A 288,358-nucleotide genomic window follows, 5' to 3' on the forward strand; every position below is an offset into this window, starting at 1 on the left:
CTTAGCAAGGATTTTGGGTTCGGCGTTTAGTAGGGAAATAGGCCTATATGAGGCACAGCGGTCACGTGGCTTACCATCCTTGGGAATCACCACTATAGTAGCCAGACGCTGGTCGTCGGGAAGGGAACCCCTCTCGAGCGACTCCTGAAACATACGACGGAGGAAAGGCGCGATTTTATCCGGGCGTAATTTATACAGTTCAATCGGCAGGCCGTTGGGGCCCATAGCCTTGCCCGAGCGAAGGGAGCGAATCGCAGTAGCAATCTCTTCGACCGACAAAGGGGCATCCATCTGCTCACGGTCCTCGACGGATAAGCCGGGCAGGGCAATATCCCGCAGCAGAAGACGAGAGTCGTCCTCATCTCTATCAGACACCGGGGAGTACACCGCCCGGAGGTGGTCAGCAAAACACTCCACAATCTGACCAGGCTCAGTCACACACACTCCATCCGAAACCCGAAGCTCCGGGACCACACGATTCACTCTCTCCTTCTCATCCAACCAAGCAATCAGTTTACCCGCCTTGTCCCCGGCATCATACAACCTACCCTGCTGCTCCCTATACATGGTCTTGGCAGCGTCAGTAACAAGAGACTTATATTCAAACTGCTTCAGGCTGAGGGCATGGAGCCCATCCGGAGTGACACCCGCCTCCAAGGCTGCCTCCAGCCCCGATATTTCAGTCTCCAGCGTCACCACCGCCTCATTCGTAACCCTCTTAGCATCCACTATCTGGGATAGGGCATGCCCGCGGAGCACTGCTTTGAAAGCTTCCCACAGGGACACTGAGGACAACACCGACCCCTCATTCTCGAGAAAATATTGATCAATCGACTTAACCAGGCTATCACGGATCTTGGGGTCTCGCAGGTACCAAGGGTTAATAGGAGCGATCCGCCCAGCGGACCGCGTCCCAGTGTCGAAAAGCAACCACAGTGGGGAATGATCAGAGATACCCCGGGCCAGGTGCTTAACCTCTCGAATCCGGGCGGTCTGGGCCGCGGGCATAAGAAAATAATCCAATCTGGAGAGACTCCCATGGGCCCCAGAGTGAAATGTGTACTGACACTGTTTCGGATGCATTAACCTCCAACAATCCACCAGACCGAAGGTCTCCAAGAGTCCGCCGAGCCACGCCTGGGCAGCAGGGAGGGCCCTGGGCGGGTGGCGATCCAGGTCACCCGAGACAACCGAATTGAAATCCCCACCCATAAGCAAAAGACTGTCAGGAAGCTCAAGCAGCATACAACCCAAGTCTGAGAAGGTGGAGTTCTGGAGGCCCGGGGGAACATAGACCGAGACCAAGGAAAGGGACTGCCCCTCCCACCTCCCAGTCAGAGCCACATAGCGCCCTCTATCGTCTAGGACTACCCTGGTGATCTCTAACGGAAGTGAAGATTGTAGGAGAATGCCTACCCCTCTAGAACCAGTGGTGAAACCAGAATGGGCCACGAGTCGGTATCCCACCTGTTCATGGCATGACAAACATTACCAACCAGATGCGTCTCCTGTAAGAATACCACATCAGGAGTCAGACGACGCAAATATTGCAGCACAACACCCCGTTTGATACGGTCCCCCAATCCGTTGACGTTCCAAGACATCAATCTCAACCCGTCCGCCCCCATTCCCTCCAGTAGATCAAGGGTCCCCTAGCAAATAGCGCAACACCCGAAACTGAACCAGAGCCAATACCTCGCCTTGAGAACAAAAAACACAAACCCAAACAACCCCTCCCACCCGCCAACCCCCCCCCGAAACCAACTTCCCCCACCCTGCACCCCTGCGGTCCAAAAAACCACCCCAACTTGCAGTGTGCCTGTCGCCCTACAAACCCCATTCTACGAAAAGACCCCGGAGGAGGAAAGGGACCCGTCCCCGCCCGCCCCCCACACAGATCATAATGAAACAAAATGCACAAAAGAAGTAGAACCCAGCCGAACAATACAAAATGGCAAAGTCAAGGACCAAAAGTCACTCCGAAGGAGACCCGCCACCCTCGGTACCGGCAGAGGGCCCAGGCCGGTCACCCCGGTCCGGCAGCGAATCCAGCCAGTCACTCACAGTCGCAGGAGAGTCAAAAAAGGTAGTCCGATCTTCATATTCCACTCGGAGCCTAGCAGGAAAAAGCATAGAGTACTTGAGACCCAGGTCCCGTAGACGACGCTTCACCCCCTGGAAGCCCATCCGCTGTTTCTGGACAAGTTGGGTGAAGTCCGGGAAAAAGTTAATGGACGAGTTCTCATATCGGACCGGGCCATGGACCCGTGAGGCCTGCAGAATCGCATCTCGGTCTCTGTAATGAAAAAGTTTTGCAACAATAGGCCTCGGGGGGGCCCCCGGTCGCGTCCGACCGCCTGGAACTCGATGGGCCCGCTCCACGGCGAAGAACTTACTCAGGCCAGCGGGGGCAAGCTGTTTGAGGATGAGCTCCTCAACCATGAGATCAACCGGGCGGTTGTCGGAGGTCTCCGGTACGCCTATGACGCGGATGTTATTGCGTCGAGCCCGTCCCTCGAAGTCCTCCAGCCGCCGGGCCATCAGATCGTTGGCCGACTTGAGGTCGCCGAGAGTAGTCTGCAGGTCCGACACGTCCGCACCAAGGGTGGACATCCACACATCCAGCGATTGAACCCTCTCGAGGGTCTTAGAGAGATCCGCCGTGTCGATTTTATGGGCCAAGGCCTCGTACTGCGTAGCGATGGTCTCCCTGATGCCGTTAATGGCGCCCATGATGTCCTGCAGGGACAGATCCGGAGAAACGGACGGGCCACCACCGGCATCATCCGGGGTGACACTGGCCGTCCCAGGGGACCCTTTACCTTGAGTGTAGCGGTCCATGTTGTTAGTCTGGACCAGTCCCCCACGTAGGGATGTCTTGGTCTTACGCCTCTCGGGGTCCCCCCTGCCTCCCATGAGAACCACACTCGCCGAAGGGGACCACCGAGCAAGCGTCGAAGGGGCACAGGCAAAGCAGACACGAGCCGCACCAGAGACCGCAATGTGGCGGTGCGAGGGGACCAAAGTCAATGGGCACACTGGTAGCAGGCGGAGACAAAGGCATCAAGCAAAGGCCAAGTGAAAACCCAGCCGCACCAAGCAATTCCACTGTCCAGCCCCTCAGAGATCCAAAAGTGAAACCGAAAGTGATGGGACGGCCACTGGCGCAGCCCCGCTGCCGTTGTTGTTCAACTACGCCCCGGCTCCACAGTTCACCTTCGCACCGGGCACAGCCATCGGTCGGGCCTCAAAAGTTCAAACCACCATAGATCAGGATTCCCAGGTCCGATTTGGTTTCTGAAAGGAGTTTAGTGTTCAGCCAACATTCATCTTCCAGATTCCATCAACCAAGTCAGGATAAAGTCAGGATAAGTTCCGAGGAGCAGCGAGGGTCCGGGGAGCCCTGTGCTCACGCGACCATCTTGGATGCGTGCTAGGCTCCTCCTCTCTGAATGCCTTCTTGATGGAACCAAAGTAAAAAACTGAAAGTATTTCCTACTGAGGAGACTGCAGGAAATTAGGAAACTTCATAACAAATAAATCTCCCAAGATGGCCACCAGAGACAAAAGAGCCCAAATGTAGCCCAAATATCACCCAGATGTAGCCCAAGTATAGCCCAATGACAGAATGTCCCAGAGTGTTCTAACGAAGAACTAGAGCGCTAACAGTCTAACTTATGACAAAAGTATGGCACACCTGAAGCCATCTTGATTGGAATAAAGTGGTAACACTTAAAACATTTAATTTACAAAGGAACAAAATGAGGGGGTTCATTTTGCCATAGAAATTATGATTAGTTCTACAGAAAAAAAAATTAGGGCACATTTTGACTTCTCAAATCCTCTTCTATCATAAAAAAATTCTGACATGCAGACTGAAACATGCACTTTGAATACCAGCAGCAGACTTCCCTGGTGAGCAGTAGTAGTTTTACTACAGTGATCTAATGAGCAACTAGAGTGCTAACATTCAGAATTTATGGCAAATGTGTGACACATCTGAATGCCTTCTTGATTGAACCAAAATAAAAAACTGAAAGTATTCCCACTGAGGAGACTGCAGTAAATGAGGAAATTAGGAAACTTCATAACAAATAAATCTCCCAAGATGGCCACCAGAGACAAAAGAGCCCAAATGTTGCCCAAATATCACCCAGATGTAGCCCAAGTATAGCCCAATGACAGAATGTCCCAGAGTGTTCTTAAGAACAACTAGAGCGCTTACTGTCTTACTTATGACAAAAGTATGGCACACCTGAAGCCATCTTGATTGGAAAAAACTGGTAACACTTAAAACATTTAATTTAAAAAGCAACACAATGAGGGGGTTCATTTTGCCATAGAAATTATGATTAGTGCTGAAGAAAGAAAAATTAGGGCACATTTTGAGTGACTTCTCAAATCCTCTTCTATTTCATTAAAAACTTCTGATATGCAGACTGAAACATGCACTTTTAATACCAGCAGCAGACTTCCATGGTGAGCAGTAGCTTTACTACAGTGATCTAATGAGCAACTAGAGTGCTAACATTCAGAATTTATGGCAAATGTGTGACATATCTGAATACCTTCTTGATGGAATCGAAGTAAAAAACTGAAAGCATTTCCTACTGAGGAGACTGCAGTAAATGAGGAAATTAGGAAACTTCATAACAAATAAATCTCCCAAGATGGCCACCAGAGACAAAAGAGCCCAAATGAAGCACAGATATCACCCATGTAGCCCACATGTAGCCCATTGACAGAAGTGTGCAAAACACTTATTTTTTGAGTATTTTCAGTTTTATATAGTGCAGACTTGCCAGGTATTGGAGTGCTTTACATGAGCATTGGTTACATCACGCAAGACCAAATTCATTTTGGTTGTAGACATGGGGAGATTAAGTGATTTGACCAGAATCACAGAATGTTGAGTTGAAGCAGAAACTCCAACCTGGTTCCCCAGTTGCAAAGTCTGCAGCTCTGGAAGTAACACCACATCCTCTCCCCTAGGTGCAACATTTAATCAAGTGGTCAACTGGATAAAAAAAACATAAAGAATACAAGTAATGTAAAAGTTCTTTGTCGCTATTTGAAAACTCAGAAAATATGTCCTCATTTTAGTTTTTTAGAGCACTAACCATCATTTTGATGCAAATAAGACCCTCTCATATATGTAATTTCTAAAGGAAATACTCTAGGTATTAAAGTTTTGATCACATCAAGATGACGTCAGGCGTTCCACACTTTTGTAATAAATATAGAATGTTAGCAATCTAGTTGTTCATTGGGATACTGTTGAGACGCCAGGGGCACGGACTCTGAAAATTGAAGGCAGGTAGGAGAGTGCAGATGCAACAATTTGACCACACTGGGCAGGCAGGAAGGGCAGTGGCAGCACAACAGACTATGGAGGGCAGTGGAAAGGGGCAACAAACCAACAATACAGGACTGGCAAGAGAGGCTGTGGCAATATAATACACCATTGTGGGCAGAAGGAAGAGGCAGTGGTAATACAACCATACATGCCAACAGACCCGTTTCAGCAAGGAAACATCCAATGTTTTTAAACTCAAATGGGCTTTATTTGATCTCTCTCCTGTCTACAATCTCCTCTTTTTCAATGTAACTCAAAGGGGAAATTCAATACCCCAGTTTTTTTCAAAATCTCCCTCTTACCAAGTTCAAAATGTTCCCAAGTATGGTATATTGGATCATGGTAGGCAGGAGGAATTGGGGTAGGGACATGGACTCGGATAACAGAGTACAGGAGGGACATGGAGAGGTGCACCAAACTGACCCTACAGGGCAGGCATGAGGGTTTGCAACAGCACAATACACCACACAGCACATGGACACCAGAGAACAGAGGGGAACGAGGCAATGGTAGCTAGCTGACCATAATGGGCAGACAGGAGAGAAAGCTGCAGCATAACAGACCATAAAGGGCAGGAGGGACGGATCAGGGGCATTACAATGGAACAGACAAGCCAGGAGGGAGGGAATAGGGGTCTGCACATGGAAACAGAGGGCTGGGGGCAAGGGGGCAAGGCAGGAGCAGCAAGATGACCATGGAGGTCAGGCAGGTTGGGCACTAGAAACAAAACATACCATGGAGAGCATCAATGAGACTATGATGGCATACACACAGACCATGGAGGGAAGGTGGGAGGGGTCAGGGGCAGCTAGCTGACCAGACAGGGAAGGTGGGAGGGGCCATGGCAGCACAGAAGACCATGCATGTCAAGCGGGAGGGTTAGTGGCAGCACAATGGCTATGATGGGCAAGAAGGAGGGTGCAGGGGCATGCACAAAGGACCATGGAGGATAGAAGGGAGGGTCAGGACCTGAGCACAGACAAGAGAGTTCAGGGGAAGGGGCCTCACAACAGACTGCACGGGCAGGCAGGAGGAGCAGTTGCAGCACAACAGACCAGGGAGGGCAGAAGGGTGTGGCTGTAAAATGGACCATGGAGGACAAGAGGAAGGGGATAGGGGCATGGCATGTGGACTGGCAGGGTGGAGGTGGCAGGGACAGGTTACAGTCATCTGACAATGCTAGGCAGGTGGGAGGGGAGTGGCAGCTCAACAGAACACTCAGAGTAGATAGGAGTGGCAGGTCCATGGAACATGGTGGGCAAAAAGGATGGAGCAGGGGCATGCACAAAGACATCGGAGGGCAAGGGGAAGGAGAATAGGGGCAGCAAGCTAAGCACAGAGGCTAATCAGGAGGTCAATGATGGGCCATAGAATTGGGCAATGGAGGGCAGGAGGAGTGGACTGGTACATCATGCTAAATGGAGGGCAGTGGCAGTGCTCCAGCACGGAGTGCAAAATCCCTCCCTACCGTTGCGGACCACAAGATCTCACACACGCACACTATCCATACATTCGCTGGTGGGGCCCATAACACCAACACACACTCACCATCAGTCCGTACGAGAGGCGATTATCCTTCCAAGTGCTGCATAATGAGGGAGGAAGATACCACTTTACCCTAATGAGCAACAAACCTACAAACCCTTCTAATACTCATTAGGCCCTAGATTCTACATTTGGTATTCCCCTCATGACCGGGATGGATCTGTGAGTTGTAGATTTAAGTGAATTTCTAATACTCTAATTAACCTTTTCATTAACACATTTCAATGAATAAACAACCCAACTCATTTCTGTAGATGTTCAAATCCAAATTCATATTAATATTGCAGATTAAATCATTCATTTGATCAAGTTGCCATTCATATTCACCTATTCTGGCTAAAGTCATCCTCTATGTCAAATCTGGCAATCTCGCAAATCAATGCCCATCAATTTAGCAGGTTAAGTTCATCAGGATTTTGGGCATTAATTCAGTCCGTCAAAGATTCAGGCTAACAGCTGTCCTGCAGTGTCACCGTCCTCTACGTCAGCATATCATCAGGAAATCGAAGGAGCGACCCTCCAACCTCTCTATTCTATGGGTTTTATAATAATTTCAATAGCAAAATTTAACAATATTAAGTTTTAAACTGTTCTGATTGGCTGATCAGGGGTCAACCTCTCCGTTCCCATAAGGTTTAGTCCATGTTGTCAGCATACTTGCTGGTTCCGGTTCTTTAATAAAGCCTTTTGTCTGTAGCGCTGGCACCTTTCCCAGTGGCCTTGATAAGTACAGCTTGCCTGGGGTCAAGACAGGGCCATTGTTGCTCATCTTTTATCGCAGGCGCACTTCACCCAAGCCTGGTTCAGCGTCGGCAGTTGGGTTAGGCACCAAAAGCAGCCATCATTTGATAGGCCAGAATAGTCAACTTAAGCAAAGAAACACAAAAACGTAATTAATACATAGAAATGACTAATTAAATGTTATTCCCTCGCTAATACCCATATGTGTGTGTATTTATCTAGCCAAAAGCAACACTCAATGCGGTTTATACTTACTAAATAAAGCACGAATCACAATTTCATCACCAAAGCGACATATATCATGCAATGTTCTAATTATCTATCATTAATATGCGTACGAAATTTAGTTCACGTCATTAATTAGGCCATGCAGATGCAAATCCCACGTGTATTTCGGTCATTAATAAAGTTGATTAGTTATTTCCACATCACTCCAAACCATTAGTACGATTATGATTAATTAATTAATCTAATTAATAAAACGACATGCAAAATGGGATGGGTATACAAAAATGTTGCATAACCCGCTCCAGCATCAGCACATCAGACCATGCATGGCAGGAGGGAGGAGGCTAGTCCATGGATTCAGACAACAGAGGATAGGGAGGAGGTGGATGGGGCAGCAAGCTAACTGTTCAGAGAAGGTGGGCATTAGGAACTTTATTGTTTTTAAAATGTGTGTCTGTGCAAACTACTTAAAAGATGAACAAGTATGCAGCATAATCTCACTTTTATTCAGGAAGAAGAGGACGTTTGTGACTGTGACTCCGGGCTCACTTGGCAGAAACACCCCCTGACCCTCCACCAACCATCGCAAAATGTAATGCCCGTCAAAAGGGTAGGTGGACGCAGTGTTATATAGAACATAGTCCTGAGAGCACGATTGAAAATGAAAACTAGATATAGTATATGGTATAAACTATGAACCAAAAAGTGTGATATAATATGAACCGGGCGTGAAATATAATATGCAATACATTGTGCGCAATGACAGATTCATTGGAGAGCGCGAGATAGCACAGGCACTAGCACCTGCTATGCGATATGCGCCTTGGAGTGTAATATGAACAGGGCAGTGTTGTGTAACCTAACTAGTCTCTAAAGTTGTAATATAAAATATGTGCTGGGGAGTGTAACATTGCATATGCACTGTGACAAAGATATGGATCCCAGATTGTAATATGTATGGCATAGCGCTGTGCGTTATAACATAGGCATCGAGGAAGGCACGTTAGATGGGGCAATATAACCCGTGCGAAGGCAAGTGTGGCATGACATATTCACGGGGTGGTGTTACAGTGCACAGGGGCTAGAGAGTGTCATAGCATACGCACTAGCTGGTGGAATACAACACAGAGGTGTGAGGCACTCGGCGGGCACTGGTGGGTGTAACATAGCATTGGGCTCACCCAGGAGCACGCTGTGACTCTCAAGTGAGGTTCGTCTCCTTTCCAGAGAGTAAAATAAAAAGTATTACACATCCGGCGGTGGATGTGTGTTTTATTAACCATGAGGGGGATTTCTTGCATAGTTTGGTCGAATTTTTGTCGATTCCCCTTTGAATGGCTTGGTGTGCGTGTATTTTAAATGTGCCTGTCAATAGCTACCCATGTTTGTATAAATAAACGACAAGGGTGTCTACTTGGAGAGTACCCACCAGCGGGGGTGCCGAGATTAGGCACGGTAGGGCGTCAGAAACGTCAGAGCTTCACTAGCGGTGTAAATACATTCCATGTGGATTCATTCTATGCATAGTCGCCTTTTAATGAATATCACGCAAATCGTCATGGTGATAGGTACATACGGTTATTCCAGCATGTTCTAGGTGTTTCTATAAATATATATATTTTTTTAAATAAAAAACAAAGGCCGGCCCCGGGGGATGGGGTCCCCGGGGCCATAAGTGGCCTGAGGAGGGGGGCTACGCAGGCCCCTCCTAAAGAATTTTTTTTAAAAAAGGTCATGACCCGGGGGTTGGGGTCCCCGGGGTCGATTAAGGCCTTGAGAGGGCCAAATAATTTTTTTTCAACAAAAAAAATTAGGGTGCAGGCCCTGGGGGATGGGGTCCCCAGGGCCAGTAAATTAGAAAAAGAAGGGGGGCCACACAGCCCTCCTTCTTAAAAAAATAAAAAAAATAAAAGACCGGCATCGCGCCGGAGGCCACGCCCCCTCCTTGCAGCACTCTGTAAATGCGCCCCCTGGCCAGTTGAAAGTTTGGGAATTAATTCCCCTTCAATACTGAAGGTCCCTGAGGGCCAACTAGCCCAACAGGTATCTCCAGTATGCGCCAGGGAGCTGCGTTGCAGGCAGGTGTTCTGAGGCCTCGCCCCTTTTTACACCTCTATGCAACGCAGCTCTGTGGCACTTACTGGAGGTACCTAGTGGGCTAGTTTGACCCTAGGGACCCTTAGGATTCAAGGGGAATTAATCTCTCAACTTAGAACGGCCACAGGGCACATTTACACAGTGGTAAAGGGAGGGGATGGGGCCTGAGGTGACGTGTGCAAACACGCCCTGTGGCGCGTTTTAAATTGGGGAAATAATTCCCTTTCAATTCTGAGGGACCCTGGGGGCCAACTAGCCCACCAGGTGCTTCCAGTAAGCGCACTGCTCTGCATTGCAGAGAGGTAGTGCAGGCCGTGCCCCTTTTTACACCTCTTTGCAATGGCGCTTACTGGACGTACCTAGTGAGCTATTTTGCCCCTAGGGATCCTCAGCATTCAAGCGGACTTAATCTCCCAACTTAAAAAACGGCCACAGGGCGTGTTTACACGGTGGGGAAGGGAGGGGACGGGGCCTGAGGTGACGTGTGCAAACACGCCCTATGGCGCGTTTTAAGTTGGGGAAATAATTCCCCTTCAATCCTGAGGGCCCCTGGGGGCTAACTAGCCCACCAGGTGCTTCCAGTAAGCGCCACTGAGCTGCGTTGCAGAGAGGTGGTCCAGGCCGTGCCACTTTTTACACCTCTCTGCAACGCAGCTCTGTGGCGCTTACTGGAGGTACCTAGTGGGCTAGTTGGACCCTAGGGACCCTCAGGATTCAAATGAACTTAATCTCCCAAATAAAAACAGCCACAGGGCATGTTTACACAGTGGTGAAGGGAGGGGACGGGGCCTGAGTTAACATGTGCAAACAAGCCCTGTGGCGCGTTTTAAGGTGGGGAAATAATTCCCCTTCAATCCTGAGGGACCCTGGGGGCCAACTAGCCCACCAGGTGCTTCCAGTAAGCGCCACTGCGCTGCGTTGCAGAGAGGTGGTCTAGGCCGTGCCCCTTTTTACATCTCTCTGCAACGCAGCTCTGTGGCGCTTTCTGGAGGTACCTAGTGGTCTAGTTGGACCCTAAGGACCCTCAGGATTCAAGGGGACTTAATCTCCCAACTTAAAACGGCCACAGGGCGTGTTTACACAGTGAGGAAGTGAGGGGACGGTGCCTGAGGTGACGTGTACAAACACGCCCTGTGGCGTTAAGAGGTAGTTTTAATCCACTGCCCTATTATATACTAGGGGCTTACAGAGGAGGTCATGCTGATCACAGGGGGACCCCAACGCATAGTGTTCCCTAGTGTATGTAGGTGTTTTCACTGTATTCTGAGTGTCTTTTAACATAGCACTGGCTCTAGGACTGGTTAGTCAGACTCAGTTACCACCGGTATCCGTCTGAAAAAGTTGAGGGTACAGGATGATTTTGCAACAAGGCTTCTTTCTACTCTTCTGTTTGTTCTTTCTGCACGTTATCCTTCTTCCTGCACTTTTGTTCGTCTTTCAGGACTTCTGTTGCTTCTTTCTGCATTTCTTTTTTTTCTTTCTGTGCGTTTTTCTTCTTTCTTCACATGTCCTATCTCTGTAGGCATAGTTAGAAATTAGCATTTAAAAAACCTTTGAAATTCACTGAAAAAAACATAGGTTTCAGGGGCGTTATAGTTAGCTGGACTTTTCACTCGTACAAAACCATTGAAATTCCCCCGTTATAGTTAGTTAACTATAACTCGCGCACCCGCAATGCACTGCTGATGACGTCACATATTACATCACTCATGACATGATCAGTGACATCACTCATGACATCACTGATGACATCTCAAATGACATCACTGATGACATCATCCTTGTGATAGAGTGGCAGACCTCCTCTCCCCCTAATCTAACCTTTGATACACACATTCAAAAATAGAAACTAAAATTTTCAAAACAATGGACATACCAATATCAGTTACAACAACCTATTCAGTAATTCTAAGATCCACATACACATCCACTCATTCACCAACAGTCCTAAACAGTCACTCATACATGTACTCACTCATCCTATGTACTCATACACCTATACATTCTATTACACAATGCCACTCATCCATAGAGTTACTCACACACATAGTCACTCATGCTAATAAAGAATCAAACATCCATTTACTTGCATATACAGTTATACACACACCACCACACTTACTTCTACAGAAACTTACACATACTTCATCTTTTAAACAATCACTTATAGAAACACATACTTATTCATACAGGAACTCTTTCAATCTCTCACATATACTCACTTATATACACCAATAGTCACATATACTAATTTAAAACATATGTAGTTACTCATAAAGACACTATTGAGACAGTCATTCACTCACTAACACACCCATGCACACACTCAGCCACCCATACAGTCCTGCACACATGCTGTCTTCAACACATACAAACAGTGAGTCACTCATTCATGCACCTATGCACTACGTAATACCCCCCACCGAACCATACAGACACTCAGACACTCATACTGATACTCAAAAAACCAACTAATAACCTATATAGACACTCATGTAGCTACTCACCAACCCATGCAGCCACTTATACACAAAGTGAGAGACTGATACAGATATTTACATATTTAAACATTACTCACTAAGCCATGTATTCACTAAGATACACTTAATCAGTCAGTTATACAATCAATTTTTAAAAAACGAATCCTCCATTTAGATACTTATATACCCATTTATTCTTCCATTGACCTTGAGATATACATATATAAAACATATGTAATTTTCAGAAAAACACACATTCACTGGATGATGTCATCAGTGATGTCATCAGTGATGTCATTTGAGATGTCATCAGTGATGTCATGAGTGATGTCACTGACCATGTCATGAGTGAAACCTATGGTTTTTTCAGTGAATATATATATATATTACCTACTGGCGGTCGCCAGTAGGTAGTTATAGTTAGGACCCCTTTTCCATAGGAAAACCTCAACATTCTATTTTGAATAACTTTGGCGCCGGTCGATGAATCCTCGCGAATTTCTCAAAATAGGTGGGGCGCTACGCTCCGCTCCTACCCTGAAAGTCTCGGGGGGATCCGTCAAGCGGGGGCTGAGATAAAAGGGGGGTCCCAAAACGCGTTTTCCCCATGCATTTTTCCATAGGACCTTTAGAACGAGCTACAGCCCGAACGGCTGAACAGAATTACTTGAAATTTGGCAGAGAGGTAGTCCCTAGGTCAAGGAAGTGCCTTTTGTAGGTTTGGTGTAAATCTGTTCAGTAGATTCTGAGAAAATAGCCTTTAAATCAATATATATATCTGAGCCCGCTTACGGTACGCTTACCGTACGCTTACGGTAAGCGTACGGTGGCGTGCGCGAGCGCGTTTCTGATTGGCTCTTAGATCTTAGTAAACATTCGAATCGGCCGAAACCAGGAAGCGGCGGCCGCCATTTTGTGTATTTCACTCAGAAAAAAAAGAGTGAAAACAAGAAAAGGGGGCAATGAGAAGAGTTACAGACCCCCTTACATTTGTGAGGGGGTCAAAGAAGGACTGTAAAGTACAAAGAAAACATTTATTGATTTAAAAAAAAATCACGGGGTACGCGTACGGTAAGCTTACGGTAAGCGTACGGTAGAAAAAAAAAAAAAAAAAAATGAAAATCAGATTTAAGTGTTTAGATATTAGGGGGCTCTAAAAAGAGCCGTTGTGTTTATGAAATGATTTTTTAGTGGTACCTACAAGTAAGTACCGATGCAGAGTCTAAGGTTCAAGAGGAAGACTCTGTTCCCTTCATCATTGAAGTGCACACCATCTCCTCTATAAATGTCTTGCATGTCATAACGCAAGTTGTTGTGGTAAATGGCACCCATACCATAGTCACGGAGGAAAGCAGAAACAGATTTGTTGACGTGCTTTCTTGCTTTGTCATCGCACCGCGTGCCCACCGTGCGTGCACGGCACTAACTGCGTAAAGTGGGCGCGCGGTGCGCGAAGCGCACCGCGTGCTCACTGTGCGCGCACGGTGCGCGAAGCGCACCGTGCGCGCACGGAACGAACTGCGTTAAGTGGGCGCGCACGCCACGAATGGCGTAAAGTAACTTAGCATTTAAAAAACCGTACAAATTCACTGAAAAAACCATAGGTTTCACACACGTTATAGTTAGGAATTAGCATTTAAAAAACCTTGCAAATTCACTGAAAAAACCATAGGTTTCACACATGTTATAGTTAGCGGAAATTTTACTGATAAAAAACCAATGAAATTCCCCCGTTATAGTTAGTGCAGGCAACTATAACTCACGCGACCACAATCTTCTGCTGATGACATATGTGTCTTTATGAAAAAAAAATATTTGTAATATATGTATAGCTAAAAATGTATGGAAGAACACATGGGCAAATAAGTGTCTAAATACAGTATTAGCATCAGCAGAGGATTGCGGTCGCGTGAGTTATAGTTGCCTGCACTAACTATAACGGGGGAATTTCATTGGTTTTTTATCAGTAAAATTTCCGCTAACTATAACATGTGTGAAACCTATGGTTTTTTCAGTGAATATATATATATATATATATATACATTATCTACTGGCGGTCGCCAGTAGATAGTTATAGTTAGGACCGTGTTTCCATAGGAAATCTGCAACATTCTATTTGGAATAACTTTGGCGCCGGTTGACGAATCCTCGCGAAATTTTCAAAATAGGTGGGGCGCTCCGCTCCGCTCCTACCCTGATAGTCTCGGGGGGATTCGTCAAGCGGGGGCCGAGAAAAAAGGGGGGTCCCAAAACGCGTTTTCCCCATGCAATTTTCCATAGAGACCTTTAGTCCAAGGTACAGCCCGAACGGCTGAACAGAATTACTTGAAATTTGGCAGAGAGGTAGTCCTCAGGTCAGGGAAGTGCCTTTTGCAGGTCTGGTGTCAATCTGTTCAGTAGTTCCTGAGAAAATCAAAATATATATATATATATATATATGTATATATATATTCACACAAAAAACATAGGTTTCAGTGACGTTATAGTTAGTTGGACATTTGACTCATATAAAACCAGAGAAATTTGCCTGGTATAGTTAGTTGAGCTAACTATAACTCGCGCGCCCGCAATGCACTGCTGATGATGTCACATATTACATCACTCATGACATGGTCAGTGACATCACTGATGACATCTCAAATGACATCACTGATGACATCATCCAGTGAATGTGTGTTTCTATAAAATGTAAATATGTTTTTATATATATGCCAAGGTGTTTTGAAGAATGAATGCATTTACAAGTGCCTGAAGGGATTATTTAGTAGGTGCGTGACTGACTGTATAAGTGAGTGATTGAACATGTCTTACTGAATGCATGGGTTAGTGACTACACTGTGTGAAAGTCTGTATTAGTCTATCAGTTGGTGTGTAAGCAACTGCATATATTGCTGAACAGCTACATGAGTATCTACATGGGTTATTTATTTGTTGTCTGAGTATCTGTATGCGTCCCCGAGTGTCTGTATGTGTAGGTGGGGGGGTGTATGACTCTGTACATGGATGTCTGAGTGGGTGATTCACTGGTTGTATGGATTCAAAAGCTCATCTGGGAAGAGCTCTATGGATGAGTTAAGGGGTGTATGGGTGTGTTGGTGAGTGAATGAATGACTCAGTGGTATATGTGTGACTAACTACATATTTTTTAAGACAATATATGTGAGTGTTGAACTCTATAAATGACTATACATGAGAGTAAGGTATTAGAAGAGTTTGTGTATAAATGAGTGTCTGCTTGTATCACTAATTGTATAAGACATTAAATATGTGTCAGTATCTCTATAAATAAGTAATATGGTGTGTCTATAAATAACGGACTTGGTGTGTATAACTGTATACATGAGTAAATGGATATGTGATTGATTATTTGCATTACTAATTAGGTGTGTGACTAACTCTATGGATGTGTGGTGGAGTGAGACTGCATGTATAGATGTATGAGTGCATATTATACTACTGTATTGATGAGTAACTACATGTATAAGTGACTGGATGTGTGTGTAGACCTAGGAAACAGTGAGTGGTATGTAGTATATGGCATTGTTGTGTATATAGTTTCAAAAATTGTAGTCTACATTTTAGAATGGGTGTATCAAAGTTTATATTGGGGCATCAGTATGTGCATCAGATTATCACGTGGATGATGTCCTCAGTGATGTCATCAGTGATGTCATTTGAGATGTCATCTGTGATGTCATAAGTGATGTCACTGACCATGTCATAAGTGATGTAATATGTGACATCATCAGCAGTGCATTGCGGGCGCACAAGTTATAGTTAGCTCAGCTAACTATAAAACCTATGGTATTTTCAGTGAATTTTGAAGGTTAATTTCATATTTTAATGTTTATAAAACCTATATTTTTTTCTATTTTTTTGTAATATTTTGCAACTCTATTATACTCTATTATACTTCTTTTTTAACTTTAAAAATCAAGTAATGTTTTATAGCAACCCAAAAAAAAGTATATATATTTTTTTGGTTTAGAAAACTGCACTCCCATACTGGTAGTGTACCAAGCTCTATCACCACGTGAATCCTATCTGCCATATTGCTAAACTCGTAAAGGATGCGCATTTCGTATCTGATGGATTCATGGCACTGCGTCCCACATAACATCATATACCTATGAGTTCACGCCAGCTGCTTCATAGGTATCCGACGGGTACGCAGTACCAAGCCACACATTACGTCGTGTACGTATAAGGTCGCGCCCGCTATGCAGTGCGTATGCAACGAGTGCACGCTGCCAGGCCCTGCGTTACGTCATAGACGTATGGTGCCGCGCCGGGTACGCCGGTTACGCCATTCCCTCATTTTTTTTAATGTCTCAAAACTATATCTAAATAACTTTAAACTGTATATGAGAGCAAGCGATAATCTAAAATATTTTAAACATTTATATATTTCTAACTGTAATAAACTTATATTATGATAAATATATTTTCTCAAAATCTTCTCGGGTGCGGCCTCCTTGCGCCCTCGATCCTCGATTGCCATGTCACCTTAAAAAAAGCATTTGATTAGTTCATAACATTTACCATTGTAACAGTTGGAGGACCCCACCCATTTTAGTCATTCTCTCTACAGCGTTTGATGAGACACACCCCTTCTGCTTAGAGAGCTTTTTTGAAAAGTTTTTTGCTGTGTACACATATCTTCTACTAAACACAACATGCAACGATCATCTTTATCAATATTCATGGTCTGTACATTCTACGTGTGATTGCCCTGCATCTCAAATGTTACATCAAAAATCAAATGTGTGTTACACGATGCCCCTAGTGTGTGTGTGTGCACATTATTGTGCTGCCTTTTGGCCAGGGTATTGCTGGCCCAAAGGGGTATCATCAGCCACGGGCAGAGTGCACATCCTAGATCACATGCGACAAACAGTAAACAGTAATGTGTACATTTGTACATTTGTATTGCTGTATTCTCTGTTGTCAGGCTTTACCAGTATAGTAGTGAGTCATATCTGAGACTTTCAGATTCACGTTTGGCATGCATTGCTTAACTATAATGAACGCTATCACTATTTATGATGTAGCCTCACTGCTGATCCTCCCTCCATCCGAGCACATTCACATGTGTGCGCTTCGCGATAGCAACACTTTCAATAATACTGCACACTAATACTGCACACCATTCACATGAGTGTCTGCGCATATCCACAACCTTGACAACAACATGAGATGTTGGCCATTCAACAGCATCTCATTAGCGATAGTTGCCACCCTCCGGGTACATGCTACATTAATGTAAATTGCGCATTCTGCGACATCAAAACTGCACCAGAAACACACATAAGTACACTTCCTGGCCAGGCAGGAACTGAACAACGCCCATGTCCCCGGAACTATTATTCACACCCCTACGCTCGCCTGGCGTATGCAAGCCCAGCCCACTTTGCGTACGTATAAATAGGATAACAACGACGCCACAAGTCCCAGTTCTTCTACGCTGCCTCAGGTGATATGGCCGCCTCCACCTCGCATATCACAGTGCGCAATAAAAAAAAAGGAATCCATGAGGCGTACACCATCGTCGCAATCAACACTGCACGTGAATTGTGAACACTGCTGCCCGTTGTGTTTGGACACACAACAATGACAGCAGTGGGGCCTGGGTGCACAGGGGCTGCAATTGAGCGCGATGCTGCGGGAGGGGTGGGGTGCATCAGCCTGGGTGCGCAGGTATAAACAAGTGATATTGCCCTGCTTAATAATGTGTTCTCTGACCTCATTCAGTCACATGTCTGTCTCATTTTAAGGACCTGCTGGACCGTACTGTAGGGCTGAGCCCAGTGGGTAGCGCTGCCCTACAGACACGTGTTGAGCGCAGTGCTGCGGGAGGGGTGAGGTGTATCAGCCTGTGTGTAAAGGTGCGAACAACTGATGTTACCCTGCGTACCGATGTGATCTCTGACCTCATTCAGTTACATCTCTGTCTCATTTTAAGGACCTGCTGGACCGTACAGTAGGCCGAGCCAGCAGGCAGCGCTGCCCTACAGACACATGGCGTTGGCTTTTGGGGCACTGTAGTGAGCTTATTACTAAGTGTACATGCACACAGGCTTGTGCCACTACATTACACATGCACATTATACTTCTAGCATGCGCTCTGTTCCTTTGTATGTGAATGTTGGCATAACATTATTATTTAACCTTGTGAATTCTCGTGCACTCCAACTCCTCTTTGAACCACGATTACCATTAACAGTTCATACTTCAAGAAGGAAGGATGCACTCAACTGGTGTTCTCTATTAATGTTGAAAGAAACCTTAATTTACCTCAAGACGTTTCGAACATTATATTTTTCCCTCCTTTTCAGACACTGGGTTAGTGGAGCCAAAATGGGCGGAGCGGGTGCTCACCCCATGATGATGCCCTGGGCATTCTGACACCTTCCACCGTGGTATCAAGACACCAGCCCCGATCAGAGACCTGCTGGGCCACCCTGATAGCGGCACCCTGGAGTTGGACCTTGCACCGGCACATCCTTGGACACACCAGTTGTGGCAGGTGAGCAGTCAACCCTCAGCGCGCAGGAGCTGCAATTGAGCACAGTGCAGGGGAAGGGGCTGGGGTGCAGCAGCCTGGGTGCACAGGTGCAGGCAAGCGAAGTTGCCATAGATAATAATGTAATCTCTGGCCTCATTCATGTCTCTGTTTCATTTTAAGGACTTGCTGGACCGCACTCTTTCTCGCGGACCCCAGCTTCCCAGACACACGGGTGACGGGAGGTGAACAATGAGGGCTGGGTGCAGTAGGCTGGTGCCCTGTCTCCACATCCCTCTAATCTTTTCACTATCCCTCCCCTTCTCCCTTCCACCCACTCGCTCTCTGTCCCATTCTCACTTTCCTCCATTCATTCTCACTACCTTTCTTTTTCTCACATATGGCACACATGCTTATGTTTTTTTTGTCTTGCAGGTTTTGTACGCTGCTTTCGGAGGAGTCCCACCCACTTCTTTCATGTTTTACTGTTGTTCTAATAAAGTTACATTTCCATTTATTTGTGTTGTGTTAATAAAAGTTATTTTTTTTTTAGCAATAAATAACTGAGTGTATGGGTCTTCTTTTTCTGACAACATTAGTCTGTAGTTTATTGTGAAAATCCGCGGTTGATAGTAGGTTATAAAGGAAATTTTGTTTAATTTTCCAGTGCACCTACCAACTATAAACCAACACACTATTACACAAATGAAGCCTGGGTAATTGTGCAACCGCAAGAGTTCTGAGTGTATCACTTTATAACACCATGAGTACTGCCCGTGTGATTTCAGAACCAATATGGCACTGCCTAACCACCAAGGCTTCAAGGACTGGCGAAGCCCGCCCTCCATATTTAAATAAAGCCCTGGAGGTTGCCAATCCCCAGTCTTGAGTTGGCCTTGAAGCCCCCAAACAATTCGTAAACAATACCCGGGGAGGTGTCGATCCCCTAGTCTGCGAAACATCTCTGTGCCCTTCCCCGCCTAATTTACATGTGAAATTAAGATCCCCAGTGCTGCGGAGACCCTGCAATATAATAATAGGATTGGCCCCGGAACATTACCCATCAGTGATCTCATTTAAATGAACGGGTGAGACCCCGCTTCATTATTTTTTCTCCATTTTTACCATCCGGTTCCGCTTTATTGAAACGATATGATGTTTTCCTCCTCTCGCTTCAACGAGGCAAACAAGAATTTTCTATCACAGGGTGCAAGCAATGCTCCCACCCTGTAATAGCAAACATAAATGTCCCACGCTTGCACACCCCAGGACATTGTATGACCTGCGCCTGGGAGGTGGCGCTCTATGGGACCATGACACTTTGTTTAATGCATAACTGCAGAATTAGTATAAACGCCTAATAACACTACTTGCGCACGTGTGGTACAGCAATCAGAGTTTAGTGAAGAGGCAGATGAAGCCCAAAATCAAAAAAATATAAATCCTACCACAGGTAGGATCACATAGTTCGATCAGCCGGCGACCCTGGGATGAGTAGAAACAGTTTCACCAAGAATACGGTCTTCAGCACAACGCAAGCAAGCGCAAAATCTTAGTGAGTGCTGCCTTCTTTTCACCTTCTCCCGCTCGTCACCAAATTTATGTAGTGAACAGGAAGACAGCAGTGGATCCGATAAGTAGATTTATTGCAGGAAAAGAAGACAGCTTAAACAGCCACCAACAGGACCAGACACCAAGGCATCCGTCGTTTCCAGCACCATGTACAAACTCCCCAAGATTCCCCTCATGAAAGCCCTACATTCTAACATTACATACTTACATTATAGTATCATTACATACTAACATTGTTCTATGACTTACATTGAAATAGTACACAGAGCACATCACTTTACAGCAATGAGCTCATGGTTTAATCCCCGAGTCTTCAGACCAGTAGGGGTGAGTAGTTCGCTTCCCACTCCCTGTATACTATAAACACATACTAACAATACTTACAGTTATTCTACAGCGGCCAGTATGCTACAGGCCATCACTTTACAACAATCCACTCAGTTTGATCCCCGAGTCTTCACACCGGTAGGCGTAGTACTTCGCTTCCCACCTCCGGTATAGTATAAACGCACGGTGGAGCTCAGTAGTTCGCTTCCCACTCCCTGTATGGAATAAACGCCTACTAACACTTCTTCCACAGGTATCCTACAAACACCGGAGCACATCACTTTACAGCAATGACCTCCCGGTATAGGCTCTAGGTTTCATACCCGACTGTAGCACCATCTCATCTCAGCACCATGTCACTCTGAGCAACACTGTACTTTCAGACCGCTAGGTGTGACTTCTTCGCTTCGCCCTCCCCCACTGAGGTTTCAGTGCTCATATCCTCCTGTTTCCTACTCTTTTCGCCTTTTTTCCCCTAACTCACTTCAATTGAATCACAAAATGGTGGCCAACACTTCCTAGTTGCAACCGCTCGCAGCACTCACAACCAATAATCAGCAAGCTCGTGCTCGTAACGCCTCAGCCAATCAGATGGCAGAATTCCCAAACATCGATATCTGTAAATTTCGATACTTCTCAAAAACTACTGAACGGATTTACACCAAATAAACAAAAGCGTGCTTTCTAGACCAAGACCCTTCTCCCTGCCAAATATGGGGCAATTCCGTTCACCCTTTCGACCTGTAGCCTTGTCTAAAGTTTCCTATGGAAATTAACATGGAGAAAACACGTTTTGGGACCCCCTTTTTTCTCGCCCCCCCTTGACGAATCACCCCCAAGCTTCCCACAAGGAGCTGATATGAACAAAGAATGTGTTTGGAAATTTTCATTAAGATTCATCAAACAACGCCAAAGTTATAAGCAAAACAAAAATGGTCTTCCTATGGAAACTTGGTCCTAACTATAACTACCTACTGGCGACCGCCAGCATATATATATTGGAAAAGCAACCGTTAAATGAACATTATTGTTAGGTGAAAAATGGGGGTCTAAAGCAAGGCTGTATTCTGGCCCCAGTCTTGTTCAACCTCTACACTGTTATCTATTAACATCTCCGGCTAAATTGAGGACCTATCCATGGAAACTAAGCAGTCAACATTTGGCTTTTTTACAGTGTACCGATGACACTGTATTGCTCGACCAAACACCAATAGGCCTACAGATGGCCTTGAACTGTCTCAATATTAATAATCACAATAATGAGCTAAAACTAAATTTGGCCAAAACAAATATTGTGAAATTTGGCACCAGTAGAACCAAATGCTTATGGAGTATCAACACTCAAATGATATTAACATCTGAGGCCTAATATTAACATCTGAGGCCGACCTGTATTTAGGGGTTTGGATCAATGTAAAACTAAAATTTGTCCATCAATGCAAAGCTCTGTCTGTCCACTGTACTTTCCTGAAAAACCAATTGAAGCGCATTTCTGACCAACTAAAATGTTCGAAAGGCACATACATCTTGGAAATACTTTGAGCTAAATTGTTCCTCGCTCTTTTATATGATTCTCTGATTTGGTCATCATTGCTCCATAAGAGCCTTTAGAGATTTTACTTGGGAGCAATCAGGGTTATATTTATATGTCCATTAGTTAGTTAAGGCTTGACTTCAGACTCATGGATATAACCTTACTAGCTGACCTCTGCTTCATGAGTTATTGACTGAGGTTGAGAATGGTACCTGAAGAGTCTCTCAAAATGCTGATTTGGAGCAAACTAGTAACCTTTCCTTAAATTCATCAAGCCAATAGGCTATGGCATCTCAATGATCTATGATACAAGCTAAGGGATTTGTGGGAGTCCAGTCAGGACTGCAACTTTATCAAATCAACTGCCAGGACCTTTTGTTTCAAAATTCAATGGCATTCGCAAATTTACTAAGAGCACAGCTCTTATAGCCATCCTTTACATCATCTTTCCCGCAACGGTACCTATCCTTCAATTTGAAACATTCAAGATGTATTAAAAACATCAGATGCAGGTTTCTACAATTAACGTTAAAGACTATACAGACTTGAAAGTTTAAAGTTGCTTGCTCATGCTGAAGGGAGTGTTGAAGCAGATCTGAATCACTAACACATGTAATTTGTCTTTGTCGACTCCTCGTAGGCCCCTGAAGGAAATGTTTACTGTTACGAAGTGAAACCAACACGAAGGTAAGTTTTCAGTCCTTTTTTCCTCACTCCTCTCTCCATCAATGCTCCCTGTCACCAACATTCTAATGTCCCCTTCAGGGACATGGGGCAAACCATATACAGTGGGGGTGGTCCAGGAATGTACCAACTATAGGTCATATCTATGGTAACTTGCCTTGGTGTATATAACATGGCGTTAATATGGCAAACTAGATACATCGTAACACATCTTCCCCCTTAACGTGAATGAACAAAAAAAACAATACATAACGGTTACATTTTCCTACTTGTACTTAATAAAGTCTTTGTGCCACCCTGGAGCCCTGCATGATCTATGTGTGACAGGTAACCCCTCGATGTCAAGGTTATGTTGCACTTCTGCTTGGACATTAGGTTGGTTGTGTGTGCTTTGTGGTTTCACTAACCTGTCCATGCTCCACATTTGGTTATTATCTAGTATGGCTGTGTTGTTTCTTACATCCTGGATGCGCATAGGTCCTGTAAATTTGGTTTCACCTTCGCACCTTCTCGGCACCCTAACACATACCCAGTCTCCCACTTTCCACTGGGGAGCTTTGGTCCCGTGTTTGTTGTCATACTGGGCTTTGTATTTGCCTTGATGTGCATCAACTTTTTCCCTGAAAGCGTGCTTGTTCCTTGTTACATGGGATCCCCCTCCTAACCAATACGGGAAGAATTTGGTACCTGGTTTCCTCCCTCTCAGCGCTGAAAAAGGAGAAACTCCCGTGACCGAATTGGGAGTGGTGTGATACGCCCAAAACATTTCCATTAACGCCTGTTCAGTGGGTATCCTGTTTACCACCGCTAACTGTATGCACCCCTTAACCATGCGGTTCATTCTCTCCACCAATCCATTTGCCCTGGGACAGTACAATGCTGTTCTAAAGTGTGTGATATTAAGTTTACTCAAGAACTCTGTCATGGTATGGGATGTGAACTGGACCCCATTATCTGTCACTATTGAGGACGGTATGCCCTCCTGTGCAAATGTGTCCTTCAGAAATTGAATTACCGATATGGTTGTTATCTGATGGACCATTTTGACCACCGTCCAGTGGGAGTGAAAATCAATTAGAACTAGTGCAAATGGTTTCCCCACCCCCTTCAAGTTGAGGGGACCAATGATGTCTAACGCAACCTTCTCCCACGGTTTGTCCGGTACAGCTATGGGTGACAAAGGTGGCTTCCTGGTTACCCTAGACTTGTCACTGTTGGAGCATGTGGTACAACTCCTCACCTTTGCCTCTTCTAAGGAGTCCATCTTGTGGAACCAATACCTCTCTCGTAACCTTGCTTTCGTCAAGCTTCTGCCCAAGTGGCCCTCATGTACAAGATCGATTATCTTACCCCTCATGGGCTCTGGCAGAACTATTTTTTCGTTTCTGAACAGGATGCCTTGATCCACACTAAGCTCCAACCGTATCTCCCAGAACGCTTTTAACTCTGCACTAATCTGATCTGAAGACTCGGTCCAACCTTGTATAGTGTAATTAATGATTTGCGTCATGTTGGTATCAGAGTTCATGCCTTCTAGCCACTCTTGCGTGGTGATGGTGTCTAAATTGAGCTGGAAAACTGGGTATTCATGCGTTTCAAATTGTTCCTCTTTGTTAATGGGACTTCTAGAGAAGAAGTCAGCTGCCACATTTTGAACCCCGGTACATATTTGAGTGTGAAGCAGAACCCTTCCAAGCCTAGCAACCACTTCGCTATGCAGGGAGTGTTACATGGACTATTCTTGGGATTAAACATGAAAATCAAGGGTTTATGATCAGTACGCAAGCAAAATTGGATGCCCCACAGAAAGAATCTGAAATGTTTCACACCCCAAAAACAAGCCAATGCTTCTCTCTCCACCACAGAATAGTTCTTTTCCGCTTTGGTAAGTGACCTTGACGCAAATGCGACAATTCTCTCCTTGCCCTCAATAATTTGCGAAAGCGTTGCACTCAACCCTTTCCCACTAGCATCCGTTGTGAGGAAAGTCTTGCGGTTGTGCTTGAAGTTGCACAAAAATGGAGCAGACAGAATGCCTTCTTTCACTTTTGAAAATGATGTTTCATGCTCTTCTGCCCACCTAAATTGCGTGTTATTTTTTGTGAGGTCCTTCAGGTTGGCCGTTAGATCCGAGAAGTGGTCTACATACTTTGCCATATACTCGGCCAACCCTAAAAATGACTTTAGCTCGTCTTTGTTTGTAGGTGCAGGTGCGTCTCTTACCGCTTCCACTAGGCAGTGTTTGGGTTTGAACCCTTCCTTTGAAATGCAATGTCCTAAGTACTCCACCGATTCCACCCCAAACTGACACTTCTCTCTTTTTAGTGTTAGCCCTGCATTTCTGAATCTGGATAGAACTTGTCTTAATACATTGTCATGCTCTTCCATACTCGCACCATATATCAGCATGTCATCTTGGAAACAAAGCGTTTTCGGTACCCCTTTCAAGATATGCTGCATAATTCTTTGAAAGACCCCTGCCGCAGAGGCCAATCCAAACGGCATGCGGCAGAACATGAAGGTGCCCATTGGTGTGGTGAATGCAGTGAGCTTTTTGGAGTCAGGATGTAGCTCCACCTGGTGGTATGCCATGGAGATATCCAGGACACTGAAGTAACTTGCCTTCCCCATGGTGTTTAACATCTTGTGGGTGCGTGGTAATGGATGTTTTTCCACTAGTATGCTATTGTTTAGATCACAAAGGTCAATGCACACCCGAATGTCCTGACTATGACCTTTTTTTGCGATCACGATCGGGGCAATCCATTCAGAGCAATCCACCGGCTGAATGATGTTAAGTTTTTCTAACCTATCTAGTTCCTTCCTCGACGGTTCCCACATAAGATGTGGAATGGGTCTAGTTTTTTGGATCACTGGTTTAGCATTCTTTTTCAGCTGAATTTTGTGCTGGAAGTTCCTAAGCAATCCTAAGTTCTCCGAAAACACCTCTGGAAACTCACCAGCAATGTTCCCACTCAGACCTGAGGGATCTATTATCATCACTTGTTCTGGGTTATTCGGGTCCAATTTTATCCCTAGTTCCCTTTGATGCTGCCACCCCAGTAGGTTCAACCCGTTCTCTACCACGTAAACTTTACCTACCGTTCGTCTGCCTTTGAAGGAAATGAGCGACTTAAACATCCCCTTCATGGGTATGGGATCTCTATTATAGCCGCTAGGAGCTATATCAGCTTCATCCAGCTTGTCCTGTCCTTTCTGTAGAATGGCTTCAAAATCTGCGAAGTTCACTAGTGTGAAAGGCGAGCACAAATTGGCGAACATCTTCACACTTTTCCCATCGAGAGTCACCTCGCATACTGGGTAGCTCTGGTGCTCTTGAACCCCATTCTCATTCACTTGTAGTACTATTTTCTTTACTTGTGTAGGCCTCGTGGTGACTTGGCTTCCCCCCGATGTCTTCGGGAAGCACCCACAAACTCTCACAAGATGCCCTTTCTTATTGCACTTCCTGCCGAATCATGTTTGATTTTGTACACTTCAGTTTCTTCCTCCGTATTAATTATCTCTGAAACCTGCCCATTGGACTCCGTCGAATTTATTTCTTTCATTCTGATCGCTGTATGCTCGATCGATTTAGCAATTTTAATAGCTTCTATGAGGTCCGGTTGTTTCTCCAATAGCTTCCTTTGAATGTCTTTGCTGTTAGTATAGCGTACTAACTGATCTCTGATCAGTGAATCATTGAGATCATTGAAGGCGCACAGTCTGCTCAAACCTCTGAGAACCGCAACGTACGTGGAAACATTTTCTTGCTTGCCCTGTATACGACTGAAAAATTTGTGTCTCTCCAAGACTACGTTTATTTTGTCCCCAAAATGATTCCGCAATTTAGTTAACGTTGTGTCTTATGCATCGTCATCTTCTTCCTCTCTCTCAGGCTCCGGTAGTGATTCAAAAATTTTCCACCATTTGACCCCAAATTATGTAGTAAAATATGCTGTTTACTGAAAGCGCTGAATTTTTCCCCTCCTATTGCCACTAGGTAAGATTCAAATACCTTCTCCCAATCTTCCCATGGAATAGTTGGTTCCCCCATCTCATTCAAGAATGGTGTCGGTTGTAGCATGCTTGCGGCTGCCATCGTGAGAGAAACAAGATTGTTTAAGTGGATAAAACAGAACCAGACGAAAGGCTTTAAAAAATAATGCCTAAAAGCCACCCCACTGATTACTAAGCAGGAACAGCCCTACTTGCATATGTACGTTAGGCAAACTGGCATACAATATAATCCCAATATAGTGACAGTGGGAACACTAAGTATGAGAATGGTTTAACATATGAGCTTGCTGTAGCATCACTACATAGCGGGAACACCAGAACTAAGAGCTGCACTTCACCGATGGCTCATAGTAGAGTATCACCGCTGGAGGTGTGCGTGCCACCGGTCATAGGCACGCCCTAAGAAAATTCCAAATTCCTCCTCAAAGATGAATAGCGACTGTTTGAGAGTTGTCAGGAAAATCAGAGGTGTGCGTGTCACCGAAATGCTGCCACACAGAAATACAGAAGTTCCACGAACAAGGTAAACGCACTGCCCCAGTTCTCTTGTTGGTGATATATGTTATAATATACTTCTTAAAATCACCCCTAGAAATGTTGCCCCTTCAGAATAAAGTTTACAACAAAGCAAGAAGGGACGTGTACTGTGGTGTGCGCGTCACCGAATATTTAGTTAGACACCCACAGGAGTGCGTGTCTCCGAAATAATCACACTGCCTTTTACTAACAAAAGGTGTAATGTGGTGTGCGTGTCACCGAAGGATGCATCAGGCACGCCATGGAGTGCGTGCCTCCGAAAATAGACGAACCACCTTACCGGCGTTAGGACACAGGACAGCCTCCAGACTCACAGGCAAACGTCAGCTGGACGCTTCTTGAGGTAACTCGGCAACGGCGCTTGACGGAGGAAGTGTCCCCAGGCTGCTTCTGCGCACACTGCCAGGAAACAGGAACACAGTTCTGTCGAGACAACTGCCCCAAACCTCACTGCCAGCAACGGGACTCGGATAATCTCCCACACGTCCTGATGAGACGATTTGCACCACACAATCAGGACCCTCCCGGCACCAGGGCACTCCCGACAGGTAGATGACCGGATGACACGACCAGGCGCCCCACAGTAGATCACGATTCCTCGGTGACCGGAAGACTGCCAGCCCATACGTGAATAGAAGTTTTCCAGGCAGAATCACCGCTTCTGGAGCTTGAACTTCTCCACACGCTTTTCCAGGCAGAATCACTGCTTCCAGAGCTTGAACTTCTTCACACGCCACCGTCGATATGAACCGAGTGTAGATAAGTCCTCAGAAAGTACGCCGTCTCAGTTCCGTGAATGATTAGGCAGCATTGCCAACCAGATGTGACACCAGATGCGACACCACACGAACAACTGATGGAGTAATTCAGAAGGGGAGGAGTGAGGTACATCTGCCCCCTCACACAGATCGTCACCAGTGTTACGAAGTGAAACCAACACGAATGTAAGTTTTCAGTCCTTTATTCCTCACTCCTCTCTCCATCAATGCTCCCTGTCACCAACATTCTAATGTCCCCTTCAGGGACATGGGGCAAACCATATACAGTGGGGGTGGTCCAGGAATGTACCAACTATAGGTCATATCTATGGTAACTTGCCCTGGTGTATATAACATGGCGTTAACATGGCAAACTAGATACATCGTAACATTTACGTACCTGTTCCATTCGCCCAGGAGTTAGAGCAATCAAAGCAGCCCTTGATGAAAGTATGCATGGAACAGACTTGCAGCTTCTGACTAGACTTCTAAAGTGTCTGGACCTAGCAATTGTCCTTTTGGAGAAAGCAAACTTCAATCTCCACAGCCTGGCATGTCTCCAGCGTAGTCAAACTGCATCAGCACTACTCCATTTTATAACTACCTCCTCCTCTATAACACAAGACTAGCACAGAATTGCATTGTCTAAGCACAAGAACCACTCTGTGGTACAGATCCTCCTCTGAGGCATCGTCAATATAAGTTGACTGCCGGTTCATCCACAAATCCACCTGTAGACTCCAAATGAGAATACCATGTTTGAGTTGGGGTGGTCATTAGCTGGGACTGGCAGAAATGCCCGACATATATATATATATATATATATATATATATATATATATATATATATATATATATATATATATATATATATATATATATATATATATATATATATATATATATATATATATATATATATATCCTCCCAGGTGGTTCCGTTGTGCTTCGCTCCGGGCGCTACTCGGCGGGTGCGTTGCCTCGCGGTTGAGCCAAACCGCCAATATTCAAACAAATCCTTCCTGCGGAAGAAGTAGGTCGCACACCCACAGCTTTCCAATTATTTTTCTTTGTTTTCAGAAATCCATAATTTCGCAAAACCAATAAGTTGACCAACGCGTTTCGGTAGACCCCGCTACCTTGCTCACGGTCGTCGTTTTTGCTAGTGTTAAAGCAAAATGTTTTAAATAAAGATATTTGAAGGAAGTCCTTTGACACCAATATCCTGTTCCCACCCTTTTGGTTTCCCACAGGTTTATGGGTCTTGTAGTTCATGTTGGGACAATCCAAAAACCGATGCATTGCAACATTTCAATTTGTTAATTGTTATCCAACTATTTACTGTTGCCAGTTGGGCGATGTTACTCGTTATTGTAACAGATTTATTTGCAACAAGTCTTTGACATGTCTCCAATGCGCAATTCACTTTGTTGACAAGCCCTCCAGTGGGCCGTCTACGTATTTTCTGTCCCAATATTCAATTGTTCTGTTTCAATCTTTGTGATTGTTGCCCTCCAATGGGTCTTTAGAATGTGATTTTTTATATGCTGTGGGAGAGTGATGTTCATAAATGAATGTACAGTTCTTCCGATTGGTTTAATCCATACGGGGTCATGGACCGCAAGTTCAAAATATGACACGATTCTTTTTGGCGTAGTGTTTTTTCCCTGTTTCCACCACGAGAGCTCATCGGTACCGCTTCAATGCCATAGAACCTTAGTAGTTTCCAGTTAGCATTGTGGTGTATTTCCATGTGCTTGGCTATGGCATTGTTCCTGTCTCTGTTTTTGGTCGCTCGTACATGTTCCAATATACGTTTTTTTAATTCACAGATAGTGGATCCAACATATCTTAAAGGGCAAGGACATTCTACCACATAAACTATGTATTGACTCTTACAAGTTATCAAAGTTGTGATTTGCCAGTTTTTGTTATTCGCCATTCTCACATCTTTAGTCGGCTTTGCAATTTCGCAGACTTTGCAGTTGTAACACTTGGTGAAGCCTGTTGTTTGTAACCAGGATTCTTTTGAATGTTTGGCGATAAAGTGGCTGTGTGTTAAGCGGTCCTTCAAACTTCTTGCCCTTCTAAATGTGATCACTGGGTGGCCACCCATTTTTTCTCCCATCATGCTATCCATTGTTAGAATCTTCCAATTCTTCTTCAAGATATAAATAATGTCTTTTGCTTCTTGACTGTAATCTGTGATCAGTCTTATGGGCTCATCCATGTTATCCAATTTTTGCTGTTTTGGAATTAAGCATTCCGCTCTTGTTTTTTGGTTGGCTCTGTTCCAGCTTGTGATTAGGCTTTTCTTAGGATATTTTCTCTGTATGAATCTTTGTACTGTGTTGCCACTGTGCTTCAGCCAATCTGCATCTTCACTGCAGATTCTTCGCAGTCGAAGAAATTCTCCATAGGGTATACTGGAGATTGTTGATGGTTGGTGGAAACTGGTTGCTTCAAGAGTCGTGTTTGTCGCAGTACTTTTCATGGAAAATCAAGACAAAGCCAAATACATCAAACAACCAGGAACTCCCACGTCAACTCTCTTGGCTAAAGATTCTGAAGATTTTCTAACTCTATTGAATCTAAATGAATCTAAATGCAGAAGCAGGCAAAGAAATTTCGCGGTAGATTTTCCTGTGATTGCAACCATGTATTTTCTTCCCAAAATACATAAGGATCCCAAGAAACCACCAGGGAGACCCATCTTGTCGGCCAAAGGCTCGCTCATGGAACCAGTGGCCAACTTCATTGATTACTTCATCATGCCATATGTTAAAAATTTAAAATCATACATTAAAGATACTTCAGATTGTCTGAGAATCCTACAAGATATAACGTGGTCCAATTCTTATTGCCTCATTACCATGGATGTGGTAGCTCTATACACCACGATTGACAACACTCAAGGTTTGAAGGCTTGTGACTGGTTTCTAAAAAACAGAAATATTCACTACAAAGAACACAACATAATGTTATTGGACATGATGGAATGTTGCTTGCAAAATAATGTCTTCACGTTTGGTGACAATCTATACCGTCAACGTAACGGTGCAGCAATGGGTTTTTCTTTCAGCCCCAGTTATGCATGTCTGGTAATGGGGTGGTGGGAACAAGAAATTGCCTGGAACCTGAAACATCATCAATATACCAAACACATTGTTACATGGGTTCGGTTTATAGATGACCTTTTAATTGTATGGAATGGCAACGAGGAGAAGTTTCAGGAGTACTTTACAATCCTTAATAACAGCACACCCAATCTGAGATTCACACATAGTCTCAGCAAAGAACGAGTGGTCTTTTTAGACATGGAAATCTTTGTAAAAGAGAATCGCCTGGCAACAACGTTACATCGTAAAAGTACTGCGACAAACACGACTCTTGAAGCAACCAGTTTCCACCAACCATCAACAATCTCCAGTATACCCTATGGAGAATTTCTTCGACTGCGAAGAATCTGCAGTGAAGATGCAGATTGGCTGAAGCACAGTGGCAACACAGTACAAAGATTCATACAGAGAAAATATCCTAAGAAAAGCCTAATCACAAGCTGGAACAGAGCCAACCAAAAAACAAGAGCGGAATGCTTAATTCCAAAACAGCAAAAATTGGATAACATGGATGAGCCCATAAGACTGATCACAGATTACAGTCAAGAAGCAAAAGACATTATTTATATCTTGAAGAAGAATTGGAAGATTCTAACAATGGATAGCATGATGGGAGAAAAAATGGGTGGCCACCCAGTGATCACATTTAGAAGGGCAAGAAGTTTGAAGGACCGCTTAACACACAGCCACTTTATCGCCAAACATTCAAAAGAATCCTGGTTACAAACAACAGGCTTCACCAAGTGTTACAACTGCAAAGTCTGCGAAATTGCAAAGCCGACTAAAGATGTGAGAATGGCGAATAACAAAAACTGGCAAATCACAACTTTGATAACTTGTAAGAGTCAATACATAGTTTATGTGGTAGAATGTCCTTGCCCTTTAAGATATGTTGGATCCACTATCTGTGAATTAAAAAAACGTATATTGGAACATGTACGAGCGACCAAAAACAGAGACAGGAACAATGCCATAGCCAAGCACATGGAAATACACCACAATGCTAACTGGAAACTACTAAGGTTTTATGGCATTGAAGCGGTACCGATGAGCTCTCGTGGTGGAAACAGGGAAAAAACACTACGCCAAAAAGAATCGTGTCATATTTTGAACTTGCGGTCCATGACCCCGTATGGATTAAACCAATCGGAAGAACTGTACATTCATTTATGAACATCACTCTCCCACAGCATATATAAAATCACATTCTAAAGACCCATTGGAGGGCAACAATCACAAAGATTGAAACAGAACAATTGAATATTGGGACAGAAAATACGTAGACGGCCCACTGGAGGGCTTGTCAACAAAGTGAATTGCGCATTGGAGACATGTCAAAGACTTGTTGCAAATAAATCTGTTACAATAACGAGTAACATCGCCCAACTGGCAACAGTAAATAGTTGGATAACAATTAACAAATTGAAATGTTGCAATGCATCGGTTTTTGGATTGTCCCAACATGAACTACAAGACCCATAAACCTGTGGGAAACCAAAAGGGTGGGAACAGGATATTGGTGTCAAAGGACTTCCTTCAAATATCTTTATTTAAAACATTTTGCTTTAACACTAGCAAAAACGACGACCGTGAGCAAGGTAGCGGGGTCTACCGAAACGCGTTGGTCAACTTATTGGTTTTGCGAAATTATGGATTTCTGAAAACAAAGAAAAATAATTGGAAAGCTGTTGGTGTGCGACCTACTTCTTCCGCAGGAAGGATTTGTTTGAATATATATATATATATTCAACATCTATCTCCAAAGGAAATAATTGGCACGCACTCCCAGTCTCTGAGATTAGTATCCTCAATGTTCTTTATTCAGCTTACAGCTTGCAAATCTTGGAGGGACAAACCAACGCGTTTCGCTATCCGCCGATAGCTTGATCACGGTCAATATGCCTCATTCAAAACCACCAATAAAAACAGAGTGATGCTAAATCATGTGATCAGAGATGTCAATCATCATGCTTTCCTGTTCTCAAAGGCTTCTGGTTCTAGTAGTTTTTACGTTTATGCTATCATTACCTATAAGTTGGTGTTACATTCGTATAGACTGCTAAATATCATGAAAAGAAATATCAGTACACATTACACATATGCGAACAAATTATCAACAGGATAATACCCCAAATTAATCAGCCGCTAATAGAAGCGAGTAACGGCATCGAGAATAATTCTCTATTGGGGCTATGTCTATCCGTTCAGTTAAGATGTAATAAACATTGATTTTTTGGGGGGGATTATTGACCTGTGAGGTTCAATGCATTGTGTCATCTGAATCTTATATATTTCAAATTTATGATTTGATAATTATGTGCCCTCCAGTGGGCTATCATTACTCCTGTAACTGTTAAACTATGTACAAATAATAATATTATCATTCAGTCATGGTGACCAAAACACAGAAGATTAAGCAGCTAATATGACAATACATATAGCAATACGTTCCATTGTGATTGACATTACAGTGTGAACCCCTTAATGCTTATTCTAAAAACAAAGAGCATCACCAAAAGAACTCCCAATTTTTTGAAGACATCATAAATGAACATATAACTCTTCACTTTGGTTTAACCCCCAAGGGGTGTAGGTCCTGAAATTCAGAATCTGACGTGATTCTCGACGTCTCAAATTTTTCTCACGGTCTCCACCTCTGTCATGCACAGGGATCGTCTCCAGGGCATAGAAGCAGAGTAATTTCCAGTCACTCCCATGGTGGCTTTCCATATGCTTAGCAACAGCGTTACGCCTGTCTTTATTCACCGTGGCTCTTACATGTTCCAAAATACGTTTTTTTAGCTCACACTTAGTGCTGCCGATGTACTTGAGTGGGCATGGGCATTCGATGACATATACCACGAACTGGCTTTTGCAAGTGATAAGATCTTTTATTAGCCACCTTTTATTTCCATCTTGTAGTGAAACCTCTGTTACATTCTTGGCTATTTGGCAGACTTTGCACGAGTGGCACTTTTTGAAACCCTTGGTTGTCGGCCATTGTGTTCCTTTCTTTTTCTTGCTGTCCTGATGATGACTGTGCACTAGTTTGTCATGTAAGTTTTTTGCACGACGAAAAGTGATATTCCCTTGAGACGATCCCTGTGCATGACAGAGGTGGAGACCGTGAGAAAAATTTGAGACGTCGAGAACACCTAGTCAGTCATGCAAATAATTAATCACACTGCCATTTACTCACCTATACAGTTATACACACAACAGCTCAATCACTCATACAAATACTAACACATTCTTATGCTCTTATACAATCACTGATACAAGCGCACACTCATCCATAAAGCCACTCTCACAATCACACACTTTCACTTATAGCCATTTATATACTCCAACACAGAAATATACTGCCTTTCACATATGTAGTTACTCACACATGTACCACTGAGATATATATTCACTCACTAACACACCCATACGCACAGTCACCCACCCATACAGTCCATCACAGATGCACTCTTGAAACCATGCACCCAGTGAATCACCCACTCACACATCTATGCACAGAGTCACACACACCCCACCCACACAAACACTCAGGCACCCATACAGATACTCAGGCAACCAATCAATAGCCCATATAGACACTCATGTAGCTATTCACAAACCCATGCAGCCGCTTACACACCAACAGACAGACAGATTTTTTTTTTTTTACAGAGTTTAATATAGCGCGAACTTGACCCAAATCAGGTATCAGAGTGCCTTACATAGCACCAGTTGCATTACATGAAGACACATTCTTTTTTTTGGTAGGCACAGGGAAATTAAGTGATTTGCCCATAATCACAGGATGTTCAGCATCATTGCCGATACTCGAACCCAGTTCCCCAGATTCGAGGTCGACATCCCTAGCCATTAGGCCAGCTCCTCGCCACACAGTTTAGTCACTAACCCATGCATTCAGTAAGATACATTTAATCACTCACTTATAGAGTCAGTCATGCACCTACTAAATTATCCATTCACACACTTATACACCCACTTATTCTTCAATACGCCTTTCCCTATATATATTAAACATATTTAAACTTTACAGAAACACACAGTCACTGGATGATGTCATCAGTGATGTCATCATTGATGTCATTTGAGATGTCATCATTGATGTCATCAGTGATGTTACTGACCATGTCATGAGTGATGTAATGTGTGACGTCATCAGCAGTGCATTGCGGGAGCGCGAGTTATAGTTAGCTGAACTAACTATAACGGGGGAATTTCACTGGTTTTGTACGAGTGAAATGTCCAACTAACTATAAAGCCCCTGAAACCTATGGTTTTGCAGTGAATTTTTCCATTTTTTTCCAGTGAATTTCTAAGGTTTTTTAAATGCTAATTTCTAACTATAACGTGCCTGAAACCTACTTTTTTTCAGTGAATTTCAAAGGTTTTTCAAATGCTAGTTTCTAACTATGCCTACAGAGGTAGGACATGTGAAGAAAGAAGAAAAAATTTACAGAAAGAAGAAAAGAAATACAGAAAGTAGCAAGAGAAGTCCACAAAGACGAAGAAAAGTGCAGGAAGAAGCAAGACATGTGCAGAAAGAACCAACAGAGGAGCAGAAAGAGGCCTGTGTCCAACTAGCCCAGTAGCTACCTCCAGTTAGTGCCACAGAGCTGCATTGCACAGAGGTGTAAAAAGGGGCATGGCCTGGATCATCTCTCTGAAACGCAGCCCTGTGGCACTTATTGGAGGTACCTGGTGGGCTAGTTGGCCCCCAGGGACCCCCAGTATTGAAGGGCAATTAATTCCCCAATTTAAAATGTGCCACAGGGTGCGTTTGCAGAGTGTTTTTGTGAGGGGGCGGGGCCTAGGCACAATCGCGTGTTTTTTCTAAACAAAATACAATTTGAAAGGGGGGCTGTGTGGACCCCTTCCTTTTACTTTTTGTGCCCTGGGGACCCCATCCCCCAGGGCCTGACCCCCAAATTAAAATATATATATATATTAACGGAAAGGGGGCCACGTGGGTCCCCCTCCTGTGGCCAATTTCCAGGCCCCAGGGACCCCATCCCCCAGGGCATGGCCAATTTTTTTAATATTATTATGGAGGGGGGCTGCATGCCCTGCTCCTTAGGCCATTTATGGCCCCCGGGACCCCATCCCCGGGGGCCGGCCTTTATGCATTTTTTTTTTCTTCTAAATTATTATTGGGGAGTGGGGCCATGTGGCTCCCCTCCCTGTCCACTTCTGGCCCCGGGGACCCCATCCCCAGGGCCTGGCCACCTTGTTGGGGACCATGGGGGAGCCCCAATGCCCCCATGGTCCCTGCCGGCTCCCCGCATCCTTCGGGAGCCGGCATTGCTTTTCCACATGGGGAGCTGCTAACATGCAGCTCCCCGTGTGGAAAAGCAATCTGCTTTGCTTCATTGAAGCGAGAGCAGGTTTCCCTGCTCTCGCTACAATGAAGCAAAGCAGTTTGCAATGACAGGGCAGAAACTGCGCGGCTCCCGCAGTGTCCTGGGGGTGGGTACCCTGGGACACTGCAGGAGCTGGCCCTGGGGGGTGGTGGTCCCCAGGGCCATCACTGGCTCCAGTTGGGGCCGTGCAGCCCCCCTCCCACTTAATGCAAAACCCCGGGGGTGGTGGTCCCTGGGGCTTGGGGGTCCAAAACGGACCCCCTAGTTTGACTAATTAGTGCCCCGGGGAGGTGGTGCACCCCGGGGCTGTGGGGGGCTGTGTGCCCCCGCAATCAATTAATGAAAGCCCCGGGGGTGGCAGTCCTCGGGGCGTGGGGGGGCCATAGAGGCCACCCACACATTTAAAAATTTGCCCCAGGAGATGGCTGTCCCCGGGACTGCGGGGGGGCTTTGCGCCCCCCCTGCAAATCATTATCCAAGCCCCTGGGAGGTGGGGGTCCCCAGGGCAGTGTGGGGGGATTGGGGCCCCCCACACTTTTTTTACTCTGCCACTGGACCTGGCCCACCCGGGGGCTCAATATTAACAAAGCGCAGGAGTCAGCGCTTCATTTTTTAAAACATTTCGGCCGAAATGTGCGCTAGTTGCCGATTTTTTTGGGGCCCTGAGCAGGCCTAGGGGGTCAGGGTGTTGCTACCCTGCCCCCTTTTCTTGTTTTTCGCGTTTCTTTTACTGTTTTCTTGTACCTTGGTTCTACCGAGGCACAAGATGGCTGCCAACACTTCCTGGTTTGGAGTCTTGACAGCCAATTAGCATGAAGCTCGTGATCGGGAGCGTGCGTGGATCCTCCGTGGCCATAGATATCACTATCTTTATTTCTTAATTTCTAAAAAACTACTTAACCGATTTACACCATTTTTTAAAAGGTCTCTTTCTGAGCCAAGCAGCACCTTTTTGCCAAATTTAGTGTAATTCCATTGAGCAGTTTTTGCTATAACCGTGTCTAAAGTTGCCTATGGGAAATTGATTTTTTGACCTCTATTGTTTGAATTTTTCAGGAAATACTGAACGGATTTACACCATTTAAAAAAAGGTCTCTTTCTAAACCACGGGCTACCTCTTTTCAAAATTTGGTGTAATTCTGTTCTGCAGTTCGGGCTGTAGCCTGTTCCAATATTTCCTATGGGAAATAACATGGAGAAAACGCGTTTTGGGACCCACCTTTTTTCTCGGCCCCCGCTTGACAAATCACCCAAAAACTTTAAGGATAGGAGCTGACCAGAGCACCCACGGAATGTGTGGAGATTTGCACTTCCGCGATAATAGCCGGAGAAACTGGGCAAATCTCTGCATACTCAGGGCATAATGGAAGTTGGCCGCTCGCCTTCCGCCCGCCTCCCCCATCTTAAATACATTACAAAAAACAATTGTTAAGTAACCTTACCTTATCCCCGGGCTTCGATCCTTCTCCAGCGTCTCTTCTTCTGGGAAGTGCGCATGCGCGGGAGCCCGCACATGCGCATTCCTCAGCAGGAAGGTTTGCAGCTTTTTCACTGTGATAAAGCTGCAAAACGAAGCGCATTGGTGAGGCGTTATCTTGCCCATTAAATCTTTAAACAGCACTCCTGAGTGTCCTGGATTTCTTTTTGTAATTTCAAAGAGTTTGTGGTTGATATATATATATATATATTCACAGAAAAACCCATAAGGTTTCAGGGGTGTTATAGTTAGCTGGTCATTTCACTCATACAAAGCCATGGAAATTCCTCCGTTATAGTTAGGTCTGCTAACTATAACTCGCACGCCCGCAATGCACTGCTGATGACAAAATCAGTGATGTCATCAGTGATGTCACAGACCATGTCATGAATGATGCAATATGTGACATCATCAGCAGTGCAATGCGGGCGCGCAAGTTATAGTTAGCAGAACTAACTATAACGGAAGAATTTCTATGGTTTTGTACGAGTTAAATGGCCAGCTAACTATAATACCCCTGGGGGGGCGTGGCCAAGCCGCGGGCTAAGATGGCCGCATGGCGTTGAAGCTCCGCCATCGACCCGGCGCAAACCCTGCTTTCCTCGCCCTCCTGATGCGGGCGTGGGACGCCAGACGCTGCCGCTGACCCTACTAAGACCCCGGAGTGCGCTGGAATGCAGAGCAGACCCCCCGGGCAGCGGGGGCGCCCGGAGATGAGCACACCATCCTGAGGCCCAAGATGGCAGGCTGATCTGGGATCGGGGGACTCGAGTGTGAGGAGGGCGGCCGGCCGAGAGACAGGTACCCGAGGGGCTCGGAGGGGGGGGGCATTGAGCACCGGGGTGCTGGCTGGCGGGGGCCCGCCTCTTTCTCCCTACGCCGTTGCGGACCGGAGGACGACCGGGTGCACGGCCCTGGCCCTGCGCTCCGGCCGCGGCCTCGCTCGTTATCTCCTCCCTGGGGCCCCGGACTAATCCGGTCGGGGAGCCTGGGGGGGTGGCGGGACGGCCTGCTGGCGGTGGGGGGGGCGGTTGGGGCCCTGCGCTGGGCCCGACGCCCGGGTTGTCTCTGCCTCGTTGCTTGGGCCCTCTCGGGTTTTGCCATGTGCTCCGCGGCTGGTTGTTGCGTTCCTCCCTTGCCCCTCCCGGCGGCGCCGAGTCGTGGCTGCTGAACACATCGCGATGGCGCACTTGATGTTCCATTGGGGCCCTGCTGGCTACACGGAGTCGTGGCTCTTGCCTGCTGCGCGGTGAGGACGTGATCTGTCCGGTGCCCGGTGGGCCCACCATCATCAGTGCTCCAGACCAGATTGGCTAAGGATTAGCCGGACGCTCCATCGCACCATCGCCTCCCTTGCTCTCCACATGTCTGGCGGTTGTGAGAATGGGCCGCAAGGACCCCAAACAGAAAACGCTGCAGTTTGAGAAACTGTCTGAGCAGCCCACGGATAACCCCCCTGACATGCCGGACCCGGCTGGTGGGGCGACCGGCGGCTCGACGACCCAGGCTCCGGCCCTGGACTGGCTACAGGAGATGCGTGCCGGCTTCAGGGCCCTGGATGGTCGCTTTGACGCCCTAAATAAGACGCTGGAAACTATGGGGGCCAAAATCCAGGCCCATGACAAGCGTTTGGGAGAGGCTGAGGCCCGGATCTCGGCAGTGGAGGATAAATCGGTACAGGAGATCAAAAGGGTGGACAGATTGGAGCGCATACTGAAGGAAGTGGCCAGCAAAAACGAAGATTTGGAATCGCGCAGTCGGCGCAACAATGTACGGATTATTGGGGTTCCGGAGTCCACGGCCACGGGCAGGCTGGATGTTTTTGTGGAACAACTGTTGGCTGATATCTTTGGGAGAGACTCCTTCACTCCTGGCTTCGTGGTGGAGCGTGCCCACCGCTCCCTGGGGCCGAGGCCTAACCCGGGGCTCCCGCCTCGCCCCCTGATTGCCCGCATTATGAACTTCCGAGACCGTGACACGGCCTTGCGGCTTGCCAGAGAGAAGGGCGAGATTACTTGGCAAGGTGCAAGACTCTCATTCTACCCAGACTTCACCGCCATGGTCCAGGAGGCCAGGCGTAAGTATGCGGGGGTGAAGGCGGCGCTCCGGAACCTGGGCCTTAAATATGGCATGCTCTACCCGGCCCGGCTCCGGGTCGAGGTTGATGGCCGAGCTCGGCTATTTGACAATCCCGCTGCGGTGCAGGAGTTTTGCCATACCTACAAGCCGCGCAAGGGCCCGCCGGGGGGAGATGAGGGTGGACGGTCTCCCCCTGGTAGTGGGTCTGCGGGCAGCCAGGACCTGTTCTTATCCTCCGGTGTCGGCTGAGACTGCGCCCGTTACTGAACTTTGCACTGTTTAGACTTTGGTTATTTGAGGACGTATTAACATTTGGAGTATATTGGTGCTGCTGCGCTGGGTTGATTGCGGATCGTTGTCACCCCCCTTTGGTTGAAACCGCTGGGATCGTTTTCTGTTACGATGCTCTACTTTTTGTTGTTTGGTTACACTGGGTATTCCTGCCTAGAGCTATGTTCTTCTTTTTTTCTAGAATTGGGATTGCCTCACGTTTGCGTGGTTTGGCTGGGAGGGGGGAGGGGGGTTGGGGTAAGCAATTTTGATTCTACTACTACGGCTATGTGTGAACGAACTTTATTGATACACAGTGACATTCCGATTTTGCTGCTCCCATCACTTGCTGACTGGCACCAATGGCCCACATAGGTTTGAATGAAGCTCCTCTCAATCTATCGTTAATGACTTGGAATGTCCGGGGCCTGAACAACCGGAGTAAATGCAAACAAGTACTGCATTACTTAAATCGGCATCAGGTGGACATTGCTTTTCTCCAAGAGACTCATCTGCATGGCCCCATGCCCTCCCGCTTTGCGGCTTCCTGGGGCGCTCACCGATACTTCGCTAATTACAGTAATTACGCCAGAGGCACTGCGGTGCTGATCCATAAGAGAGTCCCGTTTCAGTGCCAGACGTTTCTGGGGGACAGGGAGGGGCGCTACTGTATTGTACAGGGGGTCTTGATGGGCCATGTTGTTACTCTTGTCTGTGTGTATGCCCCCAACACTGATTCCCCGGATTTTTTCAATGCGCTTGCGGCCCAACTGGTAACCCTAGCGCCGGCTGGCGTTTTGCTGGGCGGCGACCTAAACATGTTGCTGGATGTGGGGCTGGATAGCACCTCTGGGGCCACAGACTCTAAGCCTAGGGCAAGGCGCGCATTCCAGGACCTTTGCCGTCGATTCTCGTTGATGGATATATGGAGCAGGCGACACCCAAACACTACTGACTACACACACTTTTCAGGGCAGCACAACACTTGGACCAGAATTGACTACTGGCTCCTCTCCCCGGGCCTGTCCCCTTGGTTCCGCGCGTTGAGGACGTTCCCGAGAACGTACTCGGACCACTCTCCAGTCCTGCTTGGCTTAGACGTTCCTCGACCTGAGGGGTTTGAGCGGCAGTGGCGCTTCCCTGGGAGGGCGCTGCTGGATGACCTTTTTATGCACGAGGTTTCCGAGGCGATAGAAGACTACTTCACCATAAATACTGGCTCGGTGGACTCGTGGGCAGTGCTCTGGGATGGGTTCAAAGCATACATCAGAGGGGTCTGCATTGCTAAGCACGCGGGGGTCCTGAAAGTATTGCGCGCCACAATCACACAACTGGAGACACAGCTAGACGCGCTAGACACTGAGGCGCAACGGGCACCCGCGGACGAGGTATTTACCAGGCGCTTACGACTGTTATCTGACTTCCGGGAGGCCGCGGACAGGGAGATCTTGTATCTGGGGAAATACCAGGTTGCGCGTAGGTATGGAGAGGGGGACAGACCAGGGCGCACGCTAGCGCAGGCCTTGCGACCACCATACAGCAAGTCCCTGATCGCCGAGGTGCGGGGCACGGATGGGGAGCTCCGCACAACGCCCGCTGAGATCCGGGACGAGTTCCTGGCCTACTACACAGATCTATACACCACCAAGTTGGGTGACTCCCCTGCCGCGCGTGCGGCCTATTTATCGGAAATCGCTCTTGTGTTCCTGGATAGGGGCATGCAGGAGTTCATGGCGGAACCTATAACGGTTGCGGAGGTGCGGGGGGCGATCAAAGTGCTCCGGGGCTCTTCTGCCCCGGGCCTTGATGGCTTCTCCGCTGACTTCTACAAGGCCTTTTCGGATCTGCTGGCGCCCAAGCTAATAGAGGTGTATGCGGAGGCCTTGGAACGTGGCTCCCTCCCGTCAACTCTTAGTGAGGCGGTCATTGTGCTGCTCCCGAAGCCGAATAAGGACCCTACATTGTGTGGGTCGTACAGGCCCCTCTCCCTCTTAAACACTGACTATAAGATCTTGGCCAAAATAGTGGCCAACAGGCTTTCCCAGCTGATGGAATTCATTATATCGCCCGCACAGTCCGGCTTTGTCCCCCGCCGCTCGACGTCGCTTAATTTGCGTACGCTCTTCACGGTTCTGCACAGAATTAACCCGACCACTCCGGCTGCAGCGATCCTCCTAGACACCGAAAAAGCGTTCGATTCTTTGGAGTGGCCTTTCTTTCTTTCCGTCTTGGAGCGCATGGGCATGCCCATGAACTTCCTGGCGACCGTCAGACTCCTTTATAGTCGCCCTACGGCCCGTTTGCGTCTCAACGGCACGCTATCTCGCCCATTCTCACTCACGCGCGGTACGCAGCAGGGTTGCCCGCTTTCACCGCTCTTGTTCATTTTGGCTATGGACCCCCTGATTCGGCATTTCCAAGAGCGGCACCTCCACAGGGGTCTCCAGTTTCGGACGGGCCCATTGCTGGCCTCTCTTTATGCCGATGACACAATCCTGTATGTCAGGGAGCCGCAGGCCAACCTGGCCCCCTTGATACATGAGATCCTTCGTTTCGGTAGCCATTCGGGCCTGGGCATAAACTGGCATAAGTCCATCATCTTCCCACTGACTATCGGCACATCCCCATGGCAATGTGAGTTCCCTCTTGAGTGGTGCTCAGACTCGGTGCGATACTTGGGCATACAAATACATTTGAACACGGACGAAATCATCCGCCTCAACTATGGCCGCGCGATTGCGCGGCTGGAGACTCAGGTGGATGGGTGGTTGCGGCTCCCGCTCTCTATGTCCGCCAGGATAGCTATTCTTAAAATGATAGTGCTCCCCAAATTCTTGTATCTTTTCAATAACATCCCTATCCCTCTGACCCGGGCCTTCTTCTCCACACTGCGGTCCCTAATGATTAGGCTGGTCTGGGGCGGGAAACACCCCCGGATCCGCTGGGCGACCCTCACACTCCCACAAGAGCATGGCGGCCTTGGAGTGCCGGATTTATATTTATACTATCTAGTCGCTCAGTGTGCACATGCCTATGCCTGGTATCACCCTGATGCTCGGATCCCATTCCTTCGCCCAGAGGCGGACTTTGTCCTCCCGGGTCGCCTGTCGACGGTGTTGCCCAAAGGGACCCAAAGGACATTCAAACCGTGTCTACCACCAGCTGGGCATGGAACAGGCTCTCGCGCTATTTGGCTCAGCCTCTGCTGTATTCGTCTTCCCTCCCGATACCCAACCCTGGGCTGTTACCTGGCACGGATGAAGCACTGGTGCGACGAACGTTGACGAAATTTGACCTCACCAGGATCGGGGACTTGTACCCGGGTGGGCACATTTTCTCGGCGTCAGAGGACGCGCGATTAAGTGACGCTACATTCATGGACCGGTTCGTTCTTCGCCGGCTCTATTGCGCCGCCCGGGCGGAGATTCAGGGATTCCCCCTCGAGCCGGCCTCCCTTGAACCTCTCACCATCCTCATTGACGCCGATACAGGGGCACATATTGTTTCCAAGCTGTACAGGGCGTGCGCGGCGCGGGTCCCCTGTGCGGATGATCGTGCGCGGGAGGAGTGGGGGACAGACCTTGGCAGGCCTATCACGGACGACCAATGGACGGCATGTTGCAAGGTCACAGACACAGTGTCATTGAATAGCCGTCACAAACTCCTACATTATAAATTCCTACGCCGTTGGTATATGACCCCGGCTAGACTCCACGCCATTGATCCCGCGCGACCGCACGCCTGCTGGAAATGCGCTGCACCACATGCCGATTTTGCACACATGGCCTGGACGTGTCCGAGACTGCAGACATTCTGGGCTCAGGTTCACAAGATCCTAGAAGAGATGCTAGGGCTTACACTCATTCCCACTCCTGAGGTCGCACTGTTGGGTTATACGGTCAATTTCCCAAAGAATGTCCGTAAACTGGCCTCTCTAGGGCTTCTTCTGGCCAAGCGGGAGATAGCAAAGCACTGGGGGAGGAAGACAGCTCCCACGTCCAAGACATGGCTTACAGCCATGGCTTTCTGCAGCACGAATAGCGAGATCTACTCTAGTCTCCTCCCAACGATAGCGCGTCCTAGGGACATCTGGGGCCCTTATAAAACATACATTGCAGGCTTGCCTGGCTCGACCCCGCCATCCCCGAATCTCGGAATAGCTCCCACTGGAGTGGGGTAGGTCGTACCAACCCACTATTACGAAGATGTAGGGGTCCTGCTGGGGTGTCGACGCTGGGATATTAAGCTCCTGGGGTCAGGTACTGTGCACCGCGTGGCGTTTTCCCATGTTAGAAATGAGGGCAGGGGAGGGGGACGTCTTTAGCACCCTGGAGACAGATCACGGGTCAGGGATCCCCCTGGTTCAGGTTCGGGCGGGTGTTGATGATGGATTGGTAGATGGGGTCTTGTTGTCGGTTGCATTCATGATGTGGTATTGTTTATCTCAGGACCGGAAATGTCACAATGCTGCTACCGATTGGTTATTTGTGTATCGCACAGCCGCAAAATCTGTATTATTTGATTTGTCTAATTTCAATAAAAACTTTAAGAAAAAAAAAAAAAAAAAAAACTATAATACCCCTGAAACCTCTGTTTTTTTCTGTGAATTTCAAAGCTTTTTTAAATGCTAATTTCTAACTATAACGTCTCTGAAACCTGTTTTTTCAGTGAATTTCAAAGGTTTTTTAAATGCTAATTTTTAAGTGTGTTAGTAGTTATACCTATTTTTTTGTACTGATTTTCTACAGTTTAACTGTTTATTTAACATTAAATAACATTATATATATTTCTGAAAATTGTAAAAAAAAAAATTTTAAATTCTAACTGAAATATTGATACATTTTCTTATTTTTATTTTTTATTTTAATATATTTATATTTTCAAAAAAAATCCAATTTTTTTCAGAGTCGCTCACTCAAAGCGTACACATAACGGTGTTTGCGCGCATTCTAGCCACGATTTTAGAAAAGTTGTGAAGGATCCGCGTACGATGTGCGACGGCTGCGTGTTTTTCAGTTACATCATATACATTTAATATTACGTGATGTGCGCGATTGATATGCGACCAGTCCGCGACTCCTGCTCCCGCGCATTCGCGACACATGCGCATTACGGTACGAGATGCTTGCGTGGTTGCGGGCCCTGCATGACGTCATATATGTGCTGGGGCGCACTGGATGCGCGACTCCCGCAAAAAAAAATTATGTTCTAAAATGATATGTATGTGTCTTTGATATACATATTAGGGCAACACATTATCTAAGATATTCCTAAAAATAATATATTTGTACTTATAATAAACTTGTATTATTTTTAAATATATTTTCGCGAAGTCAGGTGCGTGCATCGTGAGTGGAGAAAACCAGGTCAGCAGAGCTGCTGTAGAGCCAGAGAAACCAGGTCAGCAGAGCTGTTGTAGAGCCAGAAAACCAGGTCAGCAGAGCTGCTCTAGAGCCTAAGAAGCAGGTCAGCAGAGCTGCTCTAGAACTAGAGACCCAGGTCAGCAGAGTTGCTCTAGGGCCAGAGACCCAGGTCAGCAGAGCTGCTGTAGAGACCGAGAACCAGGTCAGCAGAGCTGCTGTAGAGCCAGAGAAACCAGGTCAGCAGAGCTGCTTTAGAGGGAGAGAATCAGGTCAGCAGAACTGCTTTAGAGTCATAGAACCAGGTCAGCAGAGCTGCTCTAGAGCCAGAGAACCAGGTCAGCAGAGCTGCTTTAGAGCCATAGAACCAGGTCAGCAGAGATGCCCTAGAGGCAGAGAACTAGGTCAGCAGAACTGCTTTAGAATCAGAGAATCAGGTCAGCAGAGCTCTTTAGAGGGAGAGAACCAGGTCAGCAGAGCTGCTTTAGAGCCAGTGAACCAGGTCAGCAGAGCTGCTATAGAGCCAGAGAACCAGGTCAGCAGAGCTGCTTTAGAGACAGAGAACCAGGACAGCAGAGCTGCTCTAGAGGCAGAGAACCAGGTCAGCAGAGCTGCTCTAGAGCCAGTGAAACCAGGTCAGTGGAGCTGCTTTAGGAGGAGAGAACCAGGCCAGCAGAGCTGCTTTAGAGGGAGAGAACCAGGTCAGCAGAGCTGCTTTAGAGCCGGAGAACCAGGTCAGCAGAGCTGCTTTAGAGCCAGAGAACCAGGTCAGCAGAGCTGCTCTAGAGCCAGAGAAACAAGTCAGCAGAGCTGCTTTAGAGCCATAGAACCAGGTCAACAGAGCTGCTCTAGAGCCTAAGAACCAGGTCAGCAGAGCTGCTCTAAAGCCAGAAAACCAGGTCAGCAGAGCTGCTGTAGAGCCAGAGAAACCAGGTCAGTAGAGCTGCTTTAGAGGGAGAGAACCAGGTCAGCAGAGCTGCTCTAGAGGGAGAGAACCAGGTCAGCTGAGCTGCTCTAGAGCCAGAGAACCATGTCAGCAGAACTGCTTTAGAGCCATATAACCGGGTCAGCAGAGCTGCTTTAGAGCCAGAGAACCAGGTCAGCAGAGCTGTTGTAGAGCCAGAGAACCAGATCAGCCGAGCTGCTCTGTAGCCTAAGAACCAGGTCAGCAGAGCTCTTTAGAGGGAGAGAACCAGGTCAGCAGAGCTGCTTTAGAGCCAGAGAACCAGGTCAGCAGTGCTGCTCTAGAGCCAGATAACAAGGTCAGCAGAGCTGCTTTAGAGCCAAAGAACCAGGTCAGCAGAGCTGCTTTAGAGCCAGAGAACCAGGTCAGCAGAGCTGCTTTAGAACCAAGGGACCAGGTCAGCAGGGAAGTCTGCTGCTGGTATTCAAAGTGCATGTTTCAGTCTGCATGTCAGAATTTTTTTATGAAATAGAAGAGGATTTGAAAAGTCAAAATGTGCCCTAATTTTTCTTTCTGCGACACTAATCATAATTTCTATGGCAAAATGAACCCCCTCATTTTGTTCCTTTGCAAATAAAATGTTTTAAGTGTTACCACTTTATTCCAATCAAGATGTCTTCAGGTGTGCCATACTTTTGTCATAAGTAAGACTGTTAGCGCTCTAGTCTGCATGTCAGAATTTTTTAATGAAATAGAAGAGGATTTGAGAAGTCACTCAAAATGTGCCCTAATTTTTCTTTAATTCAGCACTAATCATAATTTCCATGGCAAAATGAACCCCCTCATTGTGTTCCTTTTAAATTAAAATACTCACTCTCTACTACTCACTGGCTAGTACTCACTCTCTACTACTCACTCTCTACTACTCTCTACTACTCTCTACTACTAATCTCTACTACTCACTCTCTACTACTCACTCTCAACTACTCTCCACTACTCACTCTACTACTCTCTATTACTCTCTACCACTCACTCTCTACTACTCTACTACTCACTCTCTACTACTCTCTACTACTCTCTCTATACCACTCCCTGTCTTTTCTCACTCTACAACTCACTCTCTGCTACTCTCTCTGCTACTCTCTACTACTCACTCTCTACTCTCGATTACTCATCCTCTACTCTCTACCTCTCTACCTCTCTCTCTACTACTCTCTACCTCTCTACCTCTACCTCTCTACCTCTACCTCTCTAACTCTACACCTCTACACCTCTACCTCTCTCTACACGCACACATATGCACATATATATGCATATATATGCATATGCATTTATATATATGCATGTGTATACATATAGATACATACTTATATAAACATATATATAAGCTGCATATCTATATAAATACAAATATAAATGCATGCATACATATACATATATGCATGCATATGCATGTTATGTACATGAAAGTTTAAAAAACACTAATAAAAACAAAGCTAAAAAGCCACCTAATTACAAACAGAATTGCTTTAACTTAAACAAGGGCGAGACCTATTACATTTTCAATGCTTGTTTACTTTGGTTCCATCAAGAAGGCATTCAGATGTGTCACACATTTGCCATAAATTCTGAATGGTAGCACTCTAGTTGCTCATTAGATCACTGTAGTAAAGCTACTGCTCACCAGGGAAGTCTGCTGCTGGTATTCAAAGTGCATGTTTCAGTCTGCATGTCAGAATTTTATAATGAAATAGAAGAGGATTTGAGAAGTCAAAATGTGCCCGAATTTTTCTTTCTGCGGCACTAATCATAAATTCTATGGCAAAATGAACCCCCTCGTTTTATTCCTTTGCAAATCAACTTTTTAAGTGTTACCACTTTATTCCAATCAAGATGTCTTCAGGTGTGCCATACTTTTGTCATAAGTAAGACTGTTAGCGCTCTAGTCTGCATGTCAGATTTTTTTAATGAAATAGAAGAGGATTTGAGAAGTCACTCAAAATGTGCCCTAATTTTTCTTTAATTCAGCACTAATCATAATTTCCATGGCAAAATGAACCCCCTCATTGTGTTCGTTTTAAATTAAAATACTCACTCTCTACTACTCACTCGCTAGTGCTCACTCTCTACTACTCACTATCTACTACTCACTCTCTACTACTCTCTACTACTCTCTACTACTACTCTCTACTACTCACTCTCTACTACTCACTCTCAACTACTCTCTACTACTCACTCTACTACTCTCTATTACTCTCTACCACTCACTCTCTACTACTCTACTACTCACTCTCTACTACTCTCTACTACTCTCTCTATACTACTCCCTCTCTACTACTCACTCTACTACTCTCTACTATTCACTCTCTACTACTCTCTCTCTACTCCTCACTCTCTACTCCTCACTCTCTACTACTCACTCTCTACTACCTGCTCTCTACTACTCTCTACTACTCACTCTCCACTACTCACTCTCTACTACTCACTCTGTACTACTCACTCTCTATTACTCTACTACTCTCTACTACTCTCTATACTACTCAGTCTCTACTACTCACTCTCTACTACTCTTTACTACTCACTCTCTGCTACTCACTCTACTACTCACTCTCCACTACTCTCTACTACTTACTCTCTATTACCTACTCTCTACTACTCTCTACTACTCACTCTCTACTACTCACTCTCTACTACTTACTCTCTACTACTCTCTACTACTCACTCTCCGCTACTCTCTACTACTCTCTACTACTCACTCTCTACTCTCGATTACTCATCCTCTACTCTCCACCTCTCTACCTCTCTCTCTACTACTCTCTACCTATCTACCTCTACCTCTCTACCTCTACCTCTCTAACTCTACACCTCTACACCTCTACCTCTCTCTACCTCTCTCTACACGCACACATATGCACATATATATGCATATATATGTATATGCATTTATATATATGTATGTGTATACATATATATACATACTTATATAAACATATATATAAGCTGCATATCTATATAAATACAAATATAAATGCATGCATACATATACATATATGCATGCATATGCATGTTATGTACATGAAAGTTTAAAAAACACTAATAAAAACAAAGCTAAAAAGCCACCTAATTACAAACAGAATTGTTTTAACTTAAACGAGGGCGAGACCTATTGCATTTTCAATGCTTGTTTACTTTGGTTCCATCAAGAAGGCATTCAGATGTGTCACACATTTGCCATAAATTCTGAATGGTAGCACTCTAGTTGCTCATTAGATCACTGTAGTAAAGCTACTGCTCACCAGGGAAGTCTGCTGCTGGTATTCAAAGTGCATGTTTCAGTCTGCATGTCAGAATTTTATAATGAAATAGAAGAGGATTTGAGAAGTCAAAATGTGCCCTAATTTTTCTTTCTGCGGCACTAATCATAATATCCATGGCAAAATGAACCCCCTCATTTTGTTCCTTTAAAAATAAAATGTTTTAAGTGTTACCACTTTATACCAATCAAGATGTCTTCAGGTGTGCCATACTTTTGTCATAAGTAAGAAGGTTAGCGCTCTAGTCTGCATGTCAGAATTTTTTAAAGAAATAAAAGAGGATTTGAGAAGTCACTCAAACTGTGACCTAATTTTTATTTAATTCAGCACTAATCATAATTTCCATGGCAAAATGAACCCCCTCATTGTGTTCCTTTTAAATTAAAATACTCACTCTCTACTACTCACTCGCTAGTACTCACTCTCTACTACTCACTATCTACTACTCACTCTCTACTACTCTCTACTACTCTCTACTACTACTCTTTACTACTCACTCTCTACTACTCACTCTCAACTACTCTCTACTACTCACTCTACTACTCTCTATTACTCTCAACCACTCACTTTCTACTACTCTACTACTCACTCTCTACTACTCTCTACTACTCTCTCTATACTACTCCCTCTCTACTACTCACTCTACTACTCTCTACTATTCACTCTCTACTACTCTCTCTCTACTCCTCACTCTCTACTACTCACTCTCTACTACTCACTCTCTACTGCTCTCTACTACTCACTCTCTACTACTCACTCTCTACTGCTATCTACTACTCACTCTACTACTCACTCTCTACTACTCTCTACTACTCACTCTCTACTACTCACTTTCTACTACTCACTCTCTACTACTCTCTACTACTCTCTACTACTCTATACTACTCATTCTATACTACTCTCTACTACTCACTCTCTGCTACTCACTCTACTACTCACTCTACTACTCACTCTCTACTACTCTCTACTACTCACTCACTATTACCCACTCTCTACTACTCTCTACTACTCACTCTCTACTACTCACTCTCTACTACTCTCTACTACTCTCTACTACTCACTCTCTACTCTCGATTACTCATCCTCTACTCTCTACCTCTCTACCTCTCTCTCTACTACTCTCTACCTCTCTACCTCTACCTCTCTACCTCTACCTCTCTAACTCTACACCTCTACACCTCTACCTCTCTCTACCTCTCTCTACATGCACACATATGCACATATATATGCATATGCATTTATATATATGCATGTGTATACATATATATACATACTTATATAAACATATATATAAGCTGCATATCTATATAAATACAAATATAAATGCATGCATACATATGCATATATGCATGCATATGCATGTTATGTACATGAAAGTTTAAAAAACACTAATAAAAACAAAGCTAAAAAGCCACCTAATTACAAACAGAATTGCTTTAACTTAAACAAGGGCAAAACCTATTACACGTTCAATGCTTGTTTACTTTGGTTCCATCAAGAAGACATTCAGATGTGTCACACATTTGCCATAAATTCTGAATGGTAGCACTCTAGTTGCTCATTAGATCACTGTAGTAAAGCTACTGCTCACCAGGGTAGTCTGCTGCTGGTATTCAAAGTGCATGTTTCAGTCTGCATGTCAGAATTTTATAATGAAATAGAAGAGGATTTGAGAAGTCAAAATGTGCCCTAATTTTTCTTTCTGCGGCACTAATCATAATTTCTATGGCAAAATGAACCCCCTCATTTTGTTCCTTTGCAAATAAAATGTTTTAAGTGTTACCACTTTATTCCAATCAAGATGTCTTCAGGTGTGTCATACTTTTGTCATAAGTAAGACTGTTAGCGCTCTAGTCTGCATGTCAGATTTTTTTAATGAAATAGAAGAGGATTTGAGAAGTCACTCAAAATGTGCCCTAATTTTTCTTTAATTCAGCACTAATCATAATTTCCATGGCAAAATGAACCCCCTCATTGTGTTCGTTTTAAATTAAAATACTCACTCTCTACTACTCACTCGCTAGTGCTCACTCTCTACTACTCACTATCTACTACTCACTCTCTACTACTCTCTACTACTCTCTACTACTACTCTCTACTACTCACTCTCTACTACTCACTCTCAACTACTCTCTACTACTCACTCTACTACTCTCTATTACTCTCTACCACTCACTCTCTACTACTCTACTACTCACTCTCTACTACTCTCTACTACTCTCTCTATACTACTCCCTCTCTACTACTCACTCTACTACTCTCTACTATTCACTCTCTACTACTCTCTCTCTACTCCTCACTCTCTACTCCTCACTCTCTACTACTCACTCTCTACTACCTGCTCTCTACTACTCTCTACTACTCACTCTCCACTACTCACTCTCTACTACTCACTCTGTACTACTCACTCTCTATTACTCTACTACTCTCTACTACTCTCTATACTACTCAGTCTCTACTACTCACTCTCTACTACTCTTTACTACTCACTCTCTGCTACTCACTCTACTACTCACTCTCCACTACTCTCTACTACTTACTCTCTATTACCTACTCTCTACTACTCTCTACTACTCACTCTCTACTACTCACTCTCTACTACTTACTCTCTACTACTCTCTACTACTCACTCTCCGCTACTCTCTACTACTCTCTACTACTCACTCTCTACTCTCGATTACTCATCCTCTACTCTCCACCTCTCTACCTCTCTCAATACTACTCTCTACCTATCTACCTCTACCTCTCTACCTCTACCTCTCTAACTCTACACCTCTACACCTCTACCTCTCTCTACCTCTCTCTACACGCACACATATGCACATATATATGCATATATATGTATATGCATTTATATATATGTATGTGTATACATATATATACATACTTATATAAACATATATATAAGCTGCATATCTATATAAATACAAATATAAATGCATGCATACATATACATATATGCATGCATATGCATGTTATGTACATGAAAGTTTAAAAAACACTAATAAAAACAAAGCTAAAAAGCCACCTAATTACAAACAGAATTGTTTTAACTTAAACGAGGGCGAGACCTATTGCATTTTCAATGCTTGTTTACTTTGGTTCCATCAAGAAGGCATTCAGATGTGTCACACATTTGCCATAAATTCTGAATGGTAGCACTCTAGTTGCTCATTAGATCACTGTAGTAAAGCTACTGCTCACCAGGGAAGTCTGCTGCTGGTATTCAAAGTGCATGTTTCAGTCTGCATGTCAGAATTTTATAATGAAATAGAAGAGGATTTGAGAAGTCAAAATGTGCCCTAATTTTTCTTTCTGCGGCACTAATCATAATATCCATGGCAAAATGAACCCCCTCATTTTGTTCCTTTAAAAATAAAATGTTTTAAGTGTTACCACTTTATACCAATCAAGATGTCTTCAGGTGTGCCATACTTTTGTCATAAGTAAGAAGGTTAGCGCTCTAGTCTGCATGTCAGAATTTTTTAAAGAAATAAAAGAGGATTTGAGAAGTCACTCAAACTGTGACCTAATTTTTATTTAATTCAGCACTAATCATAATTTCCATGGCAAAATGAACCCCCTCATTGTGTTCCTTTTAAATTAAAATACTCACTCTCTACTACTCACTCGCTAGTACTCACTCTCTACTACTCACTATCTACTACTCACTCTCTACTACTCTCTACTACTCTCTACTACTACTCTTTACTACTCACTCTCTACTACTCACTCTCAACTACTCTCTACTACTCACTCTACTATTCTCTATTACTCTCAACCACTCACTCTCTACTACTCTACTACTCACTCTCTACTACTCTCTACTACTCTCTCTATACTACTCCCTCTCTACTACTCACTCTACTACTCTCTACTATTCACTCTCTACTACTCTCTCTCTACTCCTCACTCTCTACTACTCACTCTCTACGACTCACTCTCTACTGCTCTCTACTACTCACTCTCTACTACTCACTCTCTACTGCTATCTACTACTCACTCTACTACTCACTCTCTACTACTCTCTACTACTCACTCTCTACTACTCACTTTCTACTACTCACTCTCTACTACTCTCTACTACTCTCTACTACTCTATACTACTCATTCTATACTACTCTCTACTACTCACTCTCTGCTACTCACTCTACTACTCACTCTACTACTCACTCTCTACTACTCTCTACTACTCACTCACTATTACCCACTCTCTACTACTCTCTACTACTCACTCTCTACTACTCACTCTCTACTACTCTCTACTACTCTCTACTACTCACTCTCTACTCTCGATTACTCATCCTCTACTCTCTACCTCTCTACCTCTCTCTCTACTACTCTCTACCTCTCTACCTCTACCTCTCTACCTCTACCTCTCTAACTCTACACCTCTACACCTCTACCTCTCTCTACCTCTCTCTACATGCACACATATGCACATATATATGCATATATATGCATATGCATTTATATATATGCATGTGTATACATATATATACATACTTATATAAACATATATATAAGCTGCATATCTATATAAATACAAATATAAATGCATGCATACATATGCATATATGCATGCATATGCATGTTATGTACATGAAAGTTTAAAAAACACTAATAAAAACAAAGCTAAAAAGCCACCTAATTACAAACAGAATTGCTTTAACTTAAACAAGGGCAAAACCTATTACACGTTCAATGCTTGTTTACTTTGGTTCCATCAAGAAGACATTCAGATGTGTCACACATTTGCCATAAATTCTGAATGGTAGCACTCTAGTTGCTCATTAGATCACTGTAGTAAAGCTACTGCTCACCAGGGTAGTCTGCTGCTGGTATTCAAAGTGCATGTTTCAGTCTGCATGTCAGAATTTTATAATGAAATAGAAGAGGATTTGAGAAGTCAAAATGTGCCCTAATTTTTCTTTCTGCGGCACTAATCATAATTTCTATGGCAAAATGAACCCCCTCATTTTGTTCCTTTGCAAATAAAATGTTTTAAGTGTTACCACTTTATTCCAATCAAGATGTCTTCAGGTGTGTCATACTTTTGTCATAAGTAAGACTGTTAGCGCTCTAGTCTGCATGTCAGATTTTTTTTATGAAATAGAGGAGGATCTGAGAAGTCACTCAAAATGTGCCCTAATTTTTCTTTAATTCAGCACTAATCATAATTTCCATGGCAAAATGCACCCCCTCATTGTGTTCCTTTTAAATTAAAATACTCACTCTCTACTACTCACTCGCTAGTACTCACTCTCTACTACTCACTATCTACTACTCACTCTCTACTACTCTCTACTACTCTCTACTACTACTCTCTACTACTCACTCTCTACTACTCACTCTCAACTACTCTCTACTACTCACTCAACTACTCTCTATTACTCTCTACCACTCACTCTCTACTACTCTACTACTCACTCTCTACTACTCTCTACTACTCTCTCTATACTGATTCCTCTCTACTACTCACTCTACTACTCTCTACTATTCACTCTCTACTACTCTCTCTCTACTCCTCACTCTCTACTCCTCACTCTCTACTCCTCACTCTCTACTACCTGCTCTCTACTACTCTCTACTACTCACTCTCCACTACTCACTCTCTACTACTCACTCTCTACTACTCACTCTCTACTACTCACTCTCTATTACTCTACTACTCTCTCTACTACTCAGTCTCTACTACTCACTCTCTACTACTCTCTACTACTCACTCTCTGCTATTCACTCTACTACTCACTCTCCACTACTCTCTACTACTTACTCTCTATTACCCACTCTCTACTACTCTCTACTACTCACTCTCTACTACTCACTCTCTACTACTCACTCTCTGCTACTCTCTCTGCTACTCTCTACTACTCTCTATTACTCACTGTCTACTCTCGATTACTCATCCTCTACTCTCCACCTCTCTACCTCTCTCTCTACTACTCTCTACCTCTCTACCTCTACCTCTCTACCTCTACCTCTCTAACTCTACACCTCTACACCTCTACCTCTCTCTACATCTCTCTACACGCACACATATGCACATATATATGCATATATATGTATATGCATTTATATATATGTATGTGTATACATATATACATACTTATATAAACATACATAGAAGCTGCATAGCTATATAAATACAAATATAAATGCATGCATACATATACATATATGCATGCATATGCATGTTATGTACATGAAACTTTAAAAAACACTAATAAAAACAAAGCTAAAAAGCCACCTAATTACAAACAGAATTGCTTTAACGTAAACGAGGGCGAGACCTATTGCATTTTCAATGCTTGTTTACTTTGGTTCCATCAAGAAGGCATTCAGATGTGTCACACATTTGCCATAAATTCTGAATGGTAGCACTCTAGTTGCTCATTAGATCACTGTAGTAAAGCTACTGCTCATCAGGGAAGTCTGCTGCTGGTATTCAAAGTGCATGTTTCTGTCTGCATGTCAGAATTTTTTAATGAAATAGAAGAGAATTTGAGAAGTCAAAATGTGCCCTCATTTTTCTTTCTGCAGCGCTAATCATAATTTCTATGGCAAAATTAACCCCCTCATTTTGTTCATTGCAAATAAACTGTTTTAAGTGTTACCACTCTGTCGTTGGGCTAGACTTGGGCTACATCTGGGTGATATTTGTGCTACAATTGGGCTCTTTTGCTTCTGGTGGCCATCTTGGGATACTTATTTGTTATGAAGTTTCCTAATTTCCTCATTTACAACAGTCTCCTCAGTAGGAATACTTTCAGTTTTTTACTTTGATTCCATCAAGAAGGCATTCAGATGTGTCACACATTTGACATAAATTCAGAATGTTAGCACTCTAGTTGCTCATTAGATCACTGTAGTAAAGCTACTGCTCACCAGGGAAGTCTGCTGCTGGTATTGAAAGTGCATGTTTCAGTCTGCATGTCAGAATTTTTTAATGAAATAAAAGAGGATTTGAGAAGCCACACAAAATATGCCCTAATTTTTCTTTCGGTACAAAAGCGGGTGGTGATGGGCGGAGCATCAGAACCAATCAAACACTCACACCCAGTCAACAGATCTGGGTTTGATCCATCACCGTTCTTTAGCCCACTCTGCCACCCCAGTTCAGACATGGCCATATGCAAATCAGTCTGACCCTGTGCCTCATGGGAACAGTCCAGCCCGAACTGCCAAGCCATGCCTTCCCTGGACCGGAAACAAGCTTCCTAGGACCGGTTTCTGGCATTTCAGCCGTCTTCAGCCAGGCTTGCTTGAATCCAGTGGCAAAGTGAGCAAGGGACTCACGTCTGAGCATACCCTGCCAACTTATGGCGAACAAAGCGGTACAAAAGGGGGTGGTGATGGACGGAGCATCAGAACCAATCAAACACTCACACCAAGTCAACAGATCTGGGTTTGATCCATCACCGTTCTTTAGCCCACTCTGCCACTGCCAAATTTGGTGTAATTCCATTCAGCAGTTGGGGCTGTAGCTGCGACTAAAGGTCCCTATGGAAAATTGCATGGGGAAAACATGTTTTGGGACCCCCTTTTTTCTCAGCCCCCGCTTGAGGAATCACCCCGAGACTTTCAGGATAGGAGCGGACCAGAGCGGGCCATGAGTTCTGAACATTTTGCGAAGATTTATCAACCGGCGCCAAAGTTATTCTAAATAGAATGTTGCGGATTTCCTATGGATAATAGGTCGCCAGTAGATAGTTATACTTGGGACCTAGTTTCCATAGAAAAAGCGTTTTTTATTTTCCCAATAACTTTGGTGCTGGATGACGAATCTTCGCGAAATGTTCAAAACTGGTGGGGTGCTCCGGTCAGCTCCTATCCTGAAAGTTTTGGGGCCGAGAAAAAAGGGGGTTCCCAAAACGTGTTTTTTCCATGTTAATTCCCATAGGAAACTTTAGACACTGCTACAGCTCGAACTGCTGAATGGAATTACACCAAATTTGGCAAAAAGGTAGCCCTTCTTTCGGAAAGAGACCTTGTGTTTAGATGGAGTAAATCCGTTCAGTAGTTCCTGAGAAAATCAAAAAATAGAGGTCTGAAAATCAATTTCCCATAGGAAACTTTAGACACGGTTACAGCTGAAACTGCTGAACGGAATTACAGCAAATTTGGCAAAAAGGTAGCCCTTGGTTCAGAAAGTGACAATTTTTTTAAATGGTGTAAATCCGTTCAGTAGTTTTTGAGAAAATAAAAGAAATATTTGTTAATATATCTGGGCAGAACCTAACTACACAAGCACAAGCTACCCCCAGCATGAACCCCTACACTACCCAAACACCACTGCACTACCCTAAACCCTAAAACTCTAACCCCAGCATGAACCCCTACATTACCCAAATACCACTGCACTACCCTACAACACGACCCCTATACAACGCAAACACCACTGCACTATCCTAAACCCTAAAACACTACACCCAGCACGACAAGCTACACTACACAAACACCACTGCACTACCCTAAACCCTAAAACACTACCCCCAGCATGACACCCTACACTACATAAACACCACTGCACTACCCTAAACCCTAAAACACTATACCCAGCATGACCCCCTACACTACCCAAACACCACTACACCACCCTAAACCCTAAAACACTACCCCAGCACGACCCCCTACACTACACAACCTCACTGCACTGCCCTCCACCCTAAACACTACCCCCAGCATGACCCCCTGCACTACACAAACACCACTGCACTGCCCTAAACCCTACAACACTATCCCCAGCACGAACCCTACATTACCCAAACATCACTGCACTGCCCTAAACCCTAAAACACTACACCCAGCATGATCCACCTACACTACCCAAGAACCACTGCACTACCCTAAACCCTAAATCTACCCCCAGCACGACCCGCTACACTACACATACACCACTTCTCTACATAAACCCTAAAACACTACCCCCAGCATAACCACCTACACTACAAAAAAACCACTGTGCTACCCTAAACCCTAAAACATAACCCCATACACTACACAAACAACACTGCACTACCCTAAACCCTAAAACACTCCCCAGCATGAAACCCTACACTACATAAACACCACTGCCCTACCCTAAACTCTAGAACACTACCCCAAGCATTGCACCCTACACAACACAAACATCACTGCACTGCCCTAGACCCTACAACACGACCCCCAACATTACACAAACACCACTGCACTACCCTAAACCCTAAAACACTACCCCAGCACATCACCCTACACTACTCAAACACCACTGCACTACCCTAAACCCTAAAACACTACCCCCAGCACGACCCCCTACACTACACAAACACCACTACACTACCCTAAACCCTAAATCTACCCCCAGCATGAGCCCTACACTACCCAAACACCGCTGCACTGCCCTAAACGCTAAAACACAACCCCCAGCACGACCCCTACACTACCCAAACACCACTGCACTATCCTAAACCCAAAATCTACCCCCAGTACGACCCCATACACTACTCAAACACCATTGCACTACCTTAAACCCTAAAACACTACCCCAGTACATCCCCCTACACTACTCAAACACCACTGCACTACCCTAAACCCTAAAACACTACCCCAGCATGACTGCCTACACTACACAAACACGACTGCACTACCCTAAACCCTAAATCTACCCCCAGCATGACCCCTACACTACCCAAACACCACTGCGCTACCCTAAATTCTAAAATGCTACCCCCAGCACGACCCCCTACAATACCCAAACACCGCTGCACTGCCCTAAACCCTAAAACACTATCCCAGCATGACCCCCTACACTACACAAACACCATTGCACTGCCCTTAACCCTAAAACACTGCCAGCAGCACGACCCCCTACACTACCCAAAAATCACTGCCCTAAACCCTAAAACACTACCCCCAGCATGACCCCCTACACTACACAAACACCACTGCATTGCCCTAAACCTTAAACACTACCTGCAGCACGACCCCCTACACTAACCAAACACCACTGCATTACCCTAAACCCTAAATCTACCCCCAGCATGACCCCCTACACTACACAAACACCACTGCACTACCCTAAACCCTAAAACATTACCCCCAGCTTGTCCCACATACTACACAAACACCACTGCACTACCCTAAACCGTAAAAAACTACCCCCAGCAAGACCCCCTGCACTACACAAACACCACTGCACTACCCTAAACCCTAAAACACTATCCCCAGCACGACCCCCTACACTACCAAAACACAACTGCACTACCCTAACCCCTAAAAGACTACCCCAGCACGAACCCCTATACAAAACAAACACCACTGCACTACCCTAAACCCTAAAACACTACCCCCAGCATGAACCTCTACACTACCCAAACACACCTGTACTACCCTAAACCCTAAACACTACCCCAAGCACGACCCCCTTCACTACCCAAACACAACTGCACTTCCCTAAACCCCAAAACACTACCCTCAGCACGACCCCTACACTACCCAAACACTACTGCACTACCCTAAACCCTAAAACACGATCCCCTACACTACATAAACACCACTGCACTATCATAACCCCTAAAACACTACCCCAACACGAACCACCTACACTACACAAACACCACTGCACTACCCTAAACCCTCAACCACTACCCCCTACACTAAAACACTACACCAGCATGACCCCCACACTACTCAATCACCACTGCACTACCCATAACCCTTAAACACTTCGCCCAGCACAACCCCCTACACTACCCAAACACCACTGCACTACACTAAACCCTAAAACACTACCCCCAGCACTAACCCCTGCACTACACAAACACCACTGCACTACACAGAACCCTAAAACACTACCCCCAGCATGACCCCTATACTACCCAAACACCACTCCACTACCCTAACCCTAAAACACTTACCCTAGCATGACCCCCTACACTACCCAAAGACCACTGCACTACCCTAATCCCTAAAACACTACCCCCAACACAACCCCTACACTACACAAACACCATTGCAATACCCTAAACCCTAAAACACTACCCTAACAATACCCCCTACACTACACAAACACCACTTCACTACCCTAAACCCTAAAACACTATCCCTAGCACAACCCCCTACACTACCCAAACACCACTGCACTACCCTAAACCCTAAAAAATGACCCCTACACTACACAAACAACACTGCACTACCATAAACACTAAAACCCTACTCCCAGCACAACCCTTACACTACTCAAACACCACTGCACTACCCTAAACCCTAAATCTATCCCCAGCACAACCCCCTACACTACACAAACACCACTTCACTACCCTAAACCCTAAAAGCCTACTCCCAGCATGACCCCCATACACTCCCCAAACACCCCTGCACTACCCTAAACCCTAAAACACTATCCCCATCATGACCCCCTACACTACACAAACACCACTGCACTACCCTAAACCCTAAATCACTACCCCCAGCGTGACCCTCTACACTACACAAACACCACTGCACTACCCTAAACCCTAAAACACTACCCCCCAGCGTGACCCCCTACACTACCCAAATATCACTGCACTGCCCGAAACCCTAAAACACTAACACCAGCATGAACCCCTACACTACCCAAACATCACTGCACTGCCCTGCCCTAAACCCTAAAACACTAACCCCAGCAGGACCCCCTACACTACCCAAACACCACTGCACTACCCTAAATGCTAAAACACTACCCCAGCGCAACCCTCTACAATACCCAAACACCACTGCTCTGCCCTAAACCCTAAAACACTACCTGCAGCACAACCCCCTACACTACCCAAACACCACTGCATTACCCTAAACCCTAAATCTACCACCAGCATGACCCCCTATACTTCACAAACACCACTGCACTACATTAAACCCTAAAACACTATCCCCAGCTTGATCCCCTACACTACACAAACACCTCTGCACTAACATAAACCCCAAAACACTACCCCAGCAGGACCCCTAAACTACACAAACACAACTGCCCTAACCTAAACCCTAAAGCACAACCCCCAGCACGATGCCCTACACTACACAAACACCACTACACTACCCTAAACCCTAAAACACTACCCCTATCACATCCCCCTACACTACCCAAACACCACTGCACTACCTTAAACCCTAAAGCACTTACCCCAGCATGACCCCCTACACCACACAAATACCACTGCACTACCCAAAACCCTAAAACACTACCCCAGCACAACCCCCTATACTAACCAAAAACCACTCCAGTACCCTAAACTCTAAAACACTTACCCCAGCACAACTCCTACACCACAAAAACACCACTCCACTACCCTAATCCCTAAAACACAACCCCCAGCATGACCCCCTACAGTACCCAAAAACCACTGCACCCACTAGACCCTAAAACAGTACACCAGCACTACCCCCACACTACCCAAACACCACTGCACTACCCCAAACCCTAAAACACTACCCCCAGAACTACCCCCAATACGACACAAACACCATTGCACTACCCTAAACCCTAGAACATGACCCCCTACACTACACAATCAACACTGCACTACCCTATTCACTAAAACACAACCCCCAGCACAAGCCCCTCCACTACCCAAACACCACTGCACTACCCTAAACCCAAAAACACTACCCCCTTCACTACACAAACACCACTGCACTACCCTAAACCCTAAATCTACCCCCAGCACGACCCCCTACACTACACAAACACCACTTCACTATCCTAAACCCTAAAACAATACTACCAGGACCACCCCCTACACTACCCAAACTCCACTGCCCTAAACCCTAAAACACTAACCCAAGAACTACCCCCAATAGTACACAAATACCACTGCACTACCCTAAACCCTAAAACACTATCACAGCATGACCCCATACACCACACAAACACCACTGCACTACCCTAAACCCTAAAACACTACTCCCAGCACGACCCCCTACACTACCCAAACACCACTGCAATGCCCTAACCCCAAAAACGCTTCGCCCAGCACGATCCCCCTACTCCACCCAAATACCGCTGCACTGCCCTAAACCCTACCAACTACCCCCAGCGCGATCCCCTACACTAAACAAACACCATTGCACTACCCTAAACCATAAAACACTACCACCAGCATGACCCCCTACACTACCCAAACACTACTGCACTACCCTAAACCCTAAAACACTACCCCCAGAACTACCCCCAATAGAACACAAACACCACTGCACTACCCTAAACCCAAATAAACTTCCCCAGCATGACCCCATAACCACACAAACACCACTGCACTACCCTAAACCCAAAAACACTACCCCAGCATGACCCCCTACACTATACAAACAACATTGCACTACCCTAAACCCTAAAACACTACACCCCTACACGACCCCTACACTACACAAACACCACTTCACTACCATAAACCCTAAAACACTATCCACAGCACGACCACCTACACTACCCAAACACCACTGCACTACCCTTTACCCTAAAACATGACCCCTACACTACACAAACAACACTGCACTACCCTCAACACTAAAACACTACCCCCAGCAAAACCCCTACACTACCCAAACACCACTGCACTACCCTAAACCCTATATCTATCCCCAGCATGACCCCCTACACTACACAAACAGTCTGCACTGCACTAAAACACTAAACCCAGCACGACCCCTACACTACCCAAGCACCACTGTAAAACCCTAAACCCTAAAATACCACCCCAGCAAGACCCTCTACGCTACACAAGCACCACTGCACTACCCTGAACCCTAATACACTACCCCTAGCATGACCCCCTACACCACCCAAACACCACTGCACTACCCTTAACCCTAAAACACAACCCCCAGCGCCACCCCCTACACTATAGAAACACCACTGCACTACCCTAAACCCTAAATCTACTGCCAGCATGACCCCCTACAATATCCAAACACCACTGCACTACCCTAAATGCTAAAACACTACCCCCAGCATGCCCCCCTACAATACCCAACCACCACTGCACTCCCATAAACCCTAAAACATTACCCCACCACGACCTCCTAAACTACACAAACACCACTGCACTGCCCTAAACCCTAAAACACTACTCCCAGCATGCCCCCCTACACTACCCAAACCTCACTGCACTGCCCTAAACCCTAAAACACTACCCCCAGCATGACCCCCTACACTAACCAAACACCACTGCACTAACCTAAATGCTAAAACACTACCCCAAGCACGACCCCCTACAATACCCAAATACGACTGCACTGCCATAAACCCTAAAAAACTACCTGCAGCACGACCCCTACACTGCCCAAACACCACTGCATTACCCTAAATCTATCACCAGCATGACCCCCTACACTTCACAGACACCACTGTACTACTCTAAACCCTAAAACACTATCCACAGCTTGACACCCTACACTACACAAACACCTCTGCACTAACCTGAACCCTAAAACATTACCCCAGCACTACCCTCTACACTACCCAAACACTGCTGCACTACCCTAAACCCTAAAACACTACCCCCAGCATGAAACCCTACACTACACAAACACCACTGGACTACCCTAAACCCTACATCTACCCCAGCACAACCCCCTACACTACACAAACACCACTGCACTATCCCAAACCATTAAGCACACCCCCAGCACGACCCCCTACACTACACAAACACCACTGCACTACCCTAAACCCTAAAACACTACCCTTAGCACAACCCCCTACACTACCCAAACACCACTGCGCTACCTTAAACCCTAAAGCACTTACTCCAGCATGACCCCCTACACCACACAAATAGCACTTCACTACTCAAAACCCTACATCTACCTGCAGCACGACCCCCTACACTACCCAAACACCACTGCATTACCCTAAACCCTAAATCTACCACCAGCATGACCCCCTACACTTCTCAAACACCACTGCACTACCCTAAACCCTAAAACACTAGCCCCAGCATGAACCCCTACACTACACAAACACCACTGCACTACCCTAAACCCTAAAACACTACCCCAAGCATGACCCCCTACACTACACAAACACCACTGTACTACCCTAAACCCTAAAACACTCCCCCCAGCACGACCCCCTTCACTAGCCAAACACAACTGCACTACCCTAAACCCCAAAACACTACCCTCAGCACGACCCCATACACTACCCAAACACCACTGCACTACCCTAAACCCTAAAACACGACCCCTACACTACACAAACACCACTGCACTACCATGAACCATAAAACACTACCACAACACGACCCACAAACACTACACAAACACCACTGCACTACCCTAAACCCTAAAACACCACCCCCTACACTACACAAACACCACTACCCCCAGCACAACCCCCTGCACTACACAAACACCACTGCACTACACAGAACCCTAAAACACTACCCCCAGAATGACCCCTACACTACCCAAACACCACAACACTACCCTAGCCCTAAAACACTTACCCCAGCATGAACCCCTACACTACCAAAGACCACTGCACTACCCTATACCCTAAACACTACCCCAACATGACCCCTAAACCACAAAAACACCACTACACTACCCTAAACCCTAGAACACTTACCCCAGCATGACCCCTACACTACACAAACACCATTGCACTACCTTAAACCCTAAAACACAACCCCCAGCATGACCCCCTGCACAACCCAAACACCACTGCACCCACTAAACCCTAAAACACTACCCCAGCACTACCCCTACACTACCCAAACACCACTGCACTGCGCTAAACCCTAAAGCACTACCCCCAGAACTACCCCCAATACTGCACAAACAGCACTGCACTACCCTAAACCCTAAAACATGACCCCCTACACCACAAAAACAACACTGTACTACCCTATTCACTAAATCACTACCCCCAGCACAACCCCCTCCACTACCCAAACACCACTGCACTAACGTAAACCCTGAAACACTATCCCCTACACTACACAAACACCACTGAACTACCCTAAACCCTAAATCTACCCCCAGCACGACCCCCTACACTACACAAACACCACTTCACTACCCTAAACCCTAAAACACTACTCCCAGCATGACCCCCTACAATACCCAACCACCACTGCACTGCTCTAACCCCAAAAACACTTCCACCAGCACGATCCAACTACACTACCCAAACACCGCTGCACTGCCCTAAACCCTAAAACCCTACCCCCAGCACAACCCCCTACACTACCGAAACACCACTGCACTATCCTAAACCCTAAATCTACCCACAGTACGACCCCCTACACTACACAGACACCACTGCACTACCCTAAACTCTAAAACACTACCTCAGCACGTCCCCATATTCCACACAAACACCACTGCACTGCCCTAACCCCAAAAACACTTCCACCAGCACGATCCCCCTACTCTACCCAAACACCACTGCAATGCCCTAAACCCTAAAACACTACCCCCAGCGCGACCCCCTACACTACATAAACACCATTTCACTACCCTAAACCATAAAACACTACCCCCAGCATGACACCCTACACTACCCAAACACCACTGCACTATCCTAAACCCTAAAACAATACCCCAGAACTACCCCCAATAGTACACAAACACGACTGCACTACACTAAACCCTAAAACACTACCCCCTACACTACACAAACACCACTGCACTACCATGAACCATAAAACACTACCCCAACACGAACCACAAACACTACACAAACACCACTGCACTACCCTAAACCATAAAATACTACCTCCTACACTACACAAACCCCACTACCCCCAGCACAACCCCCTGCACTACACAAACACCACTGCACTACCCTAAACCATAAAACACTACCTCCTACACTACACAAACACCACTACCCCAGCACAACCCCCTGCACTACACAAACACCACTGCACTACACAGAACCTTAAAACACTACCCCCAGCATGACCCCTATACTACCCAAACACCACAAAACTACCCTAGCCCTAAAACACTTACCCCAGCATGATCCCCTACACTACCGAAAGACCATTGCACTACCCTATACCCTAAAACACTACCCCAGCACGACCCCATACTCCACACAAACACCACTGCACTGCCCTAACCCCAAAAACACTTCTACCAGCACGATCCCCTTACTCTACCCAAACACCGCTGCAATGCCCTAAACCCTAAAACACTACCCCCAGCATGACCCCCTACACTGCATAAACACCATTGCACTACCCTAAACCATAAAACACCACCCCCAGCATGACCCCCTACACTAACCAAACACCACTGCACTATCCTAAACCCTAAAACACTACCCCAGAACTACCCCAATAGTACACAAACACCACTGCACTACACTAAACCCTAAAACACTACCCCCAGCACGACCCCCTACACTATCCAAACATCACTGCACTACCCTAAACCCTAAAACACTACCCCCAGCACTACCCTCTACACTACCCAAACACCGCTGCACTATCCTAAACCCTAAAACACTACCCCCTGCATGACACCCTACACTACACAAACACCACTGCACTACCCTAAATCCTAAAACACGATCCCCAGCACGACCCCCTACACTACCCAAACACCACTGCACTACCCTAAACCCTAAAACATGACCCCTACACTACAAAAACAACACTGCACTATCCTAAACACTAAATCACTACCCCAGCACAACCCCCACACTAGCCAAACACCACTGCACTTCCCTAAACCCTAAATCTATCCCCAGCACGACCCCTACACTACACAAACACCACTTCACTACCCTAAATACTAAAACACTACTCCCAGCACGACCCCCTACACTACACAAACACCATTGCACTACCCTAAACCCTAAAACACTACCCCCAGCACGATTGCCTATACTACACAAATACCACTGCACTACACTAAGCCCTAAAACACTACCCCAACATGACCCCCTACACTACACAAACAATCTGCACTCCACTAAAGCGCTACCCCCAGCACGACCCCTTCACTACCCAAACACCACTGCACTACCCTAAACCCTAAAATACTACCCCCAGCATGACCCTCTACGCTACCCAAACACCACTGCACTACCCTAAACCCTAAAACACTACCCCCAGTGCAACCCCCTACACTACGGAAACACCACTGCACTACCCTAAACCCTAAATCTACCGCCAGCATGACCCCTACAATACCCAAACACCACTGCACTACCCTAAATGCTTAAACACTACCGACAGCACGCCCTCTACAATACCCAAACACCACTGCACTGCCCTAAACCCTAAAACACTACCCCCGGCACGACCCCCTACACTACACAAACACCACTGCACTGCCCTAAACCCTAAAACACTATTCTCAGCATGACCCCTACACTTCCCAAACATCATTGCACTGCCCTAAACCCTAAAACACTACCCCCAGCATGACCCCCTACACTACTCAAACACCACTGCACTACCCTAAATGCTAAAACGCTAAACCCAGCACGACCCCCTACAATACCGAAATACCACTGCACTGCCATAAACCCTCAAACACTACCTGCAGCACGACCCCCTACACTACCCAAACACCACTGCATTACCCTAAACCCTAAATCTAAAACCAGTATGACCCCCTACACTTCACAGACACCACTGCACTACCCTAAACCCTAAAACACTATCCCCAGCTTGACCCCCTACACTACACAAACACCTCTGTGCTAACCTAAACCCCAAAACACTATCCCCAGCAAGACCCCCTAAACTACACAAACACTACTGCACTACCCTAAACCCTAAAACACTACCCCCAGCACGACCGCCTACACTACCCAAACATCACTGCACTACCCTAAACCCTAAAACACTACCCCCAGCACTACGCTCTACACTACCCAAACACCGCAGCACTACCCTAAACCCTAAAACACTACCCCCAGCATGAACCCTGCACTACACAAACACCACTGCACTACCCTAAACCCTAAAACATTACCCCCAGTACAACCCCCTACACTACACAAACACCACTGCACTACCCTAAACTCTAAAACACTTACCCCGGCACGAACCCTACACTACACAAACACCATTGCACTACACTAAACTCTAAAACACTTACCCCAGCACGACCCCTACATTACACAAACACCATTGCACTACACTAAACCCTAAAACACAACCCCAGCACTACCCCTACACTACCCAAACACCACTTCACTACCATAAACCCTAAAACACTATCCCCAGAAATACCCCAATACCACACAAACACCACTGCGCTACCCTAAAACCTAAAACATTACCCCCTAAACTGCACTACCCTATTCACTAAAAAACACCCCCAGCACAACCCCCTCCACTACCCAAGCACGACTGCACTACCCTAAACCCTAAATCTACCCCTGGCACGACCCCCTACTCTACACAAACACCGCTGCACTGCCCGAAACCCTAAAACCCTACACCCAGCACAACTCCCTACACTACCCAAACACCACTGCACTTCCCTAAACCCTAAAACACTACCCCAGCACTACCCCTACACTACCCAAACACCACTTCACTACCCTAAACCCTAAAACACTACCCCCAGAAATACCCCAATACTACACAAACACCACTGCTTTATCCTAAACCCTAAATCTATCCCCAGTATGACCCCCTACACCACACAAACACCACTGCACTTCCCTAAACCCTAAAACACTACCCCTAGCACGGCCACTACACTACACAAACACCATTGCACTACCCTAAACCCTAAAACACTACCCTCAGCATGACCCCCTACACTACCCAAAAAACCAACACTACCCCCAGCACTACCCATACACTAAACAAACACCACTGCACTACCCTAAAGCCTAAAACACTACCCCCAGAACTATCCCCTATAGTACACAAACACCACTGCACTACCCTAAACACTAAAACAGTACCCCAGCACGACTCCATACACCACACAAACACCACTGCACTACCCTAATCCCTAAAACACTACTCCCAGCACGACCCCCTACACTACCCAAACACCACTGCACTGCCCTAACCCCAAAAACCCTTCCACCAGCACGATCCCCCTACTCTACCCAAACACCACTACACTGTCCTAAACCTTAAAACCCTACCCCCAGCACGACCACCTATACTACCCAAACATCACTGCACTACCCTAAACCCTAAAACACTACCACCAGCATGACCCCCTACACTACACAAACATCACTGCACAACCCTAAACCCTAAATCTTCCCCCAGCATGACCCCCTACACTACCCAAACACCACTGCACTACCGTAAATGCAAAAACACTACCCCCGGCACGACCCCCTACACTACATAAACTCCACTGCACTGCCATAAATCCTAAAACACCATCCCCAGCACGACCCCCTACACTACCCAAACATCACTGCACTGCCCTAAACCCTAAAACACTACCCCCAGCATGACCCCCTACACTACACAAACACCACTGCAATGCCCTAAACCCTAAAATACTACCTGCAGCACGACCCCCAACACTACTGAAACACCACTGCATTACCCTAAACCCTAAATCTTCCCTTATCATGACACCCTACACTACACAAACACCACTGCACTACCCTAAACCCTAAAACACTACCCCCAGCTTGACCCCCTACACTACACAAATTCCACTGCACGTCCCTAAACCCTAAAACATTACCCCCAGCAAGAGCCCCTACACTACACAAACACCACTGCACTACCCTAAACCTCAAAACACTACCCCCAGCAAGACCCCCTACACTACGAAAACACCACTGCACTGCCCTAAACCCTAAAACACTATCCCAAGCATGACCCCCTACACTACACAAACACAACTGTACTGCCCTAAACCCTAAAACACTACTCCCAGCACAACCCCTTCACTACCCAAACACAACTGCACTACCTGAAACCCCAAAACACTACCTTCAGCATGACCCCCTACACTACCCAAACACCACTGCACTACCCTAAACCCTCAAACACGACCCCCTATACTACACAAACTCCACTGCACTACCCTAAACCCTAAAACACTACACCCAGCACAACCCCCTACACTACACAATCACCACTGCACTAACCTAAACCCGAAAACACTACCCCCTACACTGCACAACCACCACTGCACTACCCTAAACCCTAAACCACTATCCCCAGCACGACCCCTACACTACTCCAACACCACTGCACTACCCTAACCCTACATCTACCCCAGCACAACCCCCTACACTACACAAACACGACTGCACTATCCTAAACCTTAAAGCACAACCCCCAGTACGACCCCTACATTACACAAACAGCACTGCACTACCCTAAACCCTAAAACACTACCCCTAGCACTACTCCCTGCACTACCCAAACACCACTGCAGTACCCTAAACCCTAAAACACTTATCCCAGCATGACCCCCTACACCACACAAACACCACTGCACTACCCAAAACCCTAAAATACTACCCCCAGCATGACCCCCTACACTACCCAAACACCACTGCACTGCCCGAACCCCAAAAACACTTCCACCAGCACGATCCCCCTACACTACCCAAACACCGCTGCACTGCCCAAAACCCTAAAACCCTACCCCCAGCACAACCCCCTACACTACCCAAACACCACTGCACTATCCTAAACCCTTAATCTACCCCCAGTATGACCCCCTACACTACACAAAAACCACTGCACTACACTAAACCCTAAAACACTACCCCAGCATGACCCCATATACCACACAAACACCACTGCACTACCCTAAACCCTAAAACACTACCCGCAGCATGACCCCTATACTACACAATCACCATTGCACTACCCTAAGCCCTAAAACACTACCCCCAGCATGACCCCCTACACTACCCAAAAACCAACACTACCCCCAGCACTACCCATACACTACCCAAACACCACTGCACTACCCTAAACCCTAAATCACTACCCCCAGAACTAACCCCAATACTACACAAATACCACTGCACTCCCCTAAACCCTAAAACACTACCCGCAGCAGGTACATTAGACTTACACATTTTCATTTAAAAAAAGTTTGAAATTCACTGAAAAAACCAAAGGTTTCAGGCACGTTATAGTTAGAAATTAGTATTTAAAACACCATTGAAATTCACTGAAATAAACAAAGATTTCAGGGACGTTATAGTTAGAAATCAACATTTTAAAAAACCATAGTAATTCACTGAAAAAACCATAGGTTTCAGGAACGTTATAGTTAGTTGGACATTTCATTTGTATAAAACCATAGAAATTCCGGTGTTATAGTTAGTTCAGCTAACTATAAATCGCGCCCCCGCAATGCACTGCTGATGGCGGCTCATATTACATCATTTATGACATGGTCAGTGACATCACTGATGACATCACTGATGACATGTCAAAGGACATCACTGATGACATTATCCATGTGAAAATCTGATGCACCTCCTCACTCCTGAATATAACCTTTGATACACCGACTCTAAAATACAGGTTACCGTTTTTAAAAAAAATAGACACATTTACTAAATACACACTGACTGATTCCTAGGTCTACACACGCATCCACTCATTCACCCATACAGTTACTCATACATGCAGTCACTCATCAGTATAACGCTATCATATGTACTCATACACCTATACAGATACTCACACACTGCCACATATCCAGAGTTACTCACACACCTAGTCAGTCATGCAAAGAACCAAGCATACTTCCATTTACTCACCTATACAGTTATACAGACACCACATCACTTATCATACAGATACTGACACATAATTACTCTCTTATAGACTCACTCATACAAATACACACACATCCATGCAGCCACTCTTACAATTACTGACTCTCACATATAGTTATTTATATACACCATCACTCACATATACTGCCTTTTACATATGTAGTTACTTGCACATGTACCACTGAGACATCCGTTCACTCACCAACACACCCATACACACACTCACCAACCCATACAGCTGTTTCCACAAACACTCTTGAACCCATACACCAAGCGAATCAACCACTCACACATCTATGCACAGAGTCACACACCTCCCACACACACAATCAGGCAGCCATACAAATACTCAGGCAAGCAATCAATAACCCATATAGACACACATGCAACTGCTCACCAACCCATGCAGCAGCTTACACAACAACAGACAGACTGATATAGACTTTCACTCAGTTTATTCACTAACCCATGCATTCAGTAAGACACATTTAATCACTCACTTATACAGTCAGTCACGTCCCTACTAAATCCTCCATACAGACACTTATATACCCAAGCATTCTTCAGTACAGCTTGCCATGTATATAAAAATAATTAAACTTTACAGAAACACACAGTCACTGGATGATGTCATCAGTGATGTCATCAGTGATGTCATCAGTGATGTCACTAACCATGTCATCAATGATGTAATATATGGCGTCATCAGCAGTGCATTGCGGGCGCACGAGTTATAGTTAGCTGAGCTAACTATAATGCCGGAATTTCTATGGATTTATACAAGTGAAATGTCCAACTAACTATAACTAACTATAACGTGCCTGAAACCTATGGTTTTTTCAGTGAATATATATATATATATATATATATATATATATATATATATACCAAGGACACTGTTCTGTGTCCGAAACGCATCTGAGACAGCACCACAAGAAATCACTGCATTAAATGTAATCTGCCATCAGCTATACTTGAGTCTGTGTTCCTGCTTTGTGCTGGATAGCACTTGGGAAAACTTCTCCGTGTGGAGATATATATATATATTACCTACTGGCGGTCGCCAGTAGGTAGTTATAGTTAGGACCACGTTTCCATAGGAAATCCGCAACATTCTATTTTGAATAACTTTGACGCCCGGTTGACGAATCCTTGCGAATTTTTCAAAATAGGTGGGGCGCTACGCTCCGCTCCTACCCTGAAAGTCTCGGGGGGATTCGTCAAGCGGGGGCTGAGATAAAAGGGGGGTCCCAAAACGTGTTTTTCCCATGCATTTTTCCATAGGACCTTTAGACACAGCTACAGCCCGAACGGCTGAACAGAATTACTTGAAATTTGGCAGAGAGGTAGTCCTCAGTTCAAGGAAGTGCCTTTTGTAGGTTTGGTGTAAATCTATTCAGTAGATTCTGAGAAAATAGCCTTTAAATCAATATATATATCTGAGCCAGCGTACGGTGCGGTTACGGTGCGCTTACCGTACGCGTACGGTGGCGTGCGCGAGCGCGATTCTGATTGGCCCTTAGATCTTAGTAAACATTCGAATCGGTCGAAACCAGGAAGCGGCGGCCGCCATTTTCTCTCTCGCACTCTGACAGGGGGTTGAAAAACCAAGTGCAAAAACATGTAAAGGGGCTGTTTACACAGCTCCCAAGCACCTAGCCATGTCGAGGGAGTCCCCAACGATCCCCCAAGTGAAAAAAGGCAATTTTAATTTTTTCGAAAATTTCACCGATTACGCTTACCGTACGTGTACGGTAAGAACTAATAAAAAAAATATCTACATTCTCCCCACCCCGTGTGCAAAAGGTGCCCGAAGGGCACCTTTTGTGCATTGCTTATTAGATTTAAACAAAACATATATTTTACCTGTCACAACGATGCTCATCATATGTCCTCCATGTGCGCACGGTGCGCGAAGCGCATCGTGCGTTCATGGCCCATCTAGCATAACGTGGGCACGCGGTGCGCGAAGCGCACCACGTGCTCACTGTGCGCGCACGGTGCGCGAAGCGCACCGTGCGCGCACGGAACGAACTGCGTTAAGTGGGCGCGCACGCCACAAATGGCGTAAAGTAACTTAGCATTTAAAAAACCGTACAAATTCACTGAAAAAACCATAGGTTTCACACACGTTATAGTTAGGAATTAGCATTTAAAAAGCTTGCAAATTCACTGAAAAAACCATAGGTTTCACACATGTTATAGTTAGCTGGACATTTTACTGATAAAAAACCAATGAAATTCCCCCGTTATAGTTACTGTAGGCAACTATAACTCACGCGACCGTAATCCTCTGCTGATGACATATGTGTCTTTATGAAAAAAAAATATTTGTAATATATGTATAGCTAAAAATTAATGGAAGAAGACATGGGCAAATAAGTGTCTAAATACAGTATTAGCATCAGCAGAGGATTGCGGTCACGTGAGTTATAGTTGCCTACAGTAACTATAACGGGGGAATTTCATTGGTTTTTTATCAGTAAAATGTCCAGCTAACTATAACATGTGTGAAACCTATGGTTTTTTCAGTGAATTTGCAAGGTTTTTTAAATGCTAATTCCTAACTATAACGTGTGTGAAACCTATGGTTTTTTCAGTGATATATATATATATATTGCCAAAAAAGGGTTTACCCCTCCGATGAGGTGCACTCACTGACGGCACACAGCTGATAGAAACAAGACTGTCTGGCACAAAAACACTCCTCAGTATTAAAAATGCCAATGCGTTTCGGGCTTTGAACGCCCTTCTTCATAGGCAAACATCACAAGGAAATTGCAAGCGTGCAACTTTCAGAACATCCCCTTTATATACATGATTCACATCAGGTGAGTATCGCCACTTAGGATTCTGGGACTGGAAGTTCTTTGCATAACCCCAGTGGGTCGCCACCATTTCCTCACAGTTTTCAATAAAGTTCTTCGGTGGAAGTACAAATATTGCGCTCCAGAGCTCTTGCCATTTATACAGCTTCCGTCTGCTCCGCTGCGCCGTCACAGTGGAAAGCTGCGGACCCCCTCGGGTCTCGGGGTGGTGCATCCTTGTGACCAGGGCCGGCCACTAAATATTGCAAAAAAAGGGTTTACCCCTCCGATGAGGTGCACTCACTGACGGCATACAGCTGATAGAAACAAGAGTGTCTGGCACAAAAACACTCCTCAGTATTAAAAATGCCAACGCGTTTCGGGCTTTGAACTCCCTTCTTCATAGGCCAACATCACAAGGAAATGGCAAGCATGCAACTTTCAGAACATCCCCTTTCCTGAATTGCAGCGACCACAGCACTAGACTCCCTTCGATCAGTGAGGGGTATTTCCATATGGAAGGCCGGCGACATGTGGTGCCACTGAACCTGCACTATGCAGGTCGACAGGGCCACCAACGTATGCACGTGGCTGTGGGCCCTTGCTCACCGCTACCTCTGGTCTACACTGTGGAAGAATGGCGACAAATGGTGCCACTAAATGTCTTCAACACAAGCCGATCACACATGTGGAACTGTGTCCTAAGTCCTGAATGGTAGTGACCCTAACTCTGTGAGACAACCACAGCACCAGACTCCCTTCGATCAGTGAGGCTTATTTCCATATGCAACGGCGGAGACACATGGTGTCAATAACTCTGTTCAACACAAGTCCAACAATCCCACATGTGGAACTGTGTCCTGAGTCCTGAATGGCAGTGACCCCAAGTCCATGGTAGCGACCACAGCAGCATACTCCCTCTGATTAGTTAGGTATACTTCCATATGCAACGGCGGCGACACGTGGTGCCAATAACTGTTCAACACAAGTCGATCCCACATGTGTAACTGTGTCCTGAGTCCTGAACAGCAGTCACCCCAAGTCCGTGGCAGCGACCACAGCACGACACTCCCTTCGATCAGTGAGGCATATTTCGAAATGCAAGACCGGCAACACATAGTCCCACTGACCCTCTTTAACTCAAGCCGATCCCACATGTGTAACTGTGTCCTGAGTCCTGAATAGCAGTCACCCCAAGTCTGTGGCAGAGACCACAGTACCGCACTCCCTCTCATCAGTGAGGGGTATTTCCATATGCAACTACAGACTCCAGTAGGCAACTAACTGTCACAGTCCTGCACTCTACATATTATCCTTTTAGTATCCTCACTTCAAGATTATGTTTTTTTATATCAGTTATAGCTTTACTACAATGACCAAATTAATCTTCAAATGCAAACTAACATGGAATAGCAGTCTACACTACAGGCAGTACAGCTCACAATTCCAATTTTAAATGCTTATTTCTAACAACACAATTGTACTCAGAAAATACAACACTTCGTCAATGTATTCTATACTTATTTTCATCATACGCCTACACTGCACTCAGTAGGGCTCACAACGAACATTATTTCTTCATTCATTAACTACAGAGTCTACTAGGCAAGTAACTATTACAGGCCTCATATCTACATAATATCCTTTTAGTATCCTTTCTTCTTGAACATTTTTTATATCAGTTATAGCTTTAGTACAATGACCAAATTTATTTTCAAGTACAAATGAACACTCAGCAGTCTACACTGCGGGCAGCAAACCTCACAATTTGAATTTTGGGCATGTGGTGTCAACAAACACTGTCCAACAAAAGCCGATCCCACATGTGTAACTGTGTCCTGAATCCTGAATGGCAGTGACCCCAAGTCCATGGCAGCGACCACAGCACCAGACTCCCTTCGATCAGTGAGGCATTTCGATATGCAAGGCTGGTGACACGTAGTCACACTAACCCTCTTTAACACAAGCCGATCTCACATGTGTAACTGTGTCCTAAATCCTGAATGGCAGTGACCCCAAGTCCGTGGCAGCAACCACAGCAGCATACTCTTTGATCAGTTAGACATATTTCCATATGCAAGGCTGGCGACACGTAGTCCCACTAACCCTCTTTAACACAAGCTGATCCCACATGTGTAACTGTGTCCTGAGTCCTGAATAGCAGCCACCCCAAGTCCGTGGCAGTGACCACAGCACCAGACTCCCTCTGATCAGTGAGGCATATTTCCATATGCAAGGCCAGCGACACGTAGTTCCACTAACCCTCTTTAACACAAGCCGATCCCACATGTGTAACTGTGTCCTGAGTCCTTAATGGCAGTGACCCCAAGTCCGTGGCAGCGACCACAGCAGCATACTCTTTGATCAGTTAGACATATTTCTATATGCAAGGCCAGTGACACGTAGTCCCACTAACCCTCTTTAACACAAGCTGATCCCACATGTGTCACTGTGTCCTGAGTCCTGAATAGCAGTCACCCCAAGTCCGTGGCAGCGAACACAGCACCAGACTCCCTCTGATCAGTGAGGCATATTTCCATATGCAAGGCTGGCGACACGTGGTTCCTCTAGCCCTCTTTAACACAAGCCGATCCCACATGTGTAACTGTGTCCTGAGTCCTGAATGGCAGTCACCTCAAGTCCGTGGCAGTGACCACAGCACCAGACTCCCTCTCATCAGTGACGCATACTTCCATATGCAAGTACAACAGCACGTGGTGCCACTAACCCTGTTCAACACAAACCGATCCCAAATGTGTAACTGTGTCCTGAGTCCTGAACGTCAGTGACCCGAACTTCGTAACAGCGACCACGGCACCACACTCCCCATGATTAGTGATGGGTATTTGCATATGGAAGGCTGGCGACACGTGGTGCCACTGAACCTCCACTATGCAGGCCAGTGGGGCCACCAACGTATGCATGTGGCTGTGGGCCCTTGCTCACCACTACCTCTGGCCTACACTACGGTCAGCACGACTCACAATTCAGATAGAGACCTGATTCCACATGACGCAGTCCAGTACCCAAGACACATTGCTCCCAGTGCAGCCCGTCCACACAAATCACAGGCTCATACAGTCTCAATACTTCTGGTGCCACTAACCCTCTTTAAGACAAGCCGATCCCACATGTGTAACTGTGTCCTGAGTCCTGAATGGCAGTGACCCCAAGTCCGTGGCACCGACCACAGCACCCCACTCCCTTCGATCAGGGACGCATATTTCGATATGCAAGGCCGGCGACACGTAGTCCCACTAACCCTCTTTAACACAAGCCGATCCCACATGTGTAACTGTGTCCTGAGTCCTGAATGGCAGTGACCCCAACTTCGTGGCAGCGACCACAGCACCAGACTCCCTTCAGTCTTATTTGTTGTTCTTTTAATAATTCTTTTTTTATATGTAAATCTATACATGACTAAGATTCTTCCTTGTCCAACCGCACAGGGACACTTCCAGGCCCAAGAAGGTTGTTGGGGGTATGATGGTAATGTGGGAAGAGGGTGCGTTACCTGCTGATGTGTGGAGAGGCAGCGTCAAAGGGGTATCTATCACAGAAAGAACTCTGATATGTTTTCACAAATGCCTCGGACAAATGCCAGCTGACGGACTTAATCACAAAATGGTTTTTCAATGCTTATGTAGTGTGAGTAATAAACAGTTCGCACCCAGGCTCGCAGAGGGCCAGCTGCGGCCCATCCGCTCGACTCACAGACGCAGTACTACGAGCCATCCGCGTTATTGTAGCTATCCCTACTCTGTTCTGTCGTACGCCACGCCACTGCGATTACGTTCCGACGTTGGCCCCACATAGCTACCTGTCGCAGGCATACTCGCTGTTGGTGTGCAGGTCAGTGGTCTAGTTCTCAACATCTCACGGCCGCTCCTTCAGGGCAGGTTTGCACACACACCACACCCATCCAGCACATGTATCACAGGCCATGTGACCACGCAAATCTAATAGATCGACAACGTCACGTCCTTTATTGCCGGTGCTGACTAGATGGCGGACGCTCCACGTGTCTCAACCATAAGAGTCTTTGAAAAGTTACGCAGAAGGTTAGTCGCACCCTGATCTGTATGGACATCAGGGGCCTACCACCCCCTTGTCGCGAACTTCAGATGCACAGGGTTAGTACCACCCAAACCTCATATGGCCATCAGGGGCCTACCACCACGTGCACACACTTGTGTTGCACAGGGTTAGCGGCACCCGAAGCTGATGTGGTCTCCGCCATCGATGACTCAGGACTCAGCGACATGTGTAAGATCTGCCGGGCCACGAAAAAGCTAATGTGGTCCCCGCCATTGATGACTCAGGACTCAGTGACATTAGTGAGATTTGCCGGGACGTGGAGAAGATGATGTGATCTCCGCCATTCATGACTCAGGACTCAGCGACATCTCTGAGATCTGCGTAGAAGGTGATGTTGTCTCCGCCATTCATGACTCAGGACTCAGCGACATATTTGGGATGCACGACATATCTGGGATGCGTGGAGTTTTGACGGGCACGTGGAGTGCCCACTGCTGCAAACTCCGGTGGCACCAGGTAATTATTTGCTCATGGATGCGTAGAGGCGGCAGTGTCTGTCTCTCTCTCTCTCTCGCTCTCTCTCTTCCTTCTTTTCCTTCTATTTCTCTAACTCTCTGTCTTCCTTCTCCCTTTCTCACTCCCTTTCTTTCTTTCCCTCTCTTTTTCTCTCTGGCTTTTTTTTCCTTTTCTGCTTCTCTGTGCCTCTCTCCTTTGATATGCCCATTACACACGTCCTTATTTTGTGCTGTATTTTCCACGCTCTGCCGTCGACATCCATGGTCCCCACAGGAGTGTTCCGCCTTCTTGTTTTCTATTATTTTTGTTACATTTTGTGTATTAGTTTATCATTTATATATATGTTAATAAAAAAATACATTTTGCAAATACTTTTTCGTTTATCGTTTACATATATATTTATTAAAAAAATAAAGTTTTTAAAAAAAAAATAATGTTTTTGGTTGTTCTCTTCACTGCTGTGTGACTCTTTATTGTTCTTATTACTGTTATTTGATGGAGTCCACCATGGTGTTAACTTTTGGGGCACTTATCGTGGGAATACTGGTTATGTCTGCAGTTTACACCAACTTATGAATAGTGTGTTAGATTTATCTCAACTTTACTTCCATTAAAGTGCTGATAATGAAATGAAGACTAGCCATTCCCGTACAAAAAGACACGAGGTGCACCTTTGTGATTTATTCTAAATACTAAAATCCTGTATTGAATTGCACTGAGGTAGTGGCTGCACTTACATTGTACACACAAAATCAATTAAGAACTCTCATTGTATTTATATTGATTGGGAATAGTGTGTCAAGTGCTGGATCTTGATGAGATACACTGCTCAGTTCGTATATTGTTCTACCCATGAAAAAAATCACATCACAACTTTCACACCAACTGCAATGCGAAACAAATTCCGGCGATAAGCCACGTTAGCACCAGGTACTTTACACCTGCTTTCTGCTGGTGTTTAGGCAGGACGACTATCTGCACCATGAAATGGAATACAGCCAAGAGCCACAAAAGAACACCCACAGGTGTCATAGAATCAATGAGCATGATGCAGGGATAACCATGAGGGCCACAAGACTCAGCGCAACAACTCCAGGACCGCCAACACCCCCCAAACTCGCATATGAGCAATTGTGTCCCTGTGGTCATTGTCTTAGCATGATAGGCACGAGCCCTGCAACATCACAGTGTGCTGTCACCTCAGCGTTGGCAGTGAGCTTGGACATATAGCTACGCACGCATCCTCCTGCATGTACAACCTGCATGTACTGGTCCGGAGTACACAGGTCAGCGCAAGGGCGTGCTTATCCGGCAAGGGGAATGGACATGTCCGTGTACAGGAAGTGCCGTAAGTGTGTCTCTGTGTTCTGGTGTGGCCTGCCACAAAGGCCACAGCACTCGATGTTGTAAAGTGCCATGCACCACCTCCAAACGGCACTGTGATGGTGTAGTTTGAATGTAGCAGGACATGCGCGAATAGGCATTACAATGGTGTGCCGTATGAGTGCATGAGATACAACAGCGCACTGTAGAAAAGTGTGGGGGCTCGTGGGAGGGAGAAGCAGCTGTTTGGCAATGTAACACACAGTGAACTCGCCCATGTGCCATGTGCTGGGCATCTCATCCATGATAACCACAGTCGCAGATATCCCACAACACCAACGACCGGCCTTTGCACACATCCTATATGACTGCAGCGTGGTTTTCACTTCTATGCTCGTTCAGTGGTGGGATGTTGGCGGGTTGTGTGACTTGTGCTCCTTGATGGTGTATTTCATTTTGGCCATTGTTTGTCTATACTTGTGCTGTGCTTAATTGTGAATGTGTGCCATTCTGACCATCTCCCCCCGTCCCCCCACTCCCTGATTCTTCCTCCTCCTAGTGCTGTTGTGTCTATAATTTTGTTGCTCCACACATAAACACATGTAAAGAACAAATTAGAATAGTTCCTTGATTCTTTTAGGTTTCAAAACTTCTCTCTATTACTTTCTTTTGTATTTTCCATATAAACCGTTTTGTAAATATTCAACAACACATAGAAGTCAGAAGTGCAACGTATTCTATCAACACACTTTCTAGAACATTCTACAACACGTGCAGGTTAAAAGTTTATCAATTTTTTACGTTCGAACAGTGCATTCCAAATGCAAGTAGCAGCTGTGGTTCAGCTGAGCAGATTTTATCCTATGATACGTGCTCCACGTTGAAACTGCTTTTTCTTAACCAATCACAAAAATGCTTTTCCACCAAACGAATGTGCACCCTACTTTTAAAAAAGAATGCTTTTTAACTCCCAATCACGTATCGTTTTGTATGGCAAAAAAAAAGTACTTTCCCATCTTTAAACATATCTCTTATTCTACCAAGGAACTGCATGAGCTACAGACATCTTTCCATACCTTCCAACTATACCTTCAAAATGCTTGTGTGGATCGTAGGACATAGCAATATTTTCAGGTGCAAGAGGTATGCAGAACATAGACGTATTGACTTAGACCTAGGTTTACAAAATGTGGACATTAAATGGTTTACACAGAGAAGATTGAAGTTGCACCAATTGCTACCTTTGGTTAAAACCTCTTTGCATCGTTCACACCCTGACCTCATGATTGTGCATTGTGGTGGAAATGACCTAGGCACATTGACTGGGGTAGGTTTGGAAATGCTTATGAAGGACACCTCAGCTCAGCACCGAGTGACTCTGAGCAATAACTCACTTAATAGCTCACATATTTTCCACGCCGGCCTCGAGGGCCTTCAGAGCCATAGGGGTGAGTAGTTTGCATTTTAAAAATACCGTATTGATTTGATATGCACAAATTTACCTTTGCACTCCCTGTATAACACCTCCTAAGCACCATACACAAGTTACAATGTGCAATACAAAAGTTCCTCCGAGTAGGTATAACTACATGCTGACACTACTTGACAGATGTGGCACAGCGGCCAGAGCACATGACTTCACAGCATATGACACACAGTTTGGACTCACCCTTTTATCCCCGACTCCGGCAGCACCTCAGCTTAGCACCATGAGACTCTAGACAATACCTCACATCTTTTCTGTACCCCAGGACTTTCAAACCCTTAGGAGTCAGTAGTTCGTCCTAGTAGGTATAAACACATGCTGACACTACTTCGACAGGTATGCTGCAGCAGCCAGGGCACAGGAATTCACACCATAAGACACACAGTTTAGGCTCACACGTTCATCCCCGACTACCACAGCAGCTCACCTTAGCAGCATCAGACTATGCAATACCTCACTTAATTTCCATACCCAGCACTTTCAGACCGATAGGTATGAGTAGTTCACTTCCCACCCCCTCTATACCACACCCTAAACACCCCACAGAGGTTACAGTGCTCCTACCTTCGTCTTTCCCACATTTTTCGCCCGTTTCCCCCCTTACTCGATTCAACGGAATCACAAAATGGTGGCCAACACTTCCTAGTTGCAAACGCTCGCAGCGCTCGCAGCCAATCAGCAGCGAGCTCGGGCTCGTAACGCCTAAGCCAATCAGATGGCACAATTTCCAAATTTCGATATCTGTAAATTTCAATATTTCTCAAAAACTACTGAACGGGTTTACACCACATGAACAAAAGCGGGCTTTCTAGACCAAGACCCTTCTCCCTGCCAAATTTGGGGTAATTTCGTTCACCCGTTCGACCTGTAGCCTTGTCTAAAGATTCCTATGGAAATTAACATTGAAAAAACCATGTTTTGGGACCCCCTTTTTTCTCGCCCCCCCTTGACGAATCACCCCCAAACTTTCAACATAGGAGCTGATCTCAACAAAGAATTCGTTTTGAAAATTTCACGAACATTCATCAATCGGCGCCAAAGATATTGAGAATAGAATGTTGCCATTTTCCTAGGTCCTAACTATAACTACCTACTGGCGACCGCCAGTAGGTGATATATATATATATAAAATGATAATAACGGAACACTCGTTATTGTCATTTTATTTCTACTACCGTAGTTGCACTGCAGTGTTGCCTCGTTGATAGGGCGAGGCTGGCCAGCGGCCTCCCCTGACGTCGAGGCCAGAGGAGGAGTAGTGGCTGCATCTAAAGTGCCCGTGAGGATTTTGCCAGCCGTCTCAGGCCGAACAAACCATCATGCGCCCTGTGCATGTTCCCCACAGGCTGTATTATACACCCTTAGTCGAAAATATGCCCAGCCTCCAAGCCCCTGTCTAAGTGCCGAATCACGGTGCTCAGACCAATCACAACACTACTCAAAGCAGCGCTATGATTGGTCAGGGGATTCTGGGTGGCTGGGTGTTTCCTGCTGTAGGAGAAGCGGCCGCAACGGCAACCTCCAGGTAAGTTTGCTTTTCGTTCTTTATTATTTTTTTTCCTAACCCCCTCCTTCCCATACCCTGCCACTGTTCTCTACCAGCTGCCACTGCTACCCTGAAAGTGTAATGCCGTTTTATATTGATTAGCATGATTAAGACTCTTAGGAAATGAAGTACATTTCAGAATCGAGACAGTAGAACACACTATGCAATTTCTTATGTACGTAAACCGATTAAGCCTTTTAAGTAATGAATTTGCTTAATTTAGAATGAGAGAGTTAATCATTTTGAGTTATTTGTTTGTATTTGTATTTTAATATTTTTATCAACCCATCAATTAAATTATTATGATGATGAGATGAAAATGTCAGTTAAAACATATTATTTTAAACAAACAAACAAACCCTCTGGAATTCATTGGAATTTACCAGTTATAGTTACCTCAAGTTACTATAGCTAGTACCCTAAAATAACTTTAACTCATGCCCCAGCACTGCAGTGTTGTCATAGAACATGTCATAAGTGATATCATTTTTGTGGTATTTAACAGTGCATGGTCAAAGCACTGGCAATAGTTACTTTAGGGCATGAGTTATAGTTAAATTGAGATAACTATAACTGTTGAATTTCAGTGAGAGACAGAAAGTGCACTAGACCACCCACGGAAAAATGGTCTAAAAAGAAGTGGTAGATGAGGCCCACCCAGGCATTGGGCTCTGCCCCTACCCCAGAAAAGGGAAGAACAGTTGGTCTGGGTTGATTGGGGTATTTACCACAAGTCTCCCCTTGAGGGGGCGGACTGGAATAAAAAGCCCATTAGTCACCAGGAACATATTTTCTGGTTTTACAAAACAAATGGGGTGTGGGTGGCCTACATCCAACCCCTAAAGTCTCAACAGTCCTTCTGCCTGCCTGGGGCACAGGGTATCCCCATCCTTATGGCAACCAAAGGAAATCTGGATTCTTTAGTTTTGACAAATGGACGTTCAGAGTGCATGGAAATCAAAATGTCCTCTTACTTGCCATGCTGAATACCTGCACTTTGGAGGCTATGCTCTGCCACCACCCATGGAACCTAGTAATCCTAGAAATGTCTTAAAACTAGACACACAAGAGAATCCGGGTTGTTGTGCATGGATTCACACTACCTTTATTAACCCATAATACCCTTCAGCAGATTCCTGTGATAGAAAGTTCAGGAGCATGTGGGAATCAACAAAATTCCTTGCACGCAGCATTCCTACACTTCTCCAGATAAAAAAAGGAACCCCTCTGTGTGGCTGGGCCTAGAACTTGTGACACAAAAGGCCCCAAAACATAACATTGAGACATAAGCAATTGCAGTAGCTGAGGTAGCTTGGTCCAGGCTCAGCTGCCACCCAGGGAAACCTGCCAAACCCAGACATTTATGAAAACCTGATACCGAAGGGAGTCCAGGGTGGTGTGACTCACAAGGATCACAAGCAGTGTTTAATTTGTAAAATAAAAATGAGTGCCGGTGCCCAACTGTTAGACCTGTCATCCTTAGGGTGGTCATTGACCAAACATTTTGCCTTCATCCCCTTATTTTTGCTGATCAATTTTTTGCTAGCCTTAAGACTCTGCACCCTTTACAAATGCTAACCAGTGCTCAAGTGCATGTGCTCACTCCTTAAAACATGTGAAAATTGGCTTATCTCCAATTGGCATATTTAATTTACTTGTAAATCCCCAGCAAAGTGGTACTTCGTGCAAACAGGGCCTGTAAATGAAATGCTACTAGTGGACCTGCAGCACTGATTGTGCCACCCACTTAAGTAGCCGTTTAAACATGTCTCAGGTCTGTCATAGAAGCCTGTGTATGCAGTTTTATACTTTTGACCTGGCAAAGTAAATGTTTTGCAAGGCTCGAATCTTCTTTTTTAATATATATGTCATCCCTGGGGTAGGCCCAAGACAGCCCAGAGGGCAGTGGCGGCTGATGAAATTCGAAAGTGATGAAGCGTAAAGCAATAGCCGTACTGCAATGTTGCGAGTGAGCGTAACGAGCGACCTGGAATCACCTACAAGGGGTTCGGGGGGGTTCTCTCCCTGAGAAAATTTTGAAAAAAGAGTGGGCAAATGGTGTATTTTCAAGCAAATTTGAGATAGCAGGAAGGTTAATAAAGAATGTTGTGTATGATTGTATAAGTGCATGTTTTCAATGAGGGAATTTCATGTGAACTGTTTGTTTACAGCAATGGTGTGATTGCTCAGATTTTCAATTGATTTCTTTCTCAAAGAAAGCTTGGAAGAAATGATTTGTTTATTGTGATTATTTTTACTCTGATTAAGCAGCAGCATCTGTGGATTACTGACCATCACCGTGGCATATTTAAAGCGACCAAATCCTCTGGAAACCCATTTCACAGACTCAGTGCCTCAACCACGTCTCTGTGAACTCTGGATACAATTTGTTTTAAGGGTGGATGCGTGGAGTTTATTTTCCCAACAATTGCACGCATCAATTATTTTGACTTGCACTTGTTTTAGTGAAAGCATTCTCCTCGCCCATGAGACGCCTCTAGCAAGCCTGAACAAGGAAGGTATGCTAACACGGACTATAACCCCGCCTGTAGCTCTGTGAGAAGCAATGGCAGAAACAATGGCAACAACTCTCAACAGAACACGGAGTCACTTCACTGCCAGTCTCTAAGGCCCCCTCACTGGCAATGGGACACAACACAATCTAAATATTCGAAGTTGGAACTAAAAAAAAAAAAGAAAAACAAAACATACTATGGGCTATGGAAGGTAGAACACAATATTACTTTAGTTCTAATGTCGCAGGCCTATTCGTGGCACTGTGGTTCTCTGCCAACTAGCACTGCATTTCGACTTTTCAGCTTGTCTAGTGAACAGTTGAATGACAGCTTGTGCACACGATGCGTGCAGTGATTAACAAAAGGTAGCATCTGTCTCTCCCAGTACTGTGGCCAAAAGGAAAGGTGTGCTGCTCCCCTCAATCCCGCCCGACTGCGCCCTCTGCTGTTGCAGTACTGAAACTCGCACACAGCTTTGCACATGCATCGGACTCCTCACATACAGCACTCACTGCCTGAGACCAAAAAACTTGACTCTTCTAATGCACCTCAATCCTGGCTTGCACAACCCCCTTGGTTTCAATACTGAGGCAATAAGACGCGCCTACATCTTGACTTGCATGTTTCATTGTAGCTGCAGTACTGATGCCCTCGGGCAGCTATACTGATGCACCTCAGCTCCAGTCTGCTGCCATCTTGAATATCTGCCACGAGGCACTGCAGACTCGCCTCGAGCCCGACTTACAGCTTGCCTCCAATAATCGGACCCTCACTCGGCTCCGCTGATGCACGTCAGCTCCAGCCTGCAGCCATCTTGCATTTCTGGCACGAGGGGTCCGAACAAGGCTCTGATGACTCGCCTCGAGCCTGACCTACAGCGAGCCTGCTCTGTCAATACTCGGACCCTCTAGCGGCTCTGCTGGTGCACCTCAGCCTTGACCTGCAGCAGTTCTTCACGTCCCCTTGCAACACTGTCCGGCTGTGTGTGCCCTGCAGGTTGTAGCTATTAATCTCCAGACTGTTCAAAATGTCAGCAGTGTCCAGGAATAGCGGCCACATTAGCTGGGTCATCTGTCCGACTTTCCACTTCTCCAGTTTCCTCTGTGTACTCCCTCTCTCTCTAGCTTTATTTTCCCTCTCTTCTTCACCCACTCTCCTACTTTTTTCTCCTCCCCGCTTTAATCTTTCCTCCTCGTTGCCCTCTCTGCCTTCCTTCTCTTTCCTTGTCCTTTCTGTCTCTTTCTTCCGTCTATTCCTCTGCCCCCTCCCTTCCACCTCCTATTTTCCTCGTACTTTCTCTCATTTTCAGTTTTTCTCCTTCATTCTCTCAGCTTTTCTCAGTCTCTTTTGCTGCCCTTCTCAACCCATCGTTTCCTCTCACTTTCTTCAAGCTCTTCCTCCCCCTCCATTTGCTTCTCTCTGCTGGTCCTCTCTACCTTTCCTTCTCCGTGTCGCACCCTCTCTTCTTGTGTCTCCTTTCTAATTACATCTACTTTGCTTCTCCCTCTTCTGCCCCTGCAGTCTCACCTATTTATCTGATAGCTTAGTATACTTTTTAGGCCTCAGCTGAGGGTTGGGGTTCTAGCTTGGTCAGTCCTCGGGACAGTAGACATCTATTTTGACTGATTCTTGAAACAGTCAGCCATGACTAAGCCAAGTCAGTGGCTGTGTAGATTGGAAACTAGGAAATCGAAAATATAGGCAAGGTTTCCATGAGTAGTTTTATTTAAATAGCTGCAGATACGTGCCGTATTGTATTACACAGCTTTTGTGTTTGTACTATCTGTCGCCTCCTATAACACAAAAACCCAATAGGCATCAAAGTGTGAATTTTCATTTATGGACCTGTGGAAATATATTAATTGCAGCGTAATTTATATTCATGAAACAGAATAATTGTTGATAGCACCATAAAATTGACATAACAACAGTCGCGGATCGCAATACTCGTGGGGGGGGGTCACGCTGGAGTGGCTGCTGGGGGAGTTTAAAATTAAAAGAAAAGAAAAAAAAAACGTACCTGTCTGCGCCGCCTCTGCTCCTGGGCGGGGGTCCCGCGTTTGCGGTATTCAACTTCTGAACAGCAACAGCCGATTCACCGGCAACCTCTTCTCATCCAATCCTGACGCTGCTCCAGCAGTGCTAGGATTGGCTTAGCAGGGATACTCACCACCCTGCCGCCCATTAGGAGACCGAGGGTTGCAGCGTGGATCAACCTTCGCTCTCCTAATGCACAGCCGCCAGCCAGAGCTAACTCTAGTGCCCATGACTGGGCTGGTCGGAAAAATTCTCCGACCTAAACCCAACCTGCGCACTTGTGCTGCTGCCTGCTGTGCGCTCTGCGCCACCCCCTAGTCTGACAATGCCTGTCAGTCAGCATGAAGCCGGACCGCCCACCCCTTTCAGACTCTGAAGGAGGAGGGCAGTCCGGCATCATGCTGACTGACATGCATTGTCAGTTCAGACAGAGCCACTGAGGGAGCTGCGGCCTTGGCTTGTGGGTCAATGCCCCAGCACCCTAATGGACACACCACCACTGCCAGAGGGCACTGTGCAGCGTGTTTGAAATTTGGACATGTACTTTGAGGTTTTACTTGTCCTGGTAGTGAAAAATTCAAACTTGTTTATTATTACTGCAAGGCCTACCGCTCCCATATGCTAACATTGGAGTTGCCTAATTACATTTAAAAAGTGATAATTTCCGAAAGGAAGCAGGTTACCAGTTCGTGTTTGATGGCTTTCGAATTGTAATGAAAAATCCTCTCTAGAGGTAAAGTCATATTTTAAATTACAATTTTGAAAATACCTCTTTTAGAAAGTTGACATTTTCTCCTGCCTTAGCCATTTAGTGCCTGTAGCCTGCCTCTGGGTCACATGACTGGGTGTAGATGACAGCTGGGGTTTGTGCATTCCTCCTATACAGCTGTACACAATAGAGAGATGAGCAGTGCCTGGACGGGTTATCACTGACAGAATGGGAGGACGGAGCTGGAACAGCCTTACTTACACTTGAATAGGCTGTGTCTACACAAAAAAGGGCTGCATAGTGCATACCCCTTGTAGTTAGTCCAGCCTGAGTAGGGAAGGCAGTAACCCCCCACACTTCAAAGATAATTTCTATAAGCGTCTTCCAACTTCCAGGGGAAGCACATCAGGTGGAAACATTGGACCTCAGGCACCACTTCTTCAATACACTTCTTCACCTGTGGATACTCTGCCAGGAAGGACTTTTGTGCTGCTGAAAGGACTTCCACTCTGCTGTACAGCTGCTCTGGAAGACTGCTGCCCTGCTGTGCTGGCCTTTTGCTTGGATGAGAATTAGTATACCTGTATCTGTTGAACCCAGGTCCCCAAAGTGACTCCAAGGGCTAGCTGATTAGCCATATGACTAGAGCCTCAGGGACAGAAGGCTCAAATAACCTTGAACCCAGCACCTGAACTCTGCCATCTGTGAGCCGTAACCTGCCATGTGGTGCCAGCCAATTCCTGGAACTGCCGCCTTTGCGAAGCTTTCCCAACTAAGGCTCTTGCATTGAAAATCCCTCTTCAGCCGCAGTCTGGATGAAGATGTAGATTTTCGCATCGCAGCCTCAGATCCTCGTCAGAATGGCTGCATCCCCTTGACTACAGAATATTTCCTCTACACCGGAGCACTTATCAACAGGCTCTGCGATGAGGATGCAGGGCCTCGCATCCCAGCTCTGCAGCACCTCAGAACCGATGAATCACCTCAGCTGCAAAATGCATCTTTGGCACAGGACCTCGTAGCCCTCCTCAACAATTACCCAATGTACTTTTGTTCAGCCGGCCTAACTGGGTCCCTGTAGTTGGCCCGTGCTCCATCACAGTCATCCTGGACTAGTGACATTGTCCCGGTCCAGCGCAACCAGATATCCACAGTTGGCACTTTGTGCTTTTTGATGCTATTTTCACTGAAATCTTAAAGCATACATATCTGTTGTTCTACTGATTTGATTTTTGGCATTTTGGTGTTGATTTATTTATTAAAAATTACTCTATGTTTCTAAACTGCTCTGGTGTCCTTTTGTTGTGTTTTTTCACTGTGTTACTGTTTGAAGTGTTGCACAAATACATTACACATTGCCTCTATGATAATCCTGACTGCTCTATGCCAAACTACAAGGGGGTTCAGCACAGGTTAACTTAGGTTTTGCTTGTGACTTAACCCTGTCAAGGATTGTGGTTTCTGCTTGAGTAGGGTTTTACCCCCCTCAACCAGTAAAACAATTTCTTACACAAACGGTCTGCTCAGACGCCTGCAACCAATGATATTAAATGTCAGCACTCTGAATAGGTAGTATTGTATCCACCTCATTTCTCTGTAATACACTACCAGACACAGCCTTTCCCTATATCTCACTCTTGCGGTTCCGGCTTTTTCCCTTTGGGAGGGTGTTTTAGTCTGACTCTTCCTTCTTCATTTCCCTTTGAGTGTTTTTCCCTCTCCTGCTCTCGGTCTATGTCTGATGAGGAAAAATAAGTGATGGACCCCAGAAATGAGTACCAGTGGCCCTCACCTGCAACCACTGGCTCAAATTAAACACTAATCTTATGGAGTTTATTACCCATAATGCCGGCAAACCTAGAACTTGACCTAAAATCACTAATTTTTCTCACATTTCTATGATGGAAACTTCACGAATCTTCAAGGATCCACAAATACCTATCACTGAAGGTTCCCCCACTTGTCCTGATAAAAAACATATTCCACCTGTGTAGCTGGGCCTAGTCCCCTGGAAAGGAATGGATCAAAACTAGGCAAATGTTAGTCCTTCACAAGGGAAAATGGTAGGAACTTGGTACTATCAACTGGATTTCTTTGTATTTTTTGGCTTCTAAATGTAAGCCATTGTGCCAATAAAATACATTTTTCTAAATGCTCTGTGAATCACATGATAGCTCTGGCAACCACATCTTCAGAAGTGTACAAGCATCCACTGTTCGTAAACTCTTGTGAAAATTTCAGAAATACATAGGGTTTTTTCATGCTAATTTTTCATTAATAATATCTGACCATATGAATTTCTCTTTAGTCACTTCAGAATGAAAAATCAATATAAGTTGCTGGTCAGATGTTGACTCTGAGTATCACTTGTTTTTGGAGAATCTACAAGCCCTATATATCCCTGTGATAAGAAGTGCCTATCGGACATAACACTATATTGCTTTTGTAAATCAGCCATTGCAACAAAAGATTACAAATGAAAATGTTGTCACGGATGACTTTATTTTCTACTCATTTTTATTTTTTATTTTATTAGACGAGTGGTGCATGTGGGAAAACCTCGGGGGAGCCAAACAAATGACCCCTTGCCTAATTTAGAATGTTGTCTTCTTTTCAGAAATGTATCACCTTCCGAGATCACACTTGGATTTTACACCTCTTTCCATCACAAACTGCAAGTAAGTTGAAATCACACATAGGGCCTCAATTCGATTTCGGATACCGACTCGGTTCTGGGACCGACCGACACCCGGTCGGGGGTCCCAACCAGCCTATTACAAGGTCACATTGCACTTTTCTCAATGGAAGCTTGTTTTACAGCCGGAAACCGGCCGTAACACAAGCTCCCATTGAAAAAAGGGAGTTGCAGTTCATCCCTGCTCCCAGTGGCAGGCGCCTCACAGTGCCTACCATGGGGTGCAGGAATCAACATGCCCCCTTGATCTCCAACCAGAGGCCGTGCACCCGAGGGAGCCCTGCTGGTGGCCCCCAAAGTCGAGTTCTGACAGCCTTTCTGTATCAGAAAGACCAGTACGGAAAGGCTGCAGTAAGTCAACATTATAATTCTCAAGGGCAGAAATGCCAGCCCCAGGGATCGCAGACCGGATTCAGACTGGCCGCTGGAAGTCAGCCGGAATGACTGGCAGGCCTCCATCGTAATAAGGCAGTTGTAAATTAAACCGACCAGCAGATTACAATGCGGCCATGAGGGCTCCGACCGAGGTTCGGAACCTTTTACGGCTGCATCGTAATCGGCTCCATATTTGGAAACAAAAAACTGTGGTAGAAAGACCGTTTTTTTACACAACTATCACTGTTCCTAAACGCCAGGGAGATGATAATCCTAGCACAGCAAAACTTGTGTTTTAGCAAAAACAACATATGCTTTCTTGTACTTTATTTTTTTTTCAATTGTCTATTCTAAAATGCATAACGTAGTTATATTTTAGACAACACATATTTGGCATGGATACCTTGTATGGAAAAGTAATGAAGGCATAAGCGCAAAGTACTCCAAATACCAAAAGAGGGCTCAGCACTGGGGGAGGCAAAGCCTCAAAACTTAGGGATTAAAAAGCTTATGCTGTGCATTTCTCATTTTACTGCTATGTTCACCGGAATAACTCTACTGGCAATTCACAGCTGCTAACGTTTTATAACAAACTGCCAGATGGCTGAACATGAGATTCTAAAAATCAGACAAAGTAAGAGTTTGGAGCTGCAGTGGGTCTTGTAGTAATGTGAAACCGAACTCCTCTCACTGGCCATCTCATGGCCCTGACAGATATGCCATTGGAAACAATTCTTCTGAGAATGAGATGTAAATTTTTGTTTTCTAATATGTATCCAATTTCATGGAAAACATTCCACTTTTTGGGGAACGTTGGTGGAGTTCAGATCACAAAAAAAGCCTAAATCTTCCGCCAGTGCCTTGCTTTTGTGATAACCCTAGTGACTAGCAAATTAACTGTCTCATCAAGTACTCAGGCACGCCATTGGCCCCTGATTGATATGAAACAGAAGCAGGCAACTGACGTCAAGTTAGGTTGCCCCTGAGGGATGGGACTCTGCTTTCCTGGACTGTGCCCACTATGAGTGGTAAGCGAAGTGGGTTCCTAGATAAAACTGTTGAGTTAGGCCAGGGACGTCCAGCTGGTGTGGCCCTGCCAGTCTTCAAACAAACAATAACACCTCCCTTTCAACTATCTGGTGAGTCTGAAGTCCTTTTTAAAAGGGCTTTTAAATTTACTCAGCAGAAAATAAGGGTTAGGAGCGGCCAAACCTGACTATGCCACTGGAAAACGTAATCTGCATGCGCTGTCCAGAAATTGAATTGGCTCTAATCTCTTCTCCGTTTTGATTGTCTCACTTTTGGACCACAATGATTTATTGAATGGATAAGAGACCTAATAATAAAATACATTTGTATAAGATTAAAAAACAAAATTAGCATTTCTGGGTTTGAAAGGCAACTTTTGAAGAATAAAACTCCGCCAGATTTTTTTCTACAGCTTATCATTCCCTCCCCTCCAAGCTGTGTGTGGGGGGAGGTGTTGAAATCATAGAAGACACAAGGGGGAGGGATTACTACTTTCTCACACAGTGCAGTGCAGCAGATGTAAATGCTGTGCTGCACTGTTTGTAAAGGAGAGAGGAATAGTCCGCCAGATGTACTCAAATAAGGCACTCCGGGAGAGGAGTTGGCCTAACGGCTAAGGCGGCCGACCTCAAACCTGGGGAACTGGGTTTGAGTCTTGGCAATGACGTTGAACATCCTGTGATTATGGGCAAATCACTTAATCTCTCCGTGCCTAACAAAAAAATGAATGTGTCCTCATGTAATCCAACTGGTGCTATGTAAAGCGCTCTGATACCCGATTCTGGTCAAGTTTGCGCTATATAAAACTCTGTAAAATAAAAATAAACTCCCCTCTACCTAACGCTGCTGCTGAAATCCAGTGGGCAAGTGTGTCTCAGTGAGTCTTGCATAGGTTTTGTACTGAAAGGGTATCCTTCCAGTACAAAATAATATGCCGAGACTCACTTCAAGCCTTTTCCCTCTGTGTATGCATGCTGCACAGTGCAGCACACATGCAAAGTCAGAAAAGGAAGGAGAAATGAAAGCATTTTGCCTTCCTTGGGCCTACTTTAAAAGGGCACAGATTTTTATCCTAAACCAAGTCTACTTTGTTTAGTAAATTGGGTTTAGCGTCAGAAACCTTGGCTGGTTGCATGGGAATGCTCATTCTCCACCCATGGTATGCCCCCTTGGCGCTAAGTAATGCAAAACAGCGCTGTGCGCCATCATGAAAGGGTGCTTGCGTTGCAGACAGGATTGTTTTTGTGCAGGAAGGGACACTTTCTTGCACAAAAACAATCCTCTGAGGCTTTTCCTCTTTCAGTGTGCACATGGAAAGAACACACATAGAAAGGGGAAAAAATGAGGAGAAATAAACATATTTCTCCTTGTTATGCTTTCCCTGGAGAGGGGTAGCATTTTGACTTATTTCCGGGTTTACCAGCACTGGTAAATCTGAGAACACCACAATAACAAGGAGAGGGTGAGGGAAAATCACTCTTGTTCCCCCATGGCAAACTATTTAAACAACAGAAGAGTGACAAGGGAAAACAGAACAAAAGGAGAGAGCAACAGCGTGGGCAAAAACCAAAAGAATTTGTTAAAAGAACCCTCACTCACCAACCTAGTTGGTGACATGCTTCATCATTGGGTTCCCACCAGAGAGGCCGAGTGCCTCTCTGGTGTGCTGCGACGCCTGAATTACAGCGGAGCTGGTTTTTGAATGGGAAAGTAGAAGTGAAATTAAAAGGTAAATGGTTTTAACCAACAACTAATTTAATCATGGCAAACCAAAGACCAATAAAAACAAGTGAGTTGGACTAGAGCCGGTTGATTAGGTTAACCAGAGCTTGTCCAATTTACAATAAGGTCGACATGTTTCTGCTTTTCATGCCCAGTCGGCTAAGCATTCATCAGGACCACATGGACCCCCACGGCGGAATGCGCACGCTAAGGCGCACCCTAACCTGTGGAGATCAACTGGTAAAACTTACAGTTCTACCGAAAAGCCATCCTACTATTCCGGGGCTAGTAACGTCTGTAGGAGAAAGAACAGACAAAACACACATAAAAGAATAAAGAATCATGACTTTGTTGGTTGCATTATTATCTTTTACGTGGTGAGTGAACAAATAATTTGGTAATCCCGTGCTGTGGAGCGGGAGTGGGTGTTAAATGGCAATTTCAGCCAAAGAACGCCCTAACCCGAGTATTACTCGTCATTGGCAGGGAGCCTCTAGAAATATCAAAGACGTTTCTATGAGGCTCTGTACACTAGTTGTGCCTGCGTTAAATTCAATGGTGGTGTGTCAAATTAGCAGGCATTGTGCAATCGTAGTGGCTGTTTAGCCGCTGTGTATGCCGAAGAAATAGCGGACTCGTGGAGGTGATAGGCATGCTGAAAACGAGCGTCTGTGGTGTTTGCCAGGCGCCGTTGCTCCAGTGCATGTCTAGCGTTAAAAGTTATTAAAAACAACAGCATGGAAAAATAGTGATCCTCTTACTCATGTACTCGGTACTACTAACATCATGGGTCCGAGAGGGGGGTAGTGAGCTGTAGTATCTGTCAAGGTGGAAAACAAACAAGCAATTACTCATGTTCTGTTAAGATACTATATGAGAGATAAAGGGAACGTAGGATAGTGACAAAAAGGTTCCCCAACTTACTTCCATGCTCGCACACTCCCGCGATCAACCTGGATCTGACCTGCTCGGCCCGGATGTTGGTGAGTGAATGGGGAACACGGAAGTAAATACTCCGTGGCTCCCGTCACATGATTGCCCCTATGTGCGTAAGCGTGTGACGTCAGCAAAGGGGGGGGGCGTGTGTCAGAATGTGAAAACCAATGCGTGCGTTCGTATTGGTCCTCTCTTCGTCATAGGGAAGAAGGCGTAACCCTTTCAACTAGCGAGCTTTATCCATCGTGTATTGTAAACACTCGGAACTACATTTCTATGTACACCGGAAGGTAAATAGTGCGTCTGGTTAATGAAGGAGCTCATTTCAACAATCAGACTACTTGTTAAGAATATGGTACATATAATATCTTGTCATATTAGCTGCCTTAGGGTGATCTCAGTAAAAGACATCTTTAGTCACCCTAATGTTGGGGGCTGGTGAGGGAAACATTGTGAAATAAGCTACACGGAGGCTATTTAGGCACTATTCCAAACTGGAATGTTTCTTTATTCTTTTATGTGTGTTTTGTCTGTTCTTTCTCCTACAGATGTTACTAGCCCCGGAATAGTAGGATGGCTTTTCGGTAGAACTGTAAGTTTTACCAGTTGATCTCCACAGGTTAGGGTGCGCCTTAGCGTGCGCATACCGCCGTGGGGGTCCATGTGGTCCTGATGAATGCTTAGCCGACTGGGCATGAAAAGCAGAAACATGTCGACCTTATTGTAAATTGGACAAGCTCTGGTTACCCTAATCAACCGGCTCTGGTCCAACTCACTTGTTTTTATTGGTCTTTGGTTTGCCATGATTAAATTAGTTGTTGGTTAAAACCATTTACCTTTTAATTTCACTTCTACTTTCCCATTCAAAAAACAGCTCTGCTGTAATTCAGGCGTCGCAGCACACCAGAGAGGCACTCGGCCTCTCTGGTGGGAACCCAATGATGAAGCATGTCACCAACTAGGTTGGTGAGTGAGGGTTCTTTTAACAAATTCTTTTGGTTTTTGCCCACGCTGTTGCTCTCTCCTTTTGTTCTGTTTTCCCTTGTCACTCTTCTGTTGTTTAAATAAATCTGAGAACACACCAAACTCCATTGGTGGATGCGTGGTAACGTAATTCAGTGATATGCAGTGCATTTCGTTACTCTGGATTTATCAAGCCATGCAGGGCCAAACAAGCAGGCATATTTAAAAGCCCCTATCAGCACCACAAAATTACTTTATCACACCTTGTCATGGCGCGTGGGGCTTGGCCTTATTTACAAGGTAACGTTAAGCCGCTTAACATGGCTTAACACTACCTTGTAAATAAGGCACCCTTTCATGCTATGTGTGAAAGGCGAGGGCAATGGGTGTTGCGGTCAGCGTTCCACCACAATGCCCGTTTATGTTTACTTGGGTGGTGTATATATGGGGCAGCGTCAAAACTATGACCAGGGAAAATCTGGTCTTACCCTGGCTAGATGAGGAGAAATGTTTAATTTCTCCTTGTTTTTGCTTTTTCCATGTGTGCTGCGTTGTGCAGCACACATGGAAACAGCAAAACACCATTGATTGTTTATGTGCAGGAAGGTGTCTTCCCCTGCAACGTACACACCCTTGCACTATTGTGCAAGTGTGCCTGCATTGGCGCTAGGCATCTAAATTCAGCACCAGCGCAGGGAGAAACGCAGGGCTGCACCATATTGTTATAAATATGGTGGAGCCCAGTGTTTCAGAAGTGGCATAGCGCACCGTTAAGCCAAGGAGGCTAATGCTGCGCTTCATCACTTCCATTGTAAATATGCCCCTAGGAGTCCTTGATTGGCTTGAAAAATCCGACTTAAGTTTTGCATCGCCCTTGAGTAAAAGCTTCATAAATGTGCACCTAGATATCTGTGTTTACTGCTATGCAAGGGCACAATAATAATCATCTAATGTAGCCTCATCCTGAAAAGAAATGTTCTTAGTCAAAAGGTATTGTTGCTTTGGATGAATGACGAAAACAATATTTCCGCAAATATTCAATGAACTAGATTAATGTTTGTTTCAAAGTTTATAAAAGGTTGGTGGTTCCTTTTTTGCAGTTCGTTTCAGCTGCAGAAGGACACCTTGCAGGTACAACAGTTATTATCTGTGTGAAATGACAGCATTCACTAAATGTTTTTTTCAGGGAACATGAATAAATGATACAATAGGAGGGGGAGCAGGAAGTTCACAATAATTTGGAGACTGATTTTTTTACAGTCATTTTTTACTTTCTTGATAATAGCAACTCTGCCTCGGTGGCAAATATGAATGCAATGCATTTCCCTTTTTCTCACTCAGTGCAAATAATTCTAAATTTGCAGTGTGACCTGTCAAAAAGCCCTGTTTTGACAAGTTGAGTCGCCCCTAAGTAGGCCTTATAGCCCACAAGGCAGGGTGCTTGGTAAATTAAAGTTGGACACAAAGAAAATTCACATTACCATGTCCTTATAGAGACAATGCCTCAAATGCCAATTTCACTATGGCACTCTTGCTGTCCTATATAGAAAACCTGAATGCCATTTAAAATATTAATCCTGCTAGCTCGGAAATAGGACCAGCTAGGAAAATAATGATACAATTGATAGGTTTTAAAAATCCAATTTAGTGGTGAGGTTTGTTTTCTAATAAATATCAAAGGAAAGTCACTTTTAGAAAGTTACATTTTCCCTGCATAAGCCTTCTCGCGGCTAATTTGCATTAGCCACTGACACCTGGTCAGTCTGTACTTGGCATGAATGAGATGTGGCTGAGGTGTGAACTTCTCTCCAGGAGTTACACAATAGATCATTATGATTGACAGATCAACCTGAATGAATAGGGATGACGTATCTGAGCTCAGAATAATTTTCAGGATGGGGCAGTGGACATACTGTTGCCCTAACAGTATCAAATCCGCACATGTAAAGCTCCTTCACCCTATAAAGGGATCAAACAGGGCCATAACACAATTTGTGTGCATCACCTGTCTAGCTGCTGAGCAATCTGCTTTTGTCGTGCCAGACTTCTCTTTCCTGTTTTATTATGGGTCGAGGGCCTTCTGCAAAATAGAATTTTAGTGTTAGTCCTATGAGGACACTGGTGATTTCCCTCCCATAAACACAATCAGCTGTCAGAGCCCAAGCTTAGTGAGGCAGGAAGCTTGGCATTACCCCGGAATGTTGCATCTTTGGTCTGTTTGCAGTAAGGCAATCAAGAACTACTGAAACAGTAGGTAAGCCCAGGCATGGGAACCCTGACTTCATTGATCAGAGAGGGACTAAGAGTGCTTTAGGGTATCCCCCACACACAGGCTGGTGAACCTTAGAAAACTGAACCCTCAGACAGCCTTCCTCAGAACACGTTCTGGACCTGCAGTAGATGAGAAAGGGACTTGACCTGCTTTCTGTGACCTGTGAGGATACTAGAAGAGTTGAACTCAAGGCTGACAAATGGAGTCTAAGGGCCATTTGGCCGACATCCTGTGTGACTGTGGGGATACAACAAGCTGCAAGCGACCTTTTCCTGGCAATGACCAGCTGGCTTATAGCAACTGAACATAAACTGGACTTGACTATTGCCCTCTGCCTGACACCCTGTGAGTCTTTAAGTGCACTTTTTTTATATAATTTTTTATAGCGCGATCTAGACCTGAGACATTGGGTATCAAAGCGCTTTACAAGAGCTCCAGTTTTGGTACAGAAGGACACATCAATTTTTATTAGGCACTGGGATATTAAGTAATTTGCCCACAATCACAAGATGTTGAGAGTCATTGCCGAGACTCGAACCCGGTTCCACAGCTTCGAGGTCGTCTGTTCTAGCCCTAAGGCTATATCCTCTCCCCGCTTCCCTGAGGTCCTGGGCGCCTTAGAAGAGTACTTCTGTGCTTGTTTGGGCACCCGAAAAAATTGTCAAACTTTTGAAAACTTTTCCTCCAAAACTTAAGCATCACCCATGGTAAAAAGTATCTGACTCAGAGAGCCACAGCATCGGGTTGAATTTCAGCTTCATCCCTCTCAAGGCTCCCAGCACCTTCGAAAAAATGTGTTAGTCCCAATCTGAATTGGGGCTTAGAAAATGTTACGCAAGAAATTTCCACAGCTCCAGATCTTCAGAGGGCCAACTTGTTTCAAATATCCCGCCTTGGGTTTCATAGCACCAGCGACAATTTCAGTGTCAGCGTGCTCGGGGTGGAATATTCTTCTCAGAAATTGACTAAGTTCCTTTCTGCTTCAGGACTTAGATGAAATTTAAATGCTTTGCTCTAAAAAAGAGACAAAGTCCCATTCTGACGTGGCAGTGAGAGACTTTTTGGAATTTATTGAGTTCACGACTTTCACTTGTATAGCCAAACAGGGCTACATTTCCATTAGCCTCAAATATTGGCTAGGTCCGAGTCTACCAGGGCCTTTGGCTATCATTTGCACTTTCTGCTTATTGATGCTATTTCTCTTAAAAATGTAAAAAATCATGTCTCTGGTTCCTCAAATTCGATTTTTTTTTGGTCTCATTTTACTCATGACATATTTTTCTCTATTATTCCTTGCAGAGTTTTATTGTGGTTTTTCTGACTTTTTCTACTGTGTATGCACTGCGTAGATACTTCACACATTACCTTTGATTTAGGTCTGACTGCTTTGTGACAGGCCACCAGGGATTGGGCATAGGTTGGTTTCATTTATTATGTGTGATAGCTAGCAAGTGGTGGCATTATTCTTTGCAGTGAATACTTGTCCACCCTAAATTATAATCCACTTTTCTACATTTATGTATTGACAAAGAAAACAATCTGGCACGCTTCAACTAACTTGATTAGGACATTCCCAATGTTACCAACAAAAAGAGTATTCACAGCCAATAGTTCTGACTTTATTGTTCTGAGGGACACAAACGCCGGCATACACAAACATACACATACGTTTGTGATGTATCTTTGTAATACCTATCTCTTTCGGTCATTAGATTGCCTGTGTCCTTATTTTGTTTACAAAACTTGCATGTTTCATGCAGCAGTCTCTCAAGCTTGAGTAATTAGAAAAACAGCATAACCTAAAAAGTGAGTGATAAAAAATAACGTGAAGGCAGAGGAAGCCAATAAAAACAAGCACAGATATTCTTTATGCATTTCTGCATGCCGGTGTTTGCATGCATTAGTGCTTGAAAGTCAACCCCTTTTGGCATAGCCAGTGTTTGTTTTCTAGGCCATTACTACGAACCTAAAATGTTTAGCAAACTATGTGCAAAAACACAACGTGTTGCATAAGAGACACAACCCCTGTCTGAGATACAGAGCACAGGTATATATTACTGAACTTGCACTGATTCATAGCCCTCAAAGTGGAAAATATACCTTTGTCCTTTTGACAGGTGCACATTGTGCTGTTTGTGACGGTATTTGGACCAAATATCAAGGTTTAAATATCGAGATGCAGAAATATTGGAAAAAATGACAGTGATAAGAAAATATTGTATTGCAGGGATATCAGGCAATTAAGTAATATTGTTGTCAAGAATATCTTTGTTGATAATATCGTTTTAAATAATATAGTTGTAAAAAATATCATTATAATATTTTTTTATTTACTTTGCATCTTTAAGTGATTTATAATTGTTAGATCAAGCCAGGAGTCAGCGCATATGCACTGGTCTGCGAGACATGATGTATTTACAATATGAACTTCAACCAAGCCCATCGCTTGCCATTGGTTCTTTGTTGTACCATTCTGAAGTGACGGCCTTCTATTGGTCCATTCCTTTCACTTGTCTTTCTATTGGGTGCTTGGGTGATGCCCAGGTGATTTCACTCATTGTTTATTTTGTTTGGTCATCCAACATTCACGGTTCATATTTGCCCAGCACAAGATGGCCCCTCCTCCCATATTGGAATTTGTGTCAGCCAAAGCCCCGCCTCCTCCTACTGGCTGCTTCACGCCAACAACCATGGGCTCTGGTTACAATCACTTGTTTTACTTCTGTTTTTCATCGGGAGATTAATAGCTGAACTTATTGCAATGCCACTTAGAATTCTGTATTGTACTAAGGGAATCCATATTTGCCAGGCAGCTCATTAATTACACAATACTTACTCAGTACGGCAGTTTTTATTTTCCACACACCTAAATTTGTTTTAGAAAAGAAAATGTGAGCTTTCGCTTGCCTCTGCTTCTGCCGTGCTCTGTTAGAAAACACTGCACATAGAAGTCATGTGCCAGATTCCTTCGTGTTTCATATTGCTTGTCCGTGGCTTGTTTAAGGTTCAGATGAGCAAACAGAACACATCATCATTAAGCACTGTCCAAAATTCTTGTAAATGTAGTCAGAATTTAAACTATACGGATGTAACCCGTTTGATGTCTTGAATCGTTACTCAGTACAGCAACTTTAAGGTCTCGCCTGGCGTTAGCAGCATGCATGCGCTGCCCTCGCATAGCGAGGGCTTCTTGGAATCGATACGGATTCCGAAGCTTTCGGAGGCGGACTTGGAGCCCCGCCCATCTTTTTAATTCGCTGGCATCATCCTCCATGCAAAACGCTGGCTCACAATTCAAAAGGAGGCTTATTAGTCCCTCCTTGTTACCGCCCTGTCCACTTTTGGCCCTGCCCACCGGGATTGGATCGATCACTTGCGGCGTTACACGGTCTCCTTCATTAGCTGGGACACACTCTTTCTTTGTCATTGTGAGCGCAGGCCGCCTGGATTGCGCTTGTTTAAGTCAGTAACCACTTTTTTCACGTCTGTCGACCCCCTACCCAACCCCACCCACTCTATGTGTTGTACCCCCACCACCACCCACCCATCACTCCTTGTTAACACTTAGCTCATTTTCAGGTTTTACCCCCGGCGGCGCCGCCGATGCACGTCTGTGTCGACCGCTTACCCACCCCACACGCTCTATGTGTCGTACCCCCACATGCCCCCTTCCCTATCCTCACAGATGCCTCTGCAACACTCCAGTGATCTCCCTGGCCAGACTCCCTGTCAGATTCCCCAAGAACCAGAAAGCGCAATACAGAGCCCAGTATAAACAGAGGATAAAGAGCTGATAAGACGGGTCCAAACCACCTCCACCCCTCCATCTGAGGAAGGGTACGGATCCTGCCACCGGCAAGGCACAACCCTGACTGTAATGTCCGTCTGTCCATCTGCATCCCCAAACCTCATTACAGGAGTATGGGAGGGCAGGGCGCTGCCGCCTCCTCGGGCCGCCGATCCTAGGCTGATAACCAAGGCCTGCCATCCTGTCTGGGGCTGTGGTGCCTGGCTCTGTGAAGTCAATTGCCTCTCCCGCCCCCACCCTTCTGCCCTCCTGTGAATGGAAAAACTGAGCACAGAAATAAACAATTCGAAATATGTACTAAGATGTTTTTGATGCCTGTGTGAAGAACTGCTCGGGTCTTTCGGTATCAGGATACCCCGCACTCCCTTCTCCTAGTTTATTATTGTTACTGTGGTCTGAAGGGGTTCCACTTCCGTCTCGGGGTTGGGGGTCCTGGTCGCCCCATACTTCACCTTCCCTCGGCGAGCCACTCATGGCAAACTTCTGTGCCCCCAAACCCTCCCATGGGCACGCGGCGGGCACCAGGGAGGGGCGGTGGTATCACTGAACGTGGAGAATAAATAAGTGTTTGGTCGTGAGCCTCACAGATTCGCGTACCTTGTACATACGTCACACCGTATAATCTCTATGTGCTCCTCATTTTACCAAGAACGTATATCGGCAGGCCTCGAAAATCAACCATAAACTGCACGATTTCATGTCCGGAATTCAGTATTTTATGAACCATGTTTCATAATATGTTACGTGTGAAGTATACCCTAGTCAACTGTCAATGTAGTGCCTATAGTCAGCGCTAAAACAAATAGTGCGCTTCAGCATTTCGAGTATATATAGTGCTTGCAAAGCTTGTTATTTTGTGTATAGTTCTTGAACGGTAAGCCACGTTGTGTGTTGTTCTATGAAGTGTAAACCTTGAGATTTCAGGAAGCCGTGATTATTTGCACTGTCACTTGAACCATTTCGTGTGTAAAATAAATTCGAGAGATCTTTCAATTCAATTGTTGAAAATTACTGTGAAAATATAAGTGCACATTTCAATATTCCATGCGCATATTATGGAGTCGTTAATGTACTATTAACAAAACACATTGTTTTACGAGCTTTTTGTCATGTTTGTGCATAAAATGGTGTGCACTTTTTGCGTGTAACCTCATTTGATGTGTGCAAGTGTAAACCTAATTATTTTATGCACATGTTTATAGATCACCTAAAATGCCCATGTGACTAGATTCCATTGTGGATGCAAGATTTTATGGTGTAAAGTGTTTCGTCCTTTACTTTTCAGCCGGCAGGCTGACTGTGCGCTTTAGAGCTTGCCGCCCATACCTGTTCGGGTGTGGCGGGTACTACTACTGCAGACCCCTGTAGGGCCTACTCAGAGGTTCATTGACCCGAGGTCGATAAAGCCGCACCATGCCGGTAAACTCTGTGTGGCCCTCGCTCTTCTCCCTGAGGCTGAGATTGGAGGTTCCGTGACCCTGACCCGGTAATGTTCTGGGCCTGTTCCCTTCATAGGAGGCGCTCCAGCCCGGCACCTCGTTATCTCACACTCCCAAATGTACACTCTTTATGAAATGGCCCAGAGTGCACCGGCACTGAGAACACTTCTAGCGCCTCTTACAGAAAAAAAACGATTTCTAGTGTTGGAGGTATCAGATTAACAGCACTCCTCGCTGTGAGATTAACAACACTCCTCACTGTGAGCACTTAACTTGCCCTTTCTGGGAGCAGTTTGATGGGGTTTAGGGGCAGTATGAAGAAGAGTGATACAGTGTCTTTTAAAAACCAGCCCTGGATTTGAGGGATTTTTCGCGCTACTTCTAATGAACACAGAAAAGCTATGATGAGGATACTTTGCTTCTAATCTTTTCTAACCCGCTGCTGGGCGGACTCTCATCCAGGGTGCCTTGTAGGGCTCAAGCATTAAAAATGCAATAGGTCTCGCCTTTCATTAAGTTAAAGCCATTTGCGTTGCTATACAATACCATTAGCAAAGCAAATGGCTTTAATTTAATCAATGGCGAGACCTTTTGCATTTTCAATGCTTGTTTTCCCTAACATGAACACTTGTTTTAGAAGAGGAAATGGAGCATTCGCTTGCCCCTGCTTCTGCTGTCTTTTAGCAAACACTGCACATAGAAGTAATTTGCCGTTTTCCTTCATGTTTCATGCTGCTAGCCTGTGGCTTATTTAAGACTCTGATCAACAAGCAGTACCTATCATCATTAGACACTGTCCAAAATTCTTGTGAATGTAGAGAGAATTTACACTATAGCAAATATAACTCAATTTGTGGGAGTGATCTTAGGTGTTTTAAGTCTGTACAGTTCCTTTTCATGTGCCCTTTCACACCTATTCCCCCTACTGTAGGCTACAGTGTTTGTGTCAAATCCAGTGGTATATATTTTTATTTGGGGTTCTGGACCAAGATAAAGTTTCATAGACTGCATGTTTACTGCATAAGAGATGAACTTGCTGGTAAATTATGCCATTGGCAAGACGTTGCTCTTTATGAATTTATAAACAGCTGGGTTAACTCTGTGTTTGTTTCCAGTGTTGCTTTTTTGTCGTGCAGCATTTAAAAAATGCATTACTTTGGGTGAGGGGATGGGGGGGGAGTCACGTCTTTTTTTGTTCCAGCTTCTGACAGCAATTTGCTTGTGATTTCTTAAGTGAATAGACTGATCTTCTTATTAGTTCTAAGGCCTCCTCACGCACAAAGCCACTGCAGCATAGGTTAGTTAGAGGAAGGTCCTTCTAAAAGGTTGGATGGTAAGCTTCCAGTTGCTTATTGCTGTAATTTGTAGTTATCCGTGTACTAATGAGGTGAACACGTTGCCCAGAAGCTATATGAAGTGATACTATCACAAGATGTGGGGCTTTATGCCGCATAATTTGCATTTTTCGTATAATTTAGCCATTAATGCCACCTAATTAAATCATCCCTGGTTGCATAATTTTAGGGGCCCTGCTCATATCTGCCCTTGTGATAATGTGATGCATAATTGAGCAACCTCTGGAATAATTTAAATCATTTAGCAATGGTAGCCTGACCATTTCCACACATTTTTCAAATGTATTTAAGTGCATATTTCGAATAATTGCAAATTATGCTTATACCACTCATTCTTAATAGGGGCCTTGAAAGATTTTTCATTGATGCCCCAGCATTGTGGTGTCAGGCAAGGCAGAGAATAAAAAAATGGGCCTAGGTGTGACAAAAAGATACATCGACCAGCCCATGGGGGGGGGGGGGGGGCATTCCAGTTTACTTAAAATGCTGCCTTTATCAATCAAATACAGAATTTTAGTATTGATTGCACCAGTCAGATTCTGTGCTTTTTGTCTACATGAAAATGATACTGAATTGTGGAGTCTGTATCCAACTTTTATTTAGCCTCCTTTATAAAATAGTGGCATTAAGGGTAAACCATATAATCTGGTTTAATGTTCCTCGATATCACTAACTCTTCAAGATGGTTAATCTTGCCCCAACACGTCTCTGGGCAGAGCCACAATTACACGTCCTTGAATGTTACAACGGCGTGTGCAATACAATTACATAGCACATCGCATACATACAATCTGTACCAAAAAATTCCACATCATACCACAAAATTTAACAGCACAACACATAATTAAACTCCATTACATAACACTCCACAACAAAAAATACCATACCACATAATTACTCTCCAGAACACACAAGCCCACACCACAAATTCCTATACACTGAATACCACATAATTATTATCCACATAATACCACTGCACTGCACACCGTACCACACAATTCCACTACACAACACATACATCCACCGACTCCAAAATACATCACAAATAAACATTTACATTTAGAACGCCAATAGCTCCAACTCTCTTTTAATTTTTTTAAAAGCCAAAGACACAGATCTAAATCAGAGCTCCTATGTAAGAAGTTGGCCTGGCATATGCTGGTCACTAGTTAAAGTGGCCACCTTGCACCAGTCCAATTCGACTCTTATGGTAGATAGGTTTAAGACAACCTTTTAAAGAAAGCTATCCTAGTGGTAGCTGTGGAGAGCAGCCTTCAGGCTAAGTCTCAGAGGAATGTAGCAGCTTGTTTTACCTTATAATCTCTTGAATTACCAAATGAAAGGACACCACACAGGTATATATATAAAATATATATGTATTTATTTCTAGACACACTCTACTAATCTCTTTATGAGATTAGAAGTCAGGAACATATGCACAAATCAATGTTTCACAACAAATTAAGCACTTATATGGCTGGGGCCCTAGGGGCGTACCAGACCATATACTAAAAAAGAGGTTTAGGAATATCGACTTGCAAGGGGACAAGACCTAGGGCCTTTAGAATCGCTGGGGCCTCACTAATCCACCCAAGGCAGGTAAGTAAAGGACCCACGGGAGACGCGTGCAGTGTTAGAACGCAGCCGCGGGTTCCCTATTGATTTCAATGGAGCAAGTCGCGGTTGGATTTTTAAAGTTTTAGGGTACTTCGGGAGAGTCTACAAGCAAGCCACTTACAAGGTAAGTAGTTCGAGGGCCAACACCCACAGAAGCACCGGAGTGCACGAGTTACCTCACCCAGGGAAGCCGGGTGCATAGGTGTCTTTTGGTGTCGGCTCGCGGCGTCATTTTCAATGGAAGCCGAAGAAGATTTGCTGCTTGTGACGACTGGAGAAGTGTCCGGTGGAATCCAAGGCTGAATTCAGATGAAGGAAGACCTGAAAGCAGAAGGGACAGTGTTCACAGTCACTTGCCAGTGACCCGGGGCCAGGAAGATGGAGGCCCACGATAGTAGGGTGATTTCAGGTGATTCACGGGTGTCTTGACTCTTCAGCCACGAGGTCCAGGAGGCGTCGACGATGACCAGGAGCTGGATTCGGAGTGTCCCACAAAGTCTGCAGCTTACTGACATGTCATCAACCGAATTGGAGCCAACAAGCCTTGGCAACAGCAAGTCTTGTGGAATGTGAAGGAAGTCAGCGGTGCAGACCAGCAAGGTCTGAGAGACTCACCCAGCAAGGGTAAGTCAGGACAGGCCTGGAGCAACCAGGGGAGCCCTTTGGTTTGATGAAAAAGTCTTCAGGGGACCCACAAGCCAACCGGCAAGGGATCGTAAAGACGCCTCATGAGTATTCGCTTCACAGGAGCCCATTGTCACTCGGGACAAGGTAGGCCTCTGATTTTCAAGGAAAATCCTGCTGGGGGCTTCTACCATACATGGTCCAATGCACAAGTTCGTAGAACGTCATGAAGGGGTTGCACTCTACAACGGTGCACGGTACCCGGGTATTGCTGTTCCTCGTCACTCGTGGGGTCCACTCACCTCAGGTTTGTTGGGGACTCATAATGGCCATCAAGAAGTCAGGAAATCTACTTCCAGGGCTGCAGGGACTTTGGACTCCGGTGGGAGCAGGAAAGTTTGTAAATGGCAATTCAAAGTGTTGGTGCCTGCCAAGCAGGGGAGTCACTCCTTGACTCCAAGGGAGATTCTTCAGTCTTCCAAAGGTAGTGGAATGTCGAAGGTCCAGGATCCTTCTTATAGAGCATCCTCCAGGGATATCTAGTTTGCAATGGCAAGGATTTCCTAACTTATACTAAAAGAAGGGGAGGGACCAGCTCTATGACCACTCCTCTGGGAGGGTCGGGGAGTGGGTGGTTACACCCACTTCCCTTTGTCCAGTCTCACACCAGAGCAGGGGCAGGTAGCCCCTGAACCGGTTTGAGCTGGCATATGCACAGAGGAGCCTACTGCTCCCCCAGTGCAGGACTTCAAAGCACTCTAGGAGTGCACCCACCCAGCCCCAATACACTAAATCCTGTCTGGAAGGTGGTTACACCTCCCTGTGACAGGATGCCTATTGTTGGGCCTCCTACACTGCGAGTTTAAGTCAGCAGCAGGAGGGCAGCCCAGTGTCTGTGCTGGTGGCATCCATTTTGTGATGCCAGGCTCTTTCAGATTTCTACTGTGTTTCCACAGTAGGTACATGTCTTCCCCTCTAGAAGGGTGGGATCATACTTCCACACCAGTTACTGGTGTGGGGGTATGATTTCAAGGCATTTGACACCAAACACAACATGTTTTGACGCAGCCATCCCAAAGTTAGCATTTACTGCTAGGTTATAATGCACTTAAGAGTATATGGTTTAACCACATCCACAAACAGTCACAGAGAATAGACTGCCAGCTGCAGAGGGGCCCTGCTCATGCAGAGGCACCCCCTCACATTTTAAACCAAGCACCCTGCCCTCAGGATTGATAGGGCCTGCCTTAGGGGTGACTGATAGGTTTATATGTGTGTGTGAGTTGAGATATAGGGAACATATACCTCAGTGAGGAGTGCTAACACTACCTCACCCAGGCTGCAGTAGCAGGTGTGTGGTGTCAGATTTAGTCTGCTTCCCAGGGGTGGCATAATACATGCTTCAGCCCCTGGTAGGCCTGTGAAGTACCTATGCCCTTGGTACCTAAGGTACCATATACTAGGGGCTCATAAGGTACCACAGTATCCAATCACTAGTGCACCTAATATGCACTCCAAGTTGTTTAGAGAGAACAGAGAGACTGGGGCCCTGATTAGCAGGGACCCAGCCAGACTATAGCCAGAAATCAGTGTTAACATCAGAAAAAAAGTGGGGGCAACATAAGTGCAGATCCTACTCTCCTACATCCTACCTATTTGCTTTCTTCAGCTTCAAAAATTCAAAGCTATCCACACAGTTCCATGGCCACACAATTCAACTCCACACATTTCTAATCCACACCACATAAATCAACAACAAACCACATAAATCAACTCAATAATACAATTACACTACTCACCACATACATCCAATCCACAACACAACATTCCACATCACGCCACAAAATTCAACAGCACACCACAGAACTAACTACCACTACAAACCACTGCACAACACAAAATACCATTCCACATAATCACACTACATGACACACAGTCCCACTGAACATAATTCCAGTACACTCAATACCACACAATTACTAACCGCATTATTCCACAGCACACCATGCCACATAATTCTACTACATAAATCCACTCCACACCACACAATTCCACAACTAACGAATCCAGTCCAACCCACATAATTCCAATACACATCAAATACATACACTGCATAACACATAGGTAAAATACATTGCCATTTACAATGCCAATAGCTTTAACTCAAACCAATTCCAGACCTGTTGAGTTTCTATATTATACAGGAGATTTGGTGGTATTGGACATAGGGAAGGGGCCACAGGAAATATGAACTAACTTGTGTTTATTTTTATATATTTATACGGTGCTAAAAGGAGGAGAGAACCACCCGCCTTTCCTAATCCTGCGGCCTAAGCTGCAACTCAAATATTTACGAAATCCCTAGCACACGTCAGATTTCAAGAAGTATCAAATTTGACAGCAGTAGCTTAGTGAGCCAACACAAACATATCTACAAGTCAAAAATTTGAATCTTCTATCTTTTATTCTTTCTGTTGATTCTTCCCATGTGTGAGTTACTGTGGCAGGTCGAGAGCCAAAGCCAACACGTTTCGTCGCTTCTGTTACATATACATGCAACTTTTTCAAGGCTCAATCGGCTTCAAAAACGTTTACGCGAGGAAGGCGGCGGGAGGGTGATGGATGATTTAATTGAGAAATAAGACGTTTTTGAAGCCAAATACAGGACAGCGAGCGTCTATCTTGGGGACCCTTTTAAAGACATTTACTCACGCCGGAGGATCGTGTGGGTTGGAAATATCACCACACGTTAAATACAAAGTGAAGCCGATTGAGCCTTGAAAAAGTAGCATCTAGTTTTTGACTTGTACATTTGTTTGTGTTGATTTACGAAGCTAATGCTATCAAATTTGATACTTATTGAAATCTGACGTGTGCTGGGAATTTTGTAAACTATTGAGTTTCTAGTGCTTGTTTATTTAGTTGCTAATAGTAATTTTAAGTGTCCTAGTGAGTTGCTTGGTTCGTAGGGGTGTAGGGTGGTAAGTTAAATAAGTATAATTAATTAACGATTAATTAATAATTTATTATTAAATATTTGGTTGATTATTATTTTATTTTAATTGCGTAATAATCAACTATTTTAAGTTATATATTAGATGCACGCTGCTGGGTTTGTAGGGGTATAGGGTGTGAAGTTAAGTAATGATTAATGCATTACCTATTAATTATTCATTTATTACTAATGATTTAATTGACTATTAACTTTTTTTGTAAGGTGTGTATAATTGTTGTTTTTATTTATATATAGGGTGCACACTGGTGGGTTTGTAGGGTTTTATGGTAGGAAGTTTATTAAGTACTAAATAATTGACAATTGACAATTATTTAACTTTTGTAAATTATTTAATTGACTATTCATAATGTAATTATATTTTGTAAATTATATATTAGGTGCAGGCTGCTGAGTTTGTAAGGGAATAAGGTGGGAAGTTAATTATACATTTATTAATTATTACTTAATTATTAAGTTATTAATTAACATTTAAATGATTATTAATTGTGTTAATTGAGGGCTACGGTGACACCTAGTAATCTATGACTGTTGTATATAAAGCATGTAATAGGACTGCAATCATTGAACGGTATTGCTTACCTGTGAACAAGACTCTCAAGGAGCTGAAGCGCCTCAGGACTAATACTTTTAAGAAGTTACAGCCAAAATACACCGAAGCACACCAGATCATTGTAACTATTATCCAAGAACATAAACAGTCAATCTTATTGTTTCTCCTTCATTAATGTGTATTCGTAATTTCCTTTTTTTGGTGGATTTCTAAAAAGACTGGTGCTGTCCTCGTTCACGATAATCAGAGATTGCAACATGACAAAGATAGGACTTATCAAGGTCTCAATCAAGGAAAAGGTGGTTTTGCAAAGCATCACTTGGATAGGAGAGATATGCGCCTTTTAAGTGGATAACCTTATGAATAGTTGGAGTAATATTGTACCCTGTATACTTGCATGGATAAAACAACAATAGAAGTGATTCAATAAAACTGAAGCATATGACTAATAGGGAACTATTCTTTTAAAGCCTTCTGAAAGCCCAGAGGGGGCGAAACGTACGTCGGCTGCTGCTGTTCTCTACTGGTTATGAAATTAAATAAAGTTAATAGAAGAACCTGATTCAAGAGTCTTTTTAGAAATCCACCCAAAAAAAGGAAATTACGAATACACATTATTGAAGGAGAAACAATAAGCTCTAGCCAAAGATTGACTGTTTATGTTCTTGGATAATAGTTACAACAATCTGGTTTGCTTCAGTGTATTTTGGCTGTATATTGTTCTAGGCTGTTCTTCAGCTCTAGTGTAAACACACCCTGGTGGGTGGGTAGTGTAACACCATGGGAGCACCCACAAAAAATGCATGTTCCTATTAATTTTGGGAAAATAATGACTATGAATGGATGTGCTGATCATTAAGCAAACCAGCAAAGTTTTGGAAAAAAACTTTTAAGAAGTTGCCACATTGTGCACTGAATAAAACACCTAAACTCATTTGGAGTTCCCGTGCGGCGTTCTTCTTTCCAGTCGAAGGGGTAGTGCAAAAAAGCGTGGACCGTCCTTATCTCTGCACTAATGGTGATTAAAAATAAATACTAAAAAATTCTACATTTGCGTGGATCTGTCCTTCATGGTGCCATGGATTCCTGTTGCTTTGTGAAGTAGCGCTGGTAAATTTGAAAGAATATATATATATATCTCCACAGCAAATATATATATATATATATATATATATATATATATATATATATATATATATAAATATATATATACATATATATATATATATATATATGTATATATATATATTCACTGAAAAAACCATAGGTTTCACAGACGTTATAGTTAGGAATTAGCATTTAAAAAACCTTGCAAATTCACTGAAAAAACCATAGGTTTCACACATGTTATAGTTAGCTGGACATTTCACTCGTACAAAACCAATGAAATTCCTCCGCTATAGTTAGTTCAGCTAACTATAACTCGCGCGCCCGCAATCCACTGCTGATGACGTCACATATTACATCACTCATGACATGGTCAGTGACATCACTCAGGACATCACTGATGACATCTCACATGACATCACTGATGACGTCATCAAATGACTATGTGTTTCTGAATAGTTTTAATATGTTTAATATATATAGGAAAAGCTCTGTTGAACAATAAGTGGTTGTAAAAGTGAGTGAATGGATAAATTACTAGGTGCTTAATTGACTCTATAAGTGAGTCATTAAATGTATCTTACTGCATACTAGTTACTAAACTGTGTGAATCTCTGTATGTGTCTGTGTGTTGGTGTGTAAGTGGTTGCATGGTTTTGTGAATAGCTATATGAGTGTCTATATGGGTTATTGATTGGTTGTTTGAGTATCTGTATGGTTGTCTGAGTGTTTGTGTGGGTAGGGTGTGTGTAATTCTGTGACTAGATGTGTGAGTGGGTGATTCTGTGGGTTCATGGTTTTAAGAGTGGATCTGTGATGGACTGTATGGTTGAGTGAGTGTATGTATGGGTGTGTTAGTGATTGAATGTATATTTCAGTGGTACATTTGTGACTAACTACATATGTGAAAGGCAGTATATATGTGTGTAAGAGTATATAAGTGGGTAGATGCAAGAGTGTGTGATTGTGAGATTGTCTTTATGGATGAGTGTGTGCTTGTATCTATGATTCTATCAGAGCGTAAGAATGTGGTTCTATTTTTATGAGTAAGTTAACTTGAGTGTGTATAACCGCATAGGTAAGTAAATGGGAGTGTGATTATTTGCATGACTGACTAGGTGTGAAAGTACCTCTATGGATGATTGATGGTGTGTGACTGACTATATAGATGTATAAAAGCATGTGCTAGTCTTGTATGGAGTGACTGTAAGTATGTACAGCTGAATGAGTGGAGGTGTATGTAGACCTTAGAGTTAATAAGTAGAGATTGGAATGGTATTGACAATGGAACTTTAAATTTTGAGTTGGTGTATCAAAGGTTATATTAGGGTGTGAGAAGATGTGGTAATTTTCTTATGGATGACGTCATCAGTGATGTCATTTGAGATGTCATCAGTGATGTCATGAGTGATGTCACTGACCATGTCATGAGTGATGTAATATGTGACGTCATCAGCAGTGGATTGCGGGCGCGCGAGTTATAGTTAGCTGAACTAACTATAACGGAGGAATTTCATTGGTTTTGTACGAGTGAAATGTCCAGCTAACTATAACATGTGTGAAACCTATGGTTTTTTCAGTGAATTTGCAAGGTTTTTTAATGCTAATTCCTAACTATAACGTCTGTGAAACCTATGGTTTCTTCAGTGAATTTGCAAGGTTTTTTAAATGCTAATTTTCGTATTATTAAATTATATTTTTTAAATATTTCTTTAAAAATTTTTTTCCTATGTATTCATTTATATATTATCTGTATCCTTTAATTTGGTTTGGCTCATTTTTTTTTAAACTTTCAATTAGGATAAAGTTGAACAGCATAGGTAATATTTTCTATTAAGTTATGTCCACTTTTATTTTATTTTTTTATAGAAATTCTTAGGGTGCGCGCTCAGAGCGCGCACCTAGTACGTTTACGTACGTTTTTTATGAATTCCGTCGTACGTTATTTACGTATGCATACAGCTGTTTTAGTGCGCGCTCGGAGCGCGCACCCAGTATGCATGCGTACGTACGCATGCGTACGTACGCATGCGTCGTACGTGCTCCACGCGGTACACTTCCGTATATGCTTAGATTACGCGCGCTGATGTTCGCGTATACGCGTGTGCCACGTATGCGCGTTACGTACGCGCATATGATGTATGCGCATGCATTCCTACGCGTTCGCGCATGCGTAATCACACCGTGCGCGCAGGGAGCTTGCTCAGTGTGCGCACCTCGGGTTTTGTGCATAATAAAACAACACTTCTAATTGGTTTTCATTACTTTCAGTTTCTGATTGTTTCAACACCACACCCAATCCCCTCATGGCAAGTCATGTGATCAAGAATCATCACTTTTGATTGGTTTGAATTACTTTCAGTTCCAGATTCTTCCAACACCACTCCCACTTTCCTCCTTCTTAGTTCTGATTCCCTTGGAGAAGGAGCTAATCTGTTGTTGAGAGACAATGGCTGAGCAGCAACCATCTTCAGAGAGTGAACAGGACACTCTTGAGAGACAGAGGAACAGGAAGCAGAAAGACAGCTTTATATGGCAGTTTTTTACTTTCCCTGAGGGACAAAAAAAGGTGAATGCACCGAAAGTTACTTGTGTACTGTGTCAAAAAGTCTTATCACGTGGGAATGCTAACAAGAAGTACTCTTTTAGCATACACACAATGATGAGGCATGTTGAGGCAATGCATCCTGTGACTTTTCGTCGAGCTTCTGGAGCAAACCCTCCACCTGCTCAGCCGACGACATCTTCGGCAGCTCAGGCGAGCACTTCTTCTGCGATGGTGCCTTCACCTTTTTCTACACCTCTTGTCGGTCCACCTTGTTTGGCGAGGTTGTCTACACGGTGCACTGATTGCGGTAGTCTTATTTCTGTGGGGAGACCAGTCTTGATCTCCTTCAGAGAAAATTTGATGCGCATGAGTGCACTAGGCCATAGATGTTTTTTCTTTTTTTCGTTTTTCTCTTCCTGTTTCCCTACATTAACTCAAGGGCTCTTTTTAGAGCCACTTAAAAACTAAACCCCAAAAAGTTTTTGGGGGGTTTTTTTAAAAAAAAATTTTCGGGGTGCGCGCACTCTGCGCGCACCCCAGGATGTTTTTAATTTTTTTTTTTTTTTTTAATTTTAATGTACAAAGAGAGGTAAAGAAAAGGAAGCATGAAAAGGGAGGATTGAGAAATACAAATATTTTTAACTTATTTTATTTTTAAAATAACTTTTTTTGAAAAAAAACATTTTTACTAATTTGCAAGGAAACAGAATTTCATTTTTTAATTTTTCTTTCTAGTTCTGAAAAAAAAGAAAAAAATAATTAATATTCAATCATACATTTTATAAAGCAGTACATGTTTTTACATATTTAACAAAGCAATTTTTTGCCTTTTTTTGCTGTTTTCAGAATTTTTTAATTTTCACTTAAAATAGTGAAAACAATTGTATTCATCATTTAACAGCGGGCAAAAAAAAAACAATCTGAAAGATTGTTTAAAAAAGCCCCAAAACTATCCACACTAAAATATACCTTGATAGAAATATTACATATATATTACAAATACCTTTCTAGATGAATAACATTTTTCTAGATAATCCGTCTTTAAACCTTGTTGCAAAAGCACATATGCCAAAATAATATCTGTCAAAGAAGTCCACATTTGTTTTTATTACTTTTCCTTTAGCCCAAATAGTAATTTCAAAATCCTTTTTAAGTGATATCTTCAATTATAATCCTTTAAAATTACAAAAAATGCTTTCTTCAGATGCAGTTTTTAGTTCTCAAAATTTAGGTTTCAGAAAAATTAAGTAAGAATTGGGAAAAATCATAAGGCAAACGTTGCTTGAAAATCAATTGGGAATCATTACACAGTGTCCAGCCTTTTTCACATTTAAGATAAACTGTGTAATGTCCAGAAGTTACAGTAGGTCCTTCATGAAAAATTATTGCAACTGTAACAAAAGTTTTTCCAGAAATTGATAATTGTTGTCCTATAAACTTCTTTATTAAAGTATCCAATTTTGAACCATCAGCTCTACAGCGTTGCATCATTAAAATTACATACTGACCGTATTTCTGTAAAAATAACGTGGAAAACATGTCAGATTTACATTCAGAACATTCCATGTTGTGATTGGCATCTTTAACTAATTTACTAAAAGTCACTGATTTACTTTGTGGTAATGGTAAATATATGAACCTTTCAGAATCAACATTACTACTGCATGTGTTCATACAGTTTTCACAGCAATGTTCCCATTTGTAAGAGACACCAAATAAGTTTTCTACTTCTACTCCTTCATCTTCAAGTACGCTCAGCATATATATTAAGAATTCCTGTGCATCTTGCTGGACATTTTCTTTAAACTGTGTAGATCCAGAACATACATCTAAAAGATTTCTAACATCAGAAGCACTTTCTATTTTAGTTTTATCATTACTTAGCTTCTCATAAAGGAGACTCAGCAGAGAACAGAATCTTTTTCCATGATTTACTATTATCTGTTCTTGCAACATTTCTAGATAAAATACAACATTCAGCACTACATTTGCATAGCAGTTGACACCAGAGCTATTTTCAAAATGACAACCAACAACCTCTTCAACACTGTCCTTTTTCTTTTTCCTTGCTATCACGTCACTGTCCTTTTTTTTTCTGTTCTGTTCATCCACATTACAGATATTTTCAATTCTCCTTTTCCGAGAAACAGCATGTTTTTCAATCACAGGATACTGACCTAAATGAGGAGCATAGGTTCTTCTTAATCTATTATACTCCTTTACACAGTTTGCATCAGCACTAACTTTTGAGTCATCAAAGTCTATCATAAATAAACCAGATAATGTTTTCACTCGTGACAAAGCAACATATGCCATACCTTCTTTGAATACAGTTGAACCAATGTTTACAAAAGCACTATCTACAGTCAATCCTTGAGACTTGTGAATAGTTACAGCATATGCTAGAGAAAATGGAAACTGCTTCCTACGTACATACAAGTCTTTCACTAGCAAAAAACGAACTGAACAACGACTAATGCCTTTAACCTCTTCAATCTGGTCAAATTTTATTTGTAAAAATTCAATTCCATCTTTTTTCTGGTACTTCTCATAACCCACAACTTTACCCATAGCTCCATTTACTAAACCTTTTTCTACATCCAAATTTCTCCTTAAAATCACTCGACAATTCATGCAAACATATAGATTTTTTTCTAATCCAGCTGTTTTGGAAATGTTCTTCTCTAGTGAATCCAATTTATTTTTCAGTTTGCCTGTTAATGTACTAGTAATTCTTCCATGCTGAATTTTGTCCACTGCTTCCATTTTCTGAATCTCTTCTTTTTCCAATTTCAAAAGTTCCTCATTTGATATTGAGCACTCACGTAGTGTTGGCATTAAGCAGATTACAGTATTTTTTTCAGCAATGTTCTTGTATATTTTCTCTGCAACTATTTCTTCATTTGGAAATAAATTATGTAGCATCCGACTCTGTAATGCTTTTTTGCCAACTTCTGTGAGTAGTCCAATTCTAATATCTTTCAGAATACTTGCATAATCTTCATCGTTTGCTTGCCTCATATTGGTAGTGAGTTCTTTGTACTCAAAGAACGACCAAATATTCGCATTACCAATGCTTCCTAATGACTTCTTCGTGTCTTCATGTATCATAGTATTAAACACGGGTTGTCCTTTAACTGGAGTGAGCTGTAAAAGATCCCCAAAAACTATGACGTGTTTTCCTCCAAATAACACGTCATAGTCTCTCTTTAGAATTTGTTGCATTTTTAAATGCACAAAGGCAAGCATTAAGTTTGATACCATGCTCACCTCATCAATAATGAGAACTTGCATCTTCTTCAACACTCTTGAAACTTCGAAGCATGCTTCTCCAGTTAGCTTGTGATATTCTATTTTGTTCTCATGCTCCACTGGTAACATTAGCAAGCGATGTAAGGTAATTCCTTTTATGTCATAGGCTGCTAACCCAGTTGGAGCAGTTACAACACAAGACAAAGTTGAAGCTGTTTTTTGCTGTAGGTAGCTTCTGATGACTTTTATTAAGAAACTTTTTCCAGTTCCAGCTTGTCCACTCACATACATCCTGATTGGTTCAAATGATGTGCATGAGCACTCTTTATTTTCATGTAGTAATCCATGATCATTTTTTTTGGTGACTTCTTCATAAATTAGTTTTTGTTCCAGATTTAGTAAGTCTATTGAATTTTCCTGTGCTTGATTCATAGCCGTTTCTACTTCAGTCATGGCTATTGCAGCTTCATTTTCTACAATAGGTTGTCCTAGGGGATCTTGACTGAGTGTTCAAGAACTTTGGCTGTCTTGAGAACTGTCTCTAGCTACTTCAGCTGCAATTGTAGCTTCCTGTTCAATTTCTTCATTTAACATTTGGACATAATTTCTGAAAGTACTGCATTCAATGGTATCTTTTCATGCATTAAATGAATCTTCGTAGCTTTGAAATTCTCCCAGTAGTTCGTCCTCTGAACGCCATGGTTTAAACAGCTGTAAACGTGCCAAGTAGTAAAATTCCTTTTTGTCAGTAGTGTCGCAACTCAGCTTCCTGTGATTAATCAAACTTCCTTTTGTTTGCTTCACCAAACATCCTTCCTCACCAATGACTTTATATTTTCCATTGTTGATGTCTTCTGGGGCTTTCCGTGTAAATATGTAGTTCTGCAGCACTTCATAGAGACACATGTTCTCAGGATGATGACTTCTTTTTGGGTAATATGTGTCCAACATGTTTGTTTTCAAAATATCTGTACTTTCTGGGTCGTTCTCGGCCAAATATTCAATTTCTCCAACAGATTTCAGTACCCAATTTCCCATTCCTGCAAGGCCTAAACCTACCCAAATTCTTCTTCTTGATTTCGAGTACAGACTTGCAGATGATAACCTATCTGAACATTCGTAGGATCCAATTTCACGATGCGATAACATCTTTAAACTGAAACTGTACAGCTTCTTACTGACAGTCTTCTCGTGAGAAATCTCTTCCCACATTTCCTTCAATTCTATTTTCTCAGATTTAGTGATGTAAGATGTGACATACCGAGCAACAGCAATAGAATTGTCTGCCACATACTGAATATCCATGTTAGCATTCCACATGGATAAAATGACTGGGTTGTAGTCATTTATAAATTTTGACTCTTCTTTTCTTCTTAGGTTGTATGTATTTTTGGGAGATTTTCTTGTAATAGTATATTGCACAGCTGACATAAAACTGTTGACTCTTCCTCTTGAAAGAACAGGTCTAGGAAATTCAAATCGACATTTTGTGTAGAATTTATCTTTGGTCTTGTACTTCCGTCAACAGTATTTTCCACATCGATGACTTTGGAAACGTAAAACTTGCTCTTTTAACTTTTTCTCTTCTGTGCTTTTAGGTATAGCACATGTTGCATATTCTTCAATGAAAGATAACACTGCTTCATCAGCATCTGTTCCAAATTTTGGAGCATCCTTGATCCACAACAGCATATGAATATGAGGAGAACCTCTTGCTTGGTACTCTTTTCTCCAAAAGAAATCCACAACTTCTCCAAGTGGTGGATTTTTTTTATTGCAGATGAAGGACATCATAGCCTCAAATCTATGATTGAAATATCTGCAAACATTAACCGGATCCAATGAGCACAGTTCTCCTGCTGTCTTGTATTCGATGTTTTTAATGTTTGAATTTGCCTCTCGTAGAAAATCCAATAAATCATCCCAAGCGTACTCGGCACAGATTAGGGTTAGGAACCATGTAGGAGTTCCTAAATTCCGTAACATACATTTCAATTCTCCATGGCGTCGGTACCAATATTCATTTGTCCCACGCTGACAAGCCATCAGATTGATCAATTGTGTTTCTAAATGATCATCTCGGTGCTGCACTTTGTCCATAAAATCCTTAGCAGACACATTATGTAGATGTACTCCACTTTTTAAAATGTGATTTACTGCATAAGATAGTGCAGACAAGTCGCTTTCAAATAAAAGATGAAACAAATAAGGAATACTTTGACGAAATCTTGAATCTTCTGCATATAATCTTGTAGTCCGATACTCAGAAGCTGGAATCTGTTCTGGGCGTTCATCGTATCGTCCACCTTTTCCTGTAGGAAACAGCTGAGGAAAACATCGAGCTTCCAAGCTCTTCTCCCATAAACTCACGGGAGTTCCTTTTGCTTTCTTCATCTGAAACAGATCAATAGTGTCTCCCATAACTTCTTTTGAATGAAGAGGATGTATGCTAAAATGTTCATAAATTTCTTCTTCTTTTGACTTGTCCACTTTTTCAATTTGCCCAGTTGGTGTTTCTGTGTCTTCTTGTAAATCTTCTTCATCTTCATCTATATAAATGGATTCATACCATTTATTATTCCTTTTCAAATATATATTTGCTCTTTGTACTTTCCGTACATCTACCAGCTCCTGCCAAATCTTCTTATTCTTTGTAGGTACACAATTAACCAGAATAACTAATGGTTCAGTTTCCAAAGTATCTGCATCAATAGTTTCCATATTTTTTTTCAAATCCAATGGCAAATACACCACTCTTCCTTTTAAACCTCTCAGTAAATCTGAAGGAGGTAATTTACCAGTTTTGGGCTCCATACGTACTATGGTCTGGAACGGATGAACACATTGAATGAGTATAGACTCAAATGTATTTACATCAGAAAGTTCGGCAGGAATAGCATCCAATTCTAAATTATTATGTACAGCTCTGGTCGGCATTCTATTTTCTTCTAACTTATTATAACAGTATTTACAAATACGCTGATCTTCACCCAATTCAAAACAATTTTCCAGAAATATATATGTTGCAAAATCCTTCCTCTTATAATTATCTTCATTTTCACTTTTTTTATACAGATCAACATTCCTTGTTTGAATTTTGTAATGGCTTCTGCGGCAACAAATACAAGTAATATTTGGTCTTTCATTAGAGATGATAGTAAATTTTGTCATTTCATCTTCAAAATTTTTAGTAATAATGAGTTCTACATTCTGTTCCTCATTTTCCTCATTAACTGTGTCCTTTTCTGCACTTTCTTGTTCTGGACCGAAGTAACAAAACTGAATCTCATCGGTAACCTTCACTACATCTGATACAGATCCATGGAACAGAGCATTATTTAACTCATTTAACTTTACTGCTGGACTTTTAGCAAAATACAATGTTCTCACAAACTTTCTCATTTCAGTATGATGTACTGCCAGCATCCTAAAATGGTGAAAAACACTTTGACAAACTTTCCTAGAAAGACAAGCCAGAGAATGTCCTTGCAAACCGGTATTCTCTCTCACTCTGCATGGATCTAGTCTTTGAAGCACCTTAATCTTCTGTTTTACACTCTTTTTACTATATTCTCTTAGAAAGTCAAGTAATTTATCAATAGATTCCTGACGCACAGTACAAATACTACTACAATTACAAGTGTACACAGGGGCTTTTGGACGTCTCCCCATAGCCTCAGCAGCCATCACTTCTTCCTCATTTTCTCCTTTTCCATCACGCAACCATCTCTAACTTCATATGCTCTACCATTGGTGTCAACTGCATGCAACAAACTATTACTTTGAAGATAACTCTCTTCATTAAAAAATGGTTCAGTACTTGAACTGTGCTTCCATTCTCCCAAGAACACTTTACAAAAGTGACTTTTTTCACTTCTCTTTTCCTTTTGCTTTGTGACTTCATTGCATTGACTAATTTATCTAATCTACGCATTCTATTCAAAAATAAAATAAAAAGTTTTCTTTTTATTTCCAAAGCCTTACTTACAATATTTTCTATAAAAAAAAAATTCTTAATAAATTTTGTTTTTTTCTTATATTTTTTCACATCCTTTAGCAAATTTAACATCACTCTTCTCTGAAACATTTTTCGACTAATGTTTTTAAAATCTAATTTTCGTGTTAAATCACTTTTACTTACTTCTGATTGTACATTAGCTTTTGGTTTTTGCTGTTGACTCTGTTGTTGCTTTGTACATAAAACACTGTTTGTTTTACATTTATTTTTTCCATTTTTTGTTTTTTTGAAGATATTTTTTAAGAAATCTTTACTTTGCTTACCAGTAGACTTTTTCTTTTTTCCATCACAAGCTTTTCCTCCTATTTTTTTTTCCAGTTTTGTCCAGATATACTTGTTGTTGCTTTTCTTTCCTCTTTCTTGTCCTTAAAGGCATTTTTTTATTTTTTCACTGTTGCTCAGCAATACCTGCAAGAAACTTAACAAAAAATACCTATTTGTAATTATAATTCATTAAAACATTTCTTAAGCTTTTCAATAATTTCAAATGTTTTAGCATTTGCCTCTCATTTGTGATTTACTGATTTGTGCAGAGTGCTAACCACCACAGTTGAAAAAAACAAGCTGCCCCTTTCCTGCAAGTGCAAGTCTTTCAGAACAACTGCAACACAAATTAAATCTCTGCCCACAATTCCTGTGCGCACACAGCCTCATGGTGTGATTCTAGGCAGAAAACGATATTTGATTGGCAATTTCAAAGCACATTTACTACTATGGTAGAGCAAGTGATAATTGCTGTTACAGCCTGACACATTTTCCTTATAGTTTACAGAGGCAGAAAAGAGCACATTTCCTAACAGCTACTTCATACCATGAGCATGTGCAACCTGGGTGAGTGACTACACTAGAGCAAAATAAATGAGCCTTGGTGACGTTCAATGTGTTTGCGTTATACAGTGCTATCTGAAACACCACACAGAGCTGAGTACTACGCATGGGAGTGTTGGCGAAGCTGCTGCGTGTGTGCAAAGAGTGTGTTTCTGGAGACTGTGTATTGTCTGGTGCAAGAGAGATCTGCATGGATGCTTGCACAACCGCATGAAGACTGCAGAGATGTATGTAAGATCACCTGTGGTAAGGGTTAATTTGAGTTTTGATCATGTGGCAACTACCTGTGCGTTTGCAAGTTTGAAAGAAAATCTACCCTGTTGGTTTCAAATGTTTTAGCATTTGCCTCTTATTTGTGATTTATTGATTTCTGCAGAGTGCTAACCACCACATTTGAAGAAAACAAGCTGTCCCTTTCCTGCAAGTGCATGTTTTATAGAACAACTGCAACACAAATTAAATCTCTGCCCACAATTCCTGTGCGCACACAGCCTCATGGTGTGATTCTAAGCAGAAAACAGAATTTGATTGGCAATTTCAAAGCACATTTACTACTGTGGTAGAGCAAGTGATAATTACTGTTACAGCCTGACACATGTTCCTTATCATTTAGAGAGGCAGAAAACAGCACATGTCCTAACAGCTCCTTGAGACCATGACCATGTGTTACAGGGTGAGTGATTAGACTAGAGCAAAGAAAATGAGCCTTGATGACGTTGAATGTGTTTGCGTTACACACTGCTATCTGAAACATCACACAGAGCTGAGTACAATGCATGGGAGTGTTGGAGAAGCTGCTGCGTGTGTGCCAAGAGTGTGTTTCTGGAGACTGTGTATTGTCTGGTGCAAGAGAGATGAGCAAGGAGACTTCCACAACTGCATGAAGACTGCAGGGATGTATGTAACAGTGCATGTGTGGTAAGGGTTGATTTGAGTTTAGAAAACAGGCTGTCCCTTTCCTGTGACTGCAATTCTTACAGAACAACATCTTCACAAACTAAATCTCAGACAACAATTCCTGTATGCACACAGACTCATGCTGTGATTTTAGGCACGAAACACAGGCTGCCCCTTTCCTGGGACTGCAATTCTTACAGAACAACAACTTCACAAATTATATCTCTGCCCACAATTCCTGTTCGCACACAGCCTCATGGTGTGATTCTAAGCAGAAAACAGAATTTGTTTGGCAATTTCAAAGCACATTTACTACTGTGGTAGAGCAAGTGATAATTACTGTTACAGCCTGACACATTTTCCTTATCATTTAGAGAGGCAGAAAACAGCACGTCCTAACAGCTCCTTGAGACCATGACCATGTGTTACAGGGTGAGTGATTAGACTAGAGCAAAGAAAATGAGCCTTGATGGCGTTGAATGTGTTTGCGTTACACACTGCTATCTGAAACATCACACAGAGCTGAGTACTACGCATGGGAGTGTTGGAGAAGCTGCTGCGTGTGTGCTAAGAGTGTGTTTCTGGAGACTGTGTATTTTCTGGTGCAAGAGAGATGAGCAAGGAGACTTCCACAACTGCATGAAGACTGCTGGGATGTATGTAACAGTGCATGTGTGGTAAGGGTTAATTTGAGTTTAGAAAACAGGCTGCCCCTTTCCTGGGACTGCAATTCTTACAGAACAACAACTTCACAAATTAAATCTCAGACAACAATTCCTGTATGCACACAGACTCATGCCGTGATTTTAGGCACATAACACAGGCTGCCACTTTCCTGGGACTGCAATTCTTTCAGAACAACAACTTCACAAATTAAATCTCAGACAACAATTCCTGTATGCACACAGACTCATGCTGTGATTTTAGGCACAAAACAGAATTTGTTTGGCAATTTCAAAGCACATTTACTACTGTGGTAGAGCAAGTGATAATTACTGTTACAGCCTGACACATTTTCCTTATCATTTAGAGAGGCAGAAAACAGCACATGTCCTAACAGCTCCTTGAGACCATGACCATGTGTTACAGGGTGAGTGATTAGACTAGAGCAAAGAAAATGAGCCTTGATGACGTTGAATGTGTTTGCGTTACACACTGCTATCTGAAACATCACACAGAGCTGAGTACAACGCATGGGAGTGTTGGAGAAGCTGCTGCGTGTGTGCCAAGAGTGTGTTTCTGGAGACTGTGTATTGTCTGGTGCAAGAGAGATGAACAAGGAGACTTCCACAACTGCATGAAGACTGCAGGGATGTATGTAACAGTGCATGTGTGGTAAGGGTTAATTTGAGTTTAGAAAACAGGCTGTCCCTTTCCTGTGACAGCAATTCTTACAGAACAACATCTTCACAAATTAAATCTCAGACAACAATTCCTGTATGCACACAGACTCATGCTGTGATTTTAGGCACAAAACACAGGCTGCCCCTTTCCTGGGACTGCAATTCTTACAGAACAACAACTTCACAAATTAATTCTCTGGCCACAATTCCTGTGTGCACACAGCCTCATGGTGTGATTCAAAGCAGAAAACAGAATTTGATTGGCAATTTCAAAGCACGTTTACTACTGTGGTAGAGCAAGTGATAATTACTGTTACAGCCTGACACATTTTCCTTATCATTTAGAGAGGCAGAAAACAGCACATGTCCTAACAGCTCCTTGTGACCATGACCATGTGTTACAGGGTGAGTGATTAGACTAGAGCAAAGAAAATGAGCCTTGATGACGTTGAATATGTTTGCGTTACACACTGCTATCTGAAACATCACACAGAGCTGAGTATTACGCATGGGAGTGTTGGAGAAGCTGCTGCGTGTGTGCCAAGAGTGTGTTTCTTGAGACTGTGTATTTTCTGGTGCAAGAGAGATGAGCAAGGAGACTTCCACAACTGCATGAAGACTGCTGGGATGTATGTAACAGTGCATGTGTGGTAAGGGTTAATTTGAGTTTAGAAAACAGGCTGCCCCTTTCCTGGGACTGCAATTCTTACAGAACAACAACTTCACAAATTAAATCTCAGACAACAATTCCTGTATGCACACAGACTCATGCCGTGATTTTAGGCACATAACACAGGCTGCCCCTTTCCTGGGACTGCAATTCTTACAGAACAACAACTTCACAAATTAAATCTCAGACAACAATTCCTGTATGCACACAGACTCATGTTGTGATTTTAGGCACAAAACACAGGCTGCCCCTTTCCTGGGACTGCAATTCTTATAGAACAACAACTTCATAAATTAAATCTCAGACAACAATTCCTGTATGCACACAGACTCATGCCGTGATTTTAGGCACATAACACAGGCTGCCCCTTTCCTGGGACTGCAATTCTTTCAGAACAACAACTTCACAAATTAAATCTCAGACAACAATTCCTGTATGCAAACAGACTCATGCTGTGATTTTAGGCACAAAACACAGGCTGCCCCTTTCCTGGGACTGCAATTCTTACAGAACAACAACTTCACAAATTAAATCTCAGCCAACAATTCCTGTATGCACATAGACTCATGCTGTGATTTTAGGCACAAAACACAGGCTGCCCCTTTCCTGGGACTGCAATTCTTACAGAACAACAACTTCACAAATTAAATCTCAGACAACAATTCCTGTATGCACACAGACTCATGCTGTGATTTTAGGCACAAAACACAGGCTGCCCCTTTCCTGGGACTGCAATTCTTTCAGAACAACAACTTCACAAATTAAATCTCAGACAACAATTCCTGTATGCACACAGACTCATGCTGTGATTTTAGGCACAAAACAGTGTTCCTGGATAGTACCAGCACACCTTAAATTATGGGGAAGACATACTCCTAAATATCTTACATGTTCAAGACAGATACATATCTTCCACAATATAAGATGTAATTCACAACTTTTAAAGTAGAACGAAAATCTACCATGCTAATTTCAAATGTGTTGGCATTTGCCTCTCATTTCTTTCAAAGTGATTTCTGCTAAATCCTAACCATCACAGTTAAAAAGAAGCTGTCCTTTTCTTTCAACTGCAAGTCTTACTTTTCAACAGCAACACAAATTAAATCTCTGTCAACAATTCCTCTCTGCACACAGACTCATGGTTTGATGGTAGGCACAAAACAGTATTCCTCATTATTACCAGTACACGTTAACTTATGGTGAAAACATACTCCATAATATTTTACATATTCAAGACAGTTAAATATCTCCCAAAACACAAAATGTAAAACACAACTTTAAACAAAGAATCACAATTCTATTATTTATATCTAAATTGACCACATACACCCCCTCTCAAACTCATAACTCACCTTTAAAATTAATTAGTTGTGAAAGAAATGTGGCAGTCACACAGCAGTTTATCAGACCAGAATCTCTGAGCTGAACACCTCTCTCCTCTCACCAGAACCAGTAAATGGCACAGTTTCCCTCTCTTTTTTCACACATATACATGTTAACTCCAAATCACATTCCTTCCCACATTTTTTCAAATGGAATCACACATTTTTATTGGTTGACATTTTCAACCCTTTTCCAACTGAACCCTTCCCCCAACATGACTTCTACCTGCTGGCATAGCAAGAGATCATGGAACACTGGTGTGTGCAGAGAGGTCAGAAGTTTAGCACACAATGTTTCGAATCCAAAGAGCAAGAGTGCTTGACATGTCAAACCTCACAGCAAATCCAAAGTAATGTTCAGTGGGAACACATTTTTCAGAACCAATACAAAACATGCTTCTAAAAATGTATACAGACAGCCTAGTTTTAACTGTAAAATAGTTTGAATCAGCCAATCAGTTCTTTTTGTTAAAAAAAATATGTATGCCTCCATTTTTCAACTGTCTTTCTTTTCATATTGCATTCTGCTGAAAGACACCTTCTGAGTGCATCCAGATCTCCTTGGAAGATGTTCACAGTGTGGATTGTAGGTCACAGCTATGTCTTCTGGAGTGAAAAGTATGCAGAAAAAAGAGGTATGGTGAGAGACCTTGCCTTGCCAAACGTAGACATTAAATGGATTGGTCAGAGAGGGTTAAAGTGGCACCAATTAATGCCTTTGGTGAAATATTTTCTACACCTCCAGCAGCCTAACCTTATTATTGTGCACTGTGGTGGAAATGACCTAGGCACTTTAACTGGGGTAGGTCTGGAAATGCTTATGAAGGACACCTTTGTGCAATTGATGGCGCTTTTTCCACAAACAGCCTTTGTATATTCTAATATATGCCAAAGGCAAAAGTGGAACTGGTCCAACCAATTTTGTCCACAGATTGACAAAGCAAGGAAGCACGTCAACAAATCTATTTCTGCTTTCCTCAGAGACTATGGTATGGGTTCTATATACCACAACAACTTGCGTTACAACATGCAAGGCATTTATAGAGGAGATGGTGTACATTTCACAGATGAAGGCAACAGAGTCTTCCTCTTGAACTTAAGACTCTGCATCGGTACTTACTTGTAGGTACCAAAAAACACTCAATGAACACAAGGGCTCTTTTTAGAGCCACCTAATATCTAAACACTTAAATGCGATTTTTTATTCTTTTTTTTTTTAAAGTTTTTTTTCGGGTGAGCGCTGAGTGCGCGCACTCGGCGATATTTAAAAAAAAATATAAATCTTTTTTTTTGCCCTACAAGGTCCTACTGTGACCCCCTGACAATGCCTAGTGGGTCAATATCTCCCCACTCTGCCCCCTTTACACGTTCTCCCCCTTTGTTTTTCACCCCCTCAAAATGCGGCAGACAAAATGGCAGCCGCCGCTTCCTTATTTCCACCGATTCAAATGTTTATTTACATCTAACAACCAATCAGAAGTGCGCTCGCGCACGGCAGGGTGCGCGCACAGGGCTAGCTCAGTGCGCGCACGCTGCGCGCGTATAGATATATATATTGATTTAAATGCTATTTTCTCTGGAAATACTGAACAGATTTACACCAAACCTGCAAAAGGCACTTCATGGACCTTATGGCTACCTCTCTGCCAAATTTCACATAATTCTGTTCAGCCGTTCGGACTGTAGCTGCGACTAAAGTCCCTATGGAAAAATCCATGGGGAAAACTTGTTTTGGGACCCACCCTTTTTCTCAGCCCCCACTTGACGAATCACCCCGAGACTTTCAGGGTAGGAGCTGAACGGAGCGCCCCATTAGTTTTGAAAATTTCGCGAGGATTCGTCTACCGGCGCCAAAGTTATTCAAAATAGAATTTTCAGATTTCCTATGGAAACTCGGTCCTAACTATAACTATCTACTGGCGACCGCCAGTAGATAATATATATATATATATATATATATATATATATATATATATATATATATATTACCTACTGGCGGTCGCCAGTAGGTAGTTATAGTTAGGACCAAGTTTCCATAGGAAATCCGCAACATTCTATTTTGAATAACTTTGGCGCCGGTCGACGAATCCTCGTGAATTTCTCAAAATAGGTGGGGCGCTACGCTCCGCTCCTACCCTGAAAGTCTCGGGGGGATTCGTCAAGCGGGGGCTGAGATAAAAGGGGGGTCCCAAAACGCGTTTTTCCCATGCATTTTTCCATAGGACCTTTAGACAGGGCTACAGCCCGAACGGCTGAACAGAATTACTAGAAATTTGGCAGAGAGGTAGTCCTCAGGTCAAGGAAGTGCCTTTTGTAGGTTTGGTGTAAATCTGTTCAGTAGATTCTGAGAAAATAGCCTTTAAATCAATATATATATCTGAGCCAGCTTATGGTACGCTTACGGTACGCTTACCGTACGCGTACGGTGGTGTGCGCGAGCGCGATTCTGATTGGCTCTTAGATCTTAGTAAACATTCGAATCGGCCGAAACCAGGAAGCGGCTGCCGCCATTTCGTGTGTTTCACTCAGAAAAAAAAGAGTGATAACAAGAAAAGGGGGCAAGGAGGAGAGTTACAGACCCCCTTACATTTGTGAGGGGGTCAAAGAAGGACAGAAAAGTACAAAGAAAACATTTATTGATTTTAAAAAAAATCACGGGGTACGAGTACGGTAAGCGTACGGTAACAAAAAAAATAAATAAAAGAAATGAAATGCAGATTTAAGAGTTTAGATATTAGGGGGCTCTAAAAAGAGCCGTTGTGTTTATGAAGTTATTTTTTAGTGGTACCTACAAGTAAGTACCGATGCAGAGTCTAAGGTTCAAGAGGAAGACTCTGTTCCCTTCATCATTGAAGTGCACACCATCTCCTCTATAAATGTCTTGCATGTCGTAACGCAAGTTGTTGTGGTAAATGGAACCCATACCATAGTCACGGAGGAAAGCAGAAACAGATTTGTTGACGTGCTTTCTTGCTTTGTCAATCCGCGGACAGAAATGATTGGACCAGTTCCATTTTTGCCTTTGGCATATGTTGGAAAACACAAAGGCAGTGTTAGGGAAAAGTGAAAACAGTTATGCAAAGGTGTCCTTAATAAGCATTTCCAGACCTACCCCAGTCAAAGTGCCTAGGTCATTGCCACCACAGTGCACTATTATGAGGTCAGGGTGTTGGATTTGCATGAAGGATTTCACCAATGGCATCAATTGGTGCCACTTTAACCCTCTCTGACCAATCCATTTAATGTCTACATTTGGCAAAGCAAGGTCTCTCACAATACCTGTTTTCTCTGCAAACTTTTCACTCCAGAAGACATAGCTGTGTCCTACAATCCACACTGTGAACATCTTCAAAGGAGATCTGGATGCACTCAGGAGGTGTAATTCAGTAGAATGGTAAAAAGAAATGAAAGACAGTTTGGAAATGGAGGCATACATATTTTTTTATATAAAAAAAGAACTGATTGGCTGTTTCATACCATTCTACACTAAAAACTAGGCTGTATGTGTAAATTTATAGAAGCATGTTTTGTATTGGTACAGAAAAATGTGTTACCAAAGAACAGTACTATGGATTTGCTGTAAGGTTTGAAAAGTCAAGCACTCTTGCTCTGTGGAATTGAAACATTGTTTGGCGAACTTCTGACCTAACTCCACACAGCAGTGTTCCATGAGCTGTTGCTATGGTAGCAGGCAGAAGTCAAGTTGGGGGAAGGGTACTAGGCAGAAGTCAAGTTGGGGGAAGGGTACTTTTGGAAAAGGGTTGGTTTTCAACCAATAGAAATGTGTGATTACATTTGAAAAAAAGGGGGAAGCACTGAGATTTGAAACTTACATGTATATGTGTGGAAAAATAGAGGGAAACTTTGCCATTATCTGGTTCTGCTGAGAGGAGAGAGGTGTAGAGAACAGAGATCCTGGCTCTGATAATCTGCTGTTTGAGTGCCACATTTCTTTCACAACTAACTAATTTTAAAGGTGAGTTTAGAGTTTGAGAGGAGATGTATATGGTAAATTAAGAAATGAATAATAGAAATGTAATTCTTTTTGTTGAAGTTGTGTTTATTATTTTCTGTTATGGGAGAAATTTAAATGTGAGGAACATGTAAAATAATATGGACTATGTTTTCACGATAAATTAAGGTGTATTGGTATAAAAAAAGAATAGTTTAAGGGTTTGAGGTTGGACTCAGTAATGCAAATACATTCAGCATCACTAAGGCTGGTTGCCCTTGCTGGAATGTAGGCAGTCACCCAGGTTACACATGTTGGGAAATATAGGCAGAGATTTATTGTGTACAACTCTGGTAATTTTATATTTGCATTAGTAGGAAAAAGGGGGAGCGATTTTTTGGTGCGGAAGCAGACTCTTAGCACACACCCAGCTGCTTTCCATGTATAATCATGCACAGTATTTGCAAGCGAGTGGGGTTTGAGGTTTCAGTCTGTAATGCAAATACATTCAGCATCACTAAGGCTGGTTGCCCTTCCTGGTATGTAGGCAGTCACCCAGGATACACATGGTGGTGGTCTGAAAAAGCAGTCTGGACATGGGCTTTTTAAAAAATCTGAAAAGTGGATTCATAATGTGTCAGTCTGTAAAAGTGATTATCACTTGCCAAAAAAAAAGAGCAGTAAGTGTGCTTTCAAATTGGCAAAGAAATTTCGTTTTGTGACTAATGTGAAAACATGACTCTGTGTGCAAATAGGAATTACAGGCAGAGATTTATTGCGTTTTGCTCTGGTGATTTCACAGTTGCATTAGTAGGAAAAAGGGGGAGCGATTTTTTGGTGCAGAAGCAGACTCTTAGCACACACCCAGCTGCTTTCCATGTATAATCATGCACAGTATTTACAAGCGAGTGGGGTTTGAGGTTTCAGTCTGTAATGCAAATACATTCAGCATCACTAAGGCTGGTTGCCCTTGCTGGTATGTAGGCAGTCACCCAGGATACACATGGTGGTGGTCTGAAAAAGCAGTCTGGACATGGGCTTTTTAAAAAATCTGAAAAGTGGATTCATAATGTGTCAGTCTGTAAAAGTGATTATCACTTGCCAAAAAAAAGAGCAGTAAGTGTGCTTTCAAATTGGCAAAGAAATTTCGTTTTGTGACTAATGTGAAAACATGACTCTGTGTGCAAATAGGAATTACAGGCAGAGATTTATTGCGTTTTGCTCTGGTGATTTCACAGTTGCATTAGTAGGAAAAAGGGGGAGCGATTTTTTGGTGCAGAAGCAGACTCTTAGCACACACCCAGCTGCTTACCATGTGGAATCATGCACAGTATTCACAATCGAGTGGGGTTTGAGGTTTCAGTCTGTAATGCAAATACATTCAGCATCACTAAGGCTGGTTGCCCTTGCTGGTATGTAGGCAGTCACCCAGGATACACATCGTGGTGGTCTGAAAAAGCAGTCTGGACATGGGCTTTTTAAAAAATCTGAAAAGTGGATTCATAATGTGTCAGTCTGTAAAAGTGATTATCACTTGCCAAAAAAAAAGAGCAGTAAGTGTGCTTTCAAATTGGCAAAGAAATTTCGTTTTGTGACTAATGTGAAAACATGACTCTGTGTGCAAATAGGAATTACAGGCAGAGATTTATTGCGTTTTGCTCTGGTGATTTCACAGTTGCATTAGTAGGAAAAAGGGGGAGCCATTTTTTGGTGCAGAAGCAGACTCTTAGCACACACCCAGCTGCTTTCCATGTAGAATCATGCACAGTATTTACAAGCGAGTGGGGTTTGAGGTTTCAGTCTGTAATGCAAATACATTCAGCATCACTAAGGCTGGTTGCCCTTGCTGGAGTGTAGGCAGTCACCCAGGATACACATGGTGGTGGTCTGAAAAAGCAGTCTGGACATGGGCTTTTTAAAAAATCTGAAAAGTGGATTCATAATGTGTCAGTCTGTAAAAGTGATTATCACTTGCCAAAAAAAAAGAGCAGTAAGTGTGCTTTCAAATTGGCAAAGAAATTTCGTTTTGTGACTTATGTGAAAACATGACTCTGTGTGCATATAGGAATTACAGGCAGAGATGACATGATTGAGATAGATAATTTTCGAAAACTAGAACCATTTTTAATGCAATTAAAAAAAAATTTAAATGAATAAATATTTTTTTGAGTGGGTATGGTAAGTCAAAAATATCATGGTCCCTTTTTTCCACTTCTCCACAATCACATTTTCAGTTTTTAATTGTAGTCTCTCAAGGACCTTGTAATGTGATAATTGATTTTTAGTGTTTTAAAAAAAAAAAAAAAAAATTACGCGCACCGTACGCGTACGGTAAAAAAAAAAAAAAAAAAGTTTTTAAAAACATATATAAAAAAAAGATGAAAGATAAGGTTGGCTCTTAAAAGAGCCGTTGTGTTCATGCAGGGACAGAGGAAAGAAAGATTGGGAAAATTAGTCTCTGCGACAAGTGTGCTGATCTATTTTGTTGTTCACTAGGGTAACACTGGTCTCCCTATGACAAATTAGATCATGACAAGAGGCGCATCGAATATCAACCCTCAGAAATCGAGGGTTAATTTCCAGAGGGCCAGCAAAAGGAGATGCTCCCCCCACAGATAAAGGGCTCACCTGACCTGCAGAAGAAGGACTCGGCCCTGCAGATGATGGTCCAGGCTGAGCTGCTGTGGATGTGCTTGGTTGACTTTCTGAAGGGTTACCTCCAGTAAGTCGAGCATGTGTCCTTCTGTGTACATCCTTGAGGTGTCTCATCATGGTATGATTCCCAAAGGAATACTTCCTGTCAGGATTACCTCTTGAAAGTACACGCTTACACAGCTTACAAGTTACTAAGGGTGCATTTACCTTTTGCTGGCCTTCAAGAAAAGTAAAATAATCCCATACATAAGAGGTCTTTTGTTTCCTCGCTCTCTGCCTCAAGGTAGTGCTGCTAGTGCTAGCCTCACTCTCAGAAGGGCTCTGCTGTTCTGCCATCGTATCACAAAGACAACCCAGCTCCTTCTCCTAAGGGATCACAAGCAGAAATGAGGGGAATGGGTGTGGTGTAGGAGAGTTCTAGAACTGAAAGTAGTTTCAACCAATCAAAAGTTGTGTTTCATGATCACATGACCTACCGTACGCTTACGGTACGCTTACGGCAAAAGTACGCATGCGCGTAAAAAAGACACGCGCTTGCGCGCATGCGCATAACAGTCACTACCCGACACTTCCGCGTAACGTGCGCGTGTAACGTACACGCGTACGCGTCCCACGCGGAGTACGCGCGGCTACGCAAATTGCGTAACTATACGCAAACAGCGTAGATAAATTACGGACATTGCGTAAACCGTACGCCTACCGTAAGCTTACGGTACGCGTACTAAAAAAAAAATAAAAAAAAAAGGAAAAAATGTATTGCTAATACATTTTACCTGTTTATTTTATAAAATATATTAAAAAAAACATATTATAGAATTTTAAAAATTTAACCATAGTCTTTAAAGAAGGATAGAAAATTAAAATAAAAATATGTTTAAAAAAATAGAATAAAAAATAAAAAATTAGCATTTAAAAAACCTTGCAAATTCACTGAAAAAACCATGGGTTTCACACACGTTATAGTTAGGAATTAGCATTTAAAAAACCTTGCAAATTCACTGAAAAAAACATGGGTTTCACACACGTTATAGTTAGGAATTAGCATTTAAAAAACCTTAGAAATTCAATGAAAAAACCAAAGGTTTCACACATGTTATAGTTAGCTGGACATTTCACTCGTAAAAAACCAATGAAATTCCCCCGTTATAGTTAGTTCAGCTAACTATAACTCGCGCGCCCGCAATGCACTGCTGATGACGTCACATATTACATCACTCATGACATGGTCAGTGACATCACTCATGACATCACTGATGACATCTCAAATGACATCACTGATGACATCACTGATGACATCATCCTTGTGATAGAGTGGCAGACCTCCTCTTCCCCTAATATAACCTTTGATACACACATTCAAAAATAGAAATTAAAATTTTAAAAACAATGGACATACCAATACCAGTTACAACAACCTATACAGTAATTCTAAGATCCACATACACATCCACTCATTCACCAACAGTCCTATACAGTCACTCATACATGTACTCACTCATCATATGTACTCATACACCTATACATCCTGTTACACAATGCCACTCATCCATAGAGGTACTCACACACATAGTCACTCATGCTAAAAAAGAATCAAACATACATTTACTTGCATATACAGTTATACACACACCACCACACTTAAATCTACGGAAACTTACACATACTTAGTCTTTTAAACAATCACTTATAGAAACACATACTTATTCATACAGGAACTCTTTCAATCTCTCACTCTCACATATACTCGCTTATATACACCAATAGTCACATATACTAGTTTAAAACATATGTAGTTACTCATAAAGACACTATTGAGACAGTCATTCACTCACTAACACACCCATACACTCACTCATCCACCCATAGAGTCCTGCACACATGCTGTCTTCAACACATACAAAGAGTGAGTCATTCATTCATGCACCTATGCACTACGTAATACCCCCACCGAACCATGCAGACACTCAGACTGATACTCATAAAACCAACTAATAACCTATATAGACACCCATGTAGCTACTCACCAACCCATGCAGCCACTTATACACAAAGTGAGAGACTGATACAGATATTTACATATTTAAACATTACTCACTAAGCCATGTATTCACTATGATACACTTAATCAGTCAGTTACACAATCAATTTTTCAAAAACAAATCATCCATTTAGACACTTATATACCCATTTATTCTTCCATTGAACTTGAGATATACATATATAAAACATATTTAATTTTCAGAAACACACACATTCACTGGATGATGTCATCAGTGATGTCATCAGTGATGTCATTTGAGATGTCATCAGTGATGTCATGAGTGATGTCACTGACCATGTCATGAGTGATGTAATATGTGACGTCATCAGCAGTGCATTGCGGGCGCGCGAGTTATAGTTAGCTGAACTAACTATAACGGGGGAATTTCATTGGTTTTTTACGAGTGAAATGTCCAGCTAACTATAACATGTGTGAAACCTTTGGTTTTTTTCATTGAATATATAAATATATATATATATATATATATATCTATATATATATATATATATATATATATATATATCATGCTCCTTGGGGAATGTCCAACAAATTAGGCAGCACTCGGGCACAAGGGAGCTTACCCCATTCGCTTTATTAGGTACAGCAGTCACGTTTGTCCAGAAATTAAAAGCAGCGGTCCACAACCCTGACGCGTTTCGAGTGATTCTCTTTTTCAAAGGGTAATCGCGGTCCAGAGCGCAAATGCGGCAACACCTTCCCGTACTTTTGCACCATATCGTGAGTCCTGATTGGACGCCTCAAATGAGTAGATTCACGTTGCCTGCTGGGAGGTGAAGTCCACTAATATGTCCTCAGATGGTTGCGCTCACATTTCTTTGCTTATTTACGGCTCAGCATGATCCCCGGCACACGTGACTGCTTCAATCCTTCGATTCTGCCCCACATTTGAAGCCCCTCATGATTAGGAGCCCCGTGGCCCCCATTTCGTGGAGTGGTGCTAGCCCTGCGGCAGGACGGCCGCACATAGATCATGCTCCTTGGGGAATGTCCAACAAATTAGGCAGCACTCGGGCACAAGGGAGCTTACCCCATTCGCTTTATTAGGTACAGCAGTCACGTTTGTCCAGAAATTAAAAGCAGCGGTCCACAACCCTGACGCGTTTCGAGTGATTCTCTTTTTCAAAGGGTAATCGCGGTCCAGAGCGCAAATGCAGCAACACCTTCCCGTACTTTTGCACCATATCGTGAGTCCTGATTGGACGCCTCAAATGAGTAGATTCACGTTGCCTGCTGGGAGGTGAAGTCCAGCCGCAGGGCTAGCACCACTCCAGAAAATGGGGGCCACGGGGCTCCTAATCATGAGGGGCTTCAAATGTGGGGCACAATCGAAGGATTGAAGCAGTCACGTGTGCCGGGGCTCATGCTGAGCCGTAAACAAGCAAAGAAATGTGAGCGCAACCATCTGAGGACATATTAGTGGACTTCACCTCCCAGCAGGCAACGTGAATTTACTCATTTGAGGCGTCCAATCAGGACTCACGATATGGTGCAAAAGTACGGGAAGGTGTTGCCGCATTTGCGCTCTGGACCGCGATTACCCTTTGAAAAAGAGAATCACTCGAAACGCGTCAGGGTGGTGGACCGCTGCTTTTAATTTCTGGACAAACGTGACTGCTGTACCTAATAAAGCGAATGGGGTAAGCTCCCTTGTGCCCGAGTGCTGCCTAATTTGTTGGACATTCCCCAAGGAGCATGATCTATGTGCGGCCGTCCTGCAGCAGGGCTAGCACCACTCCAGAAAATGGGGGCCACGGGGCTCCTAATCATGAGGGGCTTCAAATGTGGGGCACAATCGAAGGATTGAAGCAGTCACGTGTGCCGGGGCTCATGCTGAGCCGTAAACAAGCAAAGAAATGTGAGCGCAACCATCTGAGGACTTATTAGTGGACTTCACCTCCCAGCAGGCAACGTGAATTTACTCATTTGAGGCGTCCAATCAGGACTCACGATATGGTGCAAAAGTATGGGAAGGTGTTGCCGCATTTGCGCTCTGGACCGCGATTACCCTTTGAAAAAGAGAATCACTCGAAACGCGTCAGGGTTGTGGACCGCTGCTTTTAATTTCTGGACAAACGTGACTGCTGTACCTAATAAAGCAAATGGGGTAAGCTCCCTTGTGCCCGAGTGCTGCCTAATTTGTTGGACATTCCCCAAGGAGCATGATCTATGTGCGGCCGTCCTGCCGCAGGGCTAGCACCACTCCAGAAAATGGGGGCCACGGGGCTCCTAATCATGAGGGGCTTCAAATGTGGGGCACAATCGAAGGATTGAAGCAGTCACGTGTGCCGGGGCTCATGCTGAGCCGTAAACAAGCAAAGAAATGTGAGCGCAACCATCTGAGGACATATTAGTGGACTTCACCTCCCAGCAGGCAACGTGAATTTACTCATTTGAGGCGTCCAATCAGGACTCACGATATGGTGCAAAAGTACGGGAAGGTGTTGCCGCATTTGCGCTCTGGACCGCGATTACCCTTTGAAAAAGAGAATCACACGAAACGCGTCAGGGTTGTGGACCATTTGAGGTTCTGGACTTTTAAGAGTCCAGAGGTGTCAGGGAAACAACACCCAAAGACCCCTGAGTTCCTCCTGTCTCGGTGCACAAATAAACAGAGACACGGGCTTCTCGATGGTGGCGTCAAAGACCAAGGTTTATTTACTGCAGGGACACAGAAGTCATAGGAACCACACAGAGGCAGAATCTACGAGACTGTTCAAATTGCATTAAGTGGGTTGTTCTTTAAATACACGCAAAATGTCTTTAGGCAACATTACACGAATATTTCTCATGCCCAACCCGGTATCCCAAACAAACAGTAAATAGACATCAAATAATAATTAGTCGTAGGGTTTCAGTATTCGATCAGGTTCCCTTGACAGTTTTCCATTCTTTGCCCGATCCTCCCCATCATAAAAATCGTAACCTCCCCATTGTAAAAGCCCAGAAGGAGAGGAGCAGAGCCAGGTGCAAAGGATTGAAAAGTAGGATAAGAGGTGTTTTGGAATCATAAACGGGCATGGCTACCGTCTTCGGCCTTTCAGTCAGAACAACGGACACGAGAACCAGTATAGCAGGACTGGCCTCAGGCAGGGGAGGCAGCTTGATTCTGCCTGGTCATGCAGCGTCAGCCTTTCTCGGGGCTCGAGCTTACGTGTCCTTAACAAGGTGACTCTGCCGGGGTCATCGCCCGTTCATTGACTATGTGAGGGCAAGAAACAAAATGGATGCCGTAACTAAAATGGATGCCATGACTTTACAACAGAATGCCCTATTTCTCAGTGAATTCATGCTAGTTGCGTAGCGAAAACACTGTTATGCATATAATGGATCATTTGCGGTTCATTGGTACCAAAATCGTGTCAGTACTACGATACCGAATTCACGGGTTCGGATCGCTACAGAACCTCAGACCGTCCTTTTGCCCTTACATAGGCAATAACTCACTCTATGTCAGAATCCATTTCTATGTTCATCAGGTCACTGATATGTTGTTGAAGCATTACTCTATCCCGTGGCGTATCTCTAAAAACAGGTGGTCTTCTTACGCATGTTGAAATGCAGAGGTTACATAAGGCAGGACCACACTGAACAATGAGACAGCAGGAAAATAAAAATACCAACGCAACACCAGTGACTATCAGAACCTTCCATCCCCACGCAGACAACAGGCTGCAGAACCATCCCATTAATGACCAGTCACCTTCCTCTACATGAATAGAGTCAGAGATCTTATGTAACTTAGAGATGGCCTTGTACACCGTTGGTGCATTATCTGGGATAAAAACACAGCAACTCGATTGGATCATCTTACACACTCCACCTCGATCTGGAAGTAACACATCAAGAACCATACGGTTCTGTAACGTCATGAGGCGATCCGCTTGAAGCTCAGCTGTCAGGTTACTAAGGGCACCCGCAGTTTCGGTGATAGTGGATTCAACTACCCGTGTTAGTTGACGTAAGTTTCTACTGTTGGCCATAGGCCCCCAGAACGGAAGGAAACCTTTGAAGAAGTCTCCTGCTTCTTGGCCAGCAGTATCTTCCTTACTGAAAACACCTCTCACAACTCTAGTTTTGTGATAGTCCGGTGCAGCAGTGTATGTCGGAGGTAGCAGTTGAGCGATATAACATGAGCCTGAGAAGTCAGCAGGCAGCCATGTGTATGCTCTGTCTTGGCAAACAAAATAGGTACCCTTAGCAGCTAAGAATGCAGGGGAAGACTGTGACGGGAAAACATATGTTTCGATACAGTCACTCTTCCCTAGTCGAGCTTTCGGATTCCTCCCATTTCCTTGCAAACAGACCTGACCTTGGTGGGGTACGACCCAGATCGGAGTCGAGCTTTAACGTTTGTTCTCACCCAGAGTAATGCCATATTCCGTAACATTCCAACCCATGTAAACTCGCAATTCATCCTTGGGAATGAACGGAGTGTTATTGACATCTCTAACCATGTCAGTGATTCCTTTTACCAAGGCTCTATTAGCAGAGTTATACCGAGTGGAACGCGGAGGTCATGGAGGATAGGTCTCTAGGGCATAAGCGAACATGGTCTGAAATGCCCAGAATGATCCATTATAACTAAAGGGCAGGACCAGGTAAGGGATGCCCTTGTCCATGGTATGTGGTATCAAGCCACACACCCAGCAGTTTGTTGTGTTAACCACTAGTTGATGTTAGTGCAAGAGCTGAATGAAAGTGTTATTTATAAACTCAGAGCGTCGAGCTTGCTCGTGGGCAGGAAAAGGATGGAAAGAATGGAGAGAAACAACAGTCGGAGAAACAGGAACATGGCGAGATACTGTAGATGTAACAGGTGTAAAGATCAACTGAATACCAAAAATAATTCCGCCTACCAAAGTTATCAAAACAATTAGAAGTGTCAGAGTACATTGCATTAGAAAACATTTACTATGTAATATGTCATATAGCTTTGTCTTGTGCACATTTATGACATTAACCCGTCGCAGTTCAGGAAGCTCCATCTTCTACAACCGTTCGCAACGGATGGTTTGTACCTGTTAAAAACTTGCCTCTGTTTACCCTGGGAGTTCCCAAGATAGACAGAAGAAACCGACCTTATGTCTGATTCCCTGCAAATTAAAACAAGGCACACGTTACGACCCTACGGTAACCCAGATGGCAAGGTGAGAGAAACAATAAAAACAAAAAGATAAAAATTTTGAGCAAACTTCCTGACTGAATGGAATGCAGTAAGATCAAAACAGTTTTCAAACAGAAAGATAATTATGCAATGTCATTAGTTCATAACATGAGAACGTAGATTATATCTGTACTTTCCGGGTCTTGTCTGATCTTGGAATAGCTGGTCTACAGGTGCGGAAATGTTCGACTCCACAGTCCACAGGTGGCAAATGTTCACTTTGTACAATACTCGGCCCAAGATTCAAAGGAGCGGTTCCTGCTGAGGTGTCAAAGTTCTGTGTTTCAGTTCGTGGTTGGTCCGTTATATACTCTGCATCTCTGAAAGGGATGTGCCTAGGAACAGGTTCTGTCTCGGATACACCAAATCCCTGTCTAACCCAATTGTCATAGGGGAGTGGGAGAGGGACACGCTTCGTATGGCTAGCGTGCACCCAATTTTTCCATCCAGCTAGGCGTACAGCAGTTCTTGTTGTGAGGAGTACCTGGAACGGACCCACGAATCTTGGCTGGAGGTTCCGAGTTCGTTCGAAATTCCGAACTACAACTTGGTCGCCTGGTTTCAACATGTGGCCTGGACTCTCTGGCAGTTTAGGCAAGGATTTGAATACCTGTTGATGAATAAGGCTTAATTTAGCAGTCAGATCATAAAGATAATCAATCAACATTGGGTATTCAATCTGTTTGAATTCCTTTGGCCTAGGGACTCCCCAAACATTAGCAGGACGACCGAACACAATCTCATATGGGCTAAGCCCTACTCAAGAGTGTACAGTCGCTCTGGTGGACAGTAGAGCTAAAGGCAGTGCGTCTGGCCAGAGAGGCCAGTGGAAGCTTGAATTTTAGCAAGTTTCAGCTTCAGGGTGCCAGTGTACCCTTCAACCAAACCCGCTGACTGTGGGTGATTCGCACTGTGGAATTTCTGGGTAATACCCAGACCCGCACACACACTCTTCATAACTTTCCCTACAAACTCACTTCCATTGTCCGACCAAACAATCCGTGGCATACCATACCTGGGGAAGTATTCTTTGAGGAGGATTTTGGCAGTGGACATAGCAGTGTTATCCTTTAACGGATATGCCTCAATCCATCTTGAAAAGGCACAGACTACCACTAGGACGTATTTAAGATTGTTACACCTATCCATGTGGATATAATCCAACTGAATCACTTCAAAGGGACAAGAAGGGGGAGCAAAATGACCAGTTGGGGTTGGGGTTCCCTTGCCAGGATTATGTATCAGGCATATCATGCAACTTTTCACCACTCTTTCCGCACACTTAGTGATTCCATCGTTCTTCCATACTGGAGCTAACATTTTACAGATCCCTTTCGAACTGATGTGCGCCGCTCCATGCGCCATCGTGACTACTGCAAGGACATACGCATCAGGTAACATCCAACGTTGCTGCTCAGACAAATCAACCCAACATCCACTTGAGTCCATTTTACCCGTTTTCTCCTTCCATTCATTCTTCTCATTTTCAGTTGCTTCATTCTGGATTGCCTTCACACTTTCAATCGTATTCTCACACATCCCTGATTCAGCAATCCATCTTGCAGACGTTGCAACATACATTCGGCTCGTCATGTTCTTGGCCGTCTCTTTGGCGACCTCATCAGCAAACGCATTCCCACGGCCAACATCATCCGTAATCTTCCGATGTGCACTGCACTTCACAATCGCAACTTCATTCGGTAGGGTCAGGGATTCCAATAGATCACTGACTAACTGTCCATGTTGGATCTTAGTTCCATGGGACGTGAGAAAACCTCTTTCTCTCCAGAGACGTCCAAAGCTATGTGATACGCCGAAGGCGTATTGGCTATCAGTAAACACATTCACTCTCTTTCCCTCAGCTAAAACACACGCTCTTGTTAATGCAATTAATTCTGCAGCTTGAGCAGAATTCTGACTTACTCTTGCGGTCTCAACAATCGTACTCAAAGTCGTAACTGCATACGCGGCCGTCACATCACCATTCTGTAGTTTGAAGCACGATCCATCGACATATAAAGTACCATCTGGATCTAGTAACGGAGTATTTTTTAAATCAATCCTACCTTTTGTCTCTTCCTCAGTTCTGAAACAACAATCATGGGGCTCTGAATCACTCGACTCCTGAGTAGTCGGCAACAGCGTTGCTGGATTCAATATGTTGCATCGCTTGATCTGAATGTGACTTGCCAAAAGCGTCAGCTCATAGCCTGATAGTCTAGCACTGGTGAGGTGCTGAGTTTTCGTTCGATTCATGAGTGTATCCACAGCATGTGGAACCATGACTACTAACATGTTGTTCATGACAAGTCCAGCAGACTGTCGAATAGACACTGCAGCTGCTGCTGTAGCTCTCAAACAACTTGGCAATGCTCTGGCTACCGGATCTAATGTGGATGAGAAATATGCACAAGGTCGCTGTTTGTCACCAAATTGTTGCGTTAATACACTCAACGCACAACCTTCTCTTTCATGGACATATAAAGTAAACGGCTTACTGTAGTCAGGAGTACCCAACACAGGAGCTGAACACAGCGCATCACGTAAGTCGGAGAAGCTCTGTTGACATTCATCAGACCATGGCAAAGGGCTCGGAACACCTTTTCCAGTCAGGGCTACCAATGGTTTTGCCATGAGAGAAAAATTTGGGATCCATTGCCTACAGTATGACGTAATACCCAAAAACGCACGCACTTCTCTCTGTGTGCTTGGTACAGTCATCTGCGAAATTGCTTTGATTCTCTCTGGGATCAACCTTCTTCCCTCCTTTGACAAAAGATGACCTAAGTAGGTCACTTCTTGGCAACAATATTGCAGTTTAGAAGGTGACACCTTGTGATGTAAGTCTGACAAATGACGTAATAGAGAAATTGTAGCTGCTTTGCAAGTTTCCTTGTCATCAGCAGCCAGTAAAAGATCGTCTACGTATTGGATCAGAGCAACACCAGGAGGAAGTACAAGAACATCTAATTGACTCTCCAATGCTTGACTGTAAATTGAAGGGCTCTCACAATAACCTTGTGGAGCGCGCTTGAATCTGAAACTGCGCCCTCCTAAGGAGAAACCAAAAATCGATAACTGTAAACCATGAGGCTGAGGCAGGAATCAACGTCAATAATGCAGTGATATCCGGGACCACAGGAAACTGCGGAATCACGATTTTGTTTACTTCTCTGAGGTCAATCACAAATCGGTAGATTGGAGGCTTGGAAGTGTCAGTACGTTTCAAAATCGGCAGAACAGGACTATTGCAGACATTTCCTCTAGTTTCCTCAATCACATCTTTCTGTATTAAGTCTTTCACAATCAGTAAGAGTGCACGTTCACCTTCATTCGAAATCCGATACTGTGGGATTCGTGGGAATTTAACATTCGCTTTCAGACTTACCACATAAGGGGGAATTTCCAAGAGGCCTACATCGTTAGGACCAGTTGCCCAAAGAGTATCAGGGAGAGAACGCAGCTCCGGTGGGAGCTTATCCATCGACATATACATTGGAGAGATGACTCTTTTGCCTAATGTGAGCTGTACTCCCGAAGGAGAACAGTACAGTGTCGCATGTAGGCGTTTCAACAGATCTAAACCAAGCAGATTCTCATTACAACCGGTTGTTAGAATAAGGGGTGCTTCTAGTTCGCATGGCCCAACAGATATTGGCAAAGGACTAGAAACAGGATTGTGAACAGGGGCACCTGAAAAACCTACTGAAGTGTTCGTTAAGCCAGACAAAGGTGCGCCAGGGAGTTTTGCATGCATAATTGAACTTTTTGCCGCACCAGTATCCAACAGAAACGGTTCGACCACGCCTGAGGTAACTACTGCGACATAAGGTCCACTCTGATCAACTGGAACTGATACTACTCCCTCTCTTTGCCTGTGGCTGTCCTAGTGCTCGCTTCTCTGAATCTCCTCATTATGATCATAATAATCTTCAACATGATACTGTGGAGATCTACCTGCTTGCGCAGATTGTGCATTTCGCTGATCGAAATAATTCGATTGGCGATCAGCCTGTGGTGTCATTGTACCACGTCCTCTACCTCTAGGAGTTTGCATAAACCCAACAGTACCTCTCTGAGCCGGGACACCACTAGTCTGTGCGTGCAGTACCGGACACTCATTCTTATAATGGCCCTCCTTTTTACAATAGGCACACTGATTCCATGCTAACTGTGGTCGGGAAAAACCATAATTAAATCTTTGGGACGTCCCTTGCTGGAATTGTGGCTGTTGCTGAAACTGGGGTCGTTGCTGTGAATCTGACTGATTCGAACGAGGCGGATACGCCTGTTGCAAAAGAACTTTAGTCTTTAAATCTTTTGTTTTCTTATCTGACTTTTCCTTCTCTTCTTTCTCTCTATTCTCGTAATACTGAGCAGTTGCAAGTATCTGTGCTGTTGTCGACACCGCCCATGCACTTTCAGAATCCTTTAACTTGTTACTAAGTTCAGGTAGTAAATTAAACACAAACTTGTCGACAAACAATCTCCGGCCTCCTTCAGTACTCATATCTTGCCCACTGTGGTCTACGACTGTCTCTTCAAATCTAGTGAAAAAGTCAGAGACGCTTTCGTCCTTCTTTTGCTTGCATGCCGATAGTTTATCCCAATTAACTCGTAACGCTGGCATCAGCGTTTTCATCAGATTAATTATTCTGCCAGGTAGGGCAGCAATCAGAGGTTCAGGTTTAGCACCGCCAACTTGTTGCGCATCTGCTGCTACAATAGCTGGCCAATCACCTCCTAAGGCGACTGGGTGGTTCTCTTGTCGAATCTTGGCCCATATAGGCTGTGGCACTACCTTACCAAATAACATTTCAATGTCTGCCAAATTCATGATGCACGCTTGAACTGTCTGCGTTAACTCTTTGTAATAACCAGCAGGATTTTTACGTGGGTCTGGTAACGCTTGTTTTACTGCTAATACTTCGGCCCGTTTCCAAGGGATGTGTATCCACACTCTCTGGAAATGTGCCGGGGCAGCTACAATATTATTAGCCCCATCAGCTTGAACTGCATCACGCCATATCGGCGGAACTTCCCTCATCGGATATTGACCTCGTTTTTTCCTAGTAATAATCGGTGAACCATCAGGGTCTCTTGTCGCTCGAAGAGGGGAATCATCCCTATGAGCTATAATCAGTTCTATCGCTCCTCTTACTTCTGAACCTATCACCATTCCTGAGGCGAACTTCTGTTGAATATTTATCAGATCAGAGGGGACGGAATCTAAGTCATCATCTTCCCATTTTTCACGCACAAGAGAACACATCACGTCAAAAACATAACGTTGAGTTGGTTCATTCCATTGCATAAAAGTATCTAACACTCTTTGTGCATCATACTTCACAGCTTTCGACATCCACCTAAGAGCTGTCGAATCTAACATGTCTCGTTCCTGAGGACCAGGAAGCTGGCTACGTCTCTGTATAGAGTCAGAAACGGGGGTCTCAATTAAAGACCTGTAGAGAGGAGTTAAGATATTAGTTACAGAGTCGGTTATTTTCCGACGAACGGAAAGCGGAGTCAGAATGTTCACAGGGTTCGGGGACAGGGCAGCTGGAGCAGATGAAATAGTAAGGGTAGCGGTAGCAGGTAAAGCAGTTTGCGTAACGACAGGCAAAGGCAGAGCAGGCGACCCAGGAAGAGGGGGTGCCGAAGGAACATTAACCACGGGAAGGACAGGAGCTGGAATCACATGAAGTGGAGCAACTATTCCAGGCTGACCAGCAGCTGGCTGTACAACAGGTAGTAACTGTGGTACTGTAATACCCTGTGCATATGGTGGAGGTGAATTCAACAGGTAAGACAACAGAGGATCCTTCTCATGATCCTCCATCAGCTTAGTAGGACAAGATGGCAATGCAGGGTAACATTTATCAATTGCCAAATTATATTTTCTATTCGCCATCTCCATTGCTTTCTCAGTCTCGTTGACATGCAGCTGCCTAGCAGACTCCATTAAAGTCAACCCTTTCTCTTTCTGTTCTTTCTTCATCTTCCTAATTTCTCTCTGTTTGGCTTCTTTGCGCCATACGCGAAAAGAATCAAACATTGCCGGCCGGGCTTTTCTCTTAAACAACTTCTTTTCTAGATTGTCTAGAATTTCGGTTTCGAAGCTACCATGCGGTGGCCAACTAAGGACACCATCTTTTCTGGTATAACGAACCCATACTTCATTATACGTAATAGGACCAACACCATGTTTACAATAGAGCTCATATGTAGGAGTTCCAATCGGAGGAACCGAACACGAATCCTCCAACCGGGAATCCTCGTTGCAACATAACCAGGACAGGAAACAATTACTACTGGTAGTCATGACAAACAAAGACAAATTCCAACCAAAATGCGCAAAGAACTTAGGCCTACCAAAATGAACTAATACCAAAACAAAGATTATCTAAACAAGAGCAACCAATGATAATCTACGAATTAAACCAGAGCAACAAGGAACAACCAAACTGAGCGTAACCCACTTAATACTTAACTGAAATGTGGAAGACGTCACCAAGGAGAACCCGTCTACGTCTCGCCGTACTAAGGTCTGCACCTCGGGTCCAAGACAGGGCGACAGTCAGGGCAGCGGTCCTCTGTAGCCGTCTGGGAACGGGAACCCTCGTGGAAGAGATCGTCGGGCCACTTTTACGACATGCAGGGATCGATGAAGCGGGGTACCTCCCTCCGGAATCTTCACACGAAACTTCTCGAACTTTTCAGGCTTTGGTCCGGTACCGGATGACATCGCCCCACGTTGGGCGCCAATTTGAGGTTCTGGACTTTTAAGAGTCCAGAGGTGTCAGGGAAACAACACCCAAAGACCCCTGAGTTCCTCCTGTCTCGGTGCACAAATAAACAGAGACACGGGCTTCTCGATGGTGGCGTCAAAGACCAAGGTTTATTTACTGCAGGGACACAGAAGTCATAGGAACCACACAGAGGCAGAATCTACGAGACTGTTCAAATTGCATTAAGTGGGTTGTTCTTTAAATACACGCAAAATGTCTTTAGGCAACATTACACGAATATTTCTCATGCCCAACCCGGTATCCCAAACAAACAGTAAATAGACATCAAATAATAATTAGTCGTAGGGTTTCGGTATTCGATCAGGTTCCCTTGACAGTTTTCCATTCTTTGCCCGATCCTCCCCATCATAAAAATCGTAACCTCCCCATTGTAAAAGCCCAGAAGGAGAGGAGCAGAGCCAGGTGCAAAGGATTGAAAAGTAGGATAAGAGGTGTTTTGGAATCATAAACGGGCATGGCTACCGTCTTCGGCCTTTCAGTCAGAACAACGGACACGAGAACCAGTATAGCAGGACTGGCCTCAGGCAGGGGAGGCAGCTTGATTCTGCCTGGTCATGCAGCGTCAGCCTTTCTCGGGGCTCGAGCTTACGTGTCCTTAACAAGGTGACTCTGCCGGGGTCATCGCCCGTTCATTGACTATGTGAGGGCAAGAAACAAAATGGATGCCGTAACTAAAATGGATGCCATGACTTTACAACAGAATGCCCTATTTCCCAGTGAATTCATGCTAGTTGCGTAGCGAAAACACTGTTATGCATATAATGGATCATTTGCGGTTCATTAGTACCAAAATCGTGTCAGTACTACGATACCGAATTCACGGGTTCGGATCGCTACAGAACCTCACGCTGCTTTAAATTTCTGGACAAACGTGACTGCTGTACCTAATAAAGCGAATGGGGTAAGCTCCCTTGTGCCCGAGTGCTGCCTAATTTGTTGGACATTCCCCAAGGAGCATGATCTATGTGCAGCCGTCCTGCCGCAGGGCTAGCACCACTCCAGAAAATGGGGGCCACGGGGCTCCTAATCATGAAGGGCTTCAAATGTGGGGCACAATCGAAGGATTGAAGCAGTCACGTGTGCCGGGCTTCATGCTGAGCCGTAAACAAGCAAAGAAATGTGAGCGCAACCATCTGAGGACATATTAGTGGACTTCACCTCCCAGCAGGCAACGTGAATTTACTCATTTGAGGCGTCCAATCAGGACTCACGATATTGTGCAAAAGTACGGGAAGGTGTTGCCGCATTTGCGCTCTGGACCACGATTACCCTTTGAAAAAGAGAATCACTCGAAACGAGTCAGGGTTGTGGACCGCTGCTTTTAATTTCTGGACAAACGTGACTGCTGTACCTAATAAAGCGAATGGGGTAAGCTCCCTTGTGCCCGAGTGCTGCCTAATTTGTTGGACATTCCCCAAGGAGCATGATCTATGTGCGGCTGTCCTGCCGCAGGGCTAGCACCACTCCAGAAAATGGGGACCACGGGGCTCCTAATCATGAGGGGCTTCAAATGTGGGGCACAATCGAAGGATTGAAGCAGTCACGTGTGCCGGGGCTCATGCTGAGCCGTAAACAAGCAAAGAAATGTGAGCGCAACCATCTGAGGACATATTAGTGGACTTCACCTCCCAGCAGGCAACGTGAATTTACTCATTTGAGGCGTCCAATCAGGACTCACGATATGGTGCAAAAGTACGGGAAGGTGTTGCCGCATTTGCGCTCTGGACCGCGATTACCCTTTGAAAAAGAGAATCACTCGAAACGCGTCAGGGTTGTGGACCGCTGCTTTTAATTTCTGGACAAATGTGACTGCTGTACCTAATAAAGCGAATGGGGTAAGCTCCCTTGTGCCCGAGTGCTGCCTAATTTGTTGGACATTCCCCAAGGAGCATGATCTATGTGCGGCCGTCCTGCCGCAGGGCTAGCACCACTCCAGAAAATGGGGGCCACGGGGCTCCTAATCATGAGGGGCTTCAAATGTGGGGCACAATCGAAGAATTGAAGCAGTCACGTGTGCCGGGGCTCATGCTGAGCCGTAAACAAGCAAAGAAATGTGAGCGCAACCATCTGAGGACATATTAGCGGACTTCACCTCCCAGCAGGCAACGTGAATTTACTCATTTGAGGCGTCCAATCAGGACTCACGATATGGTGCAAAAGTACGGGAATGTGTTGCCGCATTTGCGCTCTGGACCGCGATTACCCTTTGAAAAAGAGAATCACTCAAAACGCGTCAGGGTTGTGGACCGCTGCTTTTAATTTCTGGACAAACGTGACTGCTGTACCTAATAAAGCGAATGGGGTAAGCTCGCTTGTGCCCGAGTGCTGCCTAATTTGTTGGACATTCCCCAAGGAGCATGATCTATATGCGGCCGTCCTGCTGCAGGGCTAGCACCACTCCAGAAAATGGGGGCCACGGGGCTCCTAATCATGAGGGGCTTCAAATGTGGGGCACAATCGAAGGATTGAAGCAGTCACGTGTGCCGGGGCTCATGCTGAGCCGTAAACAAGCAAAGAAATGTGAGCGCAACCATCTGAGGACATCTTAGTGGACTTCACCTCCCAGCAGGCAACGTGAATTTACTCATTTGAGGCGTCCAATCAGAACTCACGATATGGTGGAAAAGTATGGGAAGGTGTTGCCGCATTTGCGCTCTGGACCGCGATTACCCTTTGAAAAAGAGAATCACTCGAAACGCGTCAGGGTTGTGGACCGCTGCTTTTAATTTCTGGACAAACGTGACTGCTGTACCTAATAAAGCGAATGGGGTAAGCTCCCTTGTGCCCGAGTGCTGCCTAATTTGTTGGACATTCCCCAAGGAGCATGATCTATGTGCAGCCGTCCTGCCGCAGGGCTAGCACCACTCCAGAAAATGGGGGCCACGGGGCTCCTAATCATGAGGGGCTTCAAATGTGGGGCACAATCGAAGGATTGAAGCAGTCACGTGTGCCGGGGCTCATGCTGAGCCGTAAACAAGCAAAGAAATGTGAGCGCAACCATCTGAGGACATATTAGTGGACTTCACCCCCCAGCAGGCAACGTGAACTTACTCATTTGAGGCGTCCAATCAGGACTCACGATATGGTGCAAAAGTATGGGAAGGTGTTGCCGCATTTGCGCTCTGGACCGCGATTACCCTTTGAAAAAGAGAATCACTCAAAACGCGTCAGGGTTGTGGACCGCTGCTTTTAATTTCTGGACAAACGTGACTGCTGTACCTAATAAAGCGAATGGGGTAAGCTCCCTTGTGCCCGAGGGCTGCCTAATTTGTTGGACATTCCCCAAGGAGCATGATATATATATATATATATATGAATACCCAATCCTAATCCCAAAGAACAAGGCACGCACACGAAGCTGTCAGGATACGGCTCATTTATTTGCATAGGTCTCCCTCGACCCCGAGCTCAGAGAGACGCGTTTCGCAGAATGCTTTCTCAATCTAATTGGCGCCAAAAATGTGTAGGTATTTAAAGCCCTTCCCACCAATTGCAGGCATAAACATAGAATGAGTACTATTACTTTAAGATCTTGCACTAATATCAGCATAAATGCAATATATTGAATACTTATGAACACAGATGATATCACTGGTAAACGAATGTACAAATGCGTTAGCAGATAAATATACATTTAGCAGCCCAATGCTGAACCAGCTTCTATTTTATAATTGATAGGCATAAAACATGCACTTAAACATGAACTCATCGTCGCCTGCCATGATGGTAACGTGTCAGGCAATTACAAAACGGCGCCAATCTCTCACATCATATCACCTGCATGTTTAACATATATAAAAAAATATATATATAATAAATTATGATAACAATTAATAAAAACGTGCTGCTAAATGCTCATGTATTGCTGCAATGAGACAAAATTTCATCACTTCATATTTCAAAGAAATGAGTCCTCCGGAAATCAACATACGTCACAAATTGAGATTACAACATTAACATGCTTTCCAAAATATTCACGTTGGTCAATATTTCAAGCCTCCAGCTGCAAAAACAGCATGACGATTACACTCGCACCTGGGGGCCAGATTGAACACAAACTGTGAATTATCGTCATGAATAACTGCCTCCAGGTGCGGGACTCCCACTCCCATAATGCATCTTGGCAATTCTATGAATGTTAGTGGCGACCACGTGAATAGATATCAATGCTATGGCATATGTCCCAATTGTGAATCAGTATCAAAGTTTCAATTTATCCGGTGGCCAAATACCAAAGGACCATAAAATTGAGTGTCTCAAAATAAACGATGACATACAGCACATATTGTCTATTCCACCCAGGCACAAAAACTCGAGGTAGAAGGAGACCAAATTGATAAAGTAGTATACGCCAGACAGTCCTCACCACTTCCACATCGATGTCCGTGGTGCTCAGCCACCAGAGTGCCCCAGAATCTCAGGAAAGGCATTTCTAGCTGAGGAAATGCAAACCCCGTGCTGGCAGTCGGCAGACCGCCCCGCTGCGGGATCCAAGTCTCCCACTGCTGTCATCCTAAATCCATAGCCTGGTAGCTTCTCTGGGGGCTCCCTCTCTAGCACTCCATGCTCCTCCAAACAAATGCTGTCACCAGAGAGAGCCCAATATATATATATATTATATATATATATATATATATATATTCACTGAAAAAACCATAGGTTTCACACATGTTATAGTTAGCTGGACATTTTACTGATAAAAAACCAATGAAATTCCCCCGTTATAGTTACTGTAGGCAACTATAACTCACGCGACCGCAATCCTCTGCTGATGCTAATACTGTATTTAGACACTTTTTTGCCCATATCTTCTTCCATTAAATTTTAGCTATACATATATTACAAATATTTTTTTTTCATAAAGACACATATGTCATTAGCAGAGGATTACGGTCGCGTGAGTTATAGTTGCCTACAGTAACTATAACGGGGGAATTTCATTGGTTTTTTATCAGTAAAATGTCCAGCTAACTATAACATGTGTGAAACCTATGGTTTTTTCAGTGAATTAGCAAGGTTTTTTAAATGCTATTTCCTAACTATAACGTGTGTGAAACCTATGGTTTTTTCAGTGAATTTGTACGGTTTTTTAAATGCTAAGTTACTTTACGCCATTTGTGGCGTGCGCGCCCACTTAACGCAGTTCGTTCCGTGCACGGTTTTTATCAACTTTAATAAGCCCTGTACATTTGGTGGCCTTCGGCCACCAAAAGCACAGGGGGTGAGGTCAATGTGGATAGTGTTTTTTTTATTTCGATTTTATAATTTCATGTTGCCAAAATTCCTTTTTTTTTCTCTATTAATAAGCCCTGCACATTTGGTGGCCTGCGGCCACCAAAAGCACAGGGGGTGGGGTAAGTGTGGATAGTGTTTTTTTTATTTTTATTTTTTTACCGTAAGCGTACGGTAAGCTTACGGTAAGCGTACGGTAAGCGTACGGTAAGCGTACCCCGCGAAATTGCCGAAAAAAAAATAAAACCGTTTTTGCTCTTGGGGGATGTTTGGGGACTCCCTCAACATGACTATGTGGGAGGGAGTTGTCAAAACAGCCCCGTAACATGTTTTTGGCCATCATGTTTGATAAACAACACTCAGTGCGAGAGACAAAATGGCGGACGCCGCTTCCTGGTTTCGGCCGATTCGAATGTTTACTAAGATCTAAGAGCCAATCAGAATCGCGCTCGCGCACGCTACCGTAAGCTTACGGTAAGCGTACGGTAAGCGTACGGTAAGCGTACCGTAAGCGGGCTCAGATATATATATTGATTTAAAGGCTATTTTCTCAGAATCTACTGAACAGATTTACACCAAACCTACAAAAGGCACTTCCTTGACCTAGGGACTACCTCTCTGCCAAATTTCTAGTAATTCTGTTCAGCCGTTCGGGCTGTAGCTCGTTCTAAAGGTCCTATGGAAAAATGCATGGGAAAAACGCGTTTTGGGACCCCCCTTTTATCTCAGCCCCCGCTTGACGAATCCCCCCGAGACTTTCAGGGTAGGAGCGGAGCGTAGCGCCCCACCTATTTTGAGAAATTCGCGAGGATTCGTTGACCGGCGCCAAAGTTATTCAAAATAGAATGTTGAGGTTTTCCTATGGAAACGTGGTCCTAACTATAACTACCTACTGGCGACCGCCAGTAGGTAATATATATATATATATATATATATATATATATATATATATATATATATATATATATATATATATATATATTACCTACTGGCGGTCGCCAGTAGGTAGTTATAGTTAGGACCCCTTTTCCATAGGAAATCCGCAACATTCTATTTTGAATAACTTTGGCGCCGGTCGATGAATCCTCGCGAATTTCTCAAAATAGGTGGGGCGCTACGCTCCGCTCCTACCCTGAAAGTCTCAGGGGGATTCGTCAAGCGGGGGCTGAGATAAAAGGGGGGTCCCAAAACGCGTTTTTCCCATGCATTTTTCCATAGGACCTTTAGAACGAGCTACAGCCCGAACGGCTGAACAGAATTACTAGAAATTTGGCAGAGAGGTAGTCCGTAGGTCAAGGAAGTGCCTTTTGTAGGTTTGGTGTAAATCTGTTCAGTAGATTCTGAGAAAATAGCCTTTAAATCAATATATATATCTGAGCCCGCTTACGGTACGCTTACCGTACGCTTACCGTACGCGTACGGTGGCGTGCGCGAGCGCGATTCTGATTGGCTCTTAGATCTTAGTAAACATTCGAATCGGCCGAAACCAGGAAGCGGCGTCCACCATTTTGTCTCTCGCACTGAGTGTTATTTATCAAACATGATGCCCAAAAAACATGTTACGGGGCTGTTTTGACAACTCCCTCCCACATAGTCATGTTGAGGGAGTCCCCAAACATCCCCCAAGAGCAAAAACGGTTTTATTTTTTTTTCGGCAATTTCGCCGAGTACGCTTACCGTACGCTTACCGTAAGCGTACGGTAAAAAATAGAAATAAAAAAAACACTATCCACACTTACCCCACCCCCTGTGCTTTTGGTGGCCGTAGGACACCAAATGTACAGTGCTTTTTACATCAGTAAAAAAACTATATTTTGGCAACATGAAATTATAAAATCGAAATAAAAAAAACACTATCCACATTGACGCCACCCCCTGTGCTTTTGGTGGCCGAAGGCCACCAAATGTACAGGGCTTATTAAAGTTGATAAAAACCGTGCACGGAACGCACTGCGTTAAGTGGGCGCGCACGCCTCGAATGGCGTAAAGTAACTTAGCATTTAAAAAACCGGACAAATTCACTGAAAAAACCATAGGTTTCACACACGTTATAGTTAGGAATTAGCATTTAAAAAACCTTGCAAATTCACTGAAAAAACCATAGGTTTCACACATGTTATAGTTAGCGGAAATTTTACTGATAAAAAACCAATGAAATTGCCCCGTTATAGTTAGTGCTGGCAACTATAACTCACGCGACCGCAATCTTCTGCTGATGACATATGTGTCTTTATAAAAAAAAATATTTGTAATATATGTATAGCTAAAAATGTATGGAAGAAGACATGGGCAAATAAGTGTCTAAATACAGTATTAGCATCAGCAGAGGATTGCGGCCGCGTGAGTTATAGTTGCCAGCACTAACTATAACGGGGCAATTTCATTGGTTTTTTATCAGTAAAATTTCCGCTAACTATAACATGTGTGAAACCTATGGTTTTTTCAGTGAATATATATATATATACGCTCTGACTTCCAAAAGAAAGATGAGCACTCACGGGGTTTCAGGTACATTACAGATACAAGACGTGTTTCCTGCAGTTTGTATATATAATATGTATAAGTCACCTCTAAGGTAGGCCCTGGACAACCCAAAGGGCAGGGTGCAATGCATTTGACAGGCAGGCCATGTACTTTTAACTTTTACATGTCCTGTTAGTGAAAAATTAAACTAAATTTGTGTTCACTACTGCAAGGCCTATCTCTCCCTTATAATAACATTGAGATTACCTTATTATATTTTCTAAGTGTAATACCCAATTGTAAAGATATAGACTTTTCAAGTTTAAAATCCAAACTTATAATGAAGTCGGATTTTAAATTGCAACTCTGACAATTACCATTTTAGAAAATTTGCATTTTCTTAATTTAGCTATTTGGTGCCTGCTGCCTGTCGCTGATCACATGTCTGAAGTGGGTGACAGTATTCCTTTGTTTATTCCCCTTAAACTGCCACACAAAACGGAAGATTAGATATGACTTTATTTTCCATCTATCAAAGGTGGAGAACGTGAAAAGGGGGCAGGGTGGACAGTTCCTGACCCCCTAGCCTTGGTCAGGGGGTCACAGAAGGACCCCCAAGGGAGAAAAAAAATGTTTTTTTAAAAATCGCGGGGTGCGCGCACGGCACGCACTGCGCACCGTGGGTGCTCGGTGCGCGAAGCGCACCGAGGGCCCACAGCGCTCGCACGGTGCGCACACGGTGAAAAACCTGAAAAAAAAAATGAATAAATACATAACTTAGCATTTAAAAAAACGTACAAATTCACTGAAAAAACCATAGGTTTCACACACGTTATAGTTACAAATTAGCATTTAAAAACCTTGCAAATTCACTTAAAAAACCATAGTTTTCACACATGTTATAGTTAGCTGGACATTTCACTCGTAAAAAACCAATGAAATTCCCCCGTTATATTTAGTGCAGGCAACTATAACTCACGCGACCGCAATCCTCTGCTGATGACGTCAGATATTACATCACTGATGACATTTGTGTCTTTCTGAAAAATAAATATTTGTAATATATGTATAGCTAAAGATTAATGGAAGAAGACATGGGTAAATAAGTGTCTAAATACAGTGATGTAATATCTGACGTCATCAGCAGAGGATTGCGGTCGCGTGAGTTATAGTTGCCTGCACTAACTTTAACGGGGGAATTTTATTGGTTTTTTGCGAGTGAAATGTCCACCTAACTATAACATGTGTGAAACCTATGGTTTTTTAAGTGATATATATATATATATATATATATTCACTGAAAAAAACATAGGTTTCAGGGGCGTTATAGTTAGCTGGACTTTTCACTCATACAAAACCATTGAAATTCCCCCGTTATAGTTAGTTCAGCTAACTATAACTCGCGCGCCCGCAATGTACTGCTGATGACGTCACATATTACATCACTCATGACATGGTCAGTGACATCACTCATGACATCACTGATGACATCTCAAATGACATCACTGATGACATCATCTTTGTGATAGAGTGGCAGACCTCCTCTCCCCCTAATATAACCTTTGATACACACATTCAAAAATAGAAACTAAAATTTTCAAAACAATGGACATACCAATATCAGTTACAACAACCTATTCAGTAATTCTAAGATTCACATACACATCCACTCATTCACCAACAGTCCTATACAGTCACTCATACATGTACTCACTCATCATATGTACTCATACACCTATACATCCTGTTACACAACGCCACTCATCCACAGAGTTACTCACACACATAGTCGCTCATGCTAATAAAGGATCAAACATCCATTTACTTGCATATACAGTTATACACACACCACCACACTTACTTCTACAGAAACTTACACATACTTAGTCTTTTAAACAATCACTTATAGAAACACATACTTATTCATACAGGAACTCTTTCAATCTCTCACTCTCACATATACTCACTTATATACACCAATAGTCACATATACTAGTTTAAAACATATGTAGTTACTCATAAAGACACTATTGAGACAGTCATTCACTCACTAACACACCCATGCACACACTCATCCACCCATACAGTCCTGCACACATGCTGTCTTCAACACATACAAACAGTGAGTCACTCATTCATGCACCTATGCACTACGTAATACCCCCCAACGAACCATACAGACACTCAGACACTCATACTGATACTCAAAAAACCAACTAATAACCTATATAGACTACTCACCAACCCATGCAGCCACTTATACACAAAGTGAGAGACTGATACAGATATTTACATATTTAAACAGAACTCACTAAGCCATGTATTGACTAAGATACACTTAATCAGTCAGTTATACAATCTATTTTTCAAAAACAAATCATCCATTTAGACACTTATATACCCATTTATTCTTCCATCGACCTTGAGATATACATATATAAAACATATGTAATTTTCAGAAAAACACACATTCACTGGATGATGTCATCAGTGATGTCATCAGTGATGTCATTTGAGATGTCATCAGTGATGTCATGAGTGATGTCACTGACCATGTCATGAGTGATGTAATATGTGACGTCATCAGCAGTGCATTGTGGGCGCGCGAGTTATAGTTAGCAGAACTAACTATAACGGGGGAATTTCAATGGTTTTGTACGAGTGAAAAGTCCAGCTAACTATAACGCCCCTGAAACCTATGGTTTTTTCAGGGAATTTCTAAGGTTTTTTAAATGCTAATTCCTAACTATAACGTGCCTGAAACCTATGGTATTTTCAGTGAATTTCAAAGGTTTTTTAAATGCTAATTTCTAACTATGGTTACAGAGATAGGACATGTGAAGAAAGAAGAAAAAACGCACAGAAAGAAAAAAAAGAAATGCAGAAAGAAGCAACAGAAGTCCTCAAAGACGAAGAAAAGTGCAGGAAGAAGGATAACGTGCAGAAAGGACAAACAGAAGAACAGAAAGAAGCCTTGTCGCAAATCATCCTGTACCCTCAACTTTTTCAGACGGATACTGGTGTTAACTGAGTCTGACTAACCAGTCCTAGAGCCAGTGCTATGTTAAAAGACACTCAGAATACAGTGAAAACACCTACATACCCTAGGGAACACTATGCGCAGGGGTCCTCCTGTGATCAGCATGACCTCCTCTGTAAGCCCCTAGTATATAATAGGGCAGGTGATTAAACTACCTCTTAAAACGTGCCACAGGGCGTGTTTGCACACGTCACCTCAGGCCCCGTCCCCTCACTTCCCCACTGTATAAAAACACGCTCTGTGGCCGTTTTAAGTTGGGAGATTAAGTCCCCTTGAATCCTGAGGGTCCCTAGGGTCCAACTAGACCACTAGGTACCTCCAGTAAGCGCCACAGAGCTGCGTTGCAGAGAGATGTAAAAAGGGCACGGCCTAGACCACCTCTCTGTAACGCAGTGCAGTGGCGCTTACTGGAAGCACCTGGTGGGCTAGTTGGCCCCCAGGGTCCCTCAGGATTGAAGGTTAATTATTTCCCCAACTTAAAACGTGCCACAGGGCGTGTTTGCACATGTCACCTCAGGCCCCGTCCCCTCCCTTCACCACTGTGTAAACACGCCCTGTGGCCGTTCTAAGTTGAGACATTAAGTCCCCTTGAATCCTAAGGGTCCCTAGGGTTAAACTAGCCCACTAGGTACCTCCAGTAAGCGCCACAGAGCTGCGTTGCATAGAGGTGTAAAAAGGGGCGTGGCCTCAGAACACCTGTCTGAAACGCAGTATTGAAGGGGAATTAATTCCCCAACTTACAACTGGCCAGGGGGTGCGTTTGCAGAGTGCTGCTAGGAGGGGGCGTGGCCTCCGGCGCGATGCCAGTCTTTTATTTATTTTATTTTTTTAAGAAGGAGGGCTGTGTGGCCCCCCTTCTTTTTCTAATTTTCTGGCCCTGGGGACCCCATCCCCCAGGGCCTGAACCCTAATTTTTTTGTTTAAAAAAAAAAATGTGGCCCTCCCAAGGCCTTAATCGGCCCCGGGGACCCCAACCCCCGGGTCATGGCCTTTTCTTTTTTTTTTTATTCTTTAGGAGGGGGCTGCGTTGCCCCCCTCCTGAGACCACTTATGGCCCCGGGGACCCCATCCCCCCCGGGCCGGCCTTTGTTTTTTATTATTTAAAAAAAATATATATTTATAGAAACACTTAGGACATGCTGGACAAACCGTATGTACCTATCACCATGACGATTTGCGTGATAATCATTAAAAGGCAACTATGCATAGAATGAATCCACATGGAATGTATTTACACCGCTAGTGAAGCTCTGACGTGTCTGACGCCCTACCGTGCCTAATCCTGGCACCCCCGCCGGCGGGTACTCTCCAAGTAGACACCCTTGTCATTTATTTATACAAACATGGGTAGCTATTGACGGGCACATTTAATATACACGCACACCAAGCCATTCAAAGGGGATTCAACAAAAATTCAACCAAACTATGCAAGAAACCCCCCTCACGGTTAATAAAACACACATCCACTGCCGGATGTGTAATACTTTTTATTTAACTCTCTGGAAAGGAGACGAACCTCACTTGAGGGTCACAGCGTGCTCCTGGCTGAGCCCAATGCTGTGTTACACCCACCAGTGCCCGCAGAGTGCCTCACACCTCTGTGTTGTATTCCACCAGCTAGTGCGTATGCTATGACACTCTCTAGCCCATGTGCACTGTAACACCACCCCGTAAATATGTCGTGCCACACTTGCCTTCGCACAGGTTATATTGCCCCATCTAACGTGCCTTCCTCGATGCCTATGTTATAACGCACATCGCTATGCCATACATATTACAATCTGGGATCCATATCTTTGTCACAGTGCATATGCAACGTTACACTCCCCAGCACATATTTTATATTACAACTTTAGAGACTAGTTACACAACACTGCCCTGTGCATATTACACTCCAAGGCGCATATCGCATAGCACGAGCTAGTGCCTGTGCTATCTCGCGCTCTCCAATGAATCTGTCATTGCGCACAATGTATTGCATATTATATTTCACGCCCCGGTTCATCTTATATCACTCTTTTTGGGGCATAGTTTATACCATATACTATATCTAGTTTTCATTTTCAATCGTGCTCTCAGGACTATGTTCTATATAACACTGCGTCCACCTACCCTTTTCATGGACATTACATTTTGCGATGGGTGGTGGAGGGTCAGGGGGTGTTTCTGCCAAGTGAGCCCGGAGTCACAGTCACAAAGGTCCTCTTCTTCCTGAATAAAAATGAGATTATGCTGCATACTTGTTCATATTTTAAGTAGTTCGCACAGACACACATTTAAAAAACAATAAAGTTCCGAATACCCACCTTCTCTGAACAGTTAGCTTGCTGAGCCATCCACCTCCTCCCTATCCTCTGTTGTCTGAATCCATGGACTAGCCTCCTCACTCCTGCCATGCATGGTCTGATGTGCTGCCACTGCCCTCCATTTAGCATGATGTACCAGTCCACTCCTCCTGCCCTCCATTGCCCAATTCTATGGCCCATCGTTGACCTCCTGCTTAGCCTCTGTGCTTAGCTTGCTGCCCCTATTCTCCTTCCCCCTGCCCTCCGATGTCTTTGTGCATGTCCCTGCTCCATCCTTTTTGCCCACCATGTTCTATGGACCTGCCACTCCTATCTACTCTGAGTGTTCTGTTGAGCTGCCACTTCCCTCCCACCTGCCTAGCATTGTCAGATGACTGTAACCCGTCCCTGCCACCTCCACCCTGCCTGTCCACATGCCATGCCCCTATCCCCTTCCTTGTGTCCTCCATGGTCCATTTTACTGCCACACCCTTCTTCCCTCCCTGGTCTGTTGTGCTGCAACTGCTCCTCCTGCCTGCCCCATGCGGTCTGTTGTGAGGCCCCTTCCCTTGAACTCTCTTGTCTGTGCCCAGGTCCTGACCCTCCCTTCTATCCTCCATGGTCCTTTGTGCATGCCCCTGCACCCTCCTTCTTGCCCATCATAGCCATTGTGCTGCCACTAACCCTCCTGCTTGCCATGCATGGTCTTCTGTGCTGCCATGGCCCCTCCCACCTTCCCTGTGTGGTCAGCTTGCTGCCCCTGACCCCCTCCCACCTTCCCTCCATGGTCTGTGTGTATGACATCATAGTCTCATTGTTGCTCTCCATGGTGTGTCTTGTTTCTAGTGCCCATCCTGCCTGACCTCCATGGTCATCTTGCTGCTCCTGCCCTGCCCCCTTGCCCCCAGGACTCTGTTTCTATGTGCAGACCCCTTTTCCCTCCCCCCTGGCTTGCCTGTTCCATTGTAATGCCCCTGATCCGTCCCTCCTGCCCTTTATGGTCTGTTATGCTGCAGCTTTCTCTCCTGTCTGTCCATTATGGTCAGCTAGCTACCATTGCCTCTTTCCCCTCTGTTCTCTGTTGTCCATGTGCATGGTCCTGTCCCCTCCCTATTGTTTTCCATGGATTGTTGTGCTGCACTCCCTGATGCCTGCCCTGTAGGGTCAGTTTGGTGCACCTCTCCATGTCCCTCCTGTCCTCGGTTATCCGAGTCCATGTCCCTACCCCAATTCCTCCTGCCTACCATGATCCAATGTATCATATTTGCAAACATTTTGAACTTGGTAAGAGGGAGATTTTGAAAAAAACTGTGGTATTGATTTTCCCCTTTGAGTTACATTTAAAAAGAGGAGATTGTAGACAGGAGACAGATCAAGTAAAGCCCATTTGAGCTTAAAAACATTGGACGTTTCCTGGCTGAAACGGGTCTGTTGGCATGTATGGTTGTACTACCACTGCCTCTTCCTTCTGCCCACAATGGTCTATTATATTGCCACAGCCTCTCTTGCCAGTCCTGTATTGTTGGTTTGTTGCCCCTGCCCCCTTTCCACTGCCCTCCATAGTCTGTTGTACTGCCACTTCCCTTCCTGCCTGCCCAGTGTGGTCAAATTGTTGCCTCTGCACTCTCCTACCTGCCTTCAATTTTCAGAGTCCGTGCCCCTGGCCTCTCCCTCTCAACAGTATCCCAATGAACAACTATATTGCTAACATTCTATATTTATTACAAAAGTGTGGAACACCTGACGTCATCTTGATGTAATCAAAACTGTAATACCTAGAGTATTTCCTTTAGAAATTAGATATATGAGAGGGTCTTATTTGCATCAAAATTATGGTTAGTGCTCTAAAAAACTAAAATGAGGACATATTTTCTGAGTATTCAAATAGCGACAAAGAACTTTTAAATTATTTGTACTCTTTATGTTTTTTTATCCAGTTGACCACTTGATTAAATGTTGCACCTAGGGGAGAGGATGTGGTGTTACTTCCAGAGCTGCAGACTTTGCAACTGGGGAACCAGGTTGGAGTTTCTGCTTCAGCTCAACATTCTGTGATTCTGGTCAAATCACTTAATCTCCCCATGTCTACAACTAAAATGAATTTGATCTTGTGTGATGTAACCAATGCTCCTGTAAAGCACTCCAATACCTGACAAGTCTGCACTATATAAAACTGCAAATACACAAAAAATTAGTGTTTTGCACACTTTTGTCATTGGGCTACATCTGGGTGATATTTGTGATGCATTTGGGCTCTTTTGCCTCTGGTGGCTATTTTGGGAGATTTATTTGTTATGAAGTTTCCTAATTTCATCATTTACTGCAGTCTCCTCAGTAGGAAATGCTTTCAGTTTTTTACTTTGATTCCATCAAGAAGGTATTCAGATATGTCACACATTTGCCATAAATTCTGAATGTTAGCACTCCAGTTGCTCATTAGATCACTGTAGTAAAGCTACTGCTCACCACGGAAGTCTGCTGCTGGTATTAAAAGTGTATGTTTCAGTCTGCATGTCAGAATATTTTTATGAAATAGAAGAGAATTTGAGAAGTCAAAATGTGCCCTAATTTTTCTTTCTGCAGAACTATTCATAATTTCTATGGGAAAATGAACCCCCTCATTTTGTTCCATTGTAAATTAAATGTTTTAAGTGTTACCACTTTATTCCAATCAAGATGGCTTCAGGTGTGCCATACTTTTGACATAAGTAAGACTGTTAGCACTCTAGTTGTTCGTTAGAACACTCTGGGACATTCTGTCATTGGGCTATACTTGGGCTACATCTGGGTGATATTTGGGCTACATTTTGGCTCTTTTGTCTCTGGTGGCCATCTTGGGAGATTTATTTGTTATGAAGTTTACTAATTTCCTCATTTACTGCAGTCTCCTCAGTAGGAAATACTTTCAGTTTTTTAGTTTGGTTCCATCAAGAAGACATTCAGATGTGTCACACATTTGCCATAAATTCTGAATGTTAGCATGCTAGTTGCTCATTAGATCACTGTAGTAAAGCTACTGCTAACCAGGGAAGTCTGCTGCTGGTATTCAAAGTGCATGTTTCAGTCTGCATGTCAGAATTTTTTTATGAAACAGAAGAGGATTTGAGAAGTCAAAATGTGCCCTAATTTTTCTTTCTGCAGCACTAATCATAATTGCTATGGCAAAATGAACCCCCTCAGTTTGTTCCTTTGTAAATTAAATGTTTTAAGTGTTACCACTTTATTCCAATCAAGATGGCTTCAGGTGTGCCATACTTTTGTCATAAGTAAGACTGTTAGCGCTCTAGTTGTTCGTTAGAACACTCTGGGACATTCTGTCATTAGGCTATACTTGGGCTACATCTGGGTGATATTTGGGCTACATTTGGGCTCTTTTGTCTCTGGTGGCCATTTTGGGAGACTTATTTGTTATGATGTTTCCTAATTTCCTCATTTACTACAGTCTCCTCAGTAGGAAAAACTTTCAGTTTTTTACTTTGATTCCATCAAGAAGGCATTCAGATATGTCACACATTTGCCATAAATTCAGAATGTTAGCACTCTAGTTGCTTATTAGATCACTGTAGTAAAGCTACTGCTCACCAGGGAAGTCTGCTGCTGGTATTGAAAGTGCATGTTTCAGTCTGTATGTCAGAATTTTTTTATGAAATAGAAGAGAATTTGAGAAGTCAAAATGTGCCCTAATTTTTCTTTCTGCAGCACTAATCATACTCTCCATGCCAAAATGAACCCCCTCATTTTGTTCCTTTTTAAATTAAATTTAAAGAGTTACCACTTTATTCCAACCAAGATGGCTTCAGGTGTGCCATACTTTTGTCATAAGTAGGACTGTTAGCGCTCTAGTTGTTCTTTAGAACACTCTGGGAAGCTGCAGTAGAACACAAAGGAATCAACTGACAGTCTCTGCCCTTGTTGGATGTACATGTTTTACTGAGAATGTCAGACTTCATTCTCCCATGACTGAGAAAGATAATGTGAATTTACAAAAAATATGCTCTCAGTTTAGCTTATAGATCACCTTCCAAACCTCTGTGGGAAAAGCATGAGAAAATAGTTTTCTCTCAAACATGATTCATGATATCACAGCAGAAGGCTTTTTCACATGGTAAAATCACCTTAGAACACACAACAATTCCTAAAATGAGTATGGTACCATCAACAAATGATTTATAATGTAACTAAAGTCTTAAAACCTTCTATTAACTGCAAGGCTTTTTAATGAGGTGCTATCATGTATATTGGTCCCAAGATGGCTGCCAACACTTCTTGGATGAAGTGCTGACATCCAATCAGATCTCACGATGACATGTGTGGTTAGGCTCCGCCCAGATATGTATATGATTTTACTTTTGATTTTCTCAGGAACTACTGAACGGATTTACACCATATATGCAAAAGGCACTTCCTTGACCTGAGGACTACCTCTCTGCCAAATTTCAAGTAATTCTGTTCAGCCGTTCGGTCTGTACCTTCGACTAAAGGTCCCTATGGAAAAATGCATGGGGAAAACGCGTTTTGGGATCCCCTTTTTTTTCAGCCCCCGCTTGACGAATCACCCCGAGTCTTTCAGGGTAGGAGCTGAGCGGACCGCCCCATTAGTTTTGAAAATTTCGTGAGGATTCGTCAACCGGCACCAAAGTTATTAAAAATAGAATTTTGAGATTTCCTATGGAAACACGATCCTAACTATAACTATCTACTGGCGACCACCAGTAGATAATATATATATATGTATATAGATATATTCACTTAAAAAACCATAGGTTTCAGGCACGTTATAGTTAGGAATTAGCATTTAAAAAACCTTGCAAATTCACTTAAAAAACCATAGGTTTCACACATGTTATAGTTAGGTGGACAGTTCACTCGTAAAAAACCAATGAAATTCCACCGTTATAGTTAGTTCAGATAACTATAACTCGCGCGCCCGCAATCCAGTGCTCATGACGTCACATATTTCATCACTCATGACATGGTCAGTGGCATCACTCATGACATCACTGATGACATCATCCTTGTGATAGAGTGGCGGTCGCGCGAGTTATAGTTATCTGAACTAACTATAACGGTGGAATTTCATTGGTTTTTTACGAGTGAAATGTCCACCTAACTATAACATGTGTGAAACCTATGGTTTTTTAATGATTTTTCACCCTGCGCGCACTGTGCGTGCACCCCGCGATTTAAAAAAAATAAAATAAAATGTTTTTTCACCCTTCGAGGTCCTTTAGGGACCCCCTGACAAAGGCTAGGGGGTCAGGAACTCTCTACCCTGCCCCCTTTTCACGTTCGCGACCTCTCTTTTTCACTGTCGCACCCACAACAAACAAAATGGCGGCCCACACTTCCTGATTTCGACCGATTCGAATGTTGACTGACATGTAACCACCAATCAGAATTACGCTCGCACACATTAGGGTGCGCGCACGGTGCAATTTTCTCAGGAACTACTGAACAGATTGACTCCATATATGCAAAAGGCACTTCCCTGACCTGAGGACTACCTCTCTGCCAAATTTCAAGTAATTCTGTTCAGCCGTTCAGGCTGTACCTTCGACTAAAGGTCCTATGGGAAAATGCATGGGGAAAACGCGTTTTGGGACCCCCCTTTTTTCTCAGCCCTCGCTTGACGAATCACCCCGAGACTTTCAGGGTAGGAGCTGAACGGAGCACCCCATTAGTTTTAAAAATTTCGCAAGAATTCGTCAACCGGTGCCAAAGTTATTCAAAATAGAATTTTCAGATTTCCTATGGAAACACGGTCCTAACTATAACTATCTACTGGCGACCGCCAGTAGATAATTACCTACTGGCGGTCGCCAGTAGGTAGTTATAGTTAGGACCTCGTTTCTATTCAAAAAGTGTTTTTTGTTTTCCCAATAACTTTGGCGCCGGTTGACGACTCTACATAAAAATTCTAAAACTAGTGGGGTGCTCCGGTCAGCTCCTGTATTGAAAGTTTCGGGCTGATTCATTAAGCGGGAGCTGAGAAAAAGGGGTGTTCCAAAACGGATTTTCCCCTTGTAAATTTCCATAGGAAACTTTAGACAAAGCTACAGAACTGCTGAACGGAATTACACCATAATTTGGAATAAAGGTAGCCCTTGGTTCAGAAAGAGACCTTTTTTTAAATGGTGTAAATTCGTGCAGTAGTTCCTGAGAAATTGCAAAAAGAAAAATGTGTATATCTATGGCCGCGGTGGGTTCGCAAACCCTCCCGGAAACGAGCTTCACTCGGATTGGCTGCCAACACTCCAAACCAGGAACTGTTGGCAGTCATCTTGTGACTCGGTAGAACCGAGTCACAAGAAAACAGTGAAACAAAGTGTGAAATGAAGAAAAGGGGGCAGTGTAGAAGCACCCTGACCCCCTAGGCCTGCTCATTGGCTCCCACAAGGACCCCCAGTGCCAAAACATTTTTTTTATTTTTTTTAAATGGCAGAAGTAGCGTTTGGCCTGTGATTCCTGCCGAGAAAATAAAGAAAAACAAAGCGCAGGCTCCCACGCTTTGTTTTTGAAAAGCCCCTGGGTAGTCCAGGTCCCAGGGGTACTTGCAAATTAGTGGGCAGCCCCAGGGACCGCAACGTCCCGGGGTATTTTTCATTGTATGTGGGAGCACTACAGCCCTCTGCAACTCCGGGGACTGCCACCTCCCCGGGGCATAGATGAAAAGGGGTGAAGGGGGCCTCGTGGGCCTCCAGAGCCCCGGGGACTGCCATCTCCTTGGGGCTATACAGAATAAGTAGTGTGGGGGGCTCAAGACCCCCCACACTGCTCCAGGGACAACCACCTCCCCGGGGCACTTAATATTTAAATACAGGGGTCCGTTGCGGACCCCCGGGGCCCGGGGATCACCACCTCCCTTGGGCTTTGAAATGGAGGGAAGGGAGCTGCGCAGCCCCCCTCCAGGAGCCCTTGATGGCCCTGGGGACTGCTCCCCCCCAGGGCCGGCTCCTGCACTGTCCCTGGGTACCCACCCCGGACACTGCTGTTTGCTATGGCAGGGAAGGAGCTGTGCGACTCCCACCCTGCTGTAGCAAACACTGCTTTGCTTCCTTGAAGTGAGAGCAGGAAAACCTGCTCTCTCTTCAATGAAGCAAAACAGGATTGTTTTTGAGCAAGGGGAGCTGCATGTCTGCAGCTCCCCTTGGTCAAAAGCAATGCTTGCTCCCGCAGGAGGCATGGAGCCGGCAGGACCATGGGGGCATCGGGGCTCCCCCCCACGGTCCCCAACTGTGAGGCAATGCCCAGGGGAAGCGGTCCCTGGGGCCAAAAATGGCCTGGGAAGGGGGTCACGCGGTCCTTTACCCTTTTAAAAAAATAAATAGATTTAAGCATGCCCCAGGGGATGGGGTCCATGGGGCAAATATAAATTAATGGAAGTGAAAGTTTTTTTTGCCACCAAAGTTTGGAGTTGTGACCCTAGCGCGGCGTCCCCTAGTGTGAACGTGATGGGTGCGTGGCGCTTAGCGCGGCCCCCTGGTGTTAATGCAATGGGTGCTTGGTTCCCAGCACGGCTCCTAGCGTAGTGTGTGCATAGGGTGCACGACTTCTGTATAATAATTGTAATAAAAAAAGAAAGAATGAATATAGTTTTCCTGACTATAAATTAATCTCAACTTTTGGTTTAAAAAAAATATATATTTATGTAGTCATTTAAAAAACCATAGGATTGAGGTACATTATACCTAGAAAATCTCATTTAAAAAACCTTTGAAATTCACAAAAAAAACCATAGGTTTTAGTTAGAAATTAGCATTTAAACAGCCAAAGAAATTCCCTGAAAAAAACATACGTTTCAGGGACGTTATAGTTAGTTGGACATTTCACTTGTACAAAACCATAGAAATTCTGCCATTATAGTTAGTTCAGGTAATTATAACTCGCGCCCCTGCAATGCACTGCTGATGACGTCACATATTACATCATTCATGACATGGTCAGTGACATCACTAATGACATCTCAAATGACATCAGTTATGTCACTGACCATGTCATGAATGATGTGACTTCATCAACAGTGCATTGCGGGGGCGCGAGTTATAGTTAGCTGAACTAACTATAACGGAGGAATTTCTATGGTATTGTATGCGTGAAATGTCCAAGTAACTATAACGTCCCTGAAACCTATAGTTTTTACAGTGAATTTATATATATATATTTGAAGAAAATGAAATAAATACAAATTAAACTACCTTGCCGTGCTGTGGAAATCCTCTGTGCTGTGGATACTTTGGTGGGGGACACTGCCGAGTTGCTTTGAGGAAATATATATATATATATATATATATATATATATATATATATATATATATATATATTAACAGAAAAAACCATAGGTTTCAGGCACGTTATAGTTAGGAATTAGCATTTAAAAAACCTCAGAAATTCACTGAAAAAACCATAGGTTTCAGGGGTGTTATAGTTAGCTGGACTTTTCACTTGTACAAAACCATTGAAATTCCCCCGTTATAGTTAGTTCAGCTAACTATAACTCGCGCGCCCGCAATGCACTGCTGATGACGTCACATATTACATCACTCATGACATGGTCAGTGACATCACTCATGACATCACTGATGACATCTCAAATGACATCACTGATGACATCACTGATGACATCATCCAGTGAATGTGTGTTATTCTGAAAATTAAATATGTTTTATATATGTATATCTCAAGGTCGATGGAAGAATAAATGGGTATATAAGTGTCTAAATAGATGATTTGTTTTTGAAAAATTGATTGTGTAACTGACTGATTAAGTGTATCATAGTGAATACATGGCCTAGTGAGTAATGTTTAAATATGTAAATATCTGTATCAGTCTCTCACTTTGTGTATAAGTGGCTGCATGGGTTGGTGAGTAGCTACATGGGTGTCTATATAGGTTATTAGTTGGTTTTTTGAGTATCAGTCTGAGTGTCTGCATGGTTCGGTGGGGGGTATTACGTAGTGCATAGGTGCATGAATGAGTGACTCACTGTTTGTATGTGTTGAACACAGTATGTGTGCAGGACTGTATGGGTGGATGAGTGTGTGTATGGGTGTGTTAGTGAGTGAATGACTGTCTCAATAGTGTCTTTATGAGTAACTACATATGTTTTAAACTAGTATATGTGACTATTGGTGTATATATGTGAGTATATGTGAGAGTGAGAGATTGAAAGAGTTCCTGTATGAATAAGTATGTGTTTCTATAAGTGATTGTTTAAAAGACTAAGTATGTGTAAGTTTCCGTAGAAGTAAGTGTGGTGGTGTGTGTATAACTGTATATGCAAGTAAATGTATGTTTGATTCTTTATTAGCATGAGTGACTATGTGTGTGAGTAACTCTATGGATGAGTGGCATTGTGTAACAGGATGTATAGGTGTATGAGTACATATGATGAGTGAGTACATGTATGAGTGATTGTATTGGACTGTTGGTGAATGAGTGGATGTGTATGTGGATCTTAGAATTAATGAGGAGGTTGTTGTAACTGGTATTGGTATGTCCATTGTTTTGAAAATTTTAGTCTCTATTTTTGAATGTGTGTATCAAAGGTTATATTAGGGTGAGAGGAGGTCTGCCACTCTATCACAAGGATGATGTCATCAGTGATGTCATCAGTGATGTCATTTGAGATGTCATCAGTGATGTCATGAGTGATGTCACTGACCATGTCATGAGTGATGTAATATGTGACGTCATCAGCAGTGCATTGCGGGCGCGCGAGTTATAGTTAGCTGAACTAACTATAACGGGGGAATTTCAATGGTTTTGTACAAGTGAAAAGTCCAGCTAACTATAACACCCCTGAAACCTATGGTTTTTTCAGTGAATTTCTGAGGTTTTTTAAATGCTAATTCCTAACTATAACGTGCCTGAAACCTATGGCTTTTTCTGTTAATTTCAAAGGTTTTTTAAATGCTAATTTCTAACTATGCCTACAGAGATAGGACATGTGAAGAAAGAAGAAAAAATGCACAGAAAGAAACAAAAGAAGTGCAGAAAGAAGCAACAGAAGTCCTCAAATACGAAGATAAGTGCAGGAAGAAGGATAACGTGCAGAAAGAACAAAAAGAAGAGCAGAAAGAAGCCTTGTTGCAAAATCATCCTGTACCCTCAACTTTTTCAGACGGATACTGGTGGTAACTGAGTCTGACTAACCAGTCCTAGAGCCAGTGCTATGTTAAAAGACACTTAGAATACAGTGAAAACACCTACATACACTAGGGAACATTATGCGTTGGGGTCCCCCTGTGATTAGCCTTACCTCCTCTATAAGCCCCTAGTATATAATAGGGCATGGGGATTAAAACTACCTCTTAAAACAGGCCACAGGGCGTTTTTGCACACGTTAACTCAGGCCCCGTCCCCTCCTTTCACCATTGTGTAAACACGCCCTGTGTCCGTTTTTAGTTGGGAGATTAAGTTCATTTGAGTCCTGAGGGTCCCTAGGGTCCAACTAGCCCACTAGGTACCTCCAGTAAGTGCCACAGAGCTGCGTTGCAGAGAGGTGTAAAAAGTGGCACGGCCTGGACCACCTCTCTGCAATGCAGCTCAGTGGCGCTTACTGGAAGCACTTGGTGGGCTAGTTAGCCCCCAGGGGCCCTCAGTATTGAAGGGAAATTATATCCCCAATTTAAAACGTGCCATGGTGCGTGTTTGCACACGTCACCTCAGGCCTCGTCCCCTCCCTTCACCACTGTGTAAACGTGCCCTGTGGCTGTTCTAAGTTGAGAGATTAAGTCCCCTTGAATCCTAAGGGTCCCTAGGGTCACACTAGACCACTAGGTACCTCCAGTAAGCGCCACAGAGCTGCGTTGCAGAGAGGTGTAAAAAGGGGCTTGGCCTCAGAACACCTGTCTGCAGCGCAGCTCCCTGGCGCATACTGGAGATGCCTGTTGGGGGCGCGTTTGCAGAGTGCTGCATGGAGGGGGCATGGCCTCCGGGACGATGCCAGTCTTTTATTTATTTTATTTTTTTAAGAAGGGGGGCTGTGTGGTTCCCCTTCTTATTCTAATTTATTGGCCCTGATGACCCCATCCCCCAGGGCCTGTCTCCTAATTATATTTTTTTGACCCCAATCCCCAGGGCCGGCCACTGTTTTTTATTATTTTAAAAAAATATATATTTATAGACACACCTAGGACATGCTGGACAAACCGTACGTACCTATCACCATGACGATTTGCGTGATATTCATTAAAAGGCGACTATGCATGCAATTAATCCACGTGGAATGTATTTACACCACTAGTGAAGCTCTGACATGTCTGATGCTCTACCGTGCCTAATCCCGGTAGACACCCTTGTCGTTTATTTATACAAACATGGGTAGCTATTGACGGGCACATTTAATACACATGCACACCAAGCCATTCAAAGGGGATTCGACAAAAATTCGACCAAAACTATGCAAGAAACCCCCCTCACAGTTAATAAAACACACATCCACTGCCGGATGTGTAATACTTTTTATTTTACTCTCTGGAAAGGGGACGAACATCACTTGCGAGTCACAGCGCGCTCCTGACAGAGCCCAATGCTGTGTTACACCCACCATTGCCTGCCGAGTGCCACACACCTCTGTATTGTATTCCACTAGCTAGTGCATATGCTATGACACTCTCTAGCCCATGTGCACTGTAACACCACCCCGTGAAAATGTCATGCCACACTTGTCTTCGCACGGGTTATATTGCCCCATCTAACGTGCCTTCCTCGATGCCTATGTTATAACGCACAGTGCTATGCCATACATATTACAATTTGGGATCCATATCTTTGTCACAGTGCATATGCAACGTTACACTCCCCAGCACATATTTTATATTACAACTTTAGAGACTAGTTAGGTTACACAACACTGCCCTGTGCATATTACACTCCAAGGCGCATATCGCATAGCACGCGCTAGTGCCTGTGCTATCTCGCGCTCTCCAATGAATCTGTCATTGCGCACAATGTATTGCATATTATATTTCACGCCTGGTTCATCTTATATCACACTTTTTGGTGCATAGTTTATACCATACACTACATCTAGTTTTCATTTTCAATCGTGCTCTCAGGACTATGTTCTATATAACACTGTGTTCACCTACCCTTTTCACGGGCATTACATTTTGAGATAGGGGGTGGAGGGTCAGGGGGTGTTTTTGCCAAGTGAGCCCGGAGTCACAGTCACTAACGTCTTCTTCTTCCTGAATAAAAGTGAGATTATGCTGCATACTTGTTCATATTTTAAGTAGTTTGCACAGACAAAATGTTTTAAAAACAATAACGTTTCTAATACCCGCCTTCTCTGAACAGTTAGCTTGCTGCCCCATCCCCCTCCTCCCTATCCTCTGTTGTGTGAATCCATGGACTAGCCTCCTCCCTCCTGCCATGCATGGTCTGATGTGCTGCCACTGCCCTCAATTTAGTATGATGTACCAGTCCACTCCTCCTGCCCTCCATTGCCCAATTCTATGCCCCATCATTGACCTCCTGTTTAAACTCTGTGCTTAGCTTGCTGCCCCTATTCTCCTTCCCCCTGCCCTCCGATGTCTTTGTGCATGCCCCTGCTCCATCCTTTTTGCCCACCATGTCCCATGGACCTGCCACTCCTATCTACTCTGAGTGTTCTGTTGAGCTGCCACTCCCCTCCCACCTGCCTAGCATTGTCAGATGACTGTAACCTGTCCCTGCCACCTCCACCCTGCCTGTCCACATGCCATGCCTCTATCCTCTTCCTCCTGTCCTACATGGTCCATTGTACTGCCACACCCTTCTGCCCTCCCTGGTCTGTTGTGCTGCAACTGCTCCTCCTGCCTGCCCCGTGTGGTCTGCTGTGAGGCCCCTTCCCCTGAACTTTCTTGTCTGTGCACAGGTCCTGACCCTCCCTTCTATCCTCAATCGTCCTTTGTGCATGCCCCTGCACCCTCCTTCTTGCCCATCATAGCCATTGTGCTGCCACTAACCCTCCCACTTGCCATGCATGGTCTTCTGTGCTGCCATGGCCCCTCCCACCTTCCCTGTGTGGTCAGTTAGCTGCCCCTGACCCCCTCCCACCTTCCCTCCATGGTCTGTGTGTATGCCATCACAGTCTCACTGTTGCTCTTCATGTTGTGTCTTGCTTCTAGTGCCCATCCTGCCTGACCTCCATGGCTATCTTGCTGCTCCTGCCCTGCCCCCTTGCCCCCAGCCCTCTGTTTACATGTGCAGACCCCTACTCCCTCCCTCCTGGCTTGTCTGTTCCATTGTAATGCCCCTGATCCGTCCCTCCTGCCCTTTATGGTCTGTTATGCTGCAGCCTTCTCTCCTGTCTGTCCATTATGGTCAGCTAGCTACCATTGCCTCTTGCCCCTCTGTTCTCTGTTGTCCATGTGCATGGTCCTGTCCCCTCCCTCTTGCTTTCTATGGATTGTTGTGCTGCACTCCCGTCCTGCATGCCCTGTGTGGTGTATTGTGCTGCTGCAAACCCTGATGCCTGCCCTGCAGGGTCAGTTTGGTGCACCTCTCCATGTCTCTCCTGTCCTCTGTTATCCAAGTCCATGTCCCTATCCAATTTCCTTTCATGATCCAATGTACCATACTTGCGAACATTTTGAACTTGGTAAGAGGGAGATTTTGAAAAAAAACTGGGGTATTGATTTTCCCCTTTGAGTTACATTGAAAAAGATGATATTGTAGACAGGAGACAGATCAAATAAAGCCCATTTGAGCTTAAAAACATTGGACGTTTCCTGGCTGTATCGGGTCTGTTGGCATGTATGGTTGTACTACCATTGCCTCTTCCTTCTGCCCACAATGGTCTATTACATTGCCACAGCCTTGAAGGAGGGTAGATTTTGTATCACAGGGGGCCCCTGGCCCGTTCTGTCCACACCTGAAGTATGAGACCCTTGTCCTTGCCCTGCCAGCCGCATTTGTAGGCCGTATTAAATTGACCAGCGGGTCCTGTGTTGCTATATAATTATCCTGAGACATCCTTACCACTCAGCCAGCATAAAAGCCCTGTGTAGGCCCTTCTGTTCAATATGTAGGCCTCTTTGTTAAATTGACCATAGCTCTGCAATTTTAGTGTATAGCAGTCTGAAGGCAGGTCTGCGAGGCCTTCTGCTCCAAACTAGTAGCCCCCACCCTACCCGAGTGCTCCGTGCTCGGTATCAAAGTTCAACATCCCCCTGAAGCTGTCGACATACAGTAGGCTGCATCCTGGACTGGTACTTGCTTCCTGGGCAGGTTTCCCGCTTTTAAGGAAGTGGCAACCGCAGAGCGTCAAGTTAGGAGAACTGAGGAGATTTTATACATGAATATATTGAATTCCTGTAGAATACCCATTATTTTCTGCTTGCTCTATGGAACTTACGATAAGCGATTGGCCTGAGAGACTGACCTTTTCACCCAGTCCATTGTCAGCATTAAGTGGGTAAATGACGAAATGTCTGGTAAAATCTGCAGACGAAGCTTTTGGGTAGCATACATAGGTAGATGTAGCGTGCAAAGGAGCCCACAAAATGATATAAAAAGGGAGCACCCACAGATATCGACGGACAACCTCGCCGTCTGTATGTAGGTTAACAGGCTGTGCAGGTTTTCCCCAAGAACTGGGAGCTCTTGTCTTCCTTTGCTTAAAATGTCTTGCTCTGCTTTGCTTGAAGTATCTTATTCTATTTTACCTATATGAAATGTCATGTTATTTTTTAACCATTGTTCTCTTTACTTTTGCATTTAAAAGATGTTGTATTGTAATTGCAGGAATGCTTGCTCTAAGAGTAAATGTGAGTGTCCCTAGGTAACATTTTCCTTGGTGTAACTTGTTTCTCATGATGCATTTATAGATGTGTTTTCTCTTTCTCTCTGTCAGTCCATTAATTGAGATACAGAAAATATCATGACAGCTGTATGATTATCTGGATTCTGTATTTTGTACTTTATGTCTCTATTCTGCGGTTTCTTTGAAGTTGCATCTTCTCATTAAACTGCCATTGTATTCTGCCTCCAATTCCATGTCTCATATGTCTGTTTTCTTCATTTTTGGAGCAAGCGTTCCTAGGCACCCCGGCTCAAATTAAGGTGCCCCTTTTGTCCCTGACTCACTCTCCTGCTCAGTTCTGTGGTGGCTCCCGGGGTTCTGGGGACCGCCCCTAGCTTCCTTGACCCGTAATAGATCTTCCCTCCAACAGCCTCTCTTGCAAGTCCTGTATTGTTGGTTTGTTGCCCCTGCCCCCCTTTCCACTGCCCTCCATAGTCTGTTGTGCTTCCACGGCCCTTCCTGCCTGCTCAGTGTGGTTAAATTGTTGCCTTTGCACCCTCCTACCTGCCTTCAATTTTCAGAGTCCGTGCCCCTGGCCTCTGCCTCTCAACAGTATCCTAATGAACAACTAGATTGCTAACATTCTATATTTATTACAAAAGTGTGGAACGCCTGACATCATCTTAATGTAATCAAAACTGTAATACCTAGAGCATTCCTTTAGAAATTACATATATGAGAGGGTCTTATTGGCTTCAAAATTATGGTTAGTGCTCTAAAAGACTAAAATAAGGACATATTTTCTGAGTTTTCAAATAGCGACAAAGCACTTTTAAATTATTTGTTATCTTTATGTTTTTTTATCTAGTTGACAACTTGATTAAATGTTGCACTTAGGGGAGAGGATGTGGTGTTACTTCCAGAACTGCAGACTTTGCAACTGGGGAACCAGGTTGAAGTTTCTGCTTCAGCTCGACATTCTGTGATTCTGGTCAAATCACTTAGTCTCCCCATGTCTACAACCAAAATGAATTTGTTCTTGTGTGATGTAACCAATGCTCATGTAAAGCACTCCAATACCTGACAAGTCTGCACTATATAACACTGCAAAAACACAAAATAATAAGTGTTTTGCACACTTCTGTCATTGGGCTATATTTGGGCTATATCTGGGTGATTTTGGGCTACATTTGGGCTCTTTTGTCTCCGGTGGCCATCTTGGGAGATTTATTTGTTATGAAGTTTCCTAATTTCCTCATGTACTGCAGTCTCCTCAGTCGGAAATGCTTTCGGTTTTTTACTTTGATTCCATCATGAAGGTATTCAGATATGTCACACATTTGCCATAAATTCTGAATGTTAGCACTATAGTTGCTCATTAGATCACTGTAGTAAAACTACTGTTCACCATGGAAGTCTGCTCCTGGTATTAAAAGTGCATGTTTCAGTCTGCATGTCAGAATTTTTTAATGAAATAGAAGAGGATTTGAGAAGTCACTCAAAATGTGCCCTCATTTTCTTTCTTCAGCATTAATCATAATTTCTATGGCAAAATGAACCCCCTCATTGTGTTCCTTTTTAAATTAAATGTTTTAAGTGTTACCAGTTTATTCCAATCAAGATGGCTTCAGGTGTGCCATACTTTTGTCATAATGAAGACAGTAAGTGCTCTAGTTGTTTTTAAGAACATTCTTGGACATTCTGTCATTGGGCTATACTTGGGCTACATCTGGGTGATATTTGGGCTACATTTGGGCTCTTTTGTCTCTGGTGGCCATCTTGGGAGACTTATTTGTTATGAAGTTTCCTAATTTCCTCATTTACTGCAGTCTCCTCAGTAGGAAATACTTTCAGTTTTTTACTTTGATTCCATCAAGAAGGCATTCAAATGTGTCACACATTTGCCATAAAATCAGAATGTTAGCACTCTTTTTGCTCATTAGATCACTGTAGTAAAGCTACTGCTCACCAGGGAAAACTGCTGCTGGTATTGAAAGTGCATGTTTCAGTCTGCATGTCAGAATTTTTTAATGAAATAGAAGAGGATTTGAGAAGTCACTCAAAATGTGCCCTAATTTTTCTTTCTGCAGCACTAATCATACTTTTTATGGAAAAATGAACCCCCTCATTTTGTTCCTTTTTAAATTAAATGTTTTAAGAGTTACCACTTTAATCCAAGCAAGATGGCTTCAGGTGTGCCATACATTTATCATAAGTAGGACGGTTAGCGCTCTAGTAGTTCTTTGGAACACTCTGGAAAGCTGCAGTAGAACACAAAGGAATCAACTGACAGTCTCTGCCCTTGTTGGATGTACATGTTTTACTGAGAATGTCAGACTTCATTCTCACATGACTGAGAAAGATAATGTGAATTTACAGAAAATAAGGTCTCAGTTTAGCTTATAGATCACCTTCCAAACCTCTGTGGTAAAAGCATGAGAAAATATTTTTCTCTCAATCATGATATCCCAGTAGAAGGCTTTTTCACATGGTGAAATCACCTTAGAACATACCACAATTCCTAAAATGAGTATGGTACCATCAACAAATGATGTATAATGTAACTAAAGTCTTAAAACCTTCTATTAACTGCAATGCTTTTTAATGAGGTGCTATCATGTATATTGGTCCCAAGATGGCTGCCAACACTTCTTGGATGAAGTGCTGACAGCCAATCAGATCTCAGGATGAGATGTGTGGTTAGGCTCCGCCCACATATATATATTGATTTAAATGCTATTTTCTCAGGAACTACTGAACAGATTTACACCAGACCTACAAAAGGCACTTCCTTGACCTGAGGACTACCTCTCTGCCAAATTTCAAGTAACTCTGTTCAGCCGTTCGGGCTGTAGCTGTGTCTAAAGGTCCTATGGAAAAATGCATGGGAAAAACGCGTTTTGGGACCCCCCTTTTTTCTCAGCCCCCGCTTGACGAATCCCCCCGAGACTTTCAGGGTAGGAGCGGAGCGTAGCGCCCCACCTATTTTGAAAATTTCGCGAGGATTCATCGACCGGCGCCAAAGTTATTCCAAATAGAATGTTGCGGATTTCCTATGGAAACAGGGTCCTAACTATAACTATCTACTGGCGACCGCCAGTAGATAATATATATATATATATATTACCTACTGGCGGTCGCCAGTAGGTAGTTATAGTTAGGACCCCTTTTCCATAGGAAATCCGCAACATTCTATTTTGAATAACTTTGGCGCCGGTTGACGAATCCTCGCGAATTTCTCAAAATAGGTGGGGCGCTACGCTCCGCTCCTACCCTGAAAGTCTCGGGGGGATTCGTCAAGCGGGGGCTGAGATAAAAGGGGGGTCCCAAAACGCGTTTTTCCCATGCATTTTTCCATAGGACCTTTAGAACGAGCTACAGCCCGAACGGCTGAACAGAATTACTCAAAATTTGGCAGAGAGGTAGTCCCTAGGTCAAGGAAGTGCCTTTTGTAGGTTTGGTGTAAATCTGTTCAGTAGATTCTGAGAAAATAGCCTTTAAATCAATATATATATCTGAGCCCGCTTACGGTACGCTTACCGTACGCTTACGGTAAGCGTACGGTGGCGTGCGCGAGCGCGATTCTGATTGGCTCTTAGATCTTAGTAAACATTCGAATCGGTCGAAACCAGGAAGCGGCGGCCGCCATTTTGTGTATTTCACTCTGAAAAAAAAGAGTGAAAACAAGGAAAGGGGGCAATGAGGAGAGTTACAGACCCCCTAACATTTGTAAGGGGGTCAAAGAAGGACAGAAAAGTACAAAAAAAACATTTATTGATTTTAAAAAAAATCACGGGGTACGCGTACGGTAAGCTTACGGTAAGCGTACGGTAAAAAAAAATAAAAAAAAATAAATGAAAAGCAGATTTAAGAGTTTAGATATTAGGGAGCTCTAAAAAGAGCTGTTGTGTTTATGAAGTCATTTTTTTAGTGGTACCTACAAGTAAGTACCGATGCAGAGTCTAAGGTTCAAGAGGAAGACTCTGTTCCCTTCATCATTGAAGTGCACACCATCTCCTCTATAAATGTCTTGCATGTCATAACGCAAGTTGTTGTGGTAAATGGCACCCATACCATAGTCACGGAGGAAAGCAGAAACAGATTTGTTGACGTGCTTTCTTGCTTTGTCAATCTGTGGACAGAAATGATTGGACCAGTTCCATTTTTGCCTTTGGCATATGTTGGAAAACACAAAGGCAGTTTTAGGGAAAAGTGTAAACAGTTGTGCAAAGGTGTCCTTCATAAGCATTTCCAGACCTACCCCAGTCAAAGTGCCTAGGTCATTGCCACCACAGTGCACTATTATGAGGTCAGGGTGTTGGATTTGAATGAAGGATTTCACCAATGGCATCAATTGGTGCCACTTTAACCCTCTCTGACCAATCCATTTAATGTCTACATTTGGCAAAGCAAGGTCTCTCACCATACCTGTTTTCTCTGCAAACTTTTCACTCCAGAAGACATAGCTGTGCCCTACAATCCACACTGTGAACATCTTCAAAGGAGAACTGGATGCACTCAGGAGGTGTCTTTCAGTAGAATGGCAATATGAAAAGAAAGACAGTTTGGAAATGGAGGCATACATATTTTTTTCAAAACAAAAAGAACTGATTGGCTGTTTCATACCATTCTAGAATAAAAACTAGGCTGTATGTGTAAATTAATAGAAGCATGTTTTGTATTGGTAAAAAAAAATGTGTAACCAAAGAACAGTACTATGGATTTGCTGTTAGGTTTGAAAAGTCAAGCACTCTTGCTCTGTGGAATTGAAACATTGTTTGGCGAACTTCTGACCTAACTCAACACAGCAGTGTTCCATGAGCTGTTGCTATGGTAGCAGGCAGAAGTCAAGTTGGGGGAAGGGTACTAGGCAGAAGTCAAGTGGGGGGAAGGGTACTTTTGGAAAAGGGTTGGTTTTCAACCAATAGAAATGTGTGATTACATTTGAAAAAAAGGGGGAAGCACTGAGATTTGAAACTTACAAGTATATGTGTGGAAAAATAGAGGGAAAGTTTGCCATTATCTGGTTCTGCTGAGAGGAGAGAGGTGAACACAACAGAGATCCTGGCTCTGATAATCTGCTGTTTGAGTGTCACATTTCTTTCACAACTAACTAATTTTAAAGGTGAGTTTACAGTTTGAGAGGGGATGTATGTGGTAACTTAAGAAATGAATAATAGAAATGGAAATTGTTTTTATTGTAGTTACACATGGTGGTTTCATAATGTGTCAGTCTGTAAAAGTGATTTTCACTTGCCCCGAAAAAAAAAAGAGCAGTAAGTGTGCTTTCAAATTGACAAAGAAATTTCGTTTTGGGACTAATGTGAAAACATGACTCTGTGTTGAAATAGGAATTACAGGCAGAGATTTAATGCGTATTGCTCTGGTGATTTCACAGTTACATTAGATGGAAAGGGGGAGCGAATTTTTGGGGGAAGAAGCAGAGTCTTAGCACACACCCATGTGCTTGCCATGTATAGTCATGCACAGTATTTACAAGCGAGTGGGGTTTTCAGGTTTCAGTCTGTAATGCAAATACATTCAGCATCACTAAGGCTGGTTGCCCTTGCTGGAGTGTAGTCAGTCACCGAGAATACACATGGTGGTGGTCTGAAAAAACAGTTTGGACATGTGCATTTAAAAAAATGAAAAAAAGTGGTTTCATAATGTGTCAGTCTGTAAAAGTGATTTTCACTTGTAAAAAGTGATTTTCACTTGCCCCGAAAAAAAAAAGAGCAGTAAGTGTGCTTTCAAATTGGCAAAGAAATTTAGTTTTGGGACTAATGTGAAAACATGACTCTGTGTGCAGAGAGGAATTATAGGCAGAGATTTAAAGCGTATTGCTCTGGTGATTTCACAGTTGCATTAGATGGAAAGGGGGAGCGAATTTTTGGGGGAAGAAGTAGAGTCTTAGCACACACCCATGTGCTTGCCATGTATAGTCATGCACAGTATTTACAAGCGAGTGGGGTTTTCAGGTTTCAGTCTGTAATGCAAATACATTCAGCATCACTAAGGCTGGTTGCCCTTGCTGGAGTGTAGGCAGTCACCGAGAATACACATGGTGGTGGTCTGAAAAAACAGTTTGGACATGTGCATTTAAATAAATCAAAAAAAGTGGTTTCATAATGTGTCAGTCTGTAAAAGTGATTTTCACTTGTAAAAAGTGATTTTCACTTGCCCCGAAAAAAAAAAGAGCAGTAAGTGTGCTTTCAAATTGGCAAAGAAATTTCGTTTTGGGACTAATGTGAAAACATGACTCTGTGTGCAGAGAGGAATTATAGGCAGAGATTTATTGCGTATTGCTCTGGTGATTTCACAGTTGCATTAGATGGAAAGGGGGAGCGAATTTTTGGGGGAAGAAGCAGAGTCTTAGCACACACCCATGTGCTTGCCATGTATAGTCATGCACAGTATTTACAAGCGAGTGGGGTTTTCAGGTTTCAGTCTGTAATGCAAATACATTCAGCATCACTAAGGCTGGTTGCCCTTGCTGGAGTGTAGGCAGTCACCGAGAATACACATGGTGGTGGTCTGAAAAAACAGTTTGGACATGTGCATTTAAATAAATCAAAAAAAGTGGTTTCATAATGTGTCAGTCTGTAAAAGTGATTTTCACTTGCGCCGAAAAAAAAAAGAGCAGTAAGTGTGCTTTCAAATTGGCAAAGAAATTTCGTTTTGGGACTAATGTGAAAACATGACTCTGTGTGCAGAGAGGAATTATAGGCAGAGATTTATTGCGTCTTGCTCTGGTGATTTCACAGTTGCATTAGATGGAAAGGGGGAGCGAATTTTTGGGGGAAGAAGCAGAGTCTTAGCACACACCCATGTGCTTGCCATGTATAGTCATGCACAGTATTTACAAGCGAGTGGGGTTTTCAGGTTTCAGTCTGTAATGCAAATACATTCAGCATCACTAAGGCTGGTTGCCCTTGCTGGAGTGTAGGCAGTCACCGAGAATACACATGGTGGTGGTCTGAAAAAACAGTTTGGACATGTGCATTTAAATAAATCAAAAAAAGTGGTTTCATAATGTGTCAGTCTGTAAAAGTGATTTTCACTTGTAAAAAGTGAGTTTCACTTGCCCCGAAAAAAAAAAGAGCAGTAAGTGTACTTTCAAATTGGCAAAGAAATTTAGTTTTGGGACTAATGTGAAAACATGACTCTGTGTGCAGAGAGGAATTATAGGCAGAGATTTATTGCGTATTGCTCTGGTGATTTCACAGTTACATTAGATGGAAAGGGGGAGCGAATTTTTGGGGGAAGAAGCAGAGTCTTAGCACACACCCATGTGCTTGCCATGTATAGTCATGCACAGTATTTACAAGCGAGTGGGGTTTTCAGGTTTCAGTCTGTAATGCAAATACATTCAGCATCACTAAGGCTGGTTGCCCTTGCTGGAGTGTAGGCAGTCACCGAGAATACACATGGTGGTGGTCTGAAAAAACAGTTTGGACATGTGCATTTAAATAAATCAAAAAAAGTGGTTTCATAATGTGTCAGTCTGTAAAAGTGATTTTCACTTGTAAAAAGTGATTTTCACTTGCCCCGAAAAAAAAAAGAGCAGTAAGTGTGCTTTCAAATTGGCAAAGAAATTTCGTTTTGGGACTAATGTGAAAACATGACTCTGTGTGCAGAGAGGAATTATAGGCAGAGATTTATTGCGTATTGCTCTGGTGATTTCACAGTTACATTAGATGGAAAGGGGGAGCGAATTTTTGGGGGAAGAAGCAGAGTCTTAGCACACACCCATGTGCTTGCCATGTATAGTCATGCACAGTATTTACAAGCGAGTGGGGTTTTCAGGTTTCAGTCTGTAATGCAAATACATTCAGCATCACTAAGGCTGGTTGCCCTTGCTGGAGTGTAGGCAGTCACCGAGAATACACATGGTGGTGGTCTGAAAAAACAGTTTGGACATGTGCATTTAAATAAATCAAAAAAAGTGGTTTCATAATGTGTCAGTCTGTAAAAGTGATTTTCACTTGTAAAAAGTGATTTTCACTTGCCCCCGAAAAAAAAAAGAGCAGTAAGTGTGCTTTCAAATTGGCAAAGAAATTTCGTTTTGGGACTAATGTGAAAACATGACTCTGTGTGCAGAGAGGAATTATAGGCAGAGATTTATTGCGTCTTGCTCTGGTGATTTCACAGTTGCATTAGATGGAAAGGGGGAGCGAATTTTTGGGGGAAGAAGCAGAGTCTTAGCACACACCCATGTGCTTGCCATGTATAGTCATGCACAGTATTTACAAGCGAGTGGGGTTTTCAGGTTTCAGTCTGTAATGCAAATACATTCAGCATCACTAAGGCTGGTTGCCCTTGCTGGAGTGTAGGCAGTCACCGAGAATACACATGGTGGTGGTCTGAAAAAACAGTTTGGACATGTGCATTTAAATAAATCAAAAAAAGTGGTTTCATAATGTGTCAGTCTGTAAAAGTGATTTTCACTTGTAAAAAGTGAGTTTCACTTGCCCCGAAAAAAAAAAGAGCAGTAAGTGTACTTTCAAATTGGCAAAGAAATTTAGTTTTGGGACTAATGTGAAAACATGACTCTGTGTGCAGAGAGGAATTATAGGCAGAGATTTATTGCGTATTGCTCTGGTGATTTCACAGTTACATTAGATGGAAAGGGGGAGCGAATTTTTGGGGGAAGAAGCAGAGTCTTAGCACACACCCATGTGCTTGCCATGTATAGTCATGCACAGTATTTACAAGCGAGTGGGGTTTTCAGGTTTCAGTCTGTAATGCAAATACATTCAGCATCACTAAGGCTGGTTGCCCTTGCTGGAGTGTAGGCAGTCACCGAGAATACACATGGTGGTGGTCTGAAAAAACAGTTTGGACATGTGCATTTAAATAAATCAAAAAAAGTGGTTTCATAATGTGTCAGTCTGTAAAAGTGATTTTCACTTGTAAAAAGTGATTTTCACTTGCCCCGAAAAAAAAAGAGCAGTAAGTGTGCTTTCAAATTGGCAAAGAAATTTCGTTTTGGGACTAATGTGAAAACATGACTCTGTGTGCAGAGAGGAATTATAGGCAGAGATTTATTGCGTCTTGCTCTGGTGATTTCACAGTTGCATTAGATGGAAAGGGGGAGCGAATTTTTGGGGGAAGAAGCAGAGTCTTAGCACACACCCAGGGGCTTGCCATGTATAGTCATGCACAGTATTTACAAGCGAGTGGGGTTTTCAGGTTTCAGTCTGTAATGCAAATACATTCAGCATCACTAAGGCTGGTTGCCCTTGCTGGAGTGTAGCACTCTGGACATGGGCTTTTTAAAAAATCTGAAAAGTGGTTTCATAATGTGACAGTTTGTAAAAGTGATTTTCACTTGCCCAAAAAAAAGAGCAGTTTGTGTGCATTCAAATTGGCAAAGAAATTTCGTTTTGTGACTATTGTGAAAAGAAATGTAGTAATATATTTAAATACAATAAAGAATTTTTTTTTTAGTTTTTTTCAGGTATTGCTGAAGAGCAGTGAACAAAATTTAAGATGCCAACAAAATCCAGAGTTCAAAAAACGCTAAAAAAAAAACTATATTTGAAGACAACTGGAGGACCAAAGTTAGTAGAAGATGCTCATGTTGGGAAAAAGAAAAAATCTTCTGGTAAGCAGAAAAAACAATTTCTTAAAAATATATTCAAAACAAAGAAAAATGTACAAAATGTCTGTACTGGAAAGAATGTTACAAAAGGAAGAGAACAGGAAAAAATTGAGAATTTAGTTAATGCAAATATACCTTCTGCAACTGAAAAGATTTACATAAACAGAAAAACAGCGTTTAAAGAGATACGTAGAAAAATGTTTCAGAGAAGAGTTATGTCCAATTTGATAAAGGATGTGAAGAAATATAAGCAAAAGGCAAAATATTACAAGAGAAAAAAAGAAATTGAAGCCATTGCAGCAAAGGCATTAGAATTAAAAAGGAAACTATTCATATTAATTTTGAATAGGATGCGTACATTAGACAAAATGGTTAATGTACTGAAATCACATAGCAAAAGGAAAAGAGTAGTGAACAGAACAAACTTTTGTAAAGTGTTTTTAGGAAAGTGGATGCATAGTTCAAGTAGTGAACCTTTTTTTAATGAAGAGAGCTATTTTCAAAGTAATAGTTTGCTGCATGCAGTTGACACCAGAGGTCGTTCATACGAAGTAACAAATGGTTGCATAATGGAGAAGGAGATAATGGTTCCAAGAGATGAGGTACAAGTGATGGCAGATGAGGCAATAGGGAGACGTCCTAAAGCCCCAGTGTACACTTGGAATTGTAGTAGTATTTGCACTGTGCGTCAGGAATCTATTGACAAATTTCGAGAGTTTCTAAGAGAATATAGTAAAAAAAGTGTAAAACAGAAGATTAAGGTGCTTCAAAGTCTGGATCCATGCAGAGTGAGAGAGAATACTGGTTTGCAGGGTCATTCTCTGGCTTGTCTATCTAGAAAAGTGTGCAATAGTGTTTTCCATCATTTTAGGATGCTGGCTGTTCATCATACTGGAATGAGAAAGTTTGTGAGACGGTTGTATTTTGCCAAAAGTCCAGCAATAAAGTTAAATGAATTGAATAGGGCTCTGTTCTGAGGAACGGTATCAGATGTAGAGAAGGTTGTTGATGAAATTCAGTTTTGTTACTTTGGTCCTGAACAAAACAGTGCAGAGAAGGACACAGTAAATGAGGAAGAAGTGGAAGAGAATGTAGAACCTTCTGTAAGTAAGACATTTAATGATCACATAACAAAATTTGCAATAGTCTCTAATGAAAGACCAAATGTTACTTGTATTTGTTGCCGCAGAACTCATTATAGAAAACAAACTAGGAATGTTGATCTCTACAGAAAGAGTGAAAATGAAGATAATTATAAGTGGAAGGATTTTGCCACATATATATTTCTAGAAAATTGTTTTGAATTGGGTGAAGATCAGCGTATTTGTAAATACTGTTACAACAAGTTAGAGGAAAATAGAATGCCGACCAGAGCTGTACATAATAATTTAGAATTGGATGCTATTCCTGCTGAACTTTCTGAATTAAATACATATGAGTCTATACTCATTCAATGTGTTCATCCGTTCCAGACCATAGTACGTATGGAGCCCAAAACTGGTAAATTACCTCCTTCAGATTTACTGAGAGGTTTAAAAGGTAGAGTGGTGTATTTGCCCTTGGATTTGAAAAAAAATATGGAAACTATTGATGCGGATACTTTGGAAACTGAACCATTAATTATTCTGGTTAATGGTGTACCTACAAAGAATAAGAAGATTTGGCAGGAGCTGGTAGATGTGCGGAAAGTACAAAGAGCAAATTTATATTTGAAAAAAAATAACAAATGGTATGAATCAATTTATATAGAAGAAGAAGAAGAAGAAGAAGATTTTCAAGAAGACACAGAAACACCAACTGGACAAATTGAAAAAGTGGACAAGTCAAAGGAAGAAGAAATTTATGAACATTTCAGCATACATCCTCTTCATTCGAAAGAAGTTATGGGAGACAATATTGATCTCTTTCAGATGAAGAAAGCAAAAGGAACTCCTGTGAGTGTATGGGAGGAGAGCTTGGAAGCTCGATGTTTTCCTCAGCTGTTTCCTAAAGGAAAAGGAGGACGATACGATGAACGTCCAGAACAGATTCCAGCTTCAGAGTATCGGACTACAAGACTATATGCTGAAGATCCCAGATTTCGACAAAGTATTCCTTATTTGTTCCATCTTTTATTTGAAAGCGACTTGTCTGCACTGTCTTATGCAGTAAATCACATTTTAAAAAGTGGAGTACATTTACAAAATGTGTCTGCTAAGGATTTTATGGAGAAAGTGCAGCACCGAGATGATCATTTGGAAACACAACTGATCAATCTGATGGCTTGTCAGCGTGGGACAAATGAATATTGGTACCGACGCCATGGTGAACTAAAATGCATGTTACGGAATTTAGGAACACCAACATGGTTCCTTACCCTAAGCTGTGCCGAGTACGCTTGGGATGATTTACTGGATTTTCTACGAGAGGCCAATTCAAACATTAAAAACATCGAATACAAGACAGCAGGAGAACTGTGCTCATTGGATCCGGTTAATGTTTGCAGATATTTCAATCATAGATTTGAGGCTATGATGTCCATAATCTGCAATAAAAAAAATCCACCCCTTGGAGAAGTAGTGGATTTCTTTTGGAGAAAAGAGTACCAGGCAAGAGGTGCTCCTCATATTCATATGCTGTTGTGGATCAAGGATGCCCCAAAGTTTGGAACAGATGCTGATGAAGCAGTGTTATCTTACATTCAAGAATATGCAACATGTGCTATACCAAAAAGCACAGAAGAGAACAAGTTAAAGGAGCAAGTTTTACGTTTCCAAAGTCATCGGTGTGGAAAATACTGTCGACGGAAATACAAGAGCAAAGAAAAATACTACACTAAATGTCGATTTGGATTTCCTAGACCTGTTCTTTCAAATGGAAGAGTAAACAGTTTTATGTCAGCTGTGAGACATACTATCACAAGAAAATCACCTAAGAATACCTACAACCTTAAAAGAAAAGAAGAATCAAAAAATATAAATGACTACAACCCAGTCATTTTATCCATGTGGAATGCTAACATGGATATACAGTATGTAGCTGACAATTCCATTGCTGTTGCACGATATGTAACGTCTTACATTACGAAATCAGAAAAAACAGAATTGAAGGAAATGTGGGAAGAGATTTCTCACGAGAAGACTGTCAGTAAGAAGCTGTACAGTTTCAGTTTGAAGATGTTATCGCAACGAGAAATTGGATCCTACGAATGTTCAGATAGGTTATCTTCTGCAAGTCTCTACTCGAAGTCAAGAAGAATAATTTGGGCAAGTTTAGGCCTTGCAGCAATGAGAAATTGGGTACTGAAATCTGTAGGAGAAATTGAATATTTGGTCGAGAATGACCCAGAAAGTACAGATATATTGAAAACAAACATGTTGGACACATATTATCCCAAGAGAAGTCAACATCTGGAGAACAGGTGTCTCTATGAAGTGCTGCAGAACTACATTTATTCAAGGAAAGCCGCAGAAGACATCAATAATGGAAAATATAAAGTCGTTGGTGAAGAAGGATGTTTGGTGAAGCAAACAAAAGGAAGTTTGATAAATCACCGGAAGCTGAGTTGCGACACTACTGACAAGAAAGAATTTTACTACTTGGCTCTTTTACAGTTGTTTAAACCATGGCGTACAGAGGATGAACTACTGAGAGAATTTCAAAGCTATGAAGATTCATTTAATGCTTGCAAAGACAGCATACAATGCAATACATTCACAACTTATCTGCAAATGTTAAATGAAGAAATTGAACAGGAAACTACAATTGCAGCAGAAATAGCTAGAGACAGTTCTCAGGACAGCCAAAGTTCAGGAACACACAGTCAAGATCCCCTAGGACAACCAATCATTGAAAATGAAGCATCAATAGCCATGAATGAAGTGGAAACGGCTATGAATCAAGCTCAAGAAGAATTTATAGACTTAGAAAATTTGGAAAGACAACTGAATCAAGAGCAGCAACAAATTTATGAAGAGATCAAAAACAAAATTGATCACGGATTTCTACATGTAAAAAAAGAGTGCTCATGCACATCATTTCATCCAATCAGGATGTATGTAAGCGGACAAGCTGGAACTGGAAAAAGTTTCCTAATAAAAGTCATCAGAAGCTACCTACAGCAAAAAACGGATTCTACTTTGTCTTGTGTGGTTACTGCTCCAACTGGGTTAGCAGCATATAACATAAAAGGAATCACCTTACATTGTTTGCTAATGTTACCAGTGGAGCATGAGAACAAAATACAATTCAACAAGCTAACTGGAGAAGCATCCTTGGAAGTTTCAAGAGTATAGAAGAAGATGCAAGTTCTCATTATTGATGAGGTGAGCATGCTATCAAACCTAATGCTTGCCTTTGTGCATTTAAGAATGCAGCAAATTTTGAAGACAGACTATGACATGTTATTTGGTGGAAAACACGTCATAGTTTTTGGAGATCTTTTGCAACTTACTCCAGTTAAAGGACAACCAGTGTTTAATACTGTGACACATGAAGACACGAAGAAGTCATTGGGAAGCATCGGAAATACAAATATTTGGTCCTTCTTTGAGTACAAGGAACTTACTACTAATATGAGGCAAGCAAACGATGAAGAATATGGAAGTATTCTGAAAGATATCAGGATTGGACTACTGACAGAAGTTGGCAAAAAAGCATTACAGAGTCGGCTGCTACATAATTTATTTCCAAAGGAAGAAATAGTTGCAGAGAAGATATACAAGAACATTGCAGAAAACAAAAGTGTCATCTGCTTAATGCCAACTCTACGTGAATGCTCAATATTCAATGAGGAGCTTTTGAAATTGGAAAAGGAAGAGATCAGGAAATTGGAAGCAGTGGACAAAATTGAGGATGGAAGAATTACTGTCACAGTAACAGGCAAACTGAAAAATAAATTGGACTCACTAGAGAAGAACATCTCCAAAACAGCTGGATTAGAAAAAAATCTATATGTTTGCATGAACTGTAGAGTGTTTTTAAGGAGAAATTTGGATGTTGAGAAAGGTTTAGTTAATGGAGCGATGGGAAGAGTTGTGGGTTTTATTAATTACCAGAAAAAAGAAGGAGTTGAATGTTTAAAAATAAAATTTGATCAGATAGATGAAGTTAAAGATATTTGTCGTTGTACAGTTCGTTTTATGCTTGTGAAAGACTTATATGTACGTAGGAAGCAGTTTCCGTTTTCTCTAGCATATGCTGTAACTATTCACAAGTCTCAAGGATTGACTGTAGATTGTGCATTTGTGAACATTGGTTCAACTGTGTTCAAAGAAGGTATGGCATATGTTGCTTTGTCACGAGTCAAAACATTATCAGGTTTATTCATGATAGACTTTGATGAGTCAAAAGTTAGTGCTGATACAAACTGTGTAAAAGAGTATAATAGATTAAGAAGAAGCTATGCTCCTCATTTAGGTCAGTATCCTGTGTTGGAGAAACGTGTAGTTTCTCGTAAAAGAAAAAATGAGAATATCTGTAGTGAAGATGTAGAGAAGAGGAAAAAAAAGAGGAGTGATGTAATTGCAAGCAAAAAGAAAAAGGAAAATGAAGAACAGGTTGTAGGATGTCATTTTGAAAATAGCTCTGGTGTCAACTGCTACGCAAATGTAGTGCTGAATGTTGCATTTTATCTGGAAAGTTTGCAAGAGCAGATAATAGTAAATCAGGGAAAAAGATTCTGTTCAGAGCTGAGTCTCCTTTTTCAAAAGCTGAGTAAAGATAAAACTCAAATAGAAAGTGCTACTGACATTAGAAAACTTTTAGATGTATGTTCAGGACGAACACAGTTTTCTCAAAATGAACAGCAAGATGCACATGAATTTTTGATGTATTTTCTTCAGGTAGTGGAAGAAGAAGGAGTTCCCATTGACATTTTTTTTGGTCTCTCTTATAAATGGGAACATAGTTGTGATAATTGTTATAATATATGTGGCTCTATTGTTGATAATGAAAGGTTTATTTATTTGACATTGCCAGAGAGTAAAACAGTCACTTTTGCAAAATTAGTTAAAGATGCTAATCATAGCATGAAATGTGGTGAGTGTAATTCTGACATGTTTTCAACATTAATTTTAAAGGAATACGGACAGTATGTAATTTTAATGATGCAACGATGTAGAGCTGATGGTTCAAAATTGGATACTTTAATAAAGAAGTTTACAGGACAGCAATTATCAATTTCAGGAAAAACTTTTTTAACTGTTGCAATAATTTTCCATGATGGACCTAGTGTTACTTCTGGACATTACACAGTTTATCTTAAATGTGAAAAAGGCTGGACACTGTGTAATGATTCCCAATTGATTTTCAAACAACGTTTGCCTTTTGATTTAGCAAATTCCTATCTAATCTCCCTGAAACCTAAATTTTAGAGAGACTTGGCAAGATCTGGACAAAACAATTTTACCATTTTACTGGATTACCATTGCAATTTTGTAAAAAAAACATTTTTTAAATTATCATTTGGCCTAATGGAAAGATAACCAATTGTAATGTGGACTTTTTTAATTTTTAATGAAACTTTGAAAAACCAATAATTTAGAGATTATCGGTAACTTCTGCACATTTTAAATTTTGGAATGTTATTGGACTGCCATTGGAAATTTTTTCAAAAATGTTTTAAAAAATTACTATTTGGCCATGTGGAAAAGTAACCAATTCTATTGTGGACTTAAAAAATTATTCAAAAAATTTTCGTGAACCAAAATGTTACAGAGAATCGGTGAGATCTGGACAAATTAAACTTTAGAATTTTATTGGATTACCGTTGGAAATTTATTCCAAAAAAAAATTTAAAATTACTATTTGGTCTAAAGGAAATGAAATCAGATGTATTTTGGAGTTATTTGAGATATAATATTGTGATTATACTTCTGAAACAAACATATCAGACGGTATTTTAAAGAAATAACTATTGGTATTAGATGATATTTTTTTACAATATTATGCATTTCTATAATGTTAAGTTTAAGTAAAAAAAGAATCAGGGCATTTTTAATACAATCTTTGTGATTGGTATTTTTTTTTGCCCGCTGTAAAATGATGAATGCAATTGCTTTCACAATTTATAGTGAAATGCAATATATTCTGAAAACAGCAAAAATAAGGCAAAAATATTTTTGGGAAAAAAATGTAAATATGTGTACTGTATTATAAAATGTTTTTAAAATATTAATACTTTTTTCTTTTTTTCCAGATAGATATAGAAAATTTTCGAAAACTACAAACATTTTTAAAACTATTTTTAAAAAAAACAAATGAATAAATATTTTTTCAGTGAGTATGGTAAGTCAATAATAATAATTGTAGTATCTCAAGGACAATGTAATGTGATAAATGATTTTTAGTGTTTTTTTAAAAAAAAAAAAAGTACGCGCACCGTACGCGTACGGTAAAAAAAAAATAAAAAAAAGTTTTTAAAAACATATGTAAAAAAAAGATGAAAGATAAGGTTGGCTCTTAAAAGAACCGTTGTGTTCATGCAGGGACAGAGGAAAGGAAGCATGGGAAAATTATTCAAAGCGACAAATGTGCTGATCTATTTTGTTGTTCACTAGGGAAACACTGGTCTCCCTATGGCAAATTAGATCTTTACAAAATGTGCAATGAATATCAACCTTCCGAAATCGAGGGTTCATTTCCAGAGGGCCAGCAAAAGGAGATTCTCCCCCCACAGATGAAGGGCTCACCTGACCTGCAGAAGAAGGAGTCAGCCCTGCAGATGATGGTTCAGGCTGAGCTACTGTGGATGTACTGGCTCGTCTTTCTGAAGAGTTACCTCCAAAAAGATGACCATGTGTCCTTCTGTGTACATCCTGGAGGTGTCTCTTCATGGTGTGATTCCCAAAGGAATACTTCCTGTTAGGATTACCTCTAGAAAGTACACGCTTACACAGCTTACAAGTCACTAAGGGTGCATTTACCTTTTGCTGGCCTTCAGGAAAAGTAAAATAATCCCATACATAAGAGGGCTTTTGTTTCCTCGATCTCTGCCTCAAAACAGTGCTGCTAGTGCTAGCCTCACTCTCAGAAGAGCTCTGCTGTTCTGCCATCGTATCCCAAAGACAAACCAGCTCCTTCTCCCAAGGGATCACAAGCAGAAATGAGGGGAATGGGTGTGGTGTAGGAGAGTTCTAGAACTGAAAGTAGTTTCAACCAATCAAAAGTTGTGTTTCATGATCACATGACCTACCGTACGCTTACGGTACGCTTACGGTACGCTTACGGCAAAAGTGCGCATGCGCGTAAAAAAGACACGCGCTTGCGCGCATGCGCATAACAGTCACTACCCGACACTTCCGCGTAACGTGCGCGTGTGGCGTAAGCGCGCACGCGTCCCACGCGCAGTACGCGCGGCAACGCAAAGTGCGTAACTATACGCAAGCAGCGTAGATAGATTACGGACGTTGCGTAAACCGTACGCTTACCGTGAGCATACGGTACGCGTACTAAAAAAATATTTTTTTTAAAAAAAAAGTACTGCAAATAAATTTTACATGTTTATTTTAAAAAATATATTTAAAAAAACATATTAAAGAATTTTAAACATTTAATCATAGTCTTTATAAAAGGTAAGATAATTAAATTAAAAATATGTTAGAAAAAAAAAAAAAAATTAGCATTTAAAAAACCTTGCAAATTCACTGAAAAAACCATGGGTTTCACACACGTTATAGTTAGGAATTAGCATTTAAAAAACCTTAGAAATTCAGTGAAAAAACCATAGGTTTCACACACGTTATAGTTAGGAATTAGCATTTAAAAAACCTTAGAAATTCAGTGAAAAAACCATAGGTTTCACACATGTTATAGTTAGCTGGACATTTTACTCGTAAAAAAACAATGAAATTGCCCCGTTATAGTTAGTTCAGCTAACTATAACTCGCGCGCCCGCAATGCACTGCTGATGACGTCACATATTACATCACTCATGACATGGTCAGTGACATCACTCATGACATCACTGATGACATCTCAAATGACATCACTGATGACATCACTGATGACATCATCCTTGTGATAGAGTGGTAGACCTCCTCTCACCCTAATATAACCTTTGACACACACATTCAAAAATAGAGACTAAAATTTTCAAAACAATGGACATACCAATACCAGTTACAACAACCTCTTCAGTAATTCTAAGATCCACATACACATCCACTCATTCACCAACAGTCCAATACAGTCACTCATACATGTACTCACTCATCATATGTACTCATACACCTATACATCCTGTTACACAATGCCACTCATGCATAGAGTTACTCACACACATAGTCACTCGTGCTAATAAAGAATCAAACATACATTTACTTGCATATACAGTTATACACACACCACCATACTTACTTCTACGGAAACTTACACATACTTAGTCTTTTAAACAATCACTTATAGAAACACATACTTATTCATACAGGAACTCTTCCAATCTCTCACCCTTGCATATACTCACATATATACACCAATAGTCACATATACTAGTTTAAAACATATGTAGTTACTCATAAAGACACTATTGAGACAGTCATTCACTCACTAACACACCCATACACACACTCATCCACCCATGCAGTCCTGCACACATGGTCTGTTCAACACATACAAACAGTGAGTCACTCATTCATGCACCTATGCACTACGTAATACCCCCCACCGAACCATGCAGACACTCAGACTGATACTCAAAAAACCAACTAATAACCTATATAGACACCCATGTAGCTACTCACCAACCCATGCAGCCACTTATACACAAAGTGAGAGACTGATACAGATATATACATATTTAAACATTACTCACTAAGCCATGTATTCACTAAGATACACTTAATCAGTCAGTTAAACAATCAATTTTTCAAAAACAAATCATCCATTTAGACACTTATATACCCATTTATTCTTCCATCGACCTTGAGATATACATATATAAAACATATTTAATTTTCAGAAAAACACACATTCACTGGATGATGTCATCAGTGAGGTCATCAGTGATGTCATTTGAGATGTCATCAGTGATGTCATGAGTGATGTCACTGACCATGTCATGAGTGATGTAATATGTGACGTCATCAGCAGTGCATTGCGGGCGCGCGAGTTATAGTTAGCTGAACTAACTATAACGGGGCAATTTCATTGTTTTTTTACGAGTAAAATGTCCAGCTAACTATAACATGTGTGAAACCTATGGTTTTTTCACTGAATATATATATATATATAGATACATACAGTGCTCCACTTTCAGCAAGCAAGAGCAAAATGCTCTCACTTTCTGGAACCGGAGCACTTGTTTGCGGTGCTTCGCTATGCCATAGCAAACTACAATGTCCTAGGGGTGGGCACCCTGGGACATTAATGGAGCTGGCCCTGGGTGGTGGTACCCATGGCCATCTAGGGCTCATAGAAGGGGGGCTAGAGGGTAGTTATAGTTAGGACCTTGTTTCTTTTCAAAAAGTGTTTTTTTCTTTTGCCAATATCTTTGGCGCCATTTGACAAATCTTTGCGAAATTTTCAAAACTAATGGTTCACTCAGGGCAACTCCTGTCTTGAACGTTTCGGGGTGATTCATCAAGCGGGGCTGAGAAAAAAAAAAGGGGTCCCAAAACGTGTTTTCCCCATGTTAATTTCAATAGGAACTTTAGACACGGCTACAGCCCAAACTGCTGAACGGCATTACACCAAATTTGTCAAAAAGATAGTTCTTGGTTCAGAAAGGGACCATTTTATTTAAATGGTGTAAATCCGTTCAGTAGTTGCTGAGAAATTTAAAAAATAAAAATATTGATATCTGAGGGCCAAGCAGGATTCGCGAACCCTCCTGAGCACAAGCTTGAATCTGATTGGCTGCCAACACTCCAAAACAAAAAGTGTTGGCAGTCATCGTAGCTTAACTAACTATAACAGCCCAATTTCTCTGGTTTTGTACGAGTGAAATGTCCAACTAACTATAACGTCCCTGAAACCTGTGCTTTTTTCCGTGAATTTCAAAGGTTTTTTAAATGATAATTTCTAACTTTAATGACCCTAAAACCTATGGTTGGGTTTTTTCAGTGAATATATATATATATATATATATATATAAATATATATATATATATATATATATATATATATATATATATATATATATATATATATATATATATACACACACACACACAAACACTAAATTACAAACTGTAACAAATAAACTGGAAATAAATCCCCCCAAAATTATCAATCTCATTATACATGAAAAGTCAAGAAACTAAGAAATTACATTTTACAAAAAATATTTTAGATATTACAGACATTAATAAATACAAATAATATAATGCTAAATGCACAGACAACTTCATCATAATATAAACCTATGCAATATAAACAAAACTTTCAAACCGTAGGATTAATACATGGAGTATTCACACTCCAATCTCCGCAACAGTAGGGAAATCATTGGACTCAGGAGGGGTAAAATGTTTTATTCCCACACCAGTCTTTGCCATACTAGGGAAAGTGTTGGACTCAGGATGGGTACAAATTACTATTCCCACTCCAGTTGCTGCAAAATTAGGGAAATGATTTGCTCACATAGGGGTAAAATTTACTATTCCCACTTCCAGTTTGTGCAACAGTAGGGAAAATGTTGGACTAAGGTGGGCTAACAATTTACTTTTCTCACTCCAATCGGTGCAACAGTAGGGAAAGTGTTGGATTGCAGAGGGCCAACATTTCCAGCTGACATCCAAGGTTTGACTTCCGACCGCCTAATAACAAAGTAGGCAGTCCAAAGTCAAATTAGCCGGTCATTCCGGCTGGCTTCCGATGGGCTCAGTCGGAACCAGCACGTAATCCCTTAAGGATGGCGTTTCCACCTTTGGGATTACGATGTCGGTTTCACACAGGCTATCCGACATGAAAAGCCAGTCAGAAAGCGACTTCCTCCGTGGCCTCTGGTTGGGGGCCTAGGGGGCACCTATGGTGCTCCACTGTAACTTCCTGCACCGAGTGGCAGGCACCATGAGATGCCTGCCACACAGTGCAAGGATTTACACAAACTCCAATTTCTCTATCGGAGCTAGTGCTGCACGCGGAATCTGCTCACAGCACAAGCTCCCATAGAGAAATGGGAGTTTGCGACCGCACCGTGTGCGGTCGCAGTGTAATCAGGTGGTCAGAACCACCAACCTATGGTCTGTCGGTTCCTACACCGAAACAGGGTCGGGCAGACGCAAGTCCACCCGACATCGTAATAAGGCCCATAGTCTCTGGCCTCAGGAAGGCAAATGTCTAATTAACATGGATTAGCCATTTGGCATCTGAACAGGAAAAGTTGGCAGAACACAGGCTAGCTTCCACTTAAAATTGATGGAATTCAGTACCCAAAAAAGCCAGCTTTGAGCTTGTTTTAAAATGTGTCAAATCCATAATCATCCTATTCTAAATCCTGAAGCTTTGATTATTTGTTGTTCCTAAACGTTCATGCATAAATTTAATAAAGTTTTGTCCCACGTGAGCTATATTTTTGCCAATGAAATTAGAATACATTTTTGCTGGTGGTATGGTTAACCAACATTGTAACTTTTTACACCCCTTCTATCCCGGTTTTGATTTACTTAGTTGCTAAATGCAAGAACAACTGTGTTCCACAGGTCACGTTTGTCACCCTTTGGCGGTAATTACCCATAGTGGTGCTTATCCCCCGTGGTGTTTACATGCTATTGTTAGCATAACAAGCCTACAGTACAGACAGAACACAGTTCATATAGAGCAATATTTATTGGAAACGTTTCACATTACAACTTACAGTAATCTTTATTTAAGGTTTGCCTAATTGAGATGTTTATTGAGCAATTTGCCATTTGTCTCTATATTCTTTGTCATATATGATGCTTATTATATGATTTGGTATTTTTTTTACTATGCTTTTATGAGCTATGATTCAAGTAAATTGCCCTAAATTTTCAAAAATACAATCTCCAAGTCTAAGATTCCAGAAATGGCTGCCAGAGATGAACAGGTCTTGGGAATATATATTGATTTTGTAAAGGCAACTATGTCAGTTAATGGAGAGCAGAAAAGTAAGAATATACAATAATAAAAGGACCGGTGGAGATCTGTTTATAGATCTCGGATTTCAGCATCTGCTTAAATATTTTTTTCATCAAAGTTATTCCTTAGATCATGCTTATCTAGCTTGCAATCTAAATAAGGCGTCCTTTATATTTGAAAACTGCAAATATTTCAGTTGTATTTCTTATACGATGAATTAAAATTCAATCCCAATGCTCGTGTCTTTGCAAAGAAAAATATTCCTGCTAGCAGCATGATGAAAAAACACACCAATACAAAAGTACACGAGCTAGAGCCATGCACTAGCGACCTCAATACATGCGAGCTGTACAGGCTGTCAAGAAAGGCCCATTAGGAGCTGACCTGCATGGCTCCATGACCTTTAACATATTTTCTTCGGTCCCTTGACTGGTGTTTGTTGTTTCAGGCGTCAGAAGGCTACTCATACACGCCTATCATCTCTGCGGTGGGAGCCCAAAATAGCGTAAGCAGAAATACTGTAATCATGTCCAGGCTGGGTCATGGGGTCCCGAGCAGTAGAGAATGACAACCTCAAAGAGAGAAGAAGGCATTGTTTTTCTTTTTCTTTTGACCTACACGGCAGAGCACGATCTGATTGGACGACCCACATGTAACAAATCGTTTCTATAATTCCATACCTTTCAATTATAAAATATACCAGCCTCTGAAGTGCACCCCTCGTTTAGGTATGGAATTAAGTAAAACATACCAAAGAAACATTTACGAGCAAATAATGAACGCTATATTGTTTGATATACAAATGTCAAAATATACTTACAAGTAACCATTGTTTAGTGTTTGCTAGTTTGGAGCATATTTTCTTGCAAACTTTCCGACAACACTAAATTTTTGTAAATTTTTTTTTAGGTGGAAATCTAACGTCGATGACGATATTTAAAATCTACTCAATAATGCATACACCTTATGTTCATCTAATTTAGATAGTAAAATATAGTAAATCCTGAGTCCGTTTTAGTTGTAGCACAGGTCATATACACTGCAGGAATTGAAGGGCGCCACCCCTCCTAGGGGGCGTGGCGCCGTTAGTGGCAACAAAAGGACGACAGTGTAGCGATCCCTTCCGGGTCACATAACCCGGAAGGGGATACTAATCTGCAAACCGGAAGTGCGTAGGGAGGAAGGAAGGCAGGCTGACTCCGGAAGCAATTTACCTTCGGCGCGAGGCTTGAAAAGCCAGCGAGCCAGTAGACGCCCCCTCTTTGTCCACTCTCCTGCCGGGGTCGGAGGTCGCATTGGAAGTTCCCCACCCACCCATCCCTGAGGATAAGGTTCTAGTTTAGGCGGGGTCCTGGGCAAGAGGAATGACAGGGACCCCAGAACAGAGTCGGTGCCATTTTGACCCCAGAACAGGTCTTGGAAATCATCATGGGCTCCGGGCTGGTGAGAGATTTGGGGCTGACCTGCTGGTGGCTCTGGATTCTCTAGCTCTACCCTGGAAGCCGTTGGTGGTCACAAGTGGTGGCAGATTATTTACCTGCGGCTCTGTTGACCGGAGGGCGGTCAACTTAAGGAGAGCAGGCTATCTTGGTTGTGGCCTGCTGGCACAGCCCGAAGGTCAAGCAAAGGCCCCTTGGGGAGAGGGCTGTAAATATAATGACAATGTGTAATTTTGAGATTTATTTGAATGCTGTGGTGTTTATAAGAAAAGTATTTTAAAAGATTTTACAAATAAATAAGAGAGGCCAATGGAGTAATTGGCCAGAAAGGTAAAATAATAAACGTACACACTGTGAAGACCAAAGCTGACTCAGGTGTCTCTATGAGAGAGTGGAGAGTGGTGAGAGGGGGGACAAGTGCACTTTGTATGCCATCTATAATGTTCCACACGTGAACGCTTGTCAAGGAAGACACAAATCTAACATTTGTTAATTTTTTTAAACTTCACCAAATTAACAGAGTTGACCAAGTTAAAAAAAAAAACTAACGAATGTTACAGAAGGCAACATGGCTGCTCTGACGAATCGAACAGCAACATAACGTAAATTAAACATGCATAATGACATTATATTCCCTATGAGAAAGTAAAATAATTTTAAAATACGTAAGATTTGTACAATAGTATTTTTAAATGTAACGAGTGAAGCGAACTGTAAGGATTAGAAAATCTGACATAAGAAATGGTGCACATTTTCTAAGGTTTTGTCAGGGAGATTCCAGAACGCAAGAGGAAAGAAAGCATCGATGACCATACCCTGGGTAGAGGCTCGTGTGTAACAGTAGAACTGTAAATGCAATAATGACTTCTATATTGCACCACAGTGCATGTGTGTAGCAATCATTTCTGGCATTTGAAGCAACAGCGTATTTTTCACCCAACTACCTCCTCAATTTGTTTTGTAGTGAATTAAAACAGTGGAAATCAATAAGAGTTAAAAGAATCAACACAATAAGGAAATAAAATTACAATAAATTGATTTTTCAAGATGTCTCAACCTGGCCCTGTCTACAGAAGCTACATTCATGGTAATCACAAGTAGAACAAAATGTACCTACCCATTGAGACAATGTTTAACTTATAATATAAACATAACAAATCTACCAACCAACTGTAGTTCTCTTTCAATATACAGTATGAAATATTGGATCGGTAAGCATATAAACAATACTTTAATAACAGTGGCCCAGATCTACTAAGATTTTGTGTCCATGTTGCCTCACTTTTGTGGTGCAAGCCCGAAAGCAAAATCATTTTTGCCGTCTACTAAGCCATGAAAAGAAACTTTGTGTGGCAATGTTTGGATTAGTAAATACAAATTAACATGAGGCAAAGCATAGCCTTGCATTACTTAGGGTCTGATTATGAGTTTGGCTGTGCGTGAGCGGGACCGCTACACTGCCACCCCGCTCCCACACCACCAAACCCATGTGCCCACCCGATTATGACTTTTTTAGTCACTTGCATGCGGTTCTTTAGCATTCCCATGGCATAGCCAATGAAATAGGCACCACAATGGGAACATAAGAGGCAGAACCTGCACGGCATGGACTGGTACTGGGGTGCATGCACACAGGGGGCACAACATGTGCCTACCTGCATGCTCCCCATGGCCCAGAGGCAAGAGGGGGCCCTGTAAGCCCCACTTAGTTTCCTCTCTGCCTTGAAAACCATGGTGGATAGGAAACTTGTAATTTGCTTGGCGGGACCGCTGTGGTCCCACCAAGCATATTGTAGCCCAACTTGTAATGGAACAGTTGGACCGCCAGTGTGAGTCTGGCAGTCCGTGGAACGCCAAACTCATAATCAGGCCCTTAGTGTTGGGTAGGAGTTCTACCGGTTGAACATGGACATTCTCACTCATCCACTCCATGTTTTTTACATCAAACCCAGATGTACAGTTCTCCTTGTTACTTCCTTTTTCCATGTATGCTTCATTCTGCAGCACACTTTGAAAGAGGAATATGCCTTTGAGGATTGATTTTGTGCAGACATGTGTCTCTTCCTGCACACAATCAATCCTGCCCAGAACCCAGGCACAGTTGCACTATATTACAAGGGTGCCAGTGTTGGCACTAGATAGCACACAGTGCTCCAGTGCAATGAGAGAGCAGAAATGAAGAAATTGTAAATATGGATCATTTCTGCTCTCCCCTTGCAAATGACACAGTGCAGCATGTTCTCTTGATGTGCCAATTTATGTGATGCATAAGTAAATGTGTCACTGTATTTCTACTCATTGCTTTCACTTATGGACAAAGGCCTTGCAGACACACATAATAAGAAGTAGCTATTCACTTTCACAACAACAACAAGTCCTACACTATCTGGACTGAAGAGGTTTTCCATGCAACCCATTCATTTATCAAGGGCTAGGGGGACTATGGAAACATTGTTACCTTTAGGCCTGCATTGTCATCAAGATAAATTGCATGACGTTCAAGACCACCAGACAGAGAAATTATTACCCACATCAAATGAGAGTGCCAGACCAGAAGTCTCAGTGTTGACAGACTGGAACAAACAAAAGCAATGAAACCACAATCATAAGACCAATGTTCTCCAATTATTCTCCAGGGATCTGAAATAATATCACAATCAATCTTAGAACATTCCCAAATTCATATAAGAAAGGGCTAAAGAACCAACTCTGCAGAGAACACATCATCTTCAAAAAACAGGAATCATCATTCATGAACACCCATACTTACTGAATACCAAATTCTAAACAAATGTGTGATTGAGCCATTCCATTTGGAAGTTCACATTGCTGTCTAAACCCTCTACACTGCATCTGATGTAACCTTCTAATGTGCTGCGAGGGATATGTGCTGATACTATACATAATATAAGGCCTCAGCGCCACTTTTATAATAGACAAAATGGAATCTAGGACTGGGCTTCAAACTCTTTCAAAAGTGGATGTAAATCATGGTTTCATTTTGGAGTGAGGTACTTTCGAGATCTTAGTAACCATGCATTGAGTGTCTAAAACACAGGGGCCAATTATGATGTCAATGGGACCAACACCGATGTGCCGTCGGGGTCATTCCCACCAACATCTCTAACCGCGGTCAGACAGCTGTATTAGGATACAGTCAGTCCGACCACATTGGCCCAAGGACCGACCAACAGCATCCAATGGGCTCACAGAGCCTGTCAGGCAGGTGGTTTGATCGCATTCCCCACAATGGAGGCGATGCCTTCTCAGGCACTACTGTGGGAATTACGATCCACCTATTTGCCAGCAATTTCACGCCAGTTCTTCCTACATAAAAAGGCTGGCAGAAAGGCTTTTTTGGCCCCTATCGTCCGTGGCCCCCCGCTCTGGGCCTAAACATCCCTGCGCTGGGCCTCATCACAAGCCTCAATACAAATAGTCATGTTTCCGACCGCCTCCTCAGTGGTCGGATCCTAATTTGGCGGGCGGGAGCATCGACTATCTGTCGGTCAATCCCATTACCGCAACAATGGCACCTCATACGCTCGTCCGACCGCCATCATAATCAGCCCCTAAGTTCTTTGAGAATATCTGCCTAACCCCTTATAACTGTGGTACAAGCAGACCACAATGTACCGGAGAAATGCGTATTCATTTCAAGCAGTGCTAACAATTTTTGAGTCAAGAAAACAATACTATAAACTTTCCAGACCAAGTTAAAACAAGTAGAGAAAATGTATTCAGCAAAAAGATACCAAGATGATCAAAATTAGATAAGTAGAAAGTGAGATATGAATTTAAAAAATGTAAGGCATAGTTTGCCTAGAAAATATAAAGTACCAATGTAAAGTACCAGTTTCCAGCTGACCACAAAGGAGCTGAGCCTGACTACACTTTTTGGGTTTCACTGGTCAAATATTATACCTTGAAGCCATAGGGACTGATTTAGAGCTAGGCTGATGGAATACTGCATTATAAACGTGACAGAGTACTCTGTCCATAGTATTACAAGTGCCTTATAGCCTACAGCACTTGAAATACACTGGACAAGGTACCCATCATATTTGTTATGGAACCTTCCATCTGCAAAACTCTAAATCGGGCACATAGTTTACTTTTTTGGAACTCAAAGTCATAAAGCAGGGGCTCCATCAAAACCTCTTTTAAAATCAATGAAACATACATATAATACAAATAATATTGTTTTTTTGGTGATAGCTTTTTAAGGTCAATTACTCATTTAATAATTTTGGAAGGAGGTAGTTCCACCCACTTAATAACTACACCCTTCTTAGGCTACAATACAATTTACCTGTGCAAAAGCAGTAGGTATTTCCCTAACAAATCCACGATAAGTTCAGGCAAATTTCAAATAAAAAATACAAGACAGTAAAATTGTTAAACCAACACACAAACAATAATAAAGTGAAAACACAGTACAAAACAAATGTCAAACTAATTTAAAAAGAAAATTATAGCGTACATTTAATAAACAAAATAATATCAGAATGACAAAATTCCCATCAGTGGAACCAGACACATTGAACTTAGATGTGTTTAGTAAAAATCTCGCCAAAAAGCAGAAAGTGGCAACAATGTGCGTCTGGTCACACTGGACTGGGGCAAAGTCATGAGTTCAGTCTGACCGCGATGAAGCACAGGCCGGGCACACAATCAAGTTTGGTTCCCTAGAAGTTCTACTTCATGTTTTTGATGTGCCACATTCCTTTGCAAGGCTTTACATTGCTGCATTGCCCTGCATTGGCTCCGATGGAGCTTTCACCTATGGTGAGGCTTTGCAGGACCTCGTGTCATTCGGCATCATTTCTAATGAACCATTCAGTTGGGTGGCGTGGCTTTGAAGTGCTTTGTGTCACTCAGCTTCAGTTCTGATAAAGCTTTCAGTTGTGCGCTGAGGCTTTGTGGGCTTTTGCGTTGCTTGATGTAGGTTCCGATGAATCTTTCAGCTGTTCAGTGAGGCTTTCAGGGCTTGACGTCACTTGGGATTGGATGCAATTAAGCTTTTGGGTGGGCTCTGCGCAGCTTTGTGTGGTTTGGCATCACTTTGCGCTAGTTTTTTAATCAAAAAGGAGCTACAGAGGAAAGACGTGCCAGAACACCCTCCAATCAACTACAGTTTCAACAAAAAGGAACTGGCACCATGTAGCATAATCTTGTGTAATCTGGAATGAGTGGAAGAAAGAATGCGTTATCAAAAACCTCCAGTACCCATTAAATCATATGGTATAACCCCATCCAGTGTGCTACCGAAATTTAAAATTACAAAAAAAACAAAAAGATAGAAACAAGAAAGTGTAGGGTCAGTCCACAGGTTTAATAAACAATCTTGCTCACTCTACACACACCCTCAATCTCAGAAAGAAAGTAGGTAAGAAAAATGTGTAAAGGAAGAGAAAGTATTGAAAATATATGGCTGGAACTCGGCTCAGGTTGTAGACAGCACCGGCAGACCTGCAGGTCATTAAAAATCATCATTGCGAGCTTTACCTCCCTTCTAGTTAAATCCTGTAGATGGGTTGACTTGAATTGCGTAGAAGCTTGATTCTGGATGAATGTGATAATAACGCTCACAGTGTTCAAACATACAGGTAGACATATGTGCTCTTGTATGGTGGCCCATATATGAGGAGAACCAGGAGTGATTACATGAGACAGTTGGCTAATCCTATGGGCTACAAGTGCATTGTTTTCTTGTGACCTACACTTGCACTACCCTTGCACTACCCTGTGTATATTTCGGTTATGGAACAGTTGGAATAAGATGAATAGCGTTGGCATGGATACTAGGGATCAATTCCCGACATTTTTATATATTTTTTCACAGATGCAGGCAAAGCAACGGTCGTGCTTTGTTGAACAGGGAGGCGAAAGCAAACAAGTTATACGCCCCTGTGACTGGTTGGTGGCTGGTATGTGGGCCCATAGCTCCAACTAGGTAATATACCTGAGTTCAGAGTCATGGAATTTTTTCCGTGATTAATTATGAATATACAGATGAGCTTTTTTTGAGGACATCCAGTTGAACTAACTAAGCTGTATGTTGTCTCTTTGTGTTTGTCAGTCCTTTTTATTGTTATGTGTCCAGGGAGGTGATTTTTGACCTCTATTGCCCTGATGAATTTGCCACAAATTAATTGGCAATGAAACATGTTGGACGTCATTAACAAGGTAATCAACATGCTGTGTTTTTAAACAGTGGGATAGACTCCTCACAAGAATAAAAGTATATTTGTGAGTCTAACCCCTTCTCTGTCTTCGTTGGCACATTTTTTGTGTTTTTGTTTTCACAATACACATCTCTTCTGTTGTGTTTTTGTATTTTCTTGCACTGGACACTTCACTTTTTTCTTATGAGAAAGGTATCAATGATGAAATAGACGTGGGCAAGCTGGTGAGAACCAACCAGTAGCTCCTCTGGTGGTGCGCACGTGAGATACTTTCTCTTCCTTTACACATTTTTCTTACCTACTTTCTTTCTGAGATTGAGGGTGTGTGTAGAGTGAGCAAGATTGTTTATTTAACCTGTGGACTGACCCTGCACTTTCTTGTTTCTACCTTTTTGTTGTTTTTGTAATTTTAAATTTCGGTAGCACACTGGATGGGGTTATACCATATGATTTAATGGGTACTGGAGGTTTTTGATAAAGCATTCTTTCTTCCACTCATTCCAGATTACACAAGATTATGCAACATGGTGCCAGTTCCTTTTTGTTAAAACATCACTTTGCGCTAGATCAGATAGAACCTTCAGTTAGGCAGGGAGGAGTTGTAGTGCTAGAGGCACTCTTGTGGTCTGACACCCTGTGATGACCTTTGACTACCATTATTTTAATTGACTTTGGTGTGTTATTTTATCCAAGCCTGAATGTATGACGTCCTCCATATGCCTTGTTTCTCCTAAAGGTTTCTTACATTAATAATAATAATATTAATAATAATAATAATAATATTAATAATATTATATAATAATAGTATATATAATATTGCAGTCTTACAGTGGGAGCTGGCACAGAGTAGAACAGCCTTGCCAAGAACAGAACGTGTGGGATGTGCATTTGAAAGCATGAGAGAGAAAGAGAGAGAGAGATGTGGAATGTTATGAGCAGTGGTGCACAAATTTGCAATGTGTCATACATAGAGAGATGAAGAGATGAAGTATGTGATGCTATAAGCAGTGGTGCACAAATGTGCACTGTGTTATATATGGGGAAGTATTATTAATTTCTTACTGTTGACTTTGACATGGCCTCATGTCATCCTGAATTCTGACTCTGCCTGGCTTGAGCTTTATCACTGCGTGCAGCCAGGCTCGCAAGTTGTTTGGGTTAATCATGTTGAAGGATTGTTTTTGTGAGAGATTGTTTAATGTACCCTGGAAGGCTTTCGTGAGCTTCTTCAAGATAAAGGCTAGAAAATGTGAGAATGTAGAGGGGACGTGGGGACTCCTTTCTGCCATGGAATGCTTGCTTGGAAGCTGGCCAGTCCCAGTAAGTTTCCTTGTGCGGGTAGTAAGACTCTTGAATCTAGTGGGTGTTTTGAGATTATAAAGCTAAGGGTTGTTGACTTAGAAACCGGGATTTTGGAATCCGAAGGGGGACAGACGAATTTACTTTGGTACAGCGGAACCCTGGTTGCTGAGGCTCTTATCCCCGGCTGTTGAATCCCCCAGTTAGCAGTGGGCTAAGATGCAGTGTTTGCACCAGGTGAAGTGTTGAGTTTTGATTATAGCCATTGTGATGTGTGGCTTGTGGCTTTGATCATTTGAGGTGTTTTCTTTGTTATGTGTAAATGAGTCAGAGTGCACATCCAAAGCAAATTGCTTGCATATAAATGTATATCTCTTTGAATGTGATTCATTTTGGCATCTGGGAAAACCTTTCTGTTAGAGAGCATTGCATAAACAAAAACCCAAGCCTTATTCTTAAAAGAGAGGGGCATATTAACAAGGGCTTATCGCCACTTTAGCGCCATTTTTTTGCTGCTAAATTGGCGATATATTTATCTCCCTATTAGCAAGCTGTCGCTAATAGGCGTTAGCGACAGCTTTCCGGAGATAGCAGACAGTTTTTCTATCACCTTGCATGCCAGCGATAATTTTCGCTAATGACATGCAAGCTAGGCGTTCCATCTCCACATATAACCAAAACTCCCGCTAACCACACTTCGCCCTATTAGCAAGGATGGGCCGGACCCGCGAAGCGACAAAAAAAGTCGCGCAAAGGCCCGTTAGCAGCAGGAACTTAAGACCAGAAAATAGCTGGTCTTAAGAAGGGGGATAAGTCTTGGGCCCACATCTATGCATGCTTTTGGTGCTGGGCAGCGATGCAAGCAAAGTTGCAGCGCTGCCCTGTGACACAAATACAGTGCAGGAATGCGCACCATCAATATGATAGCGCGCATTCCTGTGCCCCAGTCATGAAAAGTACTGCTGCGCTGCGACATGACAGAGTTGCAACACTTCTCATTACGCCCCTGTTGTAACAGCATGGATGCGCTGTACTCACTGGACAGTGCTCCATGACGCAATTAATGACAGATATGTCAGGAATCCTGACGTATCTGGCTGCACTAAGGTCACGCATTGCTGCAGTTGTGTCACAACCATGACGCAACTACAGCAATGCATGGGGCCAGCCTATTCCTATGGCACCGCCCCACCTTCACGCCTGCCATGAGGCAGGTGGAAGGTACTGATGGAGTGCCGTCCATGAGGGGTGCCGGAATGGCAGCGTTGTTGGAGATCCATCGGTGGTGGCTGCGTGCTGCGGAGTCATCGTTTGGAAGCATTGGTGGAGTGTTGGTGCGGAGGGAGTTGACGAGACGTTCTGCAGTGGCCTTGATCCAGCTGCAAGGGGGTGCTATGATGGCGCTGGTGTCCGGTGGGCAAGGTGAAGACGTGATTCATTCAATGATGGTAGTGGCAGGAGAGTTCAGAGTCGTGGCTGTAGTGGAAGTACCCGCTGGCGTAGGTGATGTGCTCGACCGTGTGTCTTGCTATGTGGCCTTTTGAGGTGCCTTGCTGCTTGTGTCTGATATCGGTGTCCCTCCCCAGGAGGGGGTGGTGCTCTGGTCACTTGGGTTCCAGGTGGAACTTTAAGCCACCGAGTTGGATGTCATCTGTGGATGGGAGACCCTGAGGTGCAATGAGGTCTACAATGGAATTGGAGAATGGGGGTTATGGCCCGGGGGCCCTGCAAATGAGGGTGCCGCAGAGGATGTTCATGGGCCTGGTCCGGATCTTGGAGTTGCCATAGTCCATGGTCACCCTTGGGTCATTTGAGTGCATGGTCAGTCGGAGAGTGCTTCTGTAGGTGATGGCAATGCCTCTTCTCTGACGGTCAGGGTGCTCCTTGCGGGTGACACTGCAGCCGTCAGTGACAGCGAGGGCGATGTCCGGAGCAGAGGTTGGTCCTGGCAGGTGAGGTGGTGTCCAGGGTTGATGGGGAGGAGGTTGCTGGCGTCGTATCTGTGGTGTGTCCAAGAGGAATGATCCTTAGTGCTGAGCGTGGTCCTGGGGCAGTCAGACGCAAACGGCATAGCCTATGGTTGCCTTTGGCTGGGGAGACAACCATTACAACGCAGGCAGAACACCGTTAACAACGCAAATCTGACAACGCAGGTGCCGTTACATCACATTTGAATACAACGCATTGTGAGGTCAGTAATGGTGTAATTTAAGTATTTCGGTTTGGTATGGGTTTCGGATGTAAAAATTTAAATTTCGGGTGTTTATTGGGGTAAAGTTTGAAAAATGGGGGTGCATTAGTCAGAAAATGAGATTTTTGGGTGTGTTGTGGGTGCTCAAAAAGGAATTCCAGGCTTCACGGTTGGGTTTGTGGTGCAAATGATAGTTTTGGGTTGCACCGAAGTGGGAACAGTGTTCTTAAAGTCTCTGCTATACAACACCTACTCTACTGTTGCAATGTGCCTAGTATTAGTATGCATTGGGATGGAATGTGATGTTATGGTATGCATTGCAAGCACGTATGTGCCTTTGGCACAAGAGTGGTACACACGCTGGGCATGGGCACACAGCAGCTACCATTGAGAAGTGTGGGGGTGGACAGCTGTGAGTTGGTAAATGCCGGAAAGAACACTGGATGGTGCATGGATACGGGGATGTGTGTGTGAGCGGGTGTTGCTAAACATTTATTGAGGGAACTCTTACTTCGAAGCTGTGTCCCATGTCTTCGTAGCTCCTGCTCTCCTACATCTGCTTCCAGGAAAAGGACAGTAGAAAGGAAATGGTCCCAGAACATAAATGCTTTTAAAGCCTGGACAAAATCAACAACAATGAATATTGCAACAATCAAGTGATATCTAAGTGTTATTTAATCACACCTAGATGGGAACACGTTTATGTTTAAATAAATTCACATTGATCAAACAGTGCGGGGTGCCAAGGGAAAGGGGAAAGGGGGTGATGAGTTGGGTAAGGTAATGGGATAAGTGACATACAAATATTTATAACACTCGTACAAATCAATTGCTGGGCACGCAATATTATGCCAAAAAGTCAGGATGAAATTCATTCATAAGAGAATAGATGATTTGACAGAAACCATATACAATCGAAGGAACACAGTGCACATTGCACTATTGAGGGTACTGGCAAAGTCATATGTCGACGTTTCGACCCCTGGGCATAGGTAGGTTGATTAAGTCCTTACTGGCGGGGTCTTCCTCAGGACAAAAGGGACGGTGGAACAAGAAAGGAAGGCACCATGTTAGAAAATGGACATCTAGTCACTGTTAGCTTGGCGTCAAAGGGCGCAAGGGCTGGTGGGCTCCAAGAACGGATAGGAGTGAAGTACACTAATATTGATCAAATCACACAGGAGGTACTATTTACTCCATCATCACACGCCGTGACAAACATCGGTGTGACAAGTGAAATTAATCACGGAGAAAATCGGCCTCTTAGGCGGCATCCATGAATGCGGTGCTCGGGGTTTCTGACAAAGCACTAGACCCGTGGGGAGAGTGCACTAATATGGAGACGCCCCGCGCCGCGTGACGTTCAACCGGGCGCAGGAAAAGGAAGCAGGCAGCCAGGCTCCCTTCCCTGAGTCAATTGCAATGCTGCGATGAGGCGGTGTGATTGGCAATTGGCAATGGGACTAGTCATGCAGCCAGGGGCCGGTGGGGTGGCCATGTTTTCCATGCAGGCTGAAATGCAGCCTGCGTTGTGAACAGGAAAGTGCGCATGACTGCTTTGGGTGTCATGAGTGGGTTGACCAAATCATTGCACACTTGAGTGGGCATGCCAATCCGCCAATGCCCTGCTTCGTATTTGGAGCAGTCCTACCCACCCTCCTATGCCCTGAGGATACATAGCATGATTACATCAGTTAGTTATCCCTTGTTCTTCCCTTTTCATTCTGTATTTTTGTCTTCTCTGAGCTCACACTTCCCGATTCCCGAGGCTGCTACCCCTGCAGCCCGCACCACTGTCCTCGTGCATTCCCGCATCCCAGATGATCGTTCCTCCCTTCCCCTATTTAATAGCAGCCCCTGCGCAGTCGTGCAGCAGACACGTGCTGCTGATGCGCTGAAGGCACGCCTAAGGCAAGCCCGTCTGCGCCCGTCCGTGTCCTGACTGCGTGTAGTGCCAGGAACCCTGGGTCTCGTGCCAGTCACTGCTACAGCTCAGCCACCCTCCACACACTCAACCACGGAAAACTCAGAGACTGACAACAGGCCTCGCCAAACATGACCCATGGCCAGTTATCTGCCTCCACTGCCGCCAGACCTTAACCACCACCCCTACCTCCAACACAGCCAACAGCAGAGTCGCAGCAAGTGAACTTCACACTTGAATCTCCAACTGCGCATACAAGTTCACCCCACTATGCAAGCCCGACAAACAGCACCCCAGGAAAGCCACTTGGTTCACCACTGATTTCCATGAAGCAATACGCACCTACAGGTGCCTGGAGAAGAACTGGAGAAACACCAAGACACCTGAAAACTACACCACCTACAAGGAAGCCATGATGGATTACCACAAACAACTCCACCAAGTCCAGGCAACTCTTCAAGGTCATTCATGAATTCACCAACCCAAGCTGCAAAGCTAGAGACATCACCCCATCCCAAGAGCTCTGCGATAAGCTTGGAACCTAGTTCCACCTCAAGATCAAAAAGAATCCACAACAACTTTGCTGTCCATCCACCAGACGCCACAGCCGGCCCCTACCCCCTCAACACACCAGCCAGCCCACCATCTCCACCGGGATGACGGTCACAGCCGAATGCACCGCCTCGACCATGAGAGGCATCCACTCGGGGGACCCCACCGACCCCTGCCCTCCTCACATCTACCACAGCACCAAGATCGCCCTACACACTGCCACAGATAACATTCGCACCCTCCTGGACCAAGGCCACTCCACAGCCCTCATCATACTCGACCTTTCAACGGCCTTAGACACCATCTCCGAACGCACACTAGTCGCCAGACTACACAATGCCGGCATACAAGGAACAACCCTCGACTGATCCAATCATACCTCCCCGGAAGAGCCAAAGGAGCAGACTGAAAACCTTCCTCTCCGATACCAGGTAAATCACCTGCGTAGTCCCAGAGAGTTCATCTCTGAGCCCGACCCTCTTCAACATCTACATGGCAGCCTCGATGCCATCGTCCGACAACATGGCCTCAACATCATATCCTATGTTGACAACACCTAGCTCACCCTCACCAAAGACCCCACCAACGCCAGACTGGACTTCCAGATAGGAATGCAGGACATCGCAGTCTGGATGACTGACATCTGCCTGAAGCTCAACGTCGAGAATACAGAAGTCCTTGTCCTTGGAACCAACCCTTCAGCATGGGACAACGCCTGTTGGCCTTTGCCCTTTGAAGCCCACCTACCCCCTCGGACCATGCCAGAAAACCTCGGCATCCTACTCGACCCATTCCTCACCATGAACAGACAGGTCTACGCCGTCACCTCCAGCTGCTTTAACACCCTCCGCATCCTCAGCAAGACCTTCAAATGGATACCCCCAGAGTCAAGGAAGACAGTCACCCATGCACTCATCACCAGCAGAATGGACTATGGAAATGCACTCTACGCCACCATTTACAAGTCCCTACTCTGCAAACTACCAACATTAAAATACACTGACTCCAGACTCGCCCTCAGCATCCCCGGCACTGACACATCAGCCAACACCTATGTAAACTCCACTGTCGCCCCGTGGTGAAATGAGTCACCATCAAACTCATCACTCATGCCTACAAATGCCTACACAACAACTTAATCATATACCTGAACGACAGAATCAACTTCCACGTACACAGATGAGACATCCAATCTTCCAACCTCGCACTGTCCAAAATCCTGCGTATCCACAGAGCCAGAGCAGGCGGAAGATCCTTCTCCCACATTGCATCCAATACCTGGAATGAGCTACTGGCAGACATCAGAGGTGCCCCTTCCCTGAACACCTTTAGGAAGACCCTCAAGACCTGGCTCTTCGGTTAACAGATCTGCAACCCCCCCTTAGTGACGTGAGACCCTCAGGGTGAGTAGCACGCTTACAATTGAGTTATCATCATGTGATGATTGTTCCTCTTCTGCCCTGCTTGAGGTGGTGGGGCAACGCTCTTCCAACATAGTGGTGGAGCCGCCACTGGGTGTGGGTCATCCACGTGTGATTGGCATGAGAGACTCCCTCCCGGCCCTCCTGCGCTATGCGTCCCACCTTCTACTTACCTGGACATTGACCCTGTGTGGTACTGAAAATTCTGGACCCGTATTATAAACATCGTCGTATCATGACGATTTTGGTATCAGCGAACCGCAAATGATGAGTGCGGTATGCATGAGTGTTTTCGTCATGTTACACCGATGGATTCACTGTGTATTTGGAGATTTTGTTCTGAACCATGGGTTCCATTTTGTGCATAGCAGCCATTTTGTGGTTGCCCTCACATAGGCTGATGACTTTAGCTGACTTTTGAATGACCTGAGTGAACTGACCCTGTTGCCTGAAGCTGACCTCGTTGAGCCAGTTCCTAGTTAGGCAGCTGGTCAGATAGAGATCAAAGAACAGGAGATTGTAAAGTTTAGTATGCACATACCCACCCCTTATCCTGCCTCTCATCTGTTTCTGTTCCTGCTTTTATGGTCTATTTACGATGGGGAGGTGACCATTTTTATTATGGGTTTATCCAGCTTGTCTAAAGAAGAATATTGGTTTTGTCCGGCTTTTTACCTTTGTCAACTGTAACGCTGTAATTATAATGTTGCCTCTCTAGCTTTTTCATTTGTTTAGGAATGTGACTGGTACAACTCCCTTGTATGCCTAGGGCATAATAAATGGTATAAAAGGTCTGAGCTAAGACCATTCTGGAGGCTGCCTCATTCAGTTGCTTTAGGTGCTCCTGGGCGACGTATCCTCACTCATTTGAGTTTAATAAAGATGTCTTTTCATATTTCAGCTTCTTTGCCAAGTTCTTTGTTATATTACCCTGAGAATGAAATTTTTGAATACCACACCTGTGGTGCAGTCCACTGCAATCACTCAAAATCTCTGACCTAGCCATCAGGAGCCTGAGCCAGGTGTGCTTTCACTGGGCTGGGTACAGCAGTCACCGTGTAGTCCACTGGTGGACCACCCGATGCAGTTGATGAAGCAGGGCTCCCTTAGGTGTGTAGTTGTAGTGCTCAGAGCACACAAGTTTGGCGTAGAACAGGGGCTCACCCTCCAGAGCGTCTGGCCAGCCCAACTTCATCCGTCCTGTGATGCAGGGAGACGGCACCCACCATTGGTAATCCCCTACGTGCACCTCGGTGTATTGGTGGATTATAGTATGCGAAGCGGACCTCATTACATTGGTGCGCAGGATCACCTCTACCATTGACTGCACCAAGGTGCACAAGGCAGGCTTCTCACACAGGTCAGCTATGTGTCTTCATGCGATCTGCCAGACTTCACCACCAGGTACAGGCGATCATCGCACATCAATGTCTCCCACCGCGGCTCTTTGACTCCACAGCTATTCCACATCCCAATCCAGGCCACAGATGCAGGTCCAGTGAGGGAACCAGGAATGAGACACAGGTCCAGCGAGGGATCCAGGAACCAGATGCAGGTCCAGTGAGGGATCCAGGAATCAGACACAGGTCCAGCGAGGGATCCAGGAACCAGATGCAGGTCCAGTGAGGGATCCAGGAACCAGATGCAGGTCCCACAAGGGATCCAGGAACCAGATGCCGGTCCAGCGAGGGATCCAGGAACCAGATGCAGGTCCAGCGAGGGATCCAGGAACCAGACACAGGTACAGAGAGGAATCCAGGAACCAGAAGCAGGTCCAGTGAGGGCTCCAGGAACCAGACGCAGGTCTAGCAAGGCATCCAGACTCTCATCCTGGTCAATTGGGATTTTGGGTGGCTTGCGGGGGTTGTTGAGGTGTGCTACACTTGGCCCTGGCTGCTCAAATCTGCATTTTTTTGTACATCCTTTATGTTGGTGGTGGACTGATAGGCTAATTCCACACTTGCTGCTTAGCGTACCTTTTTCGTCGCTCAGGGCTTTTAGCTGGATTCCGCCCGCTATCGCCAGTTTCATTAACGCCATTGCACTAATGTTAGCCACAGTTTTCCACGAAGCTATCGCCTGTCAGCAACACGTTGGTAATACGTCGCTAACAGGGCGATAACTTGCAGGGATCGACAGCGATAAAAAAACTAGCGCTAACCTAGGTTAGCGATAATTATCGCTATTTCTTGCTAATATGCTCCAGAGTCTTTGCATTTTTTAAATAAATCCCCTTTCTAGGTGCTGTTGTGTTTTATGTCTCCTGCTTCGCCGTGTTCATGCCACTGTGTGGGAAATTCTGTATTATCTGAAGGGTGAAGCAAGACAGGAGTGCTCTCATTTATCCCATCCAAGGGTCCAGGACCTGTGGAGGCACCTCTTGGGGATCAGGCGTATTCCAATTGAGGAAAACAGCGGGGCTCAGGCGGGTCCAGTTGCAGGTCCATTTGCAGCAGGTCAGCTGGGCAACTGCAGGGAGGCCTCTGAAGATTTTGAGTCCCTATAAATAACACAGGACATCAGCCAACTGACCCTTCAAGACAATCTGGGAAGCCTGGGATGAAGGCAAGCAGGTCCAATCTTCATTTTTAGTCATCAAGACAGTCGTTGAAGCAACAGGGTAGACCTTCCTCTGAATCATCCATAGATCTAAAAGCGTTCTGATGAGTGCCTCTGGAGGTTAACTGTTTATGCCTGGAATGAGCCTTTGTGAGGGGGATTCCATGACCTACCCTCAAGACTGGTTTTATAAAGTTCTTCCCCTTTCACTGGTCAAGGCTCCAAACAATCAGGGGTGACAAAAGGAAGGGTAGGCATGGTGTCAGTTTCCTTTGTGTAGGTATGAGGCATAGCCCTTTGAAGTGCAAGCAGGGCCGGGTACAGTCACTCCCCATCCATCCTACCTGTATGGCTCATCCTGTCCAGCCCAAACCCCTTTTGTGCCACTGTGTGAAAGCAAAAAACAATCCCCAGCAGTAGGGTTTTGGCACAGTTATTAGAGTCTGACTAGTCCAAAAAACACACCTAGCAGTAGGAGGATAGTGCCTAGCCAGGGTGCCAACCCACCACTGTAGCCTATGACACAAAAGAGGCACAGGCCTGTACCACAGAGCCCTTTGGTCCAAGTCCAGATGTTCTAATAGCAGGGCACATGTGGGAAAGGTGCTACTTGCTACCTCTCGTTTTCCCTTTCTCAAAGCCTTTAACAGAGCATAGATATTTACTTATATATTTATTTTGTTTAGGCTGTTATACACCTCTTGTGTCCTGAAGAAGACCCGATATGACTATTTACAACGACTGGTTGATATAGGGTCGAAACGTTGACGGTTCCACAGTCCCTTACCAATTGGAATTCCTTGCGCATAACACAAAAAGATAAGACATGTGTCTCACAAGGTTTATTCTATATCAGTAACGAAGTTGAGGACTCTTTACATCAAAAAGTTTTTTGTAAATTTTGTATTTTGTGTATACTTTGATTTTATTGATAATCACGTGCATATATTGTAAATACTTACACTTTCACTATTGCACTTAGTCACTTTATTCACTTTGTCACTGCGTCGTTTTTCTAAAATATTGTATATACAGCCTTTTCATTTTGGTTGATATTCAAATGAGTTGATATTCAATTGAAAATACAAAGAATAAATTGTTTGCTTTTCGAATTGTAATCCATTGTTTAATATTGATTATTTGATTGATTTATCAATGCTGTGTTTTTTGATCTTTGTTGTTTGATTTATTGCAATTTAAATTAATTGTTTCCCTTTGGAACCATTGTTTATATTATGTTGATGAGGCCCAGGTTCCTTGGGTTATAGGGTTACCCCTGTTTATCTAACTCTTGTCCTGTGCAAGCGCTGGCTTGCGAGGGTTTTTGTAAATTTAATTTTCTCTGTTCTATTTTTGAAAATTATTTCAAATAAAATATGTCAGATACTCTTTCCTATACGGAAGAGTATATAGCGAAACTGATAGCTGAACAAGGTGAAGTAAATGCTTTTGGAGTAGAGTTATCTGCTATTAATACGACTCTAAATGATAAATTGGTAAAATTGGAACGTTTGGAAAAGAAATTAGTAAGAACACGATTACATGGACATTTTTTGACTAAGTATCAGCAGGCCAATATTATCCCGAAAGGTCTTCAAATCAGAAACAAACCTGCCATTTTCATTGACATCCCTAAATTTAGAGAAGGTTTTAGCTTTATTTCAAATAATTGCTCCAGGTACTGGATGGTACTTGGAGTTGAAACTGCATTGGAATATTCCAAAAAACTAATTCAAGAAATCATTGACCTTAAAAGGGAAATAGTGGGAGACAATACACTGACAAACGCTAAAGAAGCTTTGGAAAAGGCAGAGAAAGCACTTGCTGAATTCCACACATTCACGTTACATAAAAAGGCAGACAAACTGCAGAAGGATATACAGAACTACGATAAAAAGATTACTTATCCATATATCTCAGACGACTATTACCAACAGGATAGTCAGGGTTTTTATACCAATCGTAGCAGACAGGGCCCACGGAGGTTTACTACTCTGTCCAATTCCTCTTTTGGGAGCATTTCTGAAGGAGAAACTGAACAAGCCTCCACAAGTACAGCACAGAGATCCCAAGGTCCTCAACAACAGTCTTTTTTAGGGGACGGACCATGGAGTTCCAACAGAGGAAGGGGCTATCCCAGACAGAGAGGATGGAATCGAGGCAGGGGAGGGAACCAACAGGTTTATTCTCACAGGGCAAATCAGAATCCCCCACCCCAAAGGGGCAACCAACAAGTGAGATTTTTTGATCAAGGGAATCATGGGGAAATTTCAACGAGACGTCAGACATACCGGTGGTAATTTCGACCCCCCTAAATGTAACGTCTGATACTTTACCCTCCGTGTGTATCAATGTAATGTTGCTACATACAAATGCCTCTCCCCGAGTTGAAGACACTAGAGACGCTCTGATTGCAAACAATACTCATAAGGAATCTCTGGTTCTGAATGATAGTGACCCTATTATCAATCTTTCCAACTATAGTTTGTCACAAGAGGAAAATAACATTCTTTCGAAGGGACTGTCTTTTGTGCCCACTCAAAGAACTGATCCTTTTAGAGTAAAACTTGAACTTATGCAGTTTTTCAGAAAGGTCAGATTAAAATACTTCTTTGCGCAAAGAGAGCCTTGTCTTCGGTCGATTGCAGCAACACCTTTTAAACCTGACTCTGTTTTTACACCTTCTACACAGACTATGAGCCAAAAAATTGTAGCCTTTGAGCAAATTGTAATACAAGAGGTGTTGTCCATATTGGACAAACCTAGATTTGTTCCCTACAATATCTCATTAAGCGAAAAATCGGCCCTTCAGTCCCTTAAGAACAACGAGCAGATAATTATTAAAGCTGCCGATAAAGGGGGTTCAATTGTAATACAAAATCAGATTGATTACATCAATGAGATCCAAAGACAACTTAATGATCGTGACAGTTACCAACCGATGACAAGGGACCCAACATCTAAAATAAAGATTTTAATAGACTCCCTAGTGACACACGGTCTTGAATTAGGTTTTTTGAGCATCCCAGAGTCCAAATTCCTTTTGAAAACTAATCCTAGAATTCCCACAATTTATACCTTGCCAAAGGTCCATAAAACTCTTGATAAGCCACCAGGACGCCCAATTATATCGGGCTGCGGTTCTTTATTAGAACCTCTTAATCAATATATCGATTATTTTTTACAACCATTTGTGACTGCAACTAAATCTTATGTTCGGGATTCAACACAAATGATTCAGTTCATAGAGGATTATCCTTTCGACAAGGAGAGACAACTGTTAGTAACTTTAGACGTGTCCTCCTTGTACACGAGCATTCCCCAGCACGAGGCACTTGCTGTGGTGCAAAAGGTACTCAATACAAGACCTACTCCCCACAGAATCCCCACGGAATGTTTAACTGCTATGTTGGACATTGCAATGACAAAAAACTATTTCGTTTTCCAGAGTCAATATTTTTTCCAATGCAAGGGCGTTGCTATGGGTGCGAGCTATGCGCCGTCCCTGGCAAATCTCTACATGGATAATTTTGAGTGGGAGTATTTGTATGATGAGAATAACCCGTACAGAGACAGCATCGATATGTGGAAAAGATATATCGATGATGTCTTTATGATCTGGACCGGTACAACAACGACTTTGACGTCATTTTTTGAATGGCTAAACGAAAGATCCAACGATATAAAATTCACAATGAGTGAGAACAATGAAGCCATAAGTTTTTTAGACCTCAATGTGAAGACGATGGATGGGGTACTGTACACTGGGCTCTATAGAAAACCCATTGAGAGAAATGCTCTTCTCAGATACAATTCCAATCATCCCCGCAGTTTCAGCGACAATCTGCCCTATGGACAGTGTCTCAGACTGCGTCGTAACTGTACTCAGAGAATAGATTATTTTGCTGAAGCAACAGTTCTAACACAAAGTCTGAGGAACAGGGGCTACCCCAGTACCCTCCTGAAACGGGCCAAAAAGAGAGCGTGGTATTGTCCACGAGAGACTTTACTAGAGACCAAAAAAAGTGAAAAAGTGAACGACAGAATGGTATGTGTTACCACCTTTAACCCAGACAGCCAAGCAATCAAGAAAACAATAGTCAAATATTGGAACTTGGTAGCTACAGAAATTGGGACTTCTGAATGACCATTGTTTGCTTTTAAACGTGGGAAGAGTATAAAAGATGCTGTAGTTAATGCCTACCTTCAGAGTCCCCCTACACCAGACTTACGTTCACAATTATCATTACCACCGATCTTGGGTCACAAAAAATGTGGCAATTGTAAAGCCTGTGTGTCCACAATAGAAGGCCCGGTATTTGCTTTTGGTACAAAAAGTTATACACGACCTGCATTCACTAACTGCAATAGTAACAACGTAATTTATACAATATATTGCCCATGCGATAAAATCTATGTAGGGCAAACTACACAAAAAATAAAGTGCAGAATTTTACAACACATGAGCAGGATCAAATGTAAAACACAAGGGGCACCTCTGGTGGATCATTTTCTCTGTTCCAACCATTTACCTGATAGTATGAGATGGACAGTAATTGAGAGGGTGTGGTTGCATCCGAGAGGTGGTAACATTCATTCCATTCTCAACTATAAGGAGTGTAGATGGATCCACTCTCTGGACTCTGTAAAGACAGGGCTAAACGAAAATGAGGAGACCAATAAACAACTAGGCATGTTATGCTTTGGATAAGTATAGATACTTTTGCAACATTGCCTGTCGGAGATAACTTTGTTGTTTGCCCTTATACTTATGTATGGCCTCTAGTCTTGTTCATTCTGATCATTTGAGACAAATATATGGTATACATATTTTGTGCCCAGTGAAACCACCTTGATGGTATCTAATATATGGAAGAAATATCAACATCCTCCCAAACAGCCATGTTTTATCCACACGAACTGTCTAAAACACTGTTTAAACTGGCCTAGCTGAATTATTTGAGTTGATACACTGTGTCTTAATGTTAATGAATTAGAACTGTTGAATCTCCTTAATTATGACTCTGGCTAGGTACTCCATGCCAGTGCTGTTTGTTTGTATATAAACATATATGTTTTAAAGCAAGGAAAGGTTTATTAGAGATTTGGAACGGAAGGTACAATTGGAAATGACTCACTCTACATGGGTAGATATGTAATGTTACTAACCCGCATTGTCTGCTCAAATACTATATATCTGCACGATTGTGATATCCTGCTTTGAATTACAGAGCACCCGCACCATGGCACTGTGCTTGTTACATTTTCGTAAAGCAAAAAAAGTTTTATTTTAGACTCGGAACTGTAGGTACAATTTGAAATGATTCACTCCACATGGGTAGCTATGCAATGTCAATAACCCCCATCGTCTGCCTAAACACTATATACCTGCACGATTGAGATATCCAGCTTTGAAACACAGATCATCTGCACCGTGGTACAATGTTTGTTATTCTACGCTCTTTAAGAATTAGCATGTCCCGAGAGTGCCTTGTCCTAGGTCAGCTGACGCGGCCTGCAACAGTCTTGTTTCTATGTCTTCTGACAGCAACAATATAGCTGCTGCACGTGCGTCTCCCGGGCTGGCTGCTTTGAGTCGACGGACCCCCCTTGAGTGAGAGAAATAATTGAGAGCATCAGGTAATGTCTTTAGTAGGCCGTGAGCCTATTCGTTGATAAATAGTACGTCGTGGGCTGCCCGTGGAACTACAGTTGTATATTGTGCGTTATGATGGGCTTTGGTAGTAAATAAATCCATTCAGAACAAGGCCACATCATTTGGGGAGGATATTTTCACCATGATAGTGCGGAAGATATCGCACATATCGTTTTGATGCAAAGCTTGATTCGTTAGTTTAGTCAATTGAGCCACACTTCGTCATATGTATTTGATGACCTAATGTCGAGGTCAGTGAATTTCTAACAGACTAGACCTCAACTGCAGAACTAAATATGTTTTGCCTTATGCATTTTAGTTGAACTCGTGTCCTGATGGCTGTGTGAAGGCTTGCAGTGGTACACATAAAGTCTCTACCTTGAAGTCAGGTGAGCCATCACGTGGGTCATTATTAACCTATATTGGTGTCAATTATTTGTCATATGAATAGTATTCTGATTATTTTATTTGGATTTACATTTGTAGTAATCCACAACGGTTTCCGCTATTTGCAGCGAAAAAAGACAGAAAATAGAGATCTATTGATCAAATTAAGACGAATCTCCCTTACAGTCAAGACTCTCTACGATCCTGGTAATTAATTATCTATGGGCTCAATGTCTTAAATTATTTCTTGCCTCTACTATATTCTTATTACTGTGCATACATGTCACCAGGCAGGCCCTTCCGATTGATAGTGAGTGGCATCAGCGACATTTGGGTGAACATCTGTCCCATCACCTGCAATCTAGGTGAGTGCATGGGGAAACTCTTGTTTTCCCTTTCTCAAAGCCTTTAACACAGCATAGATACACCTCTTGTGTCCTGAAGAAGACCCGATATGACTATTTACAACGACTGGTTGATATAGGGTCGAAACGTTGACGGTTCCACAGTCCCTTACCAATTGGAATTCCTTGCGCATAACACAAAAAGATAGGACATGTGTCTCACAAGGTTTATTCTATATCCATAACGAAGTTGAGGACTCTTTACATCAAAAAGTTTTTTGTAAATTTTGTATTTTGTGTATACTTTGATTTTATTGATAATCACGTGCATATATTGTAAATACTTACACTTTCACTATTGCACTTAGTCACTTTATTCACTTTGTCACTGCGTCGTTTTTCTAAAATATTGTATATACAGCCTTTTCATTTTTGTTGATATTCAAATGAGTTGATATTCAATTGAAAATACAAAGAATAAATTGTTTGCTTTTCGAATTGTAATCCATTGTTTAATATTGATTATTTGATTGATTTATCAATGCTGTGTTTTTTGATCTTTGTTGTTTGATTTATTGCAATTTAAATTAATTGTTTCCCTTTGGAACCATTGTTTATATTATGCAAACCCCTTTTGTGCCACTGTGTGAAAGCAAAAAACAATCCCCAGCAGTAGGGTTTTGGCACAGTTATTGGAGTCTGACTAGTCCAAAAAACACACCTAGCAGTAGGAGGATAGTGCCTAGCCAGGGTGCCAACCCACCACTGTAGTCTATGACACAAAAGAGGCACAGGCCTGTACCACAGAGCCCTTTGGTCCAAGTCCATATGTTCTAATAGCAGGGCACATGTGGGAAAGGTGCTACTTGCTACCTATGAAAGACAAGAAAGGAGAAAGCTAGAGACTATGCACGTCCCGGAGCAGGGATAAAAGGTTTACATGTTATGCTCCTCAACAGGGCACTCTCCCCCCAGCTAGAGATGGTAACTGGAAACACCCACAGGATCCCACAGCACAGGTAGGGTGGTCAAGGGCAAAGCAGTCTCATCTTCATTGACAATATAGAGCCTTCCCCGTCGCCCTTGATGTTGATGTGCAGCAAGTTTTCTTCTCTTGAGCAGCTGTCTGAAGTCTCCTTCTGTTCCTAAGGACAGGGTTGCCTCCATATGTTTCATGTAGCTCGTTCTCTGTTCTGATTTCCGTTTGACAAGTTGCAGCCCAGCTCCTTCCGCTGCACTGGCAAAATCCTTTCACTGGCAATGAATTACAGAGACAACTTCTCAAGTTCAAACCCAATCCCTGAAATTGCGATGCAGCGCGTGCTACGAAATTCGTTTTGTTTATTTAATTGTTTACTTACCTGCAATTATCCATATTCCGGTTTTTAGAACCCCACACCCTGCCCCTCCCCTGCCCCGCCTTACCGCCCCACGGAACTCCCTCCACGGTAGGCCTGGGCGAAAATTTCGGTCCGTTCGCGGAAATTGCGATAATTTGACATTTTCGCGTTCCGCGGAGAGCGCGAAAATGTCAAAAATTCCGGTTTCCGCAGCTTGGCGATAATTTGTTTCTTGCTCGCGCTGTAAAATAATACATTCGCGCGCGCGCGTGATCGCCTTACCTGAATCCCTGCGTTCGCCGACAAGTTTTCTTGATCCGGTCGCGTTCTCCATGAGATGTTGTATTGTTTTTAGCCATTTGCGCTGTCTCGCGACAGTTCGCACCCGCAGTGACGTCATGCGTCGCGCGATCACGTCTTTCTTCTCGCGATCATGCACCGCGAGACAACTCAAAACAAGATGGCCGCGCCCGCAAGCAACCACATGGGTAAGTTGGCGACCCGCAACCATGCAGAAAATCTCGCGAACATGCCGGAAAAAAACTTTCCGCTTGTTTGCGATAATTTTAAACATTTTCGCGGTAATTTGCGGAAGTTAATTTCGCAAATTCCGCCCACCCCTACTCCACGGTCCGCGGCTGGATGTAGATCTCTCTATTCACCACCGGGCTGCCCCAGCCTGTATCCTGGAATTCCCCAGCCCTGTCACTCACAGAAATCAGATAGCAGATACACATCCTAGCAGAGGCCGGCTGAAATGGTTAGGCAAGCAAATACCAGCTTTCTAAAAGTGGTATTTGCAAACACAGAATATTAAAATAAACTTTACTAAAAGATGCATTTTATTATTCTGAGTTCAGGCATACTAAACTCGAATTTCTACCATGTTCCCTGGGTCTGTTAGGATCATAGAATGTAACAATTCTAACAGCCCATTCTGGCCTATGGAGAACAGGTAGCCTTACAATAGTGAAAAACGAAATTGGCTGTAATTCACTATTAGGACATGCCACACACATCAGAGCTTGTCCTACCTTATGCTTACAATGCACCCTGCCCTTGGGCCTACCATAGGGGTGACTAATATGAAGTTAAGGGAAGGTTTAGGGACTGGCAAGTGGGTGCACTTGCCCAGTCAACATTACAGCTCCAGACTGCACGCAGGTTCTGCAATGCCAGACCTTAGACACATTTTACAAGGCTGCTTCTGTAGGTGGCACAACCAGTGCTGCAAGCCCACTAGCAGCATTTGGATTTACAAGCCCTGGGCACTCCTGGTTCACTTTGCTGGGGTCTGACAGTAAACCAAATAGCCAATCATGGAATCCAACCAACATATACATTTTATACAGGGAGCACTTGCACTGTGGCACTGGTTGGCAGTGGCACAGTGCTCTGAGCAGCTAACACCAGCAAAAACATGAGGCACAGTGAGACAAAAAGTGGAAGGGAGACTCACGCCAAGGTGCCAGGTCTAACACGTGTCCCCTCCAGCTGAAATGTGGGGAGAACTACCCTACCCCAGGGAGTTCCTCATTACTAAGGTGGAAAAATCTGGACAGACCATCAGCATTGGCGTGATCTGTACCAGGGCGGTGTTCCACCGTGAAATCCATACCCTGTAGGGAAATGGACTACCTCAACAGCTTTGGATTCTCACCCCTCATATGCATCAACCATCTGAGGGGCCTGTGGTCTGTCTGAACCCGGAAGTGAGACCCAAACAGGTATGGTCTTAGCTTCTTCAGTGCCCAGACCACAGCAAATGCCTCCCCCTCAATAGCATTCCATCTCTGTTCCCGTGGAAGTAACCTCCTGCTAAGGAAGGCTACAGGTTGATCTAATCCCTCCTCATTACTCTGTGAAAGAACAGCCCCCACACCATGCTCTGAAGCGTCTGTCTGAACGATAAACTCTTTGGAGAAGTTGGGAGCCAAGAGCATGGGCACCGTGCACATAGCAGCTTTCAGAGCCTCAAAAGCTTTCTGACAGGTGTCAGTCCAAATCACTTTCCTGGGCTGCTTCCTGGATGTCAGCGCAGTCAAGGGGGCAACAATGTTGCCATACCCCTTGACAAACCTCCTGTAGTACCCGGTGAGACCTAGGAAGGCTCTCACCTCTGTCTGGGTTTTGGGCGACTCCCAATTCAGGATGGTTTCTATCTTGGGTTGAAGGGGCTCCCAACCTGGTGCCCCAAGTACACCACGGAACCCTGCCCGATCTGGCACTTGCTTGCCTTGATCATGAGGCCTGCCCTCCGCAGCGCCATCAACACTTCCCTGAGGTGGCGCAGGTGTTCCTCCCACGTGGCGCTGAACACTGCGATGTCATCCAGGTAGGCAGCACTGAACGAATCCAGTCCAGCCAACACCTGGTTGACCAACCTCTGGAAGGTGGCAGGGGCATTCTTCATCCCAAAGGGCATGACCCGGAACGGGCAGTGCCCATCTGGGGTGGAAAATGATGACTTCTCTTTGGCCCCATCGGTCAAGGCGATATGCCAGTACCCAGACGTTAAATCAAACGTGCTGAGGTAGTTGGCAGCCCCTAGCCGGTCTATGAGCTCATTCACTCTGGGGATGGGGTGTGCGTCAGTCCTGGTGACTGCATTGAGTCCTCTGTAGTCCACACAGAACCGGAGTTCGGGTGTGGCTCCCAAGACCACTGGGCTGGCCCAAGGACTGCTGGAGGACTCAATTACCCCTAGTGCAAACATCTTGGAGACCGCCTCCTTGATGCACGCCCTCACCCTGTCAGTCACCCTGTAGGCCTTGTGCCTCACAGGTGTACTATCCCCAGTGTCTACATCATGGATGCACCAATCAGTGACACTGGGAATCAGGGAAAACAGATCAGAAAATTGTCCCAGCAACTGGCGACAATCATTCTGTTGCTCAGGGGTCAGGGTGGAAGAGAGGATGACACCATCCACTGACCCATCTTGCTCCTGGGCTGACAGGAGGTCAGGAAGAGGCTCGGTCTCCTCTTCCATCCCAGCATCTGTTGCCAAATGCATGCCCACTTGGGTCCTCTCCAAGTGGGGCTTCAGGCGGTTGACATGTAGAACCCTCAAGGGGTTCCTGGGAGACCGCAAGTCCACCAAATAGGTAACTGGACTCTTGCTCTCCACAACCTCAAAGGGACCGGTCCACTTTTCCTGGAGCGCACAAGGCTCCACGGGGGCAAAGACCCACACCTTTTGTCCAGGCTGAAGCTCTACCAGAGTGGCATTCTGGTCGTACCACCGCTTCATCTCCTCCTGGCTGGCTTCCAGATTTGCCTCAGCAAGTTGCCTGAAACGCCCAGTCTGGTTCCTGAAGGCCAGCATGTAGCTATATACATTCTGGGGAGGTTTCCTGGGAGATTGCTCCCAGCCTTCCTTGACCAGACTTAGAGGTCCTCTCACTGGGTGGCCATACAGGAGCTCAAAGGGGCTGAACCCTAGAGACTTATGTGGCACCTCGCGGTAAGCAAAGAGAAGGCATGGTAAGAGGATGTCCCACTTACTCCTCATGGGTTCTTCCAGACCCAGTATCATGCCTTTGAGGGTACGGTTGAATCTCTCAACAAACCCATTTCCTTGGGGGTGGTAAGGTGTGGTAAACTTGTAGGTTACACCACACTCTTGCCAAAGGGATTTCATATACTTGGATATGAAATTGGTATCCCGGTCAGGCACCACCTCTAGAGGGAATCCCACTCTGGAGAAAATTCCCATTAGTGCACATCCCACCACGGGGGGGTCCGTCACTGTCCTCAGAGGGATGACTTCCGGGTGCCGAGAGGCATGGTCCACCAGGACCAGGATGAACCTGTTGCCCATGGCTGTCCTGGGGTCCAGTGGCCCCACAATGTCAATCCCCACTCGCTGGAATGGGGTACTGACCACAGGGAATGGATGGAGAGGAGCCTTCTGCTTCCTCCCACTCTTCCCACTTGCCTGGCAAGTCTGACAGGTCCTGCAGTGAGTGTCCAAACTCCTGCGCATTTGAGGCCAATAAAAGTGGGTGACAAGACTTTCAAAGGTCTTACCCTGCCCCAATTGTCCTGCCAATGGCACATTGTGAGCCAGCCCCAGTAGGAAGGCTCTGAAGCTCTGGGGTACCACCAGCACACGGGCTGACCCAGGCTCAGCAACCTTAGGCTCTGTATACAGGAGGTCGTTCTCCCAGTAAATGAAATGTGACCCAGACTGATCACCTGCAGCCTGGTCTGCAGCAAGCTGCCGCATACCCACGAGAGAAGGGCATTCTTTCTGCGCCTTACAAAAGTCCTCCCTGGAGGGGCCTCCTTCTTGCTGCCAATGGGTCAGCTCAGGCAGGTCCCCCAGTTCAGCTATCTGTTCCCCTGTAGGCTCCAGGGCATCCCCCTCAAGGTCTGCTTCCTCCTGGACCGTGGGAACTTCAGGGGCCAGTTTCCTGCGCCCCCTGCCTCTTCTCTCTAAGGCCGGTCCCTGGGCCTCCCTCTCAGGCTCCAGGACCTCTTGAGCACCTCTACTTTCTGCCATGGACTGTGTAGTGACACACGTCCAATCCGGCATACCCAACATCTCCAGGTGAGCACTCCGCTCCACCTTAGCCCAAGGTGAGCTCTCCAAATCGTTCCCTAACAGACAGTCTACAGGCATGGCGGGCCTCACAGCTACCTGAAGAGTACCAGAGACCCCCCACTCAAAGGGAACCTGAGCCACCTTGCAGTGACTCTCTGTGTTGTCAGCGGCAACAACTGGATAGAACGCTCCTGGGACCACCTGCTCTTGAGACACCAGGTGATACTTGACAGCTGTCACACTGGCTCCTGTATCTCTCAGAGCTTCAACCCTATGGCCATTGATGGTCACCCACTGCCTGTATTTCTTAGTGTTATCAGGCAGCTGGGTTTGGGGGACCATCTCACAGTCTCCTAATGAGACAAGGGACATCTCTGCGGGACCCCACCCACCTTGGACTGCCCTCTCCTCCCCCAAGGCTACACTAGCCATCTGCCGGGGCGGAGCACCAGGGGGTGCTGGTTTACCCATTAGGGGACACTTGGGATCAGAGGCAAAATGACCCAGGTTACCACACTTGTAACATTTATGGGGCCCCTTTTGAACAGGGGTGCCTGTCGGGGCCCCGGTCGGCTTCTGGGGTGGGAGAGGCTGAAAACCTTTCCCTTGGTTCCCTTGGGGATTACTTTGGGGCCTTCTTGAGAACTCCCTCTGTTTACCCGTGTCCCCCCACTCTTCTGCTGGGTACCCTGCCCACCCCTGGTGCAGTCTCCCACTGGACCCTTGTGGAACCTGGTACTGACTAGGGGTGGGCGGAATTTGCGGAATTAACCTTCGCAAATTATCGCGAGAATGTTTAAAATTATCGCAAACAAGCAGAAATATCGCAAAGATGCGGAAGTTTTTTTCCGGCATGTTCACGAGATTTTCTGCATGGTTGCGGGTCGCCAACTTACCCATGTGGTTGCTTGCGGGCGCGGCCATCTTGTTTTGAGTTGTTCTCGCGGTGCATGATCGCGAGAAGAAAGACGTGATCGCGCGACGCATGACGTCACTGCGGGCGCGAACTGTCGCGAGACAGCGCAAATGGCTAAAAACAATACAACATCTCATGGAGAACGTGACCGGATCAAGAAAACTTGTCGGCGAACGCAGGGATTCAGGTAAGGCGATCGCGCGCGCGCGAGAATGTATCATTTTACAGCGCGAGCAAGAAACAAATTATCGCCAAGCTGCGGAAACCGGAATTTTTGACATTTTCGCGCTCTCCGCGGAACGCAAAAATGTCAAATTATCGCAATTTCCGCGAACGGAACGAAATTTTTGCCCAGGCCTAGTACTGACCCAGCGGTCCGCCTCCTCAGCAAGCTTCCTAGGGTTAGTCAGCCTACTATCAATCAGTTGCTGGCGTAGCTCAGGAAAACAGTTACTGGACAAGTGCTCCCGTGCCATTAAATCAAGAAGCCCTTGAAAATCATCAACCTTGCTACCCTTCACCCAACCATCCAGTGCTCTGCAGAAAAAAGTTACATACTCAACATACGTACTGTTTGGAATCTTTGTGCAACCCCTGAACCTTTGCCTATACAACTCAGGGGTCAACCCATACCTAGACATCAAAGCTTCCTTCATATGGGGATAAGAATTACAAACATCTGAAGACAAGTCTAGCAGTGTGTCCCGCCCCTCACTAAGGAACAGTCCCCACAACCCCGCTCCCCAATCTTTCTCAGGGACCCAGTGGGAAGACATGGCTACCTCATAGGCTTTGAACCACTGCCCTATGTCATCATTCTTAAAAAATTATTTCACCACATCTTTTGGTATGTACACCCTTGACTCTACCTGCACGGACGGTGTGCTGCCACCAGAGGGAGTATGCTCTAAACTCTTAGCCTTTAGATCCAATTCCCTCAACTTCATTTCATGCTCCATTTGGATTTTTCTCTCTTCCAGAGCCAGCTTTTTGCTTTCCAGCTCCAGTTGCCAATTCAATTTGAGCTTTGCCATCTTCATCTCATGCATCCTGGTTTCTTTCCTGTCTGCCAACTCTTCTGGCAACAGGCCTCTGCTCAAGCTATGGACGCTTTCTGCTGGTTCAATTACTACCACATCCTCAGGCGACCTTGACTCAATCCAGGTCCTCAGCGCCTTGAGTAGATCTGTCTTGACCTTACATCCAACATGGGGAACTTTGAACTTTTTGCAGAAGCCCTTCAGCTGGGCCTTGGTGTAGCTCTCTAGTCTCTCCTCTTCCCCTTCTACTTCTTCACCTTCAGAGACTACAGATGGTGCTTTCTCAACAATGACTGAACCAGGCATGATTTAAAAAACTGGAGGATTCTTGGCAACCAAAAATCAAAAGGTAGGTAGCTGCGTTATGGTCTGAATTCACTAAATGGTGTTCACCAATCACTGTACATGAATCACAAATGCAAATTCAGGATCCTCACCGCTGACCACGAATGTTAGAATTGGGGATCTCTGGATGGCACAGGTAGGTACTTGTGACAAGCAGGGACCCTCTCCTCTAGTCAGGGTAAGGGGTTACACTCCTAAAACAACCCCTGCTCACCCTCTAGGTAGCTTGGCGCGAGCAGACAAGGCCTATCTCAGAGCGTTATAGGTTAAGCATTTGTGACCACATACAGTAACTCAGTGGCAACACCACAAATGGACACCACACTAGATTTATATAAAAAATAGTGATCTTTTATATAAAGACTTAGCACAAGTCCAAATATCGACAAAAATGACATACACAGTTCAAGAACATGATTTCAGAAAGAGTTCTTAGGTTAGCGACAAAATCATTCACCTTAGCATCCGTTTTAACCCACAGTACCTTATGATGCGATAAAAAAGTTCCTGGCGGCACTCCAGCGTTGAAAATCAAGGTGTAGCTTATCCGGTAGAAATGTACTCGCTAAGGCACAATGCGACAAAATTCGGGCGACAATTTCACCAGCGGTTATCTTGGTTGGGTCTGCGACGATTTTCGCAGCGATAAAATTACTCACGCTAACGAGCGGTGCGATGATCTTGGCTTGGTCTGCGACGATTTCACACAGCAGCGGCAGGTTCTGCGCCGAAGTTCACAGCGATAGAATTCTTCCCGCTAACAGGCGGAGCGTGGATCTTGGGCTGGTAGCGATCAAATTCGGCCCGCTAACGAGCGGTGCGACGAAAATTTTCTCACTAAGCCAGCTGTGCGTGAAAAAGTGGAGATCTTTGGTTTCTTTCTTCTTGGCCAGCTTCCCACAGCAGGCACAGCTCCCAGAGGCCCCAAAACTGGTTCCAGCACTCTAGGAGGGGCAGAACTCTCACAGCAGAGTTCAGGGGGAAGCTGGGGGTGAAGTCCTTTTGTTCCTGGGACTTCTTAACAGGAGGCCAGCTCTACTCAGGCCCTTGGAGATCTTTTTTTAAAGCACAAGTTGAAATAAAGTCTTTTGTAGTCTTTCTCCTCTCCTTCAGCAGCAAGGCAACCACTGCAGGCCAATCCCCCAGGTCAGGGACAGTACTCCTCCTTACAGCTTTCCCAGTTCCTTCTCCTCAGGCAGAGGTTCTTCTTGTCAAGCAGGATCTAATTTCTTGGGAGCAGGGTCCTAATACTTATACCCCTAATTCCTTTGTTCCTCTGGGGTAGAGGGGCCTTTGCCCAGTCCAAAACCAGTTCCTGAGCACTTTGTTGACATGTCTCTGACTTTCCATTCAGAGTGCAGGGCAGAGACATCAGCTGCTCCACAGGAGGTGGAGCCAGCATTGTGGTGGCAGAGCACAGCCCTATTCAGAGTCCAGGTGTACTCCTCCCACCGATCTGGATGTAGATCTCTCTATTCACCACCGGGCTGCCCCAGCCTGTCTCCTGGAATTCCACAGCCCTGTCACTCACAGAAATGAGACAGCAGATACAGATCCTAGCAGAGGCGGGCTGAAATGGTTAGGCAAGCAAATACCAGCTTTCTAAAAGAGGTATTTGCAAACACAGAATATTAAAATAAACTTTACTAAAAGATGTATTTTATTATTCTGCGTTCAGGCATACTAAACTCGAATTTCTACCATATTCCCTGGGTCTGTTAAGATCATAGAATGTAACATTCTGGCCTATGGAGAACAGGTAGCCTTACAATAGTGAAAAACGAAATTGGCTGTAATTCACTATTAGCTTTTCCCTTAATTACTTTGATTGTTTGGACCCGTACCTGAGGACGCTGCTCATTTTCTTTGCCCTGTGGTCCTGGGCTTGGTGTTGTGGACCTGCACCTGCTGCCATCTTTACATCTCGCCGCACCCGCTTCGCAGGTGCCGCTTCGTGCAGCTCGTGGTGACGCTGCGGGGCGGCTGGCAGTTTGGGGCAGGGGAGGAGCATCGCGCTGCAGGGACTCAATCACCCAGGAGTCCCTGCACGGCCCCTGACACCTGGCCTGCGCACCCTGTGAGCCCCGCCCCCAGATCAGCACCTTGTTAAAAGGTACAGCCTCCTGTGACTTTTGTGGATTGCTTTGATTGTTTGGACCCGTACCTGAGGACGCTGCTCATTTTCTTTGCCCTGTGGTCCTGGGCTTGGTGTTGTGGACCTGCACCTGCACCTGCTGCCATCTTTACATCTCGCAGCACCCGCTTCGTGGGTGCCGCTTCGTGAAGCTCGTGGTGACGCTGCGGGCGGCTGGCAGTTTGGGACAGGGGAGGAGCATCGCGCTGCAGGGTCTCAATCACCCAGGAGTCCCTGCACGGCCCCTGACACCTAGCCTGCGCACCCTGTGAGCCCTGCCCCCAGATCAGCACCTTGTTAAAAGGTACAGCCTCCTGTGACTTTTGTGGATTGCTTTGATTGTTTGGACCCGTACCTGAGGACGCTGCTCATTTTCTTTGCCCTGTGGTCCTGGGCTTGGTGTTGTGGACCTGCACCTGCACCTGCTGCCATCTTTACATCTCGCCGCACCCGCTTCGCGGGTGCCGCTTCGTGCAGCTCGTGGTGACGCTGCGGGGCGGCTGGCAGTTTGGGACAGGGGAGGAGTATCGCGCTGCAGGGACTCAATCACCCAGGAGTCCCTGCACGGGCCCTGACACCTGGACTGCGCACCCTGTGAGCCCCGCCCCCAGATCAGCACCTTGTTAAAAGGTACAGCCTCCTGTGACTTTTGTGGATTGCTTTGATTGTTTGGACCCGTACCTGAGGACGCTGCTCATTTTCTTTGCCCTGTGGTCCTGGGCTTGGTGTTGTGGACCTGCACCTGCACCTGCACCTGCTGCCATCTTTACATCTCTCCGCACCAGCTTCGTGGGTGCCGCTTCGTGCAGCTCGTGGTGACGCTGCGGGGCGGCTGCCAGTTTGGGACAGGGGAGGAGCATCGCACTGCAGGGACTCAATCACCCAGGAGTCCCTGCATGGCCCCTGACACCTGGCCTGCGCACCCTGTGAGCCCTGCCCCCAGATCAGCACCTTGTTAAAAGTTACAGCCTCCTGTGACTTTTGTGGATTGCTTTGATTGTTTGGACCCGTACCTGAGGACGCTGCTCATTTTCTTTGCCCTGTGGTCCTGGGCTTGGTGTTGTGGACCTGCACCTGCACCTGCTGCCATCTTTACATCTCGCCGCACACGCTTCGCGGGTGCCGCTTCGTGCAGCTCGTGGTGACGCTGCGGGGCGGCTGGCAGTTTGGGACAGGGGAGGAGCATCGCGCTGCAGGGACTCAATCACTCAGGAGTCCCTGAACGGCCCCTGACACCTGGCCTGCGCACCCTGTGAGCCCCGCCCCCAAACTTGCATATCTTATATTTAATTGATCCTGCGTCACGCTTCGCGGGACGCGCCGGGAGAAGCCCGGGACAAGGGCGGGACCGTCTGTGGCCGTCCGGAGCCGGAGGAGGCTGGGCCGGGCCAGCTCCCTAAGTTGCCCAGGCAAGGACCAGGGTCGTGGCTTTTTATATTATGTGCCCTTTGCTCTCCTCTTTGTGTGATACATTGAGGTTACCACCTTTACCCCTTTAGGTTGTGCGTTGCTGTAATTCCGAGTCACTTGTGCATCTTTAAATGCCGATGGCAACTCGCTCGAATAAATTGCGAAGAGGAGGGGGTGACTCTGTGAGTGGCTCCATGGACCAATTTATAACACGTGCCTTTTCTATTGTAGAGAAGGAGATTGTCCGGACGGAGCGTGAACTCTCTCGGGAATCTCTTACCAACAAACGCTCATCCCTGGGCAACTTGGCACTAGTTCCATCTCCCGTCTATGCTCCTGTTCCCCTGATTGTTGATCCTTCACCTTATAATGAGCAACGAATTAATAGAATTAGAGCAAGCCTGGACAGGCTGTCTCTAATTGCTCAGAGTGGTGTTAATCCAACTGAATCAGATAGCCCTCCAACACTCCAGCTACCCTTTCCAGTAGTTACGACTTCTCCTGTGTCCCAGGCCCCTGATATTCCCTCCCCCCAGCTTGACCCCCAAGTACAGGTACAGGTAGTGGGGGGAGCTGCCAGAGTCAAAAGAAAACGTGTTACCAGCCCTCGCAGGGGATATTTGACTAAACCCCACAATAAGCTAAGGAAGAAAAATCCCCACAAGGGGGTTGTATTGGGGAAGAGCCCAGGGGTAGGGTCAGATCCCTTAAATAACCAGCAAGTAGTAGTAGGAGCGGATAGTCTCCCTCAACAGCCGATTATAGAATCAAATTTGGCCTCACATCTGGGTGTGTCTCTCGAGAGCTTCTTGCTCCCTAAGTTTGAATGCTTAATGAAATCTCTGTTACTCCCAGTTACAGAGCAGTTAAAGAAATTGTCAGAGTGGGTGGATGCCTTTGAACAAACTGTCCTCGACAACTTTTTTTTGGTAAAATCCCTGATTAAATTCAACTCTAAATACAGAGAGGATGGGCAATCCTCCCACTTGTTGCCTGTGACCCCTGCAAAGAGTCCGGGTCCAACATCACCCATAGCTGGGAAGGCACAGGTTGTAACCAGGGAAAGCCTGTTGTGTGAACCCACTTTGCATCCGGGGGGGGGAGGTACCAGGGACTTCAACTATGGTTAAAAAAACACAGCTCAAAACCTTTGGTAATTTAAAAAAACCTACTAAATCTGTCATCAAGCCCACAGATCACTCAAAACTGGGAGCTATAGCCTTGGCCAAGAAAACCAATACTCCTTGCAGCGCTCCTGTTGGCGGGTCATGTCGCACACCCCCAATCTCTTCTATCACCCCAGTACCTAAGGTTCAGGAAATAGGAGAGAAGGAGACTTTAACTGCACCATATCCGAGTCTTCCCCCTGGGCGTCAACCATTAGTGGTGGTCCTTACTGGGGTCCCCCCATTAAATCCAGGCAGTAAAGAGTCTTATACTGAGCTAAGAAATAAAACAGCGTTCTGGCTCAGAGAAAATAGACCTCTACCTGATGATATTGATGGCCAGGTTATTCATGTGAGACGGGTTGGTTGGGTGGGCAACAGGCCAAAGAACCAAAAAGGAGATTGCATCCTAGTTAACTTTAGGGACCCGAGAGTAGCTAGGCATATCTGTAGCCAGGAGTCTGACCGCACCCTATCTGCCATTAGTACTTGCGACCTTGGCTACTTTTATCGGCCTCCACTATCCCACTGGCCTGGTAGGCAGACATATAGAGAGGGGAGGGGTTGTTGGTACCCCCGTTATAATACTCTTGACCCCATCCTCATGTCTCAGAACCCCGGCCCTCGCCCATACCTATCGTGGCAGGACTGCTGACGTGATGCTCTTGGAGTGGCCAATCTGGGTTCTCTGGGGACCGCTGGGGCTACACACAGCGACCTGAGTGTAACAGTATATATTGAGCCTCCTTGTGCCAGCGATCCTTCTTCGCCTCCCTTTTTGACCCCTTTGCATAGCTGCAAGATCGGGATAGCCCCTATTGGATCCAGCGTTGTTGCAAACGGAATTGAGTCGGCAACAATTGATGCTGGAAGTAACCTCACTTCCTTCAGCCCAACTCCTGACCCTCTTCTACTCCATGAAGTGCAAGCCCCCAGCATTGAGAACCTTAGGGTGATCAGCTGGAATGTGGCAGGCATAAGCCGTAATTTAGAGCTGGCTGACTGGAATTCTTTTATTGAATCCTTTGACATTTGTGCTTTTCAGGAGACTTGGTCCGTAGAACCCCGGCACAAAGTAGGTTATATGACCTTTTGTGTTGCCGCAAGTATTCCTACTGCGGGAAGGGGGCGCCCGTCAGGTGGGTTACTTATCTGGATGAGACTTTCCTCGGGCTTGCAGGTGAAGCAGCTTAAGACTAATTCCCCTGACCTAATGAGACTGTCTATGAGGGGCTCTCGCAGTGGTAGCCCTCTGGAGATTTTCAACATCTATAATAGAGGTCCAAAAGGAGGTTTGCCTTCCCCGACACTAGGGGCCCTGGAGGACGGGCTTAGGGAGTGCAACCCGAATTCATACACTCTAGTCATGGGGGATTTTAACTGCACGTACGAGCCACTCGCAGGGGACGATGCCCTAGACACCCAAGGCGAGGACACCCGAAGAGGTATTCCGCCTCTTAATTTGAGCCCAATTAAGAGATGGTCCCAACGTGCAATTCAATTGAATGCACTCACTCTGGAGTTCGGCCTAAGGGCGACCAATGGGAGATCCATCTCTGACCAGAAAGGGGCACATACCTACAATAGGGTTGGACATACATCTAGGATAGATTATATCCTCTTAGATTTTCGCCTTTGGTCCCATTTGGTAGATATGGAGGTTGTTGCATCTACGGATAGCGACCACAATCCGCTCTCTCTGAGTCTAACCTCTTTATGGGGCAAGAATACTAGCCGTGTAATCCCTCCTGCCATAAGGTTGACCGGAGAAGTCTGCCCTTCTAATTGTGGGAGGCGGTTAAAATGGGACAAGTTTGTCCTCAATGAGGAGAAGGTCATGGGCATAAGGGCAATTATGTCAAATATTATCCCAAGGCTATCAGCCGCTACATTAAATGCTAATGAGGTTTCCTCCTTGTTTAGTAGTACCACTAGATCAATAGGGGACCTTTTTTCTATACCTATTCGAGCTGATGGCGATCGGAGGGAGCCGCGTCCAAAGGGTAATCCTGGCTGGTACTCCGCTCCCTGTCGGAAAGCAAAGCGAGAATTAATTATGGCAGTGAAGTTAGGGGATGGAGGGTTAGTGGCGGTTGCGCGGAAGAAGTATAGGTTAGCTCAACAGGCCGCTAAGAGAGACTGGTAGGAAAAGTTTTGGAGTGACCTGAAATCAGCTAGTGCAGAGAAAAATCCGAGGAGATTTTGGCACTTAATTAGAGCTAAACATAGGCCCATAGACTCGCTCATTACCTGTAACATTCCTGAGGAGTCCTGGTTTGAGCATTTTTCTTCCTTTTATACCGTGAATATGGAGGATGAACTAGATTACTTTTTCCCACCCACTTCTGGTTGTCATGACTCAGGAGTGGATGTCCCTTTTACAGCTAGGGAGGTTGAAAACTCTATTAAATCCCTTGTCCCGCTGAAAGCTGCAGGGCCTGACGGTTTGCCTGGGGACCTTTTCCGCCTTAATCCAGGAGAGTGGGGGGTTCTTATTGCTTCCTTGCTTAACGCATCTGGGCAAGGAGCTCCACTCCCAGAGTCGTGGATGGGTGCAGAGGTCGTCCCGATCTTTAAGAAAGAGTCTCGGGATGACCCATCTAACTATCGCCCCATAAGTTTGATAGACTCGGACCAAAAAGTGGCAGGGAAAGTAATTTTGAGTAGGGTTCTCCAATGGGCAGAAGAGAATAAAATATTATCTGACTTCCAAGCAGGCTTCAGGGCTGGTACCGGGACCATCGAACAGTCATTTCGACTGCTGATGATTTATTGGAAGGTGGTAGTTATAGGCAAAGGCAGCCTGTATTTGGCATTTATCGACCTGCGGACTGCCTTTGACCTAGTACCCCTGGAGCGCCTGTGGCGGGTCTTGGTAAAGTTAGGTATGCCCGCGTACCTACTGTGCCTAATAATAAAACTTCATGAGAACAATTATGCGCAGGTGAGGTGGGGAACCCAGGGACAAAGGACTGCTCGCATTAAAGTTAGCAGAGATGTGCGCCAGGGGTGCGTCCTCGCTCCCACACTCTTTTCACTTTATATAAATGGAGTTGTGGATCACCTCCTTAAAATTCCAGCTGATTCACCATCCTTGGCAGGGAGGAAGATCCCAACTCTATTATTTGCCGATGACACCCTGCTAATCTCTAAGACCCCGGTTGGCCTACAGAGTCTCTTGGATGGTTTTGATCAATTCTGCAGGTTAACAGGTTTAAAGATCAATACTGATAAAACCAAGTTCCTTGTCTTGAACCCTCCTAAAAAACTTGGTCGGCCCCCATTGCTTAATATGGCTGCCTTGGAAAGGGTCAAGGAATTTGATTACTTGGGCATACGCCTCCTTGATACCATGAAGTGGGACAGCCACCTCCTTAAAATGATCTTAAGCCACAAAAGGGTGGTGGGGGCTCTTCTGAAGGAGCAGAAGGCATCCTCTATGAAACCTATCGCCCCGGTGCTCGACATTTATGCTGCCAGAGCCGTTAGCGCGGCACTTTATGGAGCAGAGTTATGGGGCGCCCAGAATATGAGCCAGTTGGTGTGCTCAAAGAACAACTTTTTAAGGGACCTGATGTCCCTTCCTAAGAGCACTCCCACTCTTCCCCTTCTGTTGGACATGGGGTGTCGTCCCATCCAGGATCAGGCTAGACTGCGCCCTCTTTTACTGTGGGCTCGCCTGTGGAGGGTCCCGGAACTGGCCAGTTATGCCGAGGGCCTAAAGGAGATTCTAGGCTTGTCAGGATGGGCAAAAATAAGGTGGTTGAGGGACGTGAAAAGCTTGTTGACTGAGCTTGGTCTTGAGGGGGCTTGGCATTCTCGGTCTGCCCCTCCCAAATCAGTCTTGAAGAACCTATATTGGTCTTGGGTAACAAATAAAAGAAATACTGATTTTAGTCTGTGCCATGCCTCTAGGGATTTTTTGCTTGTAAAAGACGTAGCACTTCGGGAACATTACTTGGACCTCATTACAATTCCCAGGGATAGAGCTTTGTTCTTTAAATTTAGAGTGGGTGTGTTGCCGGTAAGATCATTGACCGCCCGGTGGAAACCTCCGGCCCAAACTACACCCTACTGTCCCTTTTGTCCACAGGAGATAGAATCGATCCCCCATTTTCTGTTTGTATGCCCTGCCTACAAAGCACCCCGCTCCAGGTGGCTAAAGCCACTGTGTAGGGAGCTGAGTACTCGACAATGCAGCGTGGCCTTGCGAATTTTGAGTTCAGATACTCGGCTGCTGTTTGTTTGCGGCTTAGCCAAATACTTAAGCTGGGCATGGCTCATTAGGACAAAATGGCTTCTACTAATTGTTTAATTATGGTCTCTGTGTTTAGACCTTTTTAGCTATTTATTGTCTATGTTTTTTATAGATTTTAACTTTGTTGTGTTTTTTACTTCTGTAAAGCTTTTAAAGATATTTTCTTATCGAAATAAAGCCACTTTGACTGACTGACTGACTATTAGGACATGCCACACACATCAGGGCTTGTCCTACCTTATGCTCACAATGCACCCTGCCCTTGGGCCTACCATAGTGGTGACTAATATGAAGTTAAGGGAAGGTTTAGGGACTGGCAAGTGGGTGCACTTGCCCAGTCAGCATGACAGTACCAGACTACACGCAGGTTCTGCAATGGCAGACCTTAGACACATTTAGACACATTTTACTAGACTGCTTCTGTGGGTGGCACAACCAGTGCTGCAAGCCCACTAGCAGCATTTGGATTTACAGGCCCTGGGCACTCCTGGTGCACTTTACTGGGGTCTGACAGTAAACCAAATAGCCAATCATGGAATCCAACCAACATATACATTTTATACAGGGAGCACTTGCACTGTGGCACTGGTTGGCAGTGGCACAGTGCTCTGAGCAGCTAACACTTGCAAAAACATGAGGCACAGCGAGACAAAAAGTGGAAGGGAGACTCACGCCAGGGTGCCAGGTCTAACAGTCCACCAGAAACAAAAATTTACTTCATTAATCACCTTAGGCATCCCCTTAATTGACAGTCTCCTACTAAAATTTTAGTCCCATCATTCTCCGCTTATTTGTGCTTTATTCTATAGACCTCCACACCATATGCTTACATTTCCCCAGCTGTTGGGTGATATGATTGCCGAGGTGGTGGTCAACAATGCCAGAATTTTGATCATTTGTGACTTTAATTACTGGCCTAACGACCCATGAGAAAGAATCTGCTCCATCGAACTTGCTGAACTTTTAGTAGTAATGAACTGCACCCAACATATAAAGGTAGCTACTCATGTCAAAGGGCACACTTTAGACCAGGTTTGGACTGCTAATCTGGAAATCTCTCATCTACAGGTTCTTCCATGCACATGGTCTGATCACTACTTAATCACTTTTTTCATCCCTAATTTCTGCTTAGTTAACACCTCCCTGCCCGGCAATTTTATGGCCAGAAATTGGCGTCAAGCGGATATTGATGAACTCTGTTCCTTATGAACCACCTCAGCCCCTGTTGCCTTGGAGGAGTCTCTCTACGTCAAAGCAGAGAATAGCGATCCTTCAAGCCAAGGCAGAACATTTTTCAGCTAAAATACTAAGTTCCACCAATAAAGCGAAGGATATTTTCTCGATAGTGGATGAACTTTCCAAACTAGACTTTGCTAAACCTGTCCCATCACAATCTTTATGTGACACACTCAATAATTTCTTTATTGAAAAAATTGATACCATCAAAGCCAGCATCCCCAAATCCATACACCCCTGGTTCCACACTTCCTTAGTACAAACCCGGTGCTTCTAGATCATATTCCACCTATTACTAGGGATACCTTTCTTGCCCTACTCAATAAAGTTGGATCTGGCTCCCCGATGGACAGCTGTCCTCCCTTTATCCTTCGGGAAATCTTTTCACACTGTCCTCATTCTTCTCTACTGCTGCTTAACAATTCCCTTGCTCAAGGAACTGTCCCCAATCTATTTAAGATGGCGGAAGTTGTCCCCATCCTCAAGAAACCCACCCTTGACCCATCAACACATGGTCATTACCGCCCCATCTCCTTGCTACCCTATCTAAGTAAGGTCTTAAAAGCTCATGTCGCCATCTGTTTTAGTTGCTTTATAGAAAAGACTCATTATCTGGACTCCCACCAGGCAGGCTTCAGACCTGAACACTCTACCAAGTCTGTTATCTTGGCAGTGATGGATGATTTGAGAAGGGGGGGGCGATCAGGGTTCTACCCAGGCCCTGGTGCTTCTTGACCTGTCGGCTGCCTTCGACATGGTCGATCACCATCTTCTGATCAACCGTGTCAGTCACGCAGGGATCCAGGGACTACCTCTGAAATGGATTACTTCCTTTCTTAGCAATCGCTCCCAATCAGTACACCCGGCCAGCTTTAGGGCAGAGCAAAGAAAATTGACTTGTGGGGTCCCGCATGGCTCCTCTCTTTCACTCTCAATTTTCAATCTTCATGTGCTCCCCTTGGTTTTGGCTCTGCGTAAAAGAGAGGTCGTAGTCTTTAATTACGCTGATGACCTTCAGTTGATATTTAATATCGACACGTCTGTATCATCTGTGTCTAGCTTCCAATCTACTATGAATTTCATCAGAGATTGGATGAATACCAACCAACTTAAGTTAAACCCAGACAAAACGGAGCTGATCCTTACTGGCGGGAGGGATAATCCCTAGAATTCCAACTTTTGGCCATCGCCACTAGCAAGTCCCCCCCTTCCAGTCAGCTCGGTAAAAAGTCTGGGAAATATCATCAGCCATGATTTAACCATAAAGGCTCAAATTAGCTTGGTGGTCTCTGCGTGTTTTTTCCATCTCCGCAAAATTCGGAAAATCAGCAGATTCCTTTCCACTGCAGCTCTGACCCAAGTGGCTCTCGCCTTGGTCATCTCGCGTATTAACTACGCAAACTCTCTGTATGCCGGCATACCGGCCTACCAGTTACACCAGCTGCAATTGGTCCAGAATCAGGCCGCCAGGTCATCTTTGGTCAGCCTAAACATCGGCATGTGAGTCCATTGCTGAAAAGCCTTCATTGGCTCCCTCTACTCCAACTCTGTCTGTTTAAGCTGGCTGTATCATCTATAAAGCCCTTTCAGGACGCGGGCCCGTTTTCATTGCCTCCAATATTCAGCGGTACACCCCGTTTCGCGACCTACTTTCTTCAACCCAAAACTTGCTGGTCTCCCACTCTTTTAAACATAAAAAACATGGAGGTCTTAGATACACGACCCTAGCCCCCCAGTTTTGGAACTCTCTTCCCTTAAATCTGCGTTCCCCTGAATCTTACACCAAGTTCAGGAAATCACTTAAGACCTGGCTATTCACCCAGGCGTACAATTGAAAATCCACTTTCTATTTTATAACCGCTGTCGTCCTTCCTTAGCGCCAAGAAACCGTCTGGTGAACGTGCGCTCTATAAATCACCTTTAACATAACATAACATAACATCTACCAGCAGAAAGGGAGGGGATTGTGCCTGCAGAGAAAGTCTTAGCTAAATACAGATAAGAACTAGTGCCTACCACAACCCACTAAGATTCTGCTTCTACTAAGAATAGGAAGGGATATAGGGAGATGGAATGTCCCGCACAACAGATACCAGCTTGGCTCAGCTTAGACACAATGGGTCACCATCCCTCCCAGTGAAACCACGGCTTGTCAAAACACCTATCCCACATATCACAGAGGCAAAAAAAATAAGTAAAGGGAGACTCCACAGAATTAGCAGAATGGAGCTGGTAGGCAGCATTCCTAAAGTATACTGTGGTAAATATACTCGTAAGTATAGATTAATGCTGCCTCCACTGTCAGTCTACCACAGACTGGGTACAGTGGGCAGTAGCCACTCTCTGAAAAATATGGGTGCATTATACATGCCCACTTGACCTCAGAGACAAGCTCTAGGCTCTCAACCCATGTAAACAGGAAGGCCCCTAGTGGACATGAGTGATTGCCATGTTCACTGAGGTAGTGATCAAGAAAACCTATGGTCCTTTCAAGTGGCTTGCCAGGAGATCAACACAGGTCAGGGAAGCACACTCTCTAGAGCTATGCAGAAGACTTCCCATCACAACCCAAGTAAATTTAATAGGCCAATTAGGTGTAAGCCATTTTCACCATGTTTGAAGGAGAGAGCACAAACACTTCAGTGCTAGTTAGCCTTGGTAAAGTGCACAGAGTCCTAAAGCCAATACAAGGTTTCCGCTAATAGGAGGGGGTAAAGGCAAAAGGTATAGGGATATACCATGCCAAGGATGTGAGGTATAACAATTAGAAGTTTATACACAAGACAGGGCACCAGGGTTAAAGATCTTATCTTCTGAATTAGTCTCCGTCGTGTAGCTCACACTCTATGACCAAGCAAGATCCACAGTTGAATGCAGTGACTGTGAAACAAAGTTGGATGCATCCTCAATCATCTCCCAATAAGGCTGTTGGCTTTGTTTAAGAGCTCCGAGCAGAAGAAAGCTGTATTCTCAGCTCATCACGGTCGCTTCTATACTTGGGTGGATATGGCCTCATCCCTGCCCAATTTTTTACCTTCTGGCTTAATCATTGTTCTGCCTACCAAAATCATCTAGTGAGGCAAGACTGGGAGGGAGGTATTTGGGTAGGGCTCCATGAAGACATATATTTTCTGTGAGTCCTGATTAACCCATTGTTAGAAATGGGGGTCTCTAATTGGCAGATGTAGGTACTTTTTACCAAATAGGGACCCTTGCTTCTAGTCAGGGTAAGGGGGAAACACACTGTAGATAACCCCTGTTCACCGCCTTAGTAGCTTGGCACGAGCAGACAGGCTTACTTACACATAGAAAACAAAGACTTTTGGGGTATAAATGTAAGAGCTGAAACCCCTGAAAATTAGACTACTTCATGATCAAGAGGAACCTCTGCCAAAGAAGATCAGCTGAAGAAACTGAGGAGAAGAACTGCCCTTGCTGTGTGTCTGGGGCTGATCTGCAGTTTTCTGTTTTTACTAAGGAGAGAACAAGGGACTTTGCTGTGCTGTGTCTCCGCCCTGCTTGCAACAAGGACTTTGCTGTGTGCTTTGTCCAGAAGTGAAAAGTCTCCAAGAGCCCGAGGAGAGCTGGCCTCCTGTTGTGGGAACTCAGGCATATCAAAGTTCCCAAGATCGTTTTTCTTTTTACAAAACCTATCCATGTGCTTGCCTGCAGTTGGTGATCCCTGTGAAGCCTGCCATACTGTTGGAAGATAGTGAGCTTCCCCAACCTCGACGCTGTGTTGTACCCAGTCCTGCCTGCATTGAGGAATATCATGACCTGCGTGGGTTCAACAGCGCATTTCACTTACTAGCCCTGGCACACTTAGTGCACTTTACTAGGGACCTACTGGTAAGAAAAATTTGCCAATTATGGATAACCAATCACCATAACAATTTATACAGGGAGCACTTGCACTTTGACACTGGTCAGTAGTGGTAAAGAGCCCAAAGCATCTAAATCAGCAAAAACGAAATCCAGCATAGCATTAAAAAAAATAGGAGGTAGATGCAAAAAGTCAGGGAAAACCATGCCTAAGATGCCAGGTCTAACACATGTCCCCTCCAGCTGAAAAGTGGGGAGAACTACCCATCCTCTTGGGAGTTCTCATCACTAAGGCAAAAAAATCTGGACAGACTATCAGCATTGGCGTGCTCTGTACCAGGGCGGTGTTCCACCATAACGTCCATTCCCTGTAGGGAGATGGACCACCTCAACAGTTTTGGGTTCTTACCCTCCTCATCTGCATCAACCATCTGAGGGGCCTGTGGTCTGTCTGAACCCGGAAGTCCCAAACAAGTAGGGCTTTAGCTTCTTCAGTGCCCAGACCACAGCAAAAGCTTCGCTTTCAATTGCACTCCAGTGCAGTTCCCTGGGAAGTAGCCTCCTACTAATGAAAACTACAGGTTGGTCCAAGCCCTGGTTGTTCAATTGTGAAAGTACTGCTCCCACACCATGCTCTGAAGCATCTGTCTACACCACAAACTCTTGGAGAAATCAGGCGCCTTGAGCACGGGCGCTGTGCACATGGCAGCTTTCAGGGCATCAAAAGCGGTCTGACAGGCAATGGTCCAGATCACCTTCTTGGGCTGTTTCCTTGAAGTCAGCTCTGTCAAGGGTCAACACTAGTTCCATATCCCTTGACAAACCGTTTGTAATACCCGGTGAGACCTAAGAAGGCTCTCACCTCTGTCTGGGTCTGAGAGGGTTCCCAAGCCAGAATGGTATCAATCTTAGCCTGTAGGGGCGCCACCTGGCCGCTCCCTACTTGGTGTCCCAAGTACACCACTGATCCCTGCCCTATCTGGCACTTACTGGCCTTGATAGTGAGGCCTGAGCTTTGCAGAGCCTTCAACACTTCACAGAGGTGTTGCAGATGTTCCTCCCAAGTGAAGTTGAACACACAGCAATGTCATACAGGTACGCGGCGCTGAATTCCTCCGGCCCAGACAGTACCCAATTGACCAGTCTCTGGAAGGTGACAGGGGCGTTTTTCAATCCAAAGGGCATAACACAGAACTGGTAGTGCCCCTCAGGTGTTGAAAACGCTGACCTCTCTTTGGCCCCTTCAGTTAAGGCAATCTGGCAGTACCCAGATGTTAAATCAAACGTACTGAGGTACTGGGCAGTGCCTAACCGATCCACGAGCTCATCAGCTCTAGGGATGGGGTGTGCGTCAGTCTTGGTGACCACATTGAGCCGACGATAGTCCACACAAAACCGAAGTTCCGAAGTTGCATCGGGTGCAGCAGCTTTTGGCACTAAGACCACTGAGCTATCTCAGGGGCTGCTGGAGGGCTCAATTACCCCTAGTGCCAACATCTTGGAAACCTCTTCCTTGATGCTGGCCTTGACCTTTTTCTACTCTGTAAAATGTTTGTTTCACAGGCAGACATTCCCCAGTGTCCACTTCAAGGACGCACCAATTGGTGACTCCTAGTGTCAGGGAGAACAGGAAGGCGAACTGACCCAACACATGGCGACAGCCCCTCTGCTGTTCAGGGGTCAGGGTAGGCGATAGGTTCACCCCATCCCCTGACCCACCCTGCTCCTTTTCTGACAGGAGGTCAGGAAGAGGTTCACTCTCCTCCTCCATCCCATCATCCGTAGCAAGGAGAATTGTCACATCAGACCTCTCAAAGTGTGGCTGGAGGAGGTTCACATGCAGAACGCTCAAAGGGTTCCTGGGAGACTGCAAGTCAACCGGATAGGCTACTTTACTCTTGCGCTCCACTACCTCATAAGGACCAGTCCACTTGTCCTGGAGAGCACAGGGCTCCACTGGTGCCATCACCCACACGTTCTGCCCAGGTTGAAATTCTACCAGAGTGGCATTCTGGTCGTACCATCTTTTCATTTCTTCCTGGCTAGCTTCCAGGTTCGCCTGAGCAAGCTTCTAAAGCGTTGAGTCTGGTTCCTGAAGGCCAGCACATAGCTGAACACATCTTGGGGGGTATTACTAGGAGTCCTCTCTCAACCCTCCTTCACCAGACTCAGAGGTCCTCTCACAGGGTGACCATACAGGAGCTCAAAGGGACTGAACCCTAATGATTTCTGGGGTACCTCCCTATAGGCAAACAGGCATGGCAAAAAGACGTCCCATTTCCGTCTCATGGTTTCTGTAGGACCCTTGATCATGCCTTTCAGGGTTCGGTTGAACCTCTCAACCAACCCGTTCCCTTGAGGATGGTAAGGAGTGGTGAACTTGTAAGTTACACCACACTCCTCCCACAAAGATGTCATATACTTCAAAATTAAGTTGGTACCCCGGTCGGAGACCACCTCTCTTGGGAACTCCACAAGGTGAAAGATTCCCATCAATGCATGGCCCACCACGGGGGCTGTGATTGTCCTGAGAGGGACAGCTTCCGGGTACCGGGTGGCATGGTCCACCAAGACCAAGATGAACTTGTTGCCTAAGACTGTCTTGGGTTCCAATGGCCCCACAATATCAATGCCCACCCACTCAAAATGGGTGCTCACCACAGCAAAGGGTTGGAGGAGAGCCTTACACTTCCCTCCAGTCTTGCCAATTGCCTGGCAAGTCCTACAATGGCTACCGACATGCTTCCTCATTTGGAACCAGTAAAAGTGGGTAACAAGCCTCTGATAGGTCTTGTCACACCCCAAATGTCCTACAAGAGGCACATCATGAGCCAGACCCAGACCCAGTACGAAGGTCCTGAAGCGCTCGGGTGCCACCAGCACACTGGCTGCACCTGGCTCAGTGACCTTAGGCTCACAATATAGTAATCCATCTTCCCAATAAATGAGATGTGACCCGTACTGATCACCTGCTGCCTGGTCTGCAGCCTGTTGCCGCATACCAATGAGAGAAGGGCATTCCATCTGTGCATTGCAGAACTGCTTCCTGTTGGGACCCCCTTCCTGCTGCCAATGGGTCAGCTCAGGCAGGTCTCCCAGTTCGGTCACTTGTGCCCCTGTAGGTTCCAGCACATCCCCCTCAGGTTCTGCCTTCTGGATCGTGGGAACTTTGGGGGCTGGTTTTCCATTCCCCTGCCCCTCCTCTTCCTGGCAAGCCCTGGGCCTCTGTTTTAGGCTCCAGGTTCTCTTGATTACCCTACCGGCTGCCCTTGACCGATTGGTCACACAGACCCACTCAGGCAGACCCAACATATCCAAATGAGCCTGGCGTTCCACCTCCTTCCATGAGGAACTCTCCAGGACATTTCCTAGCAGACAGTCTGCAGGCATGGATGGACTAACAACATCCTTCAAGGAACCTGAGAACCCCCCACTCAAAGGGAACTAACGCCACCTTACATAGGTGCACAGAGTTGTCTGCTGCATCCAAAAAGTGAAGTTTATTGGGAATAACCTGCTCCTCAGACACCGATTGACACCTAACAGATGTCACACTTGCTCCGGTGTCTCTCAGAGCCTCCACCCTCCTCCCATTGATGGTCACCCACTTCCTGTATTTATTAGTGCTCTCAGGCAGGTTGGACTCCTGGACTATCTTACTGTCTCCTAAAGAGACAAATGTCATCACTGCTTATTCCCCTCTTCACTGGAAACTAATTCCTCCCCCAACGCTACACTCACTTAACTCGGTGTCTGAGCACCAGTGGGGGCTGGGGGTTTCTGGGGGCACTTAGGGCTAATGTGACCCACCTCTCATCATGAATAACACGTGGGTGGAGATCAGTTGTCCTGTCTGCCTTTAGGGGGCCAGGACCTCTTAGGCATTGGGGGCTGGGACTCCTTCTCCTGGGAACTATTTTGGGGCCTTTTAGAGAACTCCTTTTTGTTGCCCTTGTCCTCCCCCACCTTCTGCTGGGGACCCTGTACACCTTTGGCTGTGGTACCCACAATCCCCTTGTGGAACCTGGTGCTGGCCCAACGGTCCGACTCCTTAGCAAGCTCCCTGGGATCAGTTAGCTTACTGTCTAAAATATGCTGGTTCAGCTCTGGAACACACAGCCTACTCAAGTGCTCCCAACTAATTAAATGGCACAATCCCTCATAATTAGTTACCTTGCTGCCCTTTATCCAACCGTCCAGTGCACGCGTGTACAAATTCACACACTCAACCCATGTACTTGAATCAAGCTTATTGAAGTTCCTGAGTTTCTGTCTGTACTGTTCTGTTGTAAGCTCATACTTGAGGCATAAGGCCTCCTTCATATTGGCGTAGGTCAAGGTACCCGCCCGCTCTAAGGGTGGTAACACATCCCTCCCAGAAGCCTCAAAGTGTTTCCATGGGCCTGCCCCCCCAGTGTTTCTCAGGCACCTCATTCATCTTTAGTGCAAGCTCATATGATTCAAACCAGGCATTAATAACCTCCCCCCTCTGGTAATTCTGCACTAAATCTTTGGGTATATACACCTTACCCGCTTGCACTGGCTGTGCGCTGCAACCATTTGAACTGGACTCCGCTTGCTTAAATTTAATGTCCAGTTCCCTCATGCTCAACTCATGAGCCAAAAGACGTTTCTTCTCTTCTAAAGAGAGAGTGTTCTTCCTCTCCTCTGATCTCTTTTTGCTCTCAAAGCACAATTTCTTTTCCTCTAGGGCACAAGCCTCTTTGCTCTCCTCCATTTTGGCCTTGAGCTTCATAATTTCCAGCTCGTTCTCTCTGATTCTTTGGTTCTCTTCCCGCTCCTCTGGGGTAAGGATTCCAGTGGAATGGATACTGCCAGCTCTGGAGGCTCCTTTTGGCACAGGCAAATCCTGTGACCTGAATCCATCCCCTTCTGCATCCTCATCCACTTCTGCATTAGCTGTCTCCTCAGCTTCTTTGGTCTCCCACCAGGCCTTCAAGGCCTTCTGTAGCTCATCCTTCTTAGAGCTACTCTTCATGGCCACGCATACGCATTTCTCGCAAGAAATGCGCATGCGCGGGCTTCCGCGCATGCGCATTTGTCAGAAGAAGTTTGAAATGGAAGAGGGAGCCCCGGAGACGCCGCGTTTCAGGTAAGTTTCTTTAATTTAGTATTTATTGTAAATGCGGGGGTTTGATTTAAAAGGAGGGCGGGCGGGAGGCGGGTGGCGCATAGTGGGGCTACGTGAAGCACGTAGTGTGCGTAGATTTGGGCACACTACATGCTGCTTCACGTAGCCCCACTACGCCCACCCTTAATTTTTACTGGCAAGAAAGGGGAAGAACCAGAAAGTGATGAGGTACCATTCTTAAGCTGTTAACTAGCAAGTGATTGTAGAATTCCCTCCACCATATCCTAACAAATGTTGCAATGATTTGCCACATCCTTTTAAAGTTCTTTCTCTCTTGGTTTACTGCTCACCTTCCCATGAATCCCAAAAACAAGATTGCTCTGACCATCTTCCACCTGAATGTGTTCTGAATCTTTCTCTAGCCACTATGCTATTGAGATGAAGGGTTCTCTCCTTTGTCAGGTATAAGACTGACTTTCCTTCCCTTTGGCTTTGAAGCCTGAAAATCTAGAAGCACCCTGGGAATGAATGATAGTAGTTATTACCTTGCTAGCATGTTTCCATGTGATTGCTCCCCCCACCGCATAGCTCCATCTGCTAGTGGTCTGTCCTTCTGAACCCTTGGCTCAAAGCTCGAGGCAATCCTCCACCTGCAGGCCCCTACCTGCGTCTCATCCCTAATGGCCCAGTGGTGAGCTCCTTTTCTGTCTGCTATTGTCTATTTTCTTCTCTTTTTGCTCTTTTTTTCTACTGCTGCTCTTTCTTTTCCTTGGTGTTATTTAATTGCCTTTATTTCATGGCCTTTTTTCTTTGCCTTGTTCTGTAATTCTTTGCGCTGCCTCCTGCTTCTGTCCTTTTCTTTCACACCAGTTCCCCCTTCCCGCCCTAGCCGTTGCTTACTCCCAGCAACCCTGAACCCTTCCAAGTGTTGTTTTTCCACCTCCAAGCTGACCACCCCTCCCACTTCCCCAGCACTACCTAAAGGCTGATGCTGCCAGTGAAGGATCAACCTCACTGAACTTTTCATCATGTGTTTGCTCCCCCACCACCTGCTAGTGGTCTGCCCTCCTGAGCCTTTGGATCACAGTTCAAGATCCTTCTGCACCTGCAGACCCCACCCTGCAGCTCATCCCTGGTGGCCCAGCGGTGAGCTCTTCTTCTGGCTGCTATTGTCTATTTTTGTTTCTTTTTACTCTTTTTTTCCTATTGCTGCTCTTGTTTCCCTTCCTTTATTTCCTTGCCTTTTTTGTAATTCTTTGTGCTACCTCATGCTTCTGTTCTTAACTTTCACATTGGTTCCCCCTTCCCGCCATTGCCGCTGCTTGCTCACCGCAGCCCTGCCCCTTCCAAGCATGGTTTTCCCATCTCCCAGCTGACCAGCCCGCCCAGCTCCTCAGCACTATTTAATAACAGCGGCTGTGTGGTGAAGGATTTACTTCACGGCCCTTGTCCGCGTGTGTGTGCTCCACCTGCTGATGGTAAACCATTCTGAGCCATTGGCTCGCAGTTCAACAGCCAACAAACAATTGTTCACAAGTAACTCATTTGAACAAGAAATGTGAAAATTACGCAAGGAGTGTTAGTTCCTTGCATCCAAATTAGAGTTATAGTTAGAGCGTCAAATTATATCCTTCTAACAGTGTTATTTCATCCGTTATGATAAGGAATCAATCAAAGTTTGAAATTGACGCCCACATACAACAGAATTTCTGTCGTGCCCACTTCAGCCGAACATGAGCGTAACTTTTATTTTGCAAAAGACAATCATAGGCGAAAGGAGTAAACAATTACTGTGTATTCACAATATATACAAGATAAAAAAGTGACTCAAGTGACTTATGTGCCCCAGTGTAGGTGATAGGTAATTCCCTCTGTGGCTGATTCAGGTAACTGTGTACAGGCGTAGCAGCCATTTGCATCCAAACTCTAAAAGTATTCATTAGGCTACTTAAAATAAGCATTTGTGGAAAAATCTCCTCTGTAGTAATCTACATGAAATGACTTAAAATAAAATGTGTGCAAACTATTGTCAGTACGAACCAAGGCTCTAGGGGTAGTCTCAGATGGATGCTTAATTGAGGTGGGAAATGTAGGTGAATATAATCCTAAAAACTAAGCGCTGAATCCTACAGTTACAACTATCAAGACTCCTGCAAATATAAGCATATGTTCAGTATGGGTATTAGTTTGCATGACTACTCTAGAATCAGACCATTGAATAGAAATTATCAGCAACCAGATTTCTTCAATGCTTTTCTACTGATGCAAATGAAAAATGAAATACCTGCTGGCCAAACATACTATTCTGGTCAGGCAGACCTTACTAATGTGTAAAAGTATCCACAGTGTGACTATTAGTAATGGGATTAGGGGTTTCTAAGAATATTTGGAGTCCCTTCCCTTTTGACACCTTCTCTCAGCCAGGATATAAATGTCAAAAGAAGTTAGTTATGGCCCATTATAGAGCGGCTTACTATTGCTCATTTTTATTCTGCAGAATACAAAAAACTGTTATCAGTGCAATGCTTCTTTTAGCCAGAGCCTGGTGCCCTCCCAGGGATCACTTGAGGCCCCTCTAAGGTGGGTCCTACTCTCCAGTTTGAAGACCCCTGCTCTATGCTGACACCTATTGCTGCTACAGCTTTACGGCATCTGAGCAATCCTGCGGATACTGGATCAAGAGTAGAAGAAAAATAAGCCACAGTTCTTCGATTATTTCCATGCATCTGTGTAAGCACTGAGAGAGCACAACTCTCCCTCTCACTGCAGAAAGGCATAAAGGTTTTGGTATATTCAGACATTCTCAATGGCGGGTCATGACGGAGGCTTTCTCTCAGCTCTGTGAAGGCAACCAAGCAATCATTATCCGGTGGTACCAAATCAGACACATCATTGTGTGTCAGCCTCTGTAAAGGCATGGCCATGGGGGAAAAGTTGGGTATCCACTGTCGACAGTAGCCCACCATTCCCAAAAACATCCTGACTTCTCTCTGGGAGGTTTGCGGAGTCATATTCAGAATCGGCAAGATTCTCACTTGCGACACCTTCCTCATTCCCTTCTCAATGTGATGTCTGAGACACAGCACTTCTCTTTGGCAATACTGCAGCTTACTGTGGGATTCTTCATGTCCATTCACATCCAAGTGGTTCAACAGGACAATGGTGTCTTGTTTACAAGCTTCCTGTGTATCTGGTACAACTAGTAGTTCCTCTAGGTACTGCACTAAGAGAGAGGTACAGGGCCTAACTAGTGACTCAATGTTCTTTTTAAGGATCTGATTAACGATCATGGGACTCTCTATATACCCCTGTGGAACTCAGCACTATGCCAAAACACGATTCTTGAAATGGAAGTCAAAAAGGTCCTGGATGTCCTCATGGAAGGATATAGAGAAGAATGCCAGGCACAAATCACTGACAGTAAACCACTCAGCCTCACATGGAAACTGAAATAAAATTACAGCTGGATTCGCTACATTAGGACAACAGGGAACAGCAATGTCATTATTCTTTCTTAGGGCCTGCACTATGCTGTACCACTAGGCTTTTGCAGGCCCAGGATGGGTAAGTTACATGGACTCCTCTTTCAAAATGCCTTGCTGCATCATTGACTTACTCTCCAGCAGCCGCAGTCCATGCTGGTAACAGCGGTGGGACAGTGGGGCCGTGTAAGGGAGGATTTCGAGGGATGATGCATAGGGAAAATTAAATAAATCATTAATTTTCCCTCTGCATCGCCCCTAGAAATCCCCCTTAAAAATCACCCAACTGCCCCACCACTGTTACCTGCACACACCGCGGCTGCTCACCAGTGTAATCCCAGCAATATGTTCTGGAGTCAAATTGTGCAGAGGAGTTCTCGGGTATTCAGCATTATGTTTAACATTTATACGGATAGGCTCAAATCCTTTTATGAGACCTATGTCCTTTACCAGACTTCAGGCTTCACTGTATCTCTGAGATCCAATGGCAAAGCATCATTTGTCAACAAAGGGTACAGTCCAATGTCTGGCCCTTGCCTTGTTAATTCGAAATTAATATCTCCATCACCCTTCAACATGCAATAGATGGTGCAATTTAGCTTGCATGGCAGATCACTTCCCAAAAGATTCACAGGACTGGAATCACACATCATAAACTGGTGGTTCTCTTCAAAACACCTTATTTTAACTAAGGGTGGGCGTAGTGGGCGTAGTGGGGCTACGTGAAGCAGCACGTAGTGTGCCCAAATCTACGCACACTACGCGCTTCGCGTAGCCCCACTACGTGCCACCCGCCACCCACCCACCCTACTTTTAAAAGATAAAATAAATTTGTAATAAAGCAAATTAAAGGCACTTACCTGACGCGCGGCGTCTCCCGGGGCTCCCGCTTCCTGTTTTTCAATTTTCCTGACAAATGCGCATGCGCAGACGCCCGCGCATGCGCATTTCTTGCGAGAAATGCGCATGCGCGGGCGTCCGCGCATGCGCATTTGTCAGGAAAATTGAAAAACAGGAAGAGGGAGCCCCGGGAGACGCCGCGCGTCAGGTAAGTGCCTAATTTGCTTTATTATAAATTTATTCGAGCTTTTAAAAGTACGGCGGGCGGGAGGCGGGTGGTGGGCGGCAGGCAGCTACGCTTCGCCCACGTAGTGTACGTAGGCGCTGCCTGCTTCGCCTACTTCGAAAACTGCGAAGCAGGCAGCGCTACGTACACTACGTGGGCGAAGCGTAGTGTCGCGCCCAGGGTTAATTTTAACAGCTACTTCTTGTGTTACTGGGTTTGCCTTTTTTTTATTTGCAACTTCTACAACTTGGATTCTTTTCTCCGAGAGGGCTAGGTTTGGAATTCTGTTGTTCTAACAGTGAAAGGGATAGCACCAGTATCGATTAAATGATACGGGATGGCCATTCACTTCACCTTCCATGAATGGGTCACTCTGGTCACTCTGGTCTGGCGGAGAGATTAGTCGCGGGGAGCATAAAGGGAATGGCCCTGAAGTGGTTAAAGCACGTCCTGTCTGAAAGATCTCAAACAGTTACGGTGGGGCCTTAATCCTCGCCGAAAATGCCCTTGAAGAGAGGTGTTCCGCAAGGTTCCTGTTTAAGTCCGACCCTCTTTAATATCTATATGTCTCCTTTGGCGAAGATAGTTGAACCGCTGGGCTTTGATATCATCTCATATGCAGATGATACGCAGCTCATGTTCTCTATTGGAGATAATTTAGAGAAGGAGAAAATCAGTTTTGCCAGTGGCTTAAAATGATCTATGACTGGATGACGACCAACTATCTTCAAGTAAATCCAGATAAATCTGAGATCATGCTAATTGGCAGAGCAGCTGAGGTCTGGACTAATGATTGGTGGCCCAACCAATTGGGTGTTGCTCCTACCCCCAAGATCTCAGTCAATGACCTGGGAATAAGAATCGATATGGCTCTGTCAATGAAAGAACATATCATCAACACATCTGCCACATGCTACTATAGTTTACGGCTCTTGAGAAAAATTCTCCTGTATATGCCTACTAACCATCGTAGGACCCTAGTATAGGTTTTGGTCACTAGCCGTTTGGACTATGGTAACGCCCTGATGGCAGAAGTAGGTGAGACCCTCCTAACCAAGCTGCAGGTAGTCCAGAACACCGCTGCAAGGATGATTTTAAATCGCCCTGCAGGAACTCCATCTCTACCGCTGCTTAGAGAACTTCCTTGGCTAACTGTGAAAAAGAGGTCTTTTTTCAAGATCTGCTGTTTCACCTACAATGCTTATAACAATAGAGGGCCCCTCTACCTACAAAAAAAATTGTTTAAATACTCTCCTTCAAGGAACCTTAGATCGAGCTCTCAGGGTCTACTGTCAATTCCCCGTTTTCGTCTCTCACGAACGGGAGGTAGATCCTTCTCATATCTGGCTCCAAAATATTGGAATCAGCTACCTTATGCGCTACGATCCATCCCCAGATTTGAGTTATTTAAAAAAAACTGAAGGCCTTTTTATTTTGATCCTTCTTGACTCCCTTTTGTCAGTTCTCTGTTTTTTTGGGGGATTGTTAGTCTATTATGCTGCGCTGAGATGCCCCAGGGTGATTTGAGCGCTTTACAAAATAAATAACATAACATAACACATATCTCTAGGACTGCACCAAGCATGCAATCTTTCTCCCCTCTCAGGCACCGTCATTGTGTAAAATCAGAGCTGTAGCCCTCAAGTGAGTCAAACACATTGATTTGCTGAAACAGATTCTGATTCTGGAAGGCGTTCTGATTACAATTTTAGACCTGATTAGAATTAAATCTGCATCCATTTACTTTTTGCTGAGGAACCGGGGCTTGGGGAACTTACATCAATGGAATTTGTTGTACATTAAGACTTTGAATTCTCTTTCTCTGCACATTTTTGGGCTGTATATGGTTATAAACCTGTGTTTGTACAAACCTTGAATTTTGGTCCTGATTCTTTCACTACTCTGTTAAGATTAAGACGTCTTTCCCACTTCTAATGATCTAAATTGTTAAAATAATGACACAGATTTGATTTCCTAAATGAACCAACATCAATTACAGTACTCGGGTCAACATGAACACATCGTCCTCTATCCTGTTGTGGATAACCATTTTAACCCTGCATCACATGAACTCCCTGTGTATACACATCTTGCATGGCACCAACACTCCCTACATACAGTTGACTCTGAATTCCTTCCTGTGTGACTTTCATCTGTGCCAACATCAACTTCTCCTTCAACCGCTCCTGTTTCATCACTGCAATATTTTGCTTATCTCAAGACCTCATCAATTGACTTATTCTGTGAACCAATACAAATACCTGGGCTTCTGGTTAGATAACAAAGGAGGTCACTTATTGCACTTAAACTCACTAAAACCAAAACTAGCTTTGCTGCAAGGTGCTTTCTGGACAATATTTAAGAGCACAAACAAGTTCTCTTTTGAGGGACTGCTGAAAATAGTCTCTGACAAATTAGTGCCAACATTGTCCTGTGGGTCAGAGGCCTACCCGGGAAAACTGGGGGCTTTCTTAATAAGTTCACAGAGCACAGTGTTCAGGTCTTTATTTGAATCACCAGGCAATACTTTGCCAGCTCAAATTAGGATGGAATTTGCATTACAGGATCAACTGCTCGTACAGATGGACAGCATAATAAAATATCTGCATTCCCCAAGGTCTGCGGAGCAAGAATCATTGAAACATCTTATCTGGCTGGAAGTTGCGTGTTCTGACGCCTGGTTGCTCGCCCTCGCCGAAGCATTAGTGCAAACTTGCTCAAGGGTGCTGTGGAGCTTAAAATTGCCACAACTTCAGTTTAAAACAGCCCTGAACAGAAAGGTAAAAATTACATCGCTTAAATCTAAAATATATCAGCAAAACATTCTCCTCCTATTATAAAATTAAATTACTGCAGCTTCGGATGGGCTCTTTTGTGTCCTTAGACCTGTCGCCACCATGGGCGGTTAAACCAGAGTCGAAAATTTGCTGATTATGCAGTCTATTCCAGGAGTCAATAACTCACTTGCTCTGTATATGCCCTACACTCCTTGAAGACTGCAGAAGATTGCTTCAGCTCCCATGGGCTTAGAAGGGGACACGGAAATTATCATCTGCCATCAGCTTCCTACTTAATAATGTACAGCCGCAATTGATCACCAAATTGGTAAGAGTTTTGGGGAGTGCAGAGAAGCAACTAATAATAAATACAGAACCCTAAAACGAATAAGGGAAGATACTTTGAATCTTAGTAGCCTTAAAGATTAGCCTCAAATAGACAGATAGCACTGCTTTTTTAACCAAAGACCTACTTATTTAGTCACTTGTTGTTTTTTTAATTGTTTTCAAAAAATTTTTACCACTGAGGAAACCTGTGGACGAACTATGGGTTACCTGTTAAATTATTGACACTTACAAAAAACTGTGACAATAGCTATCACTTTGATTTGATTTAGAATTAATTGCTCTTTGACAGACTTCATTGTGTAAATAAAGTGTTTTTGAATTTGAATTTGATTTATTTTTCCAACAAAATAAATGCTGCTGAATCATCCTGCTAATCTCAGAGCTCAATCCTGGCACAAATCTAGACACAAAAGTTCCCATATCTTTGGATTCTAGACTTTCCATTCCACTGTGCTGCTAAAACACTTCCAACAATATCTCTTAAAAAGTTTGCACAGTCTCTTTGGGTTCATGTGTTGTTCTATGAATCTTAACCCAATCAATTTCGTTTGCTGGTATTTTCCCTTTCGAAAGGTAGTCACCTGCTGATAATTTTTCATCACTAAAGGCGATATAGCATGAGATATCGGATTTCTCAGAGGTTCTTTCTTGGGCTACTGTATAGCCACTTTATCTTCTGCCCACAAATCTCTCAATACCGCGATGTCAAAAAAGGTGTTCAAATCTACCCACAATACTGATGCAATTTCACAAATCGATCAACCTGGGTATTCCATTGCACTGGCAATTTGGGGAAATCATTCGTAAATGATGCAAGATCACTCCTACTCCATGGTACATAAACATAACCTCCAATAAGTTTGAAGCACCTTCCCCATCCATCAAGGACGGAGACAGCTCTCCCTTCACTTTCTTCTGATCTTTCTTTTTGGACCAAATACCTTCCCTCTTGTTTATCTCCCTCCAATTCTTAACATTTCTGCAAGAATTTGTTCTTATTAAAATCTACATCAGACACAGATGCTAATGCAAACAGTTTATCATAAGCTTGTCCTGCACATTTAGTAACATCTTAGCAAATATATATAAATTCAGTTTCTTGATAGTTATCTAATCTGGAAAATAAGAGTTTCCTGATATCATCTCATCTAGTTCAAATTTTAGTCTGACCCCATTCACTGAATACTTCCTGGCAGGAGACTGGAGTTCACTGCTTAATCGTGAACTCTCACCTACTCGCGACAACCCATTGAAAAATGTAATCAAATCATCTAACTCTCATGAGTTAATGCCATTCTGAAATTCAGAATTGTTGGACATTATCCCTTCCCAGGGACTACTGCTTGAAACACACAGAGGTGAACTTCAAAATGGATAGGTGAGAATTTTGTGACCTCTAAGCTGGTTCATTAACCATAGTGAGTCATGTTGGGTTCATTACAGATGACACAGGAGCAACATATGGTGAAATCACCATAGTCGGGACCGAAGGAGTACTTGCTGTCCCGCCCCCATCCAGGGACAACAGGAACAGTAGTTGACTTATTTACTCCACTAGGAACTTTCAAAGTATGTGTAGTGATCCCTGACAACCCAGGTCTATACAAAGGAACAGCAGGACCAAACGTAACTGGAATAGTCATTGCATCTAGGGTACTAGAAGCAATCAAGTTAGCAGGGGCACAAATTCCTGAACTCCCTCCCATAAGGTTCTGACTCATATTCACTGGGGCGTTGGCTCCCTCAGAGCTTCCACCGGTAACAACACCCCTCATTCCTTTATGTTGCGTCACATTATAAAACAGTGGATGTGTTGACAATAATACATCCAGAAAGTCTTCACTAGAATCACTATCACTGTTTTCTCCTGAATCCTCTGCACTCTCTGATGTATTCTTCTTCTTCTTTCTCTTTTTCTCTATCTGATTTTCCTCACTCATCAACACAGGATATAATCTGGTTCCCTCAATTTTGTCAGCTCTCCATTTTTGTTGCTCCGTATCCCACCTAGGTTCAGCACAGCTACATACTGCTTTTCTGACTCTAACCTGATATTTCTCTTTCTCTTTGACATGAGCTGCATGTTCCCAGGCATTATGGGGCATATTATCAAGACAGGCGATAAAATTATCGCCGCTTTAGCGGCAGAAAACTGCAGATAAAGCGGCGATAAAGAGCTTGATAATATGCTCTATGAAATTCCAATTGAAGCCCAAGTTAGATGTGAAGGACATCTAACATGAGCTTCAATTGGAATTCCATAGAGCATATTATCAAGCCCATTATCGCTGCTTTGGCGGAAATTTTTTGCCGCTAGCGCGGCGCTAATTTTATCACCTGTCTTGATAATATGCCCCTAAGTGTCTCATATTGTGAGGGTCAAGGAGGTGGCTTCATATCGTACAATAATTTTCCAAAATTTTCAGTACTCAAATTAAATGTGCCTTAGCATGGTACCATCAAAGCACCTTCTTTCTCAGTGATCTTATTCCATTGACTCAACCAAATGCATGCGTGGAGCCCCACATTTATAGCCACATAATGACCTGCTGTGCCTTCTGGCAGTGCCTCTTCTCCTTCTCCAACAGGGATTCTCACATCTCCCCTAATCTAATCTCTGATAGCCCTGAAACATTTCATTTTTCAGCAGTATTGTCAACAATCACAGATAGAATTTAATTTAAAAATATGAAATAATTTATTTAACCACAGTTCTCATTCAGCGTCAAGAACCAATAGCAAAGCTCTCTGTGACGAAATCCTCACTCCTCGCAGTGGCTCACCCTCCATTACAATTTTCACGAGCGCACCCTGCTAAGTGATTTCAACAAATAACTTTTGTCTGCTCCACTAAAGAAATCAAAGTATTTAATCACAAGATATCATCCGAAGCTATACTTTACGACCTATTCAGACACACACATGTGAAACCTCGACCAGTACAGAATCACATGGAATATTGCAGTTTTTCCTTTGCAGAACAGATCTAACTACACCAACCACACATTACTCTCACACACAATTATATGTGCCTCTCTCAATTGTGCAGCCCTTGGGACCTCACGACTAGCACAACTAAACCTAGCAGACAAATTGCAACACAGTGTATTCAACTACTCAAAATTAAGTACATTCACATCTACACCACAGCTAAAACATCATCGCATAGCAACAATAGAGCAATCTTGACATACACAATTGCAACGCGCAACCCTTTTAATACCCACACCTCAGCTGTTACAACTCTTTACCTGATGAAACTCCTTTGATCCTCCAAATCGCCAAATGAGCTTTAGGAGCTTTGGACTGGGTTTAGGAAAGTCTAGCATTCGGAGGAGGAAACTTTACTCCCTTTCAGTGCTGCTTGTCAATCATCAAATTTCCATACAATCAATAGAGGAAAATCAAAGACCATTGCTAAAGGTCCTTAAATGGGTCCGTTGCTGCTGGTGCCTCGTTGTGGTGACTTTTAGATTTTTAGAGGTTTTCGAACCTTCTTCTGTAATTATCATTTAACTATTTTTCTCTTATTGATCTGTATATTGATTGTTACTACATTAAACAAATGTAATTCCATGACAAGATTCCTGTACATTTCTTTTATTCTTTATCATTTTTTTTTCTTTTTCACCTAAACTTGGTGTTAAATTTTAAGTTATTTACTTTAACTGTACTTTAACTGTAATTTTAAGAGAAGATACTGCTCTGCGCTGAGATGCGTTGTGTGAAAGGGGCCATATTTACAAAGGGGTCATATTTACAAAGATATGAAGAATTTTATCTCTCTCCTAGTGCTGGTGCACTTGTGGCTGCCTAGCATCGATGCATACATCATTGCACCATGGCACAAGGGTGCCAGTGTTAGGGGCAAGATTGTTTTTGTGCAGGAAGGGATACTTTCCTGCACAAAAACAATTCTTAGAGGCATATTCCTCTTTCTTTGTGTGCTGCATAATGCAGCAGACAAGGAAAGAAGAATCAAGGAGGAGAACTGAAGATATTTCTCCTTGTTATGCCTCTCTTTGGTAGGTATACCATTTTGGAAAAACTCAAATTTTCTGATTTTAGTAAATCTGTTGGCGTCAAAATCCTTGGGTGGATGCATGTTACGTCCATGCTTCCCCCCATGGAACACCTCCCTGGCTTTTTGTGTTACTTTAGTTTTTTTACTAAGCCACACAAATCGGCCTTTACTTGAGTTATTAAATGCAGATATGCATTCTACATTTGGGCTGCATCCAAAATGTGATGCAACCTCGACTCAAAATGTTAGTAAATCTGGGTAGTAGTGTCTGAGAAATGCTTTCATTCTCAGGGCTAGCTGACAAAAGTGAGCTAAGGTGCCTTTACTGAAACTTGTTTGGCTCAGTGAATTAGCCTCTTAAGCAGTATCAGAGCTCATACAAACTTCGCATCAGGAATGTGACTACTCACCCCTACTGCCCGGGAGGCCATTTTTCTACAAGTCTCAACATTCAAGGCATATAAGGATGACACATACAACCATGTAAATCAGGTAATAAAAAAAGCATTAGGCATCTCTGTAGTAGTAGTTAGACTTTATTCGAGTTCAAAATTCATGAAGCAACAGGTTCATTACATAGACAAAAGTAAACCACAAAAATAGAATTTTAAAAATACATACAACATTTTTCTAAGAATTGATTAAACTTTTCCTTTTCCTTAAAATACTTTTTAAAAAACCCAGCATTACTGACACACAATATTCATCATTTAACCCCTTCCCCGCTCATGACGGAGCCGCTCCGTCATGAGCCACGGTTGCCGTGTGCTCATGACGGAACGGTTCCGTCATGTCACGGCCGTTGGCGGCCGCTCCGCCTACGCGGCGCTGTTTCCCCGCCTGTGCGGGGGGACAACGCAAATGGCCGGAGTCATGACGGAACCGTTCCGTCATGAGCACAGCTCAACCGTGGCTCATGACGGAGCGGCTCCGTCATGAGCACAGCGCCACCGCGCTGCCCCCCCCGCACCCCCCCGCGCCGCGGCGGAATTCCCGCCGCGGCGAAGGGGTTAAAGAGACTAAAAACAGTAAAGCTGGGCGACATTGTCTCCATGAACCTTGATTTTTTAAGAGTGGTTTGATCCATCTTGACCTTTCCAACGAATCAAATTTACAAAAACAGATTACATGCAGAGTTGATTGGGTAGACAAATTATCGCACGGGCATTTGCAAAGATTTCTACCCCAGTCATTTACTATGGGGAAAGTGACTAAACGAAAGAAGACATCAAACTTGAATCTAGTTAATAAATAACGGTCAAAACCCTCCAGACACCAGATTAAATAAGGCTGGATGGTATAAGAGACTAGTGTAAGTTGATTTTGCAATACAAGTTTTTTGTGTAATTCTACTCCTAGTCTAAGGCATTCTACGTGAAACCAACACAACTCTTTCAAGTCCTTTCTAGTAATCCTACACATTGACTCAGGTTGGTGGTAAAACTCAGGTCTTCCAAGATCCCTAGTGAAATTACATATATACTTCAACCAGGGTATCCTGGAGGCCCTATCCAGCCCCATATAGTCCTTGATAATATTTCTATTTAACAATAGGTCCGGCGAGGTCCATACTCTATGACAGAGCAATACTGGTTGTATACTAATCAAGTCACTCACATAACGCACTCCCAACTCTGCATGACAGTTAAAAACAGGGGAGCTAACAGGGGTTGCCAAGATGAATCTAAGAAATGCATTCTCTACCTTTTGTATTGAGGAGTAGTTATAAATCCCCCACATAACCGCCCCGTATGTGGCTGTGCTAATAACCCCCTGTTGTCCATAAAGTTTAAATAGGTGTCCAGAGCCGTTTTTAGACCTCTTTGAGTCCGAGACATGATCACCGCATCATCTGCATATAAAAGGGACGCGATTTGATGATGATTAACCAGTGGAGAATCGCGTACCACAGCAACTAACTCTTTTTCTAAGTCGTTGATGTACAAATTAAACAAAAATGGGGCGAGTACGCACCCTTGCCTCACTCCCCGCTTTACATAAAAAGGTTTGGTGCATTCACCTTTGGTACCGTACCTAACTTTCGCCCTGGCCCCAACATACATTTGTCTTAAAAAGGAGATGAGCACTTCATCCACCTTCATGTCCCTCAGGATCTGCCACAGTCGATTATGGATGACACAATCAAAGGCAGCGATTAGATCGACGAACACTACAAAAAGTTTGACTTCTTTAGCCTGGGTGTATTTACCTGTAAGTAATGTAAAATTAAGGACCTGTTCCAAGGTGCCGCGGCCCTCTAGAAGGCTGCATTGTACCGGGGATAAGATGTTAACCTTTACAGCCCATTGTTGCAGGCGATTCAAAATTACTCGCCCTGTGACTTTCATAAAAGAATCCATTAGGGATATAGGACGATAACAAGAGGGTTTTTCCCGGTCCCCTTTTTTAAATATAGGGATGATTATAGAATCTGCCCAGGTGTCAATAAAGCCCAGAACGCAACTAGCATCCAATACACGTGTGAGTAGAGGCGACCAGAGCTCAGGCTGATAATTAAATAGGTCAATAGGGACACCATCTGCGCCTGGCGCTTTGTTGCCCTTGCTCTGGGTAATTGCGTCTGAGATTTCGGTTACTGTAACTGCTAGCTTAATCGGGACAAAATTGCCCTCCTTTTGTCCCTGGGTGTCACTCCCCATCTCTACTAATTTGTCTACCCCTCCTGGGTTATAGACCTCGGCAAAGAAGTCTATCCATGAATCTTCTGTAATTGCCACTTCCATTCTTACCATTTCCCCTAAGTTAAGGAATGGAGCCTTGACAGCTGCCCAAAATGCAGAGCAATCCCTTTCCAAAGAGGCGTTATATAAACTTACCCACGCATCATTCTTAATTCCGCATTTACGTGACTTTCTAGCCTGGTTGTACTCGTGCCTACAATGCCTAATTTCAGTTTGATTTCTCGGATTTTTTCTTAAAGCGTTCTTTAATTGTGTGTGGGCTTTAGTACAAGCTGAGTCAAACCACCCATTACTGCTTAGTTTCCCATCTTTGATTAGGCGCTGTAGGTCCTCTTTAATAATCTTTGTTATGTTGGCAAAAGAGTCCAGGACGTCTATTTGTGATACCTCATCCTGAAGGCATATATTGATAGAAGTTAACCCCTGTTTAATAATGTTACTATTAGTAACCTCTGGATTACTCTGTGACCATCTAAGAGCGTACCCGTTCAAACTACTTAAGGTACAATTAGTTGTCCAGGCCAACTTCTCTACCAGTGTACAGTCTGTTTTGCAAGGGAGCTGAATACAAAAACTAAGTGGGAGATGGTCACTCACCCCAATTGTGTGTGTAACAAAATCAGTTAACCAACATGAGTGAGTGTTGGTGATGGTAATAAAATCTATCAACGTACTGAACCCTCTCCCCACATACGTTGAACTAAACTCCACCGGGGGCCTACAAAGCAGATTAACAAAGCCCAGATCGAATGAGGCCATCATATCATTAAATGAGTCGCCCCCGCTATTATGGGCAAAATGGGGTTGATTCTCAGATTTGTATTTTTCCTGATCACCACAACCACTCTGGTACTGTTTACAAAGGTAGTGGTTGAAATCACCTCCCCAGATAATAATTGAATCCCTTACAGATTTGTCTACTAGAACCCCTAAATCCTTATTGAGGGTATTTATCATATACTTAACTAACCCCTTCTCTATACTATTGTACATATTAATGATAATAATCTCCACCTTGGGGGTCACCCGGATTATAATAATTTGATAGTGACTACATGTGCCCACCATTCTCAGTGATAATACCTCCAACAAATTAGATACATAAATAGTCAGGCCGCCTTTACACCTCCCGTGATTAGAGGAACTTGCAGGTTGATGAACCCAGTAATATGGATGGCATCAAGAGACCAGGTCTCTTGCAAACAAGATATATCTATGTCCTTGATAAAATCAATCCATATGGGATTGTTTATCTTGGAGCGGAGGCCTGCTACATTCCAAAAAGCAATCCTAGTCCCTTTCTTTATATCAGCCCCAGGTTGTTCAGGCAGAGGTGTTACCTTCTGTTGATCACCTTTACTGGCTACTACTATTTTTTCCTTCAAGCCAGGAATGACAACATCCTCAGTGGTTGGGCATCAGTCAACTCCTTCAAGTCCACTCAAAACTGAGAAGCGATTGACCCCTTCAAATCTTTGGTCTGGCCCGTCATTCCCTCTCCACGTCCGGTTAGGGTACGACTTTCTAGGATATTCCCAACCTGGCCTTGTTGGAATGCAATAACTCTTCCTGCCCCCATACTCAATAACCCTACTTGGGTTTGGTCTGTTCAGCTCCCTGTAAAAGTAGTCGGGTGGGAGGATCTCAATGCCCTTCAGTTGTGGCTTAGGATTGAATATGGACTCATCAATAATACGTCTAACTGGGTTGGGTCTATTAAAATTAAGTATAATACAATCCCCAGCTCTGCGTACCATTATAATATCTTGCCAAATATTATTCCCCACGATGTATTCTTTATGATCCAGTGGAGCGCCTTTTTTTTTAATTGACCAAAATCCTCTCTTATGCCCCTATTCAATACGGGGACATTCGCAAGCACTACTACTAAGGGTGAACACTCTGGCGGGAGATTAATAACTGGTAAGGAGACCCTCTCATCCTGGCCAACTTGCACTATCTCCCCCTCAGTGTTCTCACTAATTTGTGGGGATGAAATAGTAAGTGGTGTAGTTACTACGGTTTTGGTTACAGGAGGTTTCAGAGGTTTGGCAATGGTACTACTACCACCTAAAGGGGCTACGTCAACAGGGATGGCTACGCCTTGGGGGCCTGAGTTGTTACAGAACACTGTCCCAGTACTGTTGTTCCACTTGGATAGTGCTATGGTATCAAGCCTACATGTGTTGTCATAGGGCGTCTAGCTTCCCATTAATGATTTTCAATCTCTCGATTATGGGTAGGGTAAAAGATCGCAGTAAGTGAGTCATGTTGGAAAATGACATCACTGCTTCCTCTTCCTTCCCATTGAATAAAGCACTTTTATGTATGTCTGAAGACTGAGATCCCGGGTCAATCGAGGCTTTAATGTTCCTCTTGGATATCTTGATTGATTTCTTAGGGAACGATACACTCTGGGTACCAGACAACTTTAATACTTTTGGTTTCCTACCTGCTTGACGGCCCCCGCCCCTCTTCCTTTTGCCTTTCAAGTTAGGACATGATGGAGCCACTTCAAGAGTGGCTTCAGAGTCGATAGAATCTCCAGGCTGTAAACTTTTCCTGGCCTCAATCGGATAGAAACCCTCAGACGAATCATGACTACAAGATGAAATATTCAAATTAGATGCAACTTCCTCCCCTAACAAATAATCATACTGTAAATCATGTTTTTCCAAGTCAATAGGGCTGCATGTGAATAGTGTGTTCAAGTCTGCATTAGCCGGTGACACAGCATTGATTAGGTCACCTAAAGAGGAGCGTCTGACGCTCAAAAGTTCCAGCGACAGTCGCTTTTCAGTCAAAGCAATCTCCCTGCCCACGACATCAGCTGCTCTCAGGAAGAAATCATTAAGAGTGCCAGTAAGTCTTCCCCTGGCAACAGCCGGTGTAAGGCGGCGCTTCCCCTCTTTTCCAGCAATTTGTGTCATGGTCAAACACAAATACTAAAGTCTGGATGGTCTTACCGACGGAAAGAGAACCTTAGGGGATTGGCCCAGCCCAGCCTCGACCAGCCTTGGACGGCCGTAGACGTCCCGCCCTTTGCCCGGGCTTAGCCCGCGCGCGTCCTGCGGGTCGGGAGGCGCTCCTTCCTTTTCAAGCGCCTCCGGGCGCGTCAGTGATGTCAGGTGTGTGCCTGTCTGCCGGGGCACCTTTGAAATGGAGTCCCAGCCCTCACAGCCGTTCCCCTCACGGCGTTCGAAGCAGGCTCCAGTGCGACCGTTCCCCTCACGGCAGGAGCAGAAGCAAGTGGCGAAAAGGTGAAAGCCCAGGGTTACTGAGTAGCGAGTAAGTAGTAGCGAGCGTCCCAGTGAGCGCTCTGTGCTCCTTCCTTTTCAAGCGCCTCCGGGCGCGTTAGTGATGTCAGGTGTGTGCCTGTCCACTGGGGCACCTGGGAAATGGAGTCCCAGCCCTCACAGCCGTTCCCCTCACGGCGTTCGAAGCAGGCTCCGGTGTGGCTGTTCCCCTCACGGCAGGAGCAGGAGCAAGTGGCGAAAAGGTGAAAGCCCAGGGTTACTGAGTAGCGAGTGAGTAGTAGCGAGCGTCCCAGTGAGCGCTCTGTGCTCCTTCCTTTTCAAGCGCCTCCGGGCGTGTCAGTGATGTCAGGTGTGTGCCTGTCCGCCGGGGCACCTGGGAAATTGAGTCCCAGCCCTCACAGCCGTTCCCCTCACGGCGTTCGAAGCAGGCTCCGTTGCGGCCGTTCCCCTCACGGCAGGAGCAGGAGCAAGTGGCGAAAAGGTGAAAGCCCAGGGTTACTGAGTAGCGAGTGAGTAGTAGCGAGCGTCCCAGTGAGCGCTCTGTGCTCCTTCCTTTTCAAGCGCCTCCGGGCGCATCAGTGATGTCAGGTGTGTGCCTGTCCGCCGGGGCACCTGGGAAATGGAGTCCCAGCCCTCACAGCCGTTCCACTCACAGCGTTCGAAGCAGGCTCCGGTGCGGCCGTTCCCCTCACGGCAGGAACAGGAGCAAGTGGCGAAAAGGTGAAAGCCCAGGGTTACTGAGTTGCGAGTGAGTAGTAGCGAGCGTCCTGTAAGTTTAAAACATATCTGGGCTCATTTAACTAAGGCAGGTGATGTGGTGGTGCAAGTTGCGGATAATGTCTCAGTGATAAATACTCAATGCCCCTCAAAACATCTACAATAGTTATATTGAAGGAATACATGCTTTCCCACCCAAAATCATTCCTTGTTTTTTTGCACACCCACATGACATCCTCTAGCTTGTAGAGTTTGAGTTTTACATAAAGAGATCCTATACTAAAATCAGAACGTGCAAGCATACACACCCAAGCACAGATCTGTAAAAGAGATCACAGGATAACTATGCTGCTCCCATATTACATTCACCCAAGAGATGACTTCTAGCATCTCTTCTAATTCTGACCAGTGCATACACAACACAGAGATGAGTAAATGCCAAAACCCTGGCAGCCCAGAGCATATTAAAGCATTTGCCATAAGCAGGGTAAGCACACCAAATGCCATCATAAGAGGCATCAATGCAAAAATATATCACTCCTAAATATATCAACATATATTTTAGCAGTTGGACTTGACCCTCTTTGCAGGGTCATCCCAGAACTTTTTGCCTTCCTCCGGTAATTTTTTCTTACATGTTGTTGGTGGTTTTATCACTCTGGGCACTTTATCACTGCTGTTCAGTGCTAAAGTGCATGTGTTCTCTTTGATAAACTTGGTAAGTTTGGTCTACAAGTGTTTGGCATATTTTTTTACCTATCAGTCCCTTGTACAGTGGTATCCCATATACCCTGGGCCTGTAAATTAAAGACTATTGGAGGGCTTGCAGCGCTGCTTGCGCCACCCACCAAAGTAGCCTTTCAAACCAGTCTCAGGCCTCTACCACAGCAGGGCCTGCACACATAGTTTACTGCCACTGTGACGTGGCACATAAAGTGGTTGCCACGTCTGTGACTTCCCTTTATCTACATATCAGTCACCCCTAAGTAAGGCCCCCGCTAGCCCTATGGGCAGGGTGCTGTGTAGGTAAAAGGTAGGACATGTGCCTTAACTGTGTGGCATGTCCTGGCAGTGACAAACAGCCTATTTGTTTTCTCACTGCTGTGAGGCTACCCTCTCATAGGGATGCATTGGGGATTCCCTGATATGTGCTTCAGTGGTAATTCTTGACATGAGAGGGGTAGCGTGATCAAGTTTGGTATGTTTGGAATAGTGGTGATAAATGCTGCTTATTGGTGTAAGCGGATTTATTATTACTATTTTAGAAATGCCACTTTTAGAAGTGGGCATTTCTGTGTGCTATGTGTCTTTGTGCCTGCCTGTTGTGTAATGACCATCTGGTTCTGACTGACAGGGCAGAGGGGAGGTGTAGTGGCTCCAGAGAATCTGGATGAGTCAGCTCTTGGCTGAATGGGCCTGGTTTGCATTTGGAGTGGTGGGAGGAGTAGCACCTGAATAGGGCTGTGCCTGCCTTCCACAATTATTGCTCTGCCCCCCTGTGGTGTGTCTGGGGCCAGGGCTTACACTGACAATGGAAGTTCTTGTGCACTTGCAAAGTGGCCCCCAGAACTGGTTTGGACTGACCTCAGAGCCTGTGCCAGGGGGGAGAACAAAGGCTGTACTGCTATAAGTACTGGGGCAGTAACCCTATGTTAGTACAGCTGGCTTGGAACTGGAACTCAACAGGAGGAACTGCCACGTGGGACTAGCCTGCTGGGTGGCTATGAGGAATTGCACTCTGCTGAGTGGCCCTGTGTGCTGGCCTGCCTGTGCCCAGCTTTGCCCTGTGTGATTTTGGAGCCTCAGCACCTGGTGAGCGCTGGGCTGGGTCTGGAGAAGCTATTTTCCCTTCTCCCGTATTTTAATAACCTCCTTTGGGGACTTCACAAGATTGCATGGTGAGCGCTGTGGTGGTGGTGCATGCAACACCTGTCCCATGCTGCCCGATCCCTCTTGTTTGGGGCAGCAGGAGGGGAAAGCTTGAGGTGGAAAGCGCTCTCCTCCCCAACCCTCTTTTTCGTCTGTTGCCAGCCGCTGCAGAGAAGTCCCGTCCGGGAAGCCGGACGCGGAGCTGCCGGAGGCCAGGCAGAGTGCGAGCCTGGTTGCGGGTGGGACTCCCGAGAGGAAGGGGAAGTCTTGGAGCTTGCATGTGCAGCACTGTTCACCCCTTGTGTGTTTCTGTGAAGAGAGGAGGGAGCTGAGCAGGAAGTGCTCTCCCTATCTCTATCGCCTTCCTGTGATAATCATCCTTCACCGTACTGACTGGAGAGGGAAACCAGAGCCTCGTGGGCCCTCCACAGAAGAGCGCAAGGCGGGGCAGGGTTGACAGAGACTTTGCTCTGTGTCCCGCCTGCCGGGGGCATGGTGCAGCAGGAGACGAGAGCATTGTGTCCCTCTCGCTGCAGCGTCCTAGCGAGGCCTGACTGAGGTTTTCACGTGGCCTTCCAACCTTTCTGCCACACTGAGGTGAGCCGGAAGCAACAACAGCAGTGCAAGTTGGCGGGTCGCTTCCAGAGTGAAGCTGCAGGCATGAGACACAGGTGAGTCCTCACGCCGACTTGAAGGTGCACTGCCCAGACTTTTGTAGTGAGGGGACTCCCGCCATTTGTGGCCAGTGCGGGTATCTCCCACTTGAACGTGGACCTGCTGAGGGCATTGTGAGGTACTGGTGGGGGAAAGGATCGGAATCTCGATGGAGGACTCGGATTCCCCACATTAATCTGATGCGTTTCTGGCCCTATCGGAGCTGCACCGCATGATCGCAGGCAGCTGCAGGCTTGCCTGCTGTTCGGAGGCATTGTCGTTTAGGGCTGCTTGGGGTAAAACCTAGACGGAGGCCCCCGCTCCTCCCGTTAAGCAGAGAAGGTCCTGATTGGGATCAGAGGTTACCGCATTTCTGGTTGTAGGAAGGGGTAAGGATAGCAATTATTAACTCAGAAGTCGCATTCTAGGTGTTGTTCCCTGATATAAGGACATTACCATACTGTGTGCACTTTACAACGTGTTTTTCTATGGTGCAGTACTAATTATGGTTATGCATATTGTGTTATGCTAAGTACAGTTCCTACCAGTAGTTACTGGTCCCAAACTGTAATGGTCTATGACAGTGGCCCGATTGTCCTAAGTGATTTATGTAAATCCCTGAAAAGTCATGACTAGTGCATAGTGGCACAGTACTATATGTGATTGTGTTCTAATGTATTTTTATGGATAATACAAAGGCTATTTTTATATAACCTTGTGTAGAGTTTCTTATGTGGTGTGCCTAGTGTGTTGCTGCTGTGTGAGTGTGTTGCGCAAACGCTTTACACATTGCCTCTGGGATGAGCCTGAATGCTCTGCCAAGCTACCAATGAGGTGAGTAGGGGTTAACTTCGGTGTGTAACTCCCTTGGCCTGTCTAGAGTGGTGGTTTCTGCCTGGCATAGGCGCATGCCCTAGCCAACCAGGAATCCAATTTCTAACATGTTCACAGGTAACTACGTGTGACATTCGAAAAATACATCATTTTTAACATGGGAAAGAGTGACGTAAGGGCAGCGCAAGGGGCTTGTAGATAAGCCCCACAGTAGTTTACAGGGCAAGCAGGTTTTCCTGCCACATGCATTACGAGCAGCGAGACATGGCTAGCAAAAAATCACGCCAGTATGCAAGAATTCATCTGATTTTCACAAAAATGTGGTGGGTTATATTCTTTAAGCAATCAATGACCGCTAGGTTCACAAGCTGTGCAGCCAAACATTTTGTCTAAAGGATCATATTGGTAACGGTCACCCTCTAACCCACTAGCCTCAATATGGCAGTAGGAGTCCTTCTGGGACACAGCAGGAACCAAAAACATGCCAATACCATTGTAAAAATAGAATATCTCTCTGCAACCGGCATTGATTAGATGTGAATGTCATCAGTGGATATTAAAAAGAGAGCTCTCGCCCTCTGAATTTGCAACGCTGTCCATTCATCAGACGAAAAGAAACTGTAAAACTATACCTTTCATTTTACAACCAGACATTCCCAAAACTTTGCCTTTGCATACCTAAATATAAAATCCTTCATAAGCAATCCTAAATGAATGTCCTATATTTCACTGATAATGCATGTCGAACAGTGGCGGCGGGTATTTGTCGAATGACGGAACCAAATAAAGCTTCTCGGCACCTCCAAGCAAAACAAAAGATTGACAAACCGCACAATATATGAGTTGATATAAATCTGAAAACATAAAAACTACTGCCAGTATTTATAATAAAATTGAAAATAACATAATAAAGTCATATAACAAAAAAAATATATAAAAGATGCATTCTACTACACAATGAGAAACATCAACAAAGCATTTTACAGGGGTGTAGTTAAAACATTGCTTCAGATTATTCTTAAAACTATTGAGCGAAGATGTTGAGTGATTTTTTTTGTTGCAGCTTTATAAAGCGTAAACGTAGCACAAGGACATTAGAACACTTTATATGAACACCAGATTGCATTGCATAGGGTGAGATTCTTTTCATATTTAGGAAGAGGGAAATTAAGGGGCATATTATCAAGCCAGGCGATAAAAGTATCGCCGCTTTAGCGGCAGAAAACTGCCGCTAAAACGGCGATAAACGGCTTGATAATATGCTCTATGGAATTCCAATTGAAGCCCATGTTAGATGTCCTTCACATCTAATATGGGCTTCAATTGGAATTCCATAGAGCATATTATCAAGCCCATTATCGCCGTTTTTTGCGGCAGTTTTCTGCCGCTAAAGCGGCGATAATTTTATCGGCTGGCTTGATAATATGCCCCTTACTAGGTCTGGCCGTAAGGCCACATCTCTTCCCATAATATGAATGAAGCAGACAACTGATTCCAGGCATTTGCTCTTGACACTCGAAGGTGCCATGCCTTAAATTTAGTGTATTGCCTCTTATGAATTAACTATTTGGGTCAACTGTAGGCCACAGAATTTGGTACTATTTGAATTGTAACGTTTGTAAAGTAACGGGGTACAGTGCTGGGGATAGACAGAGGCGTAGCTAGAGCTTGTGGCGCCCGGGGCTATCCCTCAGATTGCCGCCCCTGGGGGGGAGGGTGGGTTGCTGGGGAAAAAGGATGGCAAGCACTTGAAAGAGGACCGAGAGACACGTAGTATCGGCGCTAATAGTTACCGCGATCATGCAAGTTACATGCAGATACATGACACGGTCCAAGGCTACACAGTTGAATACACCAGTGACTGGCAGTGACTGGCAGTACAAAACAGAACACACAGACTGCATGATCTATATGGGGACTCAGAAAAATCGCATGTGACATCCATCAGAGAGCTGCATGAACAATTACCTGGTAATACCCTCAGCACAATGCAAACATGCACATACATGACACTGTTCAGGGATCCATCATCTACACCTGACATTAAATGACCATTCATCATGGTCCCCCCATTAAAGCAGTGCACTTTGTGATCTGCATGGTACATGTTCTTTGCCTCAGGCACATTAACCCTCTGTGCTACCTTTCCAGTAGTCAACCCTTCCACTGGACAAAACTCGGATCTCTCTCTAGGAAGAACATTAATCACCGAAGTTATCATGACATTTTTATTGTTTCTGAAAATTGCTGGAGGCCAGAAAGGAGGCAGCAAGTTTTTTTTAAACCATAATATACTTGCAAACACTACGCACCCACCCGAAATAGGTACCCAGTGCGGTCACACTGTTCGCACCGCCCTAACCTGCTCAAGGTACATGTGACCTCAGTGACAGAGTCACAGAGACTGGATCATTGTTGTTCTAGGGTGTGCTGCTTCGTAGGCCTGCCCGCAAGACTGGAGATGAACTTCAATATGGATTGTGGTGGACAGGCCTTCAAGGTTAACTTACAATTGACACCACTAGGGTACACCTGCTTGTGCTAAGACATCAAGCCTTCTAAGGTCTAGTGGGGCCTTCTAAGGTCTAGCATGGGAATATGCTCCCTCAGTAGAGTGGTCTGGTGGGCTGGTCATGAAGGCTGAACCCAGTTCCCCAGTTCCAAATTCGACCTCTTTGGCCATAGTGCCACATCCTCTCCACCACTGAACACCATACTGTCCCACTGAGAGAAACTCGCACTGCCTTCAGCTACAACCTAATTGTGCCCACTATAAACACGTGGATATGGCTCAATTCAATTCAAATTATGCACTTGATAAGAGTCAGGCGCACAACACCCATTGGGCTCACTGGACTTCAGCCCCCCCGTCATGTGTATCAGCCCGGCTGAGACAGCCTCGCGGGCTGGCGGGCTGGCACCCGAGTACTTCACAGGTCTTTAAAAGACCATTTACTCGTTAATGAGGCTTTTGTTGTGTTTTCACCCCTTCTTGCAGCCACTCTGCCTATGGCTGGTAGACTTAGCCCCCCCCCCCCGAAATCTTTTTTCAGCCCCCCCCGAAATTTGGCTCTAGTTGCCCGCCTGATAAGAGTAATATGCTGCCTAAGAAAAGAAAGTAAAAGCAAACACTAATAGGGAATGCAAGATTAAGTAAAGCATGTGAAATGTAAGCAGAAACAACATGGTTACCTTAACAATCTCTCACTCACTATTCAGTAATCAGCGAGTGGTTTTACCTGAAAAGCTAAGGACATGACTACAGGGCCCTGAAGGGAACCGTTTCAATGTCCATTTATTTTATTTATTTATTTATTTATTTTATTTATAGTTTTATATAGCGCTGAATCACCCCTGAGGGTATCTCTGCGATTGTGACAGCTGACTATCTTGGGCTAGAAGAGGTATGTTTTCATCAGCTTTCTAAAACAGAGAAGGGACATTTCCTTGCAAAAATATTGGGGAAGTCTGTTCCAAAACAAAGGGGCAAGGTACGAAAAGGCCCTGCCACCAGAACGGGCTTTATATATTCTAGGAACAGCAAGCAGAGTTTTTGATCCTGATCTAAGTGAAGATATAGGATTGTAGGCTTTTAGTTTCGTAGTTAGATAACAGGGACTCAGCTCGTTTAGAGCCTTAAAAATCATGCAACCTGTTTTAAATTGCACTCTTTTCCTAATTGGCAACCAGTGTAATTCATGCAATAGAGGCAAAGAAGGTGTTCTGGCCGGAGAATCCGTAACCAGTCGCGCAGCTGTGTTTTGAATGACCTGCAATTTATCCAGAGAGGCAGCATGAGCAGAGAGAAGAAGGGCATTGCAGTAATCAATTTTGCTCATGAGCAAGGCCTGAATTAGAGTCTTCCTGGTGGATAGTGGAGGCAATGGAAAAACTCTTCTAAGTAGACTTAGAGTGTGGTAGCAAGACCCAGCCACAGTGTTAACATGGGTCTGCAATGTGAGTTTATTATCAAGCTTAATGCCCAGATTTTTAGCCACCTCTTTAGGTGCAGGGGCTTTACCCAGCTCCTCCGGCCACCAGCTGGGTGACCAGCAGATGTTAGCCCCTCCGAACAGCAGAATCTCAGATTTCTCAGAGTTTAACTGGAGATAGTTGGCTTTCATCCAGGAGGCAATAGCCATCATACCCTGAGAGAAGATGGTTTGTGTGTCTGATCTCCTTTTGTCGAAGGTGAGGAGGAGCTGAGTGTCATCTGCGTAAGAGATGGGATTAAATCCCAAGTCCCTCATCAGTATTGCCAGGGGCGTCACATAGATATTAAATAGCGTAGGGCTCAAACAAGAGCCCTGCGGGACGCCTCTGGTAACCTGTGAGCGAGCAGATGTGAAAGGACCCATTGACACTGCCTGAGTGCGGTTGGACAAGAAATCTGACAGCCAGCTTAGTGCGGATCTGCAGATGCCACACTCTAATAGTCTATGCAAGAGAACCTGGTGAGAGATGGTATCGAATGCCGCTGAAAGGTCAAGCAGCACCAGGAGTGCCGCTTGACCTTGATCCAGGGCCATTCTGATATTATCCGTCACCTCCACCAAGGCAGTCTCCGTGCTATGCTTTGCTCGAAAGCCGGACTGCGAAATGTCCAAAGCACCAGAAGACTCAAGGAAAGCAGATAAGTGTTTGTTGATGTGCTTCTCCGCGATCTTGCTCTGTAGAGGAAGCAATGAGATCGGGCGATAGTTTGACACTTCCCCGGGAGAGATGTTAGCATTTTTGCGAATGGGCAAAATTTGTGCGTGTTTCCACGTTTGGGGGAGACAGGCAGATCTTAAAGAAGTGTTAATTGTGGAGCAAAATGGGGGCGCCAACTGAGCAGCAAATCTGGAGGAGATTTTAGCGGGAATGGTGTCCAGGGGGGATCCGGATTTGGTGGATTCCAAAAGAGTTTGCACTTCTGAGATGGTAACAGCAGGAAATGAAGTCAAATAGGGTCCATCCCTATTGGGGTGAAGAGTAGTCTCCGTGGGAGTAGAGGTAGGAGTATTAGAGAGGATGATATTTTGATAGATTTTCTCAATTTTTTGTACAAAAAAGGAGGAGATGTCATCACATAGTGTCTGAGAAAAACTAACCATAGTCTGACAGGATTTAGGGTTGGTAAAATCCTGTATTATTTGAAAAAGCATCCTAGCATTATTACCTGCCTGTTGTAAAGTTTCAGCAATATGGATTTTACGGGCCAATTTAACATTTTTATGATAAGTTGCCATGGCTGCTTTATAAGAAATTTTAGCTTGCTCATTATGTGAGAGTCGTCAAATTCGTTCCAGTTTTTTGCAGGCACTTTTCTCCGCCCGTAAGCTAGGCGTGAACCAGCCAGTAGCAGACCTTTTATGTAAAAATCTAAGAGGCTTAAGAGGAATTACTCTGTCGAGAAAATTAACAACTGTAGAATCGAATAATTCCAGCTGCTGGTCCACATCCCCCTGCATACTGTTCCAGTCCCACTCCTCAAACAGAGAAGAAAGATGGTTGGCCGTTAATTTGTGCCAAGGTCTGTATTGGCGAGTTCCAGAGTTGTTAATAGTTGCTGGAAGATGTCCAATTGGACCCAACAGTTGGAAGTTAATCATAAAATGATCAGACCAAGTAAGTGGCAAAGTTTCGCCACATTTAATGTCCATTGCTTATATCCTTACAAAACGTAAGCAGTATGGTTTAAAAAGACCACATCCATAAACACAGAGCCATGGAACACATTTTGTTTTCCAATCCACCCATCATTGCAGTCCCTCCAGGAATGGTGCACTTCCCCACCTGGGGACAACAATGCTGTTCAAAGAAAGACTAGAAAACAAAAGTAGCGCTTCACTGGCAAACTCTGTAAAGTGAGGCTGATGTATTTGGATGTGAATAAAACCAATCTGGCCACTTTGCAACCACTCTGTCTTGCTTTATTTAGTTATGTATTTATTTTTCATATTTAAAACCTTTTATTTCTCTCCATCCCCTTGCACTTTGGAATAGAAAAATATCAGAAAAAGGGCATTTCCCACAAGAGTTTTTTTCTTTTTTGGATCCATTTCACAGGCAAGCACCTAGATGAAAGAAGAAAAGAGAGGTTGTGAACTGTTTCTTCAAGTTACGGTTTTCAGTAAGTGAGGAGCAAGACAGAAAGAGAGGGAATAATAGGAAGGGGGGGCAGCTGCCAGCACAGAAAAGAAGAGGACATTGCCTGAGTTCTATGCCTACTCTGCCCGTCCCCGAACGTCAACCACGAAAGTAAGCCGAGACTTATCTGAATGCCTTTGTCCGCCCCCCAAATAGTGCCACTGGGGATAGACTTTGAGACAGCACGCACATTTATTTTGATTTCAGCCTCCGCCACTGGTAAACTTGGCCTGTTTATAAGAATGACTGGCTAACCAGACTACAGCACACAATATTTTGAGATCTGAGAAGATCCCTGTGCCTTCAGAAGAGCCACAGCTCTGAAGGCACTGCTATTCAGCTACCATGTTTCAGGAAGCTTCTCAGGAAACGTTTATGATTTTGAAAAACAAACTCCCAAAGTGGGAGTTTGTTTTTGAAAAACAACAAATAAATAAATATCCGTCACACCCTGGGAGGTTCCTCCTATGGTGTGGGGTTTATTTTTTCTATTTTTTTTAGTTCAGTACTGCCCCTCTTTAAATAGGATGGGTGATCTGATGCCCCTGCGCAGACCGCATTCTGGACGCCATTTTTAACAGTAAATAAAGCAAATAATTTAAAGGTGAGTGAAAGAGCTTTTCAAAAGCGGAGTGGTCCAGAAGCAAACAATGGGTGGGGGAAGCTGTTGAGGAAGAAGTCAATGCGAACGTGGTGGGAGCTACACAGGAACTTGAGCCAGGAACAAAACAAACAAATACATCTAAACACGTAGCAGAGTGAAGGAGACAATGAGCAAACTGTGACTGCCAGTAGGAGGGAGCAATATGGAGCGGTAGTATTTGAGGAGGCAAGAAACACACATGGAGGAAAGCAATAAAACACGTGTTTTGATGAGAATGCTGACAGAAAAAGAAAGAAACCAGGAGTTCCCTGAGTGTGAGCAGTGGGAAGATAAAAATCATCCAAATAAATAATGATACAGAAGCCAATCTCCAAAGGAGGGATAAACACAAGAAGAATATGGAAAGCCAATGAAAGACAATACATAAAAAGCAAGTAAACACAGCACAAGTCCAACAAGAAATGCAACCAGCAGTTAGCTGGCAGTAATGCTTCTGTTTTTGGTATGGGCCACAAGAGGTTTTTCTACAACAGACAGCTAAAAGGTGTTTGTATAGGAGACCTAACAAATGAAAAAGGAGACTTTCCAGGTCAGTAGTGACTTCTGTCAGATTTACAGCCTACATGAAGATGATATGCAATATTATTGATCCAATAAAGAATGTAACTGTATCCATCCCACTTTTCCCAAACGTTTCCCAGTATATGGTAATAGGATATTGGATAGAAATGGTTAGGGTCCTCTAAAGAAAAGGATGCTTTCTGAAAGGGATTTGACCATTGCTTCTTTTCACTATAATTGGATGATGCCTTGATTTAGGGAATTATCAAACATAGTAACTATTTAAAACGAGGAGTGGACCCAGCTAGTGTATTTTGAAAGCTGGTCGGATATTGGCCAGGGAGGAAAAGGGTCTTGTAGGGGATATCATTTAAGTACTTTCATGGCTGAAGTCTCCGCAAAGTGCATACGTTTCTTTTTATTTTATCCTAACAAAGAGTAAAGTGAAAAGGTCGTAGTGAAGGTGGCCTCCTGTTCAATTTGTGATGGATATTCTCAATCCTGGTGGAAAAGAAATGCGACATTCTGTTACATGAGCTTGAATAGGCTTCAAACTGGTTATGATGTGTTCAAAGAGATGAGGGGGCATACTTACCAATGTTCTGCGTCATCCTTCCACAACACAAGGGGACGCAAGTGCGATGCAAAACCTAGATGAGATTTACCAAGCCACGCAGTGCCCCTCTGGATATCCCGATGTGGCTCAGTAAATCTGGAGTAATGCAAGGCAGTGTAAGTCACTGCCTTGCATTACTCTGTCCCAGGGACGAGTGCCATGGGTGGAGTGTGGGTATTCCCACGCATCGACCCATGGATTCTGAAGCATTCACAGATTTACCAATACTGGTAGACCTAGTAATGTGTCAGAATGTTACCCCTCCCCAGCAGAGGTGTAACAAAGAAAACAATCTTCATTTTTTCTCGGTTTTCTCCTCTTTCTACGAGTTCTGTATTCTGCAACACATGTAGAAAGAGGAAAAAAAAGTTTCAAATAACTATTTTTGCGCAGAAAGGTGTCCCTTCCTGCGCAAAAACAATCCTGCCTGTAACACAGTCACCCTGGTGGCCGATCATGGTGCAAGGGTGCCTGCGTTGGTGCAAATCAGCAGTTTTTAAGCCAGCACAGGAAGAGGGCAGGAATGCACTGTATACTATTAAATACAAGGCATTCCTGTCCTCTACCTTGCAGGCAGCGAAGTGCAACAATGTGGCTGTCTGTGTTGTGCTGAGTAAAATGTTGATAAATATGGCCTTAAAGTTTTACAATAACTCTGAAGCTCAATGGATGTTTGCTAACATAACGCGGGTGAAATTGTAGCTTTGCTTAGCAAAAATAATTTAGCTGTTTTTTATGAGTCTTTTGGCATGAAATGATTTTGCATATCGTATTAATTTGGCTGCCATTTTCTTTCTTCTCTCTTGGCAATGAGATAACATGGATCAAGCTCAGGTGTAAGCCAAGGGTTTTTCTTGTGAGAACGATTTTTGATGTGTCTACGGAACTCAATGGGTAAGGTGTTATTGAAGGAATTTGTTAGATTTTAATTAGAAGCCACTAAAGCACAATTAATGTCATTTGGATTAAATGTGATTGGGTTGGAGTCAAAGATGGATGTAATTTATTTACTTGATCCATGGATAGAGAAAGATTTTTAACCTGTGTTTTTGTGACCTCCCTTGTGTTAGTTTTCATGGTTTTGGGTGTTTTCAGTGTAAGAGGAACTCCGCAATGGTCTGACCCTGGTAATACCAAATGAGGGTTTATGGGGAATTCTATGTCTGAGGGGACACATATAGCATTCGTTTTTTGTTTGAGTGCAAATCTTGTGCTTGTTCAAAATGCAATAGTCAAACCCACTCAATCTTTCTAGATGATAGTTGAAGTTCGAAGAACAATGGAGCCATCATTATTGAGGGACACACTTCCTATATAATAGAAGTCAAGAATGATGTAGAAGATTGTGGAGACAAATTTTAAAAAAGTTATTGTTATGTAACCAATGTTGCATTTGCAGACAGTTGAAATGTTCCTTGAAAAAGCTTTGTTTTGCCATCGACTTTCCTCTTATAAGTAATGCTAACCCGCATCCAGGTGTATTATCTCTTTTGAATCTCAAGCCCTAATAGTTAGCTGGTAATAGGTAATACAGTTTTTTATCTGAAGTTTCCAGTAACCAAGTCTCAATTAGGCAAAAGAGGTCAAGATAATGAGATTCACAGAGATCAGCAATCTGAACGTATGCTTTATGACAGGTAGAACATTACATACTATAGCGTTCTTACTGAAAGAGGAAAATGACCTAAAAGAGTTAAAGAGCCAGTAGCATGAGACATTGAAAAGAACACTGTGGTAGAATTTTTCAGATTTTAGACAACCTTTAGTAGCATCAGAAATATTATAATATGGGGAAAACAACGCAAGTAATTCATTGGCGGCATACATAAGATAGTGTACTATTTTCCCACCAGGATGTCTGGTACATTGTAAAACTTGGTTGGTTGTGCCAGCATCTCAGCTAGTGGGTGGGCAAGAATAGGAAGATACTCCCTTGCTCAGGAAAACAAGCATCCAAACTGCCAGCAAGGAAGCTAAAAAAATTATTGAGAATTTAGCAAAATTGTTGTTGTTATTTTATGCTATGTTATGTATATTTGTATAATGCACAATCACTCCCAAGGGTATCCTGGTGCTGAGTAGATGTAGGGGCCTGACCCCAAGTGTGGAGGGCTTGTCGAAGAAACATATTTTCAGCTTCTAGTGAAATTCAAGAAGTGTGGAGGAGGCTCTGATATAAAAGGGGATGCCGTTCCACAATTTAGGAGTGATGAAAGAGAAGGATTGACCACTGGTTCTGCTCCTGGATATTGATGGAATGTGAATGAGTAGGAGTCCAACTGAGCAGAGATGCTTGGTTGGTTGGTGGAAGGAGATTCAGCTGTTCAGGTAAGCTGGGCCTGTGTTATATAATGCTTTGAAAGTCTGGATTAGGAGCTTGAAGTGTGTGTACATTGTATATCAGGAGCTAGTGGAGATCCTTTATGTGTGGTTTTATGTTGGCACTGCATGGTAGTTTGAGGGTGAGTCTGGCAGCTGCAATTTGGATGGCTTGTAGACGTCTGGAGAGATGTTTAGTGATCCCGGCATCCATAGCCCTGCATGCTGGTGATGTTGTTTGGAAGCCATTTAAACATCTTCAAGGTGAGGAAACAGGATGAGGTAATGACGTTAACCTAGGTGGACATGTCCAGCTTGTTGTCAATAATGATCTAGAGGTTTTTGGTGGGTGAGCTGAGGATGGGAGTGGGTCCAAGGTCAGCTCGCCACCAGGGGAGGTGTTCTTTATGACGATTACTACCTCTGTCTTGTTGATGTTATTTTAGAGACAGTTAGATTTTATACAGTAGGCTACTTGAAACGTGCAGGTCAGTTAACTTGTTCCTCATATTAGGGGTCTTATCTGACAGGGACAGTATGAGTTGCATGTCATCGCCGTAAGTGAGGATATTAATGGGGTTGGTGCGGATCACATTGGGCATAGGGGTCATTGAGCCTTTGTAAAGGGTGGGCTGAGTGATGAGCATTGGGGTACTCCACATATGAGTTCTAAAGCTTATAAGGAGTCTGGTGCCAGGTTTGACAGCCTGTGTTCTTCCTGTCAGGAAGGAGCAGATTCAGAGGAGGGCAGGCTCTTGGATACCAATCTTGTATAGTCATTTGATGAGGATACAGTCGTGATACTGTGTTGAACTCTGGTGAGGGGGTTCAGTACGATAAATGCTGCTGTCCTGGATCATGCAGATGTTTTCAGCCACTGCGATAAAAGCTGTTTCCGTGCTATGGTTAGGTCTGAATTTTAACTGTATGGAGTCGAGGAGCTTGTAGATGACGAAGTGTCCGGTGAGGCATCTCTTGATGGGTTGGAAGTTTATGAACGTGGCTGGGCTGCTTAGGGTTTCTTAGTAGATCATTTACTGTGGTATCGTTTTAGGCTTCTGGGAAGGTAGTTTAGTTGAAGGAGTCATTGAGGACCCCATCATCCTTACAGCAAGCCTTCCGGTATCTACAGATGAACAAATCCTGACCACTTAGACCACAATCTGCACAAAGAAGATTTACGCTACCATAAGCTCAATCTACTACAGAGACCCTTCAAGCCCATGTCCCCACCACATTTACAACAAATTACTCACTCACATCTTCAAAGACTCCATGAAGCTACATTCCTGGAAGTCTGGATTGAATTCAAACCCATAGCTTGATTATGAAACTACAAATGATTGGCAATGATTTAAAAGCTCCAAAGAGGCTTGCATTTCTCTTTCACGTCAATAAGTGTCCGTGACCAGAGAGTTTCTGACTTGGAGATGTGGAGATGTGCTGCCAAGGTCAACTATCCCTTACTGAAAGTCAGTCAGTCAGCAGTTAAATGTAAACAAAACATCAATAAAGAAATGCATATGAGCAAGATTTTGAATGAAAATAAACTGTGTGTGTTAACATGGTCAAAAAGTCCCTGATAGACCATGAATTTAAATCTGTAATATGTCTTCAAACCTGGCACTTGTCATTAGGGGTGAGTGGGCAGGCTTGATTTGTGAACATAGTTGGTACCAGGGCGTAATTTGAGCTAGTGGCTTCGGGTGCTCGGCACCCACACTTATTTGTCAACACCGGCACTTGCAATAGCCTGCCACAAGATGTTGCTGTCTGGCTCATATAGAGATGACCAAAAAAGCAGTTAATTATTTATTCAATATACATTAACAGTGACAATTGCCTGCTGCCTTAGCCATTCTTATAGCCTTGGGGAATTGAAATAGTCTGAATTGTAACACTTGTAAGAGGGTGATGGTTAGTACTTGTATGGCAGGGACAATGCAAGGTACTAGTTGCAGTGGCCTCCTGACGAGAGCCGTGGCACTTATACTTTGACAAATTAAGCACTGGTTTGTACCTGAATAATGTTCTGAAAAAAGCTCAACACCCACATGCTTTGTAGAGTAAAAATATATTCTATTAGCTTTCAAGAACTGTCTTCTAAAGAGAAAAGAGAATTTCACACTAAAAAGTGGCTTCCAACTAGGTGCACCGTATTCTCAGATGCGTTCTTTCTATTAAAGCGCCCAGACCAAAAATGTTTACTACCATAATGAAGTTACAAAGGTTGACATTTTCACACTGATACTCCCCACCTTTGATTTTGTGCCCTAGCAGAACAACTGTATATCTACGAACAGATCAGTTCCCCAGGATACTGTCTGTGTTGGTCTTATTTTAATATCTATTACCAAACAAAGATAACCGCTTGGATTTAATAAATGAATACGTTCTAAACAATTGGAATATATATGCTGTTATAGAGAGGGGAGTTGAATCACACAGTACATCCAACAATCGTCAATGAATCATAATGGTTGCTATGTAGTGTAATGTAGTGAATATTAGCCTGAAACGGGAGAGACACCATGCGCCAAAGCTGGAACCACGACCAAGGGTCTGGCGCACTTTGGAAGAAACAGGAGGAACATTGCAATGTTTTTGCACATGCTTGCAAACACCAACCCAGGAAGGGGGAGGGGATGGATTAAAAACCAAATGAAAACAGGCACTGAAATACACAAATTAAATATATATTTTAAAAGAGAACGAAAATAATCTAGGGTATGAAAAGTCCACGCTACTAACAATTTTTACCTATCAAGCAGTAATACACTTGTTTAAAAATTTACATCCAAAGTGACTTTTTAGGTACCACCAGTGCAGTTATTTGAACACATGATTCATGACAAATAGACAAAACCAAAGGAAAGGGGTAGTTTATCCTTTTTACCTTTCACATACAGGTGGAATCACACAATGCTATAGCTGCGTAGTAATGGTGTCTACTCTGACGATAGGATTTAATATATCTGACAGTTATTTTTGCCTTCTGTGTTACTTCCTATGGGGCTGCTAAATCGTTCTCTTCACAATCTCAAATGGAGTGTTTTTTTCAGCTTTTCAGCATCAGCTTCAGAAATGAAATTTTCTTGCCTGTCTGCCTCTTTGAGACTCACACAGCTGCCGTGGTATCTCAGCTGCTAGTTGGATTGAATCATTTCCACAAATCTCTTAATTATGGCTTTGAAATGTCACCTTTGCCCTTTGTGAATAAGCCAATATGAACCTTTTGCCTGGAGCTTAGTTCTGTTTAAAACATTCAAGAAAGGTGAGGGGTCATTGGACAGACAGTTCTCTGGTTCCAAATAATTGGGATTCACTAGTGGTTTCACATTTATTCAAAACCATTATTGCTACACCAGAAATCTTGATGTAATCCTGTGGCCTTTTCTAATTTTCAAAATTGTCTGTGATGTGCTACTTCTGATTTTTCTGTCTTAGGCCATCTGCCCCTGATGCAACACTCTCTGTCAATCCTATCAGCGGACAGATAACAATGATGGAATGAACAAAGGCGTTCATTTGAGAAATATGTTGTGCTCAGGCCAAGCCCAGCACAATATTAATGCAATTAAAAATGAGAAGCCTTTAAAAGCGATTACCAATCAAGCAACAAAAGTTCAAATGCAGGTCCATGGATGTTTAACAAGAACAACACACAATCAACAGGAACGTCACAATGATTTTGCTTTACAGGGAAGGCACTTGATTAGCACTTCCAAAACAAACCAAAATGAGGCTCTCTCTCTCTATTCATATATATGTATGTGTATATATGTATTCACTTGAAAAACCATAGGTTTGAGGGACGTTATAGTTAGTTGGACATTTCACTCGTACAAAACCAGAGAAATTCAGACGTTATAGTTAGTTGAGCTAACTATAACTCGTGCCCCCGCAATGCACCTCTGATGATGTCACATATTACATCATTCAGTGATATCACTGATGACATCACTGATGAAATCTCAAATGACATCATTGTTGACATCATCCGGTGACTATGTGTTTCTGTCAAGTTCAAATATGTTTTATATATGTATATGCCAAGGTGTATTGAAGAATGAGTGGGTGTACTAGTGTCTGAATAGATGATTTAGTAGGTGCATGACTGACTGTATAAGCGAGTGATTAATCGTGTCTTACTGAATGCATGGGTTAGTGACTGATACAGACATTCACATAGTTTAGTTTGTCAGTTGGTGTGTAAGCAGTTGCATGGGTTGGTGAGTAGCTAAATGAGGATCCATATGCGTTATTGATTGGTTGTCTGAGTATCTGTATGGGTGCTTGAGTGTCTGTGTTGTGACTCTGTGCATAGATGTGTGAGCGGATGATTCACTGGGTATATGGGTTCAAGAGTGCACCTGTGAAGGGCTGTATGGGTGGGTGGGGAGTGAATGGATGCCTCAGTGGTACATTTGTGAGTAACTGCATAAGTGAAAGGCAGTAAATGTGAGTGTTGGAGTATATAAATGACTATACGTGAGAGTGAGTGATTGTGAAAGGGGCTGTATGGATGAGTGTATGTTTGTATCAGTGTTTGTATAAGACAGTAAGTATGTGTTATTATCTGTATGAATAAGTGACAGGCTGTGTGTGTAACTCTATAGGTGAGTAAATGGGAGTGTGATTGATTGTTCGCATGAGTGACTAGCTGTGTGAGTAACTCTATGGATGAGTGGCAGTGTGTGAGTGTCTGTATCAGTGATGTCATCAGTGATGTCACTGACCATGTCATGAATGATGCAATATGTGACGTCATCAGAGGTGCATTGCGGGGGCGCGAGTTATAGTTATCTCAACTAACTATAATGGCCGAATTTCTCTGGTTTTATACAAGTGAAAAGTCCAACTAACAATAACTTCCCTCAAACCTATGGTTTTTTCAGTGAATTTCTAAGGTTTTTTTAATGCTAATTTTTAAGTATAACATCCCTGAATCCCATGGTTTTTTCAGTGAATTTCTAAGGTTTTTTTAAATGCTAATTTCTAACTGTAACGTGCCTAAAACCTATGATTTTTCAGTGAATTTCAATGGTTTTTTAGATGCTAATTTCTAACTATAATGTCCTTGAAACCTATGTTTTTTCCAGTAAATTGTAATGTTTTTTTAATGCTAATTTCTAAGTATAACATCCCTGAAACCCATAGTTTTTTCATTGAATTTTTAAGGTTTTTTATGTGCAAATTTTTAGGTATAATATTCCCCAATTTAAAAAAATATATATTTAATTGATGTAAAATGTATTTTTTTATTTTTTAATATTTTATAAATACACATACATTTGATTTTATTTTTTATAAAAAAAAGTTGATTTGCGCACCCACCGTGTACCCATCTCTTTTGTTGCGCGAATTCAAGCCGCCATATTGGTAAAGTCGAGTAGCGTACGAGGGTCGCAAGCGACGTGTCTGTGAAGAACGTCTCTGCATAATATTACATAATTAGATGTGGATGTCGCGCCGGGATCGCGAATTCGCTGTAAAATTTTAAGTTTAAAAACTATATATATAAAACTTTAATTTGTATATTAAAGTAAGAGATTATTATATGTAATTATTTAAATCATATATTTATAAGTAGAATAAAGATAAACTATTCTTAAATATATCTCTCGAATTCGCGATGGGTGCACGCTGTGTGCTTGCTGCCTGCGCGAATCCATGTGACTATC

Source organism: Triturus cristatus, chromosome 1_2 (assembly GCF_964204655.1).
Source record: "Triturus cristatus chromosome 1_2, aTriCri1.1, whole genome shotgun sequence".
Lineage (NCBI taxonomy): Eukaryota > Metazoa > Chordata > Amphibia > Caudata > Salamandridae > Triturus > Triturus cristatus.